General features: G+C 59.3%; 14 protein-coding genes and 2 long non-coding RNA genes across 65 annotated transcripts; 8 read left to right on the top strand and 8 right to left on the bottom strand.

Moving 5' to 3' along the window:
* Positions 1-2,911: 2,911 nt before the first annotated feature.
* Positions 2,912-7,090, bottom strand: DRD4 (dopamine receptor D4). The gene is made up of 4 exons (XM_027051372.2): positions 6,821-7,090; positions 3,938-4,050; positions 3,378-3,856; positions 2,912-3,249 (listed from the first exon to the last, which is right to left on the bottom strand). Exons 1-4 carry the CDS (start codon positions 7,088-7,090, stop codon positions 2,933-2,935), a joined length of 1,179 nt encoding a protein of 392 aa, XP_026907173.1. The 3' UTR covers positions 2,912-2,932.
* Positions 7,091-15,293: 8,203 nt separating this feature from the next.
* Positions 15,294-16,829, bottom strand: LOC128311721 (uncharacterized). Its single transcript, XR_008290208.1, has 3 exons — positions 16,479-16,829; positions 16,024-16,186; positions 15,294-15,884 (listed from the first exon to the last, which is right to left on the bottom strand). It is a non-coding gene; the product is annotated as an uncharacterized LOC128311721 (long non-coding RNA).
* Positions 16,830-20,134: 3,305 nt separating this feature from the next.
* Positions 20,135-21,208, top strand: SCT (secretin). The gene is made up of 4 exons (XM_027051373.2): positions 20,135-20,274; positions 20,357-20,458; positions 20,594-20,686; positions 20,970-21,208. Exons 1-4 carry the CDS (start codon positions 20,198-20,200, stop codon positions 21,091-21,093), a joined length of 396 nt encoding a protein of 131 aa, XP_026907174.1. The 5' UTR covers positions 20,135-20,197; the 3' UTR covers positions 21,094-21,208.
* A 1,342-nt stretch (positions 21,209-22,550) lies between these two features.
* On the top strand, positions 22,551-29,222 carry CDHR5 (cadherin related family member 5). Of its 3 annotated transcripts, none has more exons than XM_053202693.1 (15): positions 22,551-22,707; positions 22,789-22,964; positions 23,367-23,414; positions 24,747-24,839; positions 24,965-25,066; positions 25,178-25,288; positions 25,378-25,548; positions 26,131-26,221; positions 26,395-26,492; positions 26,594-26,794; positions 26,875-26,988; positions 27,066-27,153; positions 27,297-27,608; positions 28,144-28,349; positions 28,689-29,222. In XM_053202693.1, the coding sequence occupies exons 1-15, from the start codon at positions 22,653-22,655 to the stop codon at positions 29,124-29,126; spliced, it is 2,304 nt and encodes a 767-aa protein (XP_053058668.1). In that variant the 5' UTR covers positions 22,551-22,652; the 3' UTR covers positions 29,127-29,222. The 3 variants fall into 3 exon arrangements, with proteins under 3 accessions (XP_053058668.1, XP_053058667.1, XP_053058669.1); XM_053202692.1 differs by having other exon boundaries at positions 23,364-23,414; XM_053202694.1 differs by lacking the exon at positions 27,297-27,608 and having other exon boundaries at positions 23,364-23,414.
* A 143-nt stretch (positions 29,223-29,365) lies between these two features.
* On the top strand, positions 29,366-33,417 carry IRF7 (interferon regulatory factor 7). The gene is made up of 10 exons (XM_027051407.2): positions 29,366-30,408; positions 30,627-30,943; positions 31,027-31,189; positions 31,272-31,479; positions 31,711-31,769; positions 31,860-32,067; positions 32,253-32,348; positions 32,426-32,935; positions 33,025-33,143; positions 33,217-33,417. The coding sequence occupies exons 2-10, from the start codon at positions 30,924-30,926 to the stop codon at positions 33,370-33,372; spliced, it is 1,539 nt and encodes a 512-aa protein (XP_026907208.1). The 5' UTR covers positions 29,366-30,408; positions 30,627-30,923; the 3' UTR covers positions 33,373-33,417.
* Positions 33,418-33,585: 168 nt separating this feature from the next.
* Positions 33,586-63,879, bottom strand: PHRF1 (PHD and ring finger domains 1). 11 transcript variants are annotated; one of them, XM_027051400.2, is made up of 19 exons: positions 63,736-63,879; positions 63,235-63,377; positions 58,931-59,046; positions 58,402-58,521; positions 54,290-54,513; positions 51,410-51,493; positions 49,782-49,900; positions 46,359-46,456; positions 45,993-46,168; positions 45,011-45,140; positions 41,415-41,542; positions 40,199-40,380; positions 39,726-39,842; positions 39,113-39,267; positions 35,878-38,454; positions 35,452-35,609; positions 35,047-35,307; positions 34,828-34,956; positions 33,586-34,312 (listed from the first exon to the last, which is right to left on the bottom strand). In XM_027051400.2, the coding sequence occupies exons 3-19, from the start codon at positions 59,022-59,024 to the stop codon at positions 34,169-34,171; spliced, it is 4,896 nt and encodes a 1,631-aa protein (XP_026907201.2). In that variant the 5' UTR covers positions 59,025-59,046; positions 63,235-63,377; positions 63,736-63,879; the 3' UTR covers positions 33,586-34,168. The 11 variants fall into 11 exon arrangements, with proteins under 11 accessions (XP_026907201.2, XP_026907206.2, XP_026907203.2 ...); XM_027051405.2 differs by having other exon boundaries at positions 39,726-39,845; positions 45,993-46,162; XM_027051402.2 differs by having other exon boundaries at positions 39,726-39,845; positions 58,402-58,518.
* Positions 63,880-72,243: 8,364 nt separating this feature from the next.
* Positions 72,244-75,079, bottom strand: RASSF7 (Ras association domain family member 7). 2 transcript variants are annotated; one of them, XM_027051371.2, is made up of 6 exons: positions 74,926-75,079; positions 74,148-74,278; positions 73,253-73,965; positions 72,986-73,114; positions 72,827-72,908; positions 72,244-72,745 (listed from the first exon to the last, which is right to left on the bottom strand). In XM_027051371.2, exons 2-6 carry the CDS (start codon positions 74,269-74,271, stop codon positions 72,714-72,716), a joined length of 1,080 nt encoding a protein of 359 aa, XP_026907172.1. In that variant the 5' UTR covers positions 74,272-74,278; positions 74,926-75,079; the 3' UTR covers positions 72,244-72,713. The 2 variants fall into 2 exon arrangements, with proteins under 2 accessions (XP_026907172.1, XP_026907171.1); XM_027051370.2 differs by having other exon boundaries at positions 72,244-72,908.
* LMNTD2 (lamin tail domain containing 2) lies at positions 73,390-81,689 on the top strand. Of its 8 annotated transcripts, none has more exons than XM_053202698.1 (13): positions 73,390-76,586; positions 77,016-77,223; positions 77,297-77,449; positions 77,854-77,941; positions 78,070-78,183; positions 78,471-78,712; positions 79,056-79,348; positions 79,604-79,682; positions 80,002-80,191; positions 80,275-80,400; positions 80,483-80,679; positions 81,013-81,286; positions 81,423-81,689. In XM_053202698.1, the coding sequence occupies exons 2-13, from the start codon at positions 77,036-77,038 to the stop codon at positions 81,552-81,554; spliced, it is 2,076 nt and encodes a 691-aa protein (XP_053058673.1). In that variant the 5' UTR covers positions 73,390-76,586; positions 77,016-77,035; the 3' UTR covers positions 81,555-81,689. The 8 variants fall into 8 exon arrangements, with proteins under 8 accessions (XP_053058673.1, XP_053058674.1, XP_053058672.1 ...); XM_053202699.1 differs by having other exon boundaries at positions 73,390-77,223; positions 78,471-78,542; positions 78,624-78,712; XM_053202697.1 differs by having other exon boundaries at positions 73,390-77,223; positions 80,017-80,191.
* Positions 81,690-81,954: 265 nt separating this feature from the next.
* Positions 81,955-102,446, bottom strand: LRRC56 (leucine rich repeat containing 56). 10 transcript variants are annotated; one of them, XM_027051341.2, is made up of 15 exons: positions 100,704-101,954; positions 99,555-99,781; positions 98,892-99,131; positions 98,234-98,412; positions 94,588-94,675; positions 93,929-93,989; positions 86,449-86,545; positions 86,176-86,376; positions 85,595-85,694; positions 85,262-85,516; positions 84,697-84,873; positions 84,554-84,618; positions 84,204-84,340; positions 83,863-83,984; positions 81,955-82,492 (listed from the first exon to the last, which is right to left on the bottom strand). In XM_027051341.2, the coding sequence occupies exons 4-15, from the start codon at positions 98,396-98,398 to the stop codon at positions 82,161-82,163; spliced, it is 1,800 nt and encodes a 599-aa protein (XP_026907142.1). In that variant the 5' UTR covers positions 98,399-98,412; positions 98,892-99,131; positions 99,555-99,781; positions 100,704-101,954; the 3' UTR covers positions 81,955-82,160. The 10 variants fall into 10 exon arrangements, with proteins under 10 accessions (XP_026907142.1, XP_053058678.1, XP_026907140.1 ...); XM_053202703.1 differs by lacking the exon at positions 99,555-99,781 and having other exon boundaries at positions 83,863-83,981; positions 98,892-98,954; positions 100,704-101,977; XM_027051339.2 differs by lacking the exon at positions 99,555-99,781.
* A 298-nt stretch (positions 102,447-102,744) lies between these two features.
* HRAS (HRas proto-oncogene, GTPase) lies at positions 102,745-105,850 on the top strand. Of its 3 annotated transcripts, none has more exons than XM_053202711.1 (6): positions 102,745-102,880; positions 103,967-104,132; positions 104,310-104,488; positions 104,644-104,803; positions 104,907-104,968; positions 105,419-105,850. In XM_053202711.1, exons 2-6 carry the CDS (start codon positions 104,022-104,024, stop codon positions 105,480-105,482), a joined length of 576 nt encoding a protein of 191 aa, XP_053058686.1. In that variant the 5' UTR covers positions 102,745-102,880; positions 103,967-104,021; the 3' UTR covers positions 105,483-105,850. The 3 variants fall into 3 exon arrangements, with proteins under 3 accessions (XP_053058686.1, XP_053058687.1, XP_026907169.1); XM_027051368.2 differs by lacking the exon at positions 102,745-102,880 and adding an exon at positions 103,020-103,269; XM_053202712.1 differs by lacking the exon at positions 104,907-104,968.
* Positions 105,851-113,883: 8,033 nt separating this feature from the next.
* LOC113596792 (uncharacterized) lies at positions 113,884-145,523 on the bottom strand. Its single transcript, XR_003417627.2, has 4 exons — positions 145,384-145,523; positions 142,579-144,682; positions 118,767-118,953; positions 113,884-116,155 (listed from the first exon to the last, which is right to left on the bottom strand). It is a non-coding gene; the product is annotated as an uncharacterized LOC113596792 (long non-coding RNA).
* RNH1 (ribonuclease/angiogenin inhibitor 1) lies at positions 142,432-153,381 on the top strand. 11 transcript variants are annotated; one of them, XM_027051382.2, is made up of 10 exons: positions 142,432-142,537; positions 148,277-148,382; positions 149,241-149,411; positions 149,877-150,047; positions 150,570-150,740; positions 150,819-150,989; positions 151,114-151,284; positions 151,542-151,712; positions 152,908-153,078; positions 153,174-153,381. In XM_027051382.2, the coding sequence occupies exons 2-10, from the start codon at positions 148,297-148,299 to the stop codon at positions 153,259-153,261; spliced, it is 1,371 nt and encodes a 456-aa protein (XP_026907183.1). In that variant the 5' UTR covers positions 142,432-142,537; positions 148,277-148,296; the 3' UTR covers positions 153,262-153,381. The 11 variants fall into 11 exon arrangements, with proteins under 11 accessions (XP_026907183.1, XP_026907186.1, XP_053058662.1 ...); XM_027051385.2 differs by having other exon boundaries at positions 142,517-142,537; positions 148,280-148,382; XM_053202687.1 differs by lacking the exon at positions 142,432-142,537 and adding an exon at positions 145,971-146,087 and having other exon boundaries at positions 148,229-148,382.
* On the bottom strand, positions 153,331-177,188 carry PTDSS2 (phosphatidylserine synthase 2). The gene is made up of 12 exons (XM_027051387.2): positions 176,837-177,188; positions 169,958-170,059; positions 162,456-162,538; positions 158,542-158,609; positions 156,549-156,683; positions 156,064-156,114; positions 155,650-155,763; positions 155,442-155,560; positions 155,092-155,206; positions 154,870-155,015; positions 154,593-154,778; positions 153,331-154,415 (listed from the first exon to the last, which is right to left on the bottom strand). The coding sequence occupies exons 1-12, from the start codon at positions 177,016-177,018 to the stop codon at positions 154,256-154,258; spliced, it is 1,461 nt and encodes a 486-aa protein (XP_026907188.1). The 5' UTR covers positions 177,019-177,188; the 3' UTR covers positions 153,331-154,255.
* A 12,969-nt stretch (positions 177,189-190,157) lies between these two features.
* On the top strand, positions 190,158-205,703 carry ANO9 (anoctamin 9). Of its 2 annotated transcripts, XM_053202682.1 has the most exons (25): positions 190,160-190,286; positions 190,824-190,932; positions 195,864-195,938; positions 196,021-196,148; positions 196,329-196,472; positions 197,322-197,368; positions 197,496-197,554; positions 197,638-197,711; positions 197,924-198,058; positions 198,172-198,268; positions 198,458-198,518; positions 198,633-198,715; positions 198,836-198,940; positions 199,014-199,175; positions 199,264-199,300; positions 199,516-199,627; positions 202,115-202,172; positions 202,459-202,556; positions 202,708-202,847; positions 202,976-203,128; positions 203,882-204,029; positions 204,597-204,698; positions 204,790-204,883; positions 205,000-205,112; positions 205,219-205,703. In XM_053202682.1, exons 2-25 carry the CDS (start codon positions 190,876-190,878, stop codon positions 205,244-205,246), a joined length of 2,310 nt encoding a protein of 769 aa, XP_053058657.1. In that variant the 5' UTR covers positions 190,160-190,286; positions 190,824-190,875; the 3' UTR covers positions 205,247-205,703. The 2 variants fall into 2 exon arrangements, with proteins under 2 accessions (XP_053058656.1, XP_053058657.1); XM_053202681.1 differs by lacking the exons at positions 204,597-204,698; positions 204,790-204,883; positions 205,000-205,112; positions 205,219-205,703 and having other exon boundaries at positions 190,158-190,286; positions 202,976-203,931.
* A 263-nt stretch (positions 205,704-205,966) lies between these two features.
* SIGIRR (single Ig and TIR domain containing) lies at positions 205,967-214,792 on the top strand. 8 transcript variants are annotated; one of them, XM_053202686.1, is made up of 10 exons: positions 205,967-206,174; positions 210,513-210,662; positions 211,578-211,776; positions 212,180-212,313; positions 212,435-212,575; positions 212,952-213,095; positions 213,390-213,492; positions 213,559-213,709; positions 213,961-214,150; positions 214,467-214,792. In XM_053202686.1, the coding sequence occupies exons 2-10, from the start codon at positions 210,656-210,658 to the stop codon at positions 214,628-214,630; spliced, it is 1,233 nt and encodes a 410-aa protein (XP_053058661.1). In that variant the 5' UTR covers positions 205,967-206,174; positions 210,513-210,655; the 3' UTR covers positions 214,631-214,792. The 8 variants fall into 8 exon arrangements, 7 of the variants coding, with proteins under 7 accessions (XP_053058661.1, XP_053058659.1, XP_053058660.1 ...); XM_053202684.1 differs by having other exon boundaries at positions 210,510-210,662; XM_053202685.1 differs by having other exon boundaries at positions 205,967-206,225.
* Positions 214,793-215,419: 627 nt separating this feature from the next.
* On the bottom strand, positions 215,420-224,622 carry PKP3 (plakophilin 3). Its single transcript, XM_027051444.2, has 14 exons — positions 224,471-224,622; positions 222,666-222,861; positions 220,465-220,544; positions 219,700-220,325; positions 219,483-219,606; positions 218,862-219,066; positions 218,433-218,607; positions 217,879-217,996; positions 217,637-217,807; positions 217,375-217,560; positions 216,687-216,840; positions 216,286-216,478; positions 216,122-216,209; positions 215,420-215,911 (listed from the first exon to the last, which is right to left on the bottom strand). Exons 1-14 carry the CDS (start codon positions 224,549-224,551, stop codon positions 215,876-215,878), a joined length of 2,433 nt encoding a protein of 810 aa, XP_026907245.2. The 5' UTR covers positions 224,552-224,622; the 3' UTR covers positions 215,420-215,875.
* Positions 224,623-225,945: the final 1,323 nt, after the last annotated feature.

Raw genomic sequence — 225,945 nt, 5'->3', positions numbered from 1 at the left:
CCTGTGTGTGCAGCCGGCACAGCCCCTGGGCGCTGGCATGATGGCATGCTTCCCTGGATCCTCACGCTCATCTGCCGGTTCTGCGAACTGTGCATGTTCACACCCCTGTGGGAGGGGGAGAATTCCCCCAGCCCTGACCCTTCCTGGGCTACTACTTCCAGAAAGTTCTCCCAAGTCTGTAGCACCCTAGAGACTTGGCTTTGGGGACGCTGGCTCCAGAACGAGCTGAGGGGGTGGCCAAAGTCCTGATAGGAAGGGGTGTGAGCATGGGGGTCCCGGAGATGCTGCTCTATCTCCCGAGCCGAGCCTGGCTCCCAGAGGCGCCCTCGGGTCCGTGGGCCTGGCCTGGCCTCGCCACAGACCCCAGTCGGCTGCTCTCAGGGAGCCCGTCGTGGGTCCTGCTCCCCAGAAGCTGCTGCCTCTGCCCTCATGACCTCTGCAGACTAAGCTTGGATTTTCTTTTACTGAGTTTAGCATGTACTGGAGTCACCGAATTTCACCTTCCTGCCTTTGCCAGCACCTCTCAGGATGATAAAGGCTGAGGAATCTGGGCATGTGCCCCAAGCTGAGGCCGTGGTGAGCGCCGGGATTTGACCTCGATGCCCCCCAGACTGCCCGCCCCCCACTGGGCACAATCTTCAGAGGCGCAGTGCTGCAGACAATGTGGGGGGAGGGGCACATCTCAGCCCTGGCCACCCCCTGCTTCCCTGGGTTTGCTCAGCGTAGAGGTGGCAGGAAAGCGGACTGGGGGGCACGTCAGCCTCAGCAGAAGGGATCTGGGAGCACCCCCCCCAACTTGAAGAGCCGGCCACCCGCCTGCCTGGAAAGACTTCACGTGCGGGCCCCAGAGCCACTGCCTCCCTCTGGCGGCCAACTCCTTAAAACAACACTCCGGAATGCACGTTGTGGGGGCAGCGCTTCAAAGGGTATCGTTTCTAGGCCTGTGAAGTGTTCTTAGCCCTGGCTGGGGGAAGGCTTCTGGAAATTGCCCTTGGGGGCCCAGGCTTCGCGGCTGGTCCACAGAGTTCCACGTCAGGGCTTCTGAGGGCATCTCCAGCCTCCAGGGACAGGCGAGGGGCCGGCCTCTGTCAGCCGGCGGTCAGCACAGGCTGGGCCGTTCAGGGCGCCGCAGGCTGGGGTGACCCTTGGCGTCATCGGGCACGGCTGAGTGAGCCTGATGGCCGAGGCACCTCTGGGGGCCTCCCAGTCCGCCAGGCCCTCTGTGGCTCCCATGTACCTTTTGCTCCACCCCGTCCCCCTCGCCCACCTTGTCCCCCTCTGTTGGGAGCTGCAGATTCTGTCCAGAGGGCCAGCGGGGAGGAGGTGGGGTCCCCAGCAGCTCCCAGCCCATTCTCAGCTCTGTTGCCGAGGGTGGGTGCAGCTCACGAGGTCGGTCAGCTCACAGACCGGTGGGGAGGGGCCCACAGCTGGCTGGCAGGGGAGCTGCTGGCCGCGTCCCGATGGCGCGGCTCCACGGGCACACGTGAAGGGAGCATCGGGGGCACGTGGGGCCCCGAATCTGACCCTGCCCTCAGCCTGAGGGCCCCAGTGGCCCTGTCCCTGCCCTTTACTTCCAAGTCTGAGACCCCCGGGAGGGACCGTAGACCCAGCTCGGAGCAGGTGTGTGTGCCTGGGACAGCCATCCGGGGCTCCTGTCTGAATATCGGGGCTGCTCCCTGTGGGGAGACTCAGGGTGTCTGCTGCAGCTGCCCTCACACTTCATGGGCAAGAAGGTGCCAGAAACTCAAGCAGCCGCCAGAGCCAGGGTCCACTGGGTGCCCCTCTCCCCACTCCTACTGAGACCCTGAGCAGGAGGGAAGGGGCGGCCCCCCTCTGTCCACAGAAGAGTTTAACATGCTGAGGTATCACCCAGCCTCACAGCCCGTCATTTCACAGGTTCGCAAGAAAACTTCGCGTCTCGAACCACAGACCGCGTCCCCGACACGGGAATAGTAACCCTGGGGCCCCAGGACCGGGAGGGCCCAGATGAAGTCCAGGTTGAGCTGTCCCTGGTCGGAGGGGCTCAGAGCTGCCCCCTCCTCCCTAGGAACAGGAGCCTTGCTTTGAGCAGGGGGGCCAGTCAGCCACAGCACACGGGGCAGCTTGGTGGCTCTGCCCTGCTTCAGGCCGGGCACCTCCTCCTGGCTCCCCTGTTCTGGGCCTCGCCACCTCACGGGCAGCCTCAAGGTAGAGGATCGAGGAGGCTGCCTTGGTGGGCCCACCCACCTGGCCCCCCGGCCCCATCTCCTTGGGGCCTGGGACATCACCAAAGCCGGGAGCTGGCCGGGAGCCGCGCTCTGACCTGGGCCTGGCTCTGCTGAGTCTGTAAGGACAGTGGAGTGGACGCTTGGCTGGTCCTTGCAGAAGCAGGGGGCCCGGCTGCTGATGGCCCACGGTGGCTGCCTTCCCACTGGGGAAGTCTCAGGAAACTGCTTCCTCCCTGCAGGACAGCTGTCTGCACTCTCCACTGAAAGAGGGGCAACAGCTGGGGGCGGGGGTGCAGCTGGTGCCACGGTGTGTCAGGGAGGGAACCGTTCCGAGGAGGGTGTGAGTCACCATGGGTGAGCCCGTGGACAGCCCCACAAGCAGAGCCCAAACCTTCTTAGGCAAGAGCTGGTCTGGTTCTGGAAGCTTCTCCATGGGCGAGGCTGAATGGGCCTTTCTGGAGCCTCCCTGCCCAGCCTAGGGGCAGAACTGGCATCTCTCCCACCTGACCCTGAGCCAGGAGCCAGTTTGGTGGGGTCTGTTCTCTGGGCTTCCTCAGAAGGAAGGAGGGGTTCACTGGCCTGGCGGGGGGGGGGGGGGGGGAGGGAGGGGGTCTGGGCTCCAGGTGGGGCAGAGGCCCCTCCTCCCGCTCCTCCCCACACCCCCCAGCCCACTCCTCCAGCCCGCAGCCTCCCCAGCAGGTGTTTAGGAAGGAATTTGTTTAATCTTAGTCGTACAAAACCCCCTCCCTTACTGGGGTCCTGCCCCCGGAGGCATGGCCGGGTCCTCCTGGGCCCAGGTCCTCGCAGAGGACGCAGTGGGCGCACGCGGAGGGATCCGCCCAGCAGCAGAGGCGCAGGGCCTTGCGGAAGACGGTGCGAAACTCGGCGTTGAAGACGGTGTAGATGACGGGGTTGAGGGCGCTGTTGACGTAGCCCAGCCAGGTGACCGCGCTGACCAGCCGCGGGGGCACGGCGCAGGTAGGACACAGTGCCCGGGTGATGTGCACCACAAAGAAGGGAGTCCAGCACACCAGGAAGGCCCCTGGGGGCGGGGCCGGAGGGCGCGGTGAACCCGGGTCCCCGCGGCTCCCAGCCCGCCCTGGGCACCTCCTCCCACCGGGGGCACTGCCACCTTCCACTCCGCCCACCGACCCCAGGGCAGGTACCCACCGACCACCACCGGCAGGACCCTCATGGCCTTGCGCTCCCGGCCGGTGATCTTGGCGCGCCTCCTCCTGGGTGCCTGCCGCGGCAGCTCGGCTGGGACGGCGTCGGGGGGCGCGACGGCCTCGGGGGGCTCGCCGACCTCGGGGGGCGGTGGGCCGGGGCCGCTGGGCCGACGAGGCGCCCGGCAGTGCAGCTTGGCCTGGCGAGCCGCCTCCCAGCGCCGCAGGCCCCGGAACGTGGCCCAGTAGAGCAGCAGCATGAGCGGGCAGGGCAGGAAGAAGGAGCACACGGACGAGTAGACCACGTAGTCGCGGTTCTCCAGGCGGCACACGGCGGGGTCGCGGCCGCGCGGGTCGTTGAGGCCGCACAGCACGGGCGCCGCCACCGCCGCCGACAGCAGCCACGTGGCGCCGATGAGCAGCAGCTGACGCCCCCCGGCGCCCTGGCGGTTGTAGCTCAGCGGCACGGCCACGGCCACGAACCTGCAGGGGGGCGCGGTGAGGGCGGGCGGCACGGGGCAGGGGGCGCGCGCGCGCGCGCGCGGCCGGGCGGCGGGGACTCACCTGTCCACGCTGATGGCGCACAGGTTGAAGATGGAGGCGGTGCACAGCATGACGTCCATCGCCATGAGCGCGTCGCAGAGGCCGGGACTGAACAGCCACACGCCGCCCTGGACCTGCGCCCGGGGAGGGGGGGAGGGGGCAACAGACAAAAGACCCGCTGACTGTCTTCCCGCGGTGGCCCGGGGCCAGGAACCCGACGCCGGCTCTATCCGACCCCCTCCTTTTTGGGGGAGCGGGGACTGAATATCAGCGAGGAGCGGGAAGGAACCAGAGGTCCACAGGCCCAGCAGTCTTCACATTGAGCTGGGCGAGGGTCCCAGGGTCCCCCCAACTCCCATCCCCACCCTCCCCCCACCCCTCGTCACACCCCTCACACCCTGTCTGTACCCCTCCAATCCTCCCCCCACCCCTCCCCACCCCCCACACACTCCCTCCCCCTCCCACACCACTGCAACCCTCCCCCACCCCTCCCCATCCATCCCCCACCCCTCCCACACTCCCATCCCCCACCCCTCCCCCCACTCCCATCCCCCACCCCTTCAACCCTCCCCCCACCCCTCCCCACTCCCCTCATACTCCCTCCCTACCCCTCCAATCCTCCCCCACCCCCCTCCCCACCCCCCACACTCCCTCCCCCACCCCATCCCTCCAACCATCCCCCCACCCCTGGCCACACCCCTCACACCCCGTCTGTACCCTCCAATCCTCCCCCGACCCCTCCCTACCCTCCCAACGCCTTCCCCACCCCCCACACACTCCCTCCCCCTCCCACACCACTGCAACCCTCCCCCCACACCCCTCCCCCACCCCAACCTCCCACCCCTTCAACCCTTCCCCCACCCCTCCCCACTACCCTCATACTCCCTCCCTACCCCTCCAATCCTCCCCCATCCCCCTCCCCACCCCTCACACTCCCCCCCCACCCATCCCTCCGACCTTCCTCCACCCCTCCCCACACCCCTCACACTCCCTCCCTACCCCTCCAACCCTCCCCCCACACAACCCCCTCCCCACCCGCACCCCTCTAACCATCCCCCATCCCTCCCCACTCCCCTCACACTCCCTCCCTACCCCTCCAATCCTCCCCCCACCCCCCCTCCCCACCCCCACACACTCCCTCCCCCTCCCACACTGCTCCAACCTTCCCCACACACAACCCCCTCCCCCACCCCAACCCCTCACCCCTCTCCAATCCCCCTCACACCCCTCCTCACCCCTCCAACCCTCCCCCCCACCTCCACCCCCACCCCCACCCCCACCGGTTAAAACTGAGAAAGGCCTGGGGGAGACTCTGTAGGTGAGGTCAATGCTTGAGAGCCGGATCTCTGGCGAGAGGATTCCAGGGTAGAGGTGGTCCCAGGGATTCTGCTGCCCTGGAGCGTGAAGCCCCTGCCCCCATTTCCTCCCCACAGGATGGCTAAGAGTCCACCTGTCTGGTTAAACTGTCACTGCTCTGGGACTCGAGATTATCACCTCACATCTGTAGAGGAGGGGTGAAGACAGCATCCACGGAATTGCCCTGAGGATAAATCACCTAAGAGATATAAAGTCTCTGCGGTGCGCCTGGGGGGGCAGGGCTCAGGTCTTGATCTCACAGCTCCTGAGTTCGAGCCCCACGTCAGGCTCTGTGCTGAGAGCTCAGAGCCTGAATCCTGCTTCAGATTGTGTGTCTTCCTCTCTCTCTCTGCCCCTCCCCTGCTCACACTCTGTCTCTGTCGCTCTCAAAAATAAACATTAAAAAATTTTTAAAAAGATATAAAGGCTCCTCACTGTGCCCAGTGCCCCCACCAAAGGCAAAGGAGCAGACAGCAACCCCCCCTACAGCCCCCCCACTCTACTGCCAACCCCCCTCTACAGCCACCCCCCCCCCCTCTAAATCCCCTCCCGCTGATTTGGGACGATTAGGAGCTTAGGAGCCCTCAGTCAGTGACGTCTGTCTGTGGCTCTGGGGGAGGGGCAGGTCATGGGTGTCCTTGTCCAGCTCTGCCCCAGCCTGGCCGGGACTCACCATGTCCGCCCTTAGAAAATTGGAGCCTCCCTTCCCCCCACAGCCCCTGACGCCGAGTTCCCAGCCCAGCCCTAAGCAGCTTTTCTCTGCCCAAACGGCAAAGCAGACAGGGCTGGCACCAAGCGGGACCCACCCAAGGGCCAGACCTGGTCTGGGGATGGAGCTTCTGGGCCCTGGTTCTTGACGGGGGCTCTGGAGCTCACAGAAGCCCCTGCCCTTGCTTCCACTGTCAGGGGTCAGGGCCTCCCCTCCTGCAGCCCCGCTCACTCCCCCTCAGCTCCTAGCAGCTGAGTGCCCCCTCCCCCCCCACACCCCCACACCCCGCCTGCTATGGGCAGAGCATGTTTGTGAGCGAGGGTCTCCTTCCCTTGGGTGCTCTTGTGTGCGTGTGCCTGGTCACACACGGCTGTGGTTTGTGCAGTGATGTGTGTGTCTCCGCGCCCCAGGGAGAGCCAGGGGGACTGAGCATGAATCTGCCTTTCCATCTGGCTCCCCTGGGGAATGGAACCCAGCTGAGGGGGTGGTGGGTGGCTGGACTGCCAAAGTCACCTGTTTCTGAGGTCCCTCCCTGGCTTGAAGGACAAAGGCATCTCTTGGGGAGCAGACGCCAAAACAGGGGGACGAGGTACAGGTACAGCGGAGGGAGGGCGGACAGTCGCCCAGCCGAGCGGGCTAACGGACACCGAGATGGCGGGGGCGGGGGGGGGGGGGGACGAGTGTCAGGGGACCGAGGCTCCAGTGGTCCTGGGGCCTGCACAGGTTCTCGAGGTTCCCGAGAAGCCGAGCGGCCGGGTCGCTCGGGTCCCCTGTGCGGACGGGGACAGGGGACGAAGGCGCAGGAGAGGAGCGCGCGTGCGGCGGGACCGCGGGCTCACCTCGGAGTAGACGAAGAGCGGCAGCACTAGCAGGGCGAGCAGCAGGTCGGCGGCTGCCAGGCTCACGATGAAGTAGTTGGTGGGCGTCTGCAGGGCGCGCTCGGCCGCCACGCTCACGCACACGAGCGCGTTCCCCGCGAGCACCGCGCCGATGAGCAGCACGCCCCCCGCCAGCGCCGCCGCCGCCCCGGGGGTCCCCGCGCCGCCGCCCGCTCCCGGCCCGCGCCCCTGCAGCAGCCCATCCGCGTCCGCGGCGCTGCGGTTCCCCATGGCGCACCTGCCCCATGCGCCCGGGAGGGCGCCGCTCAGCACCGCGGACAGAGCCCGGGTCGCGAACCCCGGAGCCCCGCCTCCCGGGCCCGCCCCGAGCCCGGCCGGAGTCCCGCCCCGATCCGCCCCGCGCGGCCGGCCCCCGGGCGCTCGGAGGGGCGCCCGGTCTCGGACTTTTGCGCTCCGGGAAGCGGGCGGGCGGACAAGTGCGGGCGCCCTCGAGGTAGGCGTTAAGACTGGCACGCGCGGGCCCAGCGTCGCGCCTCGCGGCGCAGGGTCGGGGGAGGTCCGCGCGGGTCTGCGCCCCGAGACGCCGGGGGTGGAAGGTCGGCCGGATCACCCCTGGGGGAGTGCGGGCACCCGACGCCAGCGCCGTCCCGCCGGTCCCCGGACACCCCGCGTCCCGCATGCGTCGGAAGGCTGTGTGCTCCCCGGGGCGGGGGGGGGGTGCTGGGGGGGCTCCGGGAGGCGCCTCCAGGGGGAGGCGGGGCCGCTGCTCACCCGGCACCGGGAGACCGGAACTCCTAGCCGGCGGCCCCGTGGGCCCCCTGATGAGGCTTCCCTCGTTCATCCGACCCAACCTCACGTGCCCCAGGACATCCCCCCGAAATGATTGCAGACGCCGGTCTGGGGCCCTGCACCCCATCCTCTCGTCCCTGACCGAAACCACGCCCAGTTACTCCCCACCACGGGCCACTGCCTGGTGCTTACTGCTCAGCATTAAATGACGTAACAGGAGGAAGGCGCTCTCCAAGGAGTCACCTCCTTCACAGAGAAGAAAAAGCCCCAAATGAGAACCCTCTCAGCCTGCACCCACCAAGCCCACAATCACTAGATCCTGGGCCCTCCTCCCTGGAGCACTGAGGCCGTCCCGGGTCCATCACCCCACCTGCCACCCCAGGACCTAGGGAGCATGGGAGGATCCGGGGGCAGTGTCCCCAGGTCCACGAAGGTAAGACTATCACAGAGCAGATGCGTGGGACACTCAGAGTCAGCCAGAGACAGCTGTATGTGACAGAATCGGCCTGGACTGTCCTCTATCGGGTCACAAATGTGCACGGAAAGAACGTAGATGGAAAATGTATTTCAGCCAGAATTTTCTTTAAAAAATTTTTTTGATGTTTATTTATTTTTGAAGGAGACAAGAGACAGAGTGTGAGTGGGGAGGGGCAGAGAGAGAGGGAGACGCAGAATCCGAAGCGGGCTCCAGGCTCCGAGCTGTCAGCACAGAGCCCAATGTGGGGCTCGAACCCATGAGCTGCGAGATCACTACCTGAGCCAAAGCCGGGCACTCAACCGAGGAGCCCCCCACCCCGGGCGCCCCTCAGCCAGAATTTCCATTATGGACTTACTAAAATCAGAGTGACACCAACCTTTAGTGTCACTAAAGGGGCCGTGAAGTGGGCGCTCCGCCTGCATCCCTCTGTGGGATCATGTGATGCACATGGGACCCCTCAGTTTCCCTTTCTGGCTGCCCCCTGCCCCGGGAGGCTGGGACACTCAGGATGGGTCTGGAGCACAGAGTTGTTGCCAGGAATCCGGGATCCTGATTTCAAAGACAGCAGGGAACAGAGTGGCCAACTTGCTGAGCTCGATCCCTTTCATGCACATTAGTAGAGAGAGGAAGGCTTTCTTCCTCTCTGAAGCTTCAAGCAAGAGAACTCACCGTCCTAGTGACTGGAGCAGTAGGAAGGTCATTCTCTCACAGGACACAAGTCCCAAGACAGGGGTGGCTTTGTGATCTTGGGTTGGATGCTAAGTAGCAGATCTTTAGTGTCTGATCTGCCTGGCGTTTCCTCCTGGTCCCCAGATGTCTGCCAGCATTACGGGTGAAAAGGCAGTCTGGACTGGGAAAGGGCGCGTACAGTGTGGGTCTCTGATACAGGGTGCAGATCCAGAATATACGAAGAGCCCCGTCAAGTCAACGAGAAAAGACAGTCCAGTTTTAACGAGGGGAAAGGTCTGGAGGAGGCACGTTACAAACAGAGAACTCTCACGGTCAGTAAGCTTGTGAAACAGTGCTCGGTGTCATTGGCCACCGTGGATATGACAATAAAAATCACAAGGACGTGCCGTCGCACACTAGAATGGCAGGGGGGAAAAAAGCCAGACGTATGATGTGAAAATACTCTCCCGGACTGCAGCCTGACGCTTCCTTCTCCCAACTGCACATTTGAGGCGATTCTTCTGTGGAAGGCACAAGCTGAGGTTCTTTTTTTCTTGCCTGTGGCTGTTCAACAACATCCCGCTCCCGTTGTTGAAAAGACCATCTTTTCACCACTGGCTTGCTTTTGACCTTTTGTCAAAAAATCACTTGAGCGCCTTTTCTTTGTCTGTCTTTCCTTCCAGCGTCAACACACAGCCTCAGCCACTTTGGCTTTACGGCAGGTCACGAAATCAGGCTCTGTGAGCCCTTGAACTTTGTTCCTTCACAACACTGTTTTGGCTTCTCCAGTTCTGTATGTATGGATTTTAAAGTCAGCATGTCTGTATCTACAAAAATAATCCTGCTGGGAATGTGATCAGGATCGTGCAGAATCCATACAATGATTTAGGGCAAACGGACATCTTCATGAAGTTAAGTCTTTGATCTATGAACGTAGGTGTATCTCTCCATTTATTTGGATATTCTTGGATCTCTTTCACCAGTATCTTGTTTTCAGCACATATTTTGTAAGATTCACAACTAAGTACTTCATGGCTTCTGGCGTATTTGGTAAGTGGTTCTGCTTAAAACTGTCATTTCCAGTTGTTCATTGCTAACGTGTAGAAATACAAGTTTTGTGTTTCCCTTGTGCGAAACCCCATTAATGCAAGGGTTTTTTTCTTTAGTTTTCTTCAGAGTTTCTGCATAGATAATTATCTTTTTTTTTTAATTTAAATGTTTTTATTTATTTTTGAGAGAGAGAGAGAGAGAGAGAGAGAGAGCATGAGCAGAGGAGGGGCAGAGAGAGAGGGAGGCACAGAACCAGAAGCGGGCTCCAGGCTCGGAGCTGTCAGCACAGAGCCCGACACGGGGCTCGAACTCATGAACCGCGAGATCATGACCTGAGCCCAAGTCGGGCACTTCACCGACGGAGCCCTCCAGGCACCCCCAATCACGTTCAGCTCAAAATTCTCTTCTGTGACCACGGTCACGTAGAACTGTGATGTTTTGTTTCCAAATGTTGGTAGATTTCCTTGTCGACTTCCTGTCGTTTGCCTTTTGTTTGTTCCATCCCAGTGAGAAAAAGGTGCTGCGGAGGACCTCGGCTCCTTTACACTTGCTACGGTCTAGTTTATGGCCCAGAACATGATCTGTCACCGCAGATGTTCTGCTTGGAAGGAAGTGTGTTCTGTTGTGATGAGGTGGACGTGTGCGTCAGTCGGATCAGGACGCTGCTCTTCGGATTTCTGTGTCCTGGCTCCTTTCCGGTCTGTTCTGTTAATTACTGAGAGAGAGGTGTTAGAGCCTCCATGGACAGTTGGTGGGATTTTCGATTTCTCCCTTCGGCTCCAGCGCGTGTTCTTTGAAGACTTCTTGTAAGGGGCGTATGCATTTAGAGGAGTGACCACCATGCCTGGGGGGCTCGGTCAGTTGAGCATCTGAGCTCAGGTCACGATCTCGTGGTTCATGAGTTCGAGCCCTGCGTCGGGCTCTGTGCTGACAGCTCGGAGCCTGGAGCCCGCTTCGGATTCTGTGTCTCCCTCTCTCTGCCCCTCCCCTGCTCATGCTGTCTCTCTCTCTCTCTCTCCCAAAAACATTAAAAAAAGAAGAAGAAGAAAAGTGGCGCCTAGGGCTCACAAAGAGTGAGAGTTTGGGAGGTGATGGGACTAGGTGGTGCCTACAAAGCTAATACTTTTTTATTTATTTATTTATTTTTAAAGCCTTTTTTTTTTTTTCTTTTTCTTTCTTCTTCTTCTTCTTTTTTTTTTAAAGCAGGCTCATGCCCGGCGTGGAGCCCAACATGGGGCCCAAACTCATGACCCTGAGATCAAGACCTGAGCTGAGATCAAGAGTCAGACGCTTAACTGATTGAGCCATCCAGGTACCCCTAAAGCTTAGTTTTTTTTTTCTCTAGTAATCTCTACACCTAATATGGGGCTTGAACCCATGACCCTGAGATCAAGAGTTGCATGCTCCTTGGACTGAACCAGGCAGGTGTCCAAATACAGCTTTCAAAACTCACAGAACAAAGACTCACATCCACAAAGACTAGCCATAGGGGCGCCTGGGCGACCCAGGTGGTTAAGCATTGACTTTTAACCTCCACTCAGGTCTTGATCTCAGGGTCATAAGTTCAGGCCTCACGTTGGGCTCTGCACTGGGTGTGAAGCCTCCTTTAAAAAAAAATTAGCTATAAGTAACGAACTTCACAAAAAGTCTGTGACCCCAGGTTTGCAGACCAACTTTGGTGAGGCTCAATAAAATGTACGGGGCTGGGCAGCGCAGCCTGAGAGGAGGAGGTCCTAATTCTGTCCAGACCCTCTGGCCAGTGAAGCTGTGATGTGCCACCTCTAAGGCTGGATGGGTCCTGAGAGGCCACTCCATCCTCCCGGGACTGAGGAGTAGGTCTATGACCCTCTAGGATAGGACAGAAGCTGGAGCCGTCACCCTGGCGGTGACACTTGAGCAGGTCTTGGGGCCAGTTTTGTAATCATTCGCCACAGAGTTTTATGGGACGCTTAAGACATTCACGATAATGTTTATTCGGCTCGCAAGAGTTGTTCAAAAGTTTAAGAATCTCATCCTAATTAATAGAACAAGCGGACAGAATATCAGCAAAGCTATGGAAGAATCTGAACAACCACCAACCAAGCAGACATATTTGACATTATGGAACAGTCCATCCAACGGCAGAGAAATACGTATTCTCTTCAAGTACACATGGAACCTCACCAAGATAGACCACATTCTGCATCAAAAAAAGAAGCTTAAGACATTTTTTAAAGAATGAGAATCATAAAAAGTATGTTCTCTGACCACAAAGGAATTAAACTAGAAATCAACAGAAAGATAACAGGGAAATCCCCCCAAATGTTGGAATTAACACAATTCTAAGTAATCCGTGGGTCAAATGAGAAATTATAAAATATTCAGAACTAAGGAAAGTGAAGATACATCATATCAAAGTTTATAGGATAGAGCCAAAACTATGCTCAGAGGAAAATTCATAGCATTAGCTGCTTACTTTGAAAAGGACAGACTCAAATTAATGTAAAATACCAGTTAGCAATCCAAAGAAGAAAAACCACATGATCATATTGACTGATGCAGAAAAGACATTTGACAAAATTCAACCTGCACTCACGATAAAAGTGCTTAGTGATCTGGAAATAGAAGGAACTCCCTCAACCCAACAAAGGCACCTTCAAACCGTATCGCCAGCATGACACTTTGTGGTGCAAGGCCGAGTGCCTTCCAGCTAAACTCAGAAGCAAGAATGTCCACTCCCACCTTTTTAAAAAGGTTTACTCATTTATTTTGATGCCGGGAGAGGGGCAGAGAGAGAGGGAGAGAATCCCAAGCAGGCTCTGTGCTGTCAGCACAGAACCCCACACGGGGCTCGATCTCATGATGATGAGATCATGACCTGAGCTGAAATCAAGGTTCTGACACTTAACTGAGCCAACCAGGCGCCCAACTCTCACCTTTTGTTCAATATTGTGCTGCCACTCTAGCTAGTGCAGTCAGGCAATAAAAATGTAAATAAAAGACATCCAGATTGGAAAGGATGTCCCTGTGTACCAATGACACAACTGTCTAAGCAAACCCCCAGGGAATCTACAAAAGCTCTTGGAACTAATAAGTCAGTTTAACCGGATAGCAGGATGCAAAGTCAACACGCAAGGATCAATTATATCTTGGTATATCAGCAGTAAACAATTGGAAGCCAAAATTAAAAAGTAAAAACACGTGGAGGGCCTCGGTGGCTCCAGTTAAGTGTCCCACTCTTGATTTTGGCTCAGGTCAAGAACTCGAGGTTCGTGAGATGAGACCCGAAGCGTGCTCTGCACTGGTGGTGCGAGCCTGCTCAGGATTCTCTCTCTTTCTCTCTCACGATAAACATTTTAAAAATTAAAAAAAAAGTAAAAACACATTACCATTTACAACAGCTATAAAGATACACGAAATATGTTTAAACCTAAAAACATGTACAGGATCCATATGCTGAAAACTACAAAATATTGGTAAAATAAATAAAAGAAAACCTAAATAAATTGGGAGATATATCTTGTGCACAAATGAAAGGACAGTCTTTTCAGTAAGGGGCACTGAGACAATCGGATGTTCACATGCACCCCCCCCCCAGCCCCTTGATCTAATGCTAACACTACATAAAAACTAACTCAGAATGAATCATAGATGTAAATGTAAAATGTAAGGCTATAAAAATTTTGGAAATATGGGGAACATATTTGTGACCAGGGATTTGGCAAAGAATTTTTTTCAAGTTTTTATTTATTCATTTAAGTAATTTCTACACCTAACATGGGGCTCAAACTCACAACCCCAAGATCAAGAATCACATGCTCTTCTGACTGAACCAGCCAGACACCCCTTGCAAAGAGTTTGTAGACATGACACCAAAAGCATGGTCTACAAATTAAAGCAAAAATAAGCTGGACTTCATTAAAATTTGAAATTTCCACTCATAGAATGTAAGAAAATATCAGCAAATCCTATTTTCAGCAAGCGGTTTCTATACAACATATATAAAGAACTCTCAGGGCTCAGCAATGACATCACAAGAAAGAAAACTCCAGATAAACAACCCTTATAAATATGTGTATACAAAACTCTTCCACAAAATATGAGCAAACCAAATCTAACAGCATTTTTTAAAGGATTATGCACTATGACCAAGCGGGGATTTGCTCCAGGAATGCAAGGGTGATTCAACAGACAAAACTCAATGTAATATATCACATTAATAGAACGGAGGGTGGAAATCCATTTAGTAATCTCAACTGATGTAGAAAAAGCATTTGATGAAACCCAATACCCTTTTATGATAAAAAGACTCCATAAACTACGAATAGAAAGAAACCTCCCGAAATGATAAAGGACATCTTTGAAAAACCCACAATGAACATCGGGCTCAATAGTGAGAGATGGAAAGCGTTTCCCCTAGGATCAAGAATAAGACAAGGACACCCACTTCTGCTGCTTCTCTGTATCATGTTCTGGAAGTTCTACCGGAATGATTAGGCGAGAAAAAGAAAGAAAAGGTATCCAAGATTGGAAAGGAAAAAGTAAACGATTTCTCTGTGCCGATGACATGATCTAATGTATAGAAAATCTAACAAAACAAAACCCTCACCCTCACCCTCAGCCTCAGCCTGTTACGACTAATAAATAAACCCAGCAAAGTTGTGGGATATGATATCGATGTATAAAAACCAGTTATATTTCTATACACTAGCAACAAACAATGCAAAAATGAAATGAAGAAAATAATTCACCTGCAGCAGCATCGAAAAGAAGAAAATACTTAGAAAGAAATTTAACCACGAAGGTGAAAGATGTGTTCGCTGAAAGCTACAAAACATTGCCGGTGGCGGGGGGGGGGGGGTGGAGATTAAAGACAAGAATGAGTAAATCCAATGCGCGTGGCTTGGTAGACTCCATGTCGTTAAGATGGCTTTTCTCTCCAAACCAACATACAGATTTGGTATGCTCCCTATCAAAACCCCAAGGGCCCCCTTTTTACAGAAATGGAAAAGTCACTCCTAAATTCATATGCAATTGTATGTAAGGAACCACAAATAACCAAGACAATCTTGAGAAAGAAAAGCAAAGTTGTAGGACTCAACTGCTCCTGATTTCAAAACTTACTACAAAGCTACAGGAATCAAACCAGTACGGTTTTGATTTCTTATAGATCAATGGAATAGGGTTGAGAATTGAGATGTAGACCCCCACATTTATAATCAATTTGTTTCCAACAAGAGTGTAAGATTGTTCACTGGGGGAAGAAGAGTTTCTTCCACATGGTGTTGGGACAACTGGCCGCCCACATGCAAAACAGTGGAGTTGAACCCCTACCTCACACCACACACACAAAATAACTCAAAATGGATCAAAGATTTAAATATATGATCTAAAACTATAGAACTGTTAGAAGCAAATACAGGGGCAAATCTTCATGACTTTGAATTTGGCAATGGTTTCTTAATCCTAATACCAAAAGCACAAAGAAAACAAGTAAACAATTGGATTTCATAAACTTAACATCTTTTTTTTTAATGTTTTATTTATTTTTAAGACAGAGACAGAGCATGAGTGGAAATGAGGCAGAGAGACAGGGAGACACAGAATCCGAAGCAGGCTCCAGGCTCTGAGCTGTCAGCACAGAGCCCGACACGGGGCTCGAACTCATGAACTGTGAGATCATGACCTGAGCCAAAGTCGGATGCCCAACTGACTGAGCCACCCAGGCGCCCCTAAACTTAACATCTTTTGTGCATCAAAGGACACTGTCAAGAGAGTGAAAAGGAAACTCAGAATGGGAGAAAATATCCACAAATCACATAGCTGATGAGCCTAGTATCCAGAATATATAAAGAACTCTTAGAACTCAGTAGCAAAATGACAGCCCAATTTTAAAATCAGCAAAGGACTTAACGGACATTTCTCCAAGGAAGGTACATAAATGGCCAAGGAGCACATGAAATGATGCTCAACATTATTAGTAATTGAGGAGATGTGACCCAAAACCACAGTTTGATGCCCTCCTAAAGTTGATCTAAGTGTGATGCAGTTCCGATCAACCCCCTGGCAGTATCTTCTTGTAGAACCTGACAAGTTGCCCTGAAGTTTAAATGGAAATACAAACGGTCACAATAGCTCAGACGTCCTTGAAGCAAAACAGAGACAGCATTTGATGTATTAGACAGTAAGACTTAAACGGTTACTGTGATTCAGACGGTGAATAATTAAGGCATCGCACCTGAGACGCCTCAGGAGTGAGATTCGGCCGCTGGCACGTGGCAGAGAGCCCAGAAGTAGACCTGAGCGTACGCAGACGGGCGACTTACAAATAAAACGCATCGAAGGGCAGTGGAGAAAGGATGGCCTTTGTAATAACTGACGCTGGGCAACTGGACAGCCATCTAGACAAAAATGAAATTACTACCTCACGTCACACACAACATAAATTCCAGGTCTCGTTTGGGACTTGAAATAACGAAGCTTTGGGAGATGATATATGGGAGGTGTCTTATCTTGCACAGGAGACGAAAATGTAACAAAATACTCTAAGTTCCACCTCATTAATATTAGGACTGTTGCCTCCCTGTGTTCACCAACCCTAAACCATTCACGACCCTTTTGTAGTCCCCACCAGATCCCTGCTTTGAAAGACCCGTTTTATCCTGAATCGCCATAACCACTTCACTTTCATACCTCCTTTAGAATCATTACTAAGACTGTCAGCTAATGTCCGTCCTTGCCAGGCGCTCGATAACTCAGCTCTGACCAGCAGGTTTCCTGGGTGATCTGTGGGGAGAGCAGACCGCAGTCCTTATCTTTTTGAGATATATACTGAAATCCTTACAGATGAACGATGCGGTTTCTGAGAATGATACAAATTCGGCTCCAAAATTCATTTGAGAACAACAGAGAAAGTAGGGGTAGGTAAGATTGGTCATAAATGATCGACGCTGAGCAATGGTGCATAAGAGTTCATTATACTATTCTGTCTACTTTTGCGTGGTGTTAATTCTCTGTAATAATAAAAGCAAGTTGTTTTTCCCCCAGTCCTTAAGAGGGTATGTTCATTAAGACTAAAATAAGGTTACGTGATATCGCTGTGAGCGCCAGGCTGATAGCCAGAAAGTATGAAGCCAGCACCTGAATCAGGTTCCGCGGTGCAGTTGTGTGGCCGAGGGAAGGCAGGGAAGAGTAGAGGAGTGTAGGTTTGAGAGAGGATTCTCTTCAGTGCTTTCCTACAACGCCCCTAATGAGAACCAACGGTAGATACAATTAACTTGAAATTGACATTTAAATCTTGGTTGAAACAAAACCCCCCAAAAAGGAGTGGAGCTTGCTTTCTGCTCTTTGCTTATTCAGGGCATGAAACGGCGTCACACTGAGCTACGTTTCCAGCTTGGAACGCACCGCCTCCTACACTCACCCCGGGAAAATGAAGCTTCCTCTTCCTGCGAATCCTGGACCCTGAACTTGGCCATTATGAGGATCTCTGCACAGAGTGATGTCCGATCCGGGGCTTTGAATGGCTGTTCATGTAAGCGACATCTCTGTGCGTTTGTAACAAGGACTCAGCTGAGAGTGAAATGCTGGGGACCCAGGCTGGGGGGGTGCTCCCTGAAACCTGGGGGTTGGGAGTGGCACTTTGCAGGGCACCTGGCTGGTGCAACACTTGATCTTGGGGTTGTGAGCTTGAGCCCCCACGTTGGGGATGGAGATGACTTAAAATTTTTAAAAATCCTGGGGTGCCTGGGTGGCTCAGCCGGTTGAGCGTCCGACTTTGGCTCAGGTCATGATCTCACGGTTCGTGGGTTCGAGCCCCGCATCGGGCTCTGTGCTGACAGCTCGAAGCCTGGATCCTGCTTCGGATTCTGTGTCTCCTTGTCTCTCTGCCCCTCCCAACTTGTACTCTGTCTCTCTATGTCTCTCAAAAAATAAATCAATGTAAAATAAAAATTAAAAAGAACTTTTTAAAATCTTTTATAAAGGTGGCATTTTGCAGTCGTGGCCTGTACCCCATGTTGTTTGTTTCAAAGTAGAGCACAGAATGGGAAGCGAAGCTTGAGGCAGCGCCACGTTTCTTAGGCGTCCTCCTTCCTGATTCCCGGCGCGGTGGCATAGGCAGGGGTGTCTCGGTGGCGAGTCTCCACCCACGCGGGACAAACCCCCGCACAGCAGGTGTGGGAGGGCACAGGGAGGGGCCGTCCCTGGAGAAACCCTGGGCAGCAGAATAGGCGGTAGAAACAAATATCCTGTGACAGGAGGCCTCTCCCTGGCCGCACCCTCCGTCTGTCCCTCTGAGCCAGTGACTGCTTGTGACTTCATGAAACTGTGACCAGAGGCGCTCAGGGCCGAGGCTGTGACCCCAGAGGTGCAGTGGGAGGGAAGCCTCTGGGGTGACGGAGTGCAGGTGTTGTGTCCCGACTGTGGTGGTGGTTACATGAGCCAAGACTTGTGCCAAAATTCATTTTTTTACTGCACGTTAATTTTGCTGTAGATTTTGTAAACTTCAGTTTTAGTGTACTTTTGATAAACGGGAATATTTTTCTTAGGAAGCTATTCCCCGGGGGCTTGAGTGAGGTGCTGAGAAGTCTGACTGACACCAGTGTCGGGAGTGGGCGTGTTCCCGTGGACGTGACCGACCTGTGAACGGTGTGAAAGCACAGGGCGTTTTAATCTGCCGACTTCGTGCAGGAATAAGCCACAGCAGCTGCTTAAAAACACGTGTAAAGAAAGCAGCTATCACTACACGCCTGTTACAATGGCCCAAAACCCAAACGCCGGCACCCAGGATGTGCGTCTCGTTCGGGGCCGGGAGGAGCGCGGATCGGTGCGTTGGGAAAGTCTGGCAGTTTCTTACAAAAGTGACCGTCCCATCCAACAATCACGCGCTTTGTATTTATCCCAAAGAGCTGGAAATTGATGTCCACACAAAAGCCTGCACACGGTTATCACAGCTTTGTTCATAACTGCCAACCCTTGGGAGCGACCAAGGTGTCCTTTGGTAGGTGGGTGGGTTAGCTGTGGTGCGTCCACACCAGGGACTATGACAGTGCGGTCGGTGCAAAGTTCAGGGACTAGGGACTGAAGGATGAGCAGCTGGGGCACAAGGAATTAGGGGCACTGAAGCCAGGACAGGCCAGAGTTGGATGCACTCATCGTGCATCTGCGAAAACCCTCGTTTACACACTGGGATGAGTGCTAAAGTAAATTATGTGACAGGCCATCAGAGCTAATGTTTGGACCGGGACGCTCATCAGTTGTCCCGCAGGATGTTAGGGGCAGGGGGGCTGGGCCTGGGTCTGCTCCATACTTTCTGCTCAGTTTTTCTGTGACCCTCGAACTGCTCTTTTAAAAAGTCTACTAATTATTTTTCTTAAATTTTTTAATGTTTATTTTTGAGAGAGAGAGAGAGTGTGTGTGAGCAGGGGAGGGGCCGAGAGAGAGGGAAACACAGAATCCGAAGCAGGCTCCGGGCTCTGAGCTGTCAGCACGGAGCCAGACGTGGGGCTGGAACTCATGGACCTTGAGATCATGACCTGAGCCCAAGTCGGTCGCTTAATGGACTGAGCCCCCAGGCGCCCCTCTACTATTTTTAAATGAATGTGAAGGTTGGCTGGCTCCCTTGGTGGCGCACCGCTCTTGATCTCAGGGTTGTGAGTTCGAGCCCCACCTTGGTGTGGAGATTACTTAAAAATAAAATCTTAAGAAAAAAAAAAAAGAATGTAAAGTCTAACACAAGAACTCCTAGTTTATTATAAGTCCGTTTACTGGACTCCTAATTTATGTTCACGGATGTCAGCAGTCCTGGTTCTAGAAGCCGAACCTGACCTAAACCCGAAACGAGGGAGCAGGAGTCACCCAGCTGCCATCTTTCTTCTGTCCCCTTTCCGCACCTCCACCTCCTGTCCGTCCTCGGAAAGTTCAAATGCAGGGCGCCCCGGGGGGCTCGACCCCAGCTCGGCCTGCAGCCGGCCTGGGCCTCTCCAGCGGAGTCCGCGCTTCGGGTGGACGCCCCCTGGTCCCGGCCTCCGCCCTCGTGCCGCCCCCCACCCCGCGCCCCTCTGCGCCCCGAGGGTGGTGCCCGGCCCTCGCCGCGCCTCGGAAGCGCGTCGGGGCGAGGCTCTGAGGCTTTGCTCCTGCCGTTCCTCATGCAGGCCCGCCCCCCCCCCCCCTACATCCCCAGCCGGCCGAGGGGCGCCGACGCGGCGCTGAGGGCGGGCGGGCCAGCCGGGGCGACAGCTGGGGGGGCGGCCCTGACCTTCCCGCGCGATCGATGGGGGCGCGGCCGGGCTGCGCGGAGCCGGGGCGGTGCCGAGCGCCCCCGGCCCGCCCCGCACGGACACTATAAAGGGGCGGCCGGGGCCCGGGCGGCGGCGGCAGCGCTCAGCACCCCCTGCGCGCCCACCACGGCCATGCGGCCCCTGCTGCTGCTGCTGCTGCTGCCGCCGCTGCTGCTGCCGGGCTCCGCCGCGCGCCCTGCGCCCCCCAGGTGAGCCCGCGCCCGCCCCTCGGCCCCCGCCCCGCCCCCGCCCGGCCCTGACCTGGCCCGTGGCCCCGCCGTCCCTCCCCAGGGCCCCGCGCCACTCGGACGGGACGTTCACCAGCGAGCTCAGCCGCCTGCGGGAGAGCGCGCGTCTGCAGCGACTGCTGCAAGGCCTGGTGGGGAAGCGCAGGTGAGGGGCCGGGGCCCCGGGGAGGGGGGGCCGCGGGGTGGGGGGGGGCGCGGGTGAGGGGCCGGGGCCGAGGGAGGGGCGCGGGGGCGGCGCCCCCCAGCTCCAGGACTAATTCCGACTTGGCGTGGGGGGCAGCGAGCTGGACACAGAGAACGGCACGAGCTGGACCAAGTCGTCTGAGGGCCGCTTCTGCCTGCAGTGGCCCCACTCGCCCGTCCTGCAGGCCTGGTGAGCGCCACCAGCCCCCACCAGCCCCCCCCACCGCCCCGCCCCAGCCCCGTCCTGGCCCCAGCCGCCACCATCAGCCCGTCCCCCCCACCATCCACCCACAAGCTTCTGTCCCAGCCCCTCCCCCTGGTCCCCTGCGCACCCTAGATCCAGGGCAGGAACTGGACAGGCAGGGGCGGGGAGGGGGGGAGTTCTGGGAAGGAAAAAGAGCTGGTGACCAGAGGAGGCACAGTTTGGCCAGATGGGTGGCAGCGTCCAGCCCCTAACCTGGCTGTCTCCACAGGATGCCCCTGAGGGACCCCCTGGATGAGGCCTGGTCTCCCCAGCTGCCTCCTGGACCCGGGTCTGGGGCCGCATTTTCACAGCCGGCCGTGCCTCCTGCTGAGATGTCACAGATGAGGCCCTGAGGAAGAAGGAGCCTCCCCTCTGTCTGCAAGGGGAGCACCGTGGAGCCCAGGCCAGGGAGGGGTGGAGCGGGAGGAGGAGGGGTTGCACCTGTCACCAATAAAAGAGGAATTCAGACACCGGCCCCATGAGCTCACTCAGTGCGCCATCTCTGTGCCATCAAGGCAGCCCTGCAGGGCGGAAGGACCCTGTCCACAGGTTCTGGGGCTGCAGCCACACCCAGCTGCCCTTTAAACCTGGGAAGCCAGCAGGGCGCCTCACCTTCCTTATCTCTCCTGTCCCGTTGACCGAGCTCCCCAGAGACAGTCTGCACCCCTGTCATCTACTCCGCAAACACTCAGGGGCCCTGGGTGGGTGGGGGGCACAGGATGTCTTCCAGCCCCGGCCCCAGAGCCCTGCAGTCAGTGTGCCGGGCAGGTGGTGGAGGCAGTCTGAGGGGGCACGGAGAATGACAGGACTGTCACCTAGGGGCTCAGGAGTCCACTCCAGAGAGACAGAGAGAGACCCAAGCGTATGTCTTGGCTCCTGGTCCGAGCTCTGTGGCCTCAGACAAGTGGCTTGACCACTCTGAGCCTGTGGAATGGGGACGGTGATGACACCCCAAGTGGTGCTGGGGTCGCTGGATGCCATGGAGGCCCTCCCAGCGCAGGCAGAGGCGCCAGGAGCCCCCAGTGCAGCAGCAGAGCAAAGGCCTAGAGACCTGAAGGCCCACGACCGCCACGGTCACGGCAGCCCCTCTCCTGTCCCCATCCAGTGGCCTCTCCCCAGCTGCTGAGAGCTTGGGGGGAGGCTTGGGGGTAGGGCAGTCGGGTGCCTGGGCCCGGGAGCCTTGCCAGGACCCCCTCTTTGTCAAGCTCCAGAGCCCATGGGGAGCTGGGTTGCCTCCTGGGAGCCCCCAGCTGCCTGATGCCATCCCCATCACGGTGGCCCTGCCCAGCCCCCCTTGGAGAAGAATGGCTTGTTTCCAAGACAGGCAGGGGTAACCCCGGACACAAACAACCTTTTCTTTCCAGACCTAGGTGGTTGGTGTGGGAAGAGGGTGGTCCTGCCGGGAGCACCTGGGCCCTGAAGCTGGCTCCCAGATGATTTGGGCAGAAGCGTCCAGCAGAGGGGCAGCAGGCCTGGGGGGTGGGCACAGCAGATACAGGAGCCGGGGCTGAGGCCCCGCCCCAGTCCCCGCTCCTCCAGGCTCTAACGCCCTGCCCCAGCTTCTGCCCCCCTAGGCATACCCCCAGCCACCCCCCCACCCCCACCCCCGCCCCCAGCCAGGCCCACGGTGCCCTGATCAGCTCTCTGAGCGACTTCCGCCTCCTGCCTGGGCGTCTGTGAGTTGAGCCCCCGTGGGCCCCCACATGTGGCCCAGCTGGGCAACCACTAGGTCTCCCCTCCTGGCCACGGGCCGGGCCTGGCCAGGCGGCCGGCGAGAGCCCCCTTGGTGGAGGCCGGTGGCTTGTAAAGGATCATAACGTGGGGCGGTGCCCGGCAGGGGCGAAGGTCGCCCAGCCTGAGAAGGCACCAGCACCAGCGGCTCAGAGGGTCCCGCTGGCGGACGGCCGCCGAGATGGGGGCTTGGGCCCTGCTGCTGCCGCTTCTCGTGGCCACGGCCCAGGCCCAGGGTACCTGCAGGGCGGTGGCGGTGGAGCTGGGCAGCAGGCGGATGGCGGGAGGGCACTGACCCCTCCTTTCCCACTCTCCAGTCTGCTCTGTGAGCAACACCTACTTCGAAGTCCCGGAGAACACGAATCAGAGCGAGCCCCTGGCTGACATCTATGTCCCTGAAGGCGAGCAGGTGACCCTCGGACCCTCACCCACCCCCTTGGCGTTTCGGATCCAGGGGACTCAGCTGTTCCTCAATGTGACTCCTGACTATGAGGTGTGGATGGCGGGCCTAGGCGGGGCACCCCCGCGGGGGCAGCTGGGGGGCTCTCCCTCCACAGGACCTGTGCGGGCACCCACACTCCCCCCCCCCCCCCCCGGAGAGCGGCTTTTCCAGGGTCTTTGGGTTTCAGTCTGCCCAGGGGTCCTGAGGGTTCTGTACCCGCCCGGCAATGACCCAGCCCTCTTGGGCCTCAAGGCTTCGTGGAGCACAGACCCCAGGGGGCGTGGGGCTCTTGGGGGCGCTGAGTGACCTCTGGACTTAGCACTGATGCCGGGGCCCCTGGGTGAGCGCCTGCCCCTCTCGGCCTGTCTCCTCGCTTGTGAAGCCGGGCCAGCGCGCTGCGATCAGCGGGGCAGGTGATCTCTGACACCTGTCTGTCCCCCACCCCCCCAGAAGCACACGATGCTGCAGGCACAGCTGGAGTGCAGAAGAGGTGACACCGTGGTGAGTCCCCCCCCGCCCATCCCACCCTGTGCTGCCACCCTGACCCTGTGACATCAGAGCACTCTGCCTGGTCCAGGGCCACTCCCTGGTGACCTCACCCTGTGGCATGTTTTCAAGAGTCACTCCCGGCTTGGCGCCCACACTTCCTCCAGCCCAGACGCTGCCCTGGGCTCCAGACCACCCCCCCCAACACGGGAGGAGCGTCACCCTTCTGGTTCCCTCGCCCCCCACTGCCCCCTCACGTCTGGCAGCAAATCTGGTCGCTCTGCCTCAAGCTGGACTCTAAGCTGACCAGACCCTTGGCCACCAGCATCTCCTTTCTAGAAACTGACAACTGGTCTGCTCGCTCCCCTCTCGGCCTTGGCCACCCCAGTCCAGTCTCACCGTGGCAGGACGATCTGATCAAGCAAGCGGCCCATCCCTGCCCTGGATGCCCCCGGCTGCTTTCTCACTTAGAGCCAAGGCCAAGTGCGTTGTGCGGTGGGCAAGGCTGGGTGCATGGACCCTGACCCCGCTCCGGCTGGCCCTGTGCCCTCTCCCCGGATGTGCACCTGCCTGCCTCTCTCACCATCTCTTGACCAGTCTATTCTAAGCTGCAACCCCAGCCCCATGCACCTGTCAGCTCACAGGAACCACTGTCCACTCTCCCTGTCCTCGAGGCCTGTGGGTGTCCCCCACAGACATCATGGCACACCGCCCACAAGTATCTCGGGACGAGTCTCTGAAAGACAAGGACCCTTCTTAGACACGACCGTCACGTTGTTGTCACCTGGAAAAAGTAGAAACTTCTCGGCATCACAAGACCCCCGATGTCCGCCTCTGCCCACAGTGGGGGTCTTTCCCAGCTTCTTGAGTCAAGACCCCAGGGTGGCCACCTAATGAGACTGGCTGCTCTGTGTCTCAAGCCTCTTTCCTCCCTTCTTCCCTCTCTCCCTCTTTCTTTCTTGTTAAAGTTTATTTATTTAAGTAGTCTCTATGCCCAACGTGGGGCTCGAACTCACGGCCCCGAGATCAAGAGTCGCGCGCTCCCTCTTAAGCCTCTTTCAACCTGTGTGTTCTCCTTTCTGTTTTCCTTTTCCTTTGAGAATTATTCTCGAGGCAACTCGACTGCTTCACCATCGCTCTCAGTTGGGATTTCGCTGGCCACCCTCCTGCCCCGCCCACCCGTGCCCGGTTACTTTTCTCCAGGGTACTCACCACGTCCTGTGCTCAGTAGTCGCTTCCTGCTGTCCGTCCGCAGTCCCTGTGAACCGTACCCCAGGCCATCGGAGCGGCCCTCCGCTGGGGTGGGGACCTGCAGGGAGGAAGCTGACCGCCACCCTGTCCCCCTAGGTGACCCTGCTGAGGGTGTTTGTGTTGGTGTTGGACATCAATGACAACGCACCCGTGTTCCCCTTTGTGACCAAGGTTGAGAATGTCTCTGAGGTGAGTGAGGGGAGCCAGGGGCGAGGGGCCGGACAGCAGAGAGCTAGTGGCCATGGCTTGGCCTCAGAGATCAGTCCATGGGGGGGCAGGGGTACAGCTGGACCACTCCCCCTCCGTGCCCCCAGGACACTAAAGTGAACACCATCGTCGTCCCTGAGACCAAGCTGGAGGCCCACGATCCCGACAAGAGTGACATCTTGTTCTATACCCTCCAGGAGGTGACCCCGGTCAGTGTCCCCCGCCTCCGCACCAGCCCCAGACCCTCCCTTCGGCCCCCGCCCCGCCCCGGGTCCTCCCAGGGTCTCAGGCTGAGCCCCATCCCCCTCCCACCTCCCCAGGGCGCCAGTAACTTCTTCTCCTTGGTGGGCACCAACCTCCCCGCCCTGCGGCTGGACCGGTCCCTGGACTTCTACCGGTGTCAGAACATGACCTTTCAGCTGCTGGTGCGGGTAAGCAGGCCTGGGCACTCAAGCCCCCACCTGAGCCGCCCCCAGCCCGGGGCTCCTGGGCCTGACCCGGCCGGGTTCGGCTGTTGCAGGACACACAGGAGCAGAACGTAGCACCCAGCCACACGGCCACGGCCACCGTGATCCTGGAGGTGCAGCCTGCTGACCTTCGGCCCCCCTGGTTCCTGCCCTGTGCCTATTCAGACTCTTACGTCTGCATCCAAGCCGAGTACCACGGGGCTGTCCCCACAGGGCACACGCTGGTACTGGGGGCAGGGAGGGGCAGAATGGGCACCGGGGGAGTGGCCTGGGTGCCAAGTTTGGTTGTCGTTTTTATGTGGACATCCCTTCGAAAGCCAGTCGCACCCAACCCGGGATGGGGAGACGTGAACAGCCTCTCTGACCTTGGAGGGAGGGCGCAGGCTCAGCTGTCCTGGGGCGGAGCCAGACAGCCCCTGGGGACCCAGAGGGTGGTGGCTTGGAGGGGCCACGGCGGTGCTCCAGGGGGCAGCCGCCTCTCTGACCGGTTGACTGTCCCCTCTGGGCCCCGAGAGTCACCTTGAGGCAGCGGAGGGCAGCGGGGCCTGGACGCGGGCTCCAGGGCCTCCCGCCGTATGGAGGATCCCTGAGCCCAGACCCTGTGTGACCTTACCCTGTCCCGCGCCTGTGCTACCTCTCCAAACTCGAGCTGTTCGGATCAATCCGATCAGAACTGGCCGGGTCCCAGAGGGTGTGGTCAGCAGTCGTGAGAGACGGCCAGCTGCCCCCTTGAGGGGAGCGGGAGGGGGCGAGCTAGGGCCGTCACACCAGCCCCATGGTGCCTCCTCCTGTCCCCGTTCCCACAGCAAGGCCCCCTCACCCTGCGTCCTGGGCCCATCTATGCCGTGGACGGGGACTGGGGCATCAACCAGCGCATCCTCTATAGCATCGTGAGTGGTGAGTGTGCGCCACAGCCCTGCTTCTGTCTCCACACGACGTCCGGGACCCCATCCCCATCATGGGCGGAGGAAGCCCCAGGGGCACCTGCCGGGTGGGCAGAGCCAGCTGGGACACTAGACCTCAGGCCTCCAGAGGGACCGAGAGGCCAGACGCTGCCACCACCCTCACAGAACGAGACGACGGCACGTTTGCCATAGACGCTGACTCGGGCAACCTCACCATGACCGGGGTCGTCCGCAGCCCAAAGACCTTCACTCTGCTGGTCAAGGTGGGCCCCCGGCCAGGCCTCCAAGCGCCCCTCCCGAGCTCCAGGCTGCGGCGCCCGCCCCTCCAGAACCTGCTGGTCACCGCGGCCTCCCCCACCCCTAGGGCGAGCAGGCCGACCACGCCCGCTACTCGGTGACCCGGGTCACGATCGAGGCCCGGAATGCCAACGGGAGCCTGCTCCAGTTCCCCGAGAGCCGGTACCGCGGCACCGTGGCGCTCGGCTCTGGCGCGGGCGTCCCGGTCAGGGACGCGGCCTCCCCCTCCCAGCCTCTGAGGATCTGGGCCTGGGACCCTGAGTTCCCGGTAGGCAGCGGCCCCTCTGTGGGTGGGCTGGGGGGCAGTGGGGGCAGCCCGGGCCCAGGACTCACTGGGACAGTGTCCAGGACTTGGACTCCGCCACCACCTATCGTATCACCAATAACACCAACTTCCGGATGGATGGCGAGACCGTGGTGACCGCTGCCCTGCTGGCAGACGAGGGGGTCTTCTATGCAGAGGTGAGGGCAGGGGGACGTCTCCGAGGGGCAGGGATTGAGGCGGGGCCTACGAGGGACAAGCCCCCTCTCTGCCCCAGGTCGAGGCCACGAACACAGTGACCGCAAGTGGAGCAACCACAGTGGCGGAAATTCAGGTCCTAGAAGAGGAGGCGCCCACCCCCACAGGTGAGCCTCCGGGGGACCCGGGTGACGGCTCAGCGGCGGGAGGGGGGGCTTTCTGCCACAGCCAGGGCGGTGCCTTCCCTGAGGCAGGCACGCTGGGGGCAGAGGCAAGCCCGCATCCTGCCCCTGGCCCCCAGGTCCCCCAGGCCCCCCAGAGCCCCCCACATCCCCAGAGGCTGGAGGAACATCGAGCAGAGCCACCACTGCGGAAGACCCCAGGCCCCCGGGGCCCTCTCAGGGGTCCTCCACGACCCGTTCTGGGTGGAGCACCGGCCCGCACCCTCCCTCGGGCACAACTCTGAGGCCACCTGCCTCATCTACGCCTGGGAGGCCCCCCAGTGTGGGAACCGGCACCTCCCTCCCACCAGCCTCACCCAGCGGGGGCTCAACACAGACGCTGAAGCCAGGAACCTCTCAGCCGATGTCCCCTGGGCCCAGCGGGGCCCCCCAGCCCTCAGGTAGCACCTCCCGGTTGCCCTAGAGTCACCCGGATGCCCCCTGACTCATACCGTGAGTGGTCCTGGGAATAGCAGCAGGGAGGCTCCACCCCAGGTTGGCCCGGCAGGACCACGCCGACTGTAGGCCGCAAGGGAGTCTGCTCTGGTCCGGGCAGAGACGGGTTCGGGGGCCCCAACAAGGTAAACTGGGAAGGTGTGTGGAGGGTGGGGCAGAAGCCAGATTTGGGATCGAGGAGCCCCACAATTCCAGGCCCCAGCACTGCCTTCAACCGCCTTCCTAGGGTGCTAGGCCCCTGCCTTCCCTTGGAGCCAGGGGGCACGGATCCCCAGCTCCCTTGCCTCCCTTCAGCAGCCTGGCCCCCCCCAGGGCCCCTGGGAACACACAGCCCCTTAGGTGGGGTGTCAGTAGTACCCACTCCCCAGAACCACAGCTCTGGGAGGACGCCAAGCCTGGCTCGTGCTCGAGGCGTCCAGAGCCTGGTGCAGGCTGGGAAGTGCCGGAGGCGCCAACGGTAAGTGGCTGTCGGTGCTGCAGGGACACCAGAGCCTGGAGGAGGCAGCACGGCAGGGGACAGCAAGCCAGGTGTCAGCCACACTGAGGACCGGGGCTTCTCCACCGTGGAGATGGCAGCCCTGGGCGGGGTGCTGGGCGCGCTGCTGGTGCTGACTCTGATCGCCCTCCTGATCCTCGTCCATAAGCATTACGGCCACCGGTTCAAGTGCTGCTCTGGTAAAGCTCAGGTGAGGCCCCGGGGGCCTGGGGGGAGCAGACAGGACAGGGACAGGGGAAGAGAGAGACAGGGACAGAGAAAGACAAGGAGACAGGGCTGTGCAGGTGAGGACCGAGCCACAGAAAGATGGAGAGGGGGACAGGGGAAGATGGAAAAGGGGCAGGAGAGGGAGGCGAGGAGAGACGGGGTGCAGACACCGTAGCCCACGGAACGGGGAGGAAGCCGAAAAAGGCAGAGAAAGGAAGGACGAGAGCCTGGATCCTTGTCTCTGGGGAGGGCACCAGGGGTGGGGCCCAGCCCAGGCCCAGGGTCCTGGTTGATGTCCTGGCTGCCCCTGTCCCCTCCCCAGGAGCACCAGCACCCCCAGCTCTCGGGCTTTGACAACCAGGCCTTCCATGCTCCCCAAGAGTCCAACTGGGCACCGGCTCCCAGCCCCTCACCTGCCCCCACCCCGGCTGTGGCCCCGGAGCCTGCGCCCCCGGAGCCCCCCAGCCTCCAGTCCCTGGACCCTGCCTCCGAGTCCCCCGAGGTGGCCCGGGATGGGGGCGGCCCCGCGGCTGTGAGGTCCATCCTGACCAAGGAGCGGCGGCCCGAGGGCGGCTACAAGGCCGTGTGGTTTGGCGAGGACATCGGGGCCGAGGCCGACGTGGTGGTCCTCAACACGCCCGCCTCGGACGCGGCCGGCGCTGCCGACTCTGGCAGCGAGGACAGCAGTGACGAGGCCGAGGCCGAGGCCGAGGGCCCGGGCGGGGGTTCCCGCGACGACGCCAGCTCCACCTACGTGTAGCTGGGCTCCCTGCGTCCCTCGCTGGCCCACCCTGAGGTCGGCTGGGCTGCTCGCCCGCCCCCACTGCACCATGCACAATAAAGCGACGATTTCCAAGCTCGGCTGCGCCAAAGTCGATGGGCGGCCGGGGCGCGCAGGGTCCCCCTGGAGCTGCCACTGGTGGGAGGTGACGGCGCGGCCCATATGCTGGGACGTCCCCGGCCCCTGCCTGCCGGGCGAGGCCGCTTCCCGTAAACCACCTGCTGTGCCTGCCAGCCAAGGGGCTTCCCAGGCCGGTGCCAGCTGGTGGCCCAGTTCCTCTCCTGGTCTAACCGCGCTGGAGGGGGGGCACCCTGCGCTGTGGATCCCCCCTCCCGACACGACATGCAGATTCTTGGCCTTGGGGAAACTGAGGAGCCGCCCTCAGGAACTCATTTTGGAGAGCAAGGTCCCTGGGGACCTTCCAGGGGGTCACAGCCAGTGTTTCGGTGAGGTTCGGTGCAGAAAGCAAGCACCGTGCTCTGAGGCACTTGGCCCTGGCGTCTGGGCTGTGACCTGTGGCTCCGAGCAGAGGCTTGCCTGGGGTGACAGGAGCTGGGAGTGGGCAGCAGGCCCAGGCCGTGGTCCAGCATGGCAGGTGGGGCCGGTCGGCTACAATCAGAGGCCGAGGGGAACCAGAGCCACGGAGTAAGGGACAGAGCCCCCTCTACTGGCCTCCCCAGGGGAGGACTGCCGGCAGGACTTCCTCTCTGACGGCCGCCACACACTGTGTCTCTGGATCGTCAGTGTTTCTCCTAATGAAAAGTCATCGCGAATCTCTTTGCAAATGTCTTCTCAAGGGCACTCGAGTGCTCTTGTCTGAACAATTCCCATCAAGACTCCGAGCCGTACAGCTGCCACATGCCCCACGCTGTCTCCCTTTGCCCACTTTTCCTTGAGAAAAGAAGCGCCGGGTTTCGTGTGAGGTTCCCCAGCGCCTCCCCCCAGCCCCTCCGCTAGTCGCCAGGGACCCCCGGCCGGCGGCATGTGCGGGAGGCGCCTTGAGGGAGAGGACTGACTGGACGCCGCAGGGCCGGCCCCTCCCGCCGCCCCTCCGCGACCCCCGCCCGCACCCAGGAGCTGGCGCGAGGGGCCTGGGGCACCGTCGTCCAGAGCACGTGACTTCCTCGGCTGCACCTGCAGCCCCCTCCCCCCGCCCCCCGCCGGACCCGCCCCCGGCCCGCCCCCGCCTCGCCTCCATAAAAGCGCTGGTTCCCGGCCTCCCGGGAAGACGAACCGCCCGCCCCGGTGACCCGGCGCCCAGGTACGTGTGGGGCGAGCGGCGCGGCGACGGGGAGGGTCCGGCCGGGGAGTCGGGTCGGGACTGAGAGGTGGGGGCGCTGCCGGCGGAGGCCTCCCCCCTCCCGCCCCACGAAGGTTTAGGTTTCGCTTTCCCGCCGCCGGCGGTTTCGCTTTCCTGGCGTCCCGGGCGCGCCCCCCTCCCCGCCCCCCGCGAGCGGCCGTCCCGCCGTGTCTCCGCAGGGTCCCGCCAGAGCCCTCGCGCCGCGTCTGGGCTCTGGCTCCACACCTGTGACTTCATGCGTGCGGCCGCTCGGATCCCGCACATTTGTGGTCACAGCACGGCCACCGCCGGCAAGAATCCCACGCCTTGGCGACGTCGTGGCCATCAGCCCTCCCCCCGCGTCTGTGGTCCCAACACCTTGACAACGGGGCCACGCCTGCGACATCTTCGGTGACACGCGGGGAGCCCCTGTCACCCGTGCCCGGCCCTCCCAGCACCGCCCCCCGCCCCCTCCGCCCAGGGCTTCGGAGGGAGTCATGGCCGCGGCTCCCGAAAGGTGAGCGCCTGTCCCACCGCCAGGGTGCGCGGCCACGCCACCCGGCCGGCCGCGCCCTGACCCCGCCGGTCCTCCGCCCGCAGGGGGCCCCCGCGCCCGCGGTTCGCGGACTGGCTTCTGGGGGAGGTCAGCAGCGGCCGCTACGAAGGCCTGCGGTGGCTGGACGCGGCCCGCACGCGCTTCCGCGTGCCTTGGAAGCACTTCGCGCGGAAGGACCTGGGCGAGGCCGACGCGCGCATCTTCAAGGTGGGCCTCCAGCCAGAAGGGAGGGCCGGCCCAGGCCCCGGCCCGCGCCCCCAAGCTCACACCTTCTTCCCCCTGACCCCAGGCCTGGGCCGTGGCCCGCGGCAGGTGGCCGCCCAGCAACAGCGGAAGTGACCAGCTGGCTTCCGAAGGCCCGCTCCGCGCCAGCTGGAAAACCAACTTCCGCTGTGCGCTGCACAGCACCCAGCGCTTTGTGATGCTGCAAGACAACTCGGGGGACCCCACCGACCCGCATAAGGTGTACGCGCTCAGCTCCGCACTGGGGTGGAGAGGTGAGGAGCCCGCGGGAGGCAGGTCGTCCAGGGCGGAGCCACGGTGCCAGGACACGTTGGGACTTTGCACTGGGCAGATCTGTGGTTTCTGAAACTGGCCTGGAAGAGGCTGGAGCCCGGTTGGGGAGGGCGGGGAAAGCTTATGTGGCCTGCTGGCACTAGTGGGGGACGGGTCGGGGGCATCCACACCCAGTGTCCCAATTTCCGAGTCTCATCCCAGTTCTCCCTCAGAATGCCCAGGCACTAACCAGGGGGACGAGAAGGCCCCGGAAGAAGCCCGACCCTTGATGGTAAGGTTGCTCTGCCCTCCCGGCTCCCAGGTGGGGGTCTCCACTCCTCGATGGAGCCAGGAGATGCTTACGCTGGCCCTTCTCCTGCAGGGTGGGCTCCCTAGGCCATGCCCGGCGGGAGCTGCTGCTGAGAGGCAGGGGGCCAGGCTGAGCTCTGAGCTCTGTGCCCCCAGCTCCCCTTTGGGCCTCGCTGGCAATGCTGGGGACCTCTTGCTCCAGGCTCTGGAGCAGAGCTGCCTGGAGGACCATCTGCTGGAAGCTGCATGGGGGTTGGACCCTATCCCCCCGGAGGTCCCTGGTGAGACGCTGGGTTGGGTGGGAGTGCTCTGCCTTGCAGGGCCCCGTGCCAGGGGGAGGAGCAGGCAGGACACAGAGTCATTGTAGAGAAAGGGGAACGGGGGGGGGGGGGGGGCGGGTAACCAGTAGAGACAGTGCCAGCCACAGCTGGGCCAGTACAGCTGCTTCCTCGGTCACCCTCCTCAGGCCCAGCGCTCCCCAACATGGTGCCATACCTGCCTAGGGCAGTGGAGACAGCCCCCAGCCCCAGGCTGCAGGCCCTGCAGCAGGCCCAGGTGACAGGTGAGAGGAGTCGGGTGCAGGGCGTGAAAGAGGGAGGGGCTGGGGGACCCGGTGCCAGCTTCCGCCTTCCTCCCCAGACGCAGGCCCGGCCCCAGCCCTGGAGCCCTGGCAGCCCCCACGGGAGGCGGCGCCTGGCATCCGGACGGCAGGTGAGGTCGTGGCCGGGCCTGGCCGCTCACAGATCGGGTCACAGGCAGAGCCCAGCCCGGGGGCCCTGGAGGTGACCATCATGTACAAGGGCCGCACAGTGCTGCAGGAGACCGTGGGGCGTCCGAGCTTCGTGTTTCTGTATGGGTCCCCCAGCCCAGCCGCCCAGGCCGCGGAGCCCCAGCACGTGGCCTTCCCGAGCCCGGCCGAGCTCCCGGACCAGAAGCAGCTTCACTACACAGAGAAGCTCTTGCAGCACGTGGCCCCCGGCCTGCAGCTGGAGCTCCGGGGGCCCAGGCTGTGGGCGCGGCGCCTGGGCAAATGCAAGGTCTACTGGGAGGTGGGCGGGCCCCTGGGCTCCGCCAGCCCCTCCACGCCCCCGTGCCTGCTGCAAAGGAACCAGGACACCCCCATCTTCGACTTCAGCGCCTTCTTCCGAGGTCAGTGATGCACCCGACGGGCCGGGGGCCGCTGCCCTCCCCCGCCCCTCCCCCGCCCTCGTGCTGCTCACCACAGCCCCGCCCTACAGAGCTGGTAGAGTTCCGGGCTTGCCGGCGTCCGCGCTCCCCGCACTACACCATCTACCTGGGCTTTGGGCAGGACCTGTCGGCTGGGAGGCCCAAGGAGAAGAGCCTGGTCCTGGTGAAGGTGAGGCACGGGGTCCTGTGGGCAGGGCCGCAGGCAGCCCAGCCCGTCTGGCCTAACGACATCCTCCCTGCAGCTGGAGCCGTGGCTGTGCCGGGCGCACCTGGAGTACGTGCAGCGAGAAGGCGTGTCCTCCCTGGACAGCAGCAGCCTCGGCCTCTGCCTGTCCAGCTGCAACAGCCTCTACGAGGCCCTGGAGCACTTCCTCATGGAGGTGGAACAGCCCGCCTAAGTGCCAGAGCCCTCTGCAGTCCAATAAAAGCAAACCAAGAAACCAGCGCTGGTGTCCTGAGCAGGGGCGGGCTGAGGGTGGGGCCGGAACTCAAGAAGGGGCCCCCCAGACTTCAAGGCTCCCCGCGCATGCCCCGGAAGGGAGGTGACCACCCCTCACCCGCCCACACACCCGTCCTTTTCTGTCTTCGTAATGAAGAAACAGGCCACACGCTTCAGAGCCAACAAACTCTACTCAGAATACAAAATGCTCTGGGGACAGCAGGTGTTTGCTCCTGCCAGGTGTGCTGGGGAGGGGGACGCGTGAATGGCCGACTCTGTGCCGTGTGCAGGGCTCTCCTGCCTTCCAGATCCACCAACGCTGTGCTCTGCCCCGTGGGAGGGAGCAAACCGCGTCATTTACAGAACATCAAACAGAAAACGTGGGAAGGGCCTTCCCTTAATAGGATAGAAAATAAAATGAGGCCATCTGTGAGCTGGGTCGGGGAGCCCCCCTGCATTCCCCTGGCCCCTCCTGATCCCAAAGGCTTCACCTTTCAAATACTGAGTCAATCAAGAAGTTTCTAAAGATAATCCATTTTTGATAAATTAGAACACCATGGAAACAGTGTGTATCTATAATATACATATAAAAAAGTCCAGTTTTGAACCGTGAGCAAGACAGGGGCACAGACCACGTGTGGTCACAGGAACCCTGAACACAGGAGTGATGGCTGTCTCCAGAGTTGTCTGCTCCTGCCTCTCCCAACAGAGTGGCTCGGGGATGGGGACTGGTGCCCCCTTGCTCTGTGCCCGGCTCAGCTCTCGGTGCCCTGGGGGGGTGCCTCCTCGCCGGCCTCAGCCCTCCTGTGTCTGCGCATGTGCCTGTACTTGTCCACGTAGGCCTTGACCAGGTTGGCCACCTTCACAGGGTTGATCTCCCCGCTCTTGCTGTGGCATATCTGGGGGGCAGGAGGTGGTGGGGAGGCACAGTTTACTCAGATGTCCCCATAGTGATCATGGGCCCTCAGAGTCCACATCACAAGGGACAGAGCACAACCTGCCCACCTGCCTCCCACGACTGCTGAGGGTCCGTCTCCAAGCCCGAGTGGTGCAGCCAGTGGGCTCCAGATCTGAACCTGACACCCTGGGCCTGAGAACTGCCCACCTCCCGGGGTCCTGTCTTCCTCCCGGCTGCAAGCTCGGTGTGCTAACAACTACCCTCTGCCACTCAGCCTATTTAACGAGCGACAAGGATGCTGTTCCGTCCCCTCACACACATGGTCTACTCTTCCTGAGCACCTATGAGCTACGGTGATGGGACACAACCGGCCCCTGGTGGCCAGGTCACACCAATATTGCCCCAGGCCTGGCTGCACAACCCCGGGCTGGAGCACCTTCCGGAGCCCGCATCAGTGGGAGACAGCACAGACCCGCCCCCAGGGACACCTGACCAGGGTGCAGCGCCCACACCCACCTTCTGCACTGCCTTGCGGAGAATGTCCTTATACTCGTCCTTTGTCACCTCCCTCTTCTGATAGAAGGGCTTGATAGCCAGCTTCACCTCCTCCACCGCCCGCTCCTGCGTGTGCAGCTTCTTCATGTACTGAGAACAAGGACACCTGTGACCACCCGGCCCCGGGGGCACCCTTTAAGGAGAGGAGCCCGCCCCTGAGGAAGGAGGACAGACACTCACCTCCTCGGTTTTGGCCTTCTCCGCGGCAGGCCTGGGAGCAGCTGCTCTCTCCTCAGAGTTGCCAGCGACAGTGGCGTGGCCGGCTGGCTCTGAAGCCGTGGTCGGGGCAGTGGGCGCCGGGGCTGGGCTCTGTGCAACCCCACCGCTCGCCAGCGGGAGGCTCCCCTGCAGGATGAACTGGACCGTGGGCTGGCTGGCTGGCACGTAGGGCGGGAGACTCAAAGGGAGAGCTGGGGCGGTGGGCAGGTCGGGGGTATAAACCTGGGCAAAAATGCAGATCACTCAGCACAGATCTCAGGCTCCCGGCAGGAAGATCCCCGGCAGAGAGGGAAGTCCCTCAGCCCCAGCCCGGCACAGCCTGTGTGGCCCGGCACACGACCGCGTCCCTCCGGCCCAGGCACCTACCTGAGAGGGCTCGGCGTCCGGGAAGCCAGACTCTGCATGTGCATAGCCAGGGGCAGGCGGCTCAGAGAAGGATGCCTGCTGGAACACCACCGAGGGCCCCACGTCTTCTGTTTCCCAGGCCCCCTCCCGGGGCTTCTGAGGCCTGTGGAGCGGCGTTCCTGAGGACCAACACGGGAGGTGGGTGCTCTGTGGTTACCTCTGGGCCACAGGCTGCTTCCTGGCTGGGAAATTCCAGAAAAGCATCCCAGCAGCAAGGACCACGGGCCAGGCTGCAGACATCTCCCTGCCCCATGGCCTATGCTACTGAAGTGACCAAAGAGGTCCATGTACCACCCAGGGAGAGAAGACCGCCCCCACATACTGGTGGCTGCTCCAGGCCACCCCCATCCTCACACGCTGCCCTGGCCACCCTGCCACCCTACTCACGCAGGCCTCGCTCCTCGGCAGGGACACCACTCTCCGCTTCCTGCAGGTTCCAGGTGACTCTCTTCACCAGGGCTTTCGCCCGCAGCAAGGGGGTCTGAGAGGCGCCTTCCTCCTTCCCCGCAGGCACCCCGACCCCAGCCTGGCTTCCCAGGGTGCCAGGCGCCGTGGCAGCCCCAGCAGCATCCTGCTGGAGCAAGGGTTTCTCTTGGGGGCCCTGTGCCTGGGGCAGGGGCTGCGCAGCCTCATCATCGTGGATCAGTGCCACCTCGCGTCTGATGACAGCCACCAGGGCAGGGTCCTGCTGCTGGCTGGCTGGGGGCACCACAGGATTGGGTGGGAAGTCTCGCTCTGGGGAGGAATCCGTGCTCTCTGGGGAGGGCGGAGAGCTCATGTCATCAAGCTGCAGGAAGAAAGCGTCACTTGAAAACTCCTCAAAGACGTGCCCGGCCTCGACAGAGTCCCCGTAATCAAGGTCCTCGGGTGGACACTCCGCGGGCACATCCGGGGCCTCCTTGTGGGCCTCGGCCCCTGCTGGAGAGGCGTCTGCTCCCACGGAGACCAGTGGCTTGGCCGGCTGCTCCCTGTCGGGCTTCTGCTCCTCCTGGGGAGGGGGCACCAACTTCCTCTCTGGAGAGCGAGGCCTCGGCCGCTTCTCATGGGAACGAGGCCGTTGATGCTCCCGGGACCTGTGCTCCGTGCTCGGCGACCGTGGAGACCCGGACTTGCGCTTCCTCCGCTCCCGGGAGCTCCACCGGACACGGGGGCGCTCCCGAGGGCTCCTCTCCCGGGGGCTCCGCTCCCTTGTGTGCCGGTGCCTCCGGGCCCTCTCCAGGCTGCTGGGGGGGGAGCACTCCCTCCCCCGAGACCTGGACCCCGACCGCCTCCGCTTCCTCCTCCTGCTCTCCCTGCGTTCATGGGAGGAGCTGCCGGGGCTGCCTGAGCGGGACCGGGACCGTGACCGCCGCCGGCCGCGTCCCCAAGAGTCCCTCCTCCTCCTCCTGCCCTCATCCTTCACCTTCTTCCGCTTGGCTCGCTCGTGGCTGCTGGAGTGGTCACTGGAGGACCTGCGGCCCCGGGCCTTGGGCTGCTGCCTCTTGGGGTGCCCTTCACCCACCGGTGGAGACACCGACCGTGAGCTCCTCTCCCCAGAGCGGGAGCCTGAGCGGGAGCCGGAGCGGGTCCTCCTGTGCTCCCTGGCCTCAGCCCGCTTCCTCTTGGCCTTCTTCCTGCCACGGGAGCTGGATGTGGAGCGGGAGCAGGATGGGGGCCTCAGCTCCACAACCCTGTGGGTAGTTGTCTGCGGGGCGCCCGGGCTGGATGGTGCCCCCGGCTCTACATCGGTCACGCAGGTCACCGTCCGCTCCTCGGAGCCAAAGAAGGTACTGCAGGGCAGCTGGTCCCTGTCCTCCCACGGCTCTGGGGGGGATGGCCTCTGCGCCCTGGAGACCACGCCCTGGCCCTCGCGCTCCAGGTCGGAGGAACCCTCGGCAGCCCCCTCGCCCCGGAGCTCGAGCGCGCTGGCGGAGGACCCGCGAGGGGACTCAGGCTCCGTCCCAAAGACCTTTTCCACCGTGTAGGAGGTGACACAGCGCACGGTCTGCAACGCCGGCGCCTTTGGGCTGTTGATGGAGATGGTGCGCGTGATCTCAGAGGGCAGGAGGCCAGAGCCCAGGCGCTCGGGGCTGCTGCCGGCGGAACCAGAGTCCGAGCCTGTGGGGTCGAAGGGGTCGTAGATCTCGCTCTTGAGCTGCTTGGCCTTCCTGATGGAGAAGAGGGGAGCGGGGTTCTCTTTCCTCTGCACCTTATTGTCGACAGGCCGGAACGTGTTACAAAAGCCGGGGTTAGAGAGTCTGCCGGAATGTGCCGTGTTCCCGGGAATATTGATCCTGAAGCTCTCGAAGGTCGAGCTGACACCCTTCCCCTTTGAGGGTCCCAGCGTGGCGGGGGACTGGGATCCACCCCCTGAGTGTGTGCCAGGCTCTTGTGGGCCCCTGCTGCTGGGCTCGCCCTCTGCACGGGCGCCGTGGCTGGGCTGCCCGGGGCCCTCCCTGCCTGTGAGCCGGCTGATGCAGGAGCTGGGGATCTCAACACGCTGCTCGCTGGCGGGGGCCGCATCCGCCCGCCGGCCGCCACCGTCCTCCCTTCTGACCTTCGGTATCCTGGGTAGCTCGGAGATGCTGGGCCTCCTGGGAGCTGGCTTCACGGCCTGTCCCTGCAGCGCACTGGCACGTGGCAAGTGAGAGCAGCTGCCCGAGGTCTTAGAGGACACAGAACTAAGGGGCCGAGCGTGCCTGCTGTCGCCATCACATCCAGGGGCGTCACTGTGCTTTAAGCCAGGCCTGCTTACATTTGACAGGTTCTGAGCCTGACCTGACGGAGGGGTCATGGAGGAGTCCAGTCTCACGGCTGCCGCTGGGGTGAGAGCGGGGACGCAGGCGGGGGTGGGTCCGCCGTGGCAGCGCAGCCCCGCACTCTGGAGCCCGCTGCCTGAGCGTGGCGCTCCGGGCAGCAGGCAGGCCCCGGGGCCTCTGCCCCCTCGGGGTGGAGCGCCTGAGCTTCTCGGAAAGGAAACGGGTGCTGAAAGACACGAGAGTGAGTGGCCATCAGTTTCCACTGCCTCCTTTAAAAAGCGCTCATTTTGTTGGTCCAGATCAAGATGACTTTCTCTTAGAAGCTGGGCTTTTAAATTCCTATCCCTACTCACTCCTCGGGCTAGAGTCCTGTGCTCCTGGGGGCACGGGGTGAGAGGCCCCCGGCCACACTCACGAGCAGTGCTCACTGGCCGCTGGAAGCGCCTGTGCCTGTTACACAGGGAGGCCCGGGAGGGGCCGCCCGGCTCTGCGCTGCCCTGCCCCCCATGGCTGGGCACCCCCAACCCCGAACACCCTCTAGGGCCCGGATGTGCAGGGGAGGGCTCCACAGCAGCCGGTTCTGCGGGCTCTGAGAGAACACACGCCAGCCACATGCCAGCCACGCAGGGTCTGTGGGCTGCCCGGAGACCCCACCATCATCTAAACTCAGCCTGCAAACTCTGTTCAGAAAGCGATGTTGACTTAACGGAAGCATGACCTCACGTAGAAAACTGCTTTTAGGTACGTTCTGAACAGAAACCTATTTTAGTTCAACGGTCTCGTCAGGACCCGTGGCTCACATGCCCCTCTCAACCGCCCCGAGCATCGAGACAGAGAGGGCGCCCCCGCAGGCTCCACTGGGTGTCATGCAGAGGCCTCCTCACCTGCCTTCTTGGCACTGAGGGAGCCGTCCCGGTGGATGGTGATGTCTGCACCGTTCATCATCAGGAGGCTCTGGCCCGACAGGATGCTCCCCACTAGGTCTGGGACGGGGGCCTCGTCCACCTCTGGCTCGGGCGCCGCAGCAGGAACACTCCTCCTGCAGGTACAGACCCGTTGCTGCCTCCCCGTGCCCCCCTGCCGCCCCCCAGGTCCCAGCCCTGCCAGACCTCGGTGTGGGGAGGGCATGAGACACCCCTGCCCCCAGTAGCTCTGACAAAAGACAAGCAAGCAGGCTGCCTGGAGGTGAAATCCTCTGGTGCTTCTGGCCCCAACTGCTACTAACAGGCAGCCTATTTACTGGTTTCGTTTTTTTTTTTTTTTTAAATCAGGAGTGAAATAGAAGGAAAGCACCCAGCCAGGGGTGGCCACCCTGGATAGCAGTCCCGTGACAGAGGTGGGCGGGCAGAAGCAGCCTCAAGCACCTGCAGCCTTCCTCCTGCTCCTCGTGCCCTTTACGGTGGCACGTCCTCGACAAACGGTCAAGGGAGGGGCCCTGGGAGAGGAGGTGCGCCAGCCCCCACCCCCCGCCCGACCACTGTCCCTGTTGGCACACACCTGGAGAGCCCCATGGACACGGGCCTGGCCACGGGCCGGTGAGAGCGCAGTGCCGACTGGGACAGAACCCTCCTCTTGGCGCTCAAAGGGGAAGCAGGGTCCACAGACTGCTCCTCGCTGCTGGAGAGAGCACACGGGCCACAGGAGTGGTGACCCCCATGGAAGGCCCAGGAGACCCCTTGTCAACCACACACATGGCGGCACCTGTGCCCCAAACCCGAACACGGGACCCATGTAGCAGCTTCGTGTCAGCAGCTGCATGCACCTCTGGGCGGGCCCAGGGCAGCAGGGACCGACATGCAGAACACCTTTCTCCCTGTTAGTGGCTGAGGACCTACGGTGTCCCTTCTGGGCACCACCTGGGGGGGTCCGACGAGGGTGGGAGACTCAGGAACCGTTACCCTCTCTTTACAAACGTGGGATCTGGGGCCCACTGTCCACGAAAAGAGGGGGAAGCCCCTCCCTGCGGTTACCTGTCAAAGGGGTCCAGCTCATAGGGGTCTCCGAAGAGCGACAGAGTGGCCACCCCGATGTCTGCACGCATCAGCCCCAGAGAGGGGTCCGCAGGCTTGTGCACTGATGGGGTGCAGGCCCCGCGGACGGGACCCCGGAGGCCCAGCGTCCGTGCAATGCGGGACCGAGCTGTGGCTTCATTCTGAACCGAAGTCACAAAAAAACCAGGAAGGGTGAGTGAGGCTCTAGAAACACCAGTGCAAGGACTAGTCTGCACAACACACACCAGACTGAGTAAGCGCTAAACCCCAGCTGACGGCTTCCACTGGGGGAACAATAGCGTTTCAGAGGTTTTGCCCCAGAGTTGAGGACTACATCCCAACAGCCCCGACCCCCGCAACGCAAAACCACCGTCCGGTGATGTCCATCCACCCGAGGACGAGGGCTGGGGGGGGGCGGGTGCTCCCACCCCAAGCACGTGCGGGCAGCAGCCCCTGGGGCACCCTGGCAGGGAGACGCTGACACACGCGGTCGGCTCTGTTCGGGGCGTGAAGGGCAGTGAGCCAGAGGGCTGACGTCTGCACGGCGGGAAGCGGGCGTGCCAGCACCCACGTGCGGCCGCAGCTTCGGCTTCCCGTCCCTCCAGGAGTTCCGTCTGGACGAACCACCACAGCAGGTGCTCGAATGCCCCGCCGAAAACTAACAGAAACGTCTATGTGAGCGTATACCACGTGCGTGTGTGTTAACCAGGCAAAGGCGACGACCTTGAGCAGGAATTCACACACGGACGCGGCAAACGCTTGGCTACAACTGAGCTTTTTATGTTTTATGTACTAGTGTGCTTTAACCGTCCAGCCCGGGAGCTGGGGTGAGGACAGACACCACGGAGCAGGACGCACAGCACAGGAGGGCGCTCACCGGGGGAGGCGCGCACACACTCTGAAGGCCCGCGGCAGACACGCGAACGAGGATAAGGAACAGCCTGGGATGGCGTCCGCTCCCCACCCTCTGGCCTGTCTGCCCCTCCGCACCCTGCAGGGCCTACCTCTGGGGTGCCTGGAGTTGCACACGACCCCTCCCTCAGGATGCCCAGCTCCAAAGGGTCCTGGCAAAACTCTTGTCCCAGCCCCACCTTTACTCTCTGCTGCAGAAAAGGGTCATGTTTATCAGCGACTCTCTAAGTAAACACAGAAAGGAGGCTTCGTCTGAGTCCCACCCCGCTATCCGAGGGGCTACCTTTGACCTCTTCCCTTTTCTCTTCTTGGCACGACCCTGGCGTTTCTTAGACCTCGTCCCAGAGCCCCTGCTCTTCACAGACGACCTGGACTGGGTCTTCCTTCTTCCTGACACCTTCTTCCGTCTTCCTACAAAGAGAACATTGAGAGTCTGTGCTTTACTGTGCGCCCTCAGGCCCCCACCCCACCCCACCCCACGTGTCCCCCTCCACGGACGTGCCGTGCACTGCCAGGACCCGGCACGCAGACAACTATACGTAGTGGCTTCAGGTTTGTAAATGGAGAAATCACGAAAAAACAGTGCTTCCTCACAAAGGAGCAAGAGAGGGAACGCAGCGCACAGCAAGGACAGAGTGTGACTCTAGAGTTTGCTCTGATCCGTAAATCTGACTTTTGTCACCAGTAAATATTTTACATCATTATGAAACAAAATTAAATGGGGGAAAACAAAAAACAAAAAACCCCCTGACAACCAAGTTAGTAAAATGCAACAAAAGATCTGTGTCTGCTTGATCTGCCCAGAGGACTCCTTCCAACTGACTTAAAAACCACCACGTATTTTCAGTAACACATCCTAGAGATTAAAGCGCACGAACACCCAGGCTTCAGGTGAGTCCGTCTCCTCAGGGGTGCCACCATGGGCTTGGGGGACCCTAATTCTAGGACACTCCAACGCCCCCTGGAAAACCGCAGGGACCTCAGCCTGGAAGGAGGGGATTCTAAGGAGACAGAGGGATCGGCCCTCATGACGTACGTAAGTTTTAATACGCATCAAATGTATCTAGCTCCCTAAGTTCACAATGGGGCTAAAAATCCTAAGCGATCGTGATCGCTGCTGAGGAGGCTACTAGTCACGCGGTGGTTCTGAGAACTGGTCAATAAAGGAAACAAGCCAACGCCTTAAGTGCTTTGCCCACAAAAACCGCAGGAGTGGGAAGCAGCCAGTGCCAGGAGCAAAGGCTCTCTGCACCTTCCTCGGTGCGAGCGCGGGTCTGAGCGGAGCGCGGAGCGCAGAGACCGCAGCCAGGGAGCCCAGCAGTCACTGCTGCCCACCCCCCCCCCGCCCCCTCCCCGGGCAGCTGGCAAACGCAAAAGCAAAGAGCTAAGGACGCACAGCTCCACCAGCGGCCCACGGTCTCTGCCTGCCGGGGAGCAGCGCGTACGGGCAACCCCACTATCAAGATGACACAGGGACACTTACCAGGCACAGCTGCTGGTACAACGTGGATCTTGTTTGGCTCTGGATTCAAATATACTATTTTTAAAAATTCTACCTCACTTACGATACAATTAGAACCTTCAATACTAACAGACTCGTGGGGTTAAGGAATTACTGTTCCCCTCCTCAGGTGCAACACTGATACTGTGCTTAACTTAAAAAAAAGACATGGGGCGCCTGGGTGGCTCGGTCAATTAAGCGTCCAACTTCGGCTCAGGTCATGATCTCACAGTTCGTGAGTTCAAGCCCCACGTCAGGCTCTGTGCTGACAACTCAGAGACTGGAATCTGCTTTGGATTCTGTGACCTCCTCTCTGTCCCTACCCTGCTCACGCTGTCTCAAAAGCAAATAAACATTAAAAAAAAATTCTTTTTTAAAAACCAAAAGACAAAGAAAAGAAGGAAGGAAGGGAGGGAGGGAGGGAGGAGGGAGGGAGGGAGGGAGGGAGGGAGGGAGGGAGGGAAAGAGAAGACACAAAGGCCGTGCTTCCAGGGCTCCTGGGAGGGAACAGGTGAGTGAGGGAGAGGGAGGCCAGGCCAGGCTGGCTCCGTGGGGACTCCACTCGTTCGTCCCAATGTTTCCACCACTTTGGCAGAAGTCTATAAAAAGCATTAAAAAACTCACCAGCAAAGCCAACAAAAGAAAACCAAAACAGCAAAAAGGCACAACCAAGCACAGATCTACGCAGCTGCCCGCACACAGGTAGAGTGCCCGCCAGGGGCTTGGTGGCGTGCGCGTGAGGGACGGAGGAAAACCCCTGCAGTCAGTCCTGCCTGCTCAGCGCTGGCATGACCCTGCCGTGACCCTGAGGCCGCTGTCCAATGGAGAATCAGCGAGCAGGCACGGTGCTGGCCCTGAGGAGTCGAGTTTCTAACACAAGGAGACACAGACGGGAGACACGAGGAAAACCTCAGGCACGGTATGACCGTGGTGTGGATTCCCCAGCTCCAATAGCTGGGAGCGATGACCGACCCCTGGCAGAGAACTCGCATGGAGCTCAGTTTGCTACTGTAAGTCCTGCTCCAGCGGACAGGAGAGAGCATCCCCGAAAAAGGGGAGAGGCCACGCGAGGCACGCGGACACAGGTGGCCACTCCAGCACAGCCCCAAGCAGGAAGCTGGGACAGCACCGGGTCTCCTCCCTGACGGTGGGGGACACAGGGCACGTCCAACACACACCGAGTCACAAGAAAGCTCACCGGCATGGTGAGGACACACGCCGCCCGGTCCCTGCGTGGGCGAGGACGCGCAGCACTCTGGTTCACAGACTGCCGACAGGGGTACAAAGTGCTACGCGACCTGGGACGCACATCTACCCAATGAGCCAGCAGCCGGGTCCTGCGCTGACCCGAAATGAAACCCTGCCCACAGGAGACAGGTACTCGAACGGGCAGGACTTCGCACCTTTGTCCTCCACGGCCGTGATCACAACACAAAGTTGACCCCGGACAGCAAAGGGGACAAAGTGCGGCCTTTCCGTGTATGGGGGGGCAGACTGTGGGGGTGGGGGGCTCCCTCAACAACAAGCGGAAGCCAGCCAGCCACTGGCACCCACAACCACACACGCTAAGCTGGAGCACATTCAGCACCTCACAAAGGTCTCGTTACGTGAAGTCTGAAAACACACCAAACTGACACCCAGCGCTGAGGAGGACAGCAGGGCTGCCTGGCGGGGCTGGGACGGGACCTGCCTGGGACAGGACCTGGCTGGCGGGGCTGGGACGGGAACCGGCTGGGACGGGACCGGCCTAGGACGGGGACCCGGCTGGCGGGGCTGGGACGGGCAGGGCCAAGCCAGCTGGACGTTACGTCTATCAAACCTGGAACCACACGGAGCGGACACACCACATTCTTATCTCGATGAAGTGGACTTTAAAGACCTCGGATCATAAGCCGTGAATAAGACAGGTGTCTGTGAGGCCTCACTGGTCACACGTGATGGAGCAGAAGGAAAGGGGCCCCTGGGAGCACAGTGCTGACTGAAGAACGCACAGCTTGGAGACACGTGGCAAGAAAGCAATGAATTAATCATTGTAATTGCTCCCACACAGCAAAGTCCAGGACCGGGGTCTTCCTGATCTACTGTGGCATTTAGGGAAAAGAAAAGGCAATTCTGCCAAATTCTCCAGAAGCTTCCTACCCAACGACATGAAGGCCAAGTGGCCCCGACACGCACGCAGAGAGCACGGCCGCAGGGACCTCACCGCCCACAGTGGGTGTTCGCAAGGATGACGCGGACCAGACCCAGCTGGCCCACAAGACGTCCGTGTGCCACTTCTGCTACTTGAAAACCCAGGTGACGGCGGCAGGAGGGACTCCAGGGGAAGGCCCTGCGGGGCGAGCGTGCGGCCCTCACCAAGCCAGCACACCCAGGCTTACCTGCTCTCCTCCTGCGTTTTGCGGGGGCTCGGGGCGCCACGGGGCGCTGGTACACGGCAGTGCTCAGACCGGCAGCGACAGCCTCAATGGTCTCATCCAGCAGAGAAGACATGAGGTACCGCGGGACATGCTACACGAGAAGGAGGGTGCCGTCAGCAAGGCGACTGCCCTCAGGCTGTTCATACCGCCCGCTGTGCCCCGTGAGGACTCTGGGCAGCCCTGCTGGGGAGCCCTCGAGGGTCAACCCTGCACACGCCCCCGCCAGGCTAACCGCAAAAGCCAGACGGCCACCAAGAGCTTCCTGTGGGCACTACGGGGCCGGGGCGGGGGGGGGGGGGGTGCTCCTGAGAAGCAAGTTCAGGGTGAGAATAAAGAATGAGGGCCAGGCAGGCCGCAAGGAGCCAACGGCACAGCCAGTGCCAACGAGTCAGCACATCGTGCCGGTGCACAACCAGCCGGCACAGTCTGGGGACCGGAGAGAAGAGATCGAGGGACAGAGAGGAAAGAGCAGCCAGATGCAGGGCACCAGGTGGACACAGGAGCGGGTGATGGCGTGGGGGCACCAGCCCCCACAAAGTCCTCCGCCCTTCCCCATCGGCTGACGCCCCCTTGGGTGAGCACGCCGACCTGTGACAGGCACTGCTGCCCCCGGTTGGTGCTGCTACAGGACGGGGCGCACAACCGGAGGGAGGCTGGAAGGGTCGGCGTGGGGCCCTCCCTGCAGGACTGTGGACTGGAAGAGACCAGCTCTCTGCTCCTGCTCCCTCGGGCCCGCCGGGCTCGGTTCCCCGCACGGCAGCCAGGAAACGCCCGCAGGTGCACGCCGCTGCCCTCGCAGGCCCCACCCTGCCGTCCGCACCCCTCTGCTGTGCCCACCACCCAGAGCATTTGGGCAGCCAAGGTGCACCAAGACGGGGGCGGGCAGCACCCAGAGGGGCTGAACCAGGAGCAGCCTCGCAGCCACAGTGTCGTGCGCACCCACCTGGATTCTCCTGGCGGTGGAGATCCGATTCCGGTTCACGGTCGCTCGGACTCTCTCGCTCTGGCGTGTCCTGGCAATGGCACGGGTCCTCCCCACGTGAGGCCGAAGCCGGCTGGTGGTGGGCACCACGTCAGCCAAGATCAGGGAGACCTCCTCCTCACTCACGGGACCTGCATCTGGGAAGAAAGAAAACCCTGGACTGATGTGGGGCTGCCACGCCCCCATCCTGGCAGGGGGACTGAGTGGGAGGCAGGGGGCATCCCCCTGGAGCCTGGGCTGCCCTGCCGGAGAGCCCTGCAAGTTCTCCCACAAGACGAGAAGCCCCCCGCCCCCCTCAGCACGCCCTGCCCGAGAAGGAAACATTACCAGCGGTGGGAGCAGCTCCAGGGGCAGCACATTCGGGACAGAACCACTCGTCCACTGGAACCTCCTGGAGAGGAGGGTCCAAACATTCCATGTGGTACCTACCGGAACACAAGGGTGGCAGACAAGCGTCAGTCTCCCTGCCGTAACTGAGTGAGCCACACAACAGTCATCCAAATGTGCCCCAAGGCTGCCGTGCACCCTGCTATAGACTGGACTGTGTCCCCTGAAAGCAAACACTCAGTGTGACCGTATTTGGAGATGGGGCCTCTGGGGAAGGGGGGAATTAAATGAGGTCATGAGGGTGGGCACCGTGGACCCAGGTCCTTAGGAAAGGGAGGGACCCAGAGCTCCCTCTCCCCAGCAGAGGGGACACCACAAGCACACAGCAAGAAGGTGCTGCTGGCAGCCTGGGTCGCCTCCCCAGAGCCTGACCCTGAGGCACCTGGAGCCCACCCAGAGGTGTGCTCAGATGGGAGACAGCAGGCTGGTGATACTCCCGTAGTCCTTCCCGGGGGCATGCCGGGGATCTCTGCTCACCAAAAGGGGCCCTGACAGCCCCTGAACCCTGCAGGGGAGGCACACTACGTGGACGGACCGAGCCAAGAAAGTGGCCACCTGACCCGGGCCACTGCGTCCTGTGGGGGCTCTGCCACTGACCGTGGCAGGGATCTGGCGCCTGCCTGTGGCTGGAGGCTCATCTCCGGTTAGCAGACATCAGCTTGCCCTCCCCCAACCCGGCTGTCACTCAGCAGCCCCGAGAGTTTCAAACGTTGACACCTTACACTTCACACTCCTGTCTGAGAAGCTCAGGGAAAAAGAAAGGTTCTGTCTGCTGAAAGCAAATGGAAATGTAGCCTAACCGTGGTTTTCCAGGTGCTTCAATCCAGTCTTCATGGAAAGCAGTTTGGGAGGAGTCACCGCTGGCATGGGCCACCTGCGCCAGCCTGCTCCAAACTTCATCCCAAGACCCCACACAGCCCTGAGCCAGGCAAAACCCCATGCGGACACCCTGCCCAAAGACACGAGGGCAGACTCAACTCCGCTTACAGACCACGTACTGCTCACGGTGCTGGCACACGAGCAGCCAGGGACACAGAATTCCAGGTGGAAGCCCTCACTCCATGAACCCCTTGCCAGGACCTCACATGAGAACCGCAGGGATGGGGGTGAGGGGGCTCCTCCTAGAGTGTAACTCAGCCCAGCGTAAAGTCCTAGGGAGCACCCCAAAACCCCAAGTAGATTCCAGCCTCAGAAGATCCTTCCCTATGTGGTCTCGGGAACAAAATCTCACAAAGCATTCCAAGGATCCAACATGGGCCACCCTACGTTCTCCTCACACAAGCTCCAGGGCCTCAAGCAGAGGCCACTGGTGTGTGTGACGGGTGCCCAACCCGGCCAGCCTACGTCCAGCACAGTCACCCCACGGGGTAGACTCACACCCAGTGAGGGCCACAAGATGCCCATGAGGATGGGGGCATAGCTCCCGTGCCAGGCATGCTGCTCTGCCCAGCAGTCACAGCCCCCGAGAATGGACCGCCTTCCCAGCAAGGACAGCTGTGGCTACGTGATGCGGTGATGTCAACTGTCTCCCTAGTGACTGCCCCTCTATGTTAAACAGAGAAGTTTAAAAAATCAGAGATGCTCTTTATCTTACTTCCTGTAACAACGAAAGGATGTGGCATATTCCTGTTATCTACAGAAAACCTCACGACTCTATTTTCAGAAGAATAGTAGAGTAATTTCAGACTTGATTTTTAAGTTAAAAAACAACCGTTAATGAAAACTGAGCAGACTGCAGGGGTGCCTGTGGGGCTCAGTCACTGAAGCGTCTGACTTGGGCTCAGGTCAAGATCTCTCGGCTCATGGGTTCGAGCTCCACATCAGGCTCTGTGCTGACAGCTCAGAGCCTGGAGCCTGCTTCGGATTCTGTCTCTCCCTCTCTGTCCCTCTCCCACTCTCTCTCTCTCTCAAAAATAAAAAAAACATTAAAAAAACAAATTGAGCAGACTGCAAATATTAAGTCTGAGGACGTGTGGACACGTAAGACCTACACTTAAAGAGCCGTAACGTTTAGCTCCATCAGCATCTTTTTGTACAGAGTGCTGTCCACAAGGCCAGCAGAAGACACCCAAGTTTAGCACTCGGCTGGGGGGCTGTGGGCTGCAGAGGCAGGGCTAGTGACAAGGGTCATAGGCAGGCCTTCTTCCCACCTCAAATGGCCTCTCCTGCAGCATCCAGCTGTCCTAGGCCCTTCCTTCACATGCCCAGAATGGCCATGAACACACCGGGAAAGGATCTGTTTTAGGTGTGAGCAGAGTTCTGAGGGCTAAGCTACCCTCTTGGCCCCAGGTCCCTACGAAACCACATTTCTTCAGCTTCCTGCTTGCACTCAGTCCCATCAGTAAATTAGCACAGGGACAGCAAGAGCAGGGCGCTGGCTCTGTCACCCAAGGCAGCACTCTCCTGTCCGCCAGACTCACAGCCACCAGTGAGCGGGGGCTGTCAGACCAGGCGACTCCCAGAGACCCCATGCTGGAGCACTGATCCAGCACGCGCACAGGCAGAGCCTTGCAAGAAGGGAGACCAGACCGCGTATCTGAGCCTAGCAGGTGGGACTGGAGAGGGAGGCCCCTGGGAGGTGCCTCAGGAAGACAAAACGCACAGCACATGGCATCTGTCTGGGGAGGAAGGCACCCGGAAGGTGGGCTCCGGTCAGCAATCGAAGGGAATAAACTCTGCGCCTCCAGAGGCAGCTCTGGGCCCACCAGGGCTTGACACTTCCTACCTCCTGCTGCTTCTCAGTCCAGGCCTCAAAGGAGCTACCTGTTACCCAAGAGAAAGTTCCAAACCTGCCAGCCTCACGGGATTCTCTGCCACTCGTGCCCCAAAGGAGAAGTTTCTGTAGCCCTCTCACCACAGCCTGGTGGCAGAAAAATTCCTTAGACACCCAGCAATGCCTCCTATGCTGGAAGGAGGCCCAAGAAAGGCTCCCAGGAGCCAGGGCCTGCTGGACACAGGGTCACCTGCCCTCACAGAAAGCAGGGGTCCTGCACAAGCCCTTCTCTGGGCCCCCAGCCCCAATCTCTCACGTGCCCCTCACCTTTTCGCAGTCTCGACGCGTCACGTGCATCTTTGTGAGTCTCCTCAGAATATCTTGGGGGAACGGGTAGAGGATATAAATATAGCGGGAACAAAAGAGCCTGGGAGACCTGCTGGTTACCCACCAGCGGCCTGGGATTCAGCGTTCTGAATACCGGGGGGCGTGGCCCCCCTGAGCATCACAGAGAAGATCTGTGGGTACGAAGCACAGAAGCAGCCCTGCAGGACTTCCCTCTAACACGTTAACACTCCAGTCTCAGAGGCTGGGCTCGGCAGGGACCGGGGCACAAAGGCCTCGTCTGCCTCGGAAGCCGCCGTGCTCACCCTGCGTCACAGCCGTCGCAGAGAAGCAGCCGGTCCTCCCGGTCGCTCCTGCCACACACTTCACAAAAGGTGGGGTCTTCCTCCTCATCCCGGCCGGCTCTGGCGTTTTCCACTGGAATCTGAAACAGAGAAGCCCCGCCGGTCAGCGACAAGCGGAGCCCAAATCCGAGGCACGGCTGCTGGGCCGGTGCAGAGCACACTGAGCCGCCTCGCGACACGCACGCAGGCTCCGTGGGCCCGGAGGCTCTGGGGCAAAGTGCACACGGCAACCACGTGCAGGCAGTTAGCCAAGAGAAACAGCGAACCCAACGGAAAACAAAGGACGACCCATGGAAAGGTCCCGCAGACCAAGCAGGTGGGGACACCCAGGGCAGCGGCGCTGGAGACATGAAGAGGGAAGAGAATAAAAGCCGGAAGCCTTCATTCTCTCGAGAACCGTGGCTGTGGCAGTCAAGTGCGCTGCTGCGCCGTGGCAGCGGTGGTCACAGCTGCGCACGGAGAACAGCCCACTACGGGCAGGCGAGGAGGCGCGACCACCAAGACTCCGTGATCCAGGGTCTGAGACGCACCAGGTGTTCAGACGTTTCCTTCCCCTGCCCGTCTCCCCGCGCCCCCGAACAACATGGCCTCCGCGCTTCTCTCCGTCCGTCCGCGTCAGCACCCCAGGTCACACACCCCACCGCTCACTCGCCCTTTACTCCGGGGCCAGGATGGGACTCGGGGGCCTCCCCAGCCTCCGGCATCATCTGCACTGGACTTGGAGTCACTCTCCGATCTTCCCCAACTGCACTAGCCAGTGTGCCCCCTGGACTCCCCACCCCCCAGGTCCCCGCACACACAGGAAGGGCTTGGGGACATGCACTTGGGTGGCAGATGCTCCAGGTAGGTGAGGACCGGCTACACGGAAACAGAGGCCCCGGTTCCAGGGAAGGAGGACAGTGTCTGGGACAGGTGACGGGGGCCCGAACGAGCAGAAGCAGAGCCGCCACCTCCAGCCCAGCACTGTGCCCACGAGAAATCGGCACACGAAGAGCCAAGTCCCCGCGCATCTATGGCTTTGTGCGCCATGTAAATAAAACGGCAGGCCTATGGCTAGCTGCACGACACACGTCGAAGGCAGGTACTCGAGTCTCTGTAACGTTTCTCCTCAGCAACAGAAGACGTTAACAGGCCCTTCAAGCCTCTCACGAGCAGACAAGCAAAAGAACAAAGGAGAACCACTTCCTGTCCCCAGCCCCCCTGGCACACGGCCCCGCCCCGGCCCAGCACCAGCAGATGCGTGGTCCCGAGACAGCAGGCGTCCTCTCCCAGGTCTGGCCTCCCCCGTGGCTGTCGTGGCCGAAGAGAAGCTGTGAGCTGTAGAGAAGGCTTGTGGGAGCGGGGGAGAGGAAGTGCGAGGGACACGCCAGCTGCACCGCCCACAGCACGCGGGCCCGTCGACAAGACAGCACACCCCTCTGGCCGCTGCTCGCGCTCCAGACACTTCCGCGGGTTTCTCAAAAGCACTTAACCAGTATTTACTCACTTCAGGAAAGCAAATCAGCTTGTGAGCGCACGTTCTCCCATTAGACAGGGACCAACATGATAAGGTGTGGGGAGGGGCCCTCTAGCACAGCATCTGCACTTACCTTCTTCAAGATTTTACCGCCAAACCGAGCTCGAATACAGATACATTTAAATATAGTTCGATCAACTGGACAGGAATTGGCATTCTGTAAGAAATAAAAATTGCATCGGGATCCTATAGGATCGTTTTCACGATTAATACCACATTCGAAATAAAACATTCCCTTAGAAGTGAGAACTTCATCTTACACTGAAAATCTACTTTCTACGGTCCACGTGCCCCGTGCCGAGTGGCTGGGAGCACAGCAGCGAAGCCAAAAGACAAACCCCCACCGTGCAGGGCTGCTCTCCTGCTGGGGAGGAGGGAAGGCAGGCTAGCTGTGAGCGCGCACATAACATGCACGCACGTATGCGCACACACGCGCACGCATGGCACGCACGTGCTAAATGCTAGGCACAAAGCGGGATGGGGGCCTTCCTGGGCTGGCCTCCAGCCAGGACAGCAGGATGCTGGCCATTTCTGCGTCCCCTACCCCCTGGGCCACGGTTCTCCGCGTGCACGAGGTTGCTCAACATCTGTTTCTTAGCAAATGCTGGTATTTCTTCACATAGTGTGGCCGGCTGCCCATCAAATGTGACAAATGTTTCTTCTTTACTAATACGGTTTGGACACGTAGAAGTTTGTTTTAAAATACCTCTATCGTGCAGATCATACCCAACAACGTGCACTCGAAACCTGACAAATTGACATCTGTGTGGTCAGCACCAAGCCCTCCAGCCCCTCCCACCCACCCCTGCTCCGTCCCCTGGGGCTCCAGATGCCTGCCCTCAGGACCGGGACTCCAGCTGCACACGCCCACTCTTCACCAGCAGGTGCGTCCAAACGGTCGACGGTGGTCACCGGTTCCCGTGCCGTGTCCCACGCGGCGGGTAAAGACAAGCCGCCCACCCACCCGAGCAGGGTCTGCGCAGACGGACTCCCATCCTCTCGCCAGCTCACAGGGCAACGGTGCATGAGCCACGTGGCTGGACACGTTACACCACCTCCACTCTGAGAGGTCCAGGGGCTCCCATCCTCCCGGGTCTCTGGTCTACACTGCGCTAAGCCTCCTTCCCTGTCCCGACAGTTCCCGCATTTTCCCACGAAGGCTTCAGAGCACCACTTGCTAACTTCCAATCCTGGGGGGGGGGGGGGGCGGCGCGAGCGGGCCCCCTTCCTCTCCATCTCTCCCACATGCCTGGAGAGCCCCGCTCCCCGCAGTGTGAGATGCTACCTGCTGTTTGCCGTGTGTGGTTGTCCCTACGAGTCCCCACCACGCTCCCGGGGCCTGGTGTCCATTCCCGGACCAACCTGGTATACTCACCGGAGTTGTACAGATCCTAACAGCCGGCATGCGACTACCCTTTTTCAAAAGGACTGCCAATTCTTGGCATTTGCTTTCTCTCCTCTACGAATCTCACAGCCCTGCTAGGCCCTGATGCTCTGGTTAGGGTGGCAATGAACTTATACACGACTGCCATCTCTCTGAGGTGGGATTTCCCTTCCAGAAAGTGCTTTCTTCAGTCAGTCTCAAAGGTTTTAGAAAACCTCTCTAAAGGTCTCATGTGTCTTTTCAGGACTTACTTCTATGTATACTGTAACTTTTAATCTGTATTAATCTTGTGTCTGGCAATCTTTCTGAACTCCACATTACAGCAGCTCCTCGGTAAGATATCTGTATCGATAACTTACTACTTGCAAATGATAATTTCTCCTACATGACACTTACACCTTTGTTTTCTCCTCGCACTATTCCAGTACAACATCGACTAGGAGACAACCACCACCTGGTGGTGTTCCTCCATTTCCAAGGCTCTGCCCGCCACAAAAACCTAAACCTTGATCTGACGTGTGCTATGGATCCAGCGCCACAGACCAGGAACTAGTGGCATCAGGACGGGGAAGCCCTCAATCGACAGACACCATAGGGAGCCAGCAGCCACGTGGCCATGAGGACGGGTCACACAAACTCCCACTGGAGACGCTCTGAGCTCTCTGGGAAAACGGGGAGCAGGGCTGGGGTTAGAGGCTACGGTGCTGCTGTTAATCTCGCTGAGTGAGGTGGTGGCATGGAGGTCTGCCACCCTCACACTGCGTCCATGTTGGTGAACTTACAGGGGAGGGGGGAGAGGATGAGACAAAACACGGAAAGCAGACTTAACGGTTCCTGAAGATGGGGGTGGGGGGCCCACACCACTCCTCCTGTACCATTCTACTTCTTTGAAATGTCTCACAGTAGAAAGTTTAATACAAGGGGGCTCCTGCTTCTAAAATTCATCATGAAATACACCGTGTCTTTCTGGTAAATTCCCTTCAACTGTTTCAAGGATGGCTCCCTTCACTGCCGGTTATGACTCACTGCCAAACTGAATCGCGTGCTTTCTCTGCCTCTTTGAGATGACCCCACCTTGTGAGACTACAGCATACTAGGCTGACTCTGCTGGCCACACACTGCGCCCAGGTCATTCAGGATTTCTGCAGACAGGTCCCCCAGGGATACCAACCCATAAATAATCCTCCTCATCCAATGCCCCACAGTGAGCTTTATCAGCAACCCCAACGGCACACCAACAAAGCAAAGACCGGTCTAGGACCCAACCCTGTGGCCCCAATTTCTACTGTAGAGGAGAGAGAAGCGCCAGCAAAAGGCTAGCAACTGACAGGGTCACTTGCAAGTGGACAGAGGGGGGTGCCTGGGTGGTTCGGTCGGTCGAGCCTGACTCTCGATGTCAGCTCAGATCACGATCTCATAGTTCGTGGGCTGTGCTAACAGCACAGAGCCTGCCTGGGGCTCTCTCACTCTCCCCCGCTCTCTGCTCCTCTCCCATAAATAAACTTAATGAAAACAAAAAGTCAACGGAGAGAGGCCATCCTGAAGGAAGAACCTCAGAGCCTCGCTCACCTTCGACCATTCCACAATACAGTCCAGGCAGAAATAATGGGCACAGTTCTCCGGTGTCCCCAGGGCCTGGTCCCGGAAAGCATTGAGACAAATCGGGCAGCTCTCGGAATCGTCATCAGAATTAAATGCGCCATTGGCTTCCAACGTCCCCTGAGTATCCGCCACGGCCACTAACGTTCCCAAGCCTCCTTCTTCTCTTCCTTCTTCTTCAGAATCTTCAGAACCTTGAGAAAGAAGGAGCACAACTTCGTGAGCCGGGACACTGGAAGCAAGCAGCCCACAACTGCACTCAGGAAAGTGTGTTTCCAAACCCCACACTCAAGGGACAGATCCCTTTCCTGCAGCCCTGCCCAGTGTAACCATCCCCAAGCACCTCACCCTGAAGCTGTGTCCAAGCTAAGGGGATGTGACACTGGCTGAGTGGCCATACCAGCTCCTCTAGCCCCCACTTGGAGGCAGAATCAGAACCCTCACGATCAGGGCAGGTCCCAGGGGCCACCCCCTTCTGACAACTGGGTTCCCTGCGGTGGCCCTGCTCGGCACAGCAGCCTCCAGACGGCACCACGTGACCCCAAAACCCTTCTCAAAACATGATGTTAACAAGCCATCTGTCTCCGAGTGACACCTCTCTTATAGCTCTCGTTTTTCTTTCTTTGGGGGTGTAGGGAACATAGATCCCTAACTAGGCAATTTGGCCACAACAGTTCTGATCAGTTTCTGAGAAGCTCTAAGGCTGGGACTTGACCAGAAGAAAAGGAGACACTTTGAGTTCAGCACAGCAGTTGACACGTGTGTTTAGTTTTCTCTCCCTCCCAAACTCCACTAAAATAGAGACCCGAATTTACTTGCACCAGAGGTGTGGCAGGCAGGGTCCTCACGAGCCCCAGCACTCCTCCCCATCCAATCCACTGAAGTGTGGACACACCAAGTGACTCAATTCCCTCTGCATGGCGGAGGGAACAATCCCTGGGAGCTCAAACTATTCAGGTGACTCCTCTAACAGCCGTGCTCCCCAGATGGTTGCAGAGAAAGAAGTCAGGGGGATGTGCTCCCGCGGCTGACATGACGTGCCGTGCGGACGAACGGAGGCCTCTAGGCGGTGAGGACAGTCTCCGGCCGGCAGCCGGCCAGCAGTCAGGACCTCAGCCCTACCCCCGCAAGGATCTGGATCCTGCCAACAAGCAATGACCCCGGCGGAGGACCCTGGGCCTCAGACGGGAATCGTAGCCCTGTGACCCCTTGATGTCAGCTGGTGAGACCTGCGTGAAGGACCAGCAACCCACACCTGGGCAGCTGGCTCCGCAAACACAGAGACAGTGAGCGCCCTGTCCTGAGCTGCCAGGTTGGTGACGATTCGTTACACGGCAAGGAAAAAAAAGAAAAGAAACTAATGAAATTGGCACGTACAAAATTTTGGAAAAGGCCAGGCAGAAAGCTGCGTGAACACGGGACTTTGCTCCGCTTTCCTGCTTTGCTGGAAAGGGCCAAGGAAGCAGAAGCAGGTCGAAGCCAGGTGACCAGGCTCTTCCTACTGAATTCCGAAAGGCAAAGAACTGTCCACCTGAGGGCCACCTGGGCCTTGTGCAGCACCTCGGCTCACAGAGCAATGCCTCCGAAGTCTCTGAGGGACAGTGACCAGCACTGATGAGGGTGGACACTCATGCAGATGCGTGAGGCCCCGACTCGTCTACCTCTGCCCACCCCTTCTCAGGGGCTGCTGGAGGTGCTCCCGACCAGTCGGGGGGGCAAACCGAGGACAGTGCAGATGAGGGTGCCAGCCTGGCTTGGCAGTGGGCCTGAAAACCCGAGTGCTGAGGAACACAGGGTCCCGGAGAAGGGCATGGTCCCCGCTGGAGGAGACTGGAGTGGCCCAGGGCCGTGCCCGGAGCCGGCCACCATGACTCACACTCCCTCGTCCACGACGGCTCCCTGCGGCGCTCGTGAGCGCGCAGCCTGGGGAGTGGGGGCAAGGCCACACGCAGATCAGAGCCCTAAGTCCTCAGGTTTTATGGTAAGACTTAAGCAGATAATACTTAAACTGGAAACTCAGCAGACAGCAGTCAAGCGGTTTTCAGGAACAAACACTAGAGCAAGAAAAGCAACAAGTAGAAAAAGCACCCCTGGGAAGGGCCAGGCCTAAAGGGGTGCAGGAAGTGCCCTTGTAGGAAACTCCCTTCTCAAGGTCTGACCACACTTCCCACACGGCACCTCTTTCGCTTCAAAGACCGAAGGGCACACGATTACGCTTCCAGGCCCGCCAGCCACGCCCAGGGCCCCACGGCCTCCCTTCCTGGGGCTCCTCGCCACCTGCAGGCTCTGGTCCCGCATCTCCTTCTCTCCTGTCCTTCAGATCACAGCTTGGATGGGGCCTCTCTGGAAGTCTCTTGCTTCTCCAGGGCCATAGAGCGCCCTTCCCGCGACACCCCTGCACACCCACTCTTGACACGTATTACCCTTATTATAACTGCTTCTTTGTGCCACTGTGTCTGCTGCTAAGTGGTGAGCTCAGGAGCAGCAGGGACCCCAGCCGAGCTGGCTCCTGCACTCCCTCGGGCCCTGCCCAGATTCTCTGGCATCCAACAAGCCCTCAGACCTTTGCTCGAGGGAGGATGTCTTCTGGCTTCAGCCCTGCCAGCGCCGACTGTCTGTGCCTGAGACCGACGCCCCAACTCAATCTTGGGGGATATGCAGAAGAACAGTAGTCGTGACCTGCAAACTCGGGCAGGATCTCACATCCCTGTGTACAGGATTCAACACCTAACTCTGGGGGCGCCTGGGTGGCCCAGTCGATTGAGTGTACCACTCTTGATTTCAGCTCAGGTCATAATCTCGCTCCCAGTTTGTGTGTTTGAGTCCTGTGTCTGGGCTCCGCCCTCTCTCTGCCCCTCCCCCACTAGCGCTCTGCTCTCTCCGGAAAAAAATAAAACTTATTAAAAAATCTAACTCTGGGGGGCACCTGGGTGGCTCAGTCAGTTAAGCGTCCAACTTTGGCTCAGGTCATGATCTCATGGTTTGTGAGTTCGAGCCCCGCGTCAGGCTCTGTGCTGACAGCTCAGAGCCTGGAGCCTGCTTCAGATTCTGTGTCTCCCTCTCTCTCTGACCCTCCCCCGTTCATGCTCTGTCTCTCTCTGTCTCAAAAATAAACATTTAAAAAAAAAAAAATCTAACTCTGGAAGAATAGGTCACCAACACACACAAAGTTGCAAACTCACACTGGCTCATGCCACTTCAGTCCTGGTCCCTCATGAGCACTGTCGCAAACATGAAAGGTTCCCTTTCTGGAACATTCTAACACTGATAACCACGGGAGCCAGAGTCAAATACACAGGTCATGGTATTTGCTTTAAGACCATGCCTCTCCTGACTTAATGACTATGCCAGAAGGAAAGCAGTCATGAGCCAAACTTCCAAAGTTCAGCACCCTGTCAGCAGAGGGCCACACGTGCCCTCCCGCAGAGGAAGGTGATCACAGCTGGTCTTGGACAGGGTAGTCCGGCCTGGGGCCCTTGCAGGCCATGCACAGCCAGGGCAGCTAGAAGGGACAGTGAAGGAGGCGCTGTCAGCCTAACCAGAGTCGCTTCAAGCAACGTTCCCTGTGCAGCAGCTGAAGGGCACAAATGCCAACCAGGAAACCCGCGCTGTGAATTCCTCAATGAAGTCATCTCCTGCGTTTGCCAGCGCTCTCGGGCTCTGGTCAGAACGAGAACAAACCACAGATGACGCCACTGACCTGTTGAGAGTCCTGGCCAGGTGGCCCCGGGCCACAGCGAACCTCAGCTAGGCTAACCCTGCCCTGTACCTGCGGGTGAGGGAGCTGGGGCCACCAAGTGCACCCCCCGTGTGCTCGTCCTGGAAAGACCCCACTTCGTGATGCTCCGCCCTCTTAGACATTTGAGTCTCCTGCCGTCACCAGGGAAGAGGCCTGTGAGGCTGTGTCGTCAAACTGAACTCTCGACGCAGAGGATGACAACCAAAGCGAGGGCTCGCCTCAGGGGACTTCTTCGTAATTTCTACGGCCCTCAGCGGGCTCCACTAACAACGCTGGGTGAACTGTTGTCCCTGCCCCCACAAGACGAAATACCAGGAAGCCATTCAGACGCTAGCGCTCTCACCGGATTGGTCCTCCAGACCGCCCTCCTCGTCCTCTCCGTCGTCCTCTCCGTCGGTGCTGTAGCTGCGCTCACTGCCCGTGTCATCCTCAGAGCTGCCACTGCTGCCGTCACCGCTGTCTTCTAAGGCGAAAGAGATGAAGACACAAGCCCAGGGGAAGTGTCACACAATCAAGGCAGCAAAAGGCCAGGGCTGGCTCAGAGCTGCCCGGAGGTGCTCCAGGCACCAGCCAAAGCGTGGCTGCCCAGGTGGGGCTGGGGAAGGTGGGCTGGAAGGGGACAGATGCAGGGAAAGCACATTCTTCCCCACTAGCATCTGTCCCGGCACAAATAAAATGTATCACTAACCAACTTAAAAGCAAAGAGTAACTTTTTAACTAAGACTGAGAGTTGAAATTAACAAGAGTAAACAACCCTCCAAAGGGAACTCCAGCTTTTCCCAGAGCCAACAACCTGGAGACGTGCAAGCCACCAATGCCAGCTCCAACACCCGTTGGCCCACCTCCGGGGGAGAAGTGGGGGACCTGCTCACCAGCGCTGCTGGCCAGGACAGCAGGGTTGAGTCGCGAGTGTCCATCTGGCCCTGGACTTCGGTCCACAAGCTCATCCAGGCTGTCGTCATCCATCGCTACACATTGGCGTTTGGCTCTGAAATTAACCAAAGTCAGGTAATTCCTAACTGTCCCAGGATGCAACACTCCCCCCATCTGCAAGCCCAACAGTCACTCCAGTGACACGTGTTCATCTGTAAGACACGAGGCCAAGCCGTGAGATATAGAACAAACACAACAACTTTAGGGGCGCGTGGGGGGGCTCAGTGGGCTGGGCGTCCCACCCTTGATTTCGATTTCCGCTCGGGTCATGATCCCAGGGTGGTGGGACGCCCGGCATGAAGGTTCTGCTTAAGGTTCTCTCTCAAATTAAAAACAAAAACAAAGAAACAAAGCAATTCTAACCACAAAGCTGTGCATACGTATAAAAAAAGATGATGATTCCCATCTACAGAGTGATGTTCAAAGTCAAATCTCAATTTATAATGGACCTAATTTAGCTCAGTCTGGCAACATTTTTCTTCAGTCAGGCACCCAGGACACCTTAACACTCCTGAAGAATCCTGACACCGGGCACGAATGAAATGGCTTATCACAAGCTGAGGCAAAGCAGGGTTTTTGATGCAGGGGGGTGGGAGGTGCCAGAAGGGCCTAGGTGACTAACAAAACCCCCTCCCTGCATCCCCTGCCATGTCACTCTCAGCCACAGCTGGCCAGCCCAACCTCGGCTCACCAGACCACCGCTGGGAGGCTGCGGGTCAGCCGGGGCTGCTCTGACCTCACCCCGAGAGCATCCACAGGGCACTGGCAAGACGCAACCGCCCAAGAGCAACACGGAGTGCGGAGGTCGGGCTCCACCACTCAGCCACCGTGGCCACTTGCTCTCGGGCTCTTGATCTCCAAGTGGGGACACCTGTCCTGCCTACTCTGCAAGACCGCTGCAAAGATGACACAGAAGACGGAGACAAACGACCTCGCAAACGCAGAAGACACAATCCACCTCCTTCACCAGGCCTCCAACTTTGGAGCCCAAATAAGGGCTCCTTTCTCAACAACACACTCACCTCGTCTCCCAGATGACTCTTGGAGGACACACTTAACTAAGACGTAATGAAGAAAACCCTCTCCGTGCACAGTGTGCTTTGGGCCAAGTCCACTCTCCACGGTCAGAGGAAAGGGGTCGCACAAAAGACCAGAAGGCAGAGGGGCAAAGCAGGAAGCTGGGTTAGGCCAGCATGCCCAAGCGCCAGGCAAGGTTCTCGTTCACGGATCCCACGTGCAGGCTTCTCTCCCACGGGCCATGGGCCACCCGCCAAGAGCTTCACACGCACCATGGCACCCAGGAGAGGGGCTATCACCACCACCTTTGTACAGATGCTCCCAGAGAACAATCTCCTGGTGGGGCTAAGGTCAGGTTCAGATTCCAGAGTGCCTACCTAGCTTCCCTAACAAAGCCCCAGATCCTAGGGGCGCCTGGGTGGCTCAGTTGGTTAAGCATTCGACTTTGGCTCAGGTCATGATCTCGTGGTTTGTGAGTTCAAGACCTGTGTCGGGCTCTGTGCTGACAGCCTGGAGCCTGCTTAGGATTCTGTGTCTCCCTCTCCCTCTGCTCCTCCTCTGTTCATGCTCTCTCTCTCTCAAAAACAATAAACTCAAAAAAAATTTTTTAAACAAAGCCCCAGATTCTAGGATGACGTTTCCTAAAACAGTGAGGGCATGTTAACGTGATGAAACTGTCAACTGCCTTATATTGCTTCCACCTGAAAATAATGCATCAAGAGATGGTTTTGTGGAGTTATTAACCCCCTAAAGCTACCACCTTTCTCATACTTAGTGCTCTAAGGTTAAGAAAATGAGCCATACTCAGTCGGTTGAGTGTCCGACTTCGGCTCAGGTCATGATCTCAGGGTTTGTGAGTTTGAGCCCCGCATCCGGCTGTGTGCTGACAGCTCGAAGCCTGGAGCCTGCTTCGGATTCTGTGTCTCCCTCTCTCTCTGCCCCTCCTCTGCTTGTGCTCTGTCGCTGTCTCCGTCTTTCAAAAATAAATAAACGTTAAGAAAAAAATTAAAAGAAAAAAAACCAGAAAGAAATGGCCACAGTCCCACTCAAGAAAGGGTCTGGTCTGCACCCTCGGTGCTTGGTGACTCAGCAACACAGCAGGGACCCAGCCTGTCCTACAAGTCCTGGCCATGACTCCTGCTAGAGGCACACAGACGATGGGGCACGACATGCCACAGACCTTCCAGGAGAATGACACTTCTGTGGGCACAATGGCTTCAGGGCTCAGGGAAGAGGGCCTAGAATGCTCTGGCCACTGTCGTGAGCGTTCCCACACGTGGATTCCACAAAGTCATCCTGGGACAGCTGCTCCAGTACCTACCCCACCCCTGCTGTGTGCAGCACACTTTCTTGCCCCACAAGGGGGTAAATACAGCTCACCCTCAAACCACAGGGGTTTGAAGTACACCGGGCCATTTACACGTGACACTGTTTTGGATAAGTACCATACTGCAAATGTGCTCTCCTTCCTCAGGATTTCCTTGGCAGCATTTTTTTCTCTAACTTACTTTATAAGAACATGACCTGTGACATACACAAAACACGTGTCACCCAGTGGTTTCTGTCATCGGTAAGGCTTCCAGTCAACAGCAGACTATTGACAATAAAGTTTTCAGAGTCAAAAGTTGTATGTGGCACTTGGACTGCATGGGGACGGGTACCCCAATCCCTGTGTCGTTCAAGGGTCGACTGTACCATCACACATAGACCTTCCAGTGAACCCTTAGACACCAGAAAATGTAACCCCTGAGGCCACCGAAGACACAACACAGCACAGCTGAGGGCAGTTTTCCGGGTGCAAATCCTTACCCTGATGACGTGTCACACGAGCACCAGCTCAAAAGGAAAAACAACCCCTAGCTTCTCTGGTGCACTACGACCCAGGTCCACCTAGAACGGGCAGTGGCGAGGCCTGCCTCCGAGGGCTGCCTGAACAGGTCAACAAGGCCATAATGGGGTTTGGTACCCGGGGACTTGCCAGAAATGCCAGCCCAGGAATGGGGTCGAATCCCTGAGTCCCTGCCCCTGTGGGGTTCAGTCCCATGGCCTTGTACTCCCACCACTGCTGGGGAGGGAAAGCTCTACCAGGGCAGGAGAGGGTCGATTAGGAGGCTGAACAGCGTCCCTTCCTGTTCCGTCACGCGACAGTTAGGACACTGGGAAAAAAAACCCAGGTGGCCCCTGAAATTACGTTCCAGAGCAAACACCTGTGCAAATACCAAGGCAGAGACCACAACTAGAGATCCCTACAGCCCTTTCCCTGTCAGAACTGCAATCAGAACTCTTCGTTAATGAGGACCCCAGCTTAGGACCTAATGGCCCACCAGCAGCCCCAGCCCAGACATACCCGCCCAGATGTACCGTCCCTACCTCTGCCCCTGTGTTCCAGATAACAGGCCGGGAAGCTGTCTGGCAGGAAGGCCCACGGCCCCCTCCCAGCTGCTGGCCGCCCTCGGCAGTGCTGGTGGTGCTCTGGGGTTCTCCTGCTCAAACTCTAGACTCAGGGCATCCGGGGGCACAATTAAGCCAGAAAAAATATTTCTCTCTTCAAATGCAGGAACCCAAAGCACCTACAATTCCAACCGTCACTAAGGAAGCAAGAGCTTCGGTGGTAACTGGCACCTATGCCAAGACCGGAAGCAAGAGTGCCCGTCGCCAGGCCCTGGGCAAGGCTGCCAGGTCCAACACTGCACACCGGGCCAGGGCTGTCATTCTCCATTCACCGTCTGCCACAGAGGACAGGAGACCTTGGAACTGCAAACTGCAACAGAAGTGAAAAAGCTAAAGCCCACTGAGGTCTTCGCAGGGCTGAGATGGCCTCGGAGGGTCCGTGCTGGGGGGCTGCAGAAAGGACTAAAGCCAAGCTTGCCCCGTCAGAGCCTTGCCACTTGGCCGGGTGCAGAGAATGCACCGGAAGACGCCAGCTACTGTTATTCGGACTCCACATTCTCCCATAAACACGAAGCCTGCCGGTGGTCCTGGGACAGGGAGGGCGTGCTAAGTGCCAAGTCAAACCTCACCTCAGCCTCACGTTCTACCCGTATGACCACTGGCTAGAAGGCGGCGCGCCAGGCAGACGCCAGACCGGCATGCAGTCTCCTGAACTGACAACGGGGTAACATGAGCGCCGCTAAAGAGAGCGCCGCCCCAGAGTCCCGGGCTGCGTTAACTCGGCGCTCTGGCTGCGCGCTCAGCAGCTGTGCGCCCCGTTGGCAAGTTACTTAACCTCTCCGGGGCTCGGCTCGGCTCACTTGTAGAAGAGGAAGGACGACCCCTACTCCCGGGGTTTGTTGTGAAGACTACGTAAGTTAACAGGAAATCATCCCGCGAACCACTCGGGCTGCCGACGAAAGCAGTGACGACCGGGAGCTGGAAACGAGTTGGCAAAGGGTCACACCTCGCTCAGAGGGGAAAGCAATAACGCGGAGTTGGCGGGGGGGGGGGGGGCGCCGCCGGACGGGGCGGGGTGCGCTCCCCGCGACTGGGGACCTGAGGCGGGCCACCCGGAAACCGCCCGCAGGCCGAGGAGCCGCCCAGGCTCGGCGCGAAGCCTCCCTGCCCCGCGCCCGCCCGCCCGCGCCGAGCTCCCCGCCGCCCGCCCGGGGCCAGCGCGGCGCAGGCCTCGCACCGCGGGGCAGGCCTCAGACAAAGCGCGCGGCGTTCGAGGACGGCCCACGCGACCGGGGCGCGGCAGGGACCCCGGGACCGCCGCGGGCCCCGCACGTACCCGAGAACCTCGTGCCCCTCCGGCTGCGCCCGGGCGTTCACCGCCGCCGCCCGAGCGACACCCTCGACTAGGCCGCCGCCGCCGCCGCCACCGCCGCGCGCTCCCCGACCCGGAAGTGCACGGTGCCGGCTTCCGGGGCCCTCCCGCCCCGCCCCGCCCGTTGGCGGGAACCACTGGGACAAGGGAGGGGAAGAAGAGCCTGAGGTGGCGGATGGCGCCGCTCGCCGCAGCCGAGGGCCCCGACACTTTGGAAACACTGTTCAATGCTGGACCACCGCCAAGGAAGACCAGTGTCTGGAGGAACTTGTGGTGTCTAGGCCTCCGACGGTAGGCTGTTCCTGGCCGCTCTCCCCCGCCGGGAGCTGGTACGGCCCAAGCCCCCGCCCGCGGCCCAGGGCGAATGGAAGCGGCGGTCCGGCACACCTGAGACCCCGCCCCTGAGATCTAGCCCCGCCCCACGCCTGTGACCCCGCCCCCACGCGGCGGCCCGGCCCTCCCCGCTGCTGGCCACGCCCCCAGCCCCGGGCGCCTGCTGTCCGGACCGAACACTGACGGAGTCCTACGTGCGCGGGCTCCTCCGGGTGCTGGCCACAGCCGGAGGAGACCGCAGCCCCGCGTCGCGTCCGGCCCGGACACAGGAAACCACGAGCACTGTAAATCACTACACCGTGTGGTGTGGGAGAAGCTGACTCGTGCTAGGAGGAAAGATAAAGCAGGGTAGGATCCGGGGCTCAGGAGCCTGGGAGGACTAGCCAGTGTTAAGTGGTGAGGTTGGACCTCAAAGGGGCCGAGCTGGGCCGCTGTGGGGAGAGCACCGAGAAGCCGCCGGACCTCGGGAAGGAGGCTGGGATGGCTGGGCCCAGTGCGGGGAGTGGCCAGAGGCGCTAGGGGCCCAGAAGGAGCATTTAGGGCAGGATGACGTGTGCTGGCTTACGGGCTCCGCGGGGCGGAGATGGCAGACCCAAGGGAACCGGTCAGGAGGCCACTTCGGTGACCGCAGTTCAGGGACCACCATGGCTCGGGCTCGGGTGGGGGCAGCGCAGGTGCGGGAAGCAAGAAGTTCCTGGTAGGTTCTGAAGAAAGGCGGTGTGTTGGGGGATGTGCGAAGTAAACCCAGGAGCAGGGAGCTTCTGGAAGTTAGGGAAGGAAAAGGAAGGCCCATCAAGCAGGGGCCTGGGTGAGTGAGGTGGGGGCCCTGTGACCCTGAGGACAGCAGCGTTGGAGGCGGGGGGAGGGCCGCAGGGAGTCTAAAGAGAATGGGACCGGTCACCAGAGCAGCAGCGGCAACTCTTGCAAGTGGTTCCACTGCAAAAGGAAGGAAGAGCAGGGGTGGCCAAGAGGGAGCCAGTCAAGGGAGGGTTGTTTCTATGTTTACAACTGGAGAAGCAAGGGCTAGTTTACAAACCCTGTAAATGACTTTGCAGAAAGGAAGAATGGATGGTGGGGGACTCTGGAGTGATTCCTCTCTGTTGGCCATCGGGTCGGGGTCTGGAGGGGTGGCTGCTACAGTATAGTGCCTCTGGGGTGTCCCTCAGGCCAGGTGCCTGAACCTGGGCACTTGGGCTCCCAGTGTATCAGTCACGTAACCTTCGGAGAGCTTCTCAACCTCTCTGTGCCTCAGTGTCCTTGGCTGTAAAACAGGGAGGTTGAGAGCTGGATGGGTGAGTATTGGGATAGCACTTCAGGTGGGGTCCAGCATCGCAACTACCCTGCATCAGGCACCTTCCCCGCCCCCTCCTTCTCAGCTTGGAGCTTGGCATGTTGGCCCTTCTACATACACATGCCTGCCTGCTAAAAACCATTGGATGTGAGGACGCTACCCAGCAGAGGTTACCAAACGGTAGGGGCACCCTGCTGACCCTCCTAGAAAGAGTTGAAGCAACAGCTTATAGCCAACTTGGAGCCCTTTTGGAAAGGGAGCAGTCCTTCCTACCTTTATGTGCAGATGTTCCCCAGGGGCTGCTGAACATTTGTCATAATAAACATATGCACCCACAATGGGAAAAAGGCTTACTCAGCAGGCATCCCTGGGCAGAGCACAGCCTACCCAGTCATGTCAACCTGTGCTCACATGTGACACGTGCTCTTAGGAAAGTGCCCAGAGCCATTGGTCTGGGCCCAAACTGAATATAGGTGGTACCTCTTGAGAGCATAGGCACATACGTACCTATATCTCCCACCTACTGATGCCCCCCCACAGTAGGTACACCTACTGTACCCCCATCAGTACTATCACCACAGTGCACAATGACTAGCCACCCACCTGCCACCTCTCAAATGCTAGTTCCAAGCAAGGACACATGTGTGCACCCTGCCCACATGCCCCTCTAGATTTGCACTCTGAAGCCCTTGCTTGCACCCTGCCTTCCCGCTCCAAAGCACAAGCAGGAACATACATGAAATGTACACTTCTGCCTTGTGCCAGAAGGGTAGAGCTGGGCTGGGAGCCACCTTGGCTGTGTCCAGCCCAGGCCAGCCCTCTCCCCTGCCATCAGGCCTACACACAAACACAGCAGCAGAGGAGACTTGGGAAGGTGAGTGTGTTAGTGTCCTGGTCCTACCCTAAGCAGTGACCACAGACTGGGTAGCTTAACCAGCAGTTTATTCTCTCACAGTCCTGGAAATCACGAGTCCAAATTCTGAGGCAGCTGCACTCCCTTGGAAATCTGTAGGGGGAATCCTTTCTGCCTTTTCCGGGTTTTGGTGCTCCGGGCTTGGCTTGTAGCCAAAGCCCAAACAGGATGGGCACGGCCACCGATGGCCCTGCGCACTGCTCTGTGTCCCTTCTGGACTCAGACTCCGAGCCTTCCAAGGCGACGGGTCCCGCCAGAGGGACCCGGAGCCCCCACCCACCAGCCAGAGTGCTCCGCAGTGGCCTTGGGCAGTACAGGCCCGCACGTGCGTCCCGAGGGCGTGGCCGGGCTACATCACCCCAACTCTGCCTCTGTCTTTACATGGCTTTCCTTCCTGTGTATCTGTATCTCTCCTCTCATCTATCTCATAAGTCCATTTGGCATTGGATTTAGGGCCCACCCAGGTAAACCAGGATGTTTTTTTTTTAAGGAATTTATTAAACAATCATCATCGTCATTTTTTTTAATTAAAAAAAAATTTTTTTAAGACAGAGCATGAGCAAGGTGGGGGGGGGGCGCAGAGAGAGAGTGAGACACAGAATCGGAAGCAGGCTCCAGGCTCTGAGCTGTCAGCACAGAGCCCGACACAGGGCTCGAACTCACAAACCGTGAGATCATGACCTGAGCCGAAGTTGGACGTTTAATAGACTGAGCCACCCAGGCGCCCCAGAATGATTTTTATCGCAAGAGCTTTAGCTCAATTACAGCTGCACAGACCCTTTTTCTCAGTAAGGTAACATTCACAGTGTCTAGGCATTAGGATACAGACATCTTCTTCTGGGGACACTATTCAACCACTACACAGGGTGATAAGAGTTGCATTTGGAAGCATAGGACTGGAGGGCACAGCTAGGGATCGTACCAATAAAGGCAAGACAGGAACTCAGAGTCACCCTGACTTCTGGCTTTTCCTTGTCCCTGAGTCCCAGACTTCTTTCCTTCAATCCTCTGCCCTGTCCTGAAGGTGTGGGCCTCCTCAATGATCCTGCAGATTCCTAGGGGTTCCTTCAAGACTACATGATCCAGACTTTGCTACCCTTCCACTTCTGACCCCCAATAGAGCTGAGCCAGCTCCTTGCTCCTCTATATTCTTTTCCCACCCACACCCACAGCATGTACTTGAATTTCTATCCCCAGGCTTCAGGCTCCTGATGTCCCAGGCAGGGCAGGTGCCTTCCTGGCACCTCAGCACTTAGCCAATCAGGCAATTTTTTTTTAAGGCTTTATTTATTTATTTATTTATTTATTTATTTATTTATTTATTTATTTTGAGAGAGAGGGAGAATCCCAAGCAGGCTCTGCGCTGTCAGCACAGAGTCCAATGTGGGGCTCGATCCCACAAATCGTAAGATCATGACCTGAGCCAGATGCTCAATCAACTGAGCCACCCAGGCACCCCTGGCAGTGGTTTTGAAGGAAGACATGAAGTGATCTGATGATGGGAAGTGTGCAGTTCGGACGTCCAGGTTTTGTGACAGGTGATGGGCTCCAGCCCAGGCACATGTAGGATGTGGAAAAAGGAACTAAGAACAGGTGGTGAGTTAGAGGGCAGGAGGGCCACAGGAGAGCCACTAGGGGACCACGATGGCTGAGGCTGAGGGGGCACGGCCCCTGGGTGAAGGACCAGAATGGCACCGAAGAGAAAAGAATTCCTCTGAAGCTGCCTGGAGCCAGGTGAGTAGAGTCCTCCAGGGAGGGAGGGCCTGGGTGTGAGGCAGGTGCGGGAGACATGGACTGATTGGAGTGAGGTGAGGGAAAGTGGCCCCCTCTGGCTTACTTTGGAGGAATGCTGTGTCAGGAACAAAAAGGGAGCAAGCATCTCTCTACCCCATCAGGGATCCAGATGGCCCGTGATTCCGCCGCAGGGATCCCCTGGCCATGGAGGCATGGAGCTGAGTATGAAGGGAAGGGGACCAGGGCCACCACCCAGGCAGGAGTCAGTAACTTCAGATCTTAAACAGTCCATTCTCATGATTTATACTTTCTCAAAGCCCAAACAGGACGGGCACGGCTACCGATGGCCCTGCGCACTGCTCTGTGTCCCCTCCGGACTCAGACTCCGAGCCTTCCAAGGCGACGGGTCCCGCCGGAAGGACCCGGAGCCCCCCACCCGCCAGCCAGAGCGCTCCGCAGTGGCCTTGGGCAGCGCGGGCCGCACGTGCGTCCCGAGGGCGCGGCCGGGCTACGTGCGCAGGGGCCCCGCGCGTTCCCGGGAGCAGCCGGCCCACCGCGAGGGCGGGGGAGCGCCTCGGGCCGTACCACCCGCCCCGGCCGGCGGGGGAGCCGCCCCGCACGGCAGCAGCGCGGCGCCCGCAGGCCCCGCCCGGCAGGTGGCGGCCCCGCCCCGAGGCCGACGTGCGGAAAGGAACGCGCCGGCCGCGCCCGCGAGGGGCCGCGCGGCGGTGGGCGTGGCGTCCCGCCCACACCTCGCGCCCACTGGCTGCGGCGCAGTAGGGCGGGACCTGCCCGGCGGGCCATTGGCTGCGAGACCCTCATATTTGCATACGGGCCGGCGCTGGGCGCGGGCCGGGCGCCCCGCGCGGGGCGGGAGGGGGAGTCGGGGCCCAGCGGCGGCCGCCGAATTCGGGCAGAGAGCTGGCGACGGTCCTGCGTCGGGGTTGCAGGTGACGCGCGAGGGGTCCCAGACTGGCGGGCGGCGGGTTCGGGCCGGGCTGGTGCGGTGGGACGAGGACGCACAAGTTGGAGGAGAAGGGGGGTCGGGGGTGGGGGACGGCCCCCTCCGTCCACCCGGCGGTCCCTCCAGGCGCAGGGCAGCCACTGCCCACCGCACACTGCGCTGCTCCGGACCCACTGTGCGTGTGACAGCGGCTGATCTGTCCCTGGGCAGCGCGACCGCCCCGGCCCCTCTGTGACCCTGCTCTGTCGGGCAGGGGACAGCCACACCAGGTGGGAGGGTGAGCGGGTGAGCACCAAGGCGAGCAGAGGCCAGGGCGCACCTGTGGACCAGGTCTGCGTGTCTGCGCTCAGCAGGGGGGTGGGGGGAAAGGGGAAACATCTTGGGACTTCCCTGCCCTCCGTATGAGGGGGCTCAGGTGGGCCAGATGCGCCCTAGGAGGGAACTTTCTTTTCCTTGTGTGTTTCAGGTGCCAGGATGTGCAGAGTTACCGGGACGGTCTTCTGAACGTTGCCAAGCTGAGGGCAGCCTTGGGCAGGCAACGGGTGTTGTGGTCAGACCTTTGGCACTCAGGACCGGAGCCCCTACTACTGGCCTCTTGAGGGCCACCTCTGGGAACTTTCTTAAGGAAGATGGTGCCAGATTTGGCTTTTCTGTGCATTTTTGCCTCTTAAACAAGGCCGCTAAAAGAGTTGGGATTCGGAGGACCTGCTCGTGGTGACCAGCAACATGCCCCTCCCAGAGGTTGGGGTACCTGGCAGAGCCCCCAGCCCATCATCCAGGCCTGCTTTCTCTGCCGTGGGTTCTCAGTCCACTGTGAAAACCTGCTGGTTGTGGGGCATGCCCAGAGCAGTCTGCTGGCATGCAGTGCCAGGACACTTCCCGCAGGCCTGGTGTCCTCTCCCAGACAGTGGGGGTTGACAGCTGGAACTGGGTCTGTGATTGCCAGAACAGCCTGAGGGAGAGGCGGGATTAGTTGAGGACTGGCATGGAATTGGGCTCACTTTATGGAATTGGGCTCACTTTTGGAGGGACCCTGTCCTAAAGGTCACTGTGGCGTACCGAGTGTCACACCCAGCAGGTCTAGTAGGGCCACGTTCTGCAGGTGACAGGGAGGCGTGCATAGCCTTGGGGTTGAGAACCAGTGGAGCTGATTGGCTGCCACAGGGCAATGACTTGCTGTGGGTGACCCTTCAGTGAGCCCCGGTGTCTCAGCCAACCCAAAAGGCCACTTTTGCACGGGGGGGGGGGGGGGGAGCAAAAACCCTGAGGTCAGGAGGGGCTCCAGTGCCAGCCCCCAACACAGCCTGGCCCTCCAGAGACTCGTGATGACGGCTGCCTGTGTACTCACACCAGGCTTGCCTGGGGAGCTGGCCTGGCCTGGACCTGCCCTGCCATGGACTGATGTGTGTGTTTGTGTGTGTGGGAGCTGGGCCTCTTCTTACCTCAACAGAACTCACATCATTGTTTTCAAAGTACAGTTTAAAGCTCAAAAGTAAACTTCAGCAACTCCAAGGTTTGCTTAGTGATTTGAAGCACTTCTGGCAACTTCTTGGGGACGTGGGATTTTGTCCTCCTGGAACACCTAGAGGAAGAAGGTTCTGTCCCTTTCCCCACCCTAGAGCACAGGTGCTACCTGAGGACCCCTCCAAGGTTCAAAAGAGGGCTCATCAGCTTCCTCAACCAGCAGCAGACCAGGGACAGGTCCCTGGAAACGGCTTCTGAACAGGTGTTCCCTGAAAACAGACGCAGGAGCCTGGCGGAGGGCTGGGGTGGGGTGAGCTCTGTGAGCACCAGGCCTACGTCCTTTGGTTGGTGGGAGAGCAGATAACCCTGGGAGGGCGTGGCCTCGTCTCCAGATGGCACCTGGCTTTGCCCTCTGCTGGCCAGTGCACTCAGCTTGGGAGATGACCCTGTGTTGGGGCTCAGGACAGGCCCCCTGGGGCACACCTAGCCCTTCTGCACACAGGTAGGGCTGCGGGCGGGGAGAGCAGACCCCTGGAGCCTGGTGCTGATTGCCCGTGGCCCCAGCCCTCTCACCCAGGACACAGCACAGTCAGCATTTGCATTCCAGACTATATCCCACGTGCCTGTTCGCTTAGCCCTGTCTGGAATGGGCTGCTGTGAGGTGGGCAGTGAGCTCAGGTGGGAGCTGGGTTAGGGCTGGGGGCTTTAGAGTGAGGAGCCCCCTGCTGCTGCCTGGCCTGGCCATTCACTCCCTATCCTGTTCCACCTTGGGCAGGAAGTGCCCAGTCCTAGTTGCCCCCCCACCCCCTACCCCAAGCTGTGCTCTCAAGGTGGCATTGCCTCTTGGTGGCTTCCTTGCTCCTGGTACTCAGGACTTCATGTCCCCCGTGGTCGGCCCCAAAGGAAGTGGGGAACACCAGGCCCAGCTCAGGGGCCACTCCAGAAGGCTGAGTCTGTCCCACAGTTGCCAACCCCCAAACTCAGCACAAAGACCCCCATCATCTAGGATGCCCCCCTCTCCTGTTCCCCATGCCTGTGGCTGCACTGAGCACCTGGGTTCTGACCACCACAAAGAGCTCCAGTCTCAGCCACTGTGCTCAGAGGTGTGACTGCAGGACCAGGACCAGGACTGTGGCCTGGACGTCACTCTGCCCTAATTTGGAGGCCGCAGGTACACAGCTGAGGCTTCACATCCAGCTGGGAAGCAGGGGGGCCCTTGGGAAGGCTGGGCAGCCACACCCTCACGGGGCCTACAAAGCTCCTCTGGGCAGGGCTGCTGCTTCCTTGGTCCTGGCCGACCAGGAGTCTGGGGAGCTGCCCCCACAAGCTCTCAGTAAACCTGACAGGCAGGTCTGGCATGTCCTTAAGTCCCCATGTCCAGGAGCCACCCCAGATGGGGTGGCAGTTCCTGCTCCTGCTGAGGGTTAGGCCAGAGGAGGGGAACCAGGCAGACAAGAGGTCCACACAGGAACCCGGGCCGGGGCTGAGGCTGCTGCAAGCAGTACAGTCGTACTGTCCGACTTTTCAACCCCAGGCTTGCGCTGCCAAGGAGAGCCCCTGGGGGTGGGCGGGCAGAGCAGCCTGAAAACTGAGGCCCCACAAATGCCCCCAGGCTTTAGGCCCAGCTGACCGCTGGCCCCTGGGAGACGCCCTGCTCAAGAGCCCCAGTTGCGGCCAGCCCCGGGTAGCTTGGGGATACTGCCCAGTGACCCCAGCCAGTCTCGGTTTCAGGCCCCACAGACGCTGTCCGGTGCAACCTTGGGACACGCTCGAGCCATTTGGGGCAGTTTATTGAGGCTTTAGGGTCAGGGTAGGGGAGGCAGCATACCTGTGTGTGTGTGCGCACGTGTGATGAAGGACACTTCCCACATGCAAGCACACACCCAGAGTTGAGCAGTGTCCACATATCATCTCCCATCCCCTACAAGGAGCCATGGCCTTTGGGGCCTAGCGAATTCTGAGCCGGTCGTGCCCCCTGCTTCTCCAAGGGACTGGCAGACTTGGCAAGGACTAGGGCAAGCACCCTCAGCCTCCCGCTGCCCCCCAGAGCAGAACCCCCTGGGCTCTGAGGCATTCTGTCTCAGGCCCAGGGCACCAGGCCTTCCCACTCCATGGGCAATAAACCCTCTGGGACCCCTGATGCTGCCGTTGTCCAAGTCGGGCCCCGCCTTGGCTGCCCACGCTCATGTCATGGGAGCCCAGGGCTGGGCTGGCAGTGGATGTCCATTCTGGGGCAAGAGCTGCTACCTCCAGGAGTTCTGCCTCATGGGGACAACTGTGGGGAGGACACAGGCTGAGGGACTGAGGAGGCCACAGGAGAACCCTGACCCACCCAGAATGGGGGGGACAGACATACTCTCTGGGCTCAGGCTGGACACTAGAGCAGGACCGTGGGAGGTTCTGGTGAAAGGCTCTTCTCTGGCCAGAGGCAGAAGATCCTATGGGGAGAGCAGATCAGCTTAGGACTGGGCCAGGCCTCCCCCGCCACCCAGCCTCCCTCCAGAACGGCGCTGACCTGTGTGCCAGGGGGGCCCCCATCTGGCCGCGGGGGTGGTGGCGGCGCAGCCCCCGTCTGCTGGATGAACTGCTGCAGGTTACACTGGCGGAGCTCCCGGTTCAGCTCCTCTAGTTCCTGGGCCTGGGCCTGGGGCACAGGGCACCCTCAGGAGACAGCCGCAGGGCTCCACGGCCTCGTGCTCCCCCTGGTCACACCCTGACACCCGCCCCCCAAGCTGCCCATGCTAGGGATGTCAGCAGGCGCTCGGGGCCCAGGGGGGCTTACCTGCAGAGCACGCTCGGCAGCCTCCAGAGCCCTGCTGACCAGGGCCAGGCTGCCCTGCACCTCCGCGCTCTGCCGCTCCTGGACGGCCAGGTCCTGGCGCAGGCGTTCGGTGGCAGATGCCGTGGGTGAGGGGGGCCCGGGGGCCTCTGAGGCCAGATGGAGTTCAGCCTCCAGGGCACGGGCCTGGGCATCCAGGGCCTGCAGCCGGGCGGCGTGCTCGGCAGTGGCGGCGCTCAGGGCTTGCAGGCGTGCCTGCCCCTCACGCTCCCGCACCTGCTCCCGCCTGAGCTCCTGCTCCCAGAAGGCCTCCTGACCCAGCTCCAGTGCGTTCCTCCGCACCCTTCGCTCCAGGCCCTGCAGGTCTGCACAGGAGCCTGGCATTGGTGCTACGGGGGCCACAGGCTCGGGCAGCGCAGGGATGGGGGCCGGCCCAGGGCACCCAAGGCTGAAGGTCAGTGCTTTGCGGGGCTCGTGGCCCAGGGCTGGCCGTGGCTTCGGGGGGAGGCTGGCCCGGACTGGGCAGCGTTCAGGAGGTGGGCAGCTGTCTGAGGAGGGCCTTCCTGCGAGGCTGGGCCCTGTCCGCCTCAGGACAAACTGGACATCACTGGCAAACTGTCCACAGGTGGCCTGGGCACCCACTGGACACTCCTGGGGCAGCAGCTGCCGTTCCTTCTCCCTGAGACGCTGCACGAGCACAAAGCGGCCCGTCTGGCCTGGGGTAGGAGGAGAGGGGTCAGCCTAGATCCCCCCCACCCTCCATCCACCTGGCTTAAGAAGTTGAGGGAGAGCAACAGGGATCAGCAACCAGCCCCACCCTCCTTGGGGGAAAGGGGCCATAGGAGCGGGCCCAGTCTCGGGTGCACCTGCTGGGCCATCTGTGCCGGAAAGGACTCACCTATTGCTTGGGCTAGCGCGATGACCACTTCCTGACAGGTGGTCTGCTCTGAGACCCCACAGACCACGCGCTGTATGCCATCCACCCACACCTTCAGCTCCATGGCTGCTAGCCCTGAGAGCATCCCTGTCCTGCACGGAGGGTGAAGGCCAGAGTCAAGCCCAGCCTGGCTCTCCTCTCTTCCCCCAGAACTGGCTCAGGGTTACTGTCCCCCTGACGTCAGCCCCGCTCTCCTGTGCCCAGCCCCACCCGTAGGCCACACATTCTTGGGGTGGGAGTAGTGGAGACCCCCCCACCGCCACCCCCCGCAGGGGGAACCAGTCCGCCCTCAAGGGGCACTTTGAGGCTCCTCCACTGCCCAGCCTCCTCGCGCCTCACCCCAATCCCGGAACGAGGCGAATCATTAACCAGATCCAGGACTTCCTGCCTCCCCAGTCACCTGGCTCGAAGGGCACTGCCCCTCCCACGGGACGCCGTCCTCAGGCACCCAAGGGCGCCCTCACGAAAACACGGCTTCCCTCTGCCATGGGAACGCCCCCTCGCCCGAGACGCAGACCTCGGCCCTCCGAAGGCACGGAACCGCGCCTGGGCGGTCCCTGCCGGCGCGGGCAGCCCCCTTCCCGCTCCCCACAGCCGCCGCGCTTGCCGTCTCTGCGGCGGGGGCCGTTGCAGGTGCTGCGGGGCCCCCTACGGCCGCCCAGCCCGCGCCCCTCCGTCGGAGTTGCCGCCCGGAGCCGTGCCCCGCACTCGGGAGGATCTGGGGCCCTGCGCTTCTCACCTGGGCGCTCGCCGGCCTCCCGGACCTAGGCTCGAACTGGCTACTTCCCGGCGGCCGGCGCGGTCGCTGCCGCAACCTGCCGCCTCCAGCGCGGCGGGCGAGCCCCGGCCCGCAGCTCCATTGGCCCGCAGCCCGAGCGCCCCGCCCCGAGCGCCCCCATTGGTTCCCACCATCGCCTCGTCCGCCCCGCGCCCACGCCCATTGGCTACCTCTCTGAGCCCCGCCCCTCCCATTGGCTCCCCGCCCGCCCCGCCCTCAGCGGCGCCCAGGTGTGGGCGGAGCTCGGCAGCGCGGAGGGGCGGGCCGAGCCTGGTCCACGCACTCCTGAGGACCGCGAACTACGCGGAAGCGCGTCCCTGGCCCCCGGGCGGCGCGTGGGACAGGTGTCTGGCTCCGCTCCCGGGCCGACCTCCTCAGAAACCTCCCAGTCTGATGAGTCTTTTGCCTAGAGAGGGAGCGCTGGCCTGGGACCCTGCAGCTTCTGCGCCGAGAGGGGCAGCGGGGTCCCCAAGGCCAGGGCCCCACCGACCTTGCTCCCTTAGGGCGCGTCGTCGGGACGCACAGGGGTCGGGGAACCGTGAGCCCCCGCGGGAGGGAGGTGGAGCTGGCGGGCCACTGCAGCCAGGTTGGCAATCCTGGTGAGGGGAGAAGGCCGCCTTCAGGTTGCTGGGGACAAAGCAAGACATAGACCCTGGGCTCTTTTCCCCCACCCCTGCCTGCCCCCAGTGGAGCTCGGTGCCCTCTCGAGTTGTGGACGCCCGCGGGCACACTCCAGCCTGGTAGGACCCAAGCCAGCTTGGCAGCCAGGGTGCTTCAAAGCCTCAATGCTGTCTGTGGACCAGGCATTCAGAGCCCTGTTTCTGCCACGGGGTCCACCTGCCAGCCTGTATGTTCCGCAGCACAGGAAGTCCTACAAAAACGCGAAGTTGAGAGAAAGGAAGAAAGGAAGGAAGGAAGGAAGGAAGGAAGGAAGGAAGGAAGGAAGGAAGGAAGGAAGGAAGAAAGAAAGAAAGAAAGAAAGAAAGAAAGAAAGAAAGAAAGAAAGAAAGAAAGAGAAAAAGTTAGAAAGGGGTCGGGGTGAAGGCTGGAGAGCATCAGTTTGTGTGTCAGATCTGGTGCTTCATTTTTGGTGTGGGGCAGAGGGAACAGTTATCGTGGTTATGAGAGGTTCCCCGGGGCTCCCTGAGGTGACCCAGGGGGTAGAGATGGATGGGGGCAGGGGGGGCTTCTTGCTTGGGGGCCAGGTAGGTGGGCATCAGCCTCTGAGGACAAAGAAGCTGTGGGAAACACTCAGGAGGGCCTCACTGCCGGGTAGAGTTCAGTAAGCCCCCACATACAGGGCAGCAATGCCCCCGATACCCACCAAGTGCCACAGTCAGGCAGTCAGGCTGGGGGTGGTGGACTGTGTGGCCATGGCAGGCCTGGCTGGTCGCTCTGTGGTTCCCTGGGCCTCCTGAGGTTCACTGGCCGACAACCCAGCCTCTTACCACCTCTCCTTCAGGCAGGATCTGGAGGTGGGTCCAGGACTCACTCAGGGTCCTGGTCTGGGGTCTCCCTGGAAGCTGCTGGTAACAAACAGCCCCTCCCCTTTTGGTCCTGGTATCCATGGCAACACTGTAAAGCCTTTCTTTCCCTAGGCCTGCTTGGGTTTCAGGCCTCAGGTGAGTGTTGGGGGTAAGGCCCTGGGTCTGGGGGCATCACGGGCAAAGGATTAACACCTCTGGGGACCTTTGCCTTAGGCTGAGGGCAGGACCTCAGGTCATAGAGGGCAAGGGTGACAGAGAGACAACAGGAAATGTGCAAACATCCTGGTGACATGTTGCTTGGGGAAGGGGGTGGGGGACAGTTATCTGCTGCCTTGTCCTGGTCAGAAACACAAAGACATAGACACACATGTGGCTGACAATCTGGTGTCCTGGGGGCGTGCATGTGCACATGCACACGCACGTGCGCACACACACAAGGGCATTTTTGGAGTGATGCTGTCTAGGGCTGTCAGACACAGGCACACACTTGTGGCCATGAAAGAAGAGCCCCACGTGGTACCTACCCATGGGACACAAGGATGACAGCCACACTACCCATCTCAGCTCCCCCAGGAACATCGAGAATGGCCCCTGAGCCTTGCCAAGAGGCTGAAAAAGCTGAGAGACAGGCTGCCTTATCCCTGGCGGACCAAGAGCCGGTCAGTGACCACCTGGAGCCTCCAGCTGGCACACCCAAAGACCCAGTGGCTCCTGCATGCCTGAAGGACACCAAGCCCAGCTCCACGCCCGTGGTCTTCCCCGTCAACCTGCAGTAAGGAAGCGAGGGAGGGGTGGTCAGCTGGAGGGCAGGGCCTGATCAAGTGGCAAGGGTGCTGGCATTGCAGGTTGGCCCCTGAGTCCTTGGACCCCCGCACCCTGCGGCTGCTGTGGGGTCAGCGGGAACTGGAGATCCAGGCTCTGCGGTGGACCATCCAGAACCGCCAGAATGCCCGGCACTGCCACATCCTGTACGAGCTGGCTGGACTGCCACCCGAGAGGTGAGCAGCAAAGTGCCAGGCCTTCAGCCCAACCCAGCCTCTGTCCTGGCCTGAAATGGCTTTTGTCTGCCCTCATCCCCAACCGCTGGGGCTGACCAACACTCCCACCTGATAATTATCCTGACTTTCGCCTCTAGCCCTTATCCTTACCTGACTCTGACCCCCAACCTAACCCTGAAATAGTGAATATGCTGTAAACCTGCCCAGACCCTGACTCTAAACATGTCGATGGCCGCTGAACCTAGACTCGACCTATGACCCACACCTCTCAGAACCCGACCTGGCCTGGCCCGGTGGGACTCTGTGCCCTTAGGCCTCCACTGTCAGTGAAGAGGAGCCCCTCCTCCTCCCTTCCTTGGCTACTGACCTCGAGGTGGGGGCTGCTGAGATGGCCCCTCCCCCAGTTGCTCACACAGTCAGGAGAAGCTCCTGCAGAACCAGGTCCAGAAGCTGACTCTGGAGTTGAAAGGGCAGAAGGAACAGGCCCAACTGGTGAGGGGCAGGGGGGATCAGGAGTTGGTCAGGGGACCCAGGCTGGGGTGAGGATCAGGGGCCAGGCAGGGGTTGGCTCCGGGGGTGGGGAGAAGGCCCTGCCCCACCCGCGCACCCTCCCGGAGCAGGAGAAGTCCCAGCTGGAGACTGAGCTGCAGGCGTTCCAGAGGTCCTGCCTCCTGCAGCTGGCCCGCTCCTCCTGGGTGGGTCGCGTGCTGCGATCTTCCACCGGCAGTGTGGAGGTAAGCCCCATTCGGCCCACCCTCCTGCCTCCCACGTCCCCCTCCCCAACCCTCCTTGGACTTCCCTTGGAGAACCAGGGTGTCCCTTCCAGGCCGGTGCTTCCGCTGGGGGGCCCTGGCCTGCCTGGGAAGCCTGACCCCCAGGACCGTGGTCTAAGGCAGGGAGGAACCCCCTGGTTCCGCCCACCTGATGCACAGCAAATGTGTGCCTGGGGTGCTGGTGAGGCTCCAAGGGGAGAGGCTCGTTCCCCGGCTCCCGCCCACTGGCCTCCACTCCCCTTCTGCAGGTGGTAACTGCAGAAACTCTGATGGACTCCAGTGACCTCTCTGAGAATGATCAGGTCCCCTCTACTGGAGAGGTAAGCAAGGCCCCCGTGTGCTTTCATGGCTCGGTGGGCCCGTGGGAGGGGAGAGCCATGTTCCTGTTGCTTCCTGGCCAGGGTTTCCGGCTGGAGGATGTAGACTGGAACAGCATTGCCCATCGGTATCCCAACCTCCTCGCCAACATCAAGTCCAACTCAGATCAAAAGTAACTGTGCTGGTCAGGGACTCCTGCGGGGGTGAAGGGAGGAGAGGGCGTGCCTTGGCATGTGTGCACCAGAGTCCAAGATCTCCCCTTAGTGTCCCTGGATGAGCCACTGACACCTCCCAAGGTCAATTCTCTGATCTACAGGAGGAGGTGAAGGTTGAAGGGAAAGGGCTCCTGAGCCATCACAGTCCATCTATGGCCTTTCTCCCAGGCTGGGTCCCAGCGACTGGAACCACAACTTGGGGTGCCCCACCCACCTTGGGGAGGTTAGATGGGGGCAGGGCTGGAGTTCAGAAGCCAGAGCCAGCAGGCAGCAAGCAGGTCAGGAGACTGTGGCCCACAGGCACCCCCGGGCCTTGCCATCCCCACCGGCCCCAGTGCCTGGCCAGTGGGGCTCGGAGCTGCATAGAGAGTGTGTGGAACAGCATCTCAAGAGTGTCGAGTGGCGTTCCCTGCCCTCTGTGGGCACCAGCAGCTCAGGGGGCACAGACTCCGACCCCGGCAGTGGCTGGCTGGCTGAGCCTCATCGCGTGCAGAAGGTGACGGGACAGCCACCCTGCGCTGCAGGCCGCAGTTCTGAGTTGACAAAACCACACCAGAGGAGCTTCGGCAGGGAAATGCAGGCACTGCCTGAAGGTGGGGTATGGCGGGTCTCCCTGGTGGCTCCTCCCTCCCCCCACCGTGAGGCTGGGATCTCCACCCCAAACCCTAAACAGCCGTCTCCAGCAGCTTGGTCTCCCCAACAGCTCAGCGCAAGGCCGCTTGGGGGCCTCTCCTGCCTCATCCCCAGGGGTGTGGGTGGCCTTGGGTGAGCCGCTACCTCCTCTGCACTCTGGCTCGCTCCCTCCCACCCCTCCCCAGCACTTTGAGCTGTCCCTCCTCTTCCCTCAGCCCCCAGGGCCATCCCTCCTGCTGTGGATCTGACCCCTGGAGCTGTTCCTCTCCCACGTGCGGCCTCAGGGTACTGCAGGTTAGTCTGGCCTCATGCTCCATGTCCCCAGAGGATGCTCCATATGGAGGTCCTCTTTCCGACAGGTCTCTCCCTGGATCCCTGGAACCCCCCCCCCCCCCCCCCGCCCCAGACCCACCTGGTAACACGGTCCTGACAGGGGAGTCCTGTGCAGACTCAGAGCACCGGCATCCCAGGCGCCGCCTCCGTGGGAGGGGAGGGGGGTGACACGGGGTGGGGATGGGGGATCCCAGCAGGGGTGGGTCTCCTAGCAGGACCGCGGTGGAGGGGTGCCCAAGCCTCTCTGCGGTGCCTCTACCCTCCCTGCTCACCCGCCCAGCCCCATTAACTCCAGCCTGAAGATCGTGGCCGTGAGCCGCAAGGAGAGGTTCGTGCGCGTCCTCAACCAGTCGCTGGAGGAGACCGCCGACCTGGGCGGCCTCACGCTGCGGCAGCTCCTGTACAGCTTCCCGGTGTGCATGTACCGCTTCCCGCCCGGCACGCTGCTGGCTCCAGGGCACCACGTTACGGTGCGCCCCGCTCCCCGCGAGCCCTCGTGGCCTCTGCTCCGGCCCCCACCGCCCCTCACCCGCCGCCCCGCGCTGTCCAGCAGGTTTGGGGCGAGGGCCCCAGCAGCACCAAGAAGCAGCCGCCGTCGTCCTTGGGCCAAGAGCCTGTCCACTTCCATTCCGGCCGGGGATGCGTGACTCTCCTCCTGAACCCCAAGGGCGAGGTCAGGGTGCGTCTCAGACCGGGATGGGGTGGGCGGAGAGCCCCGCGGGCTGGGGGTGACCGCTGCGCCCCTCCCGGCCGGCCCGCAGGTCCTGAGCGAGCACCGGGCCCCCCACTGCGTGACCCCGGTCTCGAGGATCTTCGCTGACAACACCGACCTCTCCGTAGACCGCTTCCCGCTCTCAGAGGACGGGCTTGGGGCGGACCCCGGGGAGCATAGTCGCGGGCCTCAACACTCGCGCGCGGGCAGGGTGCGGGAGGCCGGAGCCAGACGCCGGAGGCCCGGGTGGGCACCGCGGGTCCCTGGGTCTCCTCTGCCTCCCAGGACCCACCCCCGCAAAAACCGTCCCCCCAGACTCCCTGCTAAGGGACCATTTCCTTGCCTCAGGTCCAATCCCCTCTGAGGCCGCTCTCCAGATGGGTTCCCGTGCAGGACCACCACCCACCTCCCCGGGTCCCGTCCTCGCCGCCCCCCCGCCCCCCCAGTAATTCAAGAGCGCTCCCACGCGGCGTGCCCTGCAGGACCAGCCCCTGGCTCCCGCCTCCCAGGCCCCTTCCCCTCCAGGACTGCCCTTCCCGCGGGCGGGCTCTGGACCTCACGACCCTCCTGCCCCACCAGGACGCGGGGCCTCTTGCCGCGGCTGAGCACCAGCAAGCTCTTCCGCCCGCGAGAGGTGCCGGCGCGGCCCGAGGCCGCCGAGACCCGCACGCCCGATCTCCTGCCCGCCTTGCCCGGTGAGCGCATGGGGACGCGGAGGGCGGTCGGACCGCCGGGGAGTGGGAGTCCGGCCGACCCCATCCCGTCGCTGTCCCTCGCAGAGGCCGGGCTGTGCCTGGAGCACTGCGGGGCTAGGAAGGAGCACTGCGAGGCTAGCAAGGAGCACAGGCTCCGGGTGAGCGCGCGCGCGTGCGGGCTGCGGCGGGATACCCGAGCTCCCGCGGGGTCCCCCTCCCGGCCCCGCCCCTCCCCTCCCCGCCCCTCCCCCGCTCGGGCCCCGCCCCCGCGCCGCTCAGGCTCCGCCCCCCCAGGTGTGCCGGAGGAGCGTGGACCGGGGCTGCCCGATGGTAGCGCTGTCAGTGCAGAGCACGGCTGAGAGCAGATACGGCTTCCGCTTCCTCCCCTGCCCGCCGGTCACCGCGGACCCGGGCGCTCGGGTGTAGAAGGTGGAGGGCAGCGCGGGCGTGGGCGCCCAAGGCCGATGGGCCGCGCTGGGAGAAAGTCGTGGGAGACCAGCAGTGCCAGCTGCACAATTTATTGAACCAACGTCGCCTAACGAAGTAAACCGCATTCATGTACACCTGAGAGTCCTTAAAGCGGATTCGCTTGGTTTTGGGGTGCCCTATCCCAAGGGAAGGGCACTGGCTGCCCTGTCCCTGCGTGGGCGAGGACCCGCACAAATCCCCCAGGGTCGGGGGGCGAGGGGGGCCTGGCTGCACTCTGGCCACCTCAGCCTGGGCCCAGCCTGTGTCCTCCGGGTTCGTCGCTCTGGCCACTCCTCCTGGGAAGGCCGGGCCCCATGGAAGGAGTGGGCAGCGGGGCCAGCGGTGGGGAACTGGGCTCTTCCTTGTGCCCACCCCTGGCAGTCCCAACCCCCGCACTCCCCTCCACCAAGAAGGGTCCCTCTTATGTCAAGCCTATTTCCCGCCCCCCAACACACTCTCCAAGATGCTCTGGGTTCCATGAGGCCAGAGTTCACATGGGGCTCCCACGACCACACTGGGGCTCCTTGGCCCGCAGTCCAGGCCAGCTTGGCAGCGGGTGGGGGGTTACACTAGGGGTGGGATTGGGCTGGGGTGATAGGGTTCAGGTGCTGCACGCACCGGAGGCCGGGGAGGTCTGGCTGCTGGATCCGGGGCTGGCTTTGGGCTGGGACATCCTTGGGCTCGAGGGTTCGGCCCTGAGGCCACCTCCAGACCTCTTAGAGCTGTCACCGCAGCTAGCCCCTGACCCAGGCCAGGCCTCAAGCTGCCTAGGGCTCTGAGCCTACGCCTCCTGAACTGCAGGTCTGTGGACCCCCAGAAGGTGTTGCTGGAATCAGATGGCAAGGGGAACTTAGGGGGAGAGGGGATCAGGTTACAGCCTGAGGTCCTAGAAGACTCTGGAAAACAAGGAAAGAGAGCTTGTCAGACAAGGGTCCCCACAGGGATCAGTAGATGGGGCGAGGGCCACCACAGCAAGGTGGCAGTGTCCCCTGGGACCCCTCCCCCAGCCCTTCACCCCCTCACAGCGGCACCCCTCTCCTCCACTTCCTGTGCTCCCCTGGGAGGCTGTGGCTCTGCGGCCTTGTGACTTTGCTGGGGCCACACCCACTTCTGGGCATGCAGAGGCCACAAAGTCTGAGCTCTGGCTTTGGGTCACTGAGTCGCAGCACCAAGAGTGGCCCTGGGCCAGTTCCTAACACTCCGCTATAGAGTGAGGCCCTGGCACCCCCCTCAGGGCAGACTGGGAGGTGTGGCCGTGACCAGTGAGTGCTTCCCTGGACCTGGCCTGGAGTGGGAGGCCCTGGCACCCTTCTGTCCCTGGGTCCCCACTGTCTGTTACTCCCGCTGGCTGCTCTGCCTGTCCTCTGTCTCCCCCCGCCCCCCCCCAACAGCCCAGGCACAAGCCCACACAGGGAAGGGCACAGGCTTTGTCTGTCCTGTCCCTCTTCCATCCTGGGCCTTTTGACTCCCCAACCCACAGGAGGGTCATTCAGCCAACCTTTAAGCCTATGGCCTATGAAGGGAAACAAAAATAATATAAAAACAGGGAGGGGGACCAAACAGAAGAGACTCTTAAATATGGAGAACAGAGGGTTACTGGAGGGGTTGTGGGAGGGGCTACATTGGGGAGGGGCACTAACGAATCATTGTTGCACTATATGCTAACTAATTTGGATGTAAATTTAAAAAAATAAAAAATCAAATTAAAAAAAAAGCGCCTATGGCCTATGTACTTGCTGCCCCTGCTTACAATGCCCCCTTCCCAGGCTTGCCCCCTCAGTTCTACGCGTCAGTTCAGACCCTTCCTCCAGGAAGCCTCCCTGGGCCCTGCTGCGTGAGGGTCTCTACAGCCCCCCACGTTTGTTCCATGCAGGACACTCGCGTCCTGGGCCCAGCACACAGGCCCTGTGTGCAGGGTAAGGGCAGCACCCTCCCCGCCTCAGTCCCCTGGCCCATTTGGCGGCCTCTCCCCTCCTTTGGCCTGTGCCCTGCTCCCTGCCCAGTGGGCCTGTCCTGGCCACTCATTGCCACCCTACCCTCTCTTTCAGTCCAGAGCCCCTGCTCATACCCCCTTTTGTCCAGCCCTTGGGGCATTATTATCCCGAGCGCTCAGGGGAGGAGGACTTGGGATTGGAACCCTTGACTGTAAGTCCTCACCATCAGGAGAGGCCCTCCCCGTTACAGCCCCTCTCAGAGTCCAGCTGAGGAAGGGGACCCAAGCCGATGAATGCTGGTCTGGGGCAGTGAGTGGGGTCACTCTTAGTACCTGGGACCAGACATTGGGGGCCAGAGGGAGTCCTGGGCTTAGATTCGTCCTCTTGTTCTTCGGGCGCCCCCCGTGGGCCCCAGGGGGCTGTGGCACCTTCCTGCTGGGACTCCAGGTACCTACTGGGGAGGGGACCAGAGGGGGGAGGGGGTGCAGCCCTGCCCTTAGGGCCATTCCCAAACGAATGTGCTCTGGGGTGGTCCCCCAGCCTCAGGCTCCCACGGCCAGCTGCCCCAGCCATCCGGGGTACCTAGGCAGCCCCCCCTCCCCTGCCATGACCTCCCACCAAACCAGGACATGCAGTGGTAGGTCTGGGGGCCGGGAGGGGGAGGGGCACCCACCGAAGGCGCAGCTCCCTCCCGGCCTGGAGCCTAGACAAGGCCAGGAGGTCACTGCTGTCTGCAGGGTCAGGCCCTGGGGTGGAGGCACTGGCAGCCAGGTCCTCCTGTGGGGCCAGCTGCTCCGGAGGTGTCCAGGCCTGAGGAGAGAAGGGGCTGGTTTGGGGGCACAGCCTTCGAGGGGGCTAGGTGGGGGGCACCCTGAAGGCAGGACTCATCTGGCTGTGCAGGGTGTTGGGGAGGCTGGGACTTCTGGCCAGCAGTGACTGTAGGCCAGGGCATTGCCAGGCCAGCACACGGGTCCCCTGTGGTAGCACTGCAGTTGTGACCCACTTGGGGGTGACAAGCCACACCTGGCACTGGTGTCGACGCTCCCGCAGGCCTTTGGTGGGGTTTCCGCAGAGGACTCGGCTACTACCTGAAGAAGAGGGGTGGCTGGGTCTGTTCTGGGGCTGAGGGGCTGCGGGGTCAGCTTTGTGCAGAGGTGGGTAGTTACCGTGGGTGAGGTTACTGGTGTCGTCCTGTGGAGCTGGGTCCTTGGGAAGCAGGCCTCCCGGCAGGGGACCCCCAGTGACCAGTAGGGAGAGGGGCCGTGGCCTGGGGGCCCGTGGCTGGGTCTCAGGCAAGGAGAGCTGGGAGCCGAGTGTCCGGATGGGGGCTCCGTGGGGATGATCTACCCGAGGGTCAGAATCAGAGGTCACGGAAGCACACGTCAGCCGGCCAGCCCGTGACACTGTCCACAGGCCAGGGACCCCTGCCCCCTAACACGTGTCTGTGTGTCTGCAGGCCCACACCCCACCAGGCGCTGCTCTGCTCACAGGGAGGTTATCCTGGCCTGGGGGCAGGTATGCGGGGCTCTGGGGACAGAAAGTCAAGGCTGAGAAGGGATGTGAAATATGGCTGCTCATCTCTGAAAGGCCTAGGGGGGTGCTGGGGGGTGCAGAGCTCTCTTCCTGGGGGCGGCGGCGGGGGGGGGGGGCGTCTTCTGGGGCTCCAGCCGGTAAGGTCTCCAGTCGGGGTAGGGCAGCCCTTGTCAGAGGGCAGGGGAGTGGCCGCCATACCCAGCCCGGGGAACAGGCCTTCGGAGACACTGCCCTCCTTGATGGCCTCCTTCACCATGAGCCAGTCCTGGCGCAGCTCCCGGGGGGCCGGCACGGCCGTGTGTGTGGCTGGCACCTCATCCAGGACCCGTAGCTGTGGGATGAGCTTCCTCACCTCTGCCCGATAGTTGTAGCCGGGGGGCACCTGCAGGGTGGAGGGCGTGGCGGGCCTGGGTCTAGCGGGGCCCCTCCCGTGGCTGATTCCTCCAGACCTTCCTGTGGGTGCCGGCCTGGGTCACTCTTGGCCACCAGGGACTGCGGGGACCCTGAGCTCCCCCCCGCACGTGAACTCACCCTCTAGGCTCACAGCCAAGGTCCAGTGGTGTCCTCTGGCCTGTGGAGCTCCCCTGAGCCCAGAGCTGTGGCCTAGCTGGGCACCACCACCCCGTGGAGGCTAGCAGGGCAGGAAGAGTGCGCTCTGGGCACGGGCAGCGCGGGGGTGTGGGCAGCTGTGTGGGGTGTGCACAGGCCTGCGGGAGATGAGGGGGGCTCTGGACTGGGCGTGCACGGGGCTGTGTGTGAGTGTGCGTGTGTGATTCCATGTGCAGACCGAACCGGACACGCGTGGTTCCATGTGGTGTGTGCATGGGCCTCACGGGGGTCTGTGCGTGGGCTGGGGGCCTGTGTGCACGTGGCCCCGTGGGGTCTGGTCCCGGCCTAGAAGGTCTCCAGCGATAGCAGAGAATGAGTTCCCGGTGAACAAGTCACAGGGTGCAGGTGGACTGTGCCTGGGGGACGCGCCTGGGGACGATCCCGCCGCCCTGCCTGGACATGACCAGCGTCCGGGTGGGCGGAGAGGCCCCTGGGGCCGTGGGAGGGCCAAGAGCGTCTCCCCATCCCGTGCACGTGCTTCCCCTGGCGCCCACCAGACGCACCTCGTTGGAGGGGCTGGGCCCTGGCCGCAGGCACACCAGGTTGCCCTCCAGGGTGAGCGTGGCCAGCCTCGGGCACAGCTGCAGGTAACGCACCTGCTCCAGGACCTCCACACTGTTACCCTCCAGGTCCAGGACCTCCAGCTGCTCCAGCAGGCACAGCGGGCTCAGGTCTGAGATGTTGTTGTAGGAGACGTAGAGCTCCTGGGACAGCAGGGGGCCTCAGCCAGGGCTTGGTCGGCACCCTCTCCCCAGCCCGGGGCACCACAGACCCACCTTCAAGGCCGGGAAGCAGCCAATGCCATCCAGGTCGGTCAGGCCGCAGCGGGCCAGCCACAGCACCCGCAAGCGGCCCAGGGAGGTGCCCAGGTCTCTGCGGAGGGCAGGGTCGCCTGGTCAGCGCCGTCCTGGGCTGGAGGGCCACGTGTGTGTCCACGAAGGCCCTGTGCTATGCCGCGAGCCCATCCACCACCCTCATCTGGCTCTCTCCAGGTGCAGGGCTGCCCATGACCTGTGGCTGGTGCGTGGCAGCCTCCAGGCTGAGGAAAGGGCCCCGGAGCCCCCTGCCTCCCTGCCTCCCTGCCTTCATTCCTTGCTGCAGACTCCCCCGGTCTGGGCACTGCAGAAGCCACCTCCTCCTGCCCCCCACCCCCGGAGGGCTGGGTCTGGCGGAGGGGAGACGCCTTTGGGCGGGGTTATTTGGCTGAGCCGCACCCACCCACCATCTGCTGCAGCGGGGAGGGGGGGTTGGGCAAGGCGGCCCTGCCCCAGTGGGATCAGCCCCACTCCCTTTCTGGGCCGTGCTTGTGTCTGGCTGCCCCAAGTTACACCCCCTCTGCCAGACAGCTGTGCCTGCAAGACCTCCCCCACCCCTGCCCGGGGCCGTCCCCTGCCCAAGCCTTGTCTTGGCCCATCGCCCTCCCTCTGCCGCCACTCCCCTGCAGATGGGCAGGCCGGTGCTGCCTCATCTTAGAACAACGCTGGGGCTCTCTGGGCCCACTGCTGCCTGCAGGGGCCCTTCATTCCTGGGTGCCCCCTGACAGGGTGTATCCTTTCATCGGGTTCGGGGAGGTTCTTGATGGCATTTCTTTTGTATTTCTCTCTCCGTGTTCCCCGTTCTCACATCTGGAGCTCTACCAGTCCTTCCTCGGTTGTCTGAGGATGACCCTCGCTTTCTTATCTTCTCTCCCCTGTTTCCATCTCTCTGCCTTGTCTTCTGCTTTCTGGGAGATTTGCTCATTTTCCAACATTGCTACTGATGTTTTTATGTTGGCCGTCATGTCTGACTCTTAAGTGCCCCTCATTGTCCTCTGCTCTTTTTTCGTAGCATGCTATTCTTGTTTTGAAGATGCCAAGAAGCCACATCTTCCGTGTCTCTCGCAGTATCTGCTGAAGTTTGGGGGTTTTACTCTCCTCCCTCTATTGCCTAGTCTCCCCCGGGACTTTTGCGTGTCGTGTTGCAGGCACCCTAATATTTCTAGTTGTACCATTAATAGCTTCTTGGGCATTCGAATTGGGGGCGAGGGCCTGAAATGCTGCTTAGAAGAGCTGCATTGCCGGGACCCTGATGTGGGGGGGCTTCCCTGCTGGGGCCTGGGGTGAGGGTGGGGACCAGTCGCTGCAGCGTGACTCCTGTGCTCCTGAAATCGCACCCCTGCGTTTTTTCGCCTCGGGACTTGGCGTCTGCCCTTCTCGCTGCTTAGCCGTTCCTGTTCCTGTGTCCTCCTCCCAGCCCTGTGACATCCCATGGCTTTTCTGCACGGCTTGGTGACTTCCTCAGACCTTCCAGTGCACATGCCCCCTCCTCCCACCATGGTGATGTCTGACCCACAGCCTCACCTGGCTGCCGTCCCCCCAACCTCCACGTCACCTTTGTGAACTTCACTCCCGTTACAGGGTCTCCACGTTCACCCCCAGTCCGCTGCAGCCAGTGTATCTTCCCATCATCTCTTAATTGGCTGAGGTCTGTGTCTAGTGACTTCTTCGAGAGGGGCCAATCAAACTATTTTCCTTGATCTGTAACTTATTCCGAAGCATTGGCTGGGCGTGGAATTCCCGTTCCTGCTTTCTTTCCACTGGGCATGTGGGCATCACCCCACCTCCTGGCCTTGAGTGTTTCTGTAGAGAGGTCCCAGGGAAACCACATGACTGGTTCACCTTCAAGGTGGAGGTGATGCCTTTCCTCGGCCACCTCCAGATTTCATCTTCACGTCCAGTAACTTCATTAGGGTGCGTTCCAGTGTTAGCTGGCCACCTTTGATTTTTCCCTTCAATGTGTGGTTGAAAGTCCTCTTTTGTGTCTCACAAGTTTTCTTTTTTTAAATTTTTTTTCAACGTTTATTTATTTTTTTTGGGACAGAGAGAGACAGAGCATGAACGGGGGAGGGGCAGAGAGAGAGGGAGACACAGAATCGGAAACAGGCTCCAGGCTCTGAGCCATCAGCCTAGAGCCCGACACGGGGCTCGAACTCACGGACCGTGAGATCGTGACCTGGCTGAAGTCGGACGCTTAACCGACTGCGCCACCCAGGCGCCCCTAGGTTTTCTTTTTTTAAAACAATTTTTTTTTTTTACTTTTATTTATTTGAGAGAGAGAGACAGAGAATGAGAGAGAGAGAGGGAGACACAGAATCCAAAGCAGGCTCCAGGCTGTTGGCACAGAGCCCGACGCGGGGCTCGAACCCACAAACTGTGAGATCATGACCTGAGCTGAAGCCGGACACTCAACCGACTGAGCCACCCAGGCGCCCTCACAAGTTTTCTTTAACCTTTAACTATTTGTTCTGTTCCATTATTTCGGTTTCCTTCTGAAGCGATTACAGTTACGTGCCCAGCAGACCCTCCGCCTGCCCTTCACCCTTGTGGTTCGTCCAGACGCCGTTTACGGACAGGTGTGGTCGTTTTGACTGTTCCTGTTCTCCACGCGGCACGTTGTGCTGGGTTTCCTGCAGGATCTCTTTGGAGTGTGTCTTCATTTCTGAGATGGTATTATTGTTCCATTCCATTTCTTTTCAGAGTCTGCTTGTGACCTGTGGTTCAGACCCGAGGGGCACGGCCAGAGTGGGCTGCGGGGGGCGGGGGGGGGGGGCTAGGTGGCTACGTGCCCAGCCGAAAGCGGGGAATTCCAGTGTTACAGAAGAGTGGGTACGGGGGAATAACTAGCAGATTTTGCCTCATCTCAGATTCAATAGGAAGATTACCGAATATTTGGAAGTAATGACAAAGAGCAAAGCACGCGGAATTTGTGGAACCATGCCTGACGCTGTCCAGGAAGACAGAGCTGCATCTTCAAGTGTGTTTCTCAGAAAACTAGAAGGATCGCCACAACAGAGCTACGCATTTCGCTCAAGGAGCTGGAAAGAGGACAACAGCACATTTCAAACAGAACAAGAAGTGAAGACACAATAAAGATGCGGGCGAGACGAGTAACAACCAGACTGTACAGAAAACCAACAGAGCCGAGAGCCGACTCCGCAAAAAGTTAACGGACAACCTCCCGCAAAGCGAAGGTGAGGAGACGATGCCAACAAATACACGGCGTTTCAAAGGAGGAAGAATTACAGCCAGCGCAGCTGTGGCAAACAAACAGAAGACACTGTAAACAAAATATAGACCAACATTTTTGAAAACCTAGATAAAGCGGGCACGCAAGGAAATACGAAACTCGGTTAAAGAAATTAAGTGGTGATGGCCATCCCCCAACCCTCACAGTCCTCAGACCTGGACTGGTTTTCGTGAATTAATTTAAAAATGTTTATTTATTTGTTTTGAGAGAGGAAGAGAGAAAGAGAGCAGGGGAGGGGCAGAGAGGGAGGGGGAGAGAGGGAGGGGGGGAGAGGGAGAGAGAGAGAGAGAGAGAGAGAGAGAAACCCAAGCAGGCTCTGTGCTGTCAGATCCCGACGGGCTGGATCCCACGACCCTGGGATTGTGACCGGAGTCAAAAGCAAGAGTCGCACACTCAACCGACAGAGCCACCCGGACGCCCCTACCGGTTTTAAAAGTAAGTTGTAATGAGCCACCAAGGAGTCGACAATGTCGATCTTCCACAACAGTTTTGCACACAAGAAGTTTAAAAAATAGAGCCGTCGAAAAGGACAGTTAGAGGGGGAGGCAACGTAGGCGTCAACCCCTGATCCCAGAACCAGGGAAGTACAGGGCAGGTGAAGGGCTGGCCCTCGTGAGCACGGACAGGAAGACTGCCGAGCAAATAGAATTCAAAGTCACAGTGATGTTAACTCAGCATGACCCAGTAGTCCTACCGCAGACGCACAGGGAAGGATCACCACCACCGATGGGGTCCAGGAGTATCGTTTCGTGATTGTGTGGACAGACGCAGAGAAACTGAGACACGTGCCCGTTCAGACAGACAGAAACCAAGCGTGCCCGCGGCCGTCTTTGCTCGTATTTCACGTCGTGCCGCGGGGCGGGCCCGCCGAGGCTACGGGGTGAGACGAAGAAGCGTGTGGGCTAGAAGGGAAAGTTGCCGGTCTTTCTATCTTCAAGACAGAAACCCCGACTGAATTAACAAATTACTGGGGTTCTAGGAGAGCTTGGCAGTTTTGCTCTGTCGAAAATCAAGACACGAGGTTGCCAGAGACAAGACCCACGTATGAGAGTCGGTAGTGCTGTACTGATGGAAAAGAAATCTACGCTACATCAGCGTAGTTCTCTACGTTTATAGCAACCAACCAGAAAATACAAAAGAAACGGAGCCCCATTCGTGACTGTAAAAATCCCGTAAACATGTGGGCCTTTAGTTCTGGTCTCAGGGAGGCCGATGTCCTGCCCTGTCCCAAGCAGCAGTGGGGACGGGAGGGGTGGCTCCTGGCTGAGCTCAAGCTGCCTCGGTTCACGATCACATTCTGTTCCTGGCGGCTGGTGCCGGACAGTGTGACAGGACGCGGTTCTACACAGAGAAACGCAGGAGGGACGCTGGGAACCTGCTTGTTCTTACTGTCAGACGCAGGAGGGCACGTTGCCCATTACAGGATGAAGGGTGTCCCCCCTCCCAGCAACACGTAAGTCAAAGTCCTACCTGCCAGCACCTCAGGATGCGACCCTGTTTGGAGAAGGCGTTGTAGCACGTGTAATTATTAAGACGAGCTCCCCACGGCGCGGGGTGGGCGCTAATATCGTCTGGTGTCCTTATGAAAAGGGGACGTGGGGACGCAGGTGGGGACACAGGGAGGATGCCGTGTGAACGTGGGGGCAGAGACGGGGTGGAGGCGCCTAGAAGCCAAGGAGCGCCGAAGACGGCAGCAAGCTGCCCCCCCCCCCCCCCCAGTGGAGCGGAACGAAACGGCTCCTCCCTCGCAGCGCCAGAAGGAGCCAGGGCCGTCCACCTTCGCCTTGACTTCTGCTCTGCCTAACCGGGAAAGACTACATCTCTGCTGCTCGGGCCTCATGCGTGCCGGTCACGGCTGCCTCTTCCGCGGCCTGGAACGGGGCTCGGCCCGGGTGCGCGCTGGGGGATACAGCGTCCCGTGACCTGCGGCAGAAGGCTTTCTATCTGATAACAAACTTCCTACCTAGGGGAAGCTTAAAGACTCGTTAAAAACGTAAAAGAGCACACGGGTGGAGAGCTATTCATCTCCGTGAACGTGTATGGGTAACAAATAAACCCAAAGTAGCGGGTGAATCTTTCTTCGCTGCAAAGAGAATTCGGAAAGAGTCGTGCGGGCAACGCCCGACAAACAGATCGTAAACGTCAAATACGAGAAGCGTTCGGGAGCAGCCCGGTCGTTTTGGGAAAAGGAAGGCGACGAGGAGGCCGTCGGATACGGACACGTGAACACACAGCCCTAGGAGTACAGGCAGCGTGGCACTGGTGCAGGACAGACGGACAGACGCCGCCGAGAGCTCCCACGTCCACATCTGCGCGAGGACCCGATAAGTGGCAGAGTGGTCTGTAGGGAGGTGGTGGGTTGCTGGAGAGACGATGTCGGGAAAAGGGGCTCACCGTATGGCAGGAATTAAAACTGGGTCCCTATCTCGTGCCGCCATTGAAGGCGACCTCCCAGGTAGAGACCGTAAGAGTGAAGGAAAGGAGAGGCAGAATAATCCCGCGACTTCGGGGGCGTGGACGAACTTCCTGGATGAGACCCAAATCACCAGCCAGAATTGACGGACTGAGTCAAAACAAAGGGTTTCTGTGGAAGCGAAGGCCGCCACAGGCGAGGTCAGCGGGGGCAGGCGGGCTGAGGAGCCTCGCAGAGTCTAAGCCACGCTCAGCCCGTGTGATCAAGAACATCCGCCTTCACCCGCGACATTTCAGCTGCTGAATTCTCTCTCAGCCGCCGACAAACGGACAGACATTACGTCAAAATCATTTTTCAGCCCTTAAGATACTGCCTGAGATTTTATTTTTTTAAGTAATCTCTACGCGCAACGTGGGGCTCGAACTCACGACTCCAGACCAAGGGTCGCACGCTCCTCTGACTGAGCCTGGGCGCCCCACCCCGGCCTGAGATTTTAGTGCCCTTAGTATGGCTGTTATCAGCTAAGCCGCACATGAATTTACTGGATTGCCATGCTTAATTAGATAACTTCCTTTTACAAACTGTTGTCCACTTTCAGCCCGTGGAGATTTGCAAACCTCGTGTGGCCCAGTTTCAGGATTCAGGAAGAGAAAACTTAAAAGACTTGCTACATTTGTCGCTGCTGTTATCAAGGGACAGAACGTGTTTTCTTGCAATTTATGATCTAATCATTTTTCTTGGAATTGGGTTTTTTTTGTTTTCTTGGAATTGAATTATTTTGTTTTGCTACAAATGATGTATCATATTTCTTAATTTTATAATACGTTCCACTTCTCTGTAGTTTTCATCCTTTCGTTTATGAGTTTTATACACTTCATTATTCGCTGAGCTAATCTGAAGCCTCAACAAGGAAGGAGTAAACAGGATTTTTTGTCTTTGTTGATTTCTCTGTCAGAACACTGCTTAGCCGCACGTTCAAGGCACGTTCCTGAAACCCCACTTTCTAGACCCTCACTGCAGACACGGTGCCCTCTGTGCCCCCTGAGGCCCGTTCTCTGCTCTGGCCCTTGGGGCTGAACCTGACCTTTATTTGATAAATAACAGTATAAATAAGGAAAATCAAGAAAGCATTCGAAGGAGGTTGCTTCATAGATACCTTTCTGGACTCCCCTAGACATGACTGGGTGCTGAGAGCCCATTTAAAACGTCTGGATCATTTTCCAGAATTCTGACCGGACCCCCTGCCTCACGCTGGCCGGCCCTGGCTACGTAAAACCCATTTTGCTCCGACACCAAAAACAGTCTGATGTTGCTTCAGCTTTGCTCTTTCTGGCCAACGACGTAAACAAAGGACGTTAATCTGTCTTTAGTTTTTTGAATTTTGTCTCTTAAGTTGATGACTCACGTGCCATTACGTTTTACGTGCCCCGCCGCAGGGACGCCTGAAACCCTGAAGGCTTGGGTGGTACTGGGGCACCCACCGGAGACCCCTTGCTTGTTGGGGACTCTTTGCCAAAGATGGGGAGCATCTTCCGGGCACCCCGTGGTGGGTCCTTGGAGACCTGGTGTGACCAGCCTGAAGCTGACTACAGGCTCTGAGCGGTGTGTGTCACTCTCAGCAGGTGCCTCCAACAAACTGGGGGTGGGTGACACGTGCCACATGTCCCAGAGTGAGGCTGGAGGGCGGGCATTAGGGCCCGGACACAGAGGCAGCAGGACGCCAGGAGGCTCTCGGTGGGGACCCCCCCCTCCGCTGTGATCCCAGGGCAGGTACTCACCTCACGGAGCCCAGGCAGCTACCGTTCAGCTTCAGCTGGCTGAGGTTGGGCAGGTGCACCCCTGGGGGCCAGAGGAGGGAGAGGTCAGAGACTAAGCCTTACCCCTCACTCACCTCTCTGCACCCTCCGGAGACATCCGTGCCCCTTGGCCCCTGATCGATGGCTGCTCTGAGTCCTGGAGGCAACCTCGCGGCTGTGTGCTTCACACGGGCAGGGGACACGTGAGCAGACGGGCCCGTCCGGAAGGCCAAGAGGCCCCAGGACTCCAGGAGTCCCCTCGGAGGAGGGGCGCCCCATTGGTGTGGCGGGGCCGCCACAGCTTGGGTCCTATCCCGGAGCCACATCCCAGATCCAGCCACAGGCACCCCACACCATAACCTGCATCAACTGGCGGCTCTGTTCCAGAGCACAGGAACCCCCGAGCCCGTGTCCTTGTGCACCCTAAAACCCCCAGGGAAAGGGTTCTGAGCTAGACTCCTTCCAAGAACGGGGCATGGACCCTGCAAGACAGTCCCCAATCCCTGAAAGAGGGATGCAGGGCAGGCCCGTGGGGTGCGGTGGTCCGAAGGCCGAAGCCTGGCAGGGAGCCCTCCAGCGAACGGACCCTCACGAGGTCTGACCTTGCCAGCGGTGGGGTGTGGACAGGGAGGGGCTCTCACCGAAGTTCCCCAGGCTGCTCTCACGGGTGCTGACGCACATCTCCAGCATGCCCACCAGTCGAAGGTCATCTACCTGGGCCAGGGCGCGCTGCAAAAATCAACGAAGAGTCAGCCCTGGGGCCTGGCCCGTGGTCACTCCTCCCCAGTCTCCGCCTTCGGCTGTGGGGCTGGAGCAGGGGGCAGAAATGCCCGTGCCTCATCTGTGTTGACCTTGGCCAGGGATGGCTTTGGCTGCTGGGGCTCTTTGCAGACAAGGGCCTGCCCTGAGGGTGCCAGTGTCCAAATGAGACCCGGGCAACAGACCCAGTGTGTCGGAGCTCGGCGCCCAGTCTGCTGAGCGTGGCTGAACCACAGCCCCCCGGACCCGCGGACGAGCATGCCTGGACCCACCCACGGCGGCTGGGTGTTGTTTGTCACGGAGCGTGGCAGCCATAGCGGATTCATACAGAACGCGGGAGCTAGGCACGGTTCCCACGGTCCGCACGACAACACGACTAAACAACGTGACTGATTTGGGACCGGGTTGGGGGTCTGAAAAGGCGGACGCCTGTGCCATGCGAGACAGTCTCCTGCGGTAGCCTGGATGGCAGAAAACGTGCACGAGGAGCTTGTCGCGTTGAGTGGAGAGGTCCCAGCACGCTGCGGGTGGAGTGGGCTGAGCCCCCTTAGTGCCCTTGACAGGGGGCTGTCCAGAGGGAGGGGACAGAGCCCCGGAGGTTTGGAGCCCGTGGGTCTGAAAAATAAAATGCCCTCTCGATTCCAACCTGCAGGAGAGAAAGCTGAGAAGGGCTTGCAGGTAGGACGACCCAGTGAGCCAGTCTCAGGGACGAAGCCAGCTTGCCCGGCACCCACCGCACCCGCAGAGGCCCCGGGCTCTCAGGAGAGGCCCCGGCTCGCAGTGACAGAGTCCGCAGAGAGGACCGTGTCCGGACACAATCGCAAGTGTGGCTTTCGGTCCTGGCGTCGGCCGGACTCATTCGTACGGCGAAGCACACGGGCTGTGGGCCTCTGATGACCAGGCCGCCGCGGCCCGGACGGGGGGTCACGGAGGTCGTCCGCAACAGCGGCCCCTTCCCCAGCCGGGAGCCAGGTGGAGAAGGGGGCCCCAGGATGGACAGAAGCCACACCAGGGACAGAACGATCTCCAATCAATGCGTGTTCCCAGCACAGGGCACCCAGACATTTGTTGGGTGGGGGTCAGTGCCACCAGACCAGGTCCCCCCCCTCTCAACTGGGAGAGGCTGGCAAGGTAGCCTGTTGTGTCCCCCTCTGCAGGCTGGCTGGGGGGCCACGCTGGTCCTCACGCCCGCCTGGGTCTCACGGACAGGCCCTTCTTCGGATGTGTGCGGTATAGTTTCCTCCCCGGACACTGGACTTGCCTGAGACGGGGCGCGTGGGGACTCGGGGAGTGTGCAGGGTCTGGATGTGGGGGTGGGTAGGCCGCCGCTCACGCCGGTCGCTCCTCCCCTGAATTAGAACGGTGCGCCCATTCCCTGGCGGGCGACAACACAGACCCCAGAGCAGGTGGCCTCGTCCACGCTGGGCTTGGCGGAGGGAGCCCACGAGTTTGCACCTGGGGTTCGCCCGCTGCTCACCCCGGCGTCGGCCCTGAGCAGGGTGGTCCCGTGTGGCCCCTCGAGCCTGGATCCCAGCGGGAGCCCGCGGTGCGGCTGGGAGCAGGGCAGCCTCAGGACGGACACCTGTCTTTGGAGCCAGAGTCTGGGAGGCTCATGGTCAGCGTTGTGGCCACAGACGACACACGGGATACAGCGATCCCCCTGCCAAGGGGTTGGGGACTGCTGGTGGGCGCCTGAGCGTCAGCGAGATTCACCCGGGAGCAGTCTGAGGTGGGCGTCCACGTGGGTCTGAGGAGACAGCTTCGTGGCACGTTCGCACCCCGCCCGGGCCTGAGGTTGCGGGGATCCCAGGCTGTACAAAGCCTTCTGTGTGACGGGGCCCTCTGGGGAGTGTCCCGCCGGCCATCCGAGGAAGGCACGGCGGCCATACCTCCTCCTGCAAACATCCTCCCTGTTGGGCACTGTCAGCCGAGAAGGAACACAAAACGAAGGGAAATGAAACACAGACACTCCGTTGAGCACTGGGAGTGTCTGTGGCTCCGCGGATGCTGGGGCGGGGGGCGGGGGGGGTGGTTCCTGCACCCGGACTGCAGCCCCCTGGCCCAGAGCCTGTGTCCTGTCTCCTCGGCCTCTGGCATGAGCTCACTTCCAGGCCCTGAGGGTGCTCACGGCGGGCTCGCTCAGTCGGCCTGGCCTAACTCCTAGTGTGTGGTGCTCGGTGGGTGCTGAGGCTAGGTCCTCGTGGGGCAGGTGAGGGTCACTGCCCTCCCTGGCCCTCCCTGCCCCTGCTCTGCTCCCAGCCAGCTGCTCTGTCCAGCAGAGGACGCTCCAGCCCTGTGCCCAGGTCGACCGGTGCCCGAGTCCCCTCTGAGAGCCAGGCCGTCGTGTCAGGGCAGCCCGGGCTCCCCGTGGCCCTAGGCGTGCCTGAGACAGGAGCACCACCCCGAGCTCTGTGCACACTGGCCCCCTCCAACACGTCCGCCCGCTGTGTCTGAACCCAGACCTCACTGGCACCAAGGGACACAGGACCCCAGAGCTGGCCAGCACGGAGGTGGCCTGCAGCTGTGAATCCGTCTCTGTCCCCTGGGGCCCTGTCAGGGGGGGCTGTTGAGGAGCTGGTGGGGGGCCGTCCCGATGTGCTCCGTGCTGGACCAAGGCACTGGGAAGTCTTGGGCTCGCAGGGTGGCTGGAGGGCTGCACGCACAGAGGAGCCCGTGTGGAGCGCGGGGACAGGGGCCTGGCAGGCGAGTCCCACCCGCGCCGATCTCTGAGTTGGCCGGGGAGGCAGGTGGGGGCCTGGGGCAGCCAGGTTTCCTTCTGCTGCACGTCGGTGAGTATGTCACGGCAGGGCCTCCAAGGGACCCCTCTCCATGAGCCTCTCACCCTCTTACCCCGTGCAAGGGTGGGTGTGGCGGTGCCTGCAGCTGGCGGGGTCTGCCCCCTCGGCATGGCCAGCAGCGGGTGACGTGCAGAGCTGCCCAGAAGGGTCGCTGGGCAGGAATCGGGAGCCGTGAGGGCTCTCCGCGTCCTGGTGGGCCTCAGGACAGGGGCGGGGCTGACAGCCCCAGATGTGGGAGAAAGCCTTCAGCAGCTGCCCCAGACACAGTCGGTGGGACCCCGGAGCGGCCCCCACTTAACCAGCTGGGCCCAGACGCCAGGGCTCCCCTATTGAGCTTGTGTTTTATCTATCTATCCCCGGTGGTTCGCACCTGCTGTGTGCAGGGCACTTTGACGGTTCCCCACCCTGTCTCTTGCCGGGATGACAGCCACTTGAACGAGGGGCTCCTCGGGTTCATGGAGCGGTTCACAGAGGGGTCCCTGGAGCCCAGCACACAGCGGGTACCAGGCAAATACCTGTGGGATTCCTGGCCGGCTCATCCCCTTTGGGGTCCTGAATGGCGGGGGCACATCTGTGTCACCAAGCACCTGTGTCACATAGCAGGGCTGAGGACGTCTGTCAGCCAGACAAGCCTAGAGGGCTGGGGACCGAGGGCAGGCCGGACACCAGCCCTGGGATGCTGCCCCACGCGGAGCCCTGCGGCCTGAGCCCCCAAGCCCTTGGCACTCACCAGTCGGGCAGGTGACAGGTACTCCTCTACCAACTGCTCGCCATGGCTGCCCGGGTCCTTGCTCTTCGGGCAGGGGTTGTGCGGGCCTTGCCAGCTCAGCTCCCGCACCAGGATATCGGCTGTGCTCGGCCAAGGCCGGTGGGCTTTGTCCCAGGCCTGGTCCATTCACATCCAACCTGTTGGGGATGGGCAGAAGGCAACGATGCCAAGCCTTTGCTCTCCCTCAGATCTGCAGCCTGGCTTAAACCCCTGCACAGCCAGCCCCCGTGGGGCTCCCCCTGTCCGGCTCTGGGGGGCTGTCACTCATTTAGTTTCCCCCTGCCTGGGGGCCTCGTTGCGCAGCCCCCCCCCCAGTCCCCTGCTCAGCCTTAGCTCACACCCCACTTGGGTCTAGGAAGGTCATCCTCCAGGGCCCACAAGAGGGGTACTGGCTCTAGACTCCCCCATCTGAGGTCCTATGTAGGCTGTGAGATGTGGGACCCGGGGGGGGGAGCGTGCCATTGGCCCCAGGTCATGGTTGCTCTGTCAGCTGTGACCAGCAGCAAGCCGTTGCCTCAAGCCCTGTGCTGTGCGTCTCCCCCGATGGTCTCCAAGCGTGGGGGCCCAGGACTAGGCTCTCAGGCATTCCCCGACCCCCGTGCCCGCTGAGCCCCCTCACCTGAGGCAGCTGCCTTTTTCCACCACGGGTCAAACATTCAGGCAAGGTGTCCCCAAGTGGCACCTGCAGGAGAGAGGTGGGTTGGCCTCCTGGCCAGGTCACTGTGCCCAGGGGATCTGAGACAGGCAGGACTGAGGTCACAGGGCTCAGGAGTGAGCAGGTGCCGAGATGCATGGGGCTGCCAGTGTGGGGACTGGCCCTCAGGTGCTTTCAGTCATCCTGATGAGGGACCTGGACCGGCTGAAGAAGAAGTCAGGTGGTGGCTGGCGGCATCCTCTTTCCAAAAGGGGTTCCGGGTCTGCCACAGTGGACTGTCCCTCATGGGCTGGGCTCCCTGGCATGCCGTCCCTCCTGAGGGCCCCCAGCCCCAGGCCCCACAGGCGTTGTTCAGTGTGTCCCTGAGCCACCTGCACGAGGTTCGCCTGGCACTGGTCCTTAAAGATGCAGATACCCGCCAAGCCCCGGACCTGGGAATCGTCTCTGGGGTAGAGCCAGAAGTCTGCCCGGGATGTTCTGGCCACCTCCCTCCAACTGGGTTGAGGCCTCACTGACCCCTGCCCCTGTATTCCCTCCTCTCCTTCCTCGATTTACTCTGCTTATAAGTCTGACTCGTTCTATGGTCCTCTGCGTTTTACAACGCATCCTGGTGAGTGAGCACCTTACCCCAAGACAACGCGGGCTCTGTGCGGGCAGGATGCTTGCCCGCTGCATCCACAACGTACAGGGCTCTGCGCTAGTCACCAGCCACTGTTCTTATCTATCAGCCTCTGTGGACGTTCAAGACGCATCCTCTCCGCCATGCTTAGGGCAGGGAGGGTGGCCAGCTGGGCTCTGACAGAGGCCTTGGGAGGGTTGCCGAGCCCTGGCTCTGTGCGCCTCAGTGACCTCACCTGGAAAGTGACACAAACACCCAGGATCCAGGGAGGCTAAGGCCATGGGGTTTCCAGCCAGGATTTCTTTCCAAAAGTTCCTTCTGCTGCCTGCCTTTCTCTAGCTGGTGAAAAGCCCTAAGCCTGGCAGGAGGACCCCACCACTGTGCCTCCTGGCAATGTGCCAGCCACCCCACTCCCAGGCCTGCCAGCCTTGTGGAGATGGGAGTGCATGGGTTGGTCAGGCTGCAGCCCCAGGATGCCCTTGGCAGCCTTAAGGGCCAAGCCCGCTGCTCCTTCCTTCTGTGCCTGACAGCAGGTGAACAGAGGTCCTACCCCTGACGGGGCCCAGAGCATCGGTCTGGTCCAGCCCAAAGGTCTCAGGGTCCAAGGAGCAGGGCCTGTAAACACTGTCCCCTCACATTCGTGCACTGGCTGGAACCTGTCTGTGCTGTTCGTGGCTCTCTACTCCCAGCCCCTGCCCTGCCACTCTGCGAGCCCTACAAGCCTCCCAGGTTGGAAACCCACGGGGCTGTCTGTCCCCACAGCCCAGGCTAATGCCAGTCCCTGGTCTGGCTCATCAGCTCTCTGGGTCCCCTCCGCCCTCCAGGACTTCACCACAGCGGGAGGAGCTCTGAGGGCAGGGCCTGGTCCCCTGTGGGTCTCCACCACGGAAACTCCCAGAGCAGAGTCTGGGTCCCTGCCTCCCCATCTTCCCCAGAGGCGGGGCTTGGGGCCCCTCCTATCCCGGTGAGTGGGAGCCCGGCTACTGGTTTTGCGCAGGGCCCCTGGAAGACCAGATTTGACACCTGGGGTACCACTGAGTTCCCCACTGGCTTTGCTGCTTCATCCTGGGGCTTGCTCCTCGGCCTGTCTGCCCCGAGGCACGGGGGAGACAGCGAGGCCTGCGGCCCCGGGGCCCAAAGGCGTGTTTGGCTCTCACCTGAGGGGTTGGTCTGTGTGCCACCGCCCTGGGCGCCCTCCGCCGCCGGGGGCTCGCTGCGACTCCGGGTCGGTCGTTCTTCCGGGGGCAGGGTTGCGGGCCCTGGGCGCCATGGCAACGGGGCCGGAGCGTCATTTGAATACTCAAATATTCATGAGGCCGCGGGACGCTCCCCGACTCCCAGGTCGAGCCACGCCCCTTTAGCAACAGTTGCTCAGACAGGGAGAAGGGGGCGGGGCAGCAGCCAACCCGGATCGGGATCAGGAGCGTCGGGCCCCGTAGGCCGCGGGCGCCCCCTGGGCTGGGAGGGAAGCCGGGGCAGAGGTGAGACGCCATCAAGCGGGGACGGCGGGGTGGGACGCAGACAGGCCAGGTGTCAGCCCCTGCAAAGCGGGTCTCTGGAGCAGACCAGCACCCACCTCTCCCAGCTGGGAGGGTCGCCCGGGAGGCCCTGGCCCTGGCCCTGCGGGATTTACCTCCGCCTCAGAGCGTGACGGATGCCAAAACAAAAGGAGCCCCTGAGGACGAGGCAAATGCAGACATGGACACCAGGAGGGGAGTTTGGAGGGTCCACGCTCGACAGGGACGCCACCACCCGCTTCCATTTGTGCACCTTTACTTCGCGTCTGTGCGCGTCAGGCGCAGGCCCGGCTCTGTTGTAGCAGCGGTGCAGTGCGCGGGACCGCCAGCCGGATACAGTCACGGCTGGTGGGGTCGGTGCTGTGATGGGGGCGGGGGTGGTCCCCGAAGGGGCCCTCCAAAGTCACGGCCTGCAGTGGGGTGAGCTCCCAGGGAACAGCACGGAGCGGGCACGGGAGGGGATAGGGGCAGGGCGGGGGTGCCGTCTGAGCAAAGCGAGGTTGGGTCTCACGTGTGATGAACGCATCATGCTTTCTGTAAAAATGAGAGGTGTGTTTATACATTGCACTGAAATTTTAAAAAATGTTAAAAACATGTCTTTCTTGAGAGGAGACAGGACATGCATGTTTGTGCTTGGGGCGTCACCCACTTGGGCAACTTTTGGGTTGGATTTGCTGGGTGCCGTTTGTTACCTGCACCGTCGGAGCCTCTGGGCTGGGGGAGCTAGGTGGGCCGGTCTGCGGGGCCTGCCCAAGTTGGGCGAGGCTGGTGGTGAGGGGATGCGGGAGAGGGGCTGCGCGGAGCCCTGGGAGGGGCTGCGCGCTGCTGAGAAGCAGCTGAAAAGACAGCGGGTCTCGCTGTTCCGCGGGCTCAGATGGGTCCCCGCCCAGCCGAGACGCCCCTGCACCGCCTGGCCCTGGGCGCACTGGCTGTGCCGCGCCCAGGACTCCGCCGGAGGTGCCGGGTGTCCTGGGAGGGTTGCTGGCGCCCGCTCCGGAGCCACCTGCGGGGAAGACGGGTGTCGGGCAGCCGAGCCCGCGGCCGCTGGGGGACCCAGAGGCTCCCGGCGCGGCCCGGGCCTGCTCCAGGCACCTGACCCCCGTCCCCGCCGCCCTCTCCGCCTTCCTCCGGCCCCCAGCCCGGGGGTTGTCCGCGGTGCTGACCCTGTGGGTCCCATCGTCCCTGAGGCTCGTCCCGTGGACTGACCCTTCCGCTCCGGGGCCCCCTCGGCGGGCTGCGCGTTGGGGGGCAAGGAAGTCCTCCCCGCCAGGGCAGGGGGCTCGAGCCGGACCGCAGCGACCCCGCCCCAGTCTACACCCGACCAGGGACCCGCCCCCCTGCGGGGCTGCTGTCTTCTCGGGAGAGTCCCGACCCTTTCGAGGTAAGCCGTCGTCCCCGGACCGGGGACCCCAGCGTCCTCCCGCCCGCCCGAGCCCAGCGCCCCTAGGCCGCGGCCCACGAGGGCCTCCAGGGCCGGCACCGCCCTCCGCGCCGTTTCCCGGAAGCCCCGCCCGGCCGCGGCCTTTGACAGGCGGGCCGGCCGGCCAACCGGAGCGGGGCGGGGCGGGGCGGGGCGGGGCCCGGCGCAGACAGCCAATGGCAAGCCGCGCCGGGCTGACGGACGGGGCGCGGGGCGGGGCGTGCGCCGGCCCGGCCGAGTGTCCGCCGCCCGCGCGCCCCGCCGCCCGCAGCCCGAGCCGCACCCTCCGCGGACGGAGCCCATGCGCCGGGCGACCCGCGCGCCCCGGCCCCGGCCCCCTTCCCCGCCCCCGCCCCGGCCCCGGCCCCGGCCCCGGGGGCAGTCGTGCCAGTGAGCGGTGAGTGCGGCGGGGGCGGGCGGCGGGCGGCGGCCGGGGCTGCGGGGCGGCCGGGCGGGCGGCTGGCGGCGGCGGGGCGCGCGGGGGCGCAGGTGAGCCGCGGGCGGCGGCGGGGGGCGCTGTGCGTCCGCGTCCCCGGCCCTGCCCTGCGCGGGGCCGCGGCCGTCGCGGGGTCGCCCGCCCTCCGGTCGCGAGGCTGCCCCCCGAGTGCTCCGGCACCAGGCGGCCATCACGCGCAGCCGGCGAGCCGGGGTGCAGGAAATCACTGCCCGCTGTCCGCGCAAGGGCGTCCGCTCGTGAAACCGCACAGGCTGGGGCACCCCAGCCGGAGGCCTTGGCCCTGGCCTTCGTTCTTTGTCACCTGTGCGCCCGCTGCACACGTCGTTTGGGTCTGTTCCTCTCAGTCAGCTGCGTATCGGGAACCCTCCCCCCACCTCCCACCCCCACCCCCACCCGGCTGCCTCATCTGCCTTCTTTTCTCCAAAGTTCGTACGGCAACAGGATACCGGGGTTTTCCCGTTATTTTAACGTGTGCCGGTCTCCTTGCAGTGCGGGCAGAGCCCACAGAGGGCAGGGGGTTCTTGTCTGCCTGTCACCGTGCGCCCGGAGCAGCAGCTGGCATACAGTAGGCGCTCAGTAAATACTTGTCAAATGCAGCAACACGCTCCGTGGGGCCCGGAGCGGGTTGTAGGCGGGCACTGGCCTGCCTGGGCACGCTGCTGGGCGCTCCACGGTGGCAAGACCTGTTTTCGCAGGGAGGGGAACTGGGAACCGCCGCCTGCAGGGCCTCCGGTTCAGGCTTTCTGCCTACCCAGCAACTTCTAATTCGGGTGCGTGGTTGGGAGATGCTCTCAGCTGTCAGCCCTGCCTTTGGGGGGCCAGCTCCCTGCCTCTCTGACAGCCATTACCTGCAGCTGGAGGCGGGGCCCATCTCCCACCCCTGGGCTGGAGGTGCCACAGGTGGGCGGCTGGGCCTCCATTCTGGCTGCCACCCCTGTCACCTGGTTGTCTGGGGCCAGAGGGTGGGACGGGCCAGCCCAGGGAGCTCAACAGGCCTGCTCTGGCTGAACGCGGCTTCCTGGGCAGGTGGGACAGGAGACCACCCCGGTGGGTGCCGTGTGCCGCGATCCCCTGAGGAACGATGACGGAATATAAGCTCGTGGTGGTGGGCGCTGGAGGTGTGGGGAAGAGTGCCCTGACCATCCAGCTCATCCAGAACCACTTCGTGGACGAGTATGACCCCACCATCGAGGTGAGCCGTGCTGCCCCTGTTCCCAGCCCTCCATCCTGATGTGGGCTCCTCTTCTGTCTGCCTCCCTCCCTCCCAATGCCTAGAGGCGGGGCATGGGTGGGGCCCTGGGAGGGGCTGCTGCTTTGCTCAGCTCCTCCTAGGAGAGGTGGGGTGGTCCCTAAGCGCTGTCCTCTGCAGGACTCCTATCGGAAGCAAGTGGTTATTGATGGCGAGACGTGCCTACTGGACATTTTGGACACGGCGGGCCAGGAGGAGTATAGCGCCATGCGGGACCAGTACATGCGCACTGGAGAAGGCTTCCTCTGTGTGTTTGCCATCAACAATACCAAGTCCTTTGAGGACATCCACCAGTACAGGTGAGCTGCTTGCCGGCCCCCAGGGGCCCTCCCTGTTCCCTCTTTCCCTTTTTTTGTCCCTTTCTCTCTCTCCGTGTTTCTCTCTTTTTGCTCTCAAGGTCCTGGATGCAGCTATGCCTGCAGCCCGTGACTGGATCACACCTCCTTCCTTGCAGGGAGCAAATCAAGCGAGTGAAGGACTCCGATGACGTGCCCATGGTGTTGGTGGGGAACAAGTGTGACCTGGCCGCGCGCACCGTGGAGTCCCGGCAGGCGCAGGACCTTGCCCGCAGCTACGGCATCCCGTACATCGAGACGTCGGCCAAGACTCGCCAGGTGAGCCGGCTCCCCACCCCCACCGCCAGCCAGGGACCCCCCCCCGCCCCGCCCCAACCCTGCCAGGGAGCAGTGCTTTATTGCCCCCTCTCCCCCAACACAGGGCAGCCGCTCTGGCTCTGGCTCCAGCTCCGGGACCCCCGTGACCCAGCGGCCCCTAGTGCTGTAAGTCTCCCCGGATGGCAGGGCAGTGAGGGCGGCCAGGGCCCAGGGTCTGGGCTGACACAGCTCCAGGGGGAGGTGGAGGTCCCTGGAGAGAGCTGCCCTGAGCCAGGCCGGAGCGGTGACCCTGGGGCCCTGGCCCCTCTGCCCCCAGAGATCCCCATGGGCCCTTGTTGGCCCTGACCCCTTAGCAGGCTACGGGGGATGAGGGTGGTAGGTCAGACAGGAATGGGACACGGGGTGTTCGAGCTCGGAGCCAGACCTTGGGGCCGCCCTGTGGGGGAGCCCCTGGGGATCAGGCCGCCCGGTGGGCAGCCCTGGGGCTTCCTGCCTGTCGGGGTAGGGGTGGGGAGGAGGCGGGCAGGGGGCTGGAAGTCTGCATGAGCTCGAGGCAGGGGTCTCTGGGTTTCCTCCCCTGCTGAGTCCCCCTCTGAGCCGGCCCCTTCCTCCTAGGGGGTGGAGGACGCCTTCTACACGCTGGTCCGAGAGATCCGGCAACACAAGGTGCGGAAGCTGAGCCCGCCCGACGAGGGCGGCCCCGGCTGCATGAGCTGCAAGTGCCTGCTCTCCTGACGTCCCCTCCGCGTCCACCCTGGCGGCCCGCTGGCCCTCTGTGCCCCACGAGCACAGGCACGGGGTCCGGAGGTGCCAGATGCCGGGAGGAGGTGCGGACGGAGGACGGAGGAGGGGAAGGAAGGAAGGAAGCACTCCCGGAGTCCGGCCAGCCCCGGGCTCTCTGGACAGAGTGACCGCAGACCTCCCAGGACGCTTTGCACGGACTGTCGTGAACTGACGCCACCGGCACCCCGCTGTTACTCTCCTCCCGGCCCCGTCCTGGCCCGCTGGGCACAGGCTGAGTTGCAGTAAATTATTTGATGGTCTTGACCCTGGCGTCTGGCCGAGGTTGGGAGGCACAGGGGAACCTCAGCTTTGCGTGCCGGGCGACCCCTGTGCAGGGCCGCGTGGCAGGGGCTGGTCCTGCGGCCGGGGCCGAGCCGCCGGTCTCTGTTCGGGGCATCTGGCGCTTCTTGCCGAGAGCCCTGGGCGCTGTGGTTGCAGGCTGGCTCTGTGTTTTACCACAAAAACACCTCACTGAACTTGAAACAGCACAGGGGGGATTGAAGCCAAGGGTGTGTGTCTTCCCCTGGAGAGGGAGGCCCCCGTTAGTGACCAGACGGGGGCAGGGGTGCTGGAGTCTGCCACCTTGGAGCCTCTTCTGCTGACTCCAGGGGGCGTCACATTTCCTGAGTTTGGGGACCCTGAGAGGCAGGTGCTGAGGACAGCAGACGACGGAGGGTCTCGGCCTGCCAGGTCCGCACCTGCCGGCTCTTCTTGTCTGACCTTTTCGGCGCAGGACCCCAGCACGTCTCCCTGGCCTCAGCCTCTGCCCTGTTGGTGCCAGGTGACTGACTGCTAGGACCTGGGGTCTGGCGGAGCCTGCTGCCCTGTGTGGGTGAGGGTGGGGCCGACCCGCCCACCCCTGCTGCTCTCAGAGCTGCCTTAGGTCACCTATGTGGATCTGTGGGCCATACCCAGGCCCCTGACAGCCACTTACCGCTCTGACAGGGCCCGCCGGCTTTGGGCCAGAATCCAGGACCGGCCAGGGCCACGGGGGGCTTGGTCCCATCAGTCTTCATTTTGGTTGTCCGGGGGGGCCGGGGGGGGTGGTTGTGTTGCCTCTGCTCCTCCCCCAGAGCCTCGGGGCCACCACACTCATCACCGTCTCCTCCAGAGGCCCTCGTGCATATAGCTTCTCTGTGGGCGCAGAGGTCAGAGGGTTGCAGGAACGTTGGCAGCCTTGGGGCAGTGGCGGGGCGCTGCCCTGCCTCTGTGCTGGCCATGCCAGTCTCTACCCAGAGAGGGGCATCAGCTGCAGGCCACGGGGCAGCACAGGTGGACGGGGCGCTCCAGCTTCATGTGTGGTGGGCTGGCCAGACCCTGTCACTGGGGTCCCGGTGGGGTTCCAGGGCCGGGTGTGTAGTGTGGCCCCTGGGGTGGCCCTGGCAGGTGCTGAAGGGAAGGGGACCCAGTGTTGTAGCTCTGAGTTCTAGTTTCTGGTTCACTGGGAGCTTTGAGAGGGACTTCTGGCAGCAGGCGGGCCAGAGAGGGTTCTGGGTGCGGTGGGGGTGGGGGTGCAGCAGACAGGCCAGATCCGGAGACAGGTGTGCGGCCGCGGGCTCCGTGGAGGTTCCCTCCTGCAGCTGCTCCAAGGCCTTGAGGTTGGCCTGGCCGAGAGGGGGTCCGGGTTGCTCATATTCGGTGGCTGGGCTGGGGAGCGTCTCGAAGCTAGGAGAGGCTAGGGGAGGCCTGGGTGCCAGGGACACTTGTTCCAGGCCCAGGGGCATCATGGGGAGCTCGAGTTTTGCTCAAGAGATGGGGGGAGAGGGGGGTTAGTTTCTCCAGCTGTCTGTCCTGAGCAGGGTGGGGCACCAGGGTACCCTCGTGGCTCCCTGCGCGGCCACCTTGGCCTGACTCACAATAGCCCTCCAGGCAGCTGACCCCCAGCCCCTGCAGTGAGTGCCCGGATGCCCAGCCCTGGCTGGCTCCCAATCCCAGAGCAGGAGAGGAGACGGATGGAGACTGGAGGGAGGCCCATCTGGTGGGGTGGCTCATACTTGGCCCTTGGAGGCTGGGCCATGAGGTGCCTCAGCATCACGTCGTCCTCCAGGGCCTAGGTCTGGGCCAGCGTGTCCTGCAGAAACTCCAGAGACTCCAGGGGTGTCCTAAGAAGCGTCTGGGAGTCAGGCCAAAAGGGGCCCCACCCTGCTGCCCCAGGGGCCTCCCAGGGGCAGCTGCTGGGGGTCCGGCTGTGCCCAGGAGCGTCTTGGGCAGTGCCACAGCAGCGGGGGGTGAGGGGGGGGAAGGCCCCCTGCCCGCTGGTCCTCAGGGCAGTGTCCCCTGCCCAACCTGCACGCCCAGCCCTCCCTCCGAGGCCCCTGCCCACCGCCTCCACAGGCTCACTCACTTCTGTGCACGTTGAGGACAGTGTGGGCCGTGGCCATAAGCATGTGCTCACCGTCCGGGATGTACACATTCCAGAGCTTCGGGGTGAGCGAGAAGGGGGTCTGTGGGGCCAGCAGGCGTGGGAAGAACAGCCTGAGCAGGACCCACTGAGGTCTCAGCATGGGCTAGGAACCCCCTTCTACCCGCAGCCCCCGCGGCCCCCCCGTGTGGGTGCACTTGCGAGGACGGACAGGCTGCTCAGGGTCGTGAGGGCCTGGCCAGCATGACCGCAAACCTGGGGGGCAACGGATGCTGCCTCACGCTCAGTGGCAACATGACCCCAGGCTGGTGGCAGCACAGGCCAAGGGCCTGTCCACACTCCAGGCTGGCCTGGCCATCCGTGCACTGCCGCCTCCTGCAGGGGGGCCCTGGGCTTCCCCAGGGTGGGTCTTAGCTTCCGGCCCCCACCCTAGAGGCCCTGCGCGTGGCCTGGCTTGTCTGGGGGGTGGGGCCGAGCGCGGGCCTCCCTCGGGCCAAGGGCGGCGAGCGGCTCAGGGACTAGGTCTCCTGGGGTGGCCGCACCCGTCACCGAGACACTGAAGGACCCACTGGGCGGTGTAAATCCCATCTGGGTGGTGCACATCTGCCCCTCCTCCTGGAGGGAGGGCCGTAGGTGTTCGGGACCGGCCGGGGGTCAGAAATCTCCCTGCGCCAGGGCCCCGTGGAACCAGGCGGACACGCTCCCCACGGCCCTGCTCAGCCCCGAGTGTGCCCCTGGGCCCCCCGGGAGAAGTCACCAAAGCCTTGCCGGCTGCACAGAGCTCTGCACCCCCCCCTCCCCCCACAAGGCCAGTGCCTCTGGGACGCTTCTACTCGCCACATGTTTCTTCAGCTTTGGGGGCACTCTGTCTAGAATGTGCTGTGACGGGCCTGGAATGAAGAAGCCTGAGAAGGCCCCAGGCCCGCCGACAGTCGGAGCCTCGTCCCCACCGGGTGGGGGTTGAGTGCCTGACAGGGGCCTCCTCTCCGTGCAGTGGCTCCGCTGTGTGCACAGCCCTCCCGAGCCCTGGCTGGACACGCGCTGGGAAGAGCCTGGGGTGGCAGGGGCAGAGGACACCCCTCCTCACAGAGAGCCGGCCGGGCTGGTGCCCTGAGCTGGGGGCCAGGCATGTCTGGCCAGCACCCTCTTCCCTGCAGCGGCCACAGCAGGGGCAACGGGGTTCCAGGCACAGGGGCAGGGAGTGTGGCCCACAGGGAGGCCGGGGGCGGGCGTGTGCGTGCAGCCCCCACGGCTCGCCACGAGCGCCTCGGAGGCCACGTTTCTCTGGGCTCAAGTCTACGCACAATGAGATGCAAACACCTCAGAATGTTGGATGGGTTACGTTCATTCTGCTGTTTTCAGTTTGCCTCCACTAAAGCTCGCCGTGGGATAGCTCGTCTCATCACCTATCGCTGGATTCCGTCCCGTTCTGTGACTTTCCAGTGTTTATCCAAGAGTGTCTGCCTGCAGGTGTCAGGAGCGCAGCAGGGAGCGCTGGCATGCAGGCTGTGTGGACGTACGTTTTCAAACCAGTGGGGTCAGTACTCACGAGCAGGTGCGTGCTGTGCTTTGGAGGCGGCGGCCGGACTGCCTGCCAGCGTGGCGGCCTCGCTGTGTGCCCGCCACCTGCCCTCCTCGCCCCGCCAGCGTTGGATGCCGTCAGCCTTGCCCACAGGCGGGTGCTGCTGTCTCGTGCTGTCAAGGTTCGGCACGTTTCTGTGCGTTGACTTGCACGCGCACGCACACTGCATCCATGCGCATCTGTGTGTCTGTAGCTTCTTCGTGGAAGTGTCTGTTCAGATCTCGAGCCCATTCTGCGCCTGGTCGTTTGTCAGATCACTGAGCTGGCTGGTCTCACTCTGCGGGGGCCCTTCTACACGCGCGACTTGGCATCTGTCTCCTGCTCCGTCACTTTCCTTCTTGCTGTCTGAATGGTGCCTTTTGCAGAGTGAACATTTTTAATTTAGATAAACTCCAATTTGTCAATGACTTCCTTCCTGTCCTCTCTCGGTGGACCAGCCTCTTCCTCGGCATCCACGGCCCTGCTCTCTTCTGGCGTTCTGGTTTTCTCATGCCCCAAATGAGTTACCCTCACCCTGCAACACGGCCGGGGGCTTAAAAGGCAGTCACAGATGGGAATGCAGCTGGGCCCCTGAGTTCACATATGGAACAGGCTGCTTTTGTGGATGGCGGCACATTGGCCCCGAGTCGAAAATGCCTCCCACCTGACCCTCACAGAACACCTCACCGATTCTGTGCCGACGGGCAGGGTTTGCTCCCCAGATCTGGGCCCGTCTCTGCGAGGCGCACAGAGTGGTGGCTGTGGGGTGGTGGGTGTTTGGGTGGTGGCTAGGGGCTTCGGGGGTTGGTGGAGGCTGGTCACAGGTTGGCAGCGACACGGCTGCACTCCGGGGGCCACGCAGGTACAGGGGGCACGTGGCACGCCCCTCGGTGGACCAGGAGACGTATGTCCTATTACAGATTTGGCTTTTGATGTCCTATGTACCAACTCTTGGCCTAACTTCAGGTGAGTACGATTTCCTTCCTTTTTAAAAAAAGTTTTGGGGCGCCTGGGTGGTGCAGTCGGTTAAGCGTCCGACTTCAGCCAGGTCACGATCTCGCGGTCCGGGAGTTCGAGCCCCGCGTCAGACTCTGGGCTGATGGCTCAGAGCCTGGAGCCTGTTTCCGATTCTGTGTCTCCCTCTCTCTCTGCCCCTCCCCCGTTCATGCTCTGTCTCTCTCTGTCCCAAAAATAAATAAACGTTGAAAAAAAAAAATAAATAAAGTTTATTGGCACCTGGGTGGCTCAGTCGGCTAAGCGTCCGCCCCTTGATTTCGGCTTAGGTCATGATCTCAGGGTCGCGGGATGGAACCCTGTGTGGGGCCCCGTGCTGGGTGTGGAGCCTGCATGGGGTTCTCTCCCTCCCTCCGTCGGCTCCTCCCCTGTTCATGCTCTTTCTCTCTCTCTCCAAAATAGAAATAAGATAAAGTTTGTTTGTTTGTTTGTTTATATAGTCTCTGTACCCAACGTGGGGCTTGAACTTACAACCCTGAAATCAAGAGTCACATATTCCTGACTGAACCAGCCAGGTGCCCCTGTTTTTATTCAAAAATTTTATATTTTTATATACAGATCTATGACTGATTTTGAGTTAATCTTTGCATAAGTTATGCAATTAAGACCACGATTCATTTTTTTTTGCATATATATTTCCAGTTGTCCCAACACTATTTGTTGAAAAACTACCCTTTCTCTAGTGAATTGCCTTTCTACCTTTGTAAAAAAATCAATTACCCTTATTTGTCTGGTTCTATTCTGGGCTCTGGATTCTGTTCCATGATCTACATATTTATCCTTCACCAACTGACACCATACTGGCTCCACTGCCACAACTTGAGTCAGTTTTGAAATCAGGTAACGTAGGGGCTGGCTCAGTCGGTTAAGCGTCCAACTTCAGCTCAAGTCATGATCCCACGGTTCGTGGGTTCAAGCCCTGCGTCAGGCTCATTCTGTGTGTCTCTCTCTCTCCGTCCCTCCCCTGCTCATGCTGTCTCTCTCTCTCTCTCAAAAGTAAACAAAGATTAAAAAAAAATCAGGTAACGTAATGCTCATACCTTTATTCTTTTTCAAAATTCTTTAAACTATTCTAGTTTTTCCATCTTTGCATATAAGAATCAGCTTACTTATATCAACAAATCTTGTGGGATTGGGGGAATGCAGTTAATCCACACATCATTTAAAGAGAACTGGTGTCTTTATTATGTCAAATCTTTAAATCCCTGAACATGGTATGTCTCTCCATTTATTTAAGTCTTTAGAGATGTCTTTCTTTAAAACTTTGTATTTTTTAACACACAGACCCAGTGCATGTTTTCTGTGGAGTGTACCTGAGTATTTATGGGGCTTTTTTGGAACTACCGTAGATAGTATTTTCTAAATTTATGGTTTCTAAGTTTGATTTTTCTGTTGCAATCTTCCATCCCACGACCTCATCAAACTTACATATTTGTTCTACAAGTTTTTCTTACAGGTTATTTGGGACAGTTTTCTTTCTTTTTTTCCCCCCATATGTGTACATTTATTACACTTTCCTTAGAGTGGTTATGACTTCCGGTATGGTGTTGAATGAGACTCCTAAGAGTAGGTTTCTCTGTCTTATTCCTAGTTTCAGGGAGAACATCTAGTGTTTCACCATTAAATGTGATGTAAGCTGCTGTCTGTTTTTGTAGATGCCCCTTATCTGGTTGAGGAAGTTCCCGGCTACCCCTTTTTTTTTGCTGGAAGGTTTGTTTGTTGGTTTTAAGAAAGCACACAAGCCAGGGGAGGGGCAGAGAGAGAAGAGAGAGAGAATCCCAAGCAGGTTCCACTGTCAGTGCAGAGCCTGACTCGGGATTTGATCTCACAAACCCTGAGATCACAACTTGAGCCGAAATCAAGAGTTGGATGCTGAACCCACTGAGCCTCCCAGGCGCCCTTTGAGGGAAGTCTTCTCATGAGTGGGTGCTGGGTTTGGTCAAATGTTCTTTCTGCACCAACTGATACGATGTGTGATCTTTTTCCTTTAGATGATTAACATGACAAATGATAGTGATACGTCTTCAACTGATGAACCAACCTTGCATTTTCATGATAAATGCCACTTGGTTGTGGTGTATTCTTCTTTTTATATAACATTTGATTTGACTATATTTTGATTGAGGATTTTCATTTGGCTCCTACGAGTATTTGTCTGTAGTTCTCCCTCCCTCCCTCCCCCTTCCTTCCTCCTTCCTCCTTCCTTCCTTCCCTCCCTCCCTCCTTCCTTCTTCCTTCCTTCCTTCCTTCCTCCTTCCTTCCTTCCCTCCCTCCCTCCTTCCTTCCTTCCCTCCCTCCTTCCTTCTTCCTTCCTTCCTTCCTTCCTCCTTCCTTCCCTCCCTCCCTCCCTCCTTCTTCCTTCCTTCCTTCTTCCTTCCTTCCTTCTTCCTTCCTTCCCTCCCTCCCTCCTTCCTTCTTCCTTCCTCCTTCCTTCCTTCCTTCCCTCCCTCCTTCCGTCTTCCTTCCTTCCCTCCCTCCTTCTGTCTTCCTTCCTTCCTTCTTCCTTCCTTCCCTCCCTCCTTCCCTCCCTCCCTCCTTCCTTCTTCCTTCCTTCCTTCCCTCCCTCCCTCCTTCTTCCTTCCTTCCTTCTTCCTTCCTTCCTTCTTTCCTTCCTTCCTTCCTTCTTCCTTCCTTCCTTCCCTCCTTCCTTCCTTCCTCCTTCCTTCCTTCCCTCCCTCCTTCCTTCCTTCCTTCCTTCTTCCTTCCTTCCTTCCTTCCCTCCTTCCTTCCTTCCTCCTTCCTTCCTTCTTCCTTCCTTCCTTCCTTCTTCCTTCCTTCCCTCCCTCCCTCCTTCTTCCTTCCTTCCTTCCTTCCCTCCCTCCCTCCTTCCTTCGTTCCTTCCTTCTTCCTTCCTTCCCTCCCTCCCTCCTTCTTCCTTCCTTCCTTCCTTCCCTCCCTCCCTCCTTCCTTCTTCCTTCCTTCCTTCCTCCTTCCTTCCTTCCTTCCCTCCCTCCTTCCTTCCTTCCTTCTTCCTTCCTTCCTTCCTCCTTCCTTCCTTCCCTCCCTCCCTCCTTCCCTCCCTCCTTCCTTCCTTCCCTCCCTCCCTCCTTCCTCCTTTCCCTCCTTCCTTCCTTCCTTCTTCCTTCCTTCCCTCCCTCCTTCCTTCTTCCTTCCCTCCTTCCTTCCTTCCCTCCTTCCTTCCCTCCCTCCTTCCTTCCTTCCTTCCTTCCTCCTTCCTTCCTTCCCTCCCTCCCTCCTTCCCTCCCTCCCTCCTTCCTTCTTCCTTCCTTCCTTCCTTCCTTCCTTCCTTCCTTCCCTCCTTCCTTCTTTGCTTCCTTCCCTCCCTCCTTCCTTCCCTCCCTCCTTCCTTCCTTCCCTCCTTCCTTCCTCCCTTCCTTCCTTCTTCCTTCCTTCCTTCCTTCCTTCCCTCCTTCCTTCCTTCCTTCCTTCCTTCCTTCCTTCCTTCCTTCCTTCCATCTCTCCCTCTCTCCCACCCTCCCTTCCTTTTACTTTCTTTTGGACTCTTAGGTATGAATATCAGGGTAATGCTGTCCTCATAAGTTGGGATATATTCCCTCCTGTTTTATTTTTCTGGAAGAGAATGAATGTAATTGGTGTTATTTCTTTAAGTGTCTGGTAGAATTTGTCATTGAAGCCATCGGGGCCTGGAGGTTTTTCAGGAGGGGTAACTACATTTTCAATTTTTTAAATGGTTATGGGACTATGACACTGTGCTTTACAGCAAATATGTATTTTGGTCTTCATCCAGGATCCTGGCACTCACAGCTCACAAAACTCTTGGAGTCTCTAAGAGAAAAGGGAACACCTTTTGTTACAACAGTTGGTCTCCCATCCTCAGTTCCTGAAGTCCCTTCGGAGCCATGAGGGTGAAGTGGGTGTCCTGTTCCGCATAAACAGCCCCTTTACACCACAACTGGGTTTGTGTCCATGAGGAGACTTTTGGAAGAGCCCTAAGGATGGGGGCTGGGTGCCAGGGGGAGCCAACTATGATTAGAGGGTTTGGAGCCTCCATAAAAACGCAAAAGGAGGGGGTCCTGAGGGCTTCCAGGTTGGTGACTCACGTGCAGAAGGGTCCAGGGACCCTTGCACACCTCACCCTATGTATCTCTACATCTGGCCGTTCATTCATATCCTTTAATATTCTTTGTAATAGACCTGCAGTCTAGTAAGTCAACTTGTCTTCCAAGTTCTGTGAGCTGCTCTAGCAAATTAACAGAACCAGAGGAGGGGGTCATGGAAACCAATTAATAGCTGGTGAGTCAGAAGCACAGGAGACAACCTGGACTGGCGTCTGAACTGGGGGCGGGCTTGTGGGACTGAGTCCTTCACCTGTGGTGCTTTCTTCAGGCAGGTAGAGTCAGAACTGGGTTACTTTGGTGGGACACCTGGTCACTGTCTGTGAGAATGGAGTTAATTCCTGGGTGATGTGGAAAAAGACACACACATTGTGAGGACTATCCCAGTTACCTAACTCGTCTTGAGTGAGTTTTGCAAGCGTGTGGTTTTGAAGAATTGCTTCATTTCATCTAAGTTGTCAAATTAATGTGTGTGCAGTCGTTTGTAGTTTCCCTTTTTATGTTTCTGTGGATGGTAGTGATATGCTCTCTTTCCTAATATTGGTGAATTATGTCTTCCTTTATTCTTTCTGTCTGCTAGAGATTTATCAACATACTGATGTTTTCAAAGAACTAGTTTTTGGTTTCACTGATTTTTCTCTGTTCTCAACTTTTCTGATATCTGTTCTTATCTTTATCATTTCCTTCCTTCTGCTTGCTTTGGGTTTATTTGTTGGGGTTTTTTGGTTTTGCTTTTGTTTGTTTTAGTAGGCTTCATGCCCAACATGGGGCTTGAACTCATGAGCTATGAGTTCCCTTCCCCATGGAGCGTCTTAAGGTGGACACTTGGTTAATGGATTTGGGACCTGTCTTCTTCTGTAATGTCACCATTTAGTGCTATGAATTTCCCTCTAAGTACTGCTTTATATGCATCCCATAAATTGGACACTTTTAGTTCAAAATATGCTCTAATCTCCCTTGACTCTTCCTCTTTGATGTATGAACTATTTAGAAGTGGAGTGGTTAACTTCTAAGTGTGGGAGAATTTCATGCTCTCTTTCTGCTAACAATGCCTGGCTTAATACCATTATGTCCTTCAATTACTTTCAATGACTTTAGAGTGTATCTTGGTAAATGTGTCGTGTGCACTTGAAGGGTTGTGTTCTACTGTGTTGGGTGAAGATATAAAAATATATCACGCGTATATATGCTTGTGTGTGTGTGTGTGTGGACACCTATATGTGTACATGTTCCGTGTGTGTGGACACCTGTATGTGTACACGTTCATGTCGATGCTGTTCTCCTCTTCATATCCTTGCTCATTTTCTACCAGTTTGGTCAATTCCCAAGACAGGAGCACTGGAACCTCCGAGTGTAACTGGAGTTTGTCAAATTCCCCTTGAAATCCTGCCAGTGTTTTCTTTCTGTACTTTGCAGACCCTGTGTTAGGTGCCTACACATTGAGGCTTGTTGGGTCTTCTTGTCATGTCCCTCTTGGTCTCTGCATGTTCCTTGCTCTGCAGTTGACTTTGTCTGGCGCTCCCTGTTTCCGTTTGCCAGCGTGTCCTCTGCCATTTCTTCAGGCCGTCTTGTAAGCTCACATTTGAAGCGAGTTTCTTGGGGACAGAAGATAGTTGTTATTTCTTGTAAGTGCTCTGACAGTCTCTGTCTATAGGGATTTTCTACACACACACACTGTGGTAAGAGCAGCAGACCCTTTCTGACAGCATGCTGACCGTCGCTCTTTAATGTGCTTAGGCCAGTTTCAGCTCATGGAAGAACTGAAGCGTTCGGACTTAAGTCTTATCATTTTTTACGTGTTTTCTATTTGTGCCTTGTTTCTCTGTTTGCCATTTTCTGCCTTCTTTGGTTTCTGCAAACTCCTTTTGGTATTTCACTTCAATTACGTTTTTATGGTATGTCTTTGTGTAAATATCTCAGCGGTGGCCACAGGGACTATGATATTGTATCTCTACTTCAGGTCATACCTTCTCCAATCAAATCTAGGTGGGTTTACACCCTCACTGTGAAAAGCACACCTTAAAAATGTTTAGAAGACAGTATCTTTATGACCCTGAGTGAGGAAGGATTTCCTAAGCTAATAGATATGCACAGAGCATGAACAGGCAAGTCAGAGAAAATATGCACGGCCAAGGAACATATGAAAGTGCACTCAACCTCGCCAATGCTGGGGAAATGCCAGTCAAAAGGGCAATGAGACACAATTTCTCACTCTTACGACTCAGGCGGGGGGACTGACATTGTCCAGGGGATTCCTGGTGGGGACCTGGAGCGACAGGGAAAGCTTCCGTTTTGCTGGTGGCCTTGCGAGTGGTCACCACCACGCTGGAGGGCAACTCCACGAGACCCGAGCAAGTACCTCTCATGGTGTACAGGTCCACAAAGTGTGAATACCCCGAAGTGCATTTTCAGCGCAAGACATCAGAAACAAGAGGGTGTGAACAGATGAATCTGGGCATATTCACGCCATGGAATCCTCTGCTTCAGTTAAAATGAACAAACTACATTGTATCTACAATGTTACTGAACGGAAAAAAGCGATCTGCAGAAGGATATACACTGTACTATTTATACACGGTTTACCACAGGCAGAACGCAGAACGGGAGTTTACATTTTTTGGAATGCACACTTATGTGACAGTAGAAATCTGTGGGAATAACTAAATTCAGGTTGGTAGTTACCTTCAGGGCAACGATGCAGGGTGGGATCAGAGAAGGTGTTCAAGGGGCTCTGATCACGTTTTTAAGATAGGGTCAGTAGAGGGTGTTCGTGTTTTGAAAATGATTGTATGTATGAAAGATCCAATAATAAAACACATAAGTAGGGGCGCCCGGGCGGCTCAGTCGGTTAAGCGTCTGTCAATTTTGGCTCAGGTCATGATCTCACGGTTAGTGAATCCCAGCCTGGCATCAGGCTCCGTGCTGACAGTGTGCAGCCTACTGGGGCTTCTCTGCCTCCCTCTTTCTGTCCCTCCCCTGCTTGCTCTCTTTCTCTCTCAAAATAAGTAAACAGTAAAAAATAAAACACATATGGGGGTGCCTGGGTGGCTCAGCAGGTTAAGTGTCCGACTTCGGCTCAGGTCATGATCTTGCCGTCTGTGAGTTCGAGCCCCGCGTCGGGCTCTGTGCTGACAGCTCGGACCCTGGAGCCTGTTTCAGATTCTGTGTCTCCCTCTCTCTCTGCCCCTCCCTTACACTCTTGGTCTCTCAAAAATGAGTAAACATTAAAAACAAAACAAAACACAACACACATGTCTATGTTTCACATATATACGGAAACACCAAAATCTTAGGCATGTTTGCTACTGATTAGTAATTGGATTGTGGGTGACTTACTTTTGTTATTTATACTTATATGTGTTTTCTAAGCATTTTTTTCTGGAAAGTGTATTATTCTTATTACCTTAGAGATGGTTTTTGGGGGCGCCTGGGTGGCTCAGTTGGTTAAGCATCTGACTTCGGCTCAGGTCATGATCTCGCGGTTCCTGAGTTCAAACCCTGCATCAGGCTCTGTGCTGACAGCAGAGGCTGCCTGGGATTCTTTCTCTCTCTCTCTCTCTCTCTCTCTCTCTCTCTTTCTCTCATTCTCTGTCCCTTCCTCACTCGCGCTCTCCCTCTCTCTGTGTCTCTTTCTCTGTTTCTAAGCACATTTTTAAATGTTTTTTGGTTACAGGGATGTCCTGTCCCAAGCAGACCCCACCTTTCCACTTCCCAGCACTTCACACTCTTAAACCCAAAGCCCGGATACAAGTTGTCACCCAGGACGAAGCAGTGGCTGACCCAGTTTATAAAAGAGCTCTCTCCCCGCCATGCACCACTGGCCTTTAGGCTGTGGAGAATAGAGTGTCACTGGCGGCTTCGCCGTTTCCAGGATCAGAGAAACTTGGGAAAATGTTCCATGGGTTCCCTGACTCGCTGAGCGGAGCCTGGGGCCTCCTGGGGGTGGGCACACGAGGAGGCGCCAGCTTCTGTGCCGAGGCTCCCGTGGCGAGGCCTGAGGCCGGGCCAGCGGTGCTCACCCCCTCCAGAAGAGAAGCCGAGGCTCCGCCTCACAGCTTTTGCAGCCACAACAGGGGGCGCCTCATCTCGCCTCTAGATCGCACCTGTTATGTGTGTTTGTGGGTGTCTATTTCCCCTCAGTTATGAGACCAGAACCCTAAATTTACACACACACACACACACACACAGGAAATGTTCCCACCGTACCATCCCCCTCGTGTGGCTTTGAGCACCTGGCGTGGCTCACGTGGCACCTCCACTGGGGGCAGCAGCCGGGCTCGGAAGAACGTGAGTAACGGTGATCAAGGTGCCCGCGGGGCTCCCTTCACATCGTCCTGGGGCTACCAGTTTCCTTCTCTGTATTTTCAGTTACTCTGCGATGAGCTCACACCCCCTAGAAGACAAAATTGATGAAAACCGTGTCCAACGACTCGAAAAGAGGGTTCCGTGAGCACAGCGCCGGAAGGCTGGGCCCAGGCGGGCGGGTGATGGGGCCACGGGCGGTGGGGCCTCCACAGCCAGTCCTCCTCCGACGTGGGGGCTGAACCGCTCACACCGCTGCCAGTTCAAGCTTCTTGAGCCTCACCCACCTGCCACCGCGACGGGCTGTGACTCACGGGAGCGTCCTTGTCAAATTTCTTTCACGTCCGAGCGGTGGCCTCGGGCCTCTGGGTTTCCTCGGGGCCGGGCCCCCCCCAGTCTGCACACCCGAGGTCCACACGGCACCCCCCGTCCCCCGGTGCTGCATGTTCCGCTGTCAGGGCAGGTCGGCGAGAAACGTGTCCCCGGCCCCCTCATGCCCACACGACCTGCTCCTCGTTCCCTGGGCCAGCGAACGTCGTGAGTCCACTCACTGCCGCCACTGGAGCTCGGTCTCCTCCTTTTAACACCTTCCCTTCTGATGAGAGCGGAAGGATTTTGTAACAAGTCACTTACCGATGATGGGATGACTTCTACTGATTCCATCACTTACCTCCACTGCTTTTGTTTCATGTTTGATGGGTTTTTTAATCTGAACTTCTCACCGTTCTTAAATAAATACACGTGAATATAGCCAAGGAAGGTACCTTCATGCTTGTCCAAAGCGGGAGTGTGTGATATGGATCCTAACTCAGTGAAACACTCCAAAGACATCTTTCCGATGGCGACTGAAAGTGGGTTTTCCCAGGTCGCTTTCCCGGCTGCGCAACTGTGGTGGCTCGGATAGCACCGGGCCCTGGGGGGAAGCGGATCCCGGAGGAGTAAAATGACAGCGGGCTTCACGGGTTACGTCTCTTCAAACTTGACCGAAACGTGGCCATCAGGCTTTCTGCTCCTGATCAAGACAGGGTAACAGGGACTGTATCCCTCTCCCACCAGAAACAACTACGAAAACCTGAAAGGATATATGAAGGCATGGGACACCCAGGGACAAAGGACCCTGCTGGACTACAAGCGCACGAGGTGAGGCACAGGATGGCCCCTGCTCCTGCCTGGAGGAGGTTTCCAGCCCACGGCAGAGGTTAGAAAACCCACGCGGATCCCAGAGGCCTTCTTGGTTAAGGCGACAGAGCCTGGAGGTTGGGAGGCCAAGGAGGCTAGAATTTTGCTGTCGGTCAGCAAGCGTCTGCACAAAGTAAGGACTCGAGGCCCCCAGGGCCCCCTGAGCGTTCAGCAGCGCGCTAGTCAGCACATGCACGTGAGGAAACTGCCCGACTGGCCCAGAGAATCCAAAGGAATTGGAGGGAACGGTCCCCAGGGAACCCTCACGAGTTGCTGGGAATACTGCCTGTTCCCAACAGCTAGATGGGGACTCGCCATTCATGGGGCATCAGCGAGAACGTTCAGAAAGGTGTTCCCCTGATGGTGGGGAAGAATGAACCCGACTAAAGAATGCCCCAGCTCTACCTAACGAAGTATAAAAGGAACACGTGAAACAGTCAAACTGTTTTCAGGTCACTGAATTAAATCTTACAACAAAGAAAGCTGGGACAGAATGCAGAGCCCGGAAATAAGCCTGCACACATATGGTCACGTAAATTACGGCGAAGGAGGCAAGAATACACATGGTGGAGGACAGTCTCTTCAACAAACGGTGCTGGGAACACGGGACAGCCACCGGCAAAAGAACGAAACTGGACCCTACGTCACATCATACACAAAACCAACTCAGAATGGACGACCTCAAACCATAAAACTCCTGGAAGAAAACACAGGCTTAAGCTCCTTAGCACTGGTCTTGGCGACGATTACTGGATTTGACACCAAAAGCAAAGGCAACAGAAGCAAAACTAAACACGCGGGACCACACAAACCAGAAAGCTTCTGCGGAGCCAAGGAAACCGTCGACAAAATGAACGGACAACCTACTGAGTGGGAGAAGATATTTGCAAATCATGGATGTGACAAGGAGCTAATATTAAAAGGTATAAAGAATTCATATAACACAATAGCAAAAAAAAAAAAAAAACAAGCAGATTAAAAATGGGCAGAAGACATGAACAGACATTTTTTCAAAGAAGACACAGGTGACCAGCAAACACATGAAAAGATGCTCAACATCTCTCATCATCAGGGAAATGCAAATTAAAGCCACAGTGAAATATGACCTCACACCTGCCGGAAAGGCTAGGCCCAAAGACAAGCCGTATCAGGTGCTGGCGAGGATGTGGAGAAGGGAGCCTCGAGCACCGCTGGTGGAAGTAAAAGTTGGTGCAGCCGCTCTGGGAAGCAGTATGGAGGTTCCTCCAAAAATTAAAGACAGTGAGAAAACAGAGCGGAACTACCAGATGATCCAGCAATCCCATTTCTGGGAATTTATCCAAAGGAAATGAAAACACTAACTTGAGAAGATGTACGCATTCCACGTTCACTGCAGCACTATTGGTAACAGCCTGGACGTGGAAAGAGCCCAAATGTCCGTCGAGTGAGGACTGGATAAAGAAGTGGCACATACACACGATGGGATATTACTCAGCCATAAAAACAATGAAATCCTGCCGTTTGCCATGACGTGGATGGGTCTGCAGGGCTTCGCGTTTACGCGGACGCACACGCACACGTAGGACCTACTGCGCATGACTATGCGCTCAAAGACACAGACAGCGGAGCGGTGGTCGCCGGCTGCGAGGGGGCGGGGTGTGGGCAGACGGGATGAAAGGGGTCCGTTGGGACAAACCTCAGTTCCAGAATAAACGAGTCCCGGGGAATGTGACACGCAGCATGGTGACTCTAGCTAATAATCACATACCGTGCGTTGGAAAGTTGCAAAGGCAGAAAGTAGATTAAAAGTTCTCATCAGAAGAAAACAGTTTTTGTGACCAGGAGAGGTGATGGATGTTACCTAAATCTGTTGTGGTGATCGTTTCCCCATTTCCACATTTCCACAAACGTCGAATTGTTACGATGCACACCTGACACCCACTGTTTTATGTTAATTATATATCTGTAAAAAATGTACATAGCATACCCATTATTTTGTTATGTGCCTGTCACTCAATTAAAAATGTGAAATTTATGTTAATACATGCACTAATTATTTTTCACAAATCAATTCTATGAGTGTGTCACAATTTATATATTGCTTCATTAACTGATGGAAATAAATACTGTTTTTACTTTTTTATAGTTACCACAGAATTCTCCAAGAAACAGCAATGCTATTAAAAGAAAAGAAAGCAAAATGAATTCTACTGAGAGGGCAACTTGTATTATCTCCAGAAACCGTCTCTATATTGAACATAGCAAATTAAATCGCTCCACATTACAGGGGAGAAAAAAGCTGAATATACAAACATCTCCGGTTCTAGAACTGAGCCCCCATATGTACAGAAACGAACCTCGATGCAGCTCCTAACTCTTATACAACATTTAATTCAAAATAAATTATAAGCCACAGTAATATGAAAAATGTATTTTGAATTTACCTAAATGTACAACACAAAACTGTGAAACTTCTACAGTAAAACAAAAGTGACCTTGTGTGTAGACGCATCACCAAAGCACAGTCCCTGAAAGAAAAATTTTGCAAGTTAGACTCCATTAAAATTAAACATTTTGGCTCTGGGAATGGCAACATCAAAAAACTTTTTTGATGTTTATTTATTTTTGAGAGAGACAGAGAGAGAGAGCGAGTGGGGGAAGGGGAGAGAGAGAGGGAGACACCGAATCGGAAGCAGGCTCCAGGCTCTGAGCTGGACGTGGGGCTCGAACCCACGAGCCACAAGATCATGACCTGAGCCGAAGTCGGATGTTTAACCGACGGAGCCACCCAGGCGCCCCGGGAAGGGCGGCATTTAAAGAATAGAAAGTCACAATACAAAAAATACACACAAGTCACATTATCAGATAAAGGACTTGTTATCCAAAATGTACAAATAACCCTTAAAGCTCAAGTATAATAAAACAAACCACCCAGTAAAAGTCAGGCAAAAGATCTGACCGTGCATCTCCCCTCAAAGACGTGCACACACAAGTCAGAGCACGAAAAGATGCTCAGCACCGTGTGTCATCAGGGAGTTTCAAATCAAAAGGCCACCGGAGATGCCCCGACACAACTCTCTATCAGAATGGCTGAAATGGAAGGAACCCACAACACCGGCTGCCGGTAGGACAAGAGTGGGGCCTCTCTCACTGCAGGCGGGGGTGCAGAATGGTGCGGCCGCTGGAACTGAGTTTGGCGGTTTCTTACAAAACCACACATCCTCTTACCGTACAACCCAGCAATCACCCTCCTAGTTATTTACCCAACTAACTTGAAAGCTTCTGTCCACACAAAACCTTCACTGAACGTTGATAACAGCTCATTTATAATCGCCAAGAACTGCAAGTAATCGAGGTATTTTCAACAGGCGGATCGATAAACAAACCGTGGTCCATGCGGACAATGGACTGCTATTCGGGGATAAAAAGGAATGAGCTCTGAGGCCGCACGGACACCAGAGGAAGCCCACGTGCACCTTACTAAGCGAAGAGGCAAAGCTATAGAGATGCCAAACGGACCGCAGCAGCCAGAGGTCTGGGAGGCGGCAGAGCTGAACAGGTAGGGGGATTTTTAGAGCAGTGAAACTGTTCTGCAAATACTTTCCTTCAGATATAGGGCACCACACATTTCTCAAAACCCACAGAACTTTAACGTTCGCGAATGAAGGAAAGATCATTTCGGACGTCGGGGACCCAGGAAGGGATGCAGACGGTGGCCAGACTCTCGGGGTGTTACAAACGCGTGAAACCCCCTCACTGAAGGGGCAGGAGTCCGTAAGACTCAAGGCAGGGCACCCGCCCGCGAGCGCCGGGCTCTAGTTGACGAAGTTGTTCCCGGCGGGGTCGGGTGACCGGTTCTGATTCTGCGGCCCGCGTCCTGGAGTGGAACAACTGAGTACGTGGCTGGCGGCCGGTGGGAGCCCCGTACGGTCTCACCGCTGAGTGGGAGGTTCCAGGGGATCGAGGGGAGGATGGGCCCTGGGGTAACGGGTGGTGGTCGGAGACGTAGTAAGAACTCGTGTTTAGCTTAACGTAGGTACAGCTGGCTGCGCAGAGAAACCTTTCTCATTTGTGTGTTTGCACGGTTTGTACACACACCTATACAGTTGCCCCTTGAGAATGCACGGGTCAAGGGGTACCGATGCCCCCCACCCCTGTGCAGTTGAAGGTCTGCATATAACCTTTGACTTCCCAGAAACTTGACTAACAGCTACCGCTGACTGGAAGTCTTGCTGGTAACATAAACAGTGCATTACCATGTACTTTGCGTGCTGTATACAGTACCTGCTAAGTCCTTACAATAAACTAAGCCAGAGAATCAAATGTCATCAGGAAAGTTAGGAGGGCGACGTTTGCAGCACTGTGCTGTGGTCACTGGAAACAACCCACGTACACGTGGCCTGTGCGGCTCACACCTGCGTTGCTCATGGGTCAACCGTATCTCCTCACCCTAAAAGCAAAGAAACCCCAATAGCGAGCACACCTGGCCAGGTGGTCATGACGTAAACTCACGTGTGAGTGAGAAGGATGCCCCTGTGACTCAAAACTCAAGGGTTTCGAGTCTCCACCCCAGAAAGCCAGGACAAAGACCAGTCAAGTTCTTTATTATTCAGCGGGCACACAGGCACGAAGGGATCAAATGCTATTGGAAAAGTGGTGCCACAGCCTTGCTCGATACAAGGTCGCCATGAGCCTTCCGTTTGTAAGCACCGCCGTATCTGTGACGTGATGCAGGGTGAGGGAACGTGTAACACCGGGAGGTAACGCCTATAACACATGTGCAGTGCTGACATCCCAGAAGGAGAGGACAAAGATGAGGGAGTAAAAAATTGCTGGGGCGCCTGGGGGCTCCGTCAGTTAGGTGTCCACTTCGGCTCAGGTCATGATCTCCGGGTCCATGCGTTCAAGCCCCGCGTCGGGCTCTGTGCTGACAGCGCGGAGCCTGGAGCCTGCTTCGGATTCTGGGTCTCCCTCTCTCTCTGCCCCTCCCCCGGCCACACTCTGTCTCTCAAAAACAAATAAACATTTAAAAAATTGTTGAAGAAATAAGGGCTAAATATTTTGATGAAGCCCAGTAACCTCCAGCAGCGCGAGGAGAGAGCGCCACACGGGGGGCACGTCTTACCCAACCTGCCAACAGCCACAGGCACAGGAGAGTCCTGGAAGCAGCCACCAGAAAGAAGCAGACGGGGAGGAACCTGCAGGGACCTAGGGCCGCGGGCCAGCGCCACTGGCTCCCACCTCTGTCCGGGAGCAGGGCAGTGACCTGGCCTCCCACACCCCGTGGAGACACCCTTCAGCGACGAGGATGAAATGCGAACATTTTCAGAGGTCAAGGTTGAGAAGGTGTCTCTGGGAGGCCTACGTTCCAGGACACACTCGGGGAAGATCTGCGGGACATCGGCAGCAGATGCGGCATGCGTGGGGTGTGCGCGGGGCGTGTCCGGAGTGTGCAGAAGAACGTGAGCAGCACGTGCACGGTGTGTGGAAGGGCGTGCACCTGCAGACGGGGAGCCCCCGAGCAGCCGGCTGTGGACCGAGGGCTTCCCGCTGGTTGGCTGTGAACACGAAACCAGCCTCTGCTCCTCCAGCAACAGCCGCACTGCCCGCCTCTCTGGGACCACAGTGGAGGCTGCATCTCAATAAGCCTATGGAACCTTCCAGAACTCGCAACAGCCTGGGGTTCTCGCTCAGCCGTCTCCCAGAAAGGCTCGGGAGGACTGGGCTGTGCCTCCGCCCGCAGACCACCCGGTGACGGTGACGACAGGGCCTACTGGGCTCCAGGCTTCTCATCCATCCCTGAGAACAGCCCCAAACCTGCTGGCGCTCTCCTGCTCGTCCCAGGCCACAGCCTTGTCCTCAGCAACACAGAAGCTGAAGGACCCAACTTCTGGGCCACCGGAGCAGTGGCCGCGGCTGGCTGGCCCTGTGACCTAGCCAAGTCACAGGACGCCGGTGGTCTGCGGCCCCTCAGATGCCCACGGAGCAAGGAAACGAGAACAGAGTCACAGCATTCAGGGGTCAGAAGTGGGTGTTCCTGGCATTAGACGGATTTCTGTGACAAAGGGCACAGGACAGACCCAGGGCCGTCCTGAGGGCGGCTGCTTACAACTGGACCACGACGCAGCGCTCTGTCTGAGCCTTGGGGCGCCTGGAGCCCAGACGCTCTCGCCTGCAGGGGTCTGCACCCAGCTCACCCCAGAAGTCCTCAGCCCCCCAGGCCCCCCAGCCCGCCTGCCCCCTGCCCACAGTGCAGAAAGCAGACGAGAGCCAGCCAGGGGGATTTCGGGTTTTCCTGTTGGTCCTATTTCCTGTCACTCTGGACTGGGGCTCTCGGACTCTCTGCTGAGGTCCAGACGGCAATATTTGGGGCTTTGGGGACCACACAGGCCCTGTTGCGTGTTCTCCAGCTTTTTGTCTTGTTTTTCTGCAGCCCTTTACAGTGTGAAACCCATCCTGGATTTTGGGTTGTGCAAAGATGGCCCACGGTGGGCTTGGCTCCCCTGCGGGAGGCCCCTCCCTCGGGAGGGGTCCTGTGTGAGGTCCCCAGCAGCCACGGAGCTGGGGGTGGGGATCACGTGGGAGGAAGGGCAGCTGGCAGCCAGAAAGGACCTTGGGGGCGCCGCACACATCGGACGTCTACACTGACTTCAGCAAGGCGGTGCACGTCCTGACCCTCTCCTCCGTCGCTCTGTAAAACCTGTGTGAGCTGCCGACGCTTCGCGGGGCTGGGTTTCCTCTGAGGACGCGGTGGAGCCGAGTCCTTCCCGGCAAGGACAGCCCGCGGACAAAGCTGTGCAGACGGCCTTGGCCACTGCGGCCACGGGAGTACACTAGGCCATCGGAATCACAGAGGGGAGCTTCCCGCCTGTGGCTGGCGCGCCTCAGGGCCAGTGCGGGTCCAGGCCGGCTTCCCCTGCAAGATCGGACGGAATGCCAGCCGTCCCTGAACTCCCAGGGTCTGCTCTGGCAGGCAGGTTGTGAGACAGGGTTTTACCCCCTGCCCGTGCCTCTTCGCCAGAGTGAGCAGGTCAAGGGCCCATCCTCGTCAGAATCCACAACAATGTGAGCGTGTGGAGAAAAAGGGGACGGTCGCGCACTGGTGGCGGAGTGTAAGCCCGTGTGGCTGCTGTGGACAACAGTGTGGCGGTTCCTCCGACACTAAAACGTGGACTTGCTGCAGGAGCCAGTGAGTCCGCTTGTGGGTATCTACCCAAGAAAACCAACACCCTAACTGGAAAGGACATGCGCCCCCGAGGCTATTGTAGCAGATGTTACAGCTGCCAACTTGTGGAAGCGGCCCCAGTGCCCGTGCGCAAGACGAATGGGTAAGAAGAGTGGGAGACGGAAACGACGCAAAATTACTCAGCCGTAGAAAGGAAGGAAATCCTGCCATTTGCAACAACATGGATGGACCCCGAGGGCATTATGCTAAGTGAAATACGTGGGACAGAGAAACACACATACCGTATGCTTTCACTCATGTGGAATCTAAAGAATCAAAACAAATGAACAAAGAAAAAAGACTTAAATGCAGAAAATAAATGGGATGGTGCCAGAGGGGAGGTTGGGGGAGGGGGATGGGCAAAACAGGGGAGGGGATGAGGCCGTGCAAATGCCCAGCTATAAAATAAATGCAGCACAGGGGATACAGTCGATGATACTGTAAAAACTCTGTACAGGGACGGATGGTGATCACACACCTATCCTGTACACAATTGTGGAATCACTATGTTGTCCTCCTGGAACTATGTAACATTGTGTGTCCACGTAACTTCAATAAGAGAAAGAAAGAATCCCCAACAGTGGGATGCTTCTGTCTCTCCAGAAGAAGGAACTGAGACCCAGGGAGGGGGCAGGGGCACCAAACTGCTGGGCAAAAATGGAATAGATTTTTTTCTGATTGTAAAAACAACAAATAGCAGACAACTCACATATGGGCTCGAATGTAGACAGAGGTCAAAGGGACAGCCCAGGGAGGTCCCTTGGTGTGTCTGTCAATTGTGTGTGAGCCCGGAGTACGACAAGCTGAACATGAATGAGGGCAGACACTTCGGCCTATTAAAGGAGTCGGATTTCAGGTAAGGAAAGGAAGAAATAAAACGAAAGAGGCTCAGGAAAACGAGCTTCACCATGAAGGGAGACAAAGTCAGACGAGAGAAACGGTAACCCCTGCCACAGATAACCAGGCTAGTCTGAGGCACAGGCTTCAGCGCGTCTGCACATACGTGTGACCTTGAGGCTGCGTGTGGGGGACACAGCAGATACGCAGCAACCCCTTGGAGGTTCTCTGCACAGACACACGGGCCCCGCAGAGGGAAGGGCAGCAGGCACACCGCTAACGGGCTGTAAACACACTTCGCATTTCCTGGAAATTATTCCATATCAGGACGTGCAAAGCTACTTCATTCATTTTTTTTTTTATGTTTATTTATTTTTGAAAGATAGGAAGACAGAGAATCCCAAGCAGGCTCCACACAGTCAGCACACAGCCCGATGCGGAGCTCAAACCCACAAACCACGAGATCGTGACCTGAGCCAAAATCAGAGTCAGACGCTCAACCGACTGAGCCACCCAGGCGCCCCGTGAATTGTTGTGTAAAGCCAAATGATCTTCAGGTTTACTCGACTGATGTTGATGAAAGCAAATCTCCCAACAAAGAGTCCAGGGCCAGATGGCTTCCCAGGGGAATTCTACCAGACATTTAAAGAAGAATCAATATCTATTCTTCTCAAGTTGTTCCAAAGGACAGAAATGGAAGAACTTCAAACTCCTCCAAGGCCAGCACTACCTTGGTTCCAAAACCAGACAGAGACCCCACTCGAAAGGAGAGTTACAGGCTAGTACCCTTGATGAGCATGCATGCAAAAATTCTCAACGAGATACTACCAAATCGAGCCCAACAGTACATTAAAAGAATTATTCACCATGATCAAATGAGATTTATTCCTGGGCTTTGGGGGTTGTTCAGTATTCACAAATCAATTAATTTCTTTTATTTATAATTTCTTTTATTAATGTGATACACATTAATAAAAGGATAAGAACCATATGATCCTCTCAATAGGTGGAGAAAAAGCACGTGACAAAATACAGTATCCATTCTCAATAAAAACACTCAACGAAGTAGGATTAGATGGAACATACCTCAAGATCATAAAGGCCATATAAAGACCAAGAGCTAATATCATCCTCAATGGGGAAAAACTGAAAGCTTTCCCCCTAAGGTCAGGAACAAGACGGGATGTCCACTCCTGCCACTGCTGTTCAACATAATACTGAAGTCTTAGCCTCAGCAATCAGATAGCAAAAAGAAACAAAAGGTATCCAAACGGGCAAGGAAGAAGTCAAACTTTCACTATTCCCAGACAACATGACACTCTAAGTAGAAAATCCAAAAAGTTCCACCGAAAAATTGCTATAGCTAACACATGAATTCAGCAAAGTTGCAGGATATAAAATCAAGGTAGAGAAATTGGTTGCATTTCTATACACCAATAATGAAGTGGCAGAAAAAGAAATCAAGGAATTGATCCCATTTGCAACTGCACCCAAACCCACAAGATACCTAGGAATAAATCTAACCAAAGATGTAAAAGATCTGTATGCTGAAAACTACAGAAAGCTTATGAAAGAAACTGAAGACACAAAGAAATGGAAAAACATCCCATGCTCGTGGATTGGAAGAACAAATATTGTTAAAACGTTGATACCACCCAAAGCAATCGACACATTCGGTGCAATCCCTATCAAAATAACACCAGCATTCTTCACACGGTTAGAACAAACAATCCTAAAATTTGTATGGAACCAGAAAAGACCCCGAATAGCCAAAGCAATCTTGAAAAAGAAAACCAAAGCAGGAGGCATCACAATCCTGGACTTCAAGCTGTATCACAAAGCTGTCATCATCAAGACAGTATGGCCCTGGCACAAGAACAGACACCCAGATAATGGAACAGAATACAGAACCCAGAAATGGACTCACAGATGAATGGCCAACTGATCTTTGACAAAGCAGGAAAGAATATCCGATGGAATGAAGGCAGCGTTTTCAGCAAGGGGTGCTGGGAAAACTGGACAGTGACATGCAGAAGAATGAACCTCGACCATTTTCTTACACCAGACACAAAAATAAACTCAAAATGGATGAAAGACCTAAATGTAAGACAGGAAGCCATCAGAATCCTCGAGGAGAAAGCAGGCAAAAACCTCTTTGATCTCGGCCGCAGCAACTTCTTACTCAGCACATCTCCAGAGGCAAGGGAAACAAAAGCAAAAATGAACTACTGGGATCTCATCAAAATAAAAAGCTTCTGCACAGCAAAGGAAACAATCAGCAAAACTAAAAGGCAACTGACAGAATGGGAGAAGATATTTGCAAATGACAGATAAAGGGTTAGTATCCAAAATCTATGAAGAACTTCTCAAACTCAACACCCAAAACACAAATAATCCAGTGAAGAAATGGGTAGAAGACACGAATAGACATTTTTCCAAAGAAGACATCCGGATGGCCAACAGACACATGAAAAGATGCTCAACATCACTGATCATCAGAGAAATACAAATCAAAACCACAATGAGATACCACCTCACACCTGTCAGAATGGCTAACATTAACACTTCAGGCAACAACAGATGTTGGCGAGGATGCGGAGAGAGAGGAACCTCTTACACTCTTGTTGAGAATGCAAACTGGTGCAGGCACCGTGGAGAACAGTATGGAGGTTCCTCAAAAACTAAAAATAGAACTACCCTATGACACAGCAATTGCACTACTAGGTATGTACCCAAAGAACACAAAAATACAGATTTGAAAGAACACATGCACCCCGATGTTTACAATCACTCCTGATTTATGGAAAGAGCCAAAACGTCCATTGACTGATGAATGGATAAAGATGTGGTTTATATACAGAACAGAGCATTACTTGGCCATCAACAAGAACAAAATCTTGCCATTTGCAATGATGTGCATGAAGCTAGAGGGTATTATGCTAAGTGAAATAAGTCAGAGAAACACAAATACCACATGATTTCGGTCATATGTGGAATTTAAGAAGCAGAACAGATGAACATACGGAAAGGCAGGGGAAAAGAGGGAAGGAAGAGGCTCTTAATGATAGAGAACTGAGGTTTGATGGAGGGAGGTGGGGGGGCTACATGGGTGATGGGTATCAGGAAGGCACTTGTGATGAGCACTGGGTGTTGTGTGTAAGTGATGAATCACTGAATTCTACTCCTGAAATCAATACTGCACTCTGTGTTAACTCACTACAAATTAAATAAAAAACTGAAAAGGAGAAAAGCAAAAAAACAAAAAACCCCTCAAAATAAAAGTTCCTAATCTGAAACAATGTTCTACCCACAGCAACTCATACAAATTCACTGAGTCCTTAGTATCTTTCATATCTTTTTGTTTTTTTATTTTTTAATGTTTATTTATTTAATTTTTTTTTAATGTTTATTTACTTTTGAAAGAGAGAGACGGAGCTCAAGAGGGGAAGGGTCAGAGAGAGAGGGAGACACAGAATCTGAAGCAGGCTCCAGGCTCTGAAATGTCAGCACAGAGCCCGGTGCGGGGCTCAAACTCATGAACCGCAAGATCATGACCTGAGCTGAAGTCAGATGCTTGACCGACTGAGCCACCCAGGCACCCCTTTGTTTATTTTTGCGAGAGAGAGAGAGCATGAGCAGGGGCAGGACAGAGAGAGAGAGAGGGAGACACAGCATCCGAAGCAGGCTCCAGGCTCTGAGCTGTCAGCACAAAGCCCCACACGAGGCTCGAACACACAGAGTGTGAGATCATGACCTGAGCTGAAGTGAGACGCTCAACCGACTGAGCCACCCAGGCACCCGTTTCATGTCTGTTTAAAAAACGTTTTCATGTTTTATTTTTGTATTTTTAAAAATTGCAGTAATAAATTAACATAGTGTCATTGTTAAATATTCAAACAACCCGAGTAAAATAATACCACCCTCAAAGATTGCCTCCGCGCCTGCGCTCCGTCCTTCCCCGGCCCCACACTAGTCTTAGAAGCAGGTGCCGTGGGAACGGCGGCTGCGGGCCCGGAGCGCACATCCGCCACCAGCCCCATGCCCCTCCCTGCTGCTTACGCACGTGCGTGTGTCTACACGCACACATGCAGGCATCGCCTTCCTGTACAGACCACGACCCCGGTCCTGTCCCGTGACGTGGCTTCTTCACTTCCCGTGTGCTGCGGGACGGTGTTCCTCATCCGTAATTGGCACCCGGGACTCCCTGTTACAGGGTTGCCTTGACGTCATCAGCGGGGCCAGCCTTCTGTTGGCTCATAGCTCCTCTGGTGCTCACCTCGGAGTCCCAGGCAAGAAGGCGACAAACCGTGTCTCCCCGACTCCCCGACCTTCAGCTTCTCGTTAGCCTCTGCCAGGGAGGCACCAGCAGGAGCTAGGAGGCGGAAGGGAGGGAGGAGCCGCGTGTCCCGCTCCTGGCCGGGCTCTCAGCCAGAGGGCAACAGGCCTGCCGGTGACGGGCCCCCAGCACGGGGCCTCCTCCTGCAGACCCGCAGCGCCCGAGGGGTGCTGGTGCTGGGTGCCGCTCAGCTCTGGGTAGTGCCTCTGCCTCCCTTTCTCTCCTCCAGCTGGTCCAGCCTCTTTGCAACCAAGGCCATCACGCGATCCTCCTCTGCTCGCTAAGTAACACCTGAAGGGGCTCTCCTTCTCAACGCCGGGTGCTGGCACACTGACCACCCTGCTGCCTCTGGGCATCAAAGCTGTTCCCAACTCTTCTCTGGTACCGGCAGTGAGGTCATGAACAGCCTTCCGTGTCCTTCCTTAGGACAGACCCCCCGCCCCCCGCCAAACCGAATTGCTTATAAAAGTACACAGGAGTTGTGGATTTTGACGGATGCTGCCGAGCTGTCCTGTTCGGGCCGGTTAAGCGTGGACTCCCACCTCATCCAGGGCCCGACAACGGCAGCTCCCCAGCCTCTCAACCCCAAACAGCGACAGCCTTTGAAATTTTAGCTGATGAGCAAAAGGTCATGTGTTACTGTGGTTTTAATTTGCATTCTGAGCACCAGTAGAGGTGAGGGCCTTGCAAAGTCTCTCGGCCAATCACATCTCTTTTGTGCACCGTGGCTTAGGTCTCGTTGTCCTTTTTACATGGTTGTGTCATACTGCTTTATAGCTCTTAGTTGGTACTCTGGAGACCAACAGTTTGCTGTTACACATGTTGCAAGTATTTCTATCTGACTGGTCGTGGGTTTTTAATTTTTTACTCGGCGGCATCAAAGATTTTAACTTTTATTTGGGCAAATCTGTCCTCTTGCCCTCTACTGCTTCAGGCTTTGTATCTTGCTTGAGAATACCTTCCAAACCCCACAGTATAAAAAACATTATCCTGTCTCGTCTTCTAACTCTTTTTAGTCTCGCTCTCCTGCTGCCGTGCTGGCGTGAGGAAGGGTACTATTTCTTTCCGAGGTGGCTCCCCCGTTGCCCGTCACTGTTCGAGTGTCCAGCCTTCCCTCATGCGGAAGGCCTTTAGCATGACCCAAATTCCCGATACACAGAGACCTGCTAGATCCTCTGGTTCCGTGACACATTTCTTCCCAAGGTGCTCATTTTATTCTCCTGTCTCCATTAATTGAATCGTGCAACAATCCAAGGGCATATTCATTACTTCTTTTTAATATTTTTATTTCTGAGAGAGAGTGAGACAGAGCACGAGCAGGGGAGGGGCAGAGGGAGAGGGAGACACAGAATCCGAAGCAGGTTCCAGGCTCCGAGCTGTCAGCACAGAGCCCAATGCGGGGCTCGAACTCACAGATGGCAAGATCATGACCTGAGCTGAAGTCGGATGCCCAACCGACTGAGCCACCCGGGTGCCTCTGTCCAAATGCACTTTAGACGGCATATTCCTGACTTGGATTTCCTGGCCAGAGGGGGAGCATAACAGAGGAGATGCCAGAGTGGAAAGAGGCCAATCAAAATGCTTTAATTTGACAAAGTTTACAACATGTGACAACAGAGCCATTCTGGGTCTATTCTGGGGCCCCAGGGGGACTAAGCGAGTGAGGGGTACCGAGCCCCACTGGCTTCAGGCCAAACCGACACTCTCGCCTGGCCTCCCTGAGCCACGAGCAACTGGCCCCGGCCCCCATGATGAGCTTTCCCTTCTGGCTGACAGTGAAGGACAGGCCCGTCCAGGAGTCAGCTCTGGGCCTACTCCCCACAGGGTTAAATACGCACCAGGTCGTGGTCAGTCTCTACCCAGCTGTCTCAAAGGCCAGTCGGCTAAATCTCTGGGTGTCTCGTGGGCATCCCCAAATCACCACACCTGAAGTAACTCTACCCCACCTCAAGGTGGCTTTGCTTGGCCCTCCCACTCGGTAAACTGGAGGGCTCCAGAGGGATAGGGGGTTCCTAGGGGGATGAGGTGGGGCTCCAGAAGGACAGGGGGCTCCCAGAGGGAGGAGGAGGAGGAGTAGCTCCTGGGGAACAAGCAGGGCTCTGGGGGGGATAGGATGGCTCCCAGGGGATGAGGGGGGGCCCAGGAAAGTGGGGGGATTTGAAGGGATGGTAGGGGTTCCAAGAGGATGGGGCTGTGCCCCAGAAGCCCACCAGGGCACCAAGGGGAAGCCGGTGGAGAGTGCCACAGGCTCCAACCCAACCAGGCACCCAACCAGGGTGCCACACTTGTCTCCGCCTCCATTTCCTCTTTCCCATCCTGAGTTGGGGGGATCCATGGCTTCATGAGGTCCCCTGACCGACCACCACAGTGATGCTGCACCGAAACTGGAGTGGTCCACCTGTGCAGAGCACCTGCACCCTGGCAAGTGGCAGCTCGGAGCAGATCTGATTTTAGTTGGGACAGTAAATCAATGTAATGTTTCTTACATGTCGGTGTCATTAACACCTTCAGTAACTCCTTGTGTCCTGAACGGAAAATTTAATCCCCTTTCTGGTCTCCTTTCCAACCTAAGAAGTTGGGTATGAGCCAACTCCAGCCTAGATACCTGGGGTCTACTCTGAGTTGCTAACCCTAAATCAATAACTCCCAAAGGTATAAATGATGTGAGTCATATCTATTTCTCAGAAATACCTACTTCTGGGCCTTCCAAGGACTTAGAGTATAATCCCAAGTACAGGTTGCATTTTGTAATCTTGAAATGAGGAAGGTGGTCCCATAACTGAGATGGTGAGTAGAGGCTCAGATAAGCCCCTGAGAATTAGAGCTAGGCACTGGATTAAGACAAAATACACAAACCTATTAACCTGCTACCAAGTCAGTGAGGAACTGTGAGGGTAAGAACCAGAAGAAGGCTCAGCCCAAGAGATAAATCACCAGAAGCATCTGCTGATTCAGAAGACAACAGCCAGCAGGCTGACTGGAACTTTCTACAGAATCCCAGGGATGTGAGAAAAGAGTGGATTTCAGGAACTGTGCTGAGGAAGACGGGCCCCACTACATTCTCCAGGCTTTGGGTTGGGTCCTGGAAGGGCTACACCCCAGATCGAGAGTAAGCAGGGACCGGCCATGGTATGAACTGGAGCTCAACCTCCAAGTGACCCCAACTCACCACCAGGATTAGGATGACCCAGGGATCACCGGCACTCCTGGCCTAATGGTCTGCCCTGACAGAAGACAGGTTATCTGATGCATCAGCCGATCATCGGATTCTCTAGGATTTCTTAAGTAGGAAATATACAACACTCGATCAAAAGTAATTTGGCATACCAGGACATAAGATGTGATGACAAGGAACAGGCAACAGAAATGACCCAAGAGAGACGTAGATGCTGGCATTATCAGATAAGGACTTTAAATAACTGTACTTAACGTACTCAATCAAGTACATTGTCAAAAGACAAGATTAATTTGGTTAAGGGGAGACCTGGAAACAAAACCAAAAAAGTAAATGGAAACTCTGAAAGAGAAAAACAGAATAACTAGATTTAAGGACGCAATGGATGGGGTTGACAACAGATTTGATACAGAGAAAGAGAGAATTCGTGATTTAGAAGGCAGGTGAAAAGAAATTACCTAGACTGAAACAGAGAGTCAAAAGGATACATACTCTAGTAAAGAGTGCAAGAAACATGTGGGACAGAGTGAAAGGTTGGTCACACATGTGATCAGAAAGAGAAGGGGCATCCAAAATATCTAAAGAAATAAGAAATCTGAGAATTTCCCCACACTGATGAAGGGTATCAAGCCGTACATTCTGGAAGCACTATGAGCATCAAGATGGACAAACACACACTGAGGCACAGTACAACAAAACCTCTACTGAAAATAGAGGGATTCTTCCAAACACCTGTGAAGACACGCTATCTTCAAAGGAGTGACAATAAAACGGACAGAAAGTATAAAAGCCAGAAGACAATGAAGTCACATTTTGAGATCGCTGACAGAACCGCCAAGCTATAATTCTATACTCAGCAAAAATATCCTTCAAAAAGAGAGGACATACAAAGAAATTTTCAGAAAAGCAAAAACTCTGGCAGAATCCATCACCGGTAAACTCACGTCAAATGAAATACTAGGGGTTCTCCAGGCAGAAAACAAAAAAAACCCCAGACGGAAGTAGGAAGATGCCAAGATTGAAGAGCAACAAAATTCTCAATGAATACTGACTGCATGAGTTAATAATAATTAATTATTATTCACAGATAGAGACAAAATGCCCTAAGGTTCCTGTATTGTCCAGGAAGTGCTGAAGTATATACTTCTATTAAGCTTTAATAAGTCACAGACGTACATATAATCTCTCGGGTAACTACTAAAATAATACTAAAAGAATGCAAAACTACCGAACCAGAGAATAATTTAAAAAATCCAGAAAAAGGCAAAAGAAAAAAAGAGAGAGAAAAACAGAAACAGAATAGGCAGATACAACAGAAAGCCCAAAATATATCAGTGATTACATGTAAACAGTCTAAATTTTCCAATGAAAAGAGAGATCATCAGACTGGGAAACCCCACCAAATGTCAAGTACATTGTGCTTTCAAGGAACACCTTAAATGAAAGAATCTAGAAATGTTAAAAGTAAGAGAATGGGAAGGAGCATACCGTGTAAGCACCATCCCCAAAAAAAGCTGGCATGGCTGAATTATCCAACAGAATCAACTCTGGGACAAGCCTCACAAGAGAGAAATGTCACCGCTGGATCATAGCCGCAAAGTCAGGAGATGCACGGGGGAAGCTCAGGTGCACAGCCACGGTCACAACCACCCCAGACAGCTGGCTGGCAAAATGGAAGGCACAGTCCCTCCAGGGTTGCCAATACTGTTGCCGACCACACTTGGCTAAACTCATAGCAAGAGAAGCCAGTAACTCAAGGGACGGGTGGTCAGAAAAGAGACAGGGAGGGGAGGGCGCTTGTTGGGATGAGTACTGGGTGTTGTATGGAAGCCAATCTGACAATAAATTATATTAGAAAAATAAATAAATAGGTAAAGTCAAAAAAAAAAGAAAAAGAAAAGAAAAGAAAAGCGAGAGGGAGAGATTTATTTTGGGTGCTGGCAGCGAGGGGAGGTGGCGGCTCAGGCCTTACCACCCAACCTCTCTGCCAGCAAGATGGACACCTCCAGTTTCACAGGGAAAGGTTCAGGGCAGGCAGGGAGCGCACCATCAGGGCAGGGTCGGTTTGTGTTCAGTGTGTGGTCATGGCTTGGGGAGGGGACACGTGAGGTGTGGTCTTCTAGGCATTCCACTGACATCAGGGCTTTTCTAGCCTGGTGGTTGGAATGTTCCAGTCACTGCAGAACATCCTCATCAATGCCTCAACAGAGTGCAAAAAGAAATCAGAAAAATGGGTTTCAGTCCGAGCATGAGTTAAGTGGTCTTGTCTGTGTGTGGTTTTCACTGCTGCGGTTGGTTTGTTGTTGAGCAGGAGGGCTTGCTAACAGAGAGGGAGCATCTCCAAGGAGAAGGAATCTCTTTGCTGGGATGCTAAGATGACTTCAAACATGGCGCTCGTAACACAGTCTGGAGACAGAAGAGCACAAACCTAACAGAACTGAAAAGAGACACACGACCGTGGCCAGAGGGCCAACACTCCTCTCTTAGCAACTACTCGACGAGACAAAAGAATCCACGAAAGGTGTAGATGAACGACAACAACAACAAAAAGATTAACAAACCTGACACGGCTGACAGTTATCTTACAAAAACCGTCCCAGGAAGAAACAGAAAAGTCTGGGTAGTTCTAGAACTACTAAAGAAAGAGCATCCACGATGTAAAAACTTCCTACAAAGAAATAAAAGAATTCACTAACAGATTCTATCAAACATTTAAGGAATAATTAACACCAATATTACACAAATGCTTTGAAAAGACAGAAAAGGGGAAACATTTCCCAACTAACTTTGAGAGGCCACAACAACCTTGGTACCGAAACTGCAGTCCCCTCCCACTCAACAGAAACGCTCACATACATTCAGCAAACGGCACGTACATTCACAGCAATGCGAAAACCTACTGGTTTGGAAAGAGTCGTACACCAAGAAGGAATGGGTAGGTAGAGTGTGGTTTGTCCACGCAGTAGAAAACAATACAGTGTGGACCACAGACCACTGCCGCTCACAACGAAATGATGGCGGTTACTCACACAGCTGTTCAGCAAAGAAAAGATATCATGCAATATATAATTTATTTTTATTAATTTTTTGGTATTTATTTTCGAGAGAGAGAGAGAGAGAGAGACACAGCATGTGAGTGGGGGAGGGGCAGACAGAGAGGGAGACACAGAATCCAAACCAGGTTCTGGGCTCTGAGCCATCAGCACAGAGCCTGATGTGGGGCTTGAACCCATGAACTGTGAGATCATGACCCGAGCTGAAGTTGGACGCTTAACTGACTGAGCCACCCAGGCACCCCAAATTCCATTTATATAAATCTCAAAAACAGGCAGAATGAGATCAGAAGAGAGGTTATTTGAAACCCCCGTGCCTTTGCATACACTTTGCTCCGTACCACGTTAGGTATGGAGGCATCAAATACCTCCTGTACGAAGCCGCCTGCCTGGCCTCACCACGGTAACTGACCAAGGCCTTTGGTGCTCACCACGGCACAGCTGTCCCACCAGCTCCTGTGGGCAGGCTCTTGTTTTTAATGTTGTTCGGTTCTCAGAGGCTGGCTCAGGGTCCGACCCGGGGTCCTATAGGAATGTCTAATCCTTGTAGTGTTTACGTGCAGGAGGGAGGAGGTCACTCCTGCGCCCACACCACCCTGCCAGCACGGAACGCAGGACTCTCGGAGTGCGCACTGCCCCCCGTGACTGGCCTGCTTCCTTACTACAGGACTGAAATCAGCTCCTTAAAGCCCAAATCTTCTCCCTCAGGGCAAGGAGCTGACCAGGGTATGCAAAGGCTCCCCTACCCCTGCTTCAACGTGAACTTCCTCCCGCCAAATGACAGAACTCAGCCCGTAGATCAGAGGGTACTCTACGGAAAGTGGAGAACACAACCCGGCCGGCCCTCTCTAGCGTAAGGTGAAGGCTGTCAGCTACGTAACTGCTCACACGGGAACGCAGAGCAGCCGCAGATCCAGCTCAGTTCTCAAACACCCACTACCTCGCTCTGAATGGCTTCTGTCTCACCGCGGGGCGAGGTTGGGGAAATCCAGCGTGCTCCCTGCGTCCACCACGTGCACTTTTCTGTGTCTTGTGTTTCAATAAGCAAGGTATTTTTCTAACGGAAAATGTTTACGAAAGTAGAAAAGCCACAGGGGCCCCACCCAAAGACGCGTCTGGTTAAGCGTGTCTGACTGCTTGGCTGGTGGCACTACAGTCTCTTCGGGATGGCATCTCAGAAACACACACTGGGGTCTCCCCCCTCAGCCCCTCAGCTCCTGTTTCCTGAGACCCTCTATGTCGGGACCCTGCAACGGGTTCGAGGAAGTGGCAAGAAGAATCCAAAGGCTTTCTACTTCAGGAAACATGGAGTCTGGTGGGGACAGAGGCATAAGGGTGGGAGCAGGTGGGAAGGGGCCAAGAACTCATGTCCATCGGACGCCTGTCTGGGGCTGGATCGAGAAGACAGTGCACGCCGGAAGCGGACGAGAGTGGTCACCTCCAGGAGGGACGATACGAAACTGCAGCCGGGGTGCCTCTATGCAGCAAAGATCCCGTGGCAGCTGAACTCAGTTTAAGAACGAAGATAAAAGACTTAGCTGGGAGAATCAGGTGAGTTCAAAAATAAAGACCTAAGTCCCGGTGAATCCCACGTGGCCCCCTTTGTCTGGGATGCACGTGCGGTGGTGACCTTCGAGTTCAGCTTCACTGGTCCTCACAGCAGCCAAGTCCTCACATCCGCATGGATGTCACAAAGGGGACCAAACAGGGCCAAACCCTTGTTTTAAACAGTTTTCTTTATCCTTACAAGAATTTCAGGAAACAAATCTAAGAGGTTATGGCACAGAAAAGAATAAAATGAAAGCAGACCATTTTAGCAGCTTTCCAAAAATGTGACTCTTGTGGTAGGCAAGGGAGCCACTCCCACAGTCAGCCTGGGAGAGCCGGTCCGGTGTCCTGGGATGAAGTCGAAACCTCACACCCAGAGTCCAGCTAAAGGGCCCTGTTTCTGCATTGCACACTCGCATAAGCAATGTTTAGAGCCCACGCGTGTGTGCACTGACCTGCATTACGTCACGGAACCCGCGCCACGTGGAGGGAGGTAGCTGGTGGCACTAGTGCCCACGTGAAAATGACCAAGCTTAGAGGTGCACAGTGTCTGCCCGTGGTCACCACGGGGCAAGGTCACACCCAGGTCAGCTGGTTCCAGGCCCTGGGCTCAACCATCTCCTTTGAAGACAACCAGTGGAGCAGTTTAATAAAATGCCAAAGATCAACTCTGACACATAGTTCCCTTATTTGCAAACCTCATCTGCCAAAATGTCAATTCTGAGAAATGGGGACTAGTCCACAACTTATTCATGGATAAGCACCCGAAACGTAAGTTGTAACATTTATGGACTAAAGTTCGTGATGTCTATTCCTGTAAGAACATTTCTGATCCCCGCTCAGACATGTACTCACTTTAGGCCCAATTCCAACAGTCTTAGACTATTATTTCCCAATAAACACAGAAATGAACTAAAACAGAGACAACAAGACGGGTACATCTGGCACCAGCACGTCATCTTAAGATATCACGTGAGTATCACCGTGTTTCGGCAAAAACAACTGCCCAGATTTCTTCTCCCTCCTCCAATCCACCCAGCTTTGTAATACCTGTAGGGCATCTGTGACCCCTGAGGCCTTCACTGCTGCCCCACGTGTGGCTCCAGGTGGCAGGCCTTGGCCTTGCTTACCCCTCCTTCCTCCCAGGCCCCTGCGGAGGTGCTGGCTCACAGAAGGTCTCCCAAAGTTTGCCGAAACTAATTTTAGAAAAGTTCATCAAGGTCAGTATGCTATGTCTGTAGAACAGGAAGTGCGTAGTATAATTAAATAATCAATTTATATTAAAACTGTTAAAATAAAATTCTGGCGCTTAAGGAGTAAGTTCTCGAGAAAAGCCAGTTTTCTCCTGAGCACCCTCCCATCCCTCTTGCTCCGGGAGCCGGAGACGGCTTCCCCTACCAGCCTGTCAAGCACAGCTGCTTTCTCTCCTGGAGGGCGGGTCCCTGTCCTCCTTGCTCCTGACTGCTGCTTCCAGACCTTTCTTCCCCTCCTCCGTAAAACTCTCAGCTTTCAATTTTATGCCCCCGGTTGAGCGCCACTTGTTTCAGTCTGTGGACACCTGGCCACGCCCCTCATCAACCCGTAGTCCCGTAGGGAACACTCCCAGGCCGGGCCTCGGCTCCCACGGTTCCCTCCACCAGGGATTTCTGCCTGGTCTGCTCGATGTCCAACCCTCAGCACCTACAGCACGGCCGGGCACAAGGGGTTATATAATAAACATTTATTGAATGAATGCACTTGAGTGGGGCACAGAATTAGAACAGCTCTTGACAGGGTTAGACAAATGAAACACTGCGCACAGATTACAAACGTCGCCTTGTGAATAACACTCTTTCCTACAAAATCATCTTTTCTGTCTCTCTACTCGTGTATACTCTCCAGCTCTAACGCGCGGTCGATGCTCCGCAGAGCACCGCCGTACGCAACCTACGAACCGAGCCCCCAGCCCCATCACGTTAATGTCACTGCCTGGACCCGGCGTCCGAGACACGCCACGGCACGCGCCTTCTGCCCCGGGCGGGGAGCCGTGAGGGTCGAGCCGGGACCACCTATTCCGCCCTGCAGCCACGTAAGACCTCGGAGACCAGGTGCTCCGCCTGGGAGAAAAGCTGCCCGGGCCCCGCCTCATGCGAGCCCCCGCCCCCGCCGACAGGGCCCCGCCCCACACGAAGCCCCGCCCCACCGGCACTAGTGAGGCCGTCTAGGCCCGGCCCCCTACCGCCTAGGTCCCGCCCCTCCGCCTAGACCCCGCCCCACCATCGGTCCCGACGCGGCAGCTACGCGGCGCCCCGGCCAGGCCCCCCATCGTCGGAAGTGGGCCGCCTCCCAGTCCGTCGTCTGGAGGTCAGTCACTGCAAGGGTCCGCGCCCGGGGTCAGCTCTTACCAGCGCCGGCCTTGGGTCGACTGTGGATTCGCGCCGGGCCCTGCTGCGGCCATGCTGCCCGGGAGAGACGTGCGCTATTGAAGCGACACTGGGGGGCTGGGTGCTGGAGCCGGGGGTGCTGGGGGAGGGGGACGGGGTCGTGGGGGGAGCCGTCTGCACTGGGGGTCGGGGCGGGGCCCCGCGGGCGTCCGCGCGTCCCGATGACGTCAGGGCATCCGTGTGCGCCCTCCGCGCGTGCGCCCTTGCCGCCGGCCCACTTCCCGGGGCACTCTGGGAGTCCCTGCTCTGGGGCGATGGGTGTGCGCTTGTGTGGTCGGAGTCTTGGTAGTTCTGTCCTTTCCTTGTTGGGGTCCGACTTGATCTCTGGTCTTTTGGCGCCCAGCAAGCTACACAAGCAGGGACTGGCTCAGCCGACATTTTCCCCGGAGTAATCCTGGACCTTGTTCCCCAAAGAACCGCCCCTCCAAGGAGGATGGCCCTGGCAGAGGGGAGTTGCCCGGGTCACCCCACAGGATACTGGGCCTGGCCATCTCCCCGCTCGGCATCTCTGCCCGTGTCAAGTCACCCGACAACCCTGGGGAGAGCTGTTTGGAAGGCTCACGTGGGGAAGACAAAACGTAAATGGGACGGCACCTCGGAGGGGTCGGGGTTGTCAGAGGATTGGCTGAAATTTAAAAAGGGCGTCTAGGCACTTTGCATTATTGGGCTGGCATCATTGGCACTCGGGTGTGGAGACTTGCGAGTGTGGGGAAAGCCAGTGGACTTCTGCAGCGTTTCAGGTCGCCAGGTGGGCAGTGTGTTGGAAGGACCTCACAACCAGGCAAGCCACCCTCTTGGATGGTGTGCCAGGAAGGTAACCAGGTAGGAAAATATGCTGCAAAGCCTGAAAAACCTGAAAACAGTCAATGTCAGCCTGTAGATACTGGTTGAGCGAACTGGATACATTCAGTTGCACAATGTGGTCATTAAAAGGTTGTATTACATACTGATTAGTGTACCTGTATGTTTGCGTATACAGGGTATACACAAGTACTCTTAAAAATACAGGAGCTCCATAATGCTTTAATTTCCTACTGCTGCTGTAACACATTGCCACAGATTTTTTTATTTTACAGCTCTTAAAATTGGAAGTGGGAAATGGGCCCTAGGGGTTAAATCGAACTATCCACCGGCCTGGTTCCTTCCAGAGGGTTGCAGGGGAGAATCTGCTTCTTGGCCTTTTCCAGCTTCTAGAGGCTGCCTTCTTCCCTGTTCAAAACACAGCCACTCCAACCTCTGCTTCCATTGTCATATCTCTCATTTTTACCCTTTTGCGTCCCTCTTACACAGACCCTCATGATTACTTTGGGCCTATCCAAGTAATGCAGGACAGTCTCTCCATCTCAAAACCTTTAAATCAGTCACATCTGCAAAGACCCCTTTGCCACATAAGGTAGGGATCGGGACATGGTCATCTTTGGTTATTATCCTGCCTACCATTTCTAATATCTCGTTTTTTATTAAGAAAACGTGTGTTGTGCATTCAGAGAAGTAGGAGCATATCCAGAGATGTCAGAGCCTTTGTGTCTGGAAGGCGGCATATTAGGGCTTTTCATTTTCTTATCTGTATCTTCTGGTTTTTCTACAAAGACCACATACTGCTCCTGTGACAAAAATCGTTTTATAGCAAAGGAAACCATCAACAAAATGAGAAGGCAAACTACTGATTGGGAGAAGATACTTGCAAATGATATATCTGATAAGGGGTTAAAATCCAAAAAAACATAAAGAACTCTTACAACACAACACCAAAAAACAAAAAACCCAAAACAATCTGGTTAAAAATGAGCAGAGGACCTGAACAGACATTTCTCCTAAGAAGACACCAGCTATCCAGCAGACACATGAAAAGCACTCACCATCACTCGTCAGGGAAACGCAAATCAAAACCACAACGAGATGCCACCTCATGCCTGTCAGAATGGGTAAGATTTATTGGTGAGGGTGTGGGGAAAAGGGAACACTCACACACTGTGGGCGGGGATGTAACTGGAGAACAGTAGGGAGGTTCCTCAGAGAGTTAAAAATACCAAATGATCCTTTGATTTCATTTCTGGGTATTTGCCTGAAGAAAACAAACAAAATCCTGTGGAAGTTGGCTGGAACACTGTTGCATCCAGAGGCCCCTCCGCCCTCAACCGCCCTCAGCCTTCAGAAGCTTCTGCAAGAAACTCAGAAACCCAGTTCCCAGCTCCACTCACCTCCCTGCATCGAGGTGGAAGACAGCTGCTCTGCTGCCTTCGCTTAATGACAACCTGACAACTTGCACCTGCTCTGGGAGTGGGGGCGGGGGGCTCTGCTTTGGCCCACCTCAGCGAATCCGCTTGGGACCCCTGGCACCCCACAGTGGTGGCCCCGACCCCCTTGTCTGTTGGTGCCCACAAGCTGCCCAAGGAAGGACTGGCCCAGGCAAATATTCTCGCCAAATTGAATAACCCTTCGCCTTATTCCCCTCAAAGGACCGACTCCCCACCTCCCAGGTCCCTAATCCCCTACCCGTACTGTGCTGTCCCCTGGTGGCCACAGAGATCATGCTAGGTCTGCAGTGGGCACTCTCCAATGTTTGCGCAACTGAACACTCCAACCCGTCTCCCTCCGGCCTGCCGCAGCCTCTGGGCCTCAGCCTCAAGAGACCTGCTCTCACTGGGGAAGTGACCTCCGTCCTGCCCCTCCAGCACTCACTCCTGACTCGCTTTTATCCTGCATCATCCACCCTCCTCCCCACCTTTGTGCTTTCCACATTCTAAATGCTATGAATTTACTCACACTGGACTGCGAGCTCCATATGAGGCCTGAGACGTTGCTCTGCTTGGCCTGCAGCCCGAGCGCCCACCATAGCGCCTGGCACTCAGTAGGTGGTCGGTAAGCAGTGGTCGAAGTGACGGATGCCGGTGTGATGAGAACGCACCCATCATCCCTGATCTAACGAGCGTACGGGTCCGTGAGGGACGCCCTTGAACGGATCACCGCAGCCGTCCAAGCGGGAGAGCTGACACACGAGCTCCAGGCGCGCGCGCCCCAGGAGGTGGCCTACGCGGGCCGAGAGCAAGGCGTAAAGCGCCGCCCCCCGGGCTTTTTGAAACACAGTGTGACTTGTTCCGCGTGTTTGAAAACCTTACCAAGGTCCTCCTGAAGACCTTTCCCCGTCAGTGATGGTTCTCACGGGCAGAGTCGGGGTGCTGTAGAGAAGCCCTGACGGTCGGGCCTCCCCTTCTTTGTAATACAAGTGCCCGAGTTAGGTTTTGCCTGCGGAGCACCAGCTCCCCAAACGGCTCTCGCCTAGAAACGCTGCCCGCGAGGGGTGGAGGGCGGGCCCCCGTCTGGGGCCAGGGTGCCCCGGGAGACGAGGTGGGGTGGCGGCGCGCGGGTGAGTCGCGCCGCTCGGGCTGCGGCCCAGGACGTGGCCCCACCCCCAGGACAGGGCCCGGACCACGCCCCAGGCCCCCGCGGAAGCAGCGGCTCGGCCCGAGGTGAGCTGCGCGGCGAGCGGGCCGGGGGCGGGCTGGGGGCGGGAGCGGGGGCTGGGGCGACCCGCGTCCGGACCCTCTGCGGGGCCCCCGCGCGCGAGCCCCGAGAGGCCGCCGCCCCGCAGAGCAATCCCGCGCGGGCCCCGGACACATGCGCGGCCTCCGGCGTGCGGGGAGGGCGGCGGCCGCGGCTCTGGGAGGCCTCGTGCGGACCTGGGCGCCCCCCGCGCCTCGCGCAGGTAACCGCGCGGTGCGGGGCCGCCGGGCTTGGGGCTCAGTGGGCCTGGGACGCGCTCCAGCCTTCCGGTCCGGTTCGGGTGGGCTCAGGCCGGGGACGCAACCCTCCGGCTCCTGTCCTCCGGGCACGGCCCTGCGCAGCGGCCATTTGTCACTCGCGAAAGCACTAAGTGTCCTCTTGGGACCCTAGGGAGCAGCCGAGCTGGTGGGGGTCCTGATTCCGGGCGAAGCAGGGAGATACGGCGTCTTTGCGGGCATTACAGGTTTTCCTAGGGTTCTCAAAGGGATCCGTGGCCCACAGAGGTTAAGAAGTGTCCTCCTAGCGCCACAGCCCAACCAAGGGGTTCTCCCAGGGTCTGGTCAAGCCCTGGGAGGGTGTTGTGGGGGGGGGGGGGGAACTCAGCTGCTCGCTTCGGGTTTCCTTGTTCTGCACTGCAGATCACCTCGGGAGAGCCCAGGCCCTGGATGTCAGACAGGAATCGGAGAGAGGGTCCCTCTGAAGCCCCGCCTCCCACTCCCTTTCTCCCGTGATGACTAAGGATTCTGGATTCAGGATTCAGGGTTTACTGACCACACCCTGGGACCCGCGGGGGCGGAGCCGGTTTGCTCACGCGGCCCGGGCAGCGGGCTGGGCGAGCTCTGGGTTCCTCCTTTGGATGGTTGTGGGAGCCAGCTTCCTCCGCGGGCTCATCCGCCAGGACGTGCACACGGAAACCTTGCCTGCTGGTTGGCGGGAGCCTTTACCTGGTCCGCGCCTCCCAGGGACTTTGGCCCTGAACCTGCTGCGGTTGGGAGGGGGGGACTCCTGCCTTCGGCCAGGGACACAAGTGAGGCAGTTTTTGCAGGAAGTTGGGGTGTCGTGGCACCAGGAGCCTCACATGGGGTTGAGTCATCCTGTTTGTCCTGACCTTTCTGGAAGGCAGCAGGAATTCATTGTTTCCAGGTGTGGGTCCTTCCTGGGCTTTCTGTTGCATTTGAGTGAAACCCAGCTCCCTTCCCTGCCTCCACCCCAGCAGGATGCCCTTGCTCTCGCCTGCCAGTGGCCCCCCTGCCACAGTCAGTGCTCCCCTAAAGCTCCGGCATCAGCAGGCAGTTAATCGTTTACTCAGGCTCTGTGCTGTCCCTGGTGAGCTGCTCCCATGCCAGACTGCTTTGCCAAAGTTCTGCCTGATGGCCTGATTTCTCCGTGGCCCTGGGTTGACCCAGGGTGGGGCTGAGGATGTGCCCTGGCCTGTTTGGAGTCTTCAGCCCCCAGAAAGGGACTGTGGACATGGGCACCAGAGTGACCACCCACGAGTGCACCACCCAGAGTGCGGGCCAGTGGGCCTGGGGTCCCGCCCCCCACCTACTCAGCCCTTTCCGGGGCATCTGGGGCTGATACCCCTCGGAGAACTGTTAGCTGAGCACAGGCAGCTCAGGCCCAGGGTCCTGGAATGCCAGAGTGGGGGGTTCTCTGGCCAGGTGGGGCTGTGGCACTGCCTGCCCAGCCAGTGCAGCCCTCTGGTTCTGAGAGGGGAGAAGCTGGCTGAGCTGGCAGGCAGAGTGTCCATGGCACTGCACAGACAGGCAAGTGAGAAGCAGGGGCGGCCGATGGCCAGGACAGGTCCTGGCCCGGCTGGGCAGGAGGGGCCCATAAAGGCTGAGCGTGGGAGGCTGAGAGGTGAGGCCCCACAGCATTGTCCCCAAGCTCTGCGGTGGCCTTTGTCAGGGGAGCCCAGCAGGTGCAGCCTCCCCCCGCCCACCCCCGATCTTGCTCCTGGGGGCTGTGGTGTATAAGGGTGCTGAAGAAAGGAAACAAAGCTGGTGCTCACTGGCCAAGGGAGGGGCCGTGGCTTCTGAACCATCAGCCCCCACGTGGGGGTCCTATTAGGGCTTTTTTTCCCTCTGCGGGGTCCCTGGCCCATCAGGCGTTGAGGGAGTCTGGCTACAGTGTTCTCCGTCCACCTTCTGTCTAGAAGACACTTCACCTCGAACCATGAATCTCGACATTCAGTGTCAGCAGCTGAGTGACACCCGGTGGATGGAGCTCCTGCCTCTGATCCAGCAGTACCAGGTGGTCAGGTAGGTGCACACGGAGGCGGCAGGCGGGCCCCCACCCCCGGCCGGCCGCTCTGCTGCCTTCCCCGGCACCACAGTGGGCGGGGCTTCTGATGCACAGTGCACATTTTACATGGTCCCTCCTTGTCCTCGGCCACCCGACTCTTGAGCCTGCTCAGGCTCTGGGAAGTCTTTCTGACTTCCCGCCAGGGCCGAGTCACAAGTTTTTCACGAGAATATGCAGAAATGCTGTTGTGTCTGCGGGGTATGTTGTATCCTACCGACCGCCATGGCACCCAACGGTCACCTCTGGTCACCGTGACCCCCTGTGAGGGCGGCGTCTGCCGGCCGTCCCCACTACAGAGTTCCTGTTTCCTCTTTGTAATTGGTAAATATCTTGGGTGAGATACGCAGAGACTGCTGACATCCTGCTTCTGCTCAGACTTTCACCTCCTGGTTTTGTCATCTGTCGGTGGATCTTGCCAGAACAGTTATTACTGGGCCTTTGTCTAATGGGGATTTTTAATCCCCTCATTCCGTTCACATTTATCAGCTGTCATTCTCCTGTGAGCGACAGCTGGTTTTCCTCCCACCAACGTTCAGTTCTCGCGGGTCGGGGTGGCCCCTGCCGTTCGTGCCCGTCCTGGCGAGCCCCTCCGGTTGGCTGGCCCCTCCGAGGTGCTGTGCCCTTTCCGTGGCACTTCTCAGAGCTGCTGCCTGGTGCCGGTCTGGTGTTTCCCGGGAGGCAGACGAGAGCTCTCACGTGCCGACTGTGCCCCCGCAGTGCGGCGTGGAGGGTGTGGGGGCCCAGACGTCACCTGTGTACGTGCTGGTGTCTTCGGCGGAAGCTTCGTGAGGTGACCCGTACGCTCCCGTCCGCAGGTTGGACGACTGTGGCCTCACGGAGGTGCGGTGCAAGGACATCTGCTCTGCCCTCCAGGCCAACCCCTCGCTGACCGAGCTGAGCCTTTGCACGAATGAGCTGCACGATGCCGGGGTGCGGCTGGTGCTCCAGGGCCTGCAGAGCCCCAGTTGCAGGATCCAGAAGCTCAGGTGAGCCTGTATGATCCACACGGCCCAGGTGCTTGCCCCACCCCGAGCTCAGGTGTGGACCTACTGGGTCAGCCTGGGGAAGGGGGGCAGGAGACAGCAGCAGGTCCGGGAGCGTGGGGGCTTCTCCCGCCTTGTCTCGGGCCCCTGTCCCCCTGTGGGGTCTGCTCACGCCACGGCCCTGCCTCCTGTTCCCGGGCTCGCGACCCAGTGTCCTCTAGGCCCCGAGGTGCATCCCCTCCTGCCCTCTATTCCTTTGCCTGGAGACCCCAGAGGAGGCGGCGGCCCTCTTGCAAGGCCAGGCCCAGGGCTCTCCCAGGCGAGGGGGTTGGGGGTCGGGGTGGGGGGGGAGAGGTGCTGGTGCTGTGTCTGCTTCACCCCGGCTCCTGAGGACAGAGGGGCACTTTCCCTGGGGGCCATGGCCTGGCTGGCGGGGACCCTACTGATGGCTGGCTGGGTGTGCTCCAGCCTCCGGAACTGCTGCCTGACGAACACCGGCTGCGAGGTCCTGCGCGACGCGCTGCGCTCCCTGCCTACCCTGCGAGAGCTGCAGCTCAGCGACAACCCGCTGGGGGACGCGGGCCTGCAGCTGCTCTGCAAAGGACTCCTGGACCCCCAGTGCCACTTGGAGAAGCTTCAGTGAGTGTGGGGCCCACCACCCAGGCCGCCCCCAGCCCTACACTTCCGGGTCACTGTGGTTTTGGCTGAGGACTGCCCTGGGCAAGCCCTTGCCTCAGCGTGTTGGCTGCAGGGAGCTTTGAAGGGGGGGCTCTGGGGGACCTGCCGATGGTCCTTCTGTGTGATGCTGGGGCTGTGGTCCAAAAGCTGAAAGGTGGCCTGTAGCCCCACATCACGTGTGGGGCGGCCTGGCCACCAGAAGTGTGCTGATGGGCTCAGCGATGGAGGAAGGCAGGCAGACCCAGATCGGGAGACTGGCCTCTTTCTCCCGGGTCCAGTGACCCCCAAGCTCAGGGTGCGGCTCGTGGTTGGCGGCCGGCTTCCCAGAGGCCCTGAGCGCCCACCGTGCAAGGAGATGGCCCCTTAGCCACTGCTGTCCCTGCCCAGCAGCCCTCTGGTCTCATGCGCCCTGCAGCCGGGGTGGGAGAGGAGACCCGGACCAAGCTCCCTTGGCCGGGGTTCCCGACACCCACCTGTCCCCAGGCTGGAGTACTGCAACCTGACGGCCGCCAGCTGTGAGCCCCTGGCCGCAGTGCTCAGGGCCTGGAGGCATGTCAGGGAGCTTGTGGTAAGCAACAACGACATCGGCGAGGCCGGCGTGCAGGCGCTGTGTCGGGGCCTGGTGGACTCTGCCTGCCAGCTGGAGACGCTCAAGTAAGTGTGGGGTCTGGCGGGGGTGGGGGGACGGGACCACGGGGCTTCCCAGCTCTGCCGACCCCCCTGTGCCCCCAGGCTGGAGAACTGTGGCCTCACACCGGCCAGCTGTAAGGACCTGTGCAGTGTCGTGGCCTCCAAGGCCTCGCTGCAGGAGCTGGACCTGGGTGGCAACAAGCTGGGTGACCAGGGCATCGCCACACTGTGCCCCGCGCTGCTGCACCCCAGCTCCCGGCTCAGGGTCCTGTGGTGAGTTTGCGCCCGCCCTGCTTCCTCGGAGAGCCGTGGCCCCAGCGGGCAGGCGGGGAGTATCTGAGAAGACTGGCTGTGTGTCCCCTGGGGGCCCTGCGGTGATGCGTCCCCGGCTCTGCAGGCTCTGGGACTGTGACATCACCACCACGGGCTGCAGAGACCTGTGCCAAGTGCTCAGGGCCAAGGAGAGCCTGAAGGAGCTGAGCCTGGCAGGCAATGCGCTGGGGGACGAGGGTGCCCGGCTGCTGTGTGAGAGCCTGCTGGAGCCTGGATGCCAGCTGCAGTCCCTGTGGTGAGCGCAGCCCGAGGGCAGCTGGGGGGGACGGTGGGCCTGTGAGGAGCCTGTGAGGAGCGTGGCGCCTGGGGACACCTCGGGGATGACAGTGGTGCTGGTGCCCCGGGGCCCAGGCCCCAGGTCAGCTTCTGCGCTTGCGGGCAGGGGAGGCGTGTGGGAGGGGGTGCCGCGTGTCCTTAGAGGGTGGGGCCTCCGGGGTCTCAGCACCCCGGAGATGTGGGCGTGGCCAGGCCCTAGTGCTGTTTCTCTCCCAGGGTGAAGTCCTGTGGCCTCACGGCCGCGTGCTGCCCCCACGTCAGCGCGATGCTGACCCACAACAAGCACCTCGTGGAGCTGCAGATGAGTGACAACAAGCTGGGCGACTCCGGCGTCCAGGAGCTCTGCCAGGGCCTGAGCCAGCCTAGCGCCACGCTGAGGGTGCTCTGGTGAGCGAGCACGGGCGTGCCGGGCACGTCTCAGTCTGATGGGTCCAAGTCCGGGGTCCCGCGCGTCCCCCTGGGGCCCCTCCCTACTCCTGACGGCCACATCTGGCAACTCCCGGAACCCGCAGGCTCCCGAAGGCCTGGCAGCACCTGCTTTGTGCGCTGGGACCCCTGGCCCCTGCCCTGCACGGCTGTGTTCCGGGGTCCTGGTTCCTTGGTTGTGCTGGACGCCTGTTTGTGCTCCAGTGTCGAGCCTTTGAGGATTTTCCCAATCTTGTTTCTTGCTTCCTGGAGCTCTCAGGAACCCACTGCTGGGTCTCACCGACCGCCCTGTAGCCCGACACCCCATTCTTGTTTCTGTTCTCTCTTATGGCCCGTCAGCCGTTTGCTTCTGCTGTCGCAGGTTTTGGCTTTGTTGGCAGCCTCTGGATCTCTGCTTCTCACTGTGGCTTCTGGGGATGCCTGGCCATGCTGGGCGGGACACAGGTGAAGGGTGTGGCTGAAGAAGCCCTGGACAGCTGGCCCTGCAGGCTGAGCCCGACAGGGTCCCCTGCTTTTCTATCCAGAGGGCCTGGTCTGCTGCCAGCTCCTTGGGGTGCTCTGGGGGCAGACGGGGCAGGGGGCGTGGCTTGGGTCCACGTAGACTCAGGTCTACCTCAGCTGTCACACCAGGCAGGGGGCCTGGAGCTTCTGGGGCCTCAGCTCCACCCCCCACCTAGGTGTCCTTGCTCTGGAGGCTGGAAGCCTCTGTGTACTTTGTGCCTCCGGCCACCCTCCTCCCTCCCACCTTTGGCCTCTGGGTGCCTCCTTGGCAGCCCAGCCAGGCTCTAGCACCTGGCGGTGAGCAAGCAAGCGGCTGTAGGAGGCCCTCTGGTGACCCGAGTTGGCCCCGGGGAGGCTGTGGCCAGGGTGTGCCAGCCTCAGGTCCGTCTGACCGCTCGGCCTGGAGGGCAGCTGTGTGCACCTTCCTTCCCTCTCTGGTCGGGGTGTCTGCCTGGGGCCGGCCACTGGGTCAGAGACAGACGTGCTCCCGAGTTCGAGGTTTGGGGAACGGCTACGACCCTGAGGTCTCGGTGTGCGGTGTGCACGCACACGTGCCTCAGGGCTCCATGAACATCGCGGTGCGTGGACAGCCCTGCCAGCACCCTGTTCTGTGGCGGATCCTCTTGTCCTGACCTGTGCCCTGCTGTCTGCCCAGGCTGGGGGACTGCGACGTGGCCAACGGCGGCTGCAACAGCCTGGCCTCGCTCCTGGTGGTCAACCGCAGCCTGCGGGAGCTGGACCTCAGCAACAACTGCATGGACGACCGGGGCATCCTTCGGCTGATGGAGAGCCTGGAGCGGCCTGACTGTGCGCTGGAACAGCTGGTGTGAGTGGGGCGTGGCGGGGGGGGAGCTGGAGGGGGGGCGGGAGCTGGGGGATGGCCCGCGAGGCCATGACCCAGCCTCCTCCCTGCGCACGCAGCCTGTACGACATCTACTGGACGCAGCAGACTGAGGACCTCCTTCAGGCCCTGGGGGAACGCAAGCCAGGCCTGCGGATTATCTCCTGAGAGGCCTCCTGCCCCTCCCCCTCCGGACCTCCTGGCTGAGAATGAAGAGAAGGGTTCAAATCGATGGACTTCTGTGGGAAAGTTTCAGACACTTTTATTAAAGCACTTTTTTTGGCAGGAGGAGTGCTTGTCCTTCTTGTGGGGTCTCCGCCAGGCACGGTGTCAGTGTCGCAGCTGTCAGGGCTCCCCCGCTGGGTTCGTGCAGCGGCCCATCACCCCCACCGGCAGCAGCTCTGGGGCAGCCCATCTGCACACCTGCCCCTGTCCCCCCAGCCCTCTGGGCAGCACCAGCACTGGGCACACGATGCACAGGGCCCACAGGGCCGGGAGCTGTGTAAGGACCTGCTTTACTTGTTCTGTTAGCTCTCGAAGACCCTCTGCCCCTCCTCCCAACCTCAGGCCCAGAGCCTTTGAGTTTCTGACTCCACGTTCCTCACGGAGCCAATCCGGTGACCTCCGGCCCCGTTCACACCCCCAGGTTTGCTGGGTCAGATGAAGCCTCCCCAGGAAGTGGCTCAGGGCTGCCTGCTTAGACCTGCCCCTTCTCAGCGGTCTCAGGGTATCACTGGATGGTCGTCCTTCACATGTGCCGTCGAGGGGCTAATGGGGGTCCAGTGAGGTGCAGTCAGGGCTTCAGAGTGGCTGGGGGCCCAGGGAGCAGAGGAAGGCACCGTGATGCCTCTGCTGGGCCTGAGCCGTCCGTCTGGGTGCTGAGGGCTCACTGTGGCCCAGAGGCCGGCAGGCTGACTGTGCAGAAAGGGGAGGGGACCAGCTGCCCGGAGCAAGCCCAGCCACAACGGTCAGGCTGAGAGGAGCCCCAGGAGCACATGTGCGCGGACGCACGCACGCGCACACACACACACCTGGGTCAGGGGCCACCTGCACCCCACAGAGCCCAGCTATGTGCATGGGAGGAAGGGAAAATAAAACCACAAGGGCTGAGGCCTGTCGGAAGGTTCCAGCAGGCCTGGGCTCTGGGCAGTCATGAGGTGCATCAGTTTGGGGCTGGCACCCCCTCCCTCTCAGGCTCCACAGGCCCTGGGGGGTCTTCCGGCCCAGGCAGGTGTCCGTCCATGTCGCCCCCGGCTCTGCCCTGGTCACCCCGGCTCTGCTGCTTCTGCCGTCGAGTCTCCTTGTACCTCAGGGTGATGTCCCTGGGGACAGTGGGGGCCAAGTCACCACCGGCCGGCCCCTGGCAGTCCCCTCACAGGGCGAAACCGCCCCTCACAGGGACGCCCCCACCCGGCTCCAGGCAGGGGCCGCGGGACCCAGACACCAGCCGAACACGGCCCCCGAGCTGGTGTCGAGGCCACCAGGAGCACGGCACTCACCGCAAGAAGAAGCGCCAGATGGTCCAGGTGAGCACGAGCACAGAGCCGAGCGTCCAGCACTGGGAGATGTAGAAGGGCAGCGACAGCGTGAGCGTATGTGGGTCGTACTTCACCACGATGAGCAGTTCTGTGACCGTGATGGCCGCCACCAGCCAGGCCTGCTGGCCCAGCTTCTTGTGGAGCTTCCTGCGGGGGAAGGCACTCGGCTGAGGGCGCTGTGGCTGTGCCCCAGGGGCAGCGACGCCAAGTGCGCCCGGGCCCGCCCCCCGGGTCTCACGGGTCATCCATGAAGTCGTAGATCTCCCGCATGGCCACGCCGCCCACGTTCACAAAGAAGACCAGCCGCAGGAGGACCAGGTAGTGCTCGGGGGGCATCCACAGCACGAACTTCAGGTAGAACGTGTTCAGCTCTGCCAAAAGAAACTGGGGGACAGAGGAGGAGGGTGGGTGGCGAGCCGGGCTGCCCAGCAGGCGCGCACATGAGACTGGCCAGCCTTACCACCAGGATGATGCCGCACACGGCCAGCCAGCGGCGCAGGCTGGAGGCGGGCTTCCACTCGAAGCGGACCCAGCTGTAGGGCGTGAACTGGAAGGCGATTCTCTTCATCTTGCCCCTGGGAGCACAGGTGCCCGTCAGCCCGGGGCCCCTCTGCTCCACCTGGCAGCCATGCCGGGGGCCCGTGATGGGCGGGAGACCCCACTCCCCCGCCCTCCCGGGTCACCTAATGGGGGCAGCTCCTGGAGAGCCTCTGAAAAATGCTGGCAGGGGATGAGGAGGACCTGATTAGACAGGCTGGGGTCGGGCTGACATCCCTCCCCCCACGGACGAGGGCAGCTAGAGAGCCGTACTTGTAGGTTGGAATGTTCCAGAGGCCCTGCCACTTGTACGTCTTCAGAGACAGCCACTCAAGAGTCTTCATGCCGCAGTAGATGCCCAGCCCATTGCAAACGAGCACATCCATGATCCACTGGGGGCGGGAGCCAGGGAGGTGGTGGGCGCCTGTGGTCCCCAGTCCCATCCTGCCCTCGACCCCCCAGGGCAGCTGCTGGCACTTACGTGATCCCACCAGCACTCGCTGAAGTTGGGCAGCTGGTGCTCTAGGCTGTACTCGAGGAACTCGAACATCACACTCACGATCGTGCACATCCACCAGTCACGAATCATCAGGGTCTGCAGGCCGCGGCAGAGCGTCAGCCGCTCCAGGGCGACACCCCTGACCCCCTCAGGAGTGGGGCGAGGCACTGGTTGGAGGCCACGACACCAAGGACAAGTGCGGGTCGGGGCAGGACCCAGGGTGCCCAAGCAGTTGTGCCAACTCTCTGGACAGCTGCCTGGCCTGAGCCATGGCCCCCAGACCCTCGCCCACCACAGTCAACCACTCTGAACGTCAGCCTGTGGCTGGGAAGTGGCTTCAGAGCACAAGGCAGACCTGAAAACCAGGGTGTCCTTCTGACGACGAGGTCACCTTACCTTCAGGTACCAGCCAAGAAAGTGCGCAGGCACAAAGCCGTCCAGCTTGTCCTGTGGGGACAGGACACTGGCCTCGTGCACGGCCCACAGCCGCTGGTCCCTCCTTCTCCATGGGCACCTGGGCCCGGTTCCTGCCTCTCTGAGCTGTGCTGACTGGATCCCAGGGACAAAGCTGGGATCCCGCACACAGGCGGACAGCACGCCCTGACCACAGAGGAGAGCAGGTCTCCAGGCTGAGACGCAGGGACCTGCCCCACAAGGGGGCTGCACGGACCCTTCACCAAGTGCGCTAAGCTGAAGGGAGCCCTGGGTCAGGCAGGAGGGAGGTCAGCGCCTGGCAGGGCCAACGCCAACCCCACCCTGTCTGATCTGCAGAACGACCGGGGTTCCAGAAACATGCAGGACAGGTCAGCACCTGGGGAGCTGATTAAACACGTGACTCCTGGCCCCACCCCGAGCACGGAGCTCCTAGGGCCCGCCTGTACCCAGACGTTGTGGAAGGGGTCACTCTCGTTGTCTGCGTCGTAGATGAGGCAGTTTCCCCCGTAGTCCCTCTCCGGCAGTGGGACTCCCAGCTTGGGGTCCACATACTTCAGAAACTGGCGGCCGTCCTGGACAGTCTGCAAGGCCAGCGCCCTGGTCAGTGAGGCCACATGCTGCTGGTGGCGACGGGAGAGCTCGGCTAAAGTCCCGAAAGCGTGCGTGTGGCCTGGGGTGTGTGGATGACGCCTCTGCCGAGTGGGGACAAACACCCTGCAGTGCAGGGACGGGCAGACGTGGTGGGGGTGGGGAGGCCCCGAGTCCAAGGAGATGCGCCACGCTCCCCACGTGGAGGCTGTGTGGGTGGGGACACAGGTGGGGGGGGTCACAGGTCACGGGTCTTGCTACTGCCCCTCTCCACAGGCCCTCCCAGAAGAAACACGACATCAGGTCAGCCTTCCCAGACACGGATACCAACAGCAGCAAACCGCCCTTTCTGGCCTTAGCGCTAAGGAGACTTCTGGGGTCGACAGACGGAAGGCTGCCTGCGGCAGACACAGCCTCACCCCTCCCTCGGGCCCCCTCTGGCCACTGGCCCACAGGGAGTGGCCCCGGGAGGCCTGCGGTCAGGACACCATCCCCTCACTCCTGCCCCAAGTACCAGCCAAGGGACGAAGCAGGGCAGAGGATGAGGTCGGGTGACAGACGTCTTCTGGCCTCAGACCCGCATCACATCTGTGCCAGACCTGCAACTCGACCTGTCCCCAGCTTGGGGTCTGTGGAAGTGACCCTCAGACCGTGACATCAGCCACAGGATCGGAGGCTGGGCACTGCTGTATCCAGAGAGCACGAACCCAGACGCTCGGGCACAGCTGTGCCAGGTGCAGGCTGCAGACCCCGAGCAGGACGGCCCCGCGGTGCGAGCACCGCACCACGGGACACTTAGCTGACCCAGAAACGCAAACAAGGCCAGGAGAGGCGGCCACGGTAAGGGTTCCGACAAGCGCGGGTGCCGCCCAGGGTCTGGTGGCAGGAGCTCTCTCCTGGAGGGAGCCACTGGCCAGTCGTGCCGGGAAGCAGTGCAAGCAGACCTAACACGTGCTTGGGTGCACACGGGCCTGTCACCAGCAGCCCCACTCAGGAAACGGCTCCCGCTCGAGGTCAAGGCCGCCAGCAGGAGATGGCCCACGATCCCCACGACCCCGATGACCCCGACGCCCTCCAAGGGCCCAGGAGGCACAAGCGAGCGCGCCCCCAGGGGGTTCTCACAGGGCAGGACTTGGTGGTGGAGGGAGAGCAGGTCGGCGCTCTGGGGGACACGAGCCACTGTTGTGTCCTAGACATGGGTTTACACATACAGGTGTCAGTACTCAGAACCATACACCGCGCTAAGAGTGAATCTCACCATGTGGCGATAAACCACGAGAGACAGAACTGACGGGAGCTGTGAGCTCGTGAATAAGAAAGTACTTTGTAAACTGAAGGTCACCGTCTAGGTGCACGTGGGGTTGAGCAGAAGGAAAAGCTTTAGTAAAGAGACACCAGTGCCAGCAAGTGGGGAGCCATGGTTTACTACGGAGAACGTTCTGGCCTCCCTCCGGACCATCCTGCTGCACAAGGTGCACTCGGAGGGAGAAGCCCCGAGGACTAAACCCCAGGACCAGCTAGTGGGGGTGCCGCCCTCCCCAGGGGTGGGACCCTGCTGCTCGGGGGACAGGCAGGCGTCCCACCCGAGCAGACCGTCCCACTGGGCCCCGTCCCCGCTCGCCAGCGGGGGCCGTCTGGGCAGGGCCCACACGCGGCTCAGGGCAGAGACCCTGCTGAGACGCGGTGCCCGCAGCCTTCCCAAAGCGGACCCTTCTGGAGGGCCCCCCTCACAGCCTCGCTTCCTGCCAAAGCTCCCGAGGGGCTGGTGGGCAAAGCCTTCTCGGACACCTTTCGCTTACTGGGGCCGCGGCACCGCCCACATTGCCAGATTATCCAAGAAAACCCGCTCACCTGGAAGAGTATGAAGATGAGGAACAGCTCATAGACCACGCTGACGCAGAGCCAGAACCTCCAGTAAGCTACAGAGAGACACAGAACACAAGCGTCAGGGGCGCCAGCCCCGCCACTGGCCGGCAGCACGCCTGCGCGAGGCCTCACTCAGAAGCGAGCTTGGGCTGTGCCCATGCCTCCGGCCAGTGCTGCCAGCTTCCCCGCTCCCCCCTCCTCGGGGGCCAGAAGCGGGGGCAGCCAGCGCCCTTGCGCGTGTGTACCAGTGAGACCTCTGACCTTTACCGCTGAGGAAACCTGCAGTGGGTTTCTGCCGGACGCCTTTTGGCAAGTTAAGGAAACCTATGAATCCCAGCATGCTGTTTTCACCATGAATGCGTAGGAGACTTCGTTTTCCTTCAGCGCTAACGCGGTGAGTTGCACTGACAACGGTCTCCAGTGCCAAGCCAGAGGCTAGACCGACCCTGCTTCTGTCGAACTTTCAGGAGACTCCCATCTCCACCCGCACCGCGGGTCCCCGGAATACACACTTCACAGCTGCTGAGGGAGATCTTCAGTGTTCTCACCACAAAAAAGAAACTAATTCTGCGGGGGTGACGGGGGGGCTGTCAATCATCTGGTCTACCTTAAACCCACACGTTGTTCTGGGCCAGTGAAATCTCAATAAAGCAGAGAAAAAAACCACTTGTCCCCCAAATTCCTTTTATCGGCCACCTGGTTTTCATCCCTTGAAAGGGGAGGCTCAGATTTTTACCAGGGGAGGAAAGAGCAGCAGAGGAAGCATCTAAAACCATCGTCTGAGACAAATGATGGGGGAGCACGTGGCTCTTGGCTTCGGCTCAGGTCGCGACCTCAGGGTTCATGAGACCAAGCCCCACAGGGGGCTCTGCGCCGGCAGCCTGGAGTCGGCTTGGGATTCTCTCTCCCTCTGCCCCGCCCCCGACTCACGTGCACACCCTCTCAAAATAACTTAAAAAAACCACAAATGGGGCGCCTGGGTGGCTTGGTCGGTTCAGCGTCCGACTTCGGCTCAGGTCCTATCTCACCGTCCGTGAGTTCGAGCCCTGCGTCGGGCTCTGTGCTGACAGCTCAGAGCCTGGAGCCTGCTTCAGATTCTGTGTCTCCCTCTCTCTCTGCCCCTCCCCTGTTCATGCTCTGTCTCTGTCTCAAAAATAAATAAACGTTAAAAAAAAAAATTTTTTAAAAATCACAAATGACAACTCTTACCTTCCAACAATCCTGACAATCCTGTTTAATACCGACCTAAACTATCCACTTTCCCGTTGCTTGTGTCTGCTTAAAGAAACACCACCAGCTTAGTTTTATAAACGATTTTCCCTGAATAAAAACGGTGGTGCTTACAAATGTGGAAGAGACCCTGGCCCCGCTGGCCTTGGGGATCCCAGCCGCCGGCAGGGGGAGGGAGGGCAGCTGGTAAGGAGGCGCTTGTGTGGGGCTCCGGGGCCCAGCCAGCACCCTCGGGCTTGTGAAACCTCCGCTTGCAGCTCACGCAGGCAGGAAGCACAAAGCACGAAGGACGCTTTGCTCAAGTGCCTCTGGGCACGGGGTAAACAGTGGACGTGACAAACTAGCCTTGCTGCTGTGGAGTCTGGGAAAAGCCTGGAAAGTTCTCTGGTCAAGGCTGCAGCAGGATCTAAAAGGGCCTGCGGTAAAGCGACTCAGGGTGCTTCCCCGGAGCGCTCGCCCCACAGCCACGCGAGGGCACCTTCCTCACGGACCCTGTGACACTGAGCTCGTCTGCTCCCCTCCCCCATCAGACGGCCTCCAGCTGGCCATGCCCCACTGCCCATCCCCCTCCACCTGTAGAACCCCCAGGGCCCGCCCCGCCCCCAAATACGCAGCGGGTGTGCCCCTGGTTTCCCCCAGCACCCGCCCCACCTGCCCACTCACTTTCTTCCTGCGCATCAAATCCAGCGGCCCCCGCAGCCCTCACAATATTCTGTTTACTCCAGCTTCCAGAGGGAGCCGTGCATGAAAACAGAAATTGTGAAGAGAAGGGTGCCTTTTTCACAGGCCACTTTCAACTGGAACTGTAGCCAATTCAAGTTTCCCAACAAAGCACCTTGTTTCTGGGCCAGAAAACCCTCCCCACCGTCCCCATGGACTGCTGCCCAGGACTGAGGGGACCACTTCCCATGTGCTCTGACTTGACAAGTTTGAGGCGTCCTGCCTGCCACCTGGGAGCAGGTGCCCCAGAGCAGGCCCCCGCATTCGGTAAATCACAGACCGGCAGGGAAGCCGCTCACACCAAGCGACCAAACCGAAAGGCAGGCGCAGCAGAGCCCAGCACGCAAGATGGGAGCGGGTGACCGGCACCCCAGATTGAATGGGATGCAGGGCCTCCCAGGAGCCCAGAGGCCAAGCAGCTGCCCACCGCTGTCCCATCCCAGGCTGGGCCCAGCGCCCACAAGCGACCTGCTCCGCCCCGCCTCCGTCCGCTGACTCTCCAGAACTCTTCCCGGCCGATCCAACAGGCACCCGGACTTTTGTCGGGACTTTTGGTGGCTTTTAAAGTGTTCTCTCACTCTGGCTAGTTCAGACCCTTCTGAGGCCCAGAAGACTGAGCAGGTGGGGAGCCGCAGGGCCAGGCCGTGCAGCTGCGTGCACTCACCACTGCCCCTCCGGCAGGCACCAGGCGGTGTCACCCAGTGTCAGCGTCCCAACCAGGCATCGGGGGGGGGGGGGGGGGGGCAGAGTGGCCGGTGAGACCAGCCAGCGCAGGTTCCCCAGGGCAGGTGCCCCCGGAACCGCTCGGAGTACCCGGGGACCTAGCTCACAGCCACAGCGCTCACCGACCCCTTCCCCAGGGCAGTCCGGTCACCTCCAGCACGGCCTGAAATAGTCCCGCCCTTTAAGCTGCTGCTTCTCCTCCCAGGACTTTGTGCTACACGAATGATCGGACACAGGCGATGGTACGACTGGGAAACAAACCGGAGTGCGTTCAGATGACCACCAAACGAGCAGCCATTAAATATCTAGTTGCCAAGTAAAAAATGAGTAAGGGGGTGTTTGTGTTTCCCTGAAGTAAGGAAGTCTGATATAAAACCACACACAGAGTAGGGTCCCATGTTTAAATGCTACCTGTGTACGCATGTGCAGAAACACACTAAATCTTAACAGTGGCTTCTTCCTGTGAGTGGCTTTGGTTTCTATTTTAAAATGCTTTTTGTACTTTCCAAGTATTCTACAATGAATACACACCCCTATTAAGACAGAAAAGAAACAAAGGTTCTAAGATTACAAAGGTTACTAAATTGTAACATTTCAGGAAACCAACCATGCCTTGCCCTTAGAGGCGGCCCCTCAACGAGGCTGGAGCCCTAGACACACTGGGGCTGGGGCAGGGCAGGGGGCAGGACCAGGACCAGCGGTGGGGGGGCAGGGGGCAGGACCAGGACCAGCGGTGGGGGGGCAGGGGGCAGGGGGCAGGACTAGGGGGCAGCTCGAGCATTGCTCTGCAGCTCCGAGGCCAAGGGGGTTGTTGGAACTCCCTCAACTTGGGGGTTGGGGGTTAGAGACAGGAGAACTCATTGCAGATGGCACCCAGTGAGCAGGCCAATGGCAGGGCCACCAGCTGAAGCCCATGCCGACCCTGCTGGCCAGTCCTGGGGCACCAAGGTCTGCAGAAGCAGCCCCTTGAGACACAGTGGGTGGAAGGCACACGGGGGGGGGGGGGGGGGAAGGACAGCTGCGGGACAAGGTGAGGAGCAGAGAGACGGGAGAAGGGGCTGCAGGAAACCCAGCCCTCGTCCTCAGCTGTGACAGTGTGCCCTGGCTGGCGGGAGGGGCTGGGAAGAGGAGGACAGCACATTCACACCCGGCAGCACAGACACGGAGCGACTGCTCGGGGCAGAACTATCACATGGGCACACACGGAAAGAGAAAGGGCGAGTTACCTGGATGAGGTCTGGAAAATGGCCCGTCTTTAGCTTGTGTGACTCCAAAACATAAGAAAACCAAAATACTGGCCACAATACCTCTGCAAACAAAGAACAAACAGCCCCTCAGTGTGTGTCTCCCAGGCGGGAGGTTGGGGGTAGGAGGGACCCCAGGATGCCCTCTGCAGTGACAGCCCCTGTCCCCAGGGAGGGAGGAGGCTGGGCCTCGCGGGGGCGGGGGGGGGGGGGCGCCCAGGCCAACCGCCAGAGGCAGACCCGCCCTCGGGACGAGACCCTTGGTGGAGGCTGTGCGTCGTTTAGGTTGCAAAGCGGTGCCTACTGTGTGCTTCCCATTGAAAGAGCCCCTGAAATCCCACATGTGACCACCCAGGGCACCGAGGGCCCGCCGAAGACAGAAGGATGCTAGGGTCAAAAGGCTCTCTGCTCCCGCAAGGCAAGGGCAGCACCCCCCACGCAATCCCCACAGGGCTAATTCACAACAGGACCAAGCGGACGTGCTGCAACCACAAGTGCACAGACACACAGAGACGTGCCTGCACGGGGGGGGGGGGACAGGAGCAAGGAGGACACACAGACAGCGGTGCTCACGCTCCATTCACACGGCCACCGCCCGCCCAGTGCAGGGTCTGAGGGGGGCAGTGCCGCCTGTCCCCCCCACTGCCGGCAGTCCCATGGCAGGGACGCACATTGCTGTTTGCAGCTGGGCTGCTGCCCTCCAACAAGCATGATGCAACACCACACGGGAGGCCGGAGGCGTCGGCCTGGCAGCACCTGGCCCCCCCCCCCCCCCGCTAAGAGTGCCCAGGGTCCAGGACAGGCACCGGTGAGGCCGGGCCCCACAGGACACCGCCTGCCAGCCCCTCCGCTCCTGCCCGCCCCTGTGTGGCCGGGTGTGTCCTGATCGCACCGGGCAGCATGCTGCTGTGGGTGTGCAGAGCGGTCCTGTCCCGAGTAGGACAGGCTCCCTGCTCCTGCAGGCCTCCGGACCACAGTAAGTGTGGAGGGACCGATGGACACTGGCCACTGCGCTCAGCAGGGCGGGACCCACATCCCCATCACAGGGGCTGACACAGAGGGCCCGTGAGGTGCCCACTGCTCAGGGCAGGGTGTGGGGAGGCGGGAAGTCTGCAAGGGGCTGCCTGGAGGGGCACACAGACCCCCACTAGGCAGCGCTCCCAGTGTGACACCCTCCACCCCCAGGAGAGGCCCCTCCTGGCACGACTGAGAGATAGCTTTGGAGCCACGGGTGACCCCCAGAGAAGTCACCACCAGAACAGAACGAGGGAGGTGAAGTCTCAGGGCGCCTGTGCCCCACCTGCCCTCACCAGGTCAGAGTCTCGATTCCAACCTCGGTTGTACATCTTGAGGCAGTGTTTAGGGTCACTTGGCAAGATCTGTGAGTCAGGTGAAGGATGTACAGTATCCCCCCCACTCCCTGCACCCAGGTCTGCGTTAACACCTGACGTGAGGATGGGGCGTCTGTCACAATTTACGAATCCACACCGGTACATTAACCACAGTCCACTGTTTTCAGACTTTCTCACTTTTCATCCAAAGTCCCTTTCCTGGCCCAGGACCCCACCAGGACCCCCATGACATTCGGGGTCAAAACCCCGCTGGGCTGTGACAGTGCCTCAGGCGTTGTTTTGGATGGCCTGCAGTTTGAAGACCGGTCGGGTGCTCTGGAGGACGACCCTTAGCGAATGCCATCTGCCACTTTCTGTGATTTCGATCTTGTTTTTGGGAGTAAGATCACATCACACCGACATGATCTCTGACGTCCCCTGGCTGGGACACACCTGTCAGGTGCCCTCCCTGCTCTGCTCTTGGGGGGGAGGGGTCCCTCTACACAGCCTGCACGCAAGGGCTGGGGAGCACCTATGTTTATCTGGAATTTATCTACACGGGCTACTTGTCTCTTCTCCCTCACTTTATCATTTATATTGGCACGGACTCACGGATATGCATTTTATACTTTGGATTATGATGTGGTAATAATTTATAGATTTTTTTTTTTTTTTTGCTCAAATTGTATCCATTTACCTACTTTGACCATTGGGAGCCCTTTCGATGGTCTCCTGTATCAGAGCTTTAACATAACCCCATCTGTGGGGCGTTGTGTTTTTTTCTGAGCACTTTCTTTCCGGCGCTAGACGACCCTCCCAGACCTTCCTGGCATCTCCTGCCCCAGGCCTGGGTTCAGCCATTTCTCTGGGAGCCCCAGCTCCTTCCCTGGAGGATGGTCTTGGGAGCCACGTTCTGGGGGGTGACGTGCTCCTTGCCACTGGGGCATTATAGCTTCTGGGCCTCTCGGCCGATAGTCAGAGCTGTGTGTACAAACTGTGCAAACACACAAATGAGAAAGGTTTCTCTGCGCAGCCAGCTGTACCTACGTTAAGCTAAACACGAGTTCTTACTACGTCTCCGACCACCACCCGTTACCCCAGGGCCCATCCTCCCCTCGATCCCCTGGAACCTCCCACTCAGCGGTGAGACCGTACGGGGCTCCCACCGGCCGCCGGCCTCGTACTCAGTTGTTCCACTCCAGGACGCGGGCCGCAGAATCAGAACCGGTCACCCGACCCCGCCGGGAACAACTTTGTCAACTAGAGCCCGGCGCTCGCGGGCGGGTGCCCTGCCTTGAGTCTTACGGACTCCCGCCCCTTCAGTGAGGGGGTTTCACGCGTTTGTAACACCCCGAGAGTCTGGCCACCGTCTGCATCCCTTCCTGGGTCCCCGACGTCCGAAATGATCTTTCCTTCACTTGTGAACATTAGGTTTATTCTGTGTTGTTGAGTCCTGTGCACACTGACCAACACACAGCCACAGGTCCACCATCATAGTTAGGGTACAGAACACTCAAAACACTCTCCACACTCCCCAGCGCTCTACCACTGGCTCCCCCACTGCCCTAGAAACCAGTGACCTCACCACCACTGCACCTTTACCAGAGTCACACGGTTGCAGCGTGCGTGGCCTTTCCACATAGCTTCTTTCACTTAGTAAGACGCGTCTGAGTTTCACCTACGTCTTTGCAGTGTTAAAAAGGAGACAGCAGGCCCAAAACAAAGTCACTTGGGCTGAGCCCCATGTCAGCAAAGCACGACTCAATCCCCACCCAAACAAAGTGCAGTATCGGTCCCAGGAGCGCAACCTTTAACCGGCCCACATGGGACTAGCTGGCCCGCAGCCCCCTTCTGCCCCCCTCAGGAGGGTGACCCTGCCCCAAACCATGTGGTCTCTGTTAATGACTTCCTTCACCGCCACCCTTTCGTCTTTAAAAAGCCTGGCAGAGTCCCTTCTACTGCTGGATGGGACACCGCCCATCCATCAATCACTGAACGAAGCCAACTTGATCTTTAAATTTACTTCACTTTTTGTCATCTGACAATGGCTTCGTACCTCATTTCATTTTGCTGCTTAATAACATTTCATCGTCTGGATGTGCCTGTTTCTGTTTACCCGTTTACCTACTGGAGGGCACGCTGGCCACTTCCACATTTGGACAATTAGAATAAAGCTGGTACAACATCCACGCGCAGGTTTTTGCATAGACACGAGTTTTCACTTTAATCTCGATAAATACCTACGAGTCCAATTACCGGATTCCATGGTTAGAGTAACTTTAGTTCTACAAGAGACTGTCAAACTTCTGGTGTCATCTTTGAAAACCCAAGATCGCCAGATTTTCTACTGTCTTTCCAGGAAGTTGTACAGCTTCATATTTTACACTTTGGTCTATAAACCTTCTCAATTAATTATCGTGAGAAGTGAAGAGCCCGTATCCGTCTCCTTTCTCGCAGGGAACTCTCCGCTGTTCTGGGACCGTCTGTTGAGAAGGCTCTCCCCTGATGCCTTTGCTCCTGTGCAGCGACGAGGCGACTGCATTGACGTGGGCATGTACCTGCACCCCCCGGTCCGTCCCAGCCGAACGCTCTGCCAACACCACACTGGCCTCGTCACTGCAGCCTCACAGCGAGGTCAGCTGGTGTCGTTCCTCCAGCTTTGTTCCTCCTCAGTGTTCGGAGTACGTTGTATCTCCTGTGTGTTCTAATACGCAAAGTACGTTCACGTTTTACATGTAACAACTTACGTATCTCTGTGTACACACTGTGTACACGCATGCCATCGTCCCAAATGTCGCCGACGGGTAAATGGTGACGATAGGGTGAAGCCCATCCACACAGCATACACCCCCAGCAATCCTGCCCCACCGATGGACACCGCAACGCGGACGTCACGAGACCATCATGCCCAGTGGAAGAAGCCAGACACAGTGTGCAGGGTGGGTGACTCCGTGTACACAAAACGGTACAGGAGACAAGAGGAACCTGTGGGGACAGACGGCCCGTGCGGAGGGCTGTATCTCCACAGGTCTGTGCATCTGTGGAAACTCACTGAGCCGTGCTCTGGTTAGACACATGTTGCATTAAATTACTGGTCGATAAACTTGACTTCAAGAGAAAAACCAAACCTACTCCCCCAAAGTAACAGGACTTGTTAGACCCATAAAAAGAACAATACACACAAGCTGAAATGGAGAGCTTACAGAACACAAGCCAATTTCCTACTTTTTTAACGATGTACTCATTGGATTTTTTTTAACAGTAAGCATAATTTTTAGAAGCTCTTCCTTTACACAAGACATAAGCCCGAGCGCATCAAAAGCTCTGATGTGCTACCAAGGGGCGGGGCTGGGGCTGGGGGGCTGCCCGGAAGTGCCAGCCTCAGCCAGGCAGGGGTGCTGAGCTGGGGGCGGGCTGTGTGCTCATGTGTCCACACACCCAGGAGATCCTGGGAAGCAGCAGCAGAGCCACGGGTGGCGCGAGAATGGGGCTGAAGCAAGGCCTCCAGGGACGAGCCAGGAGTAGGTTCCAGGCACCACGTGCAGAATTACGGGGCCAGGAAGGTGGCTCTTCTCTGTCCCAGGAAGGACAGAGACTGTGAGCTATGAAGACCTCCAGTGTCCCCAGGACACATAACTTCAGAGCAGCAAAGTGTCCAGGAGCCCTCACATCCCCACATCCCTCAAGGCCTCTCCTTCAGTGACCGTGCACAGGGGCTGCTGGGCGAGGGCCCAGGCACCTGCTGCTCACTGTCCCAGCCACTCGCGTGCAGGGGCAGCTCAGGAAAGGAGCCGGCACAGGGCCAAGAGGTGGGACGTGCCCCCGGGTCTAGGCTGGAGGGGCTCCCTGGCAGGCGTCCGATGAGTCAGAACCCAGGCCTTGCCCTTGGAGGGCACTCCGAGGGTGCCCTGCGTGGGCCCACTGTGGCTGGGGTTGTGCCCTACCTGTGACAACTCTTTCCTGGTGTCATTGGAACTGCTCACTTCTGGCCTGACCCCACAGCCAAGGGGGCACACCTCTTAAATGTGACCAAGTCCCGCTTTCTTTCTGGTCTCTGCCCATCTGGGCCCAGCAGACACCTGGCACTAACAGACAAAGGCACAGAGAAGGCCACCTTCTACTAGGAAATGCCCGCTGAGCACACTCGGGCTCCCACCACAGCCTCCCTGTCTCCTACATCCACAGGTTCAGTGTCCCTGATGAGGGACCCGCCACAGTGAGGGCAACCTGGGGCCCCCCAGAAGGGCCAAGCTCCCTCTACTTCTGGACCCCATCACGCACACACACTGCACCGAGCAGCCCCCCTGCACCAGTGGGACACCAAGTAACGGGCAGTGCCGTGTGCAGACATGCTGGGCCCCAGGCTGACACCCAGGGCTCAGGAAACAAGAGATAGACCCGGCAAAGCCACCCGGGGGACAGCGTGAGAGATGCTGGAAGGCGGCCCACAGGGCGTGCAACCAGGAGCCAGGGACACGGCGCAGGGAGGGCGCAGGGGCAGAGCCCCCACCCTCTGGCTGTGGCCTGAGAGACAAACTGGGGGCTCTGAAGCGCGTGCCCTCATGGGCGGCCGGACACACCGCTGAGAGAGCACCCGGCGTCCTCACGGGCTACTGATGCCTGAGAGCAAAGAACTGTGCTCAGGACGCACTTCTGGGCCGGCGCTAACACCCCTACTTTACAAGCCTGGCCCCACCAACCAAATCTGACCTCCGGTCCTCCGGCGCTGCCCTCTGCCTCTGTCCCTGCCCTGGTGCCCGTCACACCAGGCCAAGTGGGTCAGAGTTGCAACAGGGGCTTCCTGAGCCTGGGGGAGTCCATCCAGTGCAGAAACCTCACGGGAATCTGCTCTAAAACCAGCCAATCTTCCTCACACACTTCTGAGAGTGGCCTCAGAATCCGTGGGATTCCAGCAAGGGACACAACCGGCCAGCGAGTCTGGAAATAATACGGCAAAGGCAGTCTACCCGCTTCCCGACCCTCACAACGGCATCACGCCCGAGAAGCCCACTTAAAATTTTCCAAAAGCAGCAGTATCAGAGCTCAGTACGGCTCTGCACACACAAACCTGTACACTCTCAGATGCCCAAACTCACAGGCTCTGTGGTCCCGTGATTTATAATAAGAAACACTTGGCCTCCACCCCGCCCCGCCCCTGGCACAAAGCCCCTAAAACCGCAGGGATTTCTGAAGGGCTAAAGGTTTCTTGTGTTATGTTACTGAGGCGCGTCTCGGACCCTCACCTGAGGGTGAGGACTGGCCGCCAGGAGAACCAGCCGCGGGACTGGAGGGCTGGAACTCTCTGTCCCACCCCCTGACCTCCGGGGATGGGAGAGGCGCTGAAGGCTGAGTCAAATCACCAAAGGCGATGGGACAGTCACTCATCCTCCACAAGACCCAGGGCACCAAGTTTTGAGAACTTCTGGGTTGGTGAACAGGTGGAGGTCGGGGGAGAGTGGTGTGCCTGAAGGGGGCACGGACGCCCCAAGCCCTCAGACCTCGCCCCGGGCACCTCTCACCCTTGGCTGTCCCTCACTTACTTCCTTTTTAATCAACCGGTGATCTAGCAACACGCTTCCCCGAGTTCTGTGAGTCGCTCTAGCAAATTAATAGTACCAAGAAGGGGGTCACAGAAACCTCTGATTTGCAGCCATTCGGTCAGAAGCACCGGTGACAACTGGGGCATATGGCTGGCACCTGCAGGGGTGATGGGGGGTGATCTTGCAGGACTGAGCTGAACCGTAGGACACTCAGGCAGGGTCCAGGGCACTGCTGGTGGGATGTGTAGGGAAACCATCCCTCCCGCCAGAACTAGTGACCAGGACCCCTCTTGGGCTCCACCCCTGGAGGCGCTGAGGCACATTCTGGTCTGTTACTCGTGCGAATCCCTCACTGGCTGCAGGTCCACGAGGGGCAGCACCCTCAGGAGTCCTGAGACAGGTGGAGGAGGGGTAAACACAGCACAGAGCTCCAGGAGGCAGCCTGGGAGGGACGCTTCAGGCACACGCAGCGGGGACACCGGGAGCCCAGCCAGCCCGCGAGTGGATACTGGCCCCGCGAGCCACAGGCCAGCCCGCGGAGAGCAGGGACCCGCCCCCCCGCCGACCCAAGCACGCCAGGTGCCTGCACCCGCCAGGCCGGGGGCCGTGTTACCTCTTGGTGTTATAGGCCGTGTCCCGAGGCGTCTCCTCCAGCAGAGTCACGTAGACAAGCACACAGGTGAGGATGAAGAGCACCGTCAGGGTGTGGGCGCGCCTGAAACCCAAACACACGGCTGGCGTCAGAGCCCGGAGCGCTACCGCACCTGGGACGCGCGGGCACGGCCGCAGCTCGGAAACCCCGGCTGGGAGCCGGCGGCCGGGCGGGAAGAGCGGTGGCGCGGTGGGCGCCGCGGGCTGTGGCTCAGAGGAAGCGGCGGCCCTGCTGGGTCCGGGGTGGAGGCAGCGGGCAGCAGGTAAACGCGGCGGTTTCCACTGAGCACGATACGACCAGCCTCACAATTCGTGAAGCGACCACATCCGAGAGCTCCGAAAGGACAGCCCAGGAACTCGGAGAGGGACCCCCGGACCCAAAGCGAGACGGTGCGTGTCCGCCGCGGAGAGACACGGGCTCCGGCCCCGTCCGTGAGCCAGCGGACAGCCTCCCCGGGAAACAGGGTCCGCACCGGGCAGGCGCCCAGACTGCGGGGCGAGCGGCCGATGCCGAGACTCCAGACACTACCCTGGCTCTCTGCATCTAACACCTGCGAGTGCTTGGAGAGGACGCGACCCCTCCACGCCTCGTGTCCTGATCTCGGAGTGAGGATGCTTCCACATCCAGCACAAACGTCTTTCAGGAACGAACTGAACACTCTCTGGGCAGGAAAGATGAGACAGTAAGGAGAGAAGCAGGGCTGCTCCAAGAGCGCTGCCGGAGGAAGAGAGAAACCAGGCTACCGCAAACGGTAAAAGGGCAAGAGAAACGGCGAAACAGACTGTTCTCCGCCCCAGCTCTTCGAAACGTGTCCGCCCACGGCAAGCGGCCACTGTACCGCCGTGACGGGGCCGCCGTGGCCGAAGGAGACGCTGCACGGATCAACATGGACTCCGTGTGGCAGATGTGGTCTCCCGGACGCGGAGACCGGGAAGCAGAGAAGGCTCACTGCATCCCTGCGGCAACAGCGGAGACGTAGCCCAAACCGACACATCGGCTGGGGGGGGGGGGGGGGGGGGGCACATAACCCACCCGAGGCGCAGAGGGGACGGGGACGGAAGCAGAGACCGGAAACCGGCAGACCCCGCTGCAGACTCATCACTAACTGACCGGACATCCCTAAAACACCTGGATGATGGAGACTGTGCCACACACAATACCGCTCGGCTGTGGGGGCCTCAGGCACGCCGGGAGGCCCGTCTCCGGGACGCACGCACCACACGACCCCACTTACGTGGCCTTCTCCAAGGCCAAGCTATGATGACAGAGACCGGGCCAGAGGCTGGAGTGAGGTCCTGTTCTGTGCCTGGCCCGTGACGGCAGTTCCAGGAAGCTACGCGCACCAAAGCTACAAACAGATTCACTGTACAGCAACTTACAACAAAACGCTACAAATCGACCGTTGTTGGTGCAAGGTCAGGATCCAGGGAAGCATGCCGGGAGAGCCGGAGTGGTCTACAGGGCACGGGGCAGAACGCCCGTCCCGTGTACCTCCGAGAAGACACCACCCAGAGACCAGCACAGGTAAGGTGCACAGAGCAAGAACCCGCTGGGCCCAATTCCTGTCCCAGGAGTTCTCAACGGGTTTCTCCAAAGGGTGCATGTTTCCGAAGTGGCAAGTTGTTTCCCCACCAGTGACAGGTCGGTCCAAGGGGGCTCCAGGCCTCCAGAACTGGGAGAATGCCCACAGCAGGCAGACCGACAGTGTGCGGGGTTCATGGGAGCACTTGCTGGGAGCCATCTGCCTAGGAAAGGGACAGGACTGTCCCAGGGGCCTGGCCATGGGCCTGCGCGGCCACCTGGCCCAGAGGGTTCCCAGCAAGGCAAGTGTCTATGAGAAAAGGGATGGGAAGGAGCCCCAGCCTCAGGGAAGAAGGAGAGTAAACTAGATTAACAGCCCACAAACTGGCATCAGACTTGCAGAAGGAAAAACAAGCTAGTCAGTTTGAGGAGAGACGACCACATGGTCTGGAAGAGACCCGAGGGGCAAAGGGGGCAAAGGGAACACCTCGTTGATGCGCTGTGGCCCAGGACCCGTCCACGCGGCTTCAGGGACATCAGGACGCCAAGGTGCTGTGCAGGGGCCGCTGGGCACCCCCCACCCCTCCACGCACAGGCACCGGGTCCTGCCAGGATCTGAGAAACACACAGCACGAGAGGCACCCTGCAGGTGCCCCACCGAAACCGCACCTCTGGAACACAGAAGCTTTTGTCCCAGGACTTAAAAAATGGCTTCAACCCTCTGGCTTCTTTCGTATTAATTTCCACAAACACGATAATCTTCCTATCGTTTCTCTGGGCTAAGACACCTTCCCTGAGGAGCCCCAGACAGCTCCAGTCACAGATCTTTCCATCCTCCGAAAAAACACAAGGATTATCTGAAAACGAAAAACAACTTTTTGTCCTTTGAAATAAATGTTCCCACTGGCACTCGGTCAGTCACCCCCGGCCCTGTGGAAACAGGAATAAGGAATAAGTAGGCCTCCCTCTGTCCCATCCGAGGCAGGAAGGAGCACAAAGTCCAGGACCCAGAGGTAGAGCACAGGGCACCAAAGTCTCACAGAACAACAGACTTCAGAACTGCTAAGGTCAAGTGCTACTAGAAAGTAAAATTTTTATTACTAAATTATGATGAAATGCATCTTTACGAAGGCTCCCTCCTTCTGTACAGCAAGGGGACCTGAGCAGATGCTTTTCCAAAGACACAATGGCCAACAGACACGTGGAAAGGTGCTCGACGGCACTCATTATCGGGGAAATGCAAATCAAAACCAGTGAGCTGTCACCTGACACCTGTCGGAATGACTAGCGTCAAAAAGACAAACCACCAGTGTCGGAGAGGATGAGGAGGAGGGGACCCCATGCGCTGCCGGTGGTGCGAACTGGTGCAGCCTCTGCAAACAGTATGGAGGTTCCTCGAGGAACGAGAATAACGTTGCCATTAAGACTCAGTCATCCCACCACCGGGGACTGGAGGGAACAAGACGCCAAGGTGGAAAGACACACGCTCCCCTAGGGAACTGCTGCGTTACTCAAACAGCCCAAGTGCCCACCGAATGGACGGAAAGGAATGTTACCCAGCCACACCCAGGAATGAAATCTTGCCATCGGCAACCCAGGTGGCCCTCGAGGGCATCGTGCTAAAATCAGTCGGAGAAAGACAAACACCACGTGATCGTGATCTCTCCTACGTGTGCAATCTAGACACAAAACCCAAACTCACAGGTAGATACAGAGGCACTCTGGATGAAGGCAGAAACGTAGGTGCAGACCACCTGCTGCCAGGAAGACGAAGTGGGGTTTGCATGGTCAGGACTCAATCCCTGACACAGCAGTCACTACAGGCAGCCGGCAGTGGTAAAGGGGAATGCCAGGTCGGCGCCCAGGAGACAGAATGCCGAGAATTCTTTCAGACCACCGCTCAATCCACGGCCTGTGCTTTCCTCCCATTTTTCCCTGTGAAGTCTACGTTTCCTGCTCTGACAGTTTTCCCTGGAGAGGCAATGGGGCACAGTGGGAAAACACGGATTTTGGTCATCAGCTTTGCCACTCAGTAGACTTGCGGTCTTGAGCAGCTTTCTTCGTCTTTCAGAGCACCATTTCCACGTGTGGAACACTCGGGGAGACCTCCTGTCCCTCCCAGACGCCCCCTGTCCCACCTCCCTGGTACTGGGAAGACCAGCATATCCTGTGGGTTAATGGCTAATAGAGAACTCAGGGAGCTCTGAGCGGCCGTAAATCCCGTGACTCTCCAGTCACTCAGCAAGGGCGAGGGCGTGAGGACAGCTGGCTCCCTGCCACAATGAGTGGAAAATACCCAGCTGTCAGTCCCTCTCTCGAGATGACCACGCTCATTATGCCAAGTGGGCAGGAAGGCAGGCCCGCCAAACCAATTAGAGAAAACATGAAGGTGTGGCTGGCACACTGAGAGCACAAGGCAGCCTCGGCCAGGAAAGGCCAAGACCAGAGGGCCTGCCCCAGGTGTGCCAGAAGTGCCTGGGGCCATGACACTGACCCTCCCCGGCTGCTGATCAACATGACCAAAGGGGAATCCGCTGCAGAGTCAAGCTTTCCAGATCCGGGCAGAGGTGGCAAACCCCTACCCCACAATGACTGAGAAAGGCGTTTTCCAGAACCTGGGGTACTGAGATCACCCCTGTGCACTCTTGCTGCTACTATCGGACGCTGTGGACAAGAGTCCTAGGGTCGCCGAGAGTGCTCACCCAAGGCCCAGTGTTACAAGACACAAGCACACGGCAAGCACTCCCACAACATCACAACCGTCCCTCCCCTCCCTGCTTTAGGAGCTGGTTAGGAAGTGTGCCAATCCGGTGGCAATTCACCCACCTTCCACCCACGGGTGGCAGCGTTCGGTAGCACCTCTCCAGGACATCAAATCTCCAAGTGGCTCCCAGATAATCTTTAGAAAACGAGGGCTAACACATCTTTGTGCCGTTCCTCTGAGTCTGCGGTCCTGCTTCCCCCTGGATGTTCTGCACCAGAGGACCACCACAACCAGTAGAAGACTTGGTGTCCTTGCCACCACAGACCCCGGCAGTCCTCACGCCCGCCCCCTTGGGCCTGTTTCCGGGAGGCCAGCCTCAAGCTCCAAGGCGTAGGCAAACCCTGAACCGAATTACACAGCCCCTGGCCGACAAGGGAAAACAAAGACACTCCAGAGTCCTCCTACGTGGCCGTGCACAGCACCGTCACTGGGCATCTTTGGGGAAAACCCTAAAACTAAGGTTTCAAATCCTGCAGAAGTTCCTTTGAGTAATTCTGGAACAAAAAAATCATTTCCACAAATACTAACTTTTAATCTCTACAGGAGGTTTTGTACCATTCGTTACTAAAACTCTCTCAAACACAAAATAAAAGTTTTCAAAACCGTAACACATCAAGTCAGTGAGGAGAGACTAAAAAGGTGGCGAGTGGCTAAGCTCTACAGGTAAGAATGAGTAATTCTCACCAAGCAGGCATCTGGTTACCTGCCAGGAGAAATGAGAAGTTCCTTCCCCTATACAGGTGAGGGGGGGCCTGGGACGCAGCAAGGGCCTGCACGGACCACAGAGCACAGCACCCCTCACACCCGCGGTGGGGAGGCAGGAGCCATCCACCCAGGAGATCCACGAGGCAGGCCCCTGAAGCTAGCCAGCCCTGTCGCACTTCCTCCTGGAAAGCCTTCCAGGCCCCCAGCAGCCCTCCTCATAGGTAAACTCGGCTATAGCAGGCACCTGTGTGTCCAGTACCCGACTGACCAAGCACCTTTGTGCATAGGACCCGAGGGCTGTCGTGGGCGTCTGCCTTTCACTGCATGAGGTGAGGCGTGTGCTCCCCGGTTCCTGCTGGTGCATCCCCTTCAGCCAGTTTATCTCGTGATTCTGAGGCCCCAGGCTTACGCCAAAGTCTAAGCTTCCTGTTTGGTTCTCTGCTGCAGTCCCTAGAACAGCAACGGGCACCCAGTTGGGGCCCCCAAATATGTGCACGAGCAGGAAACAAGGACAGCCGCCGTGTCCTAGGATGAAGCCCTCCCTCCTGCAGCCCGAAGGGGCGTGCTCACAGACACAGCTGGTGGAGAGGCCTGGCCTGCATGCCGCAGGCCCAGCAGGTCCAAGAGTGCTCCGGTCTCTAGCTCAGGGGCCACAACGCCCTGGATGAGGCATGCCATCCCTGTCTCGCTCCCACGGGCTCCGAGGCCACCTGAATGCACCGTGTCCCCAAAGCAAGGCTGAAAGCCAACCCTGCACGGCAGCTGCCAGCACCCACAGGGAAGACACCAACTTCGTCCAGATGCAGGGCTGCAGCCCTATCAACACCCACCACCACCCTGTACCTCTCCTGAATCCGATAAAAACCACGACACCCATTCGGCCCCACGCGCGCCTCCTCTTCGGTTTCTGCCCCTGCGGCGGCACCCTCCCCTGAAACATCCAATTACTCCCGTCAGGCTCTCCGCATTCCCCGATCAGACCTTCCGTGACAATCCCACAGTTCGGTTCTCTGAAAAGCTGCCTCCACGTGGCATTCCCTTTGCAGCTGGAGGCCACATCTACCTCCCTGTCCCCCAGGGCCTACCGCAGGCCTCAAATGCAGGCACTGTCTTCTTGACAGGAACTTAGCATCCAGCAAAGAAAACCAAACCCCAGCCCTCAAGAAGCATGCTGTCTAGTACACGGGGTTTCTCTCTCTTACAGAGCAGCAAGGAGGCTGGGGAAGGTGAAGGGCTAATCCAAGGTCACAGAGCCATGTGGCGTAGGAGCCACGCCTGGGACCTCACATACAGAAGTGCCCAATTCAGCATAAAGCAAGAGCGTGAACTCTTCCAACACAGGCTCCGGGCGGGGGGAGCGGTCAGGAATGCTCCCGGGGGCCTCTCCCTCCCCAACACCCGTTGAGGCAGACTGCGGGCAGCCTGACGCCGGGGCCTGGCTTGCAGACAGCGGTACGGGGGTCGAAGAGCAGGCTCCGCGAGAAGCCCCTGAAAAGAGACAGAACCCTTATTTGACAAACAGCCGCTCAACTCCTGGCACGTGGGAAGGTGCTCGCGCTAACGTTACTGCTACGCGCTGGGGGGAGAAGCCGATTCCGCACGACGCAGGCGCTGCGAAGAAACAAGATGACAGCGGGCACAGGTGAATTTGGGACAGGAAAAGCCTCTCCGACATGACTCTGGAGCCTACTCCTCCCGGGATATGGGGCAGGGGTCACAGGTGCCGGGCGCGACCGCCGCGAGGGACCAGCCGCGGCCGGGCGGGTCTCGGAGGCGCCCCTCCACCCCAGCACGACGTGCCCATCACCCTCGCGCCCCCCGGGGCCCCACCGCCGACCGCCGCCCCTCACCAGAAAAAGGTGTTGGTGCCGTCGTCGTAGACCTCGGACTCCGTGCTGCGGCGGCCCGCGCCCGGCCCGCTCGCTCGGCCTGCGGTCGCGCCGTCGGGCGGCTCCTCCAGCGAGGCCTTGCCCGCCGGCACAGGGGACCCCTGCCGCGGTCCCCCCGCGCCTCTGCGATCACCCCTCCGCATGGCGCCAGCCCAGCCGCTCCGCCCCGCGCCTTGACCCCACGCACAGCGGGTCACCGCGAGGGCGCGCTGCGCACGGCGCGAGGAGCGCCGGGAAGGGGTCGCGGCGCTCCCACGGCGGGGTCTTGGGAGAGCAGGGGTTGGGGGCGGCTAGGAAAGGGTGGGCGGTGCCTTGTGGGACTTGTAGTCCCTGCGGCCGGGCCGCGGGGTACGCTGGGTCTCGTAGTCTCCGACGCCGCGCGTCAGAAGCAGTGCTTGCTGGGAAGGATGCCGCCTCGTTGCTAGGAAACCGGAGCCCGCGGGCCGGGTGAGCTGGCGTCTCCCCGCGTCCTGGCGCGTAGAGGCAACGCCAGACCCTCCTGCCCCGGCGGCGGGCCCCGAGCCTTTCGACCCCTTCGCCCTTCCGAGCGCCGGCCCTGGCCGCGCCGCAGCCTCGCCCGCGCTGCCTTGGAGCGTCTTCCCGCCGCGTGGTCGCACCCGCGTCCCTTTGGGGCGCCTCTCCACCCTCTATCCGACGTGCGAGGGGCCGGGTGCCGCCAGCCGCTCCGGGCTCTAGTCCGCAGGGTCCGCGGGCAGGCGGGTGGTTCTTTCACGGGGTCTCCGCGGTCGCAATGCCGTGGATTTGCTGGTTTGGGTTGGCTCAAATTGTTAATACGATGAGGGCCCCCGCAGAAAAAAAAGGAAAAAAAAAAAAAAAAAGGCCCCGAAGCTCTTTGCTTTGAAGAACAGTGGCAGCTCCTTTGAAGCTTCCCGCGCAGTTACATGTGACACTAGGTGTGTGCCCAAGGGAGGATACAGAACAGGACACAGATGTCCGTGGCAACATGATTCGCAGTAGCCAGAGGGGCAAGCAAGCTGAGGTCCCAGAACTGGTGGATGGCTACCCAAAGTGTGGTCTGTCCGTACAACCATGGGAAATCACTCGGCCCTAAACGAGGAACAAGGTGAACCTGGAAAGCATTATGCTCAGTGAAAGAAGCCAGTCCCAGAAGATTACATATTATATGATCCATTTACACGAAATGTCCAGAATAGGCAAATTCATGGAGACATTAAGATTAATAGTTACCACGGGCTGGGAAAGGGAAGGGGGCTGGGGGAGGTGATTGCTAAAGGGTACTGGGTTTCTTTAAAGGGCCATGGAAATACTCTAAAATTGCGGTGATGGTTGCACACATCTGTGAATTCACTAAAATCTACTGAACTGCACACTCCAAATGGCTGAATTGTGTGATATGTGAACTACACCTCAAAACTGTGTTTAATGTATATGTGTTTACCTTGTGAACCCTAAAAATGAAACCGTCACTTTGCAAGCAAAATGGGTTTATTCTGGAATAACATTGCAACCTAGGACAAGCTAGCCACAAGAAAACCATAGGCACGTCTTGGGAACAGAAGGGAGGAGAGCTCTTTTACAGAGGGAGGGAAGAGTTGGGGGAGGGAGCTGTTATAAACTAAAAGTCCATTCGAGTAAACCGAGAGTTGGAACTATAGTGGCTTCTTATTGGCTGAGCTGTTGCCCCAGGAAGAGAAAATCTTGCTTCCTCTTGCTGGGGTTCTGAAGTACTCTCCACCTGCAAGGTGTCTACCTTCCTGTTGGCTGTGTTGACAACTAGTGCTGTGCGTGAGCGCTCCCCCTGCTGGCCTCCTAACTCCATTATTTTAAAATATTAAAAAAAATTTTTTTTTAATGTTTGTTTATTTTTGACAGAGAGAGAGAGAGAGAGACAGAGCTTGAGTGGGAGGGGCAGAGAGAGGGAGACGCAGAATCCGAAGCAGGCTCCAGGCTCTGAGCTGTCAGCACAGAACCCGACACGGGACCCAAACCCACGAACTGCGAGATCATGACCTGAGCTGAAGTCCATCACTCAACCGACTGAACCACCCAGGCACCCCAAAAAATATTTATTTATTTTAGCGTGTGCAAGTGCGGGAGAGGCAGAGACAGGGGACAGAGGATCGGAAGCAGGCTCTGTGCTGACACGCTGACGGCAGAGAGCCTGACGTGGGGCTCAAACTCACGAACCTCGAGATCATGACCTGAGCTGAAGTCAGACGCTCAACTGACTGAGCCACCCAGGTGCCCACCCTCCTGACTCCATTCTAAACGCGATTTCCTTTTATTAATTTTCACATTTTCCCCTTTTGATCAAGATCGCTCTTTGAAAGCATCCTGATCAAGAGTCAGGTTTTCCATATTTAATGCTTTTGTCTCTCGGTGCTAGGGAGGACCTTTTCTGGTTGTCATGTTCCATGATGGAGGGAAAGTGCACAGCAGTTGGAAACCACTTAAGGCCACGCTGAGTAACAAGGAAGGTCAGGAGGGAGGACTCCCAGGTGCTCTCCATCTCTTGTGCGTGTTTATCAAGATCATAAGCATTGGAGATCATGGCTTTGGTACACCATTTTTACAAAAGTTTGACAGGTGACAAAATGCAAAACTTAGACAAAACAGAAGTAACACTACAATTCCAAATCGTGTGATGCTTCTAAACTAGGATCCTAGGTCTGAAAGTAGCCAACTGAAATATTTATTGGCACCTGTTCTGACTTAGAGGAGAAGAGTTCTCCCCACAAAGGCAAACCTGGAGTCACATATGCCTCCTGGAGGTCCCCACTTGAAGCAACCACAAAAGCAGGATAGTGAACGCCATGAGAGCACACAGGATCAGGTGCATTTGGGGGGTTACAGTGCAGGTATAAACATGATGCAATGACTGATGAACTCTTTGCAATAGCAAAACCTCAAGGATGTATTAAAACTATGTTGTTATCTTGGGGCGCCTGGGTGGCTCAGTCAGTTGAGCGTCCGACTTCGGCTCAGGTCATGATCTCACAGTCCGTGAGTTCCAGCCCCACGTCGGGCTCTGTGCTGACAGCTCAGGGCCTGGAGCCTGCTTCAGATTCTGTGTCTCCCTCTCTCTCTCTGCCCCTCCCCCACTCTTGCTCTGTCTCTCTCTGTCTCAAAAATAAATAACAAAAACATTTTAAAAAATTAAAGAAAAAACTATGTTGTTATCTCAAAAGAACCGATTGGAAACAACTGTTACCCAATCAGACGGCCTGTGTGCTCGCTTCAGCAGCACATATACCAATCAGACAGCCTGTAAGGTTGCAAATTCAGAAGCTATGAATCTGGATAGGAATCCAGAGCCAGATACTCATTCAGATGAAGGAAGGACTTGTGAATCCTGAGCCTTCTAACCATCCAGAAAAAACAGCTGAAAAGATGAATTTGTCACAGGTTCGTGATGAGGCTGTTTACAAAAGGCCATAATCAAAATAGATTTTGTCTTTCTCAAGGTTTTGGGAAATGCAGACAAGGGCATTGTCTTTCTGTGAAAGAGAGAAGCAGCAGCAGTGAGAAAAGGTACAGGGGCCTGTCTGGACGTCTCGGACAGTGTCTCGTCAGATGTCCTGTGCTTCAATTCTGGGAAGTCCACTCTCAGGACACCAGCTGGTGTGCAGGGCTAGTCAGGGTTTGGTGCTGTCTTCAGATGCGTCGTGTGAGTCCAAGAGTTTATTCCCTGGAGTTTGGCAGCACGAGGGTTGGTTCAAAGTTCCTGATAAGGGCTTTTCCAGTGAGGTTGAAGAGAGCCTTTCTGGATGTGTCATTTTCCCACAAATGAAGTCTCCAGATTGCAAGCTATGATGCTTCAGGTTGTTGTCTCCAGGAGCCCACTGTGAAAAAGATTGCTCTACCAAAGCATGGTTACTTGCTTTTTAATGTTTGTTTATTTTTGAGAGGGGGGGGGGAGCTAGTGGGGGAGGGGCACAGAGGGAGACAGAGAATCTGAAGCAGGCTCCCCGCCATCAGCACAAAGCCTGATGTGGGGCTGGAACCCACAAACCATGAGATCATGACCTGAGCTGAAGTTGGATGGATGCTCAATGGACTGAGCCACCCAGGCGCCCCAAATCACGGTTACTTTTAATGGAAGCAATTAGATCTTTACAGTACTGACATGTATCTCCTTTTAGCAACTGTGGGTCAGGGAGGCAGAGCCAAGTGCACTGGGCATCTTGTGACTGCCTCAAAGGGTGAGAGTCTATGCATTTCCAAGGGAGTGGATCTGAGGTTTAGACGGACCAACGGCAGTTCTTCTGACCAAGGTATTTGGACGGTCTCTACAAACTGTCCAATTAAGTCTTAAAAGTGTTATTTGTGCATCTGACAAACTCTGAGGATTGCGGATGAAATGCATGGTGACAGTGCTATAAAACCGGCTGAACAGCACAGACTTGCCAAAGCCACCGGCCAGTAAAATGGATTGCCTGGTCCTATGCAGTTCAAGAGGGGTTCCCAGGTAGGGATAATCTTTTCTAACCGAATTTTAGCCACGGAAGAAGCAGTGGCCTGTCTGTAGGAGAAAACTTTGGCCCAGCGAGAAAACATACAAGCCGTGACAAAAACATATTTATGTCCACGAGATGGGCCAGCTGTGTGAAATCCATCGTGTGAATGGGATTCTGTGGATGGCACTTCGGACAGTTAGGACAGGAAGGTGGGCACTTCTCGTTGCCTCATTAATATTTCCCCACCAGTGTGGGTCACGAGTGCTGTCACTTTGTCAGTAGGTTAAATGCTCGTCCAGGGGTAAGTAGTGGGAGTTTTAGACTTTCTGATGGGGCCAGATTATTATTTGGTCCAAACCAGAGCTCTCTTCCTTTCCAGCCAACGGTTCTTAGATTTCCCCCTCTGGGACCAATTGCTAGGCATCCACATTATCATATGAAAAAGCACCCTTCGGACCAGATTGGCCTCGGGAGCAGCGAGCTGTGGCAAATGGTGTCCGTAGGGTGTGAGGCTGCTGAGGAATAAGGATGCTGTTTATTGCTTGGAGGTCCCGGACAAAACTTCCACCTCAGTCACTGAGTTTTCTCAAAGCAGGTGTTCCGGGGACGAGTACGGGAGGCAGTGAAGCCCCAAGCCTGGTAGTCCTCTGTAACGGGCTTGATGCCTTGAAGGGCGTGCTTATTGACGGGGTATTCATTCGTTCTTGTTGGGAGGTGCACCGATACTGCACTCTGCCTGTGTCAGCTGAAGATTTTGCCCATAGAGAGGGTGGTAGATGACCCACTAGGGGCCAACAGCCAGTGTCCTCAGACTCCGCGAGAGTGCCATCGAAGACACAGCATAAAAAAGATACTGAAGAATCATTTAATTTTCCCTGGTTGCCCATTTTGATTACTATTGTCAAATTATAGAATTCTCTCCTCCTTTTGGGAGAAGCAAATTCTGACATGATGCTTTTCTAAGAAATCTCAGCCCAATAAAGGAGGACTAGAGGCAGAGGAACTGAGGAGAAAAGGGCGCACACCCCTCAAAGGGCCAGACAGGAGGAGTAGGCTCAGAGACAGGAACCTGTTGGGGTTTATGAGAGAACCCCACCATTGGAACCGTGTTAATACGTTGCAGCAGGGGCTGCATCATAGCTGTAGGCTGGGCACCAGGCGCACAGTTCCAGGGCCAATAAGGACACAGAGAGGTTCTCTCCCAATCTGGAGAGAAAGGACCAGAGCCCCATCAGTAGGAATTAGGAGGACACTGGGACAGCCTCACGGGAGCACTCCATCTTCCCCAGTGCCTTGGCTCTTTGTAGTAACAGCAGAAACAGGAGGCAGGGGTTGGGTTTGTTGAGGGGCCTTCATTTGCTGGAGCTGAAAATTGAGGATTGTAGTGGCCTTTCCTTTAGGTGACTCCTCGAGGATGCCAGCGAGCTGGTTTGCCAAATTAACTCAATCCGGAGTGGACATAGTTTCCCATTATATCTTGGTCCTTTTAACTAAAAGAGAACAACCCCAGTTCAGCCTGTCAATGGACATGGAGTTAAGAGCTACCAAGGTGGATTCAGCAGCTACAGCAATCCAGAATGGCCTTCGAAGATAATGTGGAGTAGATGGTGATAGTCATGAACAGGTTCGTCAGGCTTTTGTGTGCAAGCCTGGATCTTGTTCTGATCGACAGGCTTAGGAAAAGCTGTAAGCATTCAGTGGAGATTTCCAGTGAATGCTCTAGCATCTTGCCAAAATTTAGGCATCTGTTTCTTTAAATCCCTTCCAGGATGTTCCTATTAGGATGCTTTCATCCAGTGTTTGGCCCGACCCTCACCAACACGCATGTGGACCCATTGATATAAATCTGAGCACTCAGATTAGTGAATTTGAATAACCATGTTAAATTCTTCAGCAAATTTATGGGGTCTCAGTCACTTTAGGAAACTCTTTCACTATGGCTCAAAACTCAGCCTTAATCCAGGCAACGTAAGCAATGTGACGTTCTTCGGGACCCCCAGCAGAGTTAACTGTAGAGGGGTAGGTATTAATAGGCTTGGGAGAGGAGGGGTGAGGAGAAGTTTGGAGGGAAAAGGAAGCTCAGCAAAAGGGTTAGAATGAGAGATGGGTAGAGGGGGTGTTGGGGACAGTGAGGAGAGAAGAGAGGGAAACTGTGCCAGAGGCGGGGCCTGAGCGCAAGGCCGCCCCACCTGTCAGGAGACAAAGAAGATGGGGAGGGGACAAGGCCTCAGAAGCCATGTGGACATCTTTCAATTGTTTGCCTGCCTCGGTTAGTTTACAAATAGTACTTTGCAAAAAGGCAGACTTTGAATCCAAAAATTGTTTGGAAGCCTCAAGGTATCAATAAAAATAAGCATCCAATTCAGTTTTGACAATTTTAGAGCCCATGGCTGTCCGATTGAGTTGTGAGGAAGGGAATTTTGGGGAGCTCGAAAGTTCCCCATAAAGGCCATTGAAGTTGTAAATTGTTTTTTGTTAAGTTAGTCCATATAAGAATGCACGTGAGGAGGGACCACAGTTTTTAATCATGGAACCGGCGGGGCTCCCAGAAGAGTGGGGGTAGGGGCACGCTCAAAGCATTTTGATCACTGGGATCCCATTTCCCCCAGGCTTTTCTCCAGAGTGAAGAGGAAAATTCCTGAACAGCACAGCCCCAGTAGGAATGGCCGGGCTCTAGAAAGGAGTCAGACAAAGGCCAAACGAGTACTCTCTAAAAGGATAAAGCCTTAAAGCAGGTCCCGAATAAAGCCTGGAGAGCTCAAAACAGAGAGTGAAGCACAAATCCAGGCAAAAACTCACATTCAAACCCCAGGGTTGGCTAGGAAGCAGTGAGCCCAGCTGGCGCTGAGGTGCTGGCACCTGTTTGCTCACCAGCCTCAGTCGCTGGGTGGGGTTGGGGGGGGGGCGGTGTGTGTGTGCGTCCTGCCTGCATCCCACTTCTGACGCCTAGTAATGTTTTCCTTAAAAATAGATCTGCCAGTTATTTTACCAGCGAAATGGGTTTGTTTATTCAGGAATAGTAGAAAATTGCTATTTGGGACAAGCAAGCTATGACCAAACCATAGAGAGTTCCCTAGAACAGAAGAGAGAAATGCTCTTTTATAGAGCAAGTGGGGGAGTTGGGAGGACCTCTTATAAACTAGAAGTCCATTGGACTAAGAGCTGGAAGTGTAGTGACTTCTCATTGGCTGGGCCGTGATGGTCCCCCATTGGCTGGGTTGTTGAGGGAGAGGGAGGGGAGAAAACCCTCCTTCCTTCCCTGGGGCTGTGAAGCCCATTGGGAATGCAAAGGGCTGCGGGAGTGAGGGATGCACAGGAGAGCTCCTCCTGTTGGTCTTCACTGAGTGTGAGTCAGGTTTCCTTTATTCTGTTTCGCTGTACAGATATCTATATAGAGATGTACTCACCTGGCGCCCTTTCCCAGGCCCACCCACCAAGCATGGGGCCTGATTGTGATGTGACTCCAAGTCGCAGTCCCTGACCACTATGCTGAGCCTCCCAATAGGCCAGGCACCAGTAGATGTGCAAAGAAATGCTGGCCCCAGGAGGTGTGCTCTCTGGCTTGTGAAACCGAATAAAGGAACCCTTGTTTAGAATGGAGTTGGGAGACCAGCAGGAGGCGTGCTCACTAGTTATCAACTGTAGAGCCAACAGGAAGAGACACACCTCGCAGGTGGATGCCACTTTACAACCCCAGGAGGAGGAAGCAAGCTTTCCTCTTAGGCAATAGCCTAGCCAGCGAGAGGCCACTACACTCCCAGCTCCCAGTTTACTCCAGGGGACTTCTGGTTCACAACAGGCCCCTAACCACCCCCTTCCTCTGTTCTGGGAACTTGCCTGTGGTTTTGCTGTAACTTTCGTGTCCCAGATTTGAATTCTCTGCTATTCCCAGATAAACTCATTTTGCTGGTAATTATGGTTGACGGTGTTATTTTTAAGGTTAACAAGCCTTCCAGGATGCCCTCTGTCCAGCCCTGGGCCAACTCCACACCCCAGGCCCTGACCCCACCCACACGGGCCTGGGCTGCCAACTTCTCTGTGGCCACCGTCCAGTGCACGTGCAAGTGTGAGGCTAGGGCTGCACCTTGGTCTCCGTCCCAAAGGCCACAAGGAGTCACACAAGGTCACTTTCACCCGAACTAGGACCGCGGTCCCCACTGCACTGGCCTGCCCAGACTGACACACCGAGACTTGCTTTATCCAGGGAAGCGATGCTGGACCCGGGTGCCTAGAGCAGGTCAGCTCCCACCCCCCCTTCTTTCCAGCAAGCACCCCACGGGCTGGTTCCTCACTCTGCCCTGAGGGCCCCTCAGAGCCATCCTCAAGGCCCCTTTTCTCCACCCCAGCTCTGTTCCACCCAAATTCCCAGTGCTGCCCTCTGCTGTGGGGATAACTTCTTGGATATGGGTATTTCTCCCAAACTGTGCTGGGAGCCACCCCCCTCCTACGTGAAGGGGGCCACTGCCTCTCCAAGGCACAGACACTGGACAGGATAGGGCTGGGCGGGGGTGGAGCTGGATAGGGTCTGTCAGGTTTGGGGGCCGGAGTGGAACACTGGGCAGGGGCTGAGCCAGACCCCCGGGGGGTGCCCTCTGCCCTGAGTGCAGACCACATGTTAGTTAACAGTCGCCACCAGGCTCTGGCCACGTGCCAGTGAGAATTCCCAAAGCTTTACAGACGCTAACTATTGTGGGGCACCTGGGGGGGGGGGCTCAGTCGGTTGAGCATCTGACCTCTGCTCAGGTCATGATCTCATGGCTTGTGGGTTCAAGCCCCACATCGGGCTCTGTGCTGACAGCTTGGAGCCTGGAGCCTCCATCGGATTCTGTGTCTCCATCTCTCTCTGCCCTCCCCCCGTTCATGCGTGCTCTCTCTGTGTCTCAAAAATAAATAAGAACATTAAAAACAAAAAACAAATGCTAACTACTGTGACCTCCACACCCTCTCGGGTTCTATTTTTCGTCTCTGGCTGAGAGACAGAGATGCTGAGGCACAGAATGTTGGTGAGCCCCCTACTCTCAGCTCTTCTGTCCCCACTGGAACCTAGAGCTTCTCCCGACCCCCCTGCTCTGCAAGGAGCGGTCCACCTGCGGCCTCGCCCCTGGGCCTGAGCTCACCTCCACCGTGTCCCCGCCTGGACCACTACCCTTCACTCTGGGTACAGCCTGGCTCAACCCTCCCTTCAGATACACGTGGCCTGGCAGGGTCCACCATGGGACTCAGGAGCGGGGAAGTTGTCTCAGAAGCCCAGCACTTTGTGGCTCAGGTGGCCTGGTGGCAGGTCAGAGCACTTAGCAGAGCAGCTCTGACGACATGGTCCAACACCCTGTGCCTGGGGCTCGCAGGGGGCCCGAGTCAGCAGGACTCACCCCGCCTGGGGAAGGGCCCAGCGGCCCTGGGCTTCCTCAGCCACACAGGTGATTGCCTGAAGGCCCAGGCACCAGGGGCTGTGAAGGCGGCCGATTCTGGCCTCTCTCAGGCATAGCTGGTCCTGTGAGCACAGCACATGGAGCCACAGATCTGGGTGGCATGTGTCCTGGCCTCAGATCCCAAGGTTTCCCGAGGCCTGAAGGACCCACATTCATGGTGGTAAATACTGAAAGTATTCACAGAAATGCTCTCGTAAAACACCCTTACAGGGAAGGGAGAGAAATCTGCGGGGGTCGGGACGACGCCTGTAAGTCTGTAAAGGTGAACACACTGCGGAGAACTCCCCCACATTCTGTTTTCTGAGGGCTGACGGAGAGGTTGGGGCTACGGGACTGTCAGCCCAGGCAAGAACGACTCTCTGCTCCTTAAAAACAGGAGCTGCTGGGAATTTAAGGCCCAGAGGCCTTGGCCAGGAGAGCATCAGGGAGACAGAGCTGCCCCCGGGGCGAGGACATCAGGGCCTGGGGTCCCCACCCTGAAGCCCTGGTCTGACAGGCAAGGACCTGTGTCTGGCCGATCCCAGGAGCAGAGGCCCAGCCTGGGAGAGGAATCTTCCCTGCAGGGGCCTGAGGACGGGGGTGGGGCGGGAGTGGGGTGTCTGCTGCCCCAGACAGGCGCTGTGAGCCAGAGAGGCCAGACGGAGGCCAGGGGCATCTGGGACCAGCCCAGAGAGAGCTTGGGAGGCCCTGACTCCAGCTGACCTGGCTGTGAGCCTCTGAGAACTGTCCTCACTGAGACATCAGAGTATCTTTGGGCCACAAGACAGGCCACTGGGGCTGGGAGGGCAGATTCCCAAGGTGAGGACATGCTCGTTCCTGCTTGCGGGATTTTACCTGGGGCACTCCCGGTGGCTTTGTCATCCTGACCCCCTCCGCAGCGTGGCCACCAGCCCCCAGTTAAAAGGAGTCGAGGCATGGGGCACCTGGGTGGCTCAGTCGGTTGAGCGTCCGACTTCGGCTCAGGTCATGATCTCACGGTCCGTGAGTTCGAGCCCCGCGTCGGGCTCTGCGCTGACAGCTCGGAGCCTGGAGCCTGCTTCGGATTCTGTGTCTCCCTCTCTCTCTGCCCCTCCCCCGCTCATGCTCTGCCTCTCTCTGTTTCAAAAATAAATAAAAACATTAAAAAAAACAACAACAAGGAGTCGAGGCAGCCTGGAGGCAGTGGGAACGGGAGGCCCGCCTCCTGCTGTACTTTGGCCTCACGGAGGACGACGGCTGGGCAGGGTGCTCTGGAGCTTGGAGGAGGAAGGAAAAGGGAGCAGGGTCCAGGGTCCATGGCCCATGGAGGCCTCGTGCTCTCCCCAAGACAGGGCAGCATGGAGCCCGACACAGGTTCCATCCTGCGACCCTGGGATCATGACGTGAGCTGAAATCAAGAGTCAGACGCTCAGTGGACTGAGCCCCGCAGGCGCCCCGTCATGATTCAGTTTGTAAAAATGATGTGTGTTAGGGAAAACTTGAGGAAAGCAAGCTGAGGGAAGAAAAGCATATCCCTCCATTCACCATTATATATATTCAACCTACTCTTCAGTTATTTTAAGGCATTTTCACTCAGTTGAGACAAAAAAATGCGTATGTGTTTTTAATCTGTGTTTTTTCACTTAACTGTGTAACATAAGCATTTTCCCATATGCTCGTAGCACTTTGAAAGAATCCTTTGTAACGGCTCAGCGGTGCTTTCTCAGACGTCTCCCTGCAGTTGGACATGTAGGTGGTTTATAATTTTTGCCTCCAAGGACAGATTCATATACATTGTCATTATTTTGGGGTTTTTTCCTTAGGATAGTTTATAAAAAGTTAAGTTAATAGAGTATAAGCAGTTTTAAGGCTTCTGATTCTTTTTGCTGAATTGCTCTCCCAAAGGGCTGTGCCAGATGGGACCGGGTGATGAGATCGGCCTTTATCTTACATCCTTCACCGAGAGTAGGACACCTGTCCCTGTCAGGCCAGGCAACCCCACCTGGGCTGGAGACACCTGCAATGACGCCTGTGTCAGGGGAAATCCATTGGGTTGTTTTAACGTGATGCGAATGTAAATGCAGACAGACCCCCCTGCGCCGGTGGAGTTGGAGACCAGGAGGAGACTGAGCCCAGGAGCTGGCTGGCAGTGTGGACCATGAGTTCGCATTACTCGTGCTCAAAAGCCCTTGCCTCTGTTCCCTGAACTCTAATGGGCCATTTGAAGCCTGTTGGCCTGTGCACACTGCTGTGTGACCCTAGTGTCCTTCTACCTTCTCAGGAAAAGTGATCGTAGTTCCCAGGCTACCTTGCAGGAAGTTTGGGCAAGTGACCAACTATGTGACAGGTGGAGAGCCCCTCCTTCACTTTCCTCTCCCTGCTGGCTTGAATGTGGCTGTGATGCCTGGTGGTTTAGCAGCCACTTTGAGCCATGTGGTGAGACCAAGTGTTTACAGTGGCAGAACAACAATTAATACTAGTCCTGGACTAACCCTGCCATGGGGACTCCGCGGCCTCAGTCTTAGTGCACGTGTCTGGGTTTGCTCCATCACACCCGCACAGGCTCTGTGCCGCTAGATCCCTCTCTCGGTCCCTCTTTGTCACAGTTTGGTCCTGGCCCCTGCTGCTGTCACAGCCTGCCATGGGGTTCCCGAAGCAGAAATGTGGGTGAGATGGAGCCACATAATCCCAGAGCAAATGTGTGTCAACGCTGGGCCTGGACCACAGGGTCACATGGGCTGCATGATGATGTGCCCTGACGCTGTGGGCGCTGCCTGTCCCCCGTGACCTCAGGTGCCCACTAACGCTGTTCCATGTTTCCACATGCCTTGCCCTGCTGCAGTTCTGCTCCGTCCTCAGCTTCCGAGCCGGGTGCCCCACGTCCCTGTTGGGGGCACTCTGCTCTCTGGTGGCCCAGAGCCTTCCCCAACTGCTGTCCTAGGACCATAGGATCCATGCGGCCCAGGGCCAGCGTGTGCCCTCAGGATCCCAAAGGTCCTCCCCTCTCCCAGTTGGGGTCCACAAAGCAGGGGCTCAGGGCAACAGTTTCTTCTTCATCTTCAATCCTTCCTGCCCATTTCTCCTCTAAGGGAACAAACACTGGACTTGGGGAGTGGGAGTCAAGGGCTGGATGCTCTGGGGCGAGGGGTGGGGGGCTGGGGAAAGTGTGTCCTGGGATCTGGAAGAGCGAAGCCTGGGATAGTGGGGAGTGCTCATGCGCTCCACTCATGCTGTACCCCAGGAGGGAGGTGCCAGTCTAACTCATCTTATAGGGGAACCCCCCTGCAGGTGAGGGCAGTGCCCTCAGGTCGGGGGAGGGGTCCCCACCTGACCAGGTCCTCAGGAAGGTGTCAACACCCTCCCCGCCCCCCCCCCCACACACACACAGGGAGGGGTGTGCCTTCCAGCACAGGAGTGGCAGCAGAAGGATCAGCCAGGAGAAGGAAGAAGAAGGAGGGAGGGGTGAGTCCCACGCGGAAGTCAGGTAGGACGCGCCCAGCTGCCTTGCTGCCACACTCCGGTCCAGCTCTGCGGGCACCGCGATCGATCGCTAGCCCCTCGCCAGACTCTGGGACCAGCATGCAGGTGAGTCGGGCTGGGCGGGGTCCATGCTTGTGGCCAGGCCACGCCCACCCCGTGGGCCCCTCCAGCCAGCCCTGCCAGCCTCGCCTGGAAAGTGCCCGTGGAGGTTCCCTGGAGCCCTCAAGGCTGAGGTGAGGGTGGCCAGAGCTCAGACGGAGCCCCTGGGTTGGCTGGGGGTTGGAGCAGGACAGAGGGCAGATTTCCTCCTGCCCAGCCAGGGATTCTGGGGACCCCAGGGCCAGGCCTTTAGTGCATACGTAGGGCCTACAAGAGGAGAGCTTGTCCATCTCTAGACTTTGCAGCTCTGCCCTGCAGAGGGAGAGGGGGCTCTGGTCTCCAGGGTGGGCTGACCTGGGGTTGGGGAGGCCCAGGGTGGCCGACCGGGCCCTCTGCTCCCTGGGAGTCCTGCCCCAGGCGGGTTGGTGGCCGGCTGGGGGATGTTGGACTCTGATTCTGGGAGGCAGAGTAGGAGGCTGTGGGAGTCCCAGGGAGGTGGGCAGGAAAACATCCTGGGAAGACATCGTTTTTCCCCTCTGCCAGGGGAGGTCATCCGGGCCTGGGCCAACGACTGGGTAGCTCTGGGAGGAGACCCATGCCGAGGATGAGAGCGAAACCAGCCTCCCACTCAGCCTCCCTGGGGCTCTGCCAGGTGTGGGCCAAGCAGGCGGCCTCCCGCCCCACCTTTGCCCAGGGCCTCCTCGGCCCTCCGAGAGCCAACTCTGCCACCTGGCTGCTCAGGCTAGCACACGGGCACACCTTAGCCTGACCCCAGCTTCCTCTGCCAGCCCTTTCCCCTCATGCCAGTCCCAAGCTGGGGTGAGGGAGACACTCGGGGCTGCCTAGGGGCGGGTGGGGAGGTGGCACGGGGTTTGGCTTAGGCTCGAGAATCAGTGCCTCGAAAGGGACGTACGCAGATGCAGACGGCAGGGGGGACGTGGTGGCCCCAGCCACGAGCGGGATCTGAACACACCCTTCCACTCCGGTCCCGACCATGGCTCCCCATGGCCCCAGCGGCCTGAGCAGCTTCCATAATCCCTCTTCTGCCAACCCCCAGCCTCACTTCCTGGCAGCTCCCTCCTTGCTCTTTATGCTTCTGCCAAGCTCAAGTGCTGAGTTCTGAGTCCCTGGGAGTACTAACTACCAAGTCCTTGTTGATGCTGAGCACTGAGTCTCTGGGAGGTACTGAGTACCAAGTCCTTGGAGGTGCTGAGTGCTGAGTCCCTGGGAGGTCCTGAGTACCAGGTCCCCGGACACTGATTGCATGCTGCCCCCCAGGGCCTGTCCCTACATGTTTCCCTCTCCCAGGAACGCTGCCCCTACTTTTTTGCCTCCTGCCAGCCTGTTGCCCTACAAGGCCAAGCTCCGGGCCGCCTCTCCAGGCCCCCGTGTCTACTGACACCGCACATCACCCTCAAGCCTGCTCTGTAGCAGGCTGCATCATAAAGGGTCTGGGGATGGGTGGATGGACACATGCGACGAGGAACTGACAGAAGACAGACGGACAGCTGAGGAGGTGGAGGGGGGCTGGGGGGGGTGCAGATGACTGGCTTCAGAAGTTGAAGAGAGAAGCAGGTGTGGGGAGATTCGCTCAGGAAGGGTGGACCCGGGGCGTCTGGGCTGAGTAAGCGAGGGTGGGCTTCTCTGTGCTTGTACACTTTAGTGGGGGTAGGAGGGTCCCCTCCTGGATGATGAAAGTCCAGGATGCCCATGGGGCCCAGGCAGAGGTGTGCTGTGACCCCAGGGTGAGATGTGCCACGGAGAGTGAGGGGCGGTCCAAACGTATTCATTGTGCAGCTGGGGTGTCACCCGTGCGTGCTCCATGTGGCCCACCTGATCAGGAGCTGGGTGGCAGTCCCACCTGCACAGCAGTGTCCTCAGTCTCACTGGTGACCTAGAGGCCAAACTGGGAAGGACTGCCCCAGCTCTAACTGTTCGTGTCCTGTGCTGTCGGGGTGGGAATGTCTCCCAGGAGTTGTGGTGTCTCCAGAAGTTTCCTCGTTTGGAGCCACTCTGGCCGGTGTTACGCCGTGGGCCCTGGCCCACTAGGTGTGCGGCTCGCCGGGGGTGGAAGCTGGAAGGACTAAAGGGAGAACAATATGGGTCTCCGAGCCTGCACCCCTCATCTGTGCAGGGACTTGCCTGGGGTCTGCACATGGCCGAGGCCAAGTGTGTAGGGACAGCCCCTGTCTCTGCCCTGGGGGCCTGGGGGCCTGATGGGCACACACAGCTTCCTGGAGGTGGAGCTTGCTGTAGGTGGGGGCGACTTCACATAAGCCCAGTCCCCACGTGTGAAGGCCTGTCACCCTGGAGGACAGACGGACCGATGGACAGCCTCGTCCTGGAGGCCGTGGCTGTGGCTGTGGCCCACAGAAGGGACTTGCATCCAGCGAGTGACCTCAGGGATGGTGAGCCCAGAGTACATGGGAAGCAGATTCTCAGAACCTGGTCCCTGTCTGGCTGTGGGGAGGAGGACGGCCAAATGGGAGGGGGGACCCTGACCTGACTGCTCCTGTGGGTGCCTGCCCATTGTCGGGGGTGACCAGGCAGTGACCTGGGGGGAGGGTCTCTGTCCAGTGGCGGGAATCAGATATCTTAGGTGCATCACTCCCCACTGTCCAGGTCACACGCCAGGCCCCCAGAAGAGGCCGAGTCAGCCTTTCCCAGTTGCTCTGGGCAACTGTCCCAAAGCTGTGCAATGTCTCTGGTAGGGGAAGGTGCTGTCCAAATCGGGAGCTGTACCAGGCCCAGCAGCCTCATTTCTGGGATTCAGTAAGGGCCCCCCGCCAAAAGCCTGAGCTTTGAGGTGCCTCTAGGACAGTCCCTCCTCCCCAGGCTCCATCCTCCTGCTTGGACCCCCGTGTTCTGCCCAGTCTGGTTTCCCCGTGCTAACCCTTCACCACCTGGGGTCCCATCTCCCACCCCTGGTTGTCCTGCCTGTTATTCCCACTGAAGCTGGGGTCTCTCCTCGCAGGATCTGCCAGAGGCGCTCAGTTCGGGGTTGGGGGTGGACAGGGAGAGCCCCCTCCCGCGTCTGAGGACAAGCACATGAGGTCCTGTCGGTGCACGGGTCATTGTCCGACACGGCACTTGCTGAGCCTGTGGTGGGCGAGTCACAGAACCCGAGGCTGATGACCTGGATGTCCCTGTTCCCATCCAGTTGACACTTTACTCTCTTCCCCGAGACAGAGGCACGTCAGCCCAGGGGCTCTCCCCGTCCCTGCAATTCTGTGAACGGCAGGTTTCTCCTCTGGCCCAAGATGGGACAGGAGTTTCAGACACCGTAAGCCATATCCGAGCGCTAGAGGCTTGTTGTCTGTGTTAGCCCAGGCTTCTGAGATGGACCCAGGGAGAGTGGGGCCGACCCGGGTCCCACCCTGGGGCTAGTAGTTCCTGGTGTGCCTGGGTGGGGTTGCAGGTTTTGAAACAAATAAAAAACAGATACCCAGTTAAATTGAATTTTACACAAAAACTTTCTTTCTAGGTATAAGTGTGTCCCATGCAATAACTGGGACATACTTATACTACAAAGCATCTGTTGTTTGTCTCGGATTCAACTGGGACCGGGCAGCCTGCATTCTTCCTGACAGCCCTTCAGGGCGGACTGGCTGGAGCAGCCCAGGGAGGCTTTCTGAAGGAGGCAGGTCTTGAGCTGGGTGGAAAGTGGTTGTGGAAGGGAAGGGGTAGGAGGTGGGCGGACCAGCAGGGGGAAGGAGGCCTGGCAGCGGGCAGGATAGAGAGGAGGGTGTGATGTGGTGCCAGACAGCCACGGCCCACACTGAGCTCGTAAGCCAGGAGAAGGGCGGCAGGGGTGGTGGGCTGGCAGGAGGCCATGGCAAGAGCCCAGCAGGAGCGAGGTGGGTGCTCTGTGGGCCCAGCCCCCAGGGCGTCCCCCGCACCCTCATCCCCGGGACGCTGCAGGGTCCCTGCGCCTCCCCGGAGAGCTGCCGGCTGGGAAGCGCGCTTAGCGCCACACTGGGGTGCAGGGCGCGTCCTGCAGCCAGGCCGGAAGAGGTGGGCAGTCTTGCCTGAGGGCGCACAGGGTTGGCAGCCCAGGCTCTGGGCTCCAAGGCCAAGGTCCCCTCCACATCTCAGCCCGGAGCTCCCCCCTTGGGACCCACTGTGACTGTCTGCCCTCGTCGCCCGCCTCCCGCACCTCCACTCCCTCGGCTGCCCGGCCCCGCGGCGAAAGGGCCCAGGTCTGCCTCGCAGCCTGCTGTCCGTCTGCTCATGAGGAGTGAGGCCTGAGCCCGCCCCCTCCCCACCTGTGCACGTTTAGCGCCTCTGTAAAGATTCCTGAGGGGTATAAAGACAGCACGAGGCTTCTCAGCGTCCCTCGCCCTGCTGCCCCGATGCCACAGCCCCGTGGCTGGGGATCTGGTCAGAACCTAGAGCCCGACACGGGCACCTGGACTCCGATGTCACCAGCTGCCCCACTTGCGTCCTTCCTGTTCCCGGGTCCTTGCAGGATCCCACGTGGCACTTATCCTCACGTCTCCTTGGGCACCTCCCGTCTGTGACGTTCCCTCTCTCCCTCCTTGTCCCTGGCCATCCGGCTTTGAGTCTGCTCAGGCTCTGGAGAAAGTCTGCTGTTTTCTCAAGCTGACCCAGGACTCCGTGTTTTGGGGGGGGGTCCCTAACAGCTAACCCATACCACTGTGACCTAGACCTTCATCATGTAGGGTGGGGCCCGCCGCTGGGCTCCTCTCCTTCCCCTTCCCACGCGTCCTTTCTCGGCCGGGAAGGCTGGAGCACACTCACAAGGGGGAGCACCGAGGGAGGAAGAGAGAAGGCCCCGTGCTGTCCATAAATGCCGCCACAGTAACCGGGGCCCAGGAGAGGCCCCGGGGGCTGTGCACTCATCCGCCTCCTCCTTGAGGTTCTGCCCCTGACTTATGATCCGTCTGTCTGGACGTGCCTGCAGCACGTACCCCTGGGGCTTCTCTTCGACTTTGAGCTCAGAGCCGTGTCACGCTGGTCCCCAGGGCTCCGTGTGTCGCAGCCCGTTCATGTCTCTGCTGCGTGATTGTCCACCGTGTGCGGGATAACTTCATCCAGCCACCCGCTGGTGGGAACTTGGGTTATCGCCACAATTTCTGTATGCAATATGCTACTGGGAGCATCCTGTTCAGGGGTAGGTGGCCCGGCTGTAGTCTAGGATGTTCAGCTTTGTTTCGCAAATTCGTGCACAGGGAATCTGTTTGACGCGGTCGGGCCACTGAAACGCCCGTAACCCAGTGGGTAGAGGGGATGCCTCCGGTGACCTGACCCGTGTTTCCCTGACCGTCTAGAGTTCCCGCGTCTTCCTCTTCTGTGAAACCCCTCTCTGCTGCTTGTCTTTTCTCAAGGATTTGAGGAGCTGTTTGCTTACGTTTTTGAACAGACCTTTGCCGGAGGCCCCGACGCCTCTCCAGCCATCCTTGCTCCTTGTGGTCCCAGCCCCGCTTGCAGCTGCCGCCTCGTCCGCTCGTTTTCCTGCACCCCTGCTTTACGTGTTGCCCCGTGCTGCCCCCTCGGTGCCGAGGCGCCCCGGCCGGGAGGGCTCTCCCCGCAGGAATGAGCCCCACCCTCCTCTACTCCCAGGCTGAGGAGAGCCTCCGGATCCTGGTGGGGACCGAAGGAGACAGCTTCCCACTGATGGAGATCAACGCCGGTGAGGTGAGTCCCCTGGTGAGGGGAGATGGGTCCCACCCATTCCCGGGCCCTGTGCCGGCCCCAGCCTCGCGCCTCCTACCTCCAGACCGAGGCCTCCGAGCAGTGGGATTACGTCCTCGTGGCTGACCGCCGCACCCAGAGAAACCCCAGGCAGGCCTGCCAGCAGCGACGGTTCCTGGAGGAGCTCAGGACAAAGGGCTTCCATTACAAGGTGTGCTGGCTGAGCGCCTGGCTTGGTGTGGGGCACAGGGGACAAGTGTGTCCCGGGGGCCCGGAGGCACGGCTGGGGCCTTGTGCCTGAGGTGGAAGGGACAGGCCAGTGTCAAAAAAGGACGAAGGGGATGGTTTCCAAAGTGGAGCGGAGGTCCCCAAGCGCCCTCCCGCCCCCCAGAGGATGGAGGACCGCGAGAAGGTGTTCTTCGGGGTCCGAGCCGACAGCAGGATCTTTGATCTATACCGCACACTCCTCATGGAGCCTGAGGGTCCTGCCGCCAGAGTGCAGCCTGCCAGGCCAGCCCCCATCCCAGCCACCACCAGGTGAGAGGCTGGCCCAGAACGCCGTGTCCCTGGTCCGGTCAGGCTTCCAGGCGTGGTCTCGTGTCAGAGGTCCCAGGGGCCGGGCTCCGTGACTCGGTGTCCGTGTCTGTCTGTGATAAGGGACAATTCAGTTCTTGCTTCTAGGAGAGTTCTGGAGGTTACGTGTGTTCCCCGAAGGGAGGGCGGGATTTGGACAGGCCGGGAGGACCCTCCCAGCCAGCCCTCCCCCCACCCCCGCCGACCTGGGATGTGGGTCCCCACCTCCCCTCTCCAGACCAGCTGCGCCTCCCCGGACCTCTCTCCTCAGCCTCCCAGGCCTCCCAGCCTCTTCTCTGCAAGCATCCCCTTCCCCTGCTGAGACTCCACCTTCCACACCACTCTACCCTCGCTCCCCATATCCCTCCTCTGTCACCTGCCTGGCCTTGGCACAGGCCTCTCTGAGCCTCAGTCTCCCCGTGTGCAAAATGGCTCACGGGGTGCGAGGGGGATTTGTGCATGTAAAGGCGTAGAGTGTGCTCCGAATGTGCGGGGGCTCCAGGTGGGAGGTGTGCTTGGAGGCGGGGGGTGGGGTCCAGGCCCAGTATCTGGGAGGGAACGGTGCAGGTCTGAGCCCTGGGAGGGGTCCTGGGAGGGGAGGGCTTACCCCGAGAGAGCCCCATCCTGGAGCCGTGGGGCACAGGCCACAGGAGGACTTAAGAGGTGGGGGTCGGGCTCCCAGGTGAGTCTTAGATTCTGGGGTCCGGTCAGGCAATCAAAGCAGGCAGGCTGGAGGCTCCACTAGGGACACAGAGGGGCCTGGGACCTGGCCAGACAGAGGATGGGGTCCCCTGAGGAGCTCTTGTGTTCCAGAATCCGAATTGTCAACTTTGTACTGAACAGCAAGACAGCAGCTGGTGGTAAGGATGGGGTGGGCAGGTGGCCTGTGCAGCGCCCCACCCCTGCCCCAGGAGGGGTGTCGATGTGGGGAGAGCAGGGCAGGGTCCCCCCTCACCCCTCTGACCCGACACTCCCTGTGACCTCCAGACACGTTAGAGGATTTGGTGAAGAATGGGGTCTTTGAGACCAGATTCGCCCTGCACAAGGTGAGGGGTGGGCCAGGGCTGGGAGAAGGCTTGAGGGCAGGACCGGAGGCAGGGAGCCCTCGCTGTCTGTCACCTGTGCCCAGGGGGAGGACGACCTGAAGAAGAAATGGGCCCAGTGGAGAAACATGGTGCACAAGCAGCCGATTGATGACATCAGGTGACACTGCCTCAGACAAATCACCTGCGTCCCCACAGACACACCCGTGGCCCCACAGACACACCCGTGTCCACGGCAGACAGATGTGTCTGTGCTCCTGGGTGGGACACAGCAGTCTGGTCTCCCCATGTGGCACCTGGACCCCGGCACTGGCCTGTGGGGTCACATCCGGGGGTGGGGAGGGGCGGCCTGACGGGGCAGCCTCCCCACAGGGACTACTTTGGCGAGAAGGTGGCCCTGTACTTCGCCTGGCTGGGCTGGTACACATACATGCTGGTGCCCGCTGCGGTGGCCGGCCTCGTCATCTTCCTGAGCGGCTTCTCCCTGTTCAACGCCAGTCAGATCAGGTGGGGATGGGAGGCCTGGGACGCGGGGGGGGGGGGGGGGAACAGGACCCCTCAGGGACCCCTCCTCCCCGAGTCAGGGGAGAGCTGCCACCAGCCCGTCCCTGCGCCCTCAGCAAGGAGATCTGTGAGGCGGACGACATCCTGCTGTGTCCTCGCGGGGACCATGGACGCAAGTACCAACGGCTCTCGGACACCTGCATGTTTGCCAAGGTATGTGGCTCCGGGCGTTCTGTTCCCTCCCAGCCGGGGGTCCCCTCCGGCCTGTCCTCTCCCAGCCGGGGGTCCCCTCCGGCCATCCTCTCCCACAAGCAGGGCGGAGGGTCTGCCCCTGCAGAGCCGTGGCGTGGGGGGCGGCAGGCCACAGAAGGCCGTCCCCAGCCTGGCTGCCGCTCTCCCCAGCTCACTCACCTCTTCGACAACGAGGGCACTGTGCTCTTTGCCATCTTCATGGCTCTGTGGGGTGAGTCGCTGGGGCGCTGGGAGGGAGGTGGGGGGGCGGCCTGAGCCCCGGGGCCACTCCCCGCCCCCTGCCACCACCCCAGCCCTGCCCCCTCTTCCCCCCCCCCCCCCCCAGCCACGGTGTTCCTGGAGATCTGGAAGCGGCAACGAGCCCGAGTGGTCCTGCACTGGGACCTGTATGGGTGGGACGAGGACCAGGTGAGCGGCCAGCCGTGCAGGGCTCTTTCCAGCGCCCCGTGCGGCCCCCACAGCGCGTGGGACGCGAGTGTCCCTGTGTGGCAGGCCGTCCCCCGACTGAGTGTTGCGTTCCCTCCACAGGAGGAAATGGCACTTGAGCTCATTAACTGCCCCGATTACAAGCTCCGGCCACACCAGCACTCCTACCTGAGAAGCACGGCCATCCTCACTCTGTGTCTCTTGATGGTACTCCTGGGGGGCCTGCCGGGGGGCTGGAGACCTGGGCCGGCGACAGCCCTCCTGAGGACCCTCCCCGCAGATCTGCCTCATGATCGGCATGGCCCACGTCCTGGTGGTCTATCGCGTCCTGGCCGCCGCCCTCTTCAACTCGGCCCTGCTCTTCCAGGAAGAGCAGGTGACCACGGCCGTGGTGGTGACCGGGGCCCTGGTCCACTACGTGGCCATCCTCATCACGACCAAGGTGGCTGGAGGGGGGGCGGACAGAGGGAGGGCGGGGCGGGGGTCTCCACCGAGGCCCCAAGTGAGCCGTCTGGTCTCCCGTCCCGCAGGTCAACAAGCGTGTGGCCCTCAAGCTCTGTGACTTCGGTGAGAGAGGAGGCGTCCGGCGCCTCTCTGGCCTTGGGGGGAGGGGTGCGCGGGAGAGGGACAGGACCCTTCGGGGCTGGGAGCCTGGGTCCCTGGATCCTCTGTCTCTGCCGCCTCTCACAGCTGGCAGACAGGTGAGGGCTGGCGGTGTCTCTGAGTTGTCGGGAGAGGGACAGGTTGGGGACGGGAGAGGGACAGCCCCCGTCTCATTCTAGAGAAGCCCAGGACGTTCTCAGAGCGCGAGAGCAAGTTCACCGTCAAGTTCTTCACTCTGCAGCTCTTTGCCCACTTCTCCTCCCTCGTCTACATCGCCTTCATCCTGGGCAGGTAGGGGCGGCCCCTCCCACCGCCTGCCTCCGACTCTTTCCCCTTTAAGGGAAATACCTGCTCATCTTAATTTTTAAAACGGTTCGTGCTCAGAGCAGCTGGAGCCCAACGGGCAAGAGCCTACGGTGAACCCCCGGCTCTCTGCTCCCTGCCCTCGAGGTGACCCTGTAACCGTTCGGTGGGTCTTTCCAGAACTTTTTACACATTGAAGGACCCACGCACATACACATGTTGACATACACTGCTGTCTCCTGCAAATAATCCTATCTTCTCTTTACGCTGAAAACATACCATGGGCACCTCCCACCTCTGCATGGATGCTGAGGCCTCACTTTTAAAACCACGCGATGAGCGCTATTTTGTGGAACGTGCTGGAATTTGTTTTCTCAGTTCAGCTGGTGGACGTTCGGCTCATCTCCAATGTTTGAGCTTCATAAAGCTGCATCCCGTGTAACACACATGCACCCCCCATTCCCTTTCCTTCTGGCAAAATGGACACGTTTTCGGTTCAACCAACATACACTTTTTTGTCCCTCCTGAAAAAAATAATTGCTTCACCTGTTCTGTGTGTTTAAACAGCACAAGACACAAACATATTGCCAATTGGTTCCAAACTCCAGCAGAACTTACAAAACCAACCCAAACCACACCAACTCCTCCAAGTACGTTCAAAGACATCAGGCGGTGCCTAGACCTGGGCCGTCCTTGCAGATGCCCCCGCCTAGGGGCCTGCCCCCCCCCCGCCTTGCGGCTGTGTGTGCTCACGCTGGGTCCGGGAGCCCCTTGTGGTCTGCCGTGTGGGACCCCGGGTTTCCCAGGCTTCCTGAGGAAGGGTCCGTAGGAAATCGGAGGCCCCTACTGCCGGAGGCAGACCTCTCCCTGCTCCACCCTCGGCTATGCTGGCTTCTGAAATCTCTCAGCAGACTGTCTTGGTGGCTGTTTTCACTGGACGGGCTTGAGTGGTTCGCCTCTCTCCTCTGCCTCGTGCACGGCGATCTCTGTCCGGGATCATCTCCACCTCCACACAAGTCTCCTGCCCTATTTCTTTCCAGGAGTGCTCTCAGCAGTGCGCCCGATGTCTGGGCCTCCCTGCTCCTGCCTCTCCCCTCCCCAGGCCTGCCGGCCCTTCCCTGGATGCCCACTTCTCCTCTTCTCCCGGCCTCGAAACATGCCAACGCCCCGGTATCTGTCCTCATGACCTGACGTCATCTAGACACATCAGTGAGGCCCACGTTCCTGTCTCCAGCACAGATCTCTCCCTGAGGTCCAGACTCACGGGTCCGGCTGCCTCTCGTTCCCCCTCAGATGCCCCGGCGACACGCCGGCCTTACCGCCCGTTTGTCCACACCGTCCCTCCTGCGCCCAGAGCCCTGGTCCCCCCACATTCCCCATTTTCCCTCTGGCCCCACGCTCTCTTGGCTGCAGTCTCTCTTACGGGACCGCAGCTCCCTGAGGGGTCTTTGCCGAGTGGGCAACCACAGCAGGCTTGGCCCGTAGAATCGACCTCAGTCAAATGGACAGAAATGACCCGGCACTTGCTGGGCCCGGAGCCTCGGGTCCTTCAGTCGCGAGTGGCTTTCATGCATCGTGTGTCTTTGGACACAGACGCCATTCCTTTTGTTTGGAAATGGGACCTTCTGAACGGACCGCCTAATTGCTTTTGCTTTTTTTCTCCCGTTTTTGCTCCAGCTTCTGGGAGTTCTTCTCGGCACTGGTTCCCAACCCTTTGATTGAATGTTTTACTTCTGTACACGCACTTCCCCTCAGGGCCCTCCTTTGGACAGTTCCTTCACAGCCTCCTTCTCATGCCCCCTGACCTCATGGCTTTTCTTGTCTGAGGAGCTTCCTCTTTTTTCCCCTTCTGCTCTGCAATTCCTTCTATGCTTTCCACGTTTCTTTTACTCTTTTACTCTTTCCCTAATGGTCTCCGATTCGGATGTTAGCGGCCTCCTTAGATGTCCTCCTTAGATGTTCTTGGCCCCCGTCCATCAGTGAGAAAGGCGCCTGCCAATGGCTGTGCTCTGGGCCACACCTCTCCCGCGAGGGGCTTTTGCTCTGTCAGTCCCTGCATCCTGCCTGGTGGCAGAAGGAAGCCTGTCAGTGTTGCTGGGAGCTCAGTGGGGGAGAGACAGTATGGGGGTCTCAGCATGCAGTGGTCCAGCCCCCTAGAAGCGAGACTCTGTCTTCCCGACCGTTGGCCAGGAACCTGATTTTTGGTTTAATGCAGTTTGTATTTTTTTTATCATGTAAGGGAAAGGAGGTGATTTTAAGCACAAAGTAATCCCGTGTGCACGGTTTCAATGGGGAGAAACTGAGGCCACTCCTAACAGGTCTTGTCAAGCACCTGCCTGCGCCTGGGATGGCCGGGCTGCTTGTGTGTGTGTGTGAGTGCGTGTGGAGGGATGTGTGTGGATGTGGGCAGGTCCCCCACCCCCACCCAGTCAGAAGCAAGGTCTGCCCCTCCTCTAGCCTAACTGTCCTTCCTAGGATCAATGGTCACCCCGGGAAGTCTGTGCGCCTGGCGGGGCTGTGGAGGCTGGAGGAGGTCAGTCTGTCCGGTACACTTTGTCATGCTGTCCCTGAGCACCCCCCCCCACAGCCCTGCCTCCCCATACCTGACCTCCCATCCCAACCCCTGACCTCTCCACCCCTGACCTCCCATCCCCCACAGCCCTGCCTCCCCATACCTGACCTCCCATCCCAACCCCTGACCTCTCCACCCCTGACCTCCCATCCCCCACAGCCCTGCCTCCCCATACCTGACCGCCCATCCCCACCCCTGATCTCCCACTCCCCACCCCTGACCCCCTGACCCCCCCATCCCCCCACAGTGCCATCTCAGTGGCTGCATGATGGACCTGTTCCTGCAGATGGCCATTATCATGGGTCTGAAACAAACACTCAGCAACTGCATGGAGTACCTGGGCCCGTGAGGACCTCCCTCCTTCCCTAGGGCCCTCCCGCTCCCCCCCCACCCCAGGGAGCCCCCCCATCTCCACATCTCCCAGAGCCAGCAGTCCCAAAGGGTCCTCAGCCCCCAGTTCCCCTCCCTGTTCCCCACTTGTTCTCATCACCCCCAGGTGGCTGGCCCACAAGTGTCGCTTAATACGGGTCAAGCTGGGCCACGCATCCGAGGACCCTGAGCTCAGGGACTGGCGGCGCAACTACCTCCTGAACCCAGTCAACACCTTCAGCCTGTTTGACGAGTTCATGGAGATGAGTACGTGGGTGGAGTTGGGGGCCTGACCTTGAGTCTCGGGGGCAGGTACTGGGGGACTGGCCGAGGGGGCGGGCGTTCTGGCGGGTGGCGTGCCCCACGGCACAAGGGGACATCTCCACACCCCCCAGTGATCCAGTACGGCTTCACGACCATCTTCGTGGCGGCCTTCCCGCTCGCCCCGCTGCTGGCGCTCTTCAGCAACCTCGTGGAGATCCGCCTGGACGCCATCAAGATGGTCAGGCTGCAGCGGCGCCTGGTGCCCCGCAAGGCCAAGGACATCGGTCAGGGGCCCGACTCGGTGGCGAGGAGCACGGGCGCTCCAGCCAGGGGCGGGGTGGCGAGGGGTGCTGGGACCAGTTGGTGCCCTCGAAATGATCCCAAGATAAGCCCCCTCCCCCCAGCCCTTCCCCAGGTTCTGCCTAGGCTGAGAACTGGCCTTGGAGAGTGGTGCTCAGGCCCCGGGAAGAGACGGGGCTGGTGTGCACCCGCAGGCCCCTGCCTCCCTCCCAGAGGAGGATCCAGCTTGGGGGGGGGGGGGGCCCAGGCAGAGGAGCTGGGCTCTGAGAGCCCGGAGCTGAGGGAGGGAGGGGTCCAGCAGCTGGGGGCAGGGACTAAGAGGTGGCCTCCGTCACCCAGACTGTCCTTGCCGAGATGGCCAGGTATCAGGGAAGAGCAGAGGGGACTGGGCGCTGGGTGTGGGCAGAGGGAGAGGTGGGGGGGGAGAGGCCCCACTCTAGGGCCCAGGTTAAGGTGTTCTGACCCGGGAGTGGGGCAAGCTTGGGGCAGCTGAGGGGTTCAGGCAGAAGATGGGGGCCAGGGGGGACCTGAGCCCCTCCTGGTCTATGTCCGCCACGGCCCAGGTTTTCCTCGTCAGTGAATGCTGCCCACTGAGCAGAGGCATGGGCAGAGGTGACAAGGCCCCACGACCATCCAAGCTCCCAGCCTTGGGGGACCATGGGTGGAGGCGGGGCGGGCAGTGTCAGAGGATCAGGGTTGGAGGAAGCAGACTGCTTCACCCCACTGCTGTGGCCCAGGGACCTGGCTGCAGGTGCTGGAGACCATCGGCGTGCTGGCGGTCATTGCCAACGGAATGGTCATCGCCTTCACATCGGAGTTCATCCCCCGAGTGGTGTACAAGTACCACTACGGCCCGTGCCGAAAGGGGGCCGACCCTGCAGTCGAGTAAGGGGGCGCCAGGGGAGCCTCAAACTGTCCCGAGACGCCTGGGAAAACTGGCCCAACCACAGCCCAGCCCTAGGGGAGCGCAGGGGAAGGGCTTGATGTGGCCAGTGTTGTCTGTGGTTGTCATGAATCTGGGCCTGAGTGGGGGTCCTGCCCTCCCATGACAATCTGCTAGGAACCCCCATGGGGGAATTAAGGTCCCAGCAGGAGCTGTTTTCTGAGCAGCCACCACCAGAATGACTCCCTCCCAAAAGTCAGATCCTCTGGGGTCTGCTCCACAGAAGAGGGCCGAACAGGGGACCACTGCTCCTACAGATGGGGTTTGCAGGGGTCTCCCTCCGGAAGGCTCCCCTTGGTTTTTGCCACGGAAGGCAGGGGGGCCCTCTCAGTCCCTTCAGTCACCCCCAGAGGCCCCTCTCCCACGCAGAGAAATGAAGGGGGTTCCGTGCTGTGCTCCACCCTGACAGCCCCCACCACACAGGTGCTTTCCAGGAAAGCACCCTGGAAGCCAGAAGAGGCCACGCTCTGCAGCCCACACCTGCCTCTGCCCTTCTCTCCCTCCCCCAGCTGCCTCACAGGTTACATCAACCACAGTCTGTCCGTGTTCCACACCAAGGACTTCCAGGACCCCATCCGGATAGAGGGCTCAGAGAACGTGACTGAGTGCAGGTCTGGACTCCCCCAGCCCCCATGAGCAACCTCTGAATTCCTGCCCTCGGCCCCCTGACCTCAGGTGCTCCCCCCCCCCCCCCCCCGCCAGGTACCGGGACTATCGCAACGCTCAGGACTACAACTTATCCGAGCAGTTCTGGGTCCTCCTGGCCATCCGCCTGGTCTTCCTTATCCTGTTTGAGGTGGGCCAGAACTGGGGGAGGGGCCCCACAATGGAGGCGGCTCTCTCCAGCCCTTCTCCCTGGCCCCCAGCCCCTAAAATGCCTGCTCAGCCCTTGTCCCGTCCCCCCACGCCCAGCACGTGGCCTTGTGCATCAAGCTCATTGCCGCCTGGTTCGTGCCCGATGTCCCCCAGTCGGTAAAGAACAAGGTTCTGGAAGACAAGTACCGGACACTCCGGGAAAAGATACGGTATGGGAGGCTGAGGCCAGGCGGGGGTGGGCCGGCCCGAGGTAGGGCCTCACCCTGAACCCCAACACTTCGCCCTGATCCCCAACAATCCCGGTCCTGCCTCCAGCTCCAGCCGCAAGAGCACAGATGTGTAGGAGACCCAGAGCTGGCCAAGAAGACTGGTGCCCGGAGCTGGGACTCAGAGCCACCACCACCTCCTCCCCCCCCCCCCCCACCGCTTATGTGTGGGGTCCCGGGAGGCCGGTGTATACGCGGGGTCTTGGAGGGCCTGCGTGCGTTTGAGGTGTTGCGGAGCAGCACTCTGTTGTCTAGGAGGCCTGTTTCACGTGTTAGGGCTCAGGCTTGGTACAGCCCTGACTTGAACTCTGACTGACTCCTGCCACCCACAGAACTGGGGTGGGGGGGTGCTTCTCAGCGCTCAGAACACAGGAAAACCAGCCCAGTCTCCTGAGCCTCTCTCTGACTTGTGGGACCCATATCCTACCCCCCCCCCCAATTCTGGCTGGTCAGGGGGCCCTGACCCCACCTCTCTGGCTCTCCTCAGCCTGAAGAACTTTCTATAATAAAATAAAAACTTCTTCATGTCAATTCTGGGCCTCTTGTGGATTGTGTCTGTCCTCAGGGCTAGATGAGAAATTCTCCCAGCTGGAGCAAAGTCTGGAATGTGGTAGCCTCCTGGTCCTCCTCTGGTTTTCCGTGGGTTTCCAAGCGAGCAGCGCCGTGTTGAGATCCTACCGTCCCTGCACGGGAGGGTCGGGGCAGGCTTCCCGGAGGAAGAGCTGGGGAGGAGGGGCAGAACCAGAACGGTACCCCTGGGGACAGTGGAAACTCTGAGGAGTCCCCCAGGTCCAAGACTGCCGGCTGGTTGGGCTGGTTCGCCCTCTGCCCCCAGGCTGCGTGGCTGCAGTTCCGAGGCTTCCCGGCGCCTGAGAGCAGGACGGTCTTAAGCGCCGGACTTGGGCGCAAAGCGGGACTCTCGGGTCCGCCCTCAGGCCCTGGCTGCTGGGCGGGGCTGCACCTGCCGCCGCCGCCGGGATCGTCGCCGCTGCGCACCTGGCTCAGGTGAGCTGCCCCGCCCCCGCGGTCGGCGCGATCCCCAGGTCTTGGCAGCAGGTGAGTGGCTCAGACCCACGGAGGTGAGTTGAGGTCGCCGGCTCCTGGGAGCCGGACTAGGCTTGGAGCTTGGGGGCCCCTTGTCCCGAAGAGCCTCTGGGCCGTGGCGGGCGCGGTCCCGCAGGAAGTGGCTCGGAGTCGGGCCGGCTGTCCCCATCGCCCGGAAGCCTGAGTTTATCGGCGTCCCGGCCCCGTGGGCCTGGCGGCGGAGCGGGGGGGGGGGGGGGGGGGGAGGGAGGGGAACCGCAAGGGCCACGTTTCCCGCTCCGCCCGACGTGGGCAGTGGCTTCCTCGTGACCTTTGCCCAGGGGAGGGAGGTGGGACGCGGAGGCGCGCGGGGACCCTCGCCGCCGCCCGGAGCTCGGATCCCAGGCGCGAGGCCTCCCAGGGCCCCCGGCGCGTGCCGAGGAGCCGGCTGGGGCCGTGCGCGGCGCTGGTCGCCGGGCGGAGCTACCGTCACGCGCGCGCTCCCGCCGTCCGTGTGTGGCCCCCACCTGCCGTGCTAGGCCTGCGCGCCCTCCGCGCCACCGCCGTGCGCGCCCGACCCGCCATCCACGGCCCCCTCGTGCGCGCCCCAGTCCGCCCTCGGCTCTCGGTGCGCGTTCCCATCGCGATACCCGCGTCCCCGCCCGCTGTGCCCGACCCCCACCCGCGTGCTCACCGCGCCTGGAGGGTGGGGGCCTGCTAAATCCGGATCGCCCCTGACTAAGGCGGAGCGCCGGAGGTGGGGTGTATAGTGGAGGAGAACGGGGCGTGTGGCCCCGGGGGAGCGGGACAGAGCTCCTCGCCTGCGGGGCCGAGACCTTGTGTGCAGTTCTGTCCCGCGGGAGACACGTCGGGGGGCGCAGCAAACGCGTGGCGCACAGAGGGCTGCAGGCCCGCTGAGCGGAAGATGTAACGAGACCGTGGGGTCCTAAGCAGCAAACCAGACGGCGGAGGGGTGGGATCGCCGTCCCTCCCCACCCCACCCCCCCTTCCCCCGCCGTTTCCTGCGCCGCCGCCGCAGAGGGAGCCAGACCTCCAGTCAGAGCACAAGCAGAAGACCCGGAGCTTTCTAGGAACCCCTGGGGATGGGGGTGGGGGTGGGGTGGGGGGAGGGGAGGGGCGGTTCTTGATGGTGCCTGAGGTGACGTGGGCTTGTGGGCGCTCACCTTGGAGCGTGAGCTTGGGGAGGAGGGTGTAGTTTAGAGGAAGAAGGCGGGGGCCGTCATGGCTGTGAGATGGTGGCACCGGGGGACACACACTGAGCAACAGGAAGTCTGGCAGGAACTTTGAGAGGCAGCAAGGCTGCTCGGGGCTCTCCGTGTCCTCCCTGGGTACCCCTAGGCCGGTCACTGACGACTGTATGCCAGGTGCTTACACCATCCACCTCTGGGCGTCAGGCCCATTGAGGCACCTTCCAGGAGGGGCTGGTAGCAATACCCGCGCGCATCCAGGAAGCTGCAACTCGGTGGGGAGAGGGTGCGGTGGGGAGAGGGTGCGGGCAGGTCTTCCGGTAGTTCTGTGGGACCCTGAGCCCTAGATGCACCATCAGCTGAGGGTCTTGCCAGCCATGGGGTGGGGGTGGGGGTGAGCAGGGCTGGGGTAGGGTCAGAGCAAGGACAAATGAAAGCCAGTACTGAGGGTGGCCCACTGGTGGGCCTCTGCTCTGGGTAGGTGAAAGCAGGGACAGGGCCTGAAGGGGACCCTTGCCTGGTTTCTATGGGTAGTGATGCCAGCCACCGATTTCTGGGCCCTGAGTCCCAGTCAGTCTGGGAGGGAAAGTGACAAAAGGGGATGCCAGCTGCCTTGCCTCCCCCCCCCCCCCCCCCACAGCTGGGCTCAGAGCCCAGGAACCTCTGTTGAGGCCTTTTCTTGTTTCCTTATCTGCAAAAGGGGGGACTGCCTTCCCATCCCAGCCTGAAACTAAGGTCCGTGTGATACCACAGCCCCTGTCTGGGCACTGTAGGGGGGAAGTGGACCCGGAGGGAGCCCAAAAGCTCTGCTCAAGGCCCCATTATTGGCAGGAATATCCACAGGACTCCCGTCACCCCAGCAGGTCACAGGCCAGATGCACATTGGAGGCTCTCACCATCCTGAGTGTCACTCTGTAGGCTGTGTCTGGGAAGCGGTGACCCTATGAGATTGTGTGCGGGATGACCCTGACTGGGGGGGTCTCCTTAGGACCCCCTCACATCACCCGGGGCCCCAGCCTCTCCGCAACCTCCTCTCCATCGCCCAGGCTTGGCCTCGGGAAGTACACTGCCTCGGTGGGCTGGGGTGGGCCCCGGAGGAAGGAGCAGCTTGACTCGGAGTTAACAGGAAGAAGTTGAGCAGGCGGGGCAGGGGCGAGAACCACCAACTGCGCGCCTGCCTGGGTGGGGTTTGGGGTCAGGAGAGGATGTGACTGTAAAGCCAGGAAGCTGCAGGGAAAGTTCTGATTAAAACACACACACAAACAAAAGGCAGGTCCTCACTGTGCTTGGCGATGAGCTCTGGGGCTGCGGTGCTGCGGGCCGGACCTGGGGCCCAGCTGAGCACACAGTTTGCTCCCAAGCAAGCATCAATGACCTCGACGACCGCCATCCCCCCCCAGGAGGAGAGAGCCGGAACCAGGTGACTTCGTGAGCTCCCCCGACAGCCCTGCTGCTCCGCATGGGCCTGTGTCCTTGCCCTCGGACACATTCTGACCTGAGGCCGGTCCTCAGAGTCGGGCCCGGCCGAGGGAAGGCCCCGCAGCACGTGTAGCCTGTGTGTGCCTGTAAGAGCAGGGGGTGACAGGAGGCTGTGTGCGCGCCATGGGTGGCAAGGGCAGGTGTGAGATGCAGCGTGCGGTGTGGGGTTTGTACAGATGCTCGAGGCCATGCGCCCTGTGCGAGCCGTTGCAAGTAGGTGTGTGCTGTGTGTGTGGCCACAAGAGTGCTGGAGGTGCGGGGGGGGGAGGTGCATGTAGTGCAGGTGTGCATGGGGAGGGGGCTGTGTGTGCATGTGGTGTGCAAAACAGACTATGCAGGGGAGGGTGCGCAGGGGGAGGTTGTGCAGTTTGGCCTTACCTTCCAGGAAGGCCGGAGACTGCCTCCCCGGGGGTAAAAGATCTTAAGAGTTTGAAAGGTGTGAGTGTTACTGCAGGAGTTTCCCTGGGACCCGCCGAGCTGGGGACCCCGGGGAGGGGGTGTGCGCTGCCCCGTCTCCCACAGTCTCCCAGTGGACTGGTTCTGCTTCAAGGACCTTCCCGAGACTGCCCCCCACCAGAGGGCTTCGGGAAGGAACCTCCTCACCAGTTCCCTGCCTGATGCTCCAGCAATCCCCGAGGAAATTGAGCCAGCCGAGCCCAGGGCTCCTGGGGGTGTGGAGGCTGGGCCAGGCCCACGGTGGCATCACCCACGCAGAAGGAACGCAGGGGAGGCTGAGAGACTTGGGGCCCTAGGCGTGGGGAGGACAGCCCTAGGCAGGAGTGGAGTGAGGTCTCAGTAAGTACCTGCTGCATCAGCTGGGGCTTCGAGGAGGTGGCCCCAGGCCTCTGGCTCCTGCGCTGGGGGGTTTGGCCCCTCCTTTCAGCCCAGGTCGCCTTAGAGCTTTTTGTGTCAGGAGGCACCTGCGGCTGCTCCGAGTCTGGGTTTGGATGGTCCCAGCCCCACAGAGGAGAGGAGGGTCACCCGTGGTGGGGTGGGGGCCTCCCTTGGAGAACTAGACAATGTGGACAAAGGTCTTTGGCTTTGGACATGACAAACGGGGCGGGGGGGACACGGGTGTGGGACCCGGAAGGAGGGGGGACCCACAAGGCCTTCTGGAGCAGACTCAGTCCAGCCAGGCCCCCTCCCTCCTGCCTTGAGGACTGTGGCCTGGCTCAGCTCAGGTGCCCTGTCCCCACACACGCGTGCACACGGGACATGTCCAGGACAAAACGCTACAGCTGGGAGTATGGCTCCGAGTCCAGCAGCCCACACCCACCCCGTGGTGGCAGGCAGGTTGCATGTGACCCTCGGCGCTCAGGGCCTGGGTAAAGCGAGGTCTGCACCCTAGTCCTCCTTGTCTGTGGCGTCCCTATCCCGGGGAATAGTGGGGACACAGCCACGTGCCACCCTATGAGGGGTGCCAGGGGGCCCTCCCTGGGCCATCGTGGTGACACCGGAGCAGGCGAAGGTAAGTCTGAGGGCTCCCCAAGCCCCCTGGGCCATACCCACTCCAGCATGAGGTGCCACACATGATGCTGTGCTGGTGTGCCCAGCACCCTCCAGGCAACTGGTACGAGGTTACATGTTAACTCATCCTGTTCTTGTTTAACTTTCTCCTTTGGGATGGCAGCAGCCTCTGACCCCTCCTGGTGTCCTGACTGACCGGCCACAGAGACAGAGAGCCCCGGGGGACCAGTCTGCTCAGCCAAGGAGCCCTGAGGAGCCGGGGGGGTGGCACCAGTGCCCAGCCTGCCCCGAGAAGGCCCCGGCCAGACCATGGCAGGTAGACGGGTCAGAGAGGGACAGGCACGGACCCCACTCCCACCCCCATCCCTCGGGCTGGCTCCATGCTGTGATGTTGACTGGCCTCCGGCCAGGGGTACAAAGGCCTCTACTCACCCCTCCCACATAGCCCAAGGTCCTGACCCCACAGTTAGGGCAGGCCCTGCGCCTTCTCCTTCCCAAAGCCTCTAGACTATGGTCGTGGAAGTCAGTAAAGCCGACAGACACTGGAAATGGCAGCTAGTGGGGGGCCCCGGGGGCAGGATGGGTAGGTGTGGGCTACCGAGAGACCACACCACCAAGATGACGGTGGTCTCCTCTCACGTCCCCTGGGACTCTTCGCCCTGATTTAAAGATCAGAAAGCGTAGGTCTCAGGGAGGTGGGAAAGCTTGCTCGTGGCCAACAGAGGAAGGTCCTGGAATCCCATGCTGTCATCCCAAGTGGAAGGAGTGGCACGCTCAGCACCTGTGCCCCCCCAAACCCCTGGTGTTTACACTTGTTGTAGCTCCCCCAGCAGAGGGGCCGGGGGAGGGGTGCAATGCCTGGCCGTTCACCTGGGCGGGAGTCACAGTTGCCGGCAACAGGTGCACACAGAAAATGTGGGAGCTGGGCTCATGTCCCGGGTGGATGGGCAGTCAAGTGGGCCCCCTGAGCTGGGGTGAGTCAGCTCAGCTATGACTCTGGCCCCTGCCTTCCAATGTCCTCTGAGGACAGAGCAGCCACATCGAAGGCAGGCAGAACACCCAAGACCCTGCCAGGCCCTGTCCCCTGTGGGACCTGTGCATGGACATGGTGAGGCCACCAAGCGTCACATGGCACTGACCGTCTTGTTTTCTTCCTGGCCCACAGACCATCTGTGGTTGGTGGGAGCCCAGCATTCCAGGCATGGCTAATCACTGGGTCCTCTCTCTGCAGGTGTCTGTGACACGGCCCCCAACTTTCTCTCCCCGTCTGGAAACCAGGCCCTGGAGCCTGCCCTGGGCAGTGCAGTCTCCCTGAACTGCACGGCCTGGGTGGTCTCTGGGCCCCACTGTCCCCTGCCCTCAGTCCAGTGGCTGAAAGATGGGCTGCCGCTGGGCAATGGAAGCCACTGTGGCCTCCATGAAGACTCCCGGTAAGAGACTGGGGTGTTCAGGGTCAGGTGACTACCCTGGTTATACCCGAGGCCACCTATACCCTGGTCTATAACCACCTGGACACGGGCAGAGTGCCACTTCTGACACAGACCAAGGGTCAGTGACTGCAGGGACAGATGGCCCCTTGTAGACAGCCCAGGGCCAACGGTGCTAGCACAGTCCTATGGCCTGAATTAGGCACTGACCCCCCAAAACCCAGACCCGAGATCACGTGACTGCCCCAGACAGATCCACACCCCCACCAGGTTTTGGCCACTTCTCTTAGCTTTTGGCTCAAGGGCTACTCAGGAAGCCCACACCTGCATCCTCCGTGGGTGAGTCCAGGGACATCCACTGATGCTCTCAGGCCCCAGGTAAGAGGGTTGGGCCTGGTCTCCCCAGGATCAAGGCCAACTCATCAGAGGTGCTTGTGTCCAGTGTTCTGGGGGTCAACCTGACCAGTGCTGAGGACTATGGGGTCTTCACCTGCTCCATCCGGAATGTCAGCTCCTCCTCCTTCACTCTTTGGAGAGCTGGTGAGTGGGAGTACACTGGGTGGAAGGTGGGAGGCCTGGGGGGGGGGGGGGCTGGGGAGCCTTGAGGCTTGGAGAATGCCGGGTGGGGGTGGCAGCGGTTCAGACTGCAGCTCTGTCCCAGGCCCAGCTGGCCACCTGGCCGCAGTGCTGGCCTCACTCCTGGTCCTGCTGGCCCTGCTCCTGGCGGCCCTGCTCTATGTGAAGTGTCGACTGAATGTGCTGCTCTGGTACCAAGACGCCTATGGGGAGCTGGAGATGAACGGTGCGTGGGGCCAGGATGGACGAAGAGAATGAATCAGCTATGAGACCTCCCTGGCTCAGTTTTGGGTGGGCGGGTTGCCCCGGTAAGTGTGGAGGGGGGACCCTGGAGGTCCCTCAGGGGCTGTTGAGCGCGCAGTCCAGGAAAAAGGGCAGAGGCCTGGGGTCGGCAGAAGCCAGATAGGCGGCCAGCATCCAGAGCTGGAGGCGGCGTTGTGGGCGTGCGTGCGGGATCTGCCAGGTGGGATCTGCCAGGTAGGCAGGCCTGGTCCCCCCAAGCTCGTGGGGAGGGGTTAGAGGACCCGGAATGGGCTGGGGCGGCGGCCAGGGTAGCGGGCCCGGGCCTGGAAAGCCAGGCGCTGACCCTTTGCCGTCCGCAGACGGGAAACTCTACGACGCCTACGTCTCCTACAGCGACAGCCCCGAGGACCGGAAGTTCGTGAACTTCATCCTGAAGCCACAGCTAGAGCGGCGTCGGGGCTACAAGCTCTTCCTGGATGACCGCGACCTCCTGCCACGCGCGGGTACCGCGGGCCCAGCCTGGTGGCCTCGCTCCGGTCCGGAGACCTTGCCCGCCCTCCCATGGCCCCGCCCCGTTCTGGGCCCGGGCCCCGCCCTCCCATAGTACCGCCCCCGTTCCGGGACCGGGCCCGCCCTCCGTGGCCCCGCCCCACCTCCGGGCCCCGCCCCCGTCCGATACAGGGCCTGCTCTCTGTGGCCCCGCCCCGCTCTGGGCCCGCGCCCGCCCCCCGGGGCCCCGCCCCATCTCCCTCCGGGCCCCGCCCTTCCTCGGCCCCGCCGACGCCTGGTTTTCGCAGAGCCCTCCGCCGATCTCCTGGTGAACCTGAGCCGCTGTCGACGCCTCATCGTGGTGCTGTCGGAAGCATTCCTGGGCCGGGCCTGGTGCAGCCACAGCTTCCGGTGGGTCCCGCGCAGGGTGGGGTGGGCCCCCGCCTCGTCCCCTCCCTGACGGTCCCGCCCGCGCAGGGAGGGCTTGTGCCGGCTACTGGAGCTCACGCGCAGGCCCATATTCATCACCTTCGAGGGCCAGAGGCGCGACCCCGTGCACCCCGCGCTCCGCCTGCTGCGCCAGCACCGCCACCTGGTGACCCTGCTGCTCTGGAAGCCCGGCTCCGTGGTGCGGAGAGGGGCGAGGGGAGGGGCGCCCTAATGGGGATGGTGGTACCGGGCTCCAAGGAGGGGCTCCTCCGTGGGCAGCTCTGTGGTGTGGGGACTTGTGGATGGGACCCCGTGGGGGTGAGGGTTCTGTGGCCTGCTGCCCAGAAGAGGGGCCTCTTTTGAGGCCCCTGGAGCCAGGTGAACGCATGCCTCCAGGTGTGCTCTTTGGGGCCAAGGCCACCAGGCTAACAGCCCAGTCCTGGCCCCCAGGCGCCTTCTTCAGAGTTTTGGAAGGAGCTGCAGCTGGCACTGCCACGGAAGGTGCGGCACAGAGCCCTGGAGGGAGACCCCCAGACCCGGCTGCAGGGTGACAAGGACCCCATGCTGATCGTGCAAGGCCACCTGCCCGAGGGTCGCACCCTGCACCTGGAGCTGGACCCCGACCCTGAGGGGGACCTGGGTATGCCCCCCTGGTCCCACCCCGACCCTGAGAAGCTTGGCCTGGGGCGGAGGGGGTGCACGGGGCTGAGGAGCCCAGAAAGGGGTCCAGGTGGCGGGGACTTCCTCCCTGCAGCCCATCGGTGGGCTTGACCCCCAGCACACCCTCACTGCCTCCTTCCCGGAGGCACGCGGACCCAAGGCCTGCCTGGGAATCTCCAGGACCTCAGATGCCACTATGCAGGAGGGTGAGCAGGGAGTGACGCTCATTCATGGGTCCTAGCAGAAGTCAGGCTGTGGACAGCCCAGCCTCAGGCCTGGTGGTACCCTCTTCCCAGGTGTCCGAGGGCCTATCTTTGGGGAGCCATCAGCTCCACCCCATGCAAGCGGGGTCGCCCTTGGAGAGGGCCGGGGCAGTGAGGTGGACGTCTCGGACCTCGGCTCCCGCAACTACAGTGCCCGCACGGACTTCTACTGCCTGGTGTCTGAGGATGACGTGTAGCCTGCACCCGCCGGAGCGTCAGGATCACCAAGGACAGCTGGGTGCAGGGCGGGGTGGGGTTTTTCTCCTCTCAGCAGGACTACCAGCCATGAGACCTGGAGGGAAGTGGGGGGACTCTAGTGTGCCTCCTTGTGCCAGAAAATAAAGTCCTTTTAGATCCTGCCTGAGCCTCAGCCTCTCCTCTCCTGGGGCAGGAAGGGGCACGTCCATCTCAGGGTCTCCACGGCCCTCAGCCCCTCCCCTTCCTCATCCCCACGGCCACCCAGTCACAGGTCTGGCTGTCCATGCAGTCCCGCCCTCTCTCCAACCTCCATCCTGAGCCAGCTCAGACACATCTCTTAACAGTAGCCTCCTTGGGTCTCTCTGCTTGGGGGCGTGATGGTCCCCAGCCCCGCTCTGATCCACACAGGTCCCGGAGGAGGGGCAGGCCCCTTAGAGTCTGCAGGTTCTGAGCTTTGCAGAAGAAGCCTTTTGTTGTAAAAATGTGAGTGGGAGGGAGCTTCACCACCAAATGTCCTGGTTTGGTGAGATGGGTTCCCACGGCTCAGTCAGACAGTGCGAGTCCCTGGTCAGGACACCCCCAGGCCCGGCGAGGCAGGGCAGAGACAAGTGTTGGGTGTGGACGGCCCAGCAGGGCAGCACCTCAGCCAGGGGAGGTCACAGCTCTCCCAGGAGTGGCCACCCCTCTGCACACACGGTCCCCAACACCACTGCGTTTGTGCCTCGGTTGGCCCCTGGGCTGCCTCTGCTGTCTGCCCTGGTCCCTCCAGTTCTCTCCCCACTGGATACTCTTGTCCTGGTCCTGGGCATTCTGACCTGGAGAAGCATCTGAGTGACTCGGGGTGAGTATTATCAGGCAGGTGCGGCTATGCTCAGGGACGCTGCTGAGTCCCTGGCTTGGACCCCCAGGTCGAGCCAGCCGAAGAAACCTGCAGGGCTGTGTCCATAGCTATTTTTATTCCCAGCACTGGCAGTTCATCACCTCCGCCCAATGACCCGGTCACCACCCCACACACCGAGCAGCCTCAAGCCCTGCCCTACCCCTGCCCTATAGAAGCCACATCCCTAAAACAGCGCCCCCATGCCCTCCCTGGTGCCTGGGCCCCTGCAAAGTGGCACACGGGGCTCCCGTGAGAGGCCCCGGGCCATCAGCCTTCTCCGCCAGGCTGGCCAGCGAGCAGCGCAGAGCTGAGCCTATCCCTTGGAGGCCAGGCGACGTTGCATCCTCCTCCAGGAAGGCCTCACCTATGGGCCCAGGAAGTCCTCCTTTCGATAGCCTTTCTGCAGTGGAGAGGGGGGCCCAGAGTCAGGGTTCCTGCCCGCGGGCCCTGTGGTCCCCATGCCCCACTCCTCCCTGGGTCTCTGGTCTCCTTTCTCATGTTCCCCACTTCCCGAGTCTCCTGTTCCACGGGAGTTGCCAGGTCTGTTCCCTGCCACCCGATGTCCCGCCCCCGGGTCCGGCCCTGCCTGCCCTGGGTCGCCAGAACATACCGCCCGGAAGTCTCGGTGGAGCTTGCTGTATTGCCACAGGTTGGCCAGGAGGCTGGAGGCTGCTCGGGAGGACTTCTCACTGTCGGGGCTGGGGTGGGGCAGGAGGGCAGGGGTCAGCAGGAGGACAGGCTAGGCCGCGAGGGAGGGTGCCGGAGGGGCCTCACCTGTCCCGCTTCTTCTTGATGAAGACCAGCTTTCGGAGCCCGTCAAAGTAGAGCAAGTCTCGGGCAGCGATGGGACTGGCCACCACCAGGTTGTTGAGCACGGCTATGATGTTGACCAGCACGTCGGCGGGGGGACACTTCTCGCCCACGCTGCCCGGCAGCTTCTCGATCAGGTGACTCACCACCTTGGTGGCTGCCGGGAGGCCGGGAGGTGGGGAGGTCAGGAAGGCAGCCTCCGCTCCTGGCCGCCCGCCCACCCCCCGTTCCGCACCCCCCATCTATCCGCTCGGCTCTAGCTTGCCAGGGGCTCGCCCAAACGGGCAGCAGGAAAGAAACCACAGGTGTGAGCCCAGCTAGGCAGGGTGAGGGCAGAGCCCGGGCTGCGGGGTGGCCTGACTCACACATCTCGTCCTTATTTCTGGCATTCCGAGACAGGTTTCGGATGAGGCCAGTCAGCGAGCGGAGCTGGTGGTGGTCAGCGGTCCGAACCCGGTCCAGCAGCGGGTTCAGGATGCGCTCCTGCTCTAGGGCCAGGCGGCTCAGCACGCCCGCCCACTGCGGGTAGGAGAGGAGCTGGTGAGCGCCGCGGGTTGGGGCTCTTCTCTGTCCCCGTCCCTCTCCCTCCCCAGAACCCTGAGGCAGGACTGGACCCCACCGTCTCTCACCTGCTCTGTTCTTTCTGCTTCTGCCCTCACAGCCCAGCCAGGAGCCTCATCACGTGTGACTTGGGTCAGCCCCTTCTCAGCTCACGCCTCTCCCTAAACCCTCAGGGATCCTGGGGGCCTGTCCCGTCTGGGACACTGGCCTCACACTCCTGGCTGCCCCTCCTGTCCCCTGCCTCTCGCACCCCTGGCTGTGCATCCTGTCCCCCGGTGTCCCCTGCCTCTCGCACCCCTGGCTGTGCTTCCTGTCCCCTGGTGTCCCCTGCCTCTCGCACCCCTGGCTGCATGTCCTGTCCCCTCCGTCTTGGGTTTTGGCCCATCCACCTGGCTGTGTTCATCCCGCTCCAACAGACTAAATTGGAAAGCCCCTGCACCCTCCTCATTCGCCCTTCGTGTCCCCAGTGCAAGGCCACACGTGGGTCCTCACCCTGCGGTCGCCCGCGGTGATGTTCTGCAGTGCTCCCGCGGCTGCCTCGGTCGTGTGTGGGTTGAGTTCACAGCGCTGCAACAGCCGGTTGTACAGCCCCACGATCTGGGGGCTCCACAGCCACTCAAGACCCTTGGGGTCCTTAGACACCTCGGCGAAGGTCAGTGCATCAGCCGTGAGGGGCAGCTGGGTGGGAGGTGTGGAGGGTCAGCTGGGTTCGGGCCGGGGGGCCCTGCTCCCAGCTGCCCAGGCCCGCGCCCACCTCTCGAAGCCGCCGGCTCTGAGGCGTGAAGCAGCCCACCACCTCGCCGGGTGGCGCCCCGGCCGTGTCCCTGCGGCCCCGGCCCTCGAGCCGCTGCAGGGCGGAGGGCGGCATCTCATCGTACAGGCGGTAGGACAGGTTCCTCAGCACGCACACGGCGTTCTCCACACTCTGCAGAGGGCGGACTGTGGTCAGCGTGGGCCAGAACCCCCCAGGACCTTTCGGCAGTGGCCGCCCCTCACCTTGTCCTCACACTTGCCCACGTCCAGGGCGTGGTTGATGTAGGTGACCAGGGCATCCACCAGCCCGTGGCACTCACGCATCTTCTGGCGAGTGGCCTGGGAAGCTGAGCTGAGGTTCCTGCGGACGGAGGCAGACCGGGGAGCACCCCCAGTGGGAACCAGTCCCAAGGGCTGAGCCCTTGAGCCCCAGTCACCTCCTTGCCCTGAGCTGGGCCTCGCCCCCTGGCACCTGCAGCCCCTCTGCATGCCCATCCTCCCCCACCCCCCGCCAAGTGTCCAGAGTGGAGGGGAGCCTGCGGACCCCAGGGCCTGCTGCCCCCTGACATATCATCGCTCTGCCTGGGACCAGCTGCCTGTCTCACTTCTGTGCCAGCACCCGTACCTTGCGTGGCCGGTCTGCTTCTGCCTGCCGCCCTGGCCAGCCCCACCCTGCCATTCAGACCTGGGACTCAAGTGCCCCTTCTCTAGGCCTCCCCTGCCCCCTTCCAGGCACCCAGTTCTTTCCCCACGGCCACCGTCTTAGCCTCTCTCTGCTGCCCCCCGCCCCGGCGCACCTGAGGAAGCCCGTGGCATTATAGAAGATTTCAGCCTCAGAGGCATTCTGCTGGATGAGGGGTGGTCCTCCGGCCCCCGAGAGGGGGCTCAGCACCAGGTCTGTGAGCTGTTCCAGTGTGTCCCTGGCCAGGCGATCCTTCAGATGGTCGCTGGAGGACAGGTTCCACAGGATCCCTGGGGCAGGCGGGGCCGTGGCCACGGTCAGCAGTCGCCCACTAGTCCCCTCCAGGCCCTCCAGGGAGGGTGGGGACGAGGCTCCCAACCTCTCCCAGGGCCCCTCCTGGCGTTTGGAGCCTCGCTCGAGAGCCCCATGGAGAGAGCCTGCATACAACCTACAGGTCACGGGGCTGTGACACAGCCGTGGCGGGGACAGAGGAACAGAGAACGGAGGGAGGGAAGGAGAGGGCTGGCATGGGCTGGCAGGGCACCTGTGACGTTCTTGCGCAGCTCGTCGTCATGCTCACGCAGCGTGCGCAGCAGCTCGAAGATGCCATTCTCCTCCACCAGGGCCAGCTTGTTGTCCGCGTTGTCGTAGATGAGGTTGCGCATGGCGCCCGTGGCGTGGCGTTGCACCTCCTGGTTGGCGTGGTTGAAGAGCTTCACCAGCCTGGGCACGGCCTGAAGGCTGCGGGCCTGCACGCACAGGCACGCGGGTGTGAGCAACGTGCACACAGGCGTGTGCAGACGGGTGCGAGTACGGGAGGGCGTGTGCTGGTGATGGAGACGTGCAGGTGTATGCAGGCGTGTCAGGCGTGTGCAGGGGTGTGCAGGTGTCTTTAGATGTGTGCAGATGCGTGTAGGTGTGCGCAGGTGTGCGCAGAGGCACGCAGCTGTACTTGTACATATGCACATCACTTCCTCCTGCCCCTCGTCTGCTGGGGAGGCTCTGGGCCAAAGGGGGGGTCTGCCTGCCCACTCAGCGTGGGGACCATTGAGGGGTGGTTAGGGACCGGAGATTAATGACAAGTGGGAGGATCACCGAGGGTGGTAGGCAGGGGTGTTCACAGACCAGTGGGCTGCAAGTGGCACCAGCGGGGGCGGTCGGTCACCTGCTTCTTGGCTGCCGCATCGCTATAGCACTTGTGCTGGATGTAGGCTGCTCCCAGCACCTGCAGGTTGGGGTCTGAGGCCATGAGGTACTTGACTGCTGAGGGCAGGTCGATGTCGTCAAATCTGTAGGGACGGGGGCCAGGAGGGGTCAGGCTGACCCTGGGGCCGGGCCAGGGCCGTGGCAGAAGTCCCCTCCCCAAGCCAGGCCCAGCTCACCCGCTGCTGAGCCTCTGCAGAGTGCGGTGGCCACCGTAGCTGTCCAGTCCACGCACATCCGGCAGGTGGCTGGAGTCGGCCAGGCTCAGGCTGAGGCTGCGCACGGATGGTGCTCGGGCCACAGGCTCCAGGACACCCCCTGGGGCCACCCCGGCCACGCCACGGCTGCGGTGGCCGCTCTGGAATCGCTGCAGGGTCCGCATGGCCGGCGCACGGATGGTCCGGCTGGGCGGCCCCTCAGCGGCTCCCGGCCAGTCCAAGCCCCCTGACCGGCCGGAGTTGGCCTGGCGCTCGTAGCCAAAGGCCCTGTAGGCGGAGGCAGCTGGGGGCTCCAGCTGCTCGGATACCACGCTGTAGCGGTCATCCAGGCCCCCGGCCCCTAGCCTCAGCGAGCGCAGGGACAACGTGTCGTAGTCCACCCGGCTCCCCACCCCACCACGCTCGTGGAAGGACAGGGGCCGGGTAGGCATGGGTGCGGCAGGCTGGGCTCCCCCGTACCCCGCGACCCCAAAGGCGCTGCCCCCGTTGTGGGCAAAGCTCAGCCTCCGACTGGAGCTCAGATCCACAGCTGAGCGGGAGGACCAGGAGGCCGGGCTGTAGGCAGGCTTGGCAACGGGCCGGAAGGTCTGCGGGGCAGGGAGGAGAGCAGTGAGTGGGTGCTGGGGGCTCACCTGGCACCAGCCCCTCTCCCTGACCCGGCAGCTCCCAGCTTCCCCCAGAGCCTCCCCCACGAGCCTCTCCTGAGGCTGGAGAGAGTGTACTCACAGAGACGTTGTCCCCACCGAGGCTCTGGGAGCGCGAGCTGAAGCCAGACTGCAGGGTGTGGTAGTGACCGTGGGATGTGCCTGCCGACAGGGACAGTGGTGGCCTGGCTGGGCCAGATGCCTCATGGGTCTCCTCCGCTTGTGGGTCAACCCTGATAGGACCTCTCCCACAGCCCCCTGCCCCTCCAGCTGTGCTGGGGGATGGGCACACTCACCACCCCGCCCCCAACCCCCCCCCCCCCCCCGACCCCCTGGCTGCCTGGGAAGTGTGCCGGGACTCCATCAACTCTCTAGTCCCTGCCAGGACACACACCTGACCCCCTCCTCCAGGAAGCCACACTGACCTCTGTGAGCCCGTCCTTTGCTGTGGTCACACGGGAGTGATGCCACACTCGCCAAGGACACACAGTTCCCAGTCCCACCTGGAAAAGCCACGCCCGTCCCATCCAGCCACACAGAAACTGAGGCTGCTGGCGCCAGCCCGACTCTGTGGTGAGTGGACAGACGGGGGGGTGGGTGAAGGGTGGAGAGATGGCAGAGGAGGAGGAGGGAGGGCTGGTCGGACCGTTGGAAGGAGGGGTGGATGGACAGATGGATGGCTGGTTTGATAGACAACAGGTGCATGAGCTGGAAACACTGAGGACGGTTGGGTGAAGGTCAGACCAAAGCAGAGCAGGGGGATGGACTGGGGTGAGGTGGCTCTGGCGTCTCTGGACAGGGAGGAGGTGCCCGGAGGGGATCAGCCTCTGCCAGGGTCCCTGCTAGGGCCGTATCTTGGGGGAGAAGAGTCACACGTCCCCAGAGAGCCTAGGCAGGGTGAGTGGCTGAAAGGACTCATGATGTGAGTGAAGGGAGGGGGCCTCAGCCCCTCCCCCGGCCTCTTCCAACTAGGTCTGGGGGGCTCCCCTCCCAGTACATTCCCCAGACCCGCCCTGGTTAATGAGGCTTCTGGGCAGGGGCTATTAACCCTTTGACGCTAGTGAGGCTCAGCCTGGGGGGATACACCCCCAGCCTGGGGACCTTACTCCCACCCCCAAATTATAATCCTCCCCCTAATTGGCAGGGTAGCCAGGGTGGTAATTAACCCTTCCCTGCTCCCTCCTCCACCCCATGACCCCTGGGCACCCAACTACTTAGCCACCAGCAAGGCTGAGGCCCAGGGAGGAGAGGACCCAGGAATCCAGGCTGCTCTGGCAGGCCCCTATGCTGGCTGACCCTCTCCCCCCCATCTGGCCAGCATCTGGAGACCTGTCCTGGGAAAGGGCCCTCTAAAGGTCACGTGAACCACTGTGGAACTGGTGTCTTGGCTCCTGACATCCTGGGAAGTTCACCTTACTATCTAACCTTGATCCCTGTTGCTGCAGTCTGGCCAGGGAGGAAATGGCATTTCTAGAACAACTGCTCTGAACTCACTGTGTCTGTGGGATCCTTTAACAGGCATGCGCCCACATGCACACACACACATCCACACACACATGCATGCACACTCACGCATTTGCTCTCGAACTCACACACACCCTGGTAGAGCCGGGGTTCCGACACAGGGCGGTCTGCCCGCACCGAGGGGGCCCTCCCCCACCTGATGTTCTCGGGAATAATATCTGGGTCACTCCTGCGGGCCCCCACCCCCACCCCACCGCAATTCCACAGGGAGACCCGGGTCCAGACAGGCAGGTGGCTCTGGTCCAGGCTTCCCAGACCCGCCCCCTCACGTTTCTGTCTGCTTATTCCCTTGGGGCCTGGAGGGTGGTGGGGAGGGACGCTGGAGTCTGGGTGTCTGTGTCTCAGGGTGTTTGTGTCTTAGTGGGACTGACGTGTATGTCTGCGCGCCCGAGGCCGCGTGCGAGCCTGTGTTACGTGGGACCGGACGTGTGCGCGGTCCCGTTTTGCCGACAGAGGCAGGCCCGGGTGGCCTGCCATGTGCCGATCCTGCCATGTGCCGACGGCGGCGCTTGGGGCGGAAGGGGCGGCGGGCCCGAGCTCGGGGGTCCCTGCCGGCTGGTGGGAGGCCGCACCCATGCCTTCTCCCACACCTGGCGGGCGGGGCGGGTGACTCAGTGCGAGGCCTCGGTGAGTCAGGGCGCTGAACCCCATGCCGGCTCTACCCCGGCCTCTGGCCCTCGTACCGCCACACCCACCGAGGCCACCTCTGCCCACTGCCGTTCCCGCTGCCCGGCACCCACCCTGCAGGCGCCCGCTTACCTCTGGCCACCTCGGTGGCGCCCTCGGGCTCCGCCGCCCCGTTGTGCCGAGCCTGCCGGCCCAGCTGCAGGAGGCGGGCGCAGACCTGCTCCTGGACGCGGGCCGCCCGCAGCCGCTCAGCGTCGGGCCCCTCTGCGCCCCGGCGGTCCAGCTGCAGGTCGGAGGGCAGCGCCAGGGAGCACACGCCGGCCTCGGGCTGCAGGGCCGACAGCAGGAAGTTACCGTCCTGCATGGCGGCAGGCGCGCGGGGCTGGGTGTGCGCCCGGCCTGGGCCGCCGCCGCCGCCGCCGCCGGGGCCTCCTCGGCCTGAGCAGTCTTCACCGTCCCGTCCCCGAAGTCCCCTCCCCACTGGCCTCGCCCAGAGCCAGCCTGGAGACAGACGCCTGCCCAGCCCTGAGCTTGGCTGGGGGCGGGGACACCTGGGCCAGGTGAGAGGGAGGGGCCACCACCAGCTTAAGGTGGAATTTGGGCGGAAGAACAGGCCCCACGTCCCGGCCTGGCCTCCCCGTTCCTTCCGCCTGTTCCGGGACGGGGCGGCAGGGTCCGGGCCCATCTGGGTTCCCCGGCCACAGTGGGGCCTTTGGGGTAGGGGCGGGATAATCAGGCCCCACTGCCCTGAGTGTCAGGGAAGGGCCAGGTTAGGTCACTGGGGAAGCTACGGCCAGCCACCTCCAGGAGTCTGAAGGGAGGGATCTTCCCTCCCTGGGTGACTGGGGGCCCTGAGCCAGGCAGGGGTCAGCATCCTGGGTCACTATTAGGAATCAGGGGCTAAGGGTGAGGACTGAGGACAAAGGGCTTGGGGTGGGGGAGCTTTCGGGTAGAAGAGGGCCCCATGGACCTCGATGTTTGGTGCCCAGGAGACCCCAGAAGCATACAGATAGACTGGCCCACACCCTAGTCTTGTGACCCTCTGGATCTCTGTCCTGTAGACCCCAGAAGTTGCTCCCATCTCCCCAACTTCTGCAGAGGCCTCCAAAGGGCTGGCTTGGCCCTCTCTCTCACCCCTCCCTGGCTTCTGCCCCCCAGGCTGTGAGGTAGAAGGCCATTCCCTACATGTGAGTCAGGGCTCAGCTCAACAGAGCTCTGATGGGGCAGGGTAGGCAGGACTGCCACAAGGCATTGACTCAGAGCCCCCCCCCCGCTCCCCCCCCCTGCTCCCCCCCCCCCCCCCGCCGTCCAGGCTGGGGGTGCAGGAGCAGAGGCTGTGTCAGGGGAGGAAGAACCCAGGAATCTGGCAGAACAGTGATTAGGAGGGGTCGGCATCAGGGGTGGGGAGGGGGGCCCGGGCCAATCAGGGCTTGCCCCCAGAAAGTCTCCCTGGGGTGCTCCCATCCAGCTGGACCAGCATGCTGCAAGGCCTCCTGGGTAGGCCTGGAGTGAATCTAGGATAGGCCCCTGGTGGATGGAGTAGGGGCAAGGGGTGAGCTGGGCAGGGCTGGAGGGGTGGGGGGGTTGAGTGGCTTCAGGTACCTCCTGGGGCCCCCTTGAGGAGTCACTGTGGGGCCCACCCTAACAGCCTCCTCTCTCCTGCGGGAGTCCCTTACCCTGGCCCCTGAAGACAACTGCCTTAATCTGCAATCAGTCTTTTCAGGGGATGTGGCCCCAGGTGGGGATGGTGGATGGGGGCCTGGGGGTGAGGAGGGAGGTCAGGGTCAGAAGGCAGGCCTAGGAGTGAGGTCAGTGCTGGAGAGGAAGGGGCAGGGTGGGGACAGGCTCAAAGGGGAGGGGAGGGTCCTCGGAAAGGTCAAGGTGAAGCCTGGGGTGGGACTGCTGGCCCGAGGTGGGCGCTTGGGTGGGAGACCTACCGTGCTGGGGGTCTGGATCCTGCAGGCTCCATGGCTCAACCCGGAGGCCACTGCTACAGGCAGAGGGGTCCTGGACTCCATCCCAGGCCCAGCGCGTCCGTCTGGGGCGGCCTCTCACTGCAGGACGGGACTGTGGGGGCACCAGGAGGGCGGGGTGGGAACGCCCGCACGCCTAGCTCATCAGACCGGTTGCTTCCCTGGGAGACGTGTTTTGTGTGGAAAAATCCTGGGAGACAAGTTTGTGCGGCGCTGAGCTCACCTGAAGGCACACGCCTGGCACGGGCCTCGGGCCCGCCCTCCATCTGGGGTCTACCTGGGCCCACCTGGGGCCCTGCCTGGGGAACCAGCCTCGAGGCTGCAGGTAGGGGTTCAAAGGGCTTGTGGGGTAGCCCCAGGGGTAAGCCGGGTCAGCCGGGGCTGCAGAGGAGTGGAGGGGGCTTTGCTGGGGTGGCACGGCTGGCTCCCACTGCCCCAAAGCTGTGCTGAGCATCCCTGAGGACATGTGGACCCCTCCCCCCCCATGGACCTCTTACCTCCGTGGCCCAGCGTTCCTAGGAAGTCTGGGATTCTGGGCGCTGTAACCACCGCAGGGCCAGGGGGCTGGCCGTGGCCCAGACCTGTTACCAGCACTCTGAAGCCCAGGCTGGGAGCCACATCTGGCCTCTGCGACCAGCCTTCTGCTCTGTCCTCCTCAGAGTTCCCCTTTCCCTGTAGTGCAAGGAAGATTCAAGCCTAGGCTTGATAGTAGGCTTCCTGGAGGAGGTGGGTTTGTGGCAAATGGAAGATCCATCTAGGAAGCTTAGAAAATGGATAGGGCCGTTTGTGGGGCAGGGCCTGGGAACCCGCGTCTAACCCTCCAGATGGCTTATGGCGCATCATCAGTGTTGAGAACCTGAGGCCTGGGGCCTCCATGGGGGAGTAAGTTAGGCTCTCACTTGGGAGGTGGGCAGCTCCTGGGGGGAGCCTGGACTCTGCTCTGGGGAGTTCAAAGGAAAGGCTGTGGCAGCTTGAGTGGGGTGACTTAGCATTTATACTCCTCCATTGCGCGGGGCATAGAGGATGTGCCAGGTGGTCGACTGGAGGTGGGGACCCCCAGGCGGCTGTTAGAAAAACCTCTGGAAGAGGAGCGGGGGACAAAAATCAGGGGGCAAGGGATGGGGAGGCCTCCAGGGCTCAGTGCCAGAGTGGAGGGAGGGGGTGGAAGGAGGACCCCCTAGTGCTGGCTTCAGTGACCTGGAACTGGAGGAGGGGCCCAGAGGGCACCCCAGCCCTACCCCACCATCGGGAGCAGGGTGTGGAGTGGTGGTTATTAGGGAGCAGAAGATGGGGAAAGTTTGCGGCAAAAGAATATCGACAACAAATGTGGGCGCTGGCGCACAGAGCGGTTAAGCGGATTGCCTGGGACCACACAGCCCGCAAGGGTGGGGGTGGATCGGCGAACCTGCCGGGAGCTGACGGCTGGAGGGGAGGGCGCA

This window comes from Acinonyx jubatus, chromosome D1, assembly GCF_027475565.1.
Source record: "Acinonyx jubatus isolate Ajub_Pintada_27869175 chromosome D1, VMU_Ajub_asm_v1.0, whole genome shotgun sequence".
Lineage (NCBI taxonomy): Eukaryota > Metazoa > Chordata > Mammalia > Carnivora > Felidae > Acinonyx > Acinonyx jubatus.
Note: the sequence above shows the minus strand (reverse complement) of the source record. Positions and strands in the feature narration are given on the sequence as shown.

Coding starts and splice junctions, on each gene's coding strand:
- PHRF1 (XM_027051399.2), bottom strand. CDS start 59,024: ATGGATGACGACAGCCTGGATGAGCTTGTGGACCGAAGTCCAGGGCCA. Junction 54,514..58,401: donor CGGTCTGGAGGACCAATCCG/GTGAGAGCGCTA, acceptor TTCTTTCTCAAG/GTTCTGAAGATTCTGAAGAA. Junction 49,901..51,409: donor GCGGTAAAATCTTGAAGAAG/GTAAGTGCAGAT, acceptor TCTCTGTTTCAG/ATTCCAGTGGAAAACGCCAG.
- RNH1 (XM_027051375.2), top strand. CDS start 146,852: ATGACTAAGGATTCTGGATTCAGGATTCAGGGTTTACTGACCACACCC. Junction 147,069..148,228: donor TTGGCGGGAGCCTTTACCTG/GTCCGCGCCTCC, acceptor CTGGCCCATCAG/GCGTTGAGGGAGTCTGGCTA. Junction 151,285..151,541: donor TGCCAGCTGCAGTCCCTGTG/GTGAGCGCAGCC, acceptor TTTCTCTCCCAG/GGTGAAGTCCTGTGGCCTCA.
- PKP3 (XM_027051444.2), bottom strand. CDS start 224,551: ATGGAGTCCAGGACCCCTCTGCCTGTAGCAGTGGCCTCCGGGTTGAGC. Junction 220,326..220,464: donor TCGGTGGGGACAACGTCTCT/GTGAGTACACTC, acceptor CCTGCCCCGCAG/ACCTTCCGGCCCGTTGCCAA. Junction 218,608..218,861: donor GCTGCGCAAGAACGTCACAG/GTGCCCTGCCAG, acceptor CGCCTGCCCCAG/GGATCCTGTGGAACCTGTCC.
- PTDSS2 (XM_027051387.2), bottom strand. CDS start 177,018: ATGCGGAGGGGTGATCGCAGAGGCGCGGGGGGACCGCGGCAGGGGTCC. Junction 170,060..176,836: donor GGCACCAACACCTTTTTCTG/GTGAGGGGCGGC, acceptor TTTGGGTTTCAG/GCGCGCCCACACCCTGACGG. Junction 155,016..155,091: donor TGTGCGGCATCATCCTGGTG/GTAAGGCTGGCC, acceptor TCTGTCCCCCAG/TTTCTTTTGGCAGAGCTGAA.
- LRRC56 (XM_027051341.2), bottom strand. CDS start 98,398: ATGGACCAGGCCTGGGACAAAGCCCACCGGCCTTGGCCGAGCACAGCC. Junction 86,377..86,448: donor GCTGCTTCCCGGCCTTGAAG/GTGGGTCTGTGG, acceptor CTGCTGTCCCAG/GAGCTCTACGTCTCCTACAA. Junction 84,874..85,261: donor AGGCCTGTTCCCCGGGCTGG/GTATGGCGGCCA, acceptor ACCCTCGGGTAG/ATCATCCCCACGGAGCCCCC.
- CDHR5 (XM_053202692.1), top strand. CDS start 22,653: ATGGGGGCTTGGGCCCTGCTGCTGCCGCTTCTCGTGGCCACGGCCCAG. Junction 27,154..27,296: donor GGAGGCGCCCACCCCCACAG/GTGAGCCTCCGG, acceptor CAGGTCCCCCAG/GCCCCCCAGAGCCCCCCACA. Junction 27,609..28,143: donor CGGGGCCCCCCAGCCCTCAG/GTAGCACCTCCC, acceptor TCGGTGCTGCAG/GGACACCAGAGCCTGGAGGA.
- DRD4 (XM_027051372.2), bottom strand. CDS start 7,090: ATGGGGAACCGCAGCGCCGCGGACGCGGATGGGCTGCTGCAGGGGCGC. Junction 4,051..6,820: donor CGCTCTTCGTCTACTCCGAG/GTGAGCCCGCGG, acceptor CCCCGGGCGCAG/GTCCAGGGCGGCGTGTGGCT. Junction 3,857..3,937: donor TGCGCCATCAGCGTGGACAG/GTGAGTCCCCGC, acceptor GCCCCCCTGCAG/GTTCGTGGCCGTGGCCGTGC.
- RASSF7 (XM_027051370.2), bottom strand. CDS start 74,271: ATGCTCTCAGGGCTAGCAGCCATGGAGCTGAAGGTGTGGGTGGATGGC. Junction 73,966..74,147: donor CGCGCTAGCCCAAGCAATAG/GTGAGTCCTTTC, acceptor CTCCTACCCCAG/GCCAGACGGGCCGCTTTGTG. Junction 73,115..73,252: donor CTGCCGAGCGTGCTCTGCAG/GTAAGCCCCCCT, acceptor CCTGTGCCCCAG/GCCCAGGCCCAGGAACTAGA.
- ANO9 (XM_053202681.1), top strand. CDS start 190,876: ATGCCGAGGATGAGAGCGAAACCAGCCTCCCACTCAGCCTCCCTGGGG. Junction 198,059..198,171: donor TTCAACGCCAGTCAGATCAG/GTGGGGATGGGA, acceptor CTGCGCCCTCAG/CAAGGAGATCTGTGAGGCGG. Junction 199,301..199,515: donor CCTCAAGCTCTGTGACTTCG/GTGAGAGAGGAG, acceptor GTCTCATTCTAG/AGAAGCCCAGGACGTTCTCA.
- HRAS (XM_053202711.1), top strand. CDS start 104,022: ATGACGGAATATAAGCTCGTGGTGGTGGGCGCTGGAGGTGTGGGGAAG. Junction 104,133..104,309: donor AGTATGACCCCACCATCGAG/GTGAGCCGTGCT, acceptor TGTCCTCTGCAG/GACTCCTATCGGAAGCAAGT. Junction 104,969..105,418: donor ACCCAGCGGCCCCTAGTGCT/GTAAGTCTCCCC, acceptor CCTTCCTCCTAG/GGGGTGGAGGACGCCTTCTA.
- SIGIRR (XM_053202686.1), top strand. Junction 212,314..212,434: donor CTTCACTCTTTGGAGAGCTG/GTGAGTGGGAGT, acceptor GCTCTGTCCCAG/GCCCAGCTGGCCACCTGGCC. Junction 214,151..214,466: donor CGACCCTGAGGGGGACCTGG/GTATGCCCCCCT, acceptor CCCTCTTCCCAG/GTGTCCGAGGGCCTATCTTT.
- IRF7 (XM_027051407.2), top strand. CDS start 30,924: ATGGCCGCGGCTCCCGAAAG. Junction 31,770..31,859: donor AAGAAGCCCGACCCTTGATG/GTAAGGTTGCTC, acceptor CTTCTCCTGCAG/GGTGGGCTCCCTAGGCCATG. Junction 32,349..32,425: donor GCAGCAGGCCCAGGTGACAG/GTGAGAGGAGTC, acceptor CTTCCTCCCCAG/ACGCAGGCCCGGCCCCAGCC.
- SCT (XM_027051373.2), top strand. CDS start 20,198: ATGCGGCCCCTGCTGCTGCTGCTGCTGCTGCCGCCGCTGCTGCTGCCG. Junction 20,275..20,356: donor GCGCGCCCTGCGCCCCCCAG/GTGAGCCCGCGC, acceptor GTCCCTCCCCAG/GGCCCCGCGCCACTCGGACG. Junction 20,459..20,593: donor GGCCTGGTGGGGAAGCGCAG/GTGAGGGGCCGG, acceptor CGTGGGGGGCAG/CGAGCTGGACACAGAGAACG.
- LMNTD2 (XM_053202696.1), top strand. CDS start 76,991: ATGACAGCCACACTACCCATCTCAGCTCCCCCAGGAACATCGAGAATG. Junction 79,683..80,001: donor GCGGCCTCAGGGTACTGCAG/GTTAGTCTGGCC, acceptor TCACCCGCCCAG/CCCCATTAACTCCAGCCTGA. Junction 80,680..81,012: donor GCCAGACGCCGGAGGCCCGG/GTGGGCACCGCG, acceptor CTGCCCCACCAG/GACGCGGGGCCTCTTGCCGC.